At 39.9% G+C, this 261,220-nt stretch overlaps 4 protein-coding genes and 1 long non-coding RNA gene across 14 annotated transcripts; 4 read left to right on the top strand and 1 right to left on the bottom strand.

Annotated features, from left to right (window-relative positions):
- The first annotated feature begins 17,723 nt into the window (after positions 1–17,723).
- On the top strand, positions 17,724–19,699 carry LOC114562288 (uncharacterized). Of its 2 annotated transcripts, XR_003693480.1 has the most exons (4): positions 17,724–17,808; positions 18,313–18,350; positions 18,831–18,899; positions 19,442–19,699. It is a non-coding gene; the product is annotated as an uncharacterized LOC114562288 (long non-coding RNA). The 2 variants fall into 2 exon arrangements; XR_003693479.1 differs by lacking the exon at positions 17,724–17,808 and having other exon boundaries at positions 18,187–18,350.
- Positions 19,700–21,925: 2,226 nt separating this feature from the next.
- Positions 21,926–70,825, top strand: atp11c (ATPase phospholipid transporting 11C (ATP11C blood group)). Of its 5 annotated transcripts, none has more exons than XM_028589061.1 (31): positions 21,926–22,485; positions 42,237–42,356; positions 43,804–43,893; positions 50,777–50,857; positions 52,019–52,126; positions 53,073–53,201; positions 53,666–53,754; positions 54,375–54,425; positions 54,842–54,906; positions 55,013–55,094; positions 55,183–55,333; positions 56,216–56,413; positions 58,380–58,550; positions 58,901–59,106; positions 59,273–59,344; positions 59,457–59,530; positions 59,628–59,731; positions 59,911–60,092; positions 61,084–61,350; positions 61,480–61,657; positions 61,767–61,869; positions 61,984–62,129; positions 62,443–62,502; positions 63,331–63,458; positions 63,880–64,015; positions 64,116–64,181; positions 64,345–64,448; positions 64,570–64,726; positions 67,353–67,458; positions 69,109–69,140; positions 69,440–69,493. In XM_028589061.1, the coding sequence occupies exons 1-29, from the start codon at positions 22,459–22,461 to the stop codon at positions 67,452–67,454; spliced, it is 3,447 nt and encodes a 1,148-aa protein (XP_028444862.1). In that variant the 5' UTR covers positions 21,926–22,458; the 3' UTR covers positions 67,455–67,458; positions 69,109–69,140; positions 69,440–69,493. The 5 variants fall into 5 exon arrangements, with proteins under 5 accessions (XP_028444862.1, XP_028444859.1, XP_028444863.1 ...); XM_028589058.1 differs by having other exon boundaries at positions 67,350–67,458; XM_028589062.1 differs by lacking the exon at positions 67,353–67,458 and having other exon boundaries at positions 69,440–70,825.
- A 2,714-nt stretch (positions 70,826–73,539) lies between these two features.
- mcf2a (MCF.2 cell line derived transforming sequence a) lies at positions 73,540–97,681 on the top strand. The gene is made up of 30 exons (XM_028589290.1): positions 73,540–74,093; positions 79,202–79,270; positions 79,378–79,492; positions 79,862–79,952; positions 81,429–81,548; positions 82,073–82,189; positions 83,129–83,278; positions 83,434–83,549; positions 83,666–83,780; positions 84,030–84,149; positions 84,265–84,456; positions 84,549–84,740; positions 84,985–85,156; positions 86,593–86,663; positions 86,866–86,951; positions 87,108–87,174; positions 87,327–87,442; positions 88,255–88,324; positions 88,430–88,522; positions 88,755–88,847; positions 89,202–89,327; positions 89,440–89,661; positions 91,309–91,401; positions 91,646–91,724; positions 92,296–92,359; positions 93,616–93,716; positions 94,136–94,248; positions 95,157–95,269; positions 95,461–95,564; positions 95,647–97,681. The coding sequence occupies exons 1-30, from the start codon at positions 73,979–73,981 to the stop codon at positions 95,748–95,750; spliced, it is 3,399 nt and encodes a 1,132-aa protein (XP_028445091.1). The 5' UTR covers positions 73,540–73,978; the 3' UTR covers positions 95,751–97,681.
- A 407-nt stretch (positions 97,682–98,088) lies between these two features.
- f9a (coagulation factor IXa) lies at positions 98,089–103,628 on the bottom strand. Its single transcript, XM_028590243.1, is given in 9 exon segments — positions 98,089–98,684; positions 99,269–99,392; positions 99,530–99,665; positions 99,667–99,859; positions 99,952–100,086; positions 102,630–102,743; positions 103,006–103,030; positions 103,127–103,308; positions 103,565–103,628. Coding segments are annotated over 9 exon segments (1,569 nt in total).
- Positions 103,629–115,562: 11,934 nt separating this feature from the next.
- On the top strand, positions 115,563–216,016 carry fgf13a (fibroblast growth factor 13a). 5 transcript variants are annotated; one of them, XM_028589794.1, is made up of 7 exons: positions 115,563–115,830; positions 117,539–117,701; positions 162,902–163,069; positions 190,208–190,318; positions 195,991–196,094; positions 211,038–211,236; positions 214,037–216,016. In XM_028589794.1, the coding sequence occupies exons 2-7, from the start codon at positions 117,653–117,655 to the stop codon at positions 214,171–214,173; spliced, it is 768 nt and encodes a 255-aa protein (XP_028445595.1). In that variant the 5' UTR covers positions 115,563–115,830; positions 117,539–117,652; the 3' UTR covers positions 214,174–216,016. The 5 variants fall into 5 exon arrangements, with proteins under 5 accessions (XP_028445595.1, XP_028445596.1, XP_028445598.1 ...); XM_028589795.1 differs by lacking the exon at positions 115,563–115,830 and adding an exon at positions 116,732–117,288; XM_028589797.1 differs by lacking the exons at positions 115,563–115,830; positions 117,539–117,701 and adding an exon at positions 119,276–119,306.
- Positions 216,017–261,220: the final 45,204 nt, after the last annotated feature.

Below are 261,220 nucleotides of genomic sequence, written 5' to 3'. Positions count from 1 at the left end.
TGTGTGTGTGTGTGTGTGTGTGTGTGTGTGTGTGAGAGAGAGAGAGTGAGTGAGTGCAATCATGTAAGCATTTTGAGAGCTACTGCTGATGAAAGTTGGTCAAAAAGAGCCACCCTCAGAAGTTTGCTCTGAATTTTGTTAATAATTTCCACGCTATAATGACAACCATCATTTAAATTTTGACAGTTGATTAATTGGGTTATTTGAAATATACCCATACCTATACTCGTTTCCTCATGAAGGCTATCCTCTGGCATTTATATAATCAGAATTTAGGTTTAACTTGAAGTCAGTACAAATCTCCCATATTTCAAGCCTTCCAAAAGAAATCCAGGATCTCTTCACCTCAGCAAACATCATCCCGGCCTGTGAACCGTCCACAGTGGTCAGGCCCCAGCCAAGTGTGAACTGCCATAAAGAGTAGGTGTGCATATATGTGTGTGTGTGTGTGTGTGTGTGTGTGTGTGTGTGTGTGTGTGTGTGTGTGTGTGTGCGTGCGTGCGTGTGCGTGTGTGCGTGCGTGTGTGTGTGTGTGTGTGTGTGTGTGTGTGTGTGTGTGTAGGGTGATGCCACAGGATGTTTGAGTGTTTGACTTGGTTTAACAACATCCTCTGACAGAGACACCACAGGCTGCAGATGAGGTGAGAGATAAGAAACAACTGTGATCCAGGCCTTCACCCCGACCATTGTCCTGCTTATCTCTAATGTAGCGCTATCTGCTAATAATGCGGAGGAGATAGAGGAAGGGGTTGTCATTGATAAAGAACAAAAACATAATTTTTTGTTAATTAAGGTGTGTTTAGGGACACTTTACTTGATTAGAGCAGAACGTAACCTCCCCATAATGTGTAATAGAGTGTAAGCTTACTTTACTAATGCTAAATCAGTCTATAAATAGATGTCATGACTTTGTGAAGTGAGTTGGCAAATTTCCCTAGAAATAGGAAAATATCCACAACAGATGTCTGCTTAATGTACAGACAAACTATGTATCTATTTATTACACAGTCATATCACATTCAAGCACTAAGTATGTTGTTTTGATGTGTGTGGATGTCTTTATAGGCTGATTTTAGAATGGAGCCCTCTTTGTTTTAGCCTGATGAGGCATACACTCAGGTCTGTCACACAGGATGTCTTGTCCTCTCCAGTTTCCCTTGACCCGGCCGAGAAGGGGTGCGCCAAGGAGGTTATCAGCACAAAATCACCACTCCAGGTCCAGACTCCACCAGGGGGAGGGGGAGGAGGGGCTTTTGGCCCTGTGTACATCACTGTCGCCGTGGGAAACCGCATCCATCAAATAAAGTCAAGCATTTACCTGTGTGGCTCAGGTGACAGTGGAGGAGGGGCAGGGGGATAGGGAGAGGGGGAGATGTAGGCGCCCCAGGGGTGAGAGAGTAACCCTGACCCTGTGGAGGTAGTGGTGAGGAGGTGGGGTGATGTTGGAGTGGAAGGGGTGGCCACCATGGGCCAGCGCCCTGTGGTCTCTGTCCTGGAGCCAGACAGAGGATTGTGGGAATTTTGCCTCCTTCTAACGGGGTCAGCTGTCCCTTGGGAGACAGTCCCCTTTCCGGGAGTATCAGCAGTGCCTCGCCTGCCCTCCTCATCTTCCCAGCAATACCACAGCAGGACTGGTGGAACAAGTTCAAACACACACCGCTAAGACTTCCTCTTTCTGGTGTAATATATTCTGCACATTTTATTTGCCGCATTTCTATTCTTTGTGTGTGTATAAGAAAGGGAAAGTTATTCAGGAAATCTGCAGCTACATACGATTTCAGTAACCATAACTGGCTGTAAAATGCATGTATACATATTTACTTGTGTGCATTCACATGGCTACCTGAGTCCATGAGCATGTATATATGTCATATGTAAAATGAGTAGGGTGTGGCATTTGCCCTGCTATGATCACTGGCTATGTCATATTTCATAGAAAAACTCTTATTTCAAAATTCGTAAGGAAGTAATTAAAAATAAATCACCACCCCCACATTTATTAGAAACTCTGTTATAGATACTGTAGAAGAATTAATTACACTCCAAAGTCATTAAAAGTAGACTACCATTTTAATTACAATCATTCTTTAACGTGATCACTTTGGAAATTCATCATGTTTCTCGTACTCTAATGAAGCTAACTTCCATTGCAAATACCGCGCCATTCTTGTGACATATGACATATTATTTATAGTCAGTTTCCACCTGAATAAATCACTCCTGTGACAATGCAAAACAGAACTGAAGACACCTCGGTTGATAAGAGGGATATTTGGTTACACCTGGTGATATGTAGATAAGATTAAATTTGAGACAGAGCGATGAGGGGATGGATGAGGAGGAGGAGGAGGAGGAGGATGAGGAGGAGGAGGAGAAGGAGGGGATTAAGGTTTCCTCACTGGTGCATGAAGAACAACATCTAAGGTGGTTGGGGCAGGGTTTGTCAGAAGACCTGGTCTGAACACAGACTCGGGGGTTGTATGCAGAGGTGAGCTGGGTGTTAAGGCTTGTGGTAGAGCTAATCTTTGGATTTAGACAGAGACAGGCTCCAGGACAGGGACAGGGTCTGCTGAGAGTGGGGCAGGGTAGATGGCCGAGGGGTCGAAGGGTCGTGTTTACCTGCGGCAGGTATTTCCTCTGGGAACTGATAAGACTCAGGGAGGGGAAGTGCTCTGTTCCAGGTGAGTGCAGAGAGGCCTGCAAAGTGACACCATACACAATCCTCACCTAAGCCCCCTCCCCTTCAGGCTCCACCCCTACATACATACAAACAGGCCACCTTTATGCCTCATGCTCTGACCTGTTTTATTATTTTATTTTTTTAAACATGGTTGATACAGAAGATATGCCCTTCATTTGAAGTATTGTTCCAGATGTATGAGGGTGTATCTTTCTCCTTTCATCTGCTTCTCGTGGCTGTTTTGTCTTGCTTTATTGGCTTTTGTTGCTACTTTTTTGTTGTTGCAAACTTTAGAGTTTTAGGAGTTTTTTTTCTGCAAATAAGCAAAATATTATTCCCACTGTTAATGTATGGCCAGTATCTTCCTGGCACCATTTTATGACTTATTATTTTTTCCAAGATTCTTCGTCGACTGAATAAAAGGAACTGAGGTAACTGGGCGGGACTTCTTTCAGGTCTATCACTGGAGCAGGCAGCTGTGATATGGCTGAGGTGTCACCTTGTTTGTTTTCTTTCTCTCTTCCTCTTCCTCACCTGGCTCAGCTATGAGGCCCTACCCCCAGGTGCTGAGAGGAGTCAGTGAGCTAGAACATGTTAACAAGCAAAGCTTCGACCACTGTATTGAAAGACACACACACGCTTGCTGCACAGGGGGTAAGAGGGCAGGGTGGCAAGAGCTCAGGGCTGGTATTGATCAAATGTATTTAAAAAAAAATTTGGAGTTTATGTAAAGTTTCTTGAGACTTGAACATGCAAATCAACAAGCCTCCGAGGTAATCTGTTCATGGTAGGATTTAAAAGTATACCTGCCTAAAGTAATCCTGATTTTGTGTTTCCTTAAAGTCTTTTGAATGCTTTCATTAGATTTTACTAGTTACAAAGAAGTTGCAGTACATGGCAGCTATACAACTGTAGAGAAAAGTAGGCACATTATGCTGTAAATAATGGTTTGTTAAATGTTTTGTGCGTAAATATCAAGTAACCAAAAAATGGTTGTATCTCGACAGCTGCGCTTGTGTGTCGTGAATGTGTACTCATTGTGTTATACAAGATCTTTGGTGTGTTCAAGAGTTAGCGTAGCTGTTATCAGCGAAAGAGGTGAGAGTGGTGTGTGAGGTAGGTGTGTAGTGGTACACTCCTTCTCTGTTCTCCTCTTCTCCACCTCCTCATGCCCTCTCCTCTGCTCCTCCATCTCTGCAGAAAGCCTCATTAGTCCTGAGGAGCTGCTGAGGTAGCACACGGCTGCCATTGTGGCCAATCCAAACATCAGGTCCTCTCCATCCGAGCCCCCCACTTCAGAACCCCCAACCAAATCCCATTTTCAGGCTCCGCAGCTGCCCTGCTCGGCCAGAGCACTTAGCCGTGTCATTCTATCCGGCTCTCCAGGCTTCAGAGGAAACAGGCCTGTTTTGTGCTTGGCAGTCTCTGATATGACTCCAGAAATGGAAATGAAGCCATGGATCTTCATTAGGAGAAGCAGGTGTCCACAGAGACCCAGCCCAGGTGAAGGAGCTGGGAGGGGCTGGCTCGGTGAGCGAAGGCGACGCTGGGTAAGGGGGAATTGGATTGGTGGAGTTTTCGATCCTTAAAACCCAATTATGGTTGCCCCTCTATACACTTACACACACACACACACACACACACACACACACACACACACAGTCATTCACGTACACACTTCTTCGCCTTCGCCCTCCCCAACCAGCCCCGCTCCTCCACCCAGCACTTAATTGCCCATGTAATGAGCTGCAGTGAATGGGATTACTTGTGTGGAGGCACTTGAGGACGCTGTGCATTGGGGGCACCTCCTGCAGACCCTCATCTCCAGGGAATACATTTAGGATGATGTTTTCTATGAAGCGCAGGGGCAAAAACCTCAGCTCTTCTTGCTGCATCTGGCCTAGTTGCATTAGGCCCTCCGCAGCTTCCCGCCTCCTCCCCCACACTCTCACCCCCTCTGGGCCTTTTGTTTCCTTAATTATTCATTACAGAGAGGTGGCCTTCGCTTTGAAACCTGTGGAGGTGGATGAGGCTTGGCGCTGATCCACAAAGCACCAGAGCATCCTGGAGCCTGAGACGTGTCTTTGTGACAGGACACCTGTTATTTCTCCATCCTCGATCAACTTGGCCCCCTCGCCTCTAACTACACATTAACAAACCAGAGGGGAAAATAATACCCATCTTTGTGTAGGTTAATGTATTACATATGACAATAAGATGATGTCCATCTGTCCTTTCTATTTATTTTATATTTGCTAAGATGTTTTGCAAAAACATTAGTTTTAATGTTTACTTTTTGAATGGTGCGCAAAATGCAAACTAAAGACTCCATAAGGCCCTTTACTTTGGAGGCTATGCAAATGTTATTTTGTGAGTTCCATAAAGTAAAACAGACTGTACTTTCCTGCTAATGTGTGTGTTAAGTGTGAAGGAGCGCTCTCCATGGTGCCCAGGGCCGCTTCTCTTCTCACGCTGTTTTTGGTAAAATATTAGCCCCCGCAGCCCTGTGCAGGGCGGCTGACAAATAGAGGGCTGTTGTCCCCGTTCTCTCACAGGGCTGAGGGTTAATGATCCCAGTTTTGGGGGGTTAAAGCCTGCCAGTAGGCCTTTCTCCTTCACCCCAACAGATGTTGCTAGGACTTTAATGTGGTTATCAAATCGGAGTGCCCTCTGAGCCCCAGGAGCTCATTGTGTGTCGGTGCATTCCAAGGCCTCGCCGTGGTGACAAGGCATCCCGGGGGCCAAGCTGGGCTCCTGCTGAGTCTTCCAGCAGCCCCTCAGAGCTGACAGCTAGGGCTGCCCCTCTCCCCACACCACCTCCACCCAGGCCCTCTCTGTTTCTGCCCCTGCTCCTGTCCCCTCAGTGTCATAAAGTCATCCTCCGCCCCCCCTCGATCCCACAGTGGACCTCTCAGTCACGCTGCTCTCACAAATAGGCCCACTCACTCAATCACTCACTCACTCTCACTAGCCCACTCACATTTTTTGTCACACACATTAAACCCACTCACACACACATATGTGCCAACACTGATTGCAAACACACATATGTATTCTTATAGCAATGGTTAAATGTACTTTAATATGTTTACAGGTGAAAGAATTATCCTGAAGCATGTCCTGTATGTGGAGGAATTGTTGATGGATGCAGTAATTATTCTAGATCTTAATCCCTTAAACCTTGCTGACTTGCGGGTGGTTTAGTCTTTACAAATGAATTCTGTCTATAGCCAAACATTGTTCAAACCCATATCATTTTATTTTAACTTCAAAGTTGAGTTCTCATGGCCGGGTTGGTTCAGTGGGTAGAGCAGGCGCACATATACTTTGAGGTTTATGTCTCGTCACAGAGGTCCAGGGTTCGAATCTGACCTGAGATGATTTCCTGCATGTCTTCCCCTCTCTCTCTCTCCCCTATCTCACCTAGCTGTCTTATCAAAAATAAAGGCGGAAAAGCCCAAAAATAATCTTAAAAAATAAATAAAGTTGAGTTTCCAAATATTCCAAATAGGGTAGGCTGAAGTTCTGGGAAAATGTGTAACCAAAGATGCACAATACATCTAGAATATTTGATGGAAATATGTAACCTTAGAAAACATGGTTTGAATATGTGTAATCACATATGTTAACAACATAAAGCTTCAATGAAGAGCTGGAACAAGCTGAATATATGTAATACTGCCAAATGGTGTGGAATACAATTGTGTTTCCAACCGTAAAGCTATTTAAGAGGACAGAAAGGGGGGGGAAGTATTTTAAGGAGTTAGAGGAGAAGAAAGAGCAAGACTTTAAAACGTGTAGCTATAGTATACATATGTTCTTTCCTGGTAAAATATTTCTATAAGAGTTGCTGAATTACACTTGTATAAATAGAATATTTAGGACAAGTGGGAATGTACATTTTAGGCACCTATTGATCTCTGTTTCAATCATTTTGCATAATGATACAAATATTTATATGACGCTCAGTATCAACAAAGAGCACACACTGTGGTAAACATAATGTGACCGCACATTTGAAATTGTAAACAGGTCGAGTGTTCATAGGTGTCACAAATACCTCCCAGATGAATAGGTCGTGGTCTTGGAGGCGATAGTGGAGCCCCTGGGTCAACCTGGGCTTTCACTGCTCCTCTCTGCATATACAGTTTCAATGCCAGCAGCTGTGGGATTGTTTGTACACAGATGCAGGGGTGCTTGATGATAATTGCCTCGCAGCTGCACTCCGGGGCTGGAACTGGGTTGGTTTTTTTCATATTGTGTGTGAAGCGTTAAGATCAGGAATGAGGGAAACAGTCCTAATTAAAGTATTCTGTAACTCAATTAAGGACTCTCCCCCCCCCATCCCCCACCCCACACCATCCTCCTGAGCTGCTATCCTACACCTATCCCCTGCTAGAGTCTGTCTGTATGAGAACCTGTGGCCTCTGCAGCCTTAGTTGCCTGGCCTGGGGCCTTTAGTTTAACTAATGTTAGGACTGGTTGCACTGAGAAAAGAAGGATTTGTTACGTGAAAATTTGAAGGTAAAAGGGTATATGAGGTGGAGAAAAGACAGTGAAGTGGAATAAATGGGGAATTACTGTTCCGCGGAGGGCTGCTAACGTGGTTACCACTCAGAGGTGAGACACTCATTACAGTCATGAGTCATTTTTCATAGGCTGTTATCAACTCACTGTGCACAGAAGATGGATGGATGACAATTACGCTGATGAAAACCTCACATACTCATATTGGCAGGAATAGGAGCACTCAACAAAATCATTATACCATTATTTTTTAGTTACTTATTCAAGACAGAGGAAATTTTATAAGATGAGTGAAGAAAAACAAATTTCAAAAATAGTTAAATAGCTAAATATGTGGAAAAGTGGTGTTAAAATTGTAAGGCAACACAATTCATGTTGTGCTAATTCCCCCAAAACTGCTGCAGGCTGGTTGCTGGGCAATGTATCTGAGTACTTTGAACAATGACAGCCAACAATCAAGGTGCTCAATTAACTGTATAACGATTAAGACATCAATTACCAAATTGATTGATGAGGCCAAATGATCCGATTCATTTTCTCCATCCAGCGTAAAAATTGGGAGCAGCAATATGAGAAAATTTGTTGATTAATGGTTTGGGTGTGGAAGCCCTTTGCCATGATAACATGTTCAATTTAGTATAATAGAAAATTGCTAAAAACACTTAAAAATATATATATTTAGAACAGAATATGCAACAAGATTAAAAGCTATAAATTATATATTAAAAAGACAATGCAAACAGACTTGTAGTTATAAAGCAAAAAAAATAGACCAAATGTAGTTTAAAATAGCTATTAATATAGTTTAATAACTTTTCTTTAGATTTTTTTCTCAATTAATACTTTCATTGTATAAAAGCAGTTAATGTATCAGATGAATGTATTTCTTTTCTCTATTGGCATTCATGCTGGTGATGTTCCTCTGCCCCTCTAACAATAGCCAAAACAATGTTTGAAGAGCGCCTTGTGACCAGCTTGGACTAAGGCTTTAGTTTTTATTCTGTTCATGTTGTCAATGTGTAGAGGGATAATTGAAGCGATCCTTGACTATGGGATCTATTTCTACAGAGCATAATTCCCTTCTGTATTCAGGCATTATCTTGGTGTCAGAACAAGCACAATGGCACAATAAGGTCAATATAATGAAACTCCAAAACAATATGTTGTCATTCGTATAATAAAAAGTGAGCCACTCCTGGTTTGTTTGGTCTTGCAACAGTGGTTGGTTTATATTAAACTTGTTGCAAAAATGATCATAATCATAATGTGATAAATGTAAATAAATTTCAATACATTTTGTTGTAACATCTTACTAATAATTATCATACCATGAATGTATATCATTTCTTAAAACTCTTTTGACTTTCAGTTTGAATGTAGGAAAATTATATTTTTGTGATTTGCTGTATTTCTTGAGGGTTTATTAAAGTTTTTTATTTTTTATTTTTTGTTGACGTGGGAAGTTTATTGCTGTGTTGAAGCTAATATTTTGTAGCACTCTCTTTAATTTACATATTTTGATTCATATTAGTAGTGGTGGCAGTTGTAATAGTAGGAATTGTTGTATTTTTTGTTGTATTGTTGGAATATAATTATAATTACCATTTTATTATTAGTACTAGTTAGTTTAGTACAGCCCCTAGAACCTAATTTTATTTGTGCCGCTATGACTTAATTTCTTTATTTTCAGTTTTCTGTTATACTCAACAGCATCTGGAGCCAAAATTACATCAGTTATCTGCTTTTTCCCATTAGCAATTTGACAAATACCCCCTTTATAACAGCCCCATATCATTCTGCTTGACTTTCCCCCCGGGTCTGAATTCAGTTATTGATTGCCTGTTCAGTTTCACTTGGAAAAGGTTGATAAAAGGAGGTTTTCACTTTCTCAATTCGATGTGACAGCTCCCTAACAAGAATAATGGAAAGTGCCCATTCACAGGCAAATCAAGCTAATCCAGCGTGCCCCTCCACTCTCAATGGAGAAGTCACAGTCCTTCCCGGCCCATTCCATCACAAGCCTTTCTCTTCAGAAGCCTTCAAAGTTAGCCCAACTCCTCCAAAAGACAACATTGCTCTTTGTATGGCCCTCTCACTCACCATTAAATGGATAAATAGGTTGATAAATGTATACAAAGTCACAGGGGAAACAAAAACTGAAGCATATAATCGGTTTGTTTTATGTGTAATCTGATTTTACTGATTCCCACTCCTCATGTAATTCGTGTGGTTAGCTGATGGATAGATATTATCAGACCTGTTGGTCTAACCAACTATGGGTCTAAATTAACAAAGTGGATATTATAACCACAAAATAAATAACGACACTAGCATTATTTTACAGTATTTGCATTTTTTCTAAGTTAATTGTCATTTATCCTCAAATTTAGAAAGCATCAGTTCAGCAAAAGTGTCTTTAGTTACAGCAACATGTGTTATATTAGTAATAGGTTGTTCTCCCTCTCCTGTTATCCACTGGAATGAGCTGCAGTTTTTCTTCTAATCCCTGGGCAGCAGGTGACAAAGCAAAAGTGTGTATGTGTGTGTAAGTCACAGTAAGTGAGTAAGTGTGCATGCTTGACTGACTGAATGTCTTGTGTTCATATGTGCACGCATGCATATGTGTATGTGTGTATGGTAGGTGAAAAAGATATATTCCATAGCAAATACAGAGGTATCACTGCAATCTAAACTGTGTTGTTGGTTTATAAGTACTTTGTAGTCTCTCACAGAGGCACTGTGAATCTTACATTACACCATCAGGTGCAGCTGGAATGATGAAAAAGGCTGAAAGGCTGCAGAACAGTAGGCGGTTATCTAAAGTATCCTCTGTATGGCGTCCATAGAAGGCTCATTCGAAAAAAAAGTGAAAATAACATAAATAAACTTAATTGTGGTGCTTATGTTTACAGTGTTAAAGAATGCTCCAACTTGTCTTCTGTTTTGACTGCAGAGGTCTCATTCACATTTGACTTAACAAGACTTAACAATGACTTCGTAAGACTTTGGTTAGACCATTAAAGTGCCACAGGTTTACTCCCATTCTGCTTTTAGAAGAGAGAAAAGGGAGATTAACATGATTTTGTTTTATCCACCACATATAAGCCTCAAAACCATAAAACACAACCCAAAGGCATTCCCGTCCTGCTCTGAATGTGCACTTGTTACTGCTCTCAATTCGGCTTTCAGCCCCCTCTAAAGAGACAAGGCCCAATCACAATATTGTCAAGGCTCTGTTGGTTTTCTGGTTCAAATCCTTGTTCACGCTGTTTGCTGAGTACTCATCTGCTGTGACAGCCTTCAGACAAACAGTGAGTCCTGAAAGAAGTCTCCCACAACCAGATCTTTCCTGCTGGGCAGCGGCTGAAACGTTCCTTTCTCTCTCCATCAAGTGGAACCCATGCTATTGAGTTGGCCCCTGGGATCCCTCCATTGAGGTGGGCTATGGGCCAGTGCTTTGCCCCTCCTTGCCCTGGGCCACCCTCATTCTCCCAGCACACCTGTACCCCTAAACCCCATCGTGGGAACCTCCTCGCTGCTTCTGCCACCTGAGCTGCTCACTGTGCCAGCTGGGCACATCTGACAACACCATCGGGAATCAAAGCACACAGAGACCAAAGATAGTCACAGCGTGCCAGCTAAAAACTGTCGTGTTTATTGAAGTCAGAGAGATTAAGGAATCTCTGTAGAAGTTATGAATCACACTTGTGTGTCAGTTTGTGATCTATAGCAACCATTTAAGATTTGCATATCTGGAAAATACACTCACAAAAACACATTTCCAGCCTCAGATCACAGTTCTCCCTGCTTACTCACAACCTCCCTTATGCACCCCTACCCTCTAAATCTCCATGGCACACTGCAAAAAAATGGCATCAATTAATCAACATTCATGAACCGTTTACTTGAGCTCCCCTTTGTGTGCTGCAGGGCCTAATACAGACAGAGACCAGGCTGTTCTGCAGCAGTGCAGACTGCGTCACTCTACCCTTTGTGGGAGAAACCCATCAACTGGTGTTTCAGGGAAATGTCTCCCCCCACTGAGAGCTTAACCTTCCCCCTCTCTCACCCTCTTCCTCTTGTGCCCCTTCAGTACTCAGGGCAGGAAGCTCTATCTTTTAGAGGAGGCCATCCATCCATCTTGCCTCTTCCAATCCAATTCACAGCCGCTCCACATGTATGAAGACATCTGTCCATATTCGATCAGATATTCCATTTTGCTGCAAATGATCCCACCCTGCATCCCCACCCATGAGGGAGGCAGCTATTTAAATGTGCTGATACTTTCCTGCATAATAACCTGCCAATTCTTTGCCTTGCAGAAGAAGCAAGTTTAATTGGGCTGTGCATTTAGAGCTCTTCTACAATTACACAATTATAGCGGAGATGCATTTCTGCACGTTGCGATGTTTGCCCCAATTTGCTGCACTTTTCATACAGTTTAACACTGGTTCCCTTTTCAGAGGATGCAAATTTGGCTCATTTGGCTTCAAATGAAACATAATTGCTCATATTGAAATCTACACCTTTCTACAAGAGGTTCCTGCCAGTTAGTTCTCATTAAACCTAAGGAGAACAAAAATTCCCAGTTCCATTTCAGCACACATGCCATCTGTATCATCTTGTGTTAAAAGCAAGGAAATTGGAGACAAAATGGATGCTGAGTGCATGGATGGAAAACTTGAAAATCAGTTTGTTCAAGTTAGTCAGTGCAGAATACCCCCCCCCCCCACCATTTCTCACAAATAGCATGAATTGGAAATTTAGTAGGAATGTTTAGTAAAAAAAACAAAGGGACATGGCTGTTTTAAGTTTAAGCTATGTTCATTGTTTTCAATACAGAATGTGTTTGCTGTGTGCAGCCTGAAAAACCATTCAATTAAGTGCAGCCTAATTAGTTCGAAGGGCATGTATGGCTGGCCTCTCTACATTCAAAACACAGAATGGTGTGTCAACCACGACATGTGATCACCATCAAAGTGTTTTCGACTCCTTCCTCTTCTTTTATATCGCTGTCTTGAAAGTTATAGAAAAAAACTCTCTTTTTCTAAAAGGCCCTCTGAGTCTGAAGTGGTGGCCTGAGCCCACTCCAAACAATGCCTTACAAGATACTGTTTAAATTAATATCCGCTCTTCTTTTCTTACAGGGGGACAACACAACAAACCACTGACCCACTGATACACAATTAGAAGTGATGCGGCAGTTAAGGCTACAAGCAACTCTGTTTAACCGTCTGCCTTTGACCCTCCACCATTGAATAAATAGAATGCCCCCAATGAGAGTAAGACACTGAGGTGGAGTGAAAAGGGAGCTGGGGAAGATTTTAAGCCACACATAAGTAGTTAAAGACCTTTATAGAGTATAACACCATTATCCCTGCTGAATAAAAATAGGATTTAGTGTTTTTTCCACTTAATTTAAATCAAAAGAGTCCCCACCTTACATATTGCACTGGTAATGTAATGGAGAGAGACCCACAAAAAAGGCTTTGTGGTTCTGACACCTCCTATAGTGGGACTGTGTTGTCCTGTGAGCAAAAGGGAGAGAAAAGTTTTTCTTCTCTGCGTTGCTATCTGCTAACACATTCTAATTGATGCTGCTGCATTCCTCCACTGGATGCATTCAGTGAATAACGAGCCTTGGACTGAATACCATGAATTGGTCCCCACCAAGCAAAGCAGTAAAGCCTTTGGCCCCCCCATCCCTCAGCCTCACCGCACCGCCACCATCGCAACCACTACCAAGCACCACCTCCCCTCCAAACCTTCCCCAAAGCTCTACTCTAGCTTTACCGCCCATTAAAGCACGACCATTGTGCCGAGATGCAGTCCACAAAAGCTGTCAATCTCTCCGGGTCCTCCAAAGCTTGGACTCACACAGACTGGAGTGACAGACCTCCCCCTTCTCCCCCAAAAATCCTCTCCCTGAAAACTTCTCAGCTAACTATCCCCCACCACCCTCTCTCTCTCTCTCTCTCTTGCTCTCTCTCCCTCTCTCGCTCTCTCCAGCCCGAGTGCACAAAGCATCAATCTGTCTTCAGCCCCAGCACCCTTGGCCCTTTGTCCCATCTGCAGGTGCCTCTGAAAGCACCCACGGTCGCCCCAGCCTCTGCGCACGCCACGCCTAGTCCAGGGACAGGAACTGCTGACAAAGGCCCAGTGTGGGAATGAGGGATGCGTGGAGGGAGGGAAGGGGGTGTCGGAGGGGGGCTGCTCTAAGACAGATGGCTGGGGAAGTCTCCCAACTCCTCCACAGGGGCTGTCAGTTTAAATTCAGAACTACGAATGAGACTCACAGGGGAAGAACCAGTAAAGGAATGCCCACTAAATTCAGCAGCTACTGTACACTTCAAGGACCAAAACACAGAACCAGCAGCACTCTCTGGATAGCAGATAGAGCTCTCTGATATAATTCATATATTCAAAAAGAAAATTATTTAAAATAACAATGTTAATAAAACAAAAAAATATTTGAATTGTTGAAAATTATTTGTTATCCTCCAATAAATGTTAAGTGTTTCTAAAATGGGTTTGGCGGTTTTAAATGTATCAGTGCAGAAAAGATTCACAAACAAACAAATTGTATCATTCTTCTCATCCCTTGAGCCTTACTTTTACTTTGAAATAAAATGATAATCTTCATGCAATTGCCTTTTGGTACTTATATTTTATTTTTAGCACTCAGCTGACCGTACTGAAATACATTAAGACATACAGTATATCTATTTATTTAGATTCATTTTAGTTTTTTTAATATTCATGACACATTTTGTTGTATAGTTATCTGGTGTCCTATGTTGATCTTGTTCTCTGCTTTCCCTTTAGGATTTGACCACTAAAATCTTACCAAACACAACATTTGAACGACCAGTCTGAATAGATACTTTATGTACATGTGCAACATACTTAAATGTCAGTCTTGAACAGCACTTATACCATAATAGTTTGGTCTTCAAAAAACTACACAAAAATCCAAGATTTTTGACTGCAATGAACTTCAGTTCATGTAATCAGCTCTGCCATCCTGCTCAGGTTTTCTTTCCCCCAGTGCAACAAGTTTGTTACATCTCATTGATGTTACTGGGCTGCCACCATGTGGACATGCATTGAATTACAGTAACCAGTTGATCGATGAATGTATTCAACACATGTGGATACAGTACTGAATGAAGTAGCAGAAAAAGTAGCAGACAGAATAGGACTGCTTTCTGGTAATATGTGTAATTCATAAATCTCTTTCTAGGTAGTTTTTTTCTACCATTCAATTATATAGATTTGGTGTCATTCCTCCACATTAACAACAGCTCAAGATTCGCCATACTCACCAGTGTTACTTTAGCAATTATAGCTTCACAGATATGAAACCCAGTCCCCTGGCTGAGTAAATTGGAGTGCTTTTCTGAGCACATGGACACTGAGCTGCCTCAGCTCTTCAGTTTGTCAATGACATCCTAATATGTTTTTTTTACATTTTCCTTTAGGATTCAAGTTTACAAAATGATCTCACCACAAGCTCCATTCAGTAGCAGTTTCGGAGCTTTCCATGTTTTGTCTCACACAATCTTCCTCTGCAAGGTGGTAAAGATGCTAAGGGAGATCATGTGATATGACAGCTACTAAATGGAGTTTGTGGTGAGATTAGTTTCTCAACCTTAATTATATTACATTAAAGGAAGTTAATATAATGAAAGTATTGGGCCAGTATTCTCTATTCTCTTGTGTTGATTTTAGTCACTTTGACGGTTCTAGAAATTTGTAATGTGGCAATGAGTTTATATGTAATATATTTGAATGCTGTAGATTTCTACAAATGGGTTTTCCCTGTGTGGAATCCTCTTAGCTACACAGTAGTTCACTCAGTGTGTTAACCTTTCTGTAAAGGATCAGGGGAAAAGATTTTCCAAATTCAGTAAAATAAAATGAAATGTTTTTTTATTTGGCCACATGGTGGAGTCAGAGTCCAAATTACAGCCATGTATCTGTTCATTGGCAATAGTTGACGTGACACATACTTCCTCTTTATGCAATCATCAAATATTTCTGACTGCCTGCATTTCTTATATTGGTTTGATATAATATTGACATTATAAAAAAAGTTTATCGCTTACTCAATAAATAGTTGAGCAAAAACACAAAATGACTAGAAAACCTTTTTGTGACAGCAATTCCATAGAATGATACACAACACACATAATCTGCAGATTCTATAATCCTAAATTTTTATTATTTTACACACACTTTATAGTGATTCATTTTAATGATGAGGGAAGTAACTACAGTACAACATGTAGGCAACAGTATGTGTTGACAGTGCTGTGACTTAAAAAATTCTTGGTTGTTTGAGCTAGGTGAGAGGTTTTGGTCAAAATGTAAACATTTAAACTGAGGTACTTAGCCAGTATTGGCCCAGGTTTTAATGAAGTATACCTGTTGTGTGTTTTCTCGGCGAGACAGAGTTAATCAAGCGATTTACTTCCTGATGTGATGTTACTGTGAGGTGCATGACATGACGCACATACTGAAAACACATTTTGCAACCTTACTACACTTCCCCTCTTACTCTATCTGCCCCAGTTTTTAAAATTACCACATTTTAATTTGCATGAAGGATGTCACTGAGGCAAATATGCAAACCTGTTGCAACATGCAAATATCTGCCAGGGTTGCCCATGCTGTGACACTCAATACAAATTAGCCTCTGAGAACCACAAGGCTGTCTGATTTCTGTCTGTGACCTACAGCATGTACTTTAAGCACCATCTTGATTTCACATTGCATGTATCGTAAAAGTTAGACATAATCATTTTATGCAAGGTTTCAGTGTTATTATTCATGACTCAAAATAACATAAATCAGAATTCTCATGAAGTATTTTCCCAAAAGTGACCAGTTCCAACCAACATTCCTATGATTTTTGCATCTACATCTTTAATAATGCATTCATTTTTATTCCTTATCGCTCTTAGTATGACCGCCGATGAGACATACCAAGAACTAAGACACTGTTAACCTCAGATATTAGGGACATAGTTCTTTCCTGTTCCTTGTTCCACAGAATTTACGCTTATTCTGCATGTCTTTGTTTCAACTTTTGCCACAACAGCATTTTTTTCACAACATCAGCGCATTATAGTCTACCTGATGACACCAGTAGTCAAGACATACAGATGTGTTTTTCTATAAAATCAGAATTCAAACGTTTCCATCTCCCAAACTTCACGTGGTAACCTATCTGCCAATAAGAATCCCTTTATGGGGTTATATTTGTGCCAAAATTAAGTCAAAATGCTTACTGTCTATGTCTATGTGTCAATGTCTATGTCTATGCTTACTGTCAATGTCTATATCTATGCGTGACTGTGTTATCATGCTGTGTCTATGTGTTGTTTCAATGTGATGGTTCAATGTGTTGTTATGATTGTCGTCCTGAAGTGTTGACTTACTGTTATCAAGTTCAGTATCAATTATTGCAGATTAGTTTCAAACAGCTTGCCACATTAATAAGAGCAATCAGAATATCAGGAAAGTTGGCTAAAAGTAATCTGAATGGGCTGCAGTAGCCTATAGGCTAATTATAAAATAATAATAACAGTATTAATAAATTTAATAGCATAAAAGTTCAATTGTTTTCACAAAATGCACTGAAATACCAGGTCAACAAAATGGTCAACATAATGTCCATTGTAGCATAACAATATCCCCCAAAAATCTAAATTACGTGAGCTTAGAATTATAAGGTTCTATCTTCGTTTAGGGTAGTTCTGAGATATTAAGCATCAAAGTTTTTACATCCCGGCTATTTTGTGAGATGGAACCTTTTTATTTTATTAATAATTAACTAAGAAAATATTTTTTTACAAAAATAACACCACACAGGCATTAATAAACACCTAATGGATCAGATTATGTCAAAACTCAATTTCGGCCAAAAGTGGAGATAGAACCTTATAATTCTAAGCTCACGATTAGTTATTATTGTCTCTCATTACCAGAATTACCAGATCACAATAAATAGGGCCTACAGTTTGATGATTGTTGCCTTAAGGAGTGTTTACTCAACTTCAAAGTTTACTGTACAACTCAATGCAGTTTGGCCACAATATGCCATTTCATTTAAAAAATAATACAAACCCTAATTATAAAGTATAACTAAGCTAGTAGATTTTTTATTATTTTTATCAATACTGTTATTATTTTATATTTAGCCTATACTGTGGCCCATTCAAATAAACCCAGATTACTTTTAGCCAACTTTCCTGATGTTATGATTACTCTTATTAGTGTGGCGAGGTGTTTAAAAATAATCTGCAATCATTGCTTTAGATGGGATAATAATGGCAGGTTCTGTTGCCACGGCTGCAGGACCACCACGTGTGGAAGGTCCCCTTTGTTTAGCTTGGAAATCTGCTCAACTTGTTAACAGTAGGTCGACACATCAGGACGACAATCATAACACATTGAAACATCACATAGCAAAGACCGAGTATAACGACACAAAGCATCGACATGAGTGCAACGACACAGCACGACAACACAGTCAAATGACAAGAAGGGGCAACAGACGACAGGAGTTGAGTTGACACAGACAAATGTTGAGTCATGTGAGCAGGGGTTAAATTGGGATTTGTTATGTGGGGGGGCTCTCCCTAGCGGGGTCCGGGGGTATGCCCACCCTCCCGCGAAAAAAATGTGAAAAATAAACCGTTAAATAATAATAAGTTTTGTGCAAAGAAATGGAGCCATTTTCTTTTTTGACTTTTGGGCAAAAAAAAATTCTGTAGTGTTTGGGAAAATTTTCGGTGGCCGAATATTCGGTGCATCCCTGGTGTTAATTTTAGGCCCTGGGTGTGTGTGTAATGCTAGTAGTAGCTAATGAACCCGGAGGACAACAAGTGCTATAAAAAAACGAAGATGTGTGTGTGTGTGTGTGTGTGTGTGTGTGTGTGTGTGTGTTGCTACGTATGTACGTGTACGGGCAGACTAGTTTAACCACGAACCTATGCTAGGGAGTGTGTGTGTGCGACGTGGCACATTGACACACTTTCCATCCACAAACTTTAAAAATAAAGTTGAGATTTCACATTCTTCTTTCTTCTCTTTTCCAGAGATTTGGAAGAACACGACCTGAAAGTCTCCTTCAACGGTGAGTTGTCCCCATACCTAACCCAACCATCTATTTGAATCTGAAAGTAACCTACTGCACTTCTGAGGTGTGTGGAGGGCCTGAAGTTAACTTTTTTGATCACCAGCCTGCCACAGTGACTTTTTACCAGCCATTTTCCTTTTTGACTTTTGGACTTTTTGTAGTTTTTGGGGAAATTTTTGGTGGCCGAATATTCGGTGCATTCCTAGTGTTAATTTCAGGCCCTGGGTGTGTGTGTAATGCTAGTAGTAGCTAATGAACCCGGAGGACAACAAGTGCTATAAAAAAACAAAGATAACAAAAGGGTTAAATAATGAATCTTGTAAAGTGCTGGCAAAGTTTCATTATGACAGTTGGCTTGTTCACCTTGGTGACCGCTATAAACTCCTCGTCCACATCATTTGCCTGCTTTGTGGAAGTCTGGACTCTACTGACTACTTTTTCTGGTTATATTTTCAATTTCTCGTTTCTCCTTTTCAGAGTAAACATCTGAAGAGGTTGGGAGGCGTTGATGCTGCAGACCATGTGAAGAAGTCAATGGCTGCATAAGTAACTTTATGTTCCTTTTTTGCATTAGTTTACAGTGATTATGTTCCCTTTCATACTGTCATGCACTTCCCCCACACACCCACTTACTCACTCTCTGCTCATTTTTCATAATGAACTTGATTGCAATATAATATTCTAATAGAAATCTGTTTTACCATGGCAGAAGTATGACAAATAAAATTATGGCCATAATGAGCCTCAGAGAAAGAAGTGGGAAGTTTTGTAACAATGTTTTGAATAATTGAATATAGTAAGTACAATAATAATTCATAATAAAAATCATTTTAGTTGGAGGACTTTACAGAGCATGCTCTAATATTATATATAATACTCCATTCTGGGCTCTAGACTAACTTCTCTACCGGCAGCACTGGTTACTACCAACTGCCTTTTGTTGCTCACCCAAGCACATGATTATCAATGACCTTGCATGTTGATAATTACTAATTTATATACTTGACACAAAAGTTGATATTTGCAAAATATTTTAATTTCAGAGGTTAGCGTTTGCTAATACTGATCTTTTTTTTCTCCCTCATCAGATGCTGTCTTGAGGTCATTTGATACAACTACAATAAAAGTAGACGAATACATGGCCAAATACTTGAAATATGCACCAGAGAGGATGGGTGGCGGTGGCAGAAAGAAGTAACAAGAAGGGAAGGTTTAACCAGCCGTGTTCAATGTTGCCCAATGTTTGGGCCGTTTTACTAAAGGTTAAAGTTCGACACGTGTAAAATGATGTTGCGTGAAATGTTTACACACTTGCAGCTATGTAATAAAGCATGTTTCCTACGTCAGTGAAATGTCTTTATTAATCTTCTTCCTGGTCTTGCTTTGACCAATTGGCTTCTTCCTAGCTGACTGTGCGTGTCCCCAAACTTAGTGTTTATGTAACTATTTCAAGGTGTTTGGTGTTACTGTTGAGCACATCAATACTTTAGTGAAAACAGTTAAACAAAATAAACTATGTTGAAAAGCAGGACTTTATAGTGACGTTGAAATTTCAACGTTGATTAGATTTGCAAAATCTAAACTAAAATCAATATTGATTCAAGGTTGGCAAATTCACCTATGTTGACAAACATGACGTTGGAATGATGTTGCTATTTCAACGTTGATTAGATTTGCAAAATCTAAACAAAATCCAATGGTTATCCAACACTGGCACCTGACATTGATTGGCCGAATATTCGGTGCATTTCTAGTGTTAATTTCAGGCCCTGGGTGTGTGTGTAATGCTAGTAGTAGCTAATGAACCCGGAGGACAACAAGTGCTATAAAAAAACAAAGATAACAAAAGGGTTAAATAATTAATCTTGTAAAGTGCTGGCAAAGTTTCATTATGACAGTTGGCTTGTTCACCTTGGTGACCGCTATAAACTCCTCGTCCGCATCATTTGCCTGCTTTGTGGAAGTCTGGACTCTACTGACTACTTTTTCTGGTTATATTTTCAATTTCTCGTTTCTCCTTTTCAGAGTAAACATCTGAAGAGGTTGGGAGGCGTTGATGCTGCAGACCATGTGAAGAAGTCAATGGCTGCATAAGTAACTTTATGTTCCTTTTTTGCATTAGTTTACAGTGATTATGTTCCCTGTCATACTGTCATGCACTTCCCCCACACACCCACTTACTCACTCTCTGCTCATTTTTCATAATGAACTTGATTGCAATATAATATTCTAATAGAAATCTGTTTTACCATGGCAGAAGTATGACAAATAAAATGATGGCCATAATGAGCCTCAGAGAAAGAAGTGGGAAGTTTTGTAACAATGTTTTGAATAATTGAATATAGTAAGTACAATAATAATTCATAATAAAAATCATTTTAGTTGGAGGACTTTACAGAGCATGCTTTAATATTATATATAATACTCCATTCTGGGCTCTAGACTAACTTCTCTACCGGCAGCACTGGTTACTACCAACTGCCTTTTGTTGCTCACCCAAGCACATGATTATCAATGACCTTGCATGTTGATAATTACTAATTTATATACTTGACACAAAAGTTGATATTTGCAAAATATTTTAATTTCAGAGGTTAGCGTTTGCTAATACTGATCTGTTTTTTTTCTCCCCTCATCAGATGCTGTCTTGAGGTCATTTGATACAACTACAACAAAAGTAGACGAATACATGGCCAAATACTTGAAATATGCACCAGAGAGGATGGCTGGCGGTGGCAGAAAGAAGTAACAAGAAGGGAAGGTTTAACCAGCCGTGTTCAATGTTGCCCAATGTTTGGGCCGTTTTACTAAAGGTTAAAGTTCGACACGTGTAAAATGATGTTGCGTGAAATGTTTGCACACTTGCAGCTATGTAATAAAGCATGTTTCCTACATCAGTGAAATGTCTTTATTAATCTTCTTCCTGGTCTTGCTTTGACCAATTGGCTTCTTCCTAGCTGACTGTGCGTGTCCCCAAACTTAGTGTTTATGTAACTATTTCAAGGTGTTTGGTGTTACTGTTGAGCACATCAATACTTTAGTGAAAACAGTTAAACAAAATAAACTATGTTGAAAAGCAGGACTTTATAGTGACGTTGAAATTTCAACGTTGATTAGATTTGCAAAATCTAAACTAAAATCAATATTGATTCAAGGTTGGCAAATTCACCTATGTTGACAAACATGACGTTGGAATGATGTTGCTATTTCAACGTTGATTAGATTTGCAAAATCTAAACAAAATCCAATGGTTATCCAACACTGGCACCTGACATTGATTCAACAGTGACTAGACGTTAAAATGCCAGCTGGGTAAGGTTGTGCTAAGTTAATGGTATAAGTTATACCTAAAGCTTATTATCCATCATTCTTTTATAACAGATGGGCTGTCATTCTAGAATATCCTCTTTTGCATCGTGTATCCAGAGAAGAAATGTATATGATCCTTGAAGTGCAATCACAAACTTCCACCACTCTTCTATGGAACGTGCAGGGAAATAGGAAAGATTGTAGTTCAAATTCAGAACACATTACCCATAATACATTGTGAGCGAAAATCGCCGCACCTTCACCGGGTGGAGCTTGTGAACGTGGAAACGTTTGTGGGTTGCTGCGGGTCTGGAGTAATACTTGTTTGACAGGAAGGTGAAGCGACCTCAGCACAGGGATTGAAAAAAGGAAGTTAGTTCTAGTGTGTCTGTGGCAGTTAGCGAGGCAACGGGGAGGCAGACTCGAGAGCTATAAATGATTTGTACGAGTCTAAGCAACAGGGCACAGCGCGAAATGTCAGGGACTATTCCAGCCTTGAGCAAAGGGAAGCGCGACTAGTACACCGCAACGCGGAAAATATTCAGGGGGAGAGAATGCGAATGGTGCGAAGATGCCGAAATCAAACAAAATGGAAACGATGTAGCGTCGCTGCGGCATTTCATATAGCTAGAACTAACGTTAGAGTAGAGAATAGATAGCTAAGGAGCTACCAGGTTAACTAACATACATGTAAAGTTATTCCCCGGAGAAGCTGAAGCAGAGCCCGGAGGCTTCTGTTGAATAAGAGGAGTTCATCAGTGTTGCGAAATCAAAGAAGATAAAAAAAAACAAGAAGATGCTACGGAGAAGACTGAACCGTTTGGTATGTGTGCCTGGCATCAACACCACACATACACATACACACATTGTTAGCTTATGACATCCTGCTGCTCCTGCTAGCTTTTTAACTGCAGTGATTCTGCTCTGAAAGAATGTAAGCTGGCCTTTCCAGTCATTCCCTTTTCCCATTTTCGCTGGAAAATCGTGAGAAACTTAAAACAAACTGTTACTTCACACTGCCTGGCAACACGAAACAGCCGTTGTCCCACTTCATTGCTCTCGTTAGTGAGACAGTTAGCTAACTGCTTGGCAAGTTCTTTGCCAGCCAGGAAGTCACGACAAATACAAGCTGATGTTGGCTAAACTCAGAGTCATAAAACTAGCTAGGCTTTCAGGTCACAGACTTGAATTGTTGTCCTACATCTCACCATGTAAACCCACCTTCTTAACAACCGTATCATCAAATGTACAGCGAGTGCCCCCTGTATGTAAAGCAGCCCTGGAACTAAAGCTCTATTTGAGAGAACATCTGCCTGTCTCCAGAGACCTGGACTGCTTTTCTCTGGGGTCCCAAAAGCTAAAAATAAGTACTCTATTTAAAGGCACAAAGACCTGCATCAAAAGATATGTCGTTCCCTTTTCTCATAATGTATGGTTAGCTCTAGAGTTGAAACAATTAGCCGAAGAATGCAAAGGAAATCAGCAACGCATTTAATAACCATCTTAATTATTTAAACTAAAATAAATACATAACTAGTTCTGGCTTCTTAAATTTGAGGAGTTGCTGCTCTCCAGTGTTTTTATATCTTTTAAATAGAATATCTTTGGATTTTGGACCATTGGTTTGGATAAAATAAGAAGATAAAAATCCACAGATTAATCAATACTGATAATAATCAATATGCAGCCCTCCCTTAGAATGCATAATAGTGGTTTCTATTTGTGCTACAGTCCCTCTTTGCTCCAATGTTAATTTGCATCCAGCCACTGGAATTGTTCAATAGAAGAATTTGGTATTTTGCCAGCGTGAAATGCTTTGACATCATATTTCACAATTGGGCAATTTAATGCTTACCCTTTTAAAGTTCATCCACTGGTTTTCATTGCCATTCTCAAACGTTAATCAGCCATGAGCGGGCTAGTTGAAAGTGGAGTAACTATCCGCAAGGCCAGGTTTATGCTAAACCACCTTTACTGCCTATTTATCATCCTCTTATGCACCATACCTATTGTCACCAGCGGGTTGAATCCCCCACAGGCTATGTGAGCAGTATAGATACCGACAGTGAATAAGGGGAAGCAATATAATAATTATAGTGCCTGACCCTCCTTATGGCCTCTCTCTAAGTGTTGCCAGGTCAGCTGATTTCCCTCCTTCTGGAGAGGATTGCTGCTGTTATTTCTCTCCAGTGTGAGCTGTAAATAATATTTTGTGTGGGGCAGCCAGCCACACTGTCATTGATGCACACAGTGCCGTTATCTGAGGCTCTGGCTCTCTGCCTCCTGATTCACACCACCCTCCCCTTACCCACGGGGGGGGGGTACATGTGCATCATGAAAAGGGAGAACAGATAGAGATGGAGGAGTGTGTGACTGTTCATACCAAAAGGCACTGAGGAGGCTTCATGTGTCTCACTTGACTCTCCCACTATGATGCACTGTGCCACTAAACCCTGAGTGTGTCTTTGGAAAATCATTAAAGATGGCTGTGGGAGCGAGTATGGCTGGGCTTTTTCATCAGGGGGGAAGCACCAGAGGTAGTGATGTTCTGACAGGAATGCAAAATCACACAGTTGCCTTTGATGTTCGCTCAAGCCCTTGAAGGCAGCAGTATGATCTGTGAGAAATGGAGTCTGGCGAAAATGTGATAGTAGTCATTGTGGGAGCTCCCCTGCCTTGACTGCAAGGAGAACAGCACCGACACATGAAAACACCATCATTCAGGCATCACCTCAGTATCTTTTCACACCATGAATGCCTCCTCCTACTTTGTAGCGCGGTTGAAATCACATGTGAAGTTTCTGTTTTATATTTTGACTGTGTTGTAGTACTGTAGCAAATATTCTTCTGCTCAGTAATGCAGTACACTGAAGCTCGACAGGTGTTTTGACCCTGTGCACAAAGGCAGGAAATATGGGATATAAATATTGGATTATACAATAAGTGAATTTAGTGCTGAAACATTAAGTCATTTAATTGATTAATTAAACAGCAAGCATTTTGATGTCTTTTTTTTTTTTTTTTTTGGCAAAAAAGCCAAACATTCTCTATTTCTACCTGCTCGATTGTGAGGATTTGCTGCTTTCTTGTCTTATATGAAAGTAAACTGTATATCTTTGAACTTTATTTTCGGACACTTTATTTACAAAACGATTAATCTAAAAATAATAATGCCTAACCCGAATATGACAAGACCTCACATTTCTTGTGTGAAGAATAAGACGCCATAGTTGTTTTTTATTCAGCACCATAAGCTAAGACGGCATTTAAACGGCAGCCTGGTTATTTGGTTTTTGGGTTATTTAGGCACAAGATGTAGAAGTATTGTCTATTGTCTCAGTAGCATGTGAAAATACCATGTGGAAATTAGGGGTGGGAATCACCAGAGGCCTCACAATACGATATCATCACGATACTTATATCACGATACAATATTATTGCGATTTTAAAGATATTGCAATATTCTGTGATACATATTGCAATTTATGACCTTTTTTCCATCTTCAAATATTTCCCAATTTCAAATTATGTCCCCAAAACAAAACTTTGTCAACATCTTTTTTATCTAAAAACATACAACACAATACATTTCTCTGTTTGTTCATCTCACTTCAGTTTTATTGCTGCAAATTGTCAAGCAGACAAACTGACCAACACATATATAATAAAAGATCGATACTTGGCGTCTGTGTATCGATATATTTGATACACATATCGAGTATTGCCACAGAAAATATTGCGCTACTATGCTGTATCGATTTTTCCCCCACCCCTAGTGGAAATGTACCTTAATCAAAAGATAGTGGCGAGACTCTAGCCTACAGTTTTTTCCCCTGTGGTTTAGATTTTGATTCATAGACACTCCAGTGATGTCTTGACATTTTCACAATTTATTTCCGTAACATAGAACATCCACCTCTGATGCTATGTTCTTTTTCTTGGGGCCTGATAGCTTTTAAAGTACACCTTTTAGGGGTGGGGGTTCATTATGTAACTTTCAATCATGCTAATTTAGTTGTGTTTTATGGCCTGTGCAGTAAAGTCTTAAATATTTGCCGCCTCTGCTCAGGAAGCAGCACCACTCAGGTCCTCCCCTCTCTAGGTGGGGATCCCCCCCCCACACCCTTCTGCCCTCCTCTGCAGCTCTCTTCAGTCTGATCCATCCTAGAGCAGGCTGATGCACTGAGGCCTGCCAATCTCAGATCTGTCTCGACTTGACTGTGACCCAAGCACTAGTAACCAGGCCCTTACCTGGCAGGAGATGTTGTTATGTTTGAAGGGTTTGAAGGATTGCATGTCAATTGCGTCTGAAAGCCCCAGGGCTCGGTAAACCTGTTTCTCAGGTCAATAAAGAGCAATCGCAGGTCTGTAATGTTCACACAAACCTGCACGCACATCGCACGCATATCTGCACATTAAGGTGATTTTGTTTCAAAGTACACGACACAACAGGTTGAGACTTAACCCGGTGTCACTCTTCCCAGGGGAAGCTAATGTTTTGTTCTACTATAAAAAGGATGTTTTTGTACCTGCTGCTGTACATTACAGTATTTCATCTGACCTGCAAGTGGCAATGAGATGAATTTCCAGCATAACAAAGCACTTAATGTCAAATGTAGGCCTACCTATTGTTTTTTGAATTACTGTATTTTGGTTTTGCTGCTTTACTATCCTGCTCCAAATTGTATTTTTATATTGCATTCTGGTCAATCTTATTTTTATATAGCTACTCATGTCAGCTAGTAGTACCTGTTGAAAACATATTTGGGGCTTTTATTAAACAATGAGATACGAGAGTCCTCGGACAGAGTTGTCACTCTTGGGTGAGCAGTTAGGTTAAGAGGGCCATCTGAAGGCCACAGACCATACAAGGCATGTAGGACCATTTGATTTATCAGGTCTGTTTGATTAGGAGAGATGCGTATTGATTAGAGCTGTGCTCAGTTTTGCCGCCATTAGTCTTGCACTGTGAATTGGCTTGCGAACAGAATTGCTTACTCTGATTTCTTTCTCTTCCGTCCTCTCTCCATCTGGTCTCCTGCACTCTGCCCAGTAATGGAAACCCAGCCAAAGGACTTCATCTGCAACACACAGCAGGATTATAAATATATTTAGTGTGGGGAGGGAGGCAGTGTGAAAGAATAAACGGCTGGTGGTGGGATAGCGTGCTGTTGAAATGTAGTGGTAGAGTACGGAAAGCCCTGCGTGACTCAAACCCAAGAAACTGGAGTGAAACCAGGGGGTGGACCTGTAGCCTCATTGCACCTCCATCTCCTTTCTTCACCTAATGGACCGACTCTTCCAGGCTTCCTGTAGTGGTTCACATGGGAGTGGGCGGGTCAGGTTGGATACAAGGGGACCAGGGATGGCTTTTTGTGGGCAATTTTCCACTTTCTTTTAAAAGCTAGGTTGAATTCTCAGTTTGTAGCTCTAAATAATTCAGGTTGCTTCATTTATTTTGCATTCTCCTCACATCGCTCCTCCTTTTCCTGACCCACGTATCCTCGCCAGGCAAGCTGCACTCAAAATGCATCCCTGTCATCCATATATGTATAAAGGATCATCCCAGAGATTTTCTGTGCCAGGCTCCAGCTCTAGCATTACCCAGAGAGCATTCGCAGTGAGATGTGAAGAGAATGCTGAGATGTGTGGGGGGATGTTTTTCTTTCTCGTCTATGTCTCACGCTCTGTGTCTGAGCACAGAGGGAGGAGGTGAGATGCCAGCATCTGTGATGTTTTGTCATGCCAGTTTAAAAAAAAAAAAAAATTATTATCACCGGAAATGATAGTGTTCTCGCTGACACAAAAAAGAGGAACAGCAAAGTCCATGTGAGTATTTAATGAGTGCTGGAAGACATACGAACATGCCCCCTCCCACACCCGCTTGCATGAGCACCTAGGTTAAACAACCGCCTACAATGATTATCTCCACCGCAAACCCCCAGCTAGGCAGGTGGTATAGCTCGGGCACAGGGAGAAAAATCTGTCTTTTCATCAGTTGGACGAAACGCTTGGTGAGAAAACCCAACCCCAAATCAACCATGCCATCTGAGCAGAAGCAGAAAAGAGCCACATTTGTTTTTTGTCCGTTGCCTTCATATGCAGTCTCTAAGGATAATTAATTAAATAGCAATTACATCCAGTGAAGCTCACTACATTATTAAAGATAATGTCATCAGTGGGGCTGTAGCGGAGATTGGGATTTTTAAAGCTTGTCAGCATTAGGATGTACTGTAAATGCCTTTTTGTTGGTATTGCATGGCTCTCTGCCAGCCATGGGGATGAAAGCTATTGTGTTTTGCAGTTAAGTTACAACCCCTATACTACAGAGAAAAAGCAGCTAGATCAAGCACCTTCATCTAAAAAGCTGAATCTGGTGATTTGTCGCACACAAAAACACAGCACAGCGTATGTGCACTTGGCTGGAAAAACTGTCCTCCATTTATGGCTACACTACTTTAAATTCTCTTTAATTATAGATTAAAGTGTGACTAGGCTGATGCACGAAATGTGCTCACTTTTCATGGTGTTAAAGCACAAAGTGTGGAAGTTTTCTCTAGTGGTGTGCAAAAAAATGTATTCACATTCGTATTGCGTACAAGCTCTAAATCAATTCATAGAATTCCAAAAATAGATTTATTTAAATTTTTTTTTAAATTGTATGTCTACTGCAATCACATGGGAAAAGTAACTGCATTTACATACTGTGAATCGTTTTTTTAATCGAGAATCATTTTTGAATCGAATCTTGAGCCTAAAAAAATTGATATTGAATCGTGACATTTTCTGAATCGTGCCCCCCTAGTTTTCTCCATAAGAACCCTATTCACTTTTGTCATTCACGTGGTACACAGACTTTTTTCATCTTGTGGCCACCTGTTATCCACTGACAAAATGTCAGTGTTTTTTATACGGTAGACATTTCAAAAGTTGTCAGGAGACCATAAGCGTTGCAAAAGTAGTTGAAACATTTTTGAGGTGACCAAAAGATTGAGAAAGCAGTTCCCAGTACGAGGTCTAGATGAGTGTCCCCTCCTCCCCATTGTTGAGGGAAGCTGTGTAATGTAGGCCAGTACCAGCCCATGGTACAGTACACTCTGTGTCTTCTACAGCTGCAGGGTTGCTAGTAGAACAATGAGCCTTTGCCTATCTACAACAGCTCCTTAGGATCAGCCCTCAGTTCAAGTTGGACTATTATTACTCTGTGGGGCTATTCATCACTGTTTGCATTCAGTGCAAAAAGCCTCTGATATGTGCTCTGCAGACTATGCCATAGGTCAAGTGTTGGTGGATCCATGATGGAGGTAACACCTTTTTTAGATTCACTATGGGGCAATGGCTCTGTTTTTCCTTAACTTGGTAGCCTCAAATGGCGCTTTTCCATTACATGGTACCTGCTCGACTCGCCTCGACTCTACTTGACTTTTTTGGTTTTCCATTACGAAAAAAAGTACCTGGTACCTGCCTTTTTTTTAGTACCACCTCAGTCGAGGTTCCATGCGAGCTGAGGCGATACCAAAAGGTGACGTGAAAGCGACAGAGGGGGGTGTCCTGAACAAACCCACCATTTTTAAATAGTTTAGCCAGCTGTTTTTTTTTTTTTTTTTTTTTTTTTTGCAGCCTCCACCTTCATTTGAAACAAAATTTGTCTTCTGGCTGTGGCAGCACACCTTCGACGTTCTGTGTGTCTGTCGCGTTAGGTCACGGCAGTTTACTGCGGCGCCACTATGATGACCAGCCATGCTGAGGCGGTACTAAAATCTGCAATGGAAAACGAGGCGAGTCGAGCAGGTACCATGTAATAGAAAAATGCCAAAAGTTTGGACAAGCTCTGTAGCCACCTAACTCAAAAACAAATGTTAAGATATATACTGATGATGGTTTACACACCCCTCCTCATGATGTTTCTTAGATATATAGCGGGAAATCTAAAGCTGGAAACGAAAAAATCAAAAGGTCTTATTCTAACCTAAATTAGCAGTTTAATTAAGGGTATGAAATGTTTAACATTATTTTCCTGTGAGACAATATGGTCCTATTGTATTGAGTAAGCTGGGAAAACAAGGTTTTCTGTGATTAAATATTTACTGAATATCCATATCACTACGCTGTTTTAAGAACTCGTTTGTTGCACAGGTAAAGCAACAAAGGTGAATACTTCCTAAAGTCATTGTAGTTGACATCTGCAAATGGATTGAGGAGACTACAAACCTTTAATTTTGGTTTGACTTTAATGTGTCTATACGTTTTGCAAAAGATAATGTAGCCTCTGTAAATCTTTTGCAGCCTAGGCAATGAGCACTTGTATGTGTAATCAAAACAGAGAGTTACAATTAGTGAAACCGAGTGAGAATGGTGGAAGAAGTCAGGCAAGTGAGCTGACAAGAAAGAGAACATGAAAGAGAGGCGCCTGCCAGATAGAGTACTGCAGTGACTAACAGCATTGACTCAACGAATGCATCTTTCCCCTTGCATTCAAACATTCATCACTCAACTCTATTCAGTCTCTCATAATAGCAACTTTATGTTGCAGTTAGGCTGTTTTTACTGTTGTCATCAACATTTCTTGCAACGGTTTACTAGAGGTTAGGCATTTGCTCTGGCATTTATTTTACATTATTCTCTGAATAATATTTGATGTTTAGGCCTAGACTACTCTAATGTCATATATTATGGGATCATTATTGTAGCAAAAATGATTTGCAAATGTGTGTGGAGAGAGTTGTGTGACTGTATCTGAATTTGTGTGTGCGTAATCAGATTTGTAAATGTGTAAGAGAATCTCTAAATGTGTACATAGATCTGTGAATGCTGGATACATTTCTAAATGTGTAAAAAGAAAAGAATCTGTAAATGCGCACATAGATAATAATGGCATAAATAAAAGTATTTTGGTCAAAGAGCTAGAAATACAGACAAGTCATTGGTTATACCTCAGGAGGCCTCTCAATTGGCTGTCTTTTTACACAAGATTTGTTTTTATGCTTGCGCTGTGCCTCAGTAGCAATACAGCCTACATTCCACCAGGCGTGGTTGTGGCTGTATTTTAACCAGCCGGTATTGCCTCGGCAGTCAATGGTCACTTGCCTGCATTTGCGCATGTGCGACCGTGCCTTAATACACATTTGCGAAATAGTCTGGCGATGCCAGGCTAGCAGATTCCTGTACACATTCACCTCAAATATCAGTACGCATTTTTAGAGATTATTTTTTTTTTTTTCACACACATTTTAGTTTTGCTAACATAATGGCCCCATAAAAGATCTTCTCTTGGGGGTTTTCCTGTTAAGTTTTTTTTTTCTGTATGTGGTGAGAGGGAAAACTGCTAATATGTACTGCGTTCCGAGGCAGATAAGGTTGACCTGTGATGAATCCACTTAAGCTGAGAGCAACATCATAAAACCTGATAGGATAGATAAGACGCAGCTGAAGCAGATGTTGTTAAGTAGTAATATGATAAAGGTTTGAGCCACCCACACTCTTCAGCCCACTCTTCTCATATACTGGTACAACTGAATGAGACATTATACTGTATGCAGCTTGGTTCATTGTTGTGCAAAGAATGAGATGAAATGGGGTCAAATTGGAACACGGACTTAACAACGACCCTGTCATTCTCAGTGTAGTGCAGAGTGGTATTAGTACATGTGCAGGACATAAAAAAGTACAAGCATAGGTCCCCCGTGCTCTCTCTTCTTCACACAGCTCTCTCACACCTCATTAAATGTGTTTTAAGTAGATTTCTGAGTGGATTTTTTTAAAGCTTAATGACACAGCTCCTGCATTCTGTTCTGAATTAGCTGTGTGTTTTTCTCCCCTGTACCCAAGTTACAGAACCACAAGAGCAGACAGACTTTAACCTACTGTATTCTTTAGGGCTTACATTTTTTCAATTGGCTTCCGCACTTTTGTAAGAATAAGTTACAGCATTGATTTTGTTTGACCTCAAAATCTATTTGTGTCAGGGTAAATAACACTCCCTGTGCCGATGTCACACATGCTGTCACTGGCCTTTTTCCTTCTTGCATCGTGGTAGCATCTTTATCTGCCGTTTGTTAGGGATGCTTGTCAGTTTTAACTTGGTTGACACCAAACACTCCTCGCCTGGAGACGCACGTGTATGCTGCCAGAGCCACGCTTCAGTTAAACCTTGACACCAAGCTGAACAACTGCTTGCATCTTTGCTGTCCAGTGCAGTCCTGAGAGCCAGAACCACTTGCTCTCAGACAGACTTACAGGCCATAAATGGCAATATGTTTATGTCATTGAAGAAGGGCTACTTCAAGGGAAATTGAATATGGTGTTTTATTCTTGTGTGACTCACATGTTTGTGTCACCTGAATCAAGGGACTATCCACTAATCAGGAGAACTGAACAATGCCTCTTAGATGAGTGGTGATCTTCATTAATAAAAACAATAAAACCAGTTGCTTTTGATGTAGTCCTTTTTAGATAACAGCAGTTGTATGGGTGTCTTATTGCATGACTTATGTGAGTAATCCTAAGGAATCTTACTACAACAAGTTGTCCCTTACATCACCACATCTGACTTGCTTTTGATTTGATTATTTTTTTAGAGCAGAAACAGCCATTAGATTAATTGTTTACTTTAACAACAGATTGGCAGTTTTGATAATTGATACATTGTTGGAGTCTTTTTTTCAAGCAGATATGCCAAACATTTGCTCAAATGTGTGGAATTGCCGCTTTTCACAGTTTTGGGCATTCTATCACCATCATCTGACAATTGTTAGACTAAACAATTGATTTATTGATCATGAAAATATGCCGCAGGTTCATTTGATAATGAAAATAATTGTTAGTTACAGCCCTAGTTGATGTTGCATTGCCTTCCACCCTGCCTATATTGCCAGTTGGTCGAGTTAACTAAGATTATATTTGACAAAGTGGATTGCACTGTGGTTATGTACATTACAGTCTACTTAATTAGAGGTGCTGACAGGTTTAGATGGTGCATCTTTCAGCCTCTTATACCTGTAATCTGTGCAATTGTTACACTATGTGAATAGAGAACTACACACACCTGTTCAATGTAATGCAACTATTGCATTACTCTTACAACAAATATGACCTTACTTAAAATGTTCAATTTTTCTTAGACTCAGTACTAGTTGTTTGTCCTTGTTTACATACAGTATATGCTGTAGAGGAATTATAATGCAATCCTGACAGGCTACAGCACAAATTATGATTAAAAACGTTCCACTAAGGTTGTACTGTTGTGATGGATTGTATTACAGTATACGTGGCCTTGTACTGTGTCTGTTCAGCTAACAGCATGCAGATTGTGACAAAGCGGGATAGTCACTGAATAGTGAGATGGTGTGACAGGACGCAGTGTCATCAGACCCGAGTCATCATTGAGAGTTTGGCTGTAGCTGAATGCAGTATTATATCCCCCCTGTCCCATCCTGTGCACATGTCACAATTTGTGCATCATTTAATTAAGAGCATTATTTAAAGTAAAGTTTCAGACTTAGTCATTTCTCTAATGCACCATTTATTTCTGACCAATTACATCTCAGCTCAGTTGAGCATGGGATGTTTGCTTTATTGATCTCCATTCACGTTTTGTAGCTGATGCTTTTTCACCAAGGATGAATCTGCTACTAGTTATTGACATACTGGCACTTAACTCTTGGCCACTTTTGCTTTGCTTGCTAACATCATTGTCATTGAACAGCTTTGTGTGACCTTTGACAATGAGGTATAGATAATGCAATGGGTACTATTTTTCCCTACATTAGCATTTCTTGTTGGCCAGCTCACTATTTTTGGGATGAGCATTGCGATCACGTAACTGCTCAAAAATGAAGTGGGTCTTATGGTCTGACCCTCATTATATTTTACAGTTAATTTGCCACTAAATCAATTGTCATTCAATAGTTGTTTTCTTATCTTTAGAACCCCAGTGCATGGACTACTTTCTCAATTTAATTTATATATATTTAATCTAATTCTCAGCATGAATTATGCGAGTGTGTAGGTGCCAACATTCGTTTTTGAGAATCATCTCTGTGGCACAGTGCTTGCTTATGTAGTGTTTTTTTTCTAAAAGGCCTGCAACCTTGAAACTGTGCATTAGCATGGCTCTTGTGCATAATCAATCCTAAAGAGTTGGACACTACCGCAGCACCCGCCAACTAATGCTGTTGTCTGTCTGACCTGTTCCCCTGAAGGTACAAGCCAGAGCCCTTTGACTCAAGGCTAATTGTTTTGTAAATTGTTCATTACTTGCATTTTATATTTTGCGTGCACAGCCCTTTGTACATGATTGCTTTTCCTGGACCTACATTGTTTCCTAATGTTATATTAGGTGTTCTCTGTATTGTAGATCTGTAATGATGTACATTTGTGGAGTAATATCAGTTCAGTTGGAGTACACGGAGGAAGGATAACTGCCAGAAACACTGCATCTGATTCAAATAAATGAACAAAGTAGTCCATGGGGGTGTTCTTGGCTAACTGCTCCTCCTGGGGGTTGGTTGTTGTTGTTGTTTGATAAGAAAACCTGGATGGGCTTGTGTCCTTGGATGCTGTAGTACTTCCTTTCTCTCACACTCTTTCCTCCTCCCACTCTCTCCCTTCATCCTCTGGCAGCCAGGTCCGTCCGGTCCTGCTGTAGAAGTGTCAGTGTGTGTCGAGGAGCGGGTAGGGGATAGTAGATTTGACAGCCATACTGAGGTGTGAACATGGCTGCTCATGCATAAGGGAGCGTTATGAAAGCCGGTTGGCTAGTCTGGACTGGAGAGACAATGGGAAATATTTCTGATTTAAGACAAGGAACTCTGCCTTTATTTTGTGCGATTTGACGGTTAATGAGAAGCAAATTATTTCATAAACTGGAGTTATGTATAGGGTTGGGTACCTTTCGCATATGAACCAATATCGGTACCGGTACCGGTGCCTGTTGTTCGGTCTCGGTATTCAACGGTACTTTTTCATTACCTTACTCTTACTGAAACTGTAACGCCTGGTTGTAACAACTACGGAATTTGATTACCGTTAAAAAAAACTCACAACTTCTCAGTTAAAAACATTATATTTTAACACAATACAAACACCCTCCCCACCCCACATATGAACATTTTATCCCCCTCCTAAAAATATAAAAATATGAACAATGGACAGTAAACCTTTAAAAAAAAAAAAAAAAAAAAAAAACACACACACACCCAGTCAAGCTCAAACATAGATCAGACTAATGCTACTACTACTAAGTAGTTCTTGTGTAATTCTTTTTAAGAAAGACTGGTATTTCAGGTAAGAGCTGCGCCAGCTGAACACTCACTGTGTCCCCAGCTGTTGAGAACACCCGCTCTTAGAGTGTGGAGCACAAAGATATTTGTTTGCAAGCTCGTGCTGCCGTGCAGTCCACCTGAACAGTTAGCTTGCTACAAATAATATGTCGGCACAATAAATTCAGCAATTTTGCTCGCTGAAACAAATCGGCTGACTGAGGAGTGTGCCCCCGCCACAGCCTCACTGACTCCCGGGGCTCAGTCTGGTCTGCTCCGCGGGTCTGCGGGGCTAACCGGGAGCTACATTGGCCGCCTGGCTTCTTCCAGGGGCAGCAGCTAGCTAACGGGAGCTCAGGGCTGGACTGGGACAAAAAATCGGCCCTGGCATTTTTGGCCCAGGCGGCCCACACCCACTGTGATGGGTCAGACACATTCCCTGCAGACAGACCTCTTAAAATATGCATGCATTCTATGATATGAGTTGCCTAGTGTTCAGCTTTCATGTGATAGTTTTGGATCCTTCAAGAGGGGTTTCAAGATTTATCTGTTGATCTTACACTTAAATAATTAATTCATTAGAGTTATGATTTGTATATTTTTATTTTTTATTTTTTTATTATTGATATTTGATATTGTATTGCCATTATTGTTATTATTACTATTTTGCTTAATATTGGCTTAGCAACTTTAAATTTAATTTTAACTATTGTAAGATTCATATTTTGTCGCTTTGGACAAAAGTGTCTGCTAAATACAATAACCATAACCCTTCCCAAAAGCTACAATAAAGCTGAGAGTAGTATATGCCCTGGAAAAGAGCACCAATACAAGAGAAACTAATTAAGCCATTCAAGGAACACTGATGCTTGTATCAACACTGATGTTATAGATCCCAGACTTTTCAGCTAGCCAACAGGCTAACCGCTAGCATTTTCAATGTAAGCTTAAACTGATAGGTTACCTGATAGCCACTAACTTTAATGTTACAGACAAACTGCTTGTTGTCGTTATGACGTGACACACACACACACACACACACACACACACACACACACACACACACACACACACACACAGCCTCCCTCCCTTCCTGAGAGTCCCTGTTAATTTGCCTACTCCTTACCACATCGTCATCTACTCTCTTCTTCCATCTTTTCCTTACTCGCTCCCATGGCCCTGTCATGGTCACTCGGCTTCTTCCCTGTCATGAAGCTGTTTCTGCTTCTCTGTATAGCCAGCCACCTCTCCTCCTCCTCTACTTCAGGTAATGCTGATGTTGAAGCAGCTCTACAGCCCCAAACATATCCGAAATTTTTGAGGAATCCGCCTGTAGATTCTTAATCTTTTTCTCCTGTAATTTCTCTGCACCACCCTTGAACTTTGGTGGTTGTTTGTCCATTTTAACGTGGATGCTAAACTTCCAGCATAACTATTACAGCTCGTGTCTCAGGGACGGGAGGCGTGGCTAGTGGGATTCATAAATTTGCGGCCCGGAGTGCGGAAGGGGGTTCCTGGATTTGATTGGGTCAGGCCAGTGCCAATAAAGAAAATAAACCAATGGGCCGCTGTGAATTCTTTATGGGCCGGCCCGGGCAAAAAATAAAAAAAGGCCTATTTATATCGGCGATTCGGCCTAAAAGTGCGTCGGCCCACCGGGAAAATGCCCGGTATGCCAGATGGCCAGTCCAGCCCTGCGGGAGCTAACTGAACTGCCCAGCGTAAGTGTCGGTGATTTCACAAACAAACCCAGTAAATATCAGACGGGATGTTGTCGTATCTCGTCCTACCTCCAGCCTTTAGCTGAGAGAGGTTATTTCTGAATAAATCAGAATGCCTCACAGGCTAATTCACATCCAGAATCAGCGGCAGCTGACTATAATAATAACGTGGATGATATTAACGTCTGGCTGGCCTGTGAGCTCTCCGAGCAGCATGTGAGGAGGAAAACGCAGTGGGATGCCAAAGTTGGCAAACAAGTAAAGTACCGAAATTTGGCACCATTTGATTTTACGTGAACTAATACTCGGTAATACTGACGTGATTCAGTCGGTACCGGTAAAAGTACAGGGTTCGGTACCCAACCCTAGTTATGTAGGCTGTGTTTTTGTCCCTGCACTCATAAATTAGGCTTCCAAGTGTTTGAGGCTATTCTTTGATCTAACCTCTAGTCAACAACAGACTTTGGGGCAGCTTGCTGTCCAGGTGGCCGTGATTCACACGTTCCCTGGCACTCGTCCAGGATCTGATATTCATGGTAATCTGTCTCTTCAACCCACATGTTGCAGACCTTTGTATTAGATGAAGCAGATCCCCTGCCTGCATAACCCTAATCACCTACATGCATAGTAATAGCTGCACAACTTGTAGGCTACTTGAGCTGAGAGCACAACTACATTTAGGAACTGGTTGCTAGGGTCCTCACTTAATGGGTGACTTCAACATAGATTGGAATTCTTCTGACTGTCCTAGGAAAATCAAATTAATGAGCACAGCAACGGCATATGGATTATCACAGGTAATTACAGGTAATATTAAATAAACCGACTAGAATATGTATAAAAAGAGATGGCACTCAATCAGCTTCCTGTATTGACCACATGTCAAGGTTTCTTCCTAAAAGGGAGTTTTTCCTTGCCACTGTCGCAATAGCCACTGCTGATGCTTGCTCTTAAGGGAATTACTGTGATTGTTGGGGCTTTGGAAATTATAGAGTGCGGTCTAGACCGACTCTATCTGTAAAGTGTCTCGAGATAACTCTTATTTTGCTCAAATTAGTTATCTGTGCCAAGTGACCATAACCTTATTGCAATTGTAAGGAAAACAAAAGTTCCTAAATCGGGTCCAAAAGTAATAATGAAAAGGTCATTTAGAAGATTCAATCAATTACAATATGAAGATGGTGTCAGAGGTATTTCTACAAAAGGATCCAGAGAAAGCATTTCAGCCTTTTGATCAAACTTTAATGACAATTGTAGAAAATCATGCACCAATGAAAAAATGTTACTGTTTGAAAATGTCAACACCCCATGGTTAGATGAAGAATTAAAAGATCTTATGAAAGCAAGAGATCTAGCTAAACAAGCAGCAATCATATCTAATTTCAAATCGGACTGGCAAATATATTGTAAACTTAGAAATGTAACAAATAAGAAGAAAAATAAATTGTACTATAATAATAAGAAAATTACAGAAATAAAACATGATAGTAAACAATTATGGAATACACTGAATAATACATTAGGAGGAAATAATAAATCAACTCCAGCTTATTTAGAAAATGAAGGTGAATTTGTTCATTAAAAGGTTATTTCATAAATAAAATCTTAAAACTACTACTCAGCCACACAAGACAGATTTATCAAATACATTGATAAATAAGATCATGGAAGGTAAAACATATAGCTTTAAATTTAAGAGTGTCAGTGGTTAAAAGTTGAATTACTTCTGATGAATTGTAAAAACAAACCACCTGGTGTTGACTATCTCAGATATAAGTTGCTTAAGCCAATAGTTTCAATCATTGCTCCTACTATTGCTCATACAATTAATGTGTTTTATGGAAAATATATGTTTGCAAGCATGGAAAACATGTTAAGTTGTGCCAATACCTAAAAAATAAGAAAATGCCTTTCTCTGGATCAAACCGTAGACCAATTAGTTTATTACCAATCCTCAGTAAAATAATGGAAAGAATTGTTTATTAAAGAATTGTTTTATTAAATAACGATTTAATTACAAATTTTCAGCATGCATACAGAGGAAAACACTCAACAGCCACTGCCCCTACTCAGATGGTTCTTTTTCTTCTTCTTGTTATGGCAGATTACTACTTTTGTATTATACCGCCACCTCAGATGGTTGATGACTGGTTCAAGGATATGGAGGAGAGGAAAATAATAGGTGTTGTAATGCTAGAATTCACTGCAGCATTTTATTTATATATATATAATTGATCAAAACTGTTAAAAAAACGGAATATTATGGTTTTTCACGAACCACATTATTATGGATGAAAAGTTATTTGACTGATGGAAGACAATTAGTTTACTTTAATGGAAGCTTTTCAAAGGTAAGGCTTGTGGAACATGGCGTGCCTCACGGAAGTTGTCGACACAATCTTTACCAATGATCTACCTATTTATCTGTTTTAGATAAAGCAAGCATTTCAATGTTTGCTGATGATTCCACTATATATTTATCAGGAACTGATATTGGTGATCTAAATACAAAGCTACAGAGAGTTACAGTCAGTGGTGGACTGGATCAGTAGTAACAAACTGATTCTCAATGTATCTAAAACTACCAGTTTAGTGGTTGGAACTCATTTATCTTTATGTTCCAAACCGAAACTTGAACTCAGTGTAGATCAAACTTCTGTAGAGCAAGGAGAAGAGGCTAAACTTTTCGGAGTGATGATTGACAATAGATTGTGTTGGGGCAAACATGTTAAGAAACTGGGCAGCACCTTGTCAGTTTTTAAAAGGTGTGCAAAAAACTTAACACCACGGACCGTTAAACAAGTACTTCAGGCTTTGTTTTTTCCCCAACTTGATTACTGCTCTGTGGTTTGGTCCAGCACCAACAATTCATATTAAAAAACTACAAGTGATTCAGAATAAAGCTGCACGTGTGGCTCTCTCATGTGGGTTTAGATCAAATGTCGATAAATGCATGAAAGCCTCTCATGGTTTAAAGTTAAAAATAGATTTGTGTATTCACTAATGTTTTTTTAAATTTTTTTTTACATAATATTATAACAAACAAAACACCTTTTACTTTATATAAAAAACTATCCTTTAGTACTGATACACATCATGCAACGAGGCATGCAGTAGGAAGTAGTTTTATTTTACCTTAAGTGAAAACCAAATCAATTCAACATTCAGTTAGACCTACAGAGCAATGTATGAATGGAACGCTCTTCCAAATACTATCAAACAACAAATCAGTATGGTTTTAAAAAATCACTTAAGAAATATTACCTTCAAAGAAATTTCAATATCTAATACCAATTTAGAGAGAGTCTACTATAGGTCTTTTTGTTCTATCTTATCCCTTAAAATATTTATTTGGAGTAGCATAATCTTTTATTTTTTTGATTGTAACCTTTAAATATGATTTGTATTTTCAAATGTTGTGTAATGTGCAGTAATGTGTGTGTGTGTGTGTATGGTGTGTAATGTGATGTCGTAAATTGTATTGTCACACGACAGATTGTAGGACCCCAGGAAGAATGGCTTTTAGCTTATGCTGAAGCTAATGGGGATCCAAATAAAACAAACAAACAAAAAAACATACAAATACATATTTTCTCATTTAATCTCTGGTTAAAAGTAGAGATGGGTGTAAAACGGGTTTCATGCTTCTTGTGGTCGGAAGGCGGTGGTGCAGACGGCCACATAGTCGTTCATACTGATAACAATCAAAGCGGTCAGAGCAGCAGTCAGAGTGGCTCCAAGAACGGACTTCTTCTCTTCTGTAGCCAATCATTGCAACGCGGTGAGCTCAAGATGCGGTTGTAGAGCTTGTTCATCTCTCAAGGTGATGATCAGGCCAGTCATGGACCAAAACATAACTACCAATACCTAATATGATGCACAAACAGAAGAGCTTCTTGTGACTATTTATGAAAAACACTATGAGCAATTTAATTTCCCATAAGTACCTCAGAATTTCTATTATGACCAATATTCCTTCAAATTGATTAGAGCGATTAATGAACTGCAGACACACATACATATAACGTAAAGATATAACTTGACTGGTCAACAGCTGTGATATCTTACAAATGTTTACTGACTCAGTTTACTCTTGAAAGAGGTCTTCATGCATTGTGAGATAAGGAACACGCTTTAGGATAAGAAAGAAGAGGAGGTAAAAGCAAATATGGGTGTAGTAGGTCTGGCTGATCCAGTATACTGGCTTTGTTGCTATCATGATCCTCCAGCCCTTGTGGCTGTCCACCCAAAGCCTCAGAATTCCTCGTGTGTGGGATGTCAGGAATAGAAATTGAGGCCATTGAGAGAACAGCATAGGCCACATTTTCTGGGCTACCCTCTCCAGGACAGAAATATGTTGTGTGTGTTGACATGCAACAAAGGTCCTAAGTGACCCAGGACGTTGCAGAATGCGGATATATGGCCTGCACTGTAACCACTCGGCAACCAAGGCACTCCACAAAGCCACCTTTTGCAGAACAAAATATTTAAAGATTTCACGAAAATGTTAATGCATAAATTTCTCCACTTATACTTAAAAAGCGATGCATAGTTAAAGCCTCAGGTTATTTCTCACACAGAAGAATGAACCCAATCAGCTCCACACACTGAGGCAAACTGATTTCAAATTCAAAAAGGAAAAAGTCCTACCTGACAATTTCCTTAGCTCCTTTCTGGGTCATCATTTATACTGTTGTTTGTGTGACATTTACGTAAGGAGAGCTCCTGTGAAGTAAAGGTAACGCAACGACCTGGCTTCCCTGCTTTTCCTCTGTGATTCACCCTAACTGCCTTTTATGGAAGAGGAATGCCTCGGCCACCTCATGTTGAGGGGAGTCCAGCGTGCCTCTGGCTCCTGAGCCGGTTCCTGAAGTCTGTCCTCTGTCAGACATTTGGCTAATGTGTGTGTGCACTTATGTGTGTGTACAGTTCACTCTGCCTTCTGCATCAAGACAAGGCAGCTCAACCTATAAATCTGAGCGCAGCATTTTACTCCTGGCTGCCCGTATTCATGACTCGTTTATCATCGATGAGTGACCTCCTGGGACAGAAGAAATTAAGTCATAGTTCTTGCCCAATCACCATTTTGACCCATGTTTGACCCTTGCCATACTTTTCTTTGTCCCCTCTGAGTTATTGGCTTGTGCTCAACAGTACAGTGCTTTTCATGTCTTATTTTATTTATTTTCTGCACCACAGTAGAAATTATAATCTTTTAATTCTTGACCTGTGGGTGGAATTTAGGCCTCATCAGACTGTAAGACTCTTTATGGCCACAACAAATCCTTTGTGATCATTGTGGATTTGCTGCACCTGAAATAACAATGCATCATAAACAAGTCTTTTGTTTTCATTGATTTATTTTACATCCCCCATGCTGCAGATAGTAGTTCACATTTTGGCGCACCTTCAAGTAATTGTTTCTAGTGTGAGCATTTTATATTTTGTAAGATTTAACTGACTAGGCTCGTTCAATATCTCATTTCTGTTTAAGTGAAAGTCAAAGTTACTAACATGTCCTCTCTTTCCTTTCTCTTTTAATTTTTTTTTTTTAATCTCTTCCCATCTCCACCCCCCTCCGCTGCTTCCTCTAGCTTGGCGGCGATGAAAGAAGAGTAGACAGTAGGACTATCTATGTTGGTCATCGGTCATCTTCAACCAGTGAGGTTTTCATCCCACCCAAGTTCTGTGATAACAGGATTGTGTCCTCCAAGGTAAGAAACACACTCACATGCCAGGGCTCCAGTCTGGCCGTACAAGATAAAAATTCACATTCCTCCATTTGTTTCCCAGCTCCTCTGCATATTAGGTTTCACCTGCCTTCTGGCATTTTTCGTTTATTATCTAACACTTGTGATGAACTCCTGAACAGTCTTGAGCATTCCCGTATCTTTTTTTTTTTTTTTTTTTTTAATTCCTCCTCCCACTGCCTCTCCTCATGCTTGTCTTCGCTCCCAGTGGAAGGCGATTATTTGTCTGTCAGGAGAGCACTGGCTGTGACAGTGAAATACATGGCTGCTATTAATGTACTGGCAGGGTGGGAAATTCGGTCATTTCCCCCTGGGCTTTGATAGACCTCACTCCCCTTCCCCCTCACCTAAATCTCACCCCTCAGTCCTGTGTCAGTGGCAGGCTCAGGCAGGATCCTGACAGGCTGGCCATTGGATATGAAGGGGGAAAGTGAAGAGGAGAAGGAAGCGGTGTGAGAGTAAGACGGCAGTGGGATTTATAGTGGTGCAGTGGGTCCCAGTGAGGATGGGCCAATCAATTGGCTCCTGCCAGTATGTCAGGGTAAACAGCCTTTAATTACCCCGGCTGTAGTGTTTATGCTCCTCTATGCCTCTGCTCTCCATCATCCTGTTGCGTTTGCACTCCGCAATGACCAATCTCCACCTCTCCTCTCTTGCTCTAGTTGCTACTGCACCACCCTCGCTGCTGCTACCCCCCTTTTCTCATTACTTTCACTCTCTTTTCTCTCTGGCAAAACGAGATGGGCCATTCTGCTGCTGCTGCACAACACTCAACACTATCCCCATGCAGACATTCCCCTTCATAAACAGTGCCTTAATGCTGATTCCCTGCGGGTGTGTGTAAGCTTGCGTGCCGTGCATGCAGGTGCATGTATTTGTGTTTTTCACCCTGGTACTTTATTGTGTGCCACCAAGTCACCAGCAGCGTATTGTTGGGCCCTCTCTTTATTTATGTTACTTCAACCCGATGGTAGCAGCAGTTATGGCCACTTAAAAACAACAAAATTACAGTTAAGTGATAAGTCCCTGATAAGTTCATTGGCTCTGCATTCAAGGGTAGCCAAATGAATGAGATAAATCACTAATCTGAATCAATGGAATACCTGTGGTCCCCCAAGGGCCTTCTCCCGAGGCAGTACAAAGAACAGAGACTCCCAAGCTATTGAGGTTGCCTTTTCCCCATCCCCAACTCCGACAGAATGCACATGTGCAAGAGTCTTTGAATATTGAATGCCTCTAATCTCTCTCCCCTTGCCAAGCCTTTCTTAACCTCCCCAGGTTCTGTTGAAAAACATCATGCCTCAATGGGAAAATGATACAGAAAGGAGCAGTAAAAAGCAGTCCACAAACTGTAATACCTATTTTATTTCTATGTGACTTGCATGCATATTTTTTCTCTTTCATCCCACAGTATACAGTTTGGAACTTTCTACCAAAGAACCTGTTTGAGCAGTTTAGAAGAATTGCCAATTTCTACTTCCTTATCATCTTCCTGGTGCAGGTAAGGACAAGCTTGTCAGTGTGTCAACCCAAACAAAGCTAAGGGTTTGTTTATCACGGTTAAATAATGCATTCATGGAGGCCTTAGACCTGTTTCAGAAAGCAGGTTTAGTGAAAACTTTGAGTTTAACCCTGAGATGAGGGAAACTCTGGGTTTTCCGTTTCAGAAAGGGAGGTAAATCAAACCTGAGAAAGAGGGAGAACTCCAGCCTGTTTTAGAAATAGAGGTTACTATGGTAACGGGGTCTGTGAACCTAACCTGGTTGGTGTCTTCAATAAACCTCAAGTTTCTCTTAGTCTCCTCCCTCTGACACAGCGCTGTTTAATTTCCTCATTCATTCATTCAGTTTGTATAAGGCGCATTTTGGCTCAGTTTTGTCATCTGCATGAATAAAAAAGCAGGGTTGATTTAATAACTCTGTTAAGCAGACTATAACGTTTTTTTTCTCGAACATGGCATGTCCATTTGTCGACAATCCGTTGATGAGGAAGTTGTATTACTTTGCAGGGAGTTAAACATATGTCAGGAGATGATATTGAGGCCCCGACTAGATGTATTTTCATTCCCAGATAACTGCCTATTTGAGCGGTATCGTTATCTTCACAGTCCGTGAGATATGTACATAACCTTATCCATCCTCATATCACTAACGTCACCCATCGTGGACATGCTCTTCCTCCGAGCAGATTTTTTGTGTCGCATTACGTTTCTGGTGATGCGGAACACATTAGTAAAGCCACTGTACGTTTTTGTAGTGTTCCCTGGACACAAACCAGTGAGAGACATTAAAAAAGTTTCACAGGATTGCAGGTGAATGATGAAATAAATGATTATAAATTATAATTATGTTAATGATGGTGCTGCAACCTCAGAATGAGATTAGTAGACCTAGGACTTTTTCGCCTGCAGGATTGCACCTAAAGGAAATAGATTATAGGTTCAATACCATTCCACCGTTTTTCAACATTAATATCATACTTGTGATTAAATATGAATACACTATTCTAACTTACGCTTTGACTCAAGCAGCAATTTTCTCCAACGCCAATTCTCGCTCTTTTACTACAGCAGCCGTGTGCTTTGTTACGAAATATATGTCCAAACTCGCTGTATGAGTATTTCCAGTTCCAGAGGGTAAAGTATGCCGACAGATTTTTTTTGTGGTTGTTGCCATGGTGAATCGTAGTATCATGGCTCCATTCATGCTGCCTTTTTATAGTGGTGGTGCACACGCTTAACTCTGTGTGAACCTAGTCTGAGTTGATTGAAGTTCAGGGTTAGACTCAGAGTTTGTGAAACCTCCTTCCTGAAACGGGCCCCTGCTGTGTCTGACTGTGGTGTTGTGCACTTCTGATACCTTTTCAGACAACATATGAAGCAGGTTTAAGCCAGTTGATGATTAATCTCAGTGGGTTATGTGTCTCATCCAAATTGGCTTCAACACTTTTGTTCTGTAGACATAGAGAACACAGTGTACATTCACAGTGTGGGAAAGTGTGGCCATTTGAAAGTGGGCATGGCAGGTGTGAAACCGATACTGGATGTGTGAACTGTGTGAAAACTGTGCACGTGCGTGCGTGGATGTTTTCTTGAGAGAACAGATTCCACAAACAGATTGTTTAACATTCTGCTGTCTTTCATGGATTTTTAAGAAAGATATTGGTCAAAGAATGAAATTACGCCAAGGTATGAACAAAGTTATAAGTGAATCAAGGGGAAACAATAATAAAACGTATGTGGACACACGCATGCATGGGCACAAATGTACATAAATCCCACCCAACGCGCATGTTCCAAAAAAAAAGTCAAAAGGTAGAACATCTCAGATTTAAAGGTCCAGTGTGTAATGTGTTTAGTTGTTCATTATCAAAATCTGTGTTGCCCGTTCACAAACGTGTCCTTTTTCATGAATATTTACCTCCACCATCAATTCATTTCCAAGTATTCCTTTTGGATTGAAATTTTACATTTGCATTCACATGAACTGGGGTAGACGCTCCATATTCATGTGCCATCTTGAAATATGTTAGCCGGTAAGGGACATACAGGACATACTGCTCTGCCTTTCGCGTTTTCGCTGTAATATGATAAACTAACAGGTGCTCCTAATGCTGCTAATGGGTATCGTAGCTTCCCGGCCCCTCCTTCTCCTACTCAACTCTTCAGAGTTGGGAGATCATGTGTAAACCAATTAATGAATTTTAATGAGCTATTAGTACCTGGACTCAGGAGTAGGGCTGCAGCTATCGATTAATCTATCGTTTATTTTTTCAAAAAACAAAAAAGCATTAATTTACATCCACTCAATACATACTTACATACATACTTGTTGTTTTAGTTAATAGTTGTGTAAAGGTAAGTAACCCAAAGAGCAGACACACACACCCATACACACACACACACACACACACACACACACACACACACACACACACACACACACACACACACACACACACACACTTGAAGCTAATTCATTAAATTATTACCATCATTGTAGTAAGTGCAAGTTAAGTTCATTTATACAACACACACAAATATATTTGTCAACAATAACTGATATGGGACCAAACACAGAATACATACATGACAACAGATTAAAAAATTAATGGGCCAAAAAAGGCGAGCGAATAAAACCGTGTCTTTAGTCTTGCAAACTATACCACCCCTGCTTTACTACTGTTATTAACGAGCTAACGTTAGCTTGTCATGCTAGTCAGCTGGATAACGAGTAAACCCCACAGCAGCACCAGAAGAGCTACTGGAGGGACGGTACGTTCCTAACTTCAAAACGGAACAAAAGTAGGGTTGTGTAGCGACTTTACCCTGCTGTTGAACTCCCTTCCTCCTCATCAAGGACTCCAACATGTTTACATTTTAGGTGCTGAATCATCAATGCTGAATCATCAATGCTCCCACACCGTGGATGACTTAGGTCGTACTGATTTCTCTGCCTCCGCCGAGTGTTTCAGAACAACGTTACGGGTCTCTCTGGTCTCTCTCCGTATTTCCTCTACCCCCTCTCTGCTCTTTTTTTCTTTTCTTTCGCTCTGCGCTCAACTCCATTTTTTTTTTATCTCCACGACTGTGTGGCGTAATAGTTGCGCGACACAACAAATCGATAATGAAATTCGTTGCCAACTTTTTTAGTAATCAAATTTTATCGATTCGTTGTTGCAGCCCTACTCTCTAACATTACTCCCTAATCTAACATGTTGATGCGCAATTTACCTAGAATTAGGTTACAAGGTTCAAAGGATAAATCTGTATTTGAGATTATTTTATTTTAAGGTAAATTTTCTCTCAAATATCTCATATCTTCCCAAAGATATCATATATTCTATTTTGGGCAAACCCAAAATAAAAGTATGTTTTGTATTGCATACCATTTTTATTGTCATTGCTTCTGTTATTCTCTGAAAAGTCTATATTTTACCAAATATGTTTTCGTCTTATGTTGATCTCAAAATTGTGTGTGTTTGTGTGCGCTGCCCTTTCCTCATAAGTGGAAACTGTGAGCTGGCCAAGAGCGCTGACTAGAATTCTTTGACTGGCATCCGTATTCCCCTGCTCTGTGCTCCTAAGTGACCTCTCCTCTCTGGGATCTGGCAGTTGTTGATTTGTGTAGGAAACAAAAAAGAAAAGATTTGTTGCTTGCATCTGCACTTGCTCTTCTATCATCTATTTCTTTCTCTGTCTCTTTTTCTGGTCCATGGAGATGGAAACTAACCTCTCTCCTTTTAGCAGTAACCCAAACTATGGCTGCAAACAGCCCTCTAGTGTAAACAGGTGCTGCTGTTGGGTCTGTGCTATCTACTGACTGAATAAGCTCATGGAGTGACCACTCCCAGAAGCCCAGCACAGTACTAAAGTGAGAAATATCTCCTCTTGCAAAGTAACTCCATCATTCTTAAGCCAATACCAGATCAATTACAGATTTTGTGTCCTCTAGCTTGTTTCCACCTGTATTTACAGTTGACAGCCTTTATTTTCCAGTTTGTCTGGTTTAACTCCATATGATCCTCAGCTAATGGATAAAGATGCTGGATATTGGACAGTCAGCAGTGAGCTAATGTGTGAAATTACCGTGAGCTAATGCAGTACATTTATGTGGGAGTAACCCACCATGCATGTGCATAACTCCTACAAACGCACAAGGATTATCGGTGTGTTGTGTGTGCAGTGTAGGGTTTGTTTGTGTGTGTGAATGCATCCTAAGTATGTGCATGTGCTTATGCGTGTGCGTGTTGATGTATGACTCAGTGGGTGTCCTGGGTATGTGACGGTGTTTACCCAAGCTGCAGCGTGGTTGGCGTTTCTCCACTAATCCAGCCTCTCTTGAGGGGCTCCTTATCCCAACCACTCAGTTTTTCCCATGCAGCCTGCTATTATATCGGAGAGAGAGAGGGTGAGCGAGAAACAGGTACACAGACTCCCTGTGCACTCTTTCACCACTCTCATCGGGCAGACGGAAATATACTTTCTCACTTCCCCTGAGAGGCTTCATGAAAATGTCATGCATCCTTCAACTCTGTCCTACCCTCCTTTTGTCTCTCCCTTTTGTCATCGGATTTCTTTCCTTCTGTCGTTCTTTTTCCCTTTCTCTCTCTCTCATTCCACCCATCTCTCTGCAGCGCTGCACTGCTGACGTCAGCTGTACTTCTGTGCCACAAATAGACACAGGCTGATAAAAAAGCACCACTCTGCTATAAATAGCCCTGCATGTCTTTGCTTGAATTTGATCGAATGGAAATAGAGCCCAGTAAGAGAGGGAGAGGGAGAGGACGGAAGGGCGAAGGGATAGAAGGACGCGAGGGCCGACGGCGCTGCCCTGGGACCCCCGGGACCTGCGGTCGGTCGCTCACTGACACATTTCCCAGCTCAGATGAAGGGCTTGGTGCAGCTCTGATATCACACAGTTCACTCCAATTGCTCGGATGTTTTGCCTTTGCATTTGGTGCAGAGGAGGAAAGGTGTTTGGCCATCTGGAAGTTTGGTCGGGATTGTTGCAAGTCAGCGCAGATAAACTGCGAGGGCGAGCTCTGGGAGAATTGTGTGTTGTATGGCAAAAGTACAGTAGCTGAAGGTTTTTTGTAGGTTTTAGTTTTCTCAGGAGGTTGCCCTTGCAGTATTTTCAATAATGATACTATTTACGCATTAAAGGGCAGTTTTCACCCTCACCCTATTCCAAAAATGATAGCTATCTTTTGACACAGAAGCTTGTCAAGTCGGATTTCACATTTATTTTAGTGTGAGATGAAAGATTTTTTTTTTTATATCGTCGTTTATGAACTGATATTAAAAATGACACCACCATCATTTATCTCTTTTTATAGTCCTCTATTAAGCAGTTACCATCGAAATTGTCATAGAAGTCCCGAACATAAATCAAAATCAAACTACATCACGCTGAAAGTTTGCATTCTCTCTGTGCTGTGGTCACCCTTTGTCAGGTTTGGCCATCTGGCTGCTGCATTGGAGGGACATCCTGTCCTCAGTCCTTTTTTAAAAAAATTTTATTTCTGTGATCAGCCAACCTTCAATCCAGTCATGTGAATAGGCAAAAGCACTGCTCTCTATCATCTTCTTCCAGTGTTTATCACATCCGTGGGAAGTGTTCTCCTTTAAGGATCTGGTCACGTCAAACAGTGAAGGGCTAACATGACCGGGGTAAAGCGAGATTTTCTCAAGGCATCCAATAATCCACTAGCTACACAGCCTATAGAAATGCGCAAGGTGTAATGAGTCTTTTACACAAACCCAAATATAACATCCTTATGTACACACACCGCTCTTTTGAAGCAATGAGCTCTCTCACCTCTGGCTGTCTACACCTGAGACTACTGCGGCAGAATCATTACTTTCGCTCGGTCTCACTGGAATCGCCAACCACTACAAATATAATGCAAACTCTCCTCCGAATCTGCACTCCTGCAAATGGTCGATGTGCTCTAGTCCATCTCTTCCTTGTAATTGATTTATCCTCCAGTTAATTGTAATCACAGTAGTGTGTTTGGGTGTGTGTGTGTGTGTGTGTGTGTGTGTGTGTGTGTGTGTGTGGGTGTGTGTGTGTGTGGGTGGGTGGGGTGAGTGAAACACCAGAGACTGCTGCTTGAGCGGATGTCTATTTGACAGCTTGTAATGCTCCTCGGTCAGAATACCAACAAGCTGGATGTGTCGTGTTTGTGCGTGCTGAAATAAGTACACCGGCTCAGGGGGAGACCAGCCTGCACTCTGCAGGATCAGAAATGCCAGGGTAAATCCATCTTATGATGGTTTTAAGGAACACACAAGACCATTTGTGTACTGGGGCTTTAGCTGGGAGCCTTGGTCAGGTGCTGCTCCTAAACTGGTTGTTTGGGATTACCTGAACACTGGTCTCACACATAAAAATGAAACCCATACGCACATACGGTATCCCTAGATTCCCTCACGCACAGCTCGGGCAGGTAAGGTGAGTCCAACAAAGCTTTGTGTTGGCCTTCTTTCATGCCTTGGCAGAGACACAGAAGAGTTGGCATGCCTGCAGATTAAGCACTCTGCTCCTGGCCCACTTGATTAAAAGTTCTGTGGTCCAGAACCTCCATCGCTCCCTTCCAAAATGTAAATGTCTCCCCAGTGTTTCACACTGATGAACAAATTTGAGGAACAGTAGAATCGCCTCACAGAAACCGACTACACCCTGCATTTAGAGGGCTTGCCCCCCCCATCTTCTATATCATTACCACACACTTCTCCCTCTGTAACTACAAACAGATGTGCTGCAGTGAGGCTTTGTAGTATAGTATTGAATGCATAGCTTTTCAGTTTGAAGGTCACATGTTTACTGTTGAGCATTAACGTCACATTTTTCTGAAGTGAAATTGTTTTTTCCCCCCAATAGGTAATAGTGGACACCCCCACCAGCCCAGTCACCAGTGGCCTACCCTTATTTTTTGTGATTACAGTAACCGCTATCAAGCAGGTAAGACACTGTCTAATGAGGCTTATGAATGTTGTTGTGATATCTATTGACATGTCCTTATTTCCTCATATTGGACCTCATTGTATTACACCCTTCTTCCCTCTCCATATAACATAATAAGTCCCCTTGCCTTCATAACTCCCTTGCTGTGATTTTTGTATAAAGTACGTGACTAATGCTCTCTTGGGTTTTGTATTAATGTGTTCCGCTGGTGAATTCTGATTGGGGAGAAGACGAAATAGGCTCGCTTGGGAGAGGGAGAGAGGGAAAGAGAGAGAGAGGGAGAGAGAATTACAAAGATACATATCAAGGGAGGGTCTATTTCGTTAACTCTGTTGCTTCCATGTCCCAGCTTTAGATGTATTGTTCTAGGATTGGCTTTTTATGTTAGTGTACTGCTGAGGCTTTGAAATGCACAATAGTGGGTGGGCTTCCTTCCAAATATATATGGGACGCACTGATAGCGCTGAGGCCCCCTTCAGCCAGGCTTTGAAGTGGGACACCAAGACGGTCTGCCCGACTCTATTAGTCAGGCTTAGGTGAACTGTATAGTTCAACTGACCATCCGTGGAATGCCTCCCCTCCCTGTCTCCCCCTTTTCATTCACCTGGCATCATTTCTCTGCATCACTCAACCAGACACACTCTCCTCCTGTCACCTTTCCCGATAATCCCGCTTTTTGGCTCGAGCTCTGCCTTGGCACGCACTTTGGTTTCCCTCTCTGCTTCTCTGCACCATCTCCTCTATCTCCATCACTATCTTAAAGTACTTATGAAGTCCACACTTCGCTTTATGACTTATGCTGCTGCAGCCCCAGGAATGATTTTGTTTTTACTCGACTCAGTATTATTTCATGGCATACTGTTCCAATGCACTGCTGGACAATCACTATCCCATTCTGCTGCTGCAGGCACTCTTTTTTACATAATGATGAAATACTAAATGTAAAGATTATATTTATATGCACAGACATTCCTTTGTGTCTTACACTCTTCCGTTTTGATTAGTGAAAGGGCCTGTCAAACCTTAACGGTGTGTCAGTATGTACTGATGTCAATGCCCTGTCCATCAGAGACAGGATGTTGTACTTTTTGTTTTTGTTGCTGTTGTTGTACTGTTGTAAGCAAATAACCCAATTCTGATTTTGATATGTTGCCTTAGGGCTATGAGGACTGGCTACGGCACAAGGCTGACAATGAGGTGAATAAGTACCTAGTGACCGTGCTGGAGCAAGGCCGGAAGATACGGAAGGAGAGTGAGAAGATCAAGGTACCTTTCAGCAGCAACATCCACTGGATAAATATTTACTTAGAGGCATGACCAGGAAGAAGCTGCTGGCAGCTTGGAATGACAAATGCATCTGTTTGCTCACACAGTATTTCTTAACATTTATGAGTGTTCAAACGTTTAAACATGCGTTAAACAGTATTTTCCAATATGGAAGGTGAACCAAATGACTACTGGTTATGTTAAAGGGCCGCTAGTACTGCTGACACCACTGAGAATTAACATCCAGCTGTCAAAACCAAAACATTGTTGCTTTGTATAAAACTTTGTACAGCTGCTCCATGCACAGGAGCCCACACACGTTCACTGTAGGCTACCTCCTAGTGCTAAATGGACTACAGCTAAAATAAACATTTAGCAAGCCAAAGAGCCAGAGTTGTTTGTTAATAGTTGGCAGACCATACCAAAACTAAAAGGAGAGTATTGACCAATGGTCAGAATCTGCAGAAATGCACATTGTTCGGCCCCTGGTTAGCTCACCTGGTAGAGTGGGGGCCCATTTGTAGAGGTTTACTCCTTGACGCAGCGGCCACAGGTTCGACTCCGACCTGCGTCCCTTTGCTGCATGTCATTTCCCTTCTCTCTCCCCTTTCAAGTCTAAGCTGTTCTATACAAATAAAGTCCTAAAATGCCCAAAATATAATCTTAAAAAAAAAAGAAGAAGAAGAAATGCACATGTTGCTCAGTCATGCTATACAGTATATTCAAGTAGTCATTTGCTTGCTAACAAATTAGCCTCAACAACTTGAAAGAAAATTGAACGCCATGTTAGTTTATTTTGGAGTCCTTCTGCTCCCTAGTGATAAAAATGCTTCAAGCTGTGATTGTTTAAACTTCTGTCACTCAACCTGTGGGAAATCCTACTGATCTGGTGCAGAAAAGGAAAGAGTATGCAAACTGTGGTGTTTGGTTGTGTTTCTGTGATCAGGTTGGAGATGTTGTTGAGGTGGAGGAAGATGAGACCTTTCCCTGTGATTTAATACTGCTGCAGTCTAGCCGAGATGACGACACATGTTTCGTTACCACCGCAAGTCTGGATGGAGAGTCCAACCATAAGGTGAGATGAGCTGCTCTGCTTTCCCCTTTTTTCATGACGGAATTGTTAGGTTGTAAGTACAAATTATTTTTTCATCAAAATGTTAGCTTTGAAGAATAAACTCTAAACTTGTTGTTTTTAATAAATGTGATGCTTATTAGGATTAGAAGGGAAGTGGGTATAAGATCTATATCTTCTGTTAATTATTTTTTTTATTATAATTAATAGGAATTTGACTCTATCAGTTCTTCTCAAAGATATTGAAGTTGTATTTATGACCCTTGCTTTGAAGAAGTTTCTCTCATGTGTAGTTCCTCCAAAAATGTGTTTTATGCCTCTTTTTTTTTTTTGCTGTGTGAGTCACAATATCTGGGTAACGTTTGTCTTCCTATTTTCCTGTGAATGAGGAGTCAAAAAGAATAACTTGACCTGAGCCAGTCAAGGCTCACACTTTTGTCTCTCTCTTGCCTCTTCCACTTGTCCAGACACACTACACAGTGCCAGACATGGAGAAGGATCTGGAATCTCTCAACGCCACCATCGAGTGTGAACAGCCACAGCCTGACCTTTACAAGTAGGCACTCATCATGTGTCCCCAACAGATTTACACCACAAGCATGTGTTGCCTGTGGTTTGTTGGGAAATGGATTAAGTCGATGCTACTTGAAAATGTTCTGAATGACTCTAATAATAACATACATATTGTTAAGTGGAGAGGTTTTGGCAAGCCATAGTGTTCTTTTGATTGTTTCATATTAGGATTGGTGATCGTGGGTCTGGTGTCTCCAGTAATCTTTGCTCTGCCCAGCACGGAGTTTATTCCTATTCACTTGTAGGAATATCAGCTCATTCAACAGACAGCCTTTGGCTCCCCCTTGGGCTAAAGAGTAGGATTATTGTCATTTAGCCAGACATCAGAATGGTGTTCGAGAAGTGCGCCATGGCGCCAAATGCTTGATATTCAGAGTCAATAAAACTAACAGCATGCTACTGGCTAACCACCATTAATTTGCTGGCTCCCAAGCCTTTCCTATGTACTGGCCATGGTCACTGGAGTACTTCCAGTTTTGTAAAGTAAATAAACTGAGCATGGATTTGGATTCCTCAAGATTGAATAATATATGCAAAACAAATATCATATACTTTTTTTAACAACAACTTCAGCTTCTGAGTGAGTTTGTCATTTTGTTCCAGGTTTGTAGGCCGTATGCACATCTACAAAAATGAACAGGAGACTGCAGTGAGGTGAGAGCACTCACGCACAACCATCTCAGCCCACTTTAAGTGAGCGCTAAATCAAAACACAGTTTCTTAAGCACTCATTTGTTTTCCTTTGCACCACCGACAACTCATTATTCCATTGATCCTTTATTGCAGACAAACATTAAAATTTAAACAGGCTGGCATGGCTTCAGCCACTGTTAAAGCACTCCCACAGGCATTTATCATTGACTGCTTTGTAATAATCATATAAACAAATGCCAATGTCCTTCTCAAGAACACTGGAACTGGTGTAAGCCGAGACTGCAGTCATACTGTGTATTGTCACTGCGCATTTTAGAGTGGATGCCAACTTGCCTGCCAGGTTTCCAGAGAATAGTGTGTGGAATGCACAGCTTCTGTATGACTCAACTGTTTGATCTACTGATGTGATTGTGCAGGTCTTTGGGCCCAGAAAACCTTCTGCTGAAAGGGGCAACTTTAAAGAACACTCAGAAAATCTGTGGTGAGTCAAATGATATTGATTTTATTACAATAACTTACATAAGTGCAGATAGCTCTCTATCTAAAATAAACTTCTTCTTCTTCTCCTCCTCCTGTTCTTTCTCAAGGTGTTGCAGTTTATACTGGCATGGAGACAAAGATGGCTCTCAACTACCAGGGCAAGTCTCAGAAACGCTCTGCTGTTGAGAAGTAAGTTTTTAGAGGAAATTATGTCCACAAGTTAAAAACATGTGACATACCTTTGGGACTGATTCATTTAATTTCTTATATTTTTCAGGTCTATCAATGCCTTCCTTCTGGTTTACCTTTGCATATTGGTGAGCAAGGCCCTAGTGTGCACTACTCTTAAGTATGTGTGGCAAAGCAAGCCTGGGCAGGATGAGCCTTGGTACAATGAGAAAACCCAGAAAGAGAAGGACACCAATCTGGTGAGTGCATATTTTAGCAGCCCGCCTATCTTTGTTGTCAAAGCAATGAACTGTGAGTTAAGTATCTGATAGGCACCACAAACCAAGCCATACAGGAATTACCACTGCTGGGAGAAGAACAGCTATTAGGTCTTGATAGCATTGTATTAGTACGCTGTATTATGTGTATTGCAAACATTACAGCACCTAGAAGACCTGTGTTCATGCGGTAAATACTTACCCTGTGGATGTGACATCACAGTTCCATTGTATTTAAGTGTTTTACAAGCCCTAGCCTCTTCTGATCCACACTAATAAAACTCCTCTTAGCAAAATGGCCCATGCAGACCTTATTGTGACATGGTCCATTTAATTGGCTGATTACCGTCTGCCCTAGCCTTCAATGAACTGTGAACATTGTGATACAACCTGGTGATTTTCATCACATCTTTATATTTGTTGTTGCGATAATCCAGGACTACTGGTCTCAATTTAAGCACAGGTAGTTAAGATAAGATAACTATTTAGAAAATACCTCCAACCTGAGTTTGAGTTGCTCCTCTCAGGGTGACGCTATAGAATACCCCTGGCAAAGAAAAAGATTGATAAGGGTTCTTTATCCTAAATGCAATTAGTGTGGTCAACAAACTACAGTTAACTTAAATATGAGAGTGGCTGTACACCATGGGTATGGATGCAATCACTGTTTTACAATTGAGAGATATTTGTTCTATTAAATATGATGTTTTTGTCTTGGTGGCCTGTTTTGTGATTGTGTGGCATGTTGTTCCGATATATTCCTGGGTGAGGGACAAGACAATTTTCCTGCGTAGGCTGGTCACTACATTTTATTCTATTCTTCTCTACTAAATATCTGCCTGTGTTCTCATTTTTTTCTAACAGTACCTAAAGATGTTCACTGACTTCCTGTCCTTCATGGTGCTCTTCAACTTCATCATTCCGGTGTCCATGTATGTGACGGTTGAGATGCAGAAGTTTTTGGGATCCTTTTTCATCACATGGGACAAGGACTTCTTTGACCCTGAAATCAAGGAGGGGGCACTGGTCAACACTTCAGACCTCAATGAGGAGCTGGGACAGGTGAGGCTGACGGTCAAAATCAAATGAAACAACATTAAATTGCAGAAATGTCATTGGGGAATTGCTTTCTGTGAAGTCAGCAATCTTGTGTTATTGAAAACCTGTAGTTCTTTAATTAATCCTTCCAGTCACTGAAAAGTCTTTCAAAATGACAGAATAGAACAAAATGTCCTGGAACATTGATTGAACCTGTAAAAGTTGTTAAATGGCCACTCCACCCATTATTCAAGTTTCAAGGTCTTTATCGTCATGTGCACAACAATTACAAAGAAGCGGTTACAAAAAGTCGTTTGCAATGGACATCTTAGAGCTCAGGCTCCCTCCAACAAAGAAAATCACAAATGGAAAAATGGAAATCTAAGTCATAAAATACTGCTAAAAGTTAAAATATAGGGATAAAATATAACTTTTATGAAATTATAAAATAAAATATTTGTGGAAGACTGAATAATGAAAAAACTAAACCGGGATGTAGTATGTATATGCATACTAAAGTTATACACAGAGACGTAAACAGGTGTAAAACAGTAAGTAAAGTATATACAAGTAAAGTCAAAATAAGTGATTAGCTCAAGAGTCTGTGGAAACTGCTGTATGTCTTCTGCGACTCTAGAAAGCTGAGTGTATAACCCTGACGATATTATAAATTTTTATAATTTTTTTTTAAGTAAATCTTTTTCTGAACAGTAAATATGCAGTAGCCATGGATAATGTGTATGTATAGAACAACAGCTAGCACTATACAGTTTAGTGCTTTGGAAAAGCTCAAAAGAAGATGTGATGTGCAAAAGTGGCAAACACCTACTAAGTGTGTAGATAGAACACACTTGTACTATATCTCTCAATCACTCTCACAAATATATCTTTCTTTCCATTTAAATACTTGAAATAAAAAAAAAGCAAGATTATAGATGAGACCAAGGTACAATCGAGTCCCTTAAAATGTAGTCTCCAGACTGATCTGTATATTGCTTCTGTAAAATATGAGCTGCTTATAATAACACCAGTTGGCCGTGCTGTCCCGACTTCTGTTTTTTTTTTTTTTTGATGGCACTTCTAACTTAAACAGTGCTGCCATAGATCAGTCACACTTGGTTTGCCAGATGATTACTTCAATTAAAGGTGATGCTTCGTTAAACTGATTAATGCAGTGAAATTCTTTCTGGGAGTAATTGCTTAATCATATTGTTGGACTCTGTTAAATGGGTTTGGAGGAGTCTGTCATGTATTTTTTTTTTTTTTTTTTTAGGGATGCACCGATTACAACTTTCTAGGCCGTTTCCGATTTTCTTTGAGTTAGGCCAGCTGATACCGATTTTAGCCGATTTCGATTTAATTTTTTCTAACCACTCTACAGCACACACAAATATTTATTTTCTATCTTTTCTTTAATAGAACATTAGGCACAGAACATAGAAAATGTTTTGAACAGATAATGGATCACTATAAAATACAACTATATAAATGACTCCTGGTGTGGGAAATTCACACACATCTAAGGTGCAATGTTAGAACCATTTCCTTCTTTTCACATCCAATATCCAACTAAAAAAATGTGATTTTGGTTTTTGGTGTCATCCCTCCACGCCCTACTTTTTCTTTGCAGGTGTTGCATATTGCAAATTTGTTATCTTCTGCACACACGTGGAAGAATTTCCAAACAGCTGACATGTTGCATGTTAATTCACGAGGTTCTCTACATGTGCGAGAATAGAGCGGACACGCGCTTCACACCGCGAGCAGGTACGCGCGACACACGGCGGAAAAGTTGAGAGAAAGGAAAAAGAGACTGTGCTGTTGCAGCCGTGTGTGCGTGCGTCCTTGAGAACTGTAACTCGTATAACTTATGTTGTCAGTTAATTGTAGCATGTAGACTAACCTGCCGAGTACGTGAAAACCGGCCAATTCCGGTCACCGGCCAGTCTATAGGTGCATCTCTAATTTTTTTTTATCACATTGCCTGCAGGTGGAGTATGTCTTTACAGACAAGACGGGCACCCTCACTCAGAACAACATGGAGTTCATAGAGTGCTGCATTGACGGCTTTCAGTACAAGTACCGGGACGCAAACTCAGAGTTGGACGGATTCTGTGTCACAGATGGACCTGTGAACAAAGTGCAGCAGAAAGCTGGCAGGGTAGGTGTTGTGGTGTCCCTCCATCTGTTGTAAAAGTCACACATTTTGCAACATATGGCCAGTACATAGCTTGCTGCTCAGAAAGACCCTTCATAGGTCACCCACGTATCGCTCCTTCACATGTCCGCATAAGCCTCAACATGGAGGAGGAGCAAAGTGCGCCTGATAACACTTTACAGACGGTTGCGCTTCAACAAGTATGTCAATTTAGACAAATGGAGTTAAATTCAGGGCTTTATCTAAACTCCAGCTACTGTATATGGCTCCATATGTGGCTGTAAATTAATATATTTTTAGTTTATAGTTCATGGAAAATTGTTTCACTGCTCATGTTTGGGTTGTGTTATTAGGAGAGGGAAGAGCTGTTTCTGCGTGCCCTGTGTCTGTGCCACACAGTCCAGGTGAAGGAGTCTACTCAGCAGAGCCAAGGGGACGGACTGATAGACCAGGTGGATGGCTTCGGGGTGGATGGAGAGGTGCCTCATCCACCACAGGAGCAGAGAGGCTTTATCGCCTCCTCCCCTGATGAGGTTGCTCTGGTCAAGGGTGCCATGAGGTAAGAGATGGGCTGTTATGATTCAATGAGCTGAGCTGACGTAGCAAAGAGCAAGCACGGCGTTTGAATATGAATATCACAGAATCTATCATTACAACATTCATTCATTCATATAGCACATGAGTACATAAGTGGCTCATTTGTGGGGTTTTGTCTCTATCTGCAGGTATGGCTTCACATTTCTGGGTCTCGAAAGTAAAACCATGAAAATTCTCACCAGGAACAATGATGTTGAAATGTAAGTCAGTAATTTTCACAGACAGAGATTTTTAGTTTTCATTCATATATTTTTCTATTTGCATTCGCACTACAGCTTTTTTTATTTAATTTCCATTTTGTATTTCCCAAAGGTATGAACTGCTTCACGTGTTGAACTTTGACCCAGTGAGAAGGCGAATGAGTGTAATAGTCAGATCCAAATCAGGTGACCTTGAGCTACTGTCAAGTTTATTGCATTGACCATGATTTACAGTAGTGTTGGCCCTCAGCCCTCATCATGCTGTGTGTTTGTTTGTGTCCAGGTGATACGTTGCTCTTCTGTAAGGGAGCGGACTCTTCCATCTTTCCTCGAGTCAGACAGGAGGAGGTTGAACGGATACGCATGAATGTGGAGCGTAATGCAACAGTGGGTGGCATAAACAAATTGCCTCTCTCTCTAGTTTCTGTTATGTTTGAAAATGTTTGTGTGATTTTAGGGTTGGACATGTTTTAATATGTCTTGTAATGATATTACAATGATGTTAAGACAGATTATTTTGTGTTTTCTTCTTCTTACATTGGGTGCTGTGTGTTTCACTGTTTTAGGAGGGCTACCGGACGCTATGTGTGGCCTACAAATATCTCAGTGCAGAAGAGTATGCCCAGGCAGATGCAGGATTGAGGGAAGCTAGACTGGCTCTGCAGGACAGAGAGGAGAAGCTCATTACTGTTTACAACCAAGTGGAGACTGGCATGAGTCTAATAGGAGCTACTGCTGTAGAAGATCGGTGGGTGCTGATCAACCTGCTGACGTTTAAAGTTAACAAATGTCTTGCATTTTGTTATCTTGTTATCTTTGTTATTATCGCTGCTGTTGTCCTCCCTCTCCGCTCCCTCTCATTAAAGATAAGTACCAAGATTTTTAAGGGGCCCTTAATCTCAGAATACACCTAAAATGTATAGGAGAGGCCAAAAGTTAGCAGATGCCACCAATAGACATGTCATAAACATCCTGTTCTTTTTATGCAACCTCAGTACTTCCTTTACAGTAGCATCCTTACAGCACACTTGTTCTGCCTCATGCTCTTTGCCATAGGTCACCAGATTCCTCGTAGTGTTTTGTCAGGTTTGAAGGCGCTTGTCGTATCTAATTTTACAGCCAAAAGCCTTACCTTTTTTCCCCATATATCTTTCAAATGTAAGCTCTCACTGCCATCTTGTGGTTGACATTAGGTACTGTTCCACAATCCAAGATTATTGTTTTATAATTGCTATTGCATTAGCATGCATCCATGCATTTTATCTGAAATACGTTTATAATAAATACATTTTCTATCAGAGTGTAATTATTGTGTTCTCAAATTATTGGGGTAAAATGATCTGGATATCAGAAGATACTTACTTTATTAGACAAGTGCTCTTTGAGAACTAATGTTGATGTCAGAATAGTGGTATTGTTCGTACTAATGTGTATGTCACACTTTTCACACACATTTCCCACAGTCCCATCTGATATCTGCCTGAGCAAAGACAGTCTTATCCTCATTTAAGTTCATTTGCAGGAGAAAAACTGCAGCTTTGTTCCGTTTTGTTGTTTTACAAAGCGGTCTCCCTTTGCTTTAATACACTAGATCTCCGGTGAAATTTAAACCTGGTGTGTTTTTTTTTTAACTGGTGACATTTTTATTTTTATTTCTAGTGATAGTATTAACATCTTAGAGTTAGTGTGATAATCTTTCACTTGTGTCATAACTTAATTTTGATGTTCTTATCCCCCAGGCTTCAAGAGGAGGCAGCAGAGACCATGGAGGCTCTGCAGGGTGCAGGCATTAAAGTTTGGGTCCTAACGGGGGACAAGATGGAGACGGCAAAGTCCACCTGTTACGCTTGTAGGTTGTTCCAGAGAAATACAGAGCTGTTGGAGCTGACAGTGCGTACTTTGGAGGATGGAGGGAAGAAGCGGGAGAAACGACTGAAGGATCTCTTGCATGAATACCACAAGAAAGCTGTACAGGATGCACCACCGGTAAAGGCTGGCGTCACCAGGTTGGTACCTTCATGATCTGTATAGAGGTTATTATGTGATACTTTGCTCTTGCACTAGGGGGATCATTTAACCAAACTGAATCGTATTGATGATTAAACTTGAACCCATGTCCCTGTTCTGTTTTGTAGGACCTGGTCTTCAGCAACCCAGGACTATGGTTTCATCATAGATGGAGCCACTCTATCGATGGTGCTCAACTCCTCCTCTGAATCCAACTCGAGTTGCAACAAGAACCTGTTCCTGGAGATATGTCAAAACTGTGCATCTGTGCTCTGCTGCCGCATGGCTCCTCTACAAAAGGCACAGGTCAGAACAATCAGTTAAAATGTTGTGAAATATTTTTTTCATTAAAGAATTAATATAATGATTTTCACAACACTTTGTCGGTTTACCCTCTGCCTTGTTCCATCTTTAGATAGTTAAAATGGTGAAGAATTCTAAAGGCAGCCCAATCACCCTTTCCATTGGAGATGGTGCCAATGATGTCAGCATGATTTTGGAAGCTCACGTTGGCATTGGTAAGAAATTGTTTTGCTGAAGCTGACTAACAGATCTCTAACTACCGTCCCAACTGGAGGAAAGGGTAACCTGTTGATGATGGTAGTGTGTGATATTTGTTCTTGTCGTTTCAGGTATTAAGGGTAAAGAGGGTCGGCAGGCAGTGAGGAACAGTGATTATGCCATCCCCAAACTCAAGCACCTCAAGAAACTTTTGTTGGCTCATGGGCATCTCTACTATGTTCGCATTGCACACCTGGTGCAATATTTCTTTTACAAGGTGGGAGGAACAGACAGCACATTGACTTCATGTCATTCTTTAGGCTAACAACTTGTTTTGGGTTTAGGAAAGCCTGTATTTCCCCAAAAATAAACAAACACGCTTACTTGATTTGACGATTATGGGGTGGGACAGATTTAACAATCCTCACTCCTCTTAAAAAATTAAACAGGTTTTTTTTTTTTGATTCAACTCAGGTTAATATATTGAGTTTTTTTTACCTACATTACAAGCACATGGAAACTTATGAATGCATTTGATGTTGTTTTTGTATATTAGTGTGAGCATTTTCTTTTTCTCTCTTTGCCTGCAGAACCTTTGCTTCATCTTACCTCAGTTTTTGTACCAGTTCTTCTGTGGCTATTCCCAGCAAGTGAGTATGTATTGAGGCCCTTTGAGGTTCAAAAATGGTCTGAACATGAAAGGAGGCAGCATCCCTTGAATCCACACCTCCTTGTCCTCCTGAATGCCGGACTCTTTCCCTCCGATTGCCCCTCCCTCACTGCACCCTGGGATGTTTGGGCTTTGATTGATATGTTAGGCTACATACTGTAGCACTGTTAAAATAGGACAGACATGTGTCATGTGCTGCCACCATGGTTCATTGTATGTGGATATTGTGTGTGTGTGTGTGTGTGTGTGTGTGTGTGTGTGTGTGTGTGTGTGTGTGTGTGTGTGTGTGTGTGTGTGTGTGTGTGTGTGTGTGTGTGTGTGTGTGTGTGTGTGTGTGTGTGTGTGTGTGTGTGTGTGTCACTGCTAAAATACACTGGCTAAATAATACATTATAGAAATTCAGGTTTGGATTAGATGACAGTTTGGAGCACATTGATGAATTCACCTTTCTTATTAATGAGACCTAAGTGTATTTTATCAATGTGTTATGGTATATATACATATTAGTGCTAGTGTTAGGTTGGTGCATTCATTATTACAGATATTTCTTTTAATTTTTAAGATTATTGATTATGTTTTGGTATTTTTATGTGTGAGAGGTGAGTGTGAATATTTAACTCTCCATCATGCCACATGGCCCCTGACATGGATCTTCCATAAGTACATGAAAGATGTATACAAGCTTGCTTATATGACACACTGTATGTGTAAGTATGATGGTGTGTATGAGTTTTTTCCTTCCATGATATTAACCCCTGGACCCCCCCTTCCTCCCCAATCCTCCCCAATCCTCCCCAATCCTCCCCAGCCCCTCTATGATGCGGCCTATCTGACGATGTACAACATCTGCTTCACCTCTATGCCCATCCTGGCTTACAGTCTCTTGGAGCAGCACATCTGCATGGAGGTTCTGCTGGACAATTCTACCCTCTACAGGTAAACCTGGGAGCCTTCCTGTGACTGTAAAACAGTATGTCACAGAATAAAGACAAAAAGAAATTATAGCAATGACTAAAAAGGTGAAGGCTGAGCCATATGTAATTACTTTTTAGCCGTAGATTATTACTCGTGATTTGAAATGTAATGAACAAGTCACAAAGGCCCTCTGGCAAAGCCACATTTTAGTTAGCTATTTCTGCTCCCTTAACACATAAAAAATAGGCATACCTGTCCCACATTAGCTATTTGATGTAAATACTAATTGGGAATTGTCCTTTTTAAATATTCAATTGTATTGTTGGCACTTTTGACCAGATGTATGCAGAAATGTACTGATATCAACTATAGTCATTTTCCAAGTCACTGTAATAAATGTGATGAAGCAGTATATGACTTTGTCTTTCATGATTTTCTGTAGAGAGATTGCTAAGAACGCCATGTTACGGTGGGGACCGTTCCTCTATTGGACTCTACTTGGAGTCTTTCATGGCTTGCTCTTCTTCTTTGGTGTTCGATATTTGTTCAGTAACCCAGCACTGCAGGATAATGGCCAGGTTTGATTTAATTCACCCTCTAAATAAGTGTGATATTTAAATTACTTGATTAAGTATTGTCTCTTAAGTACATTTGCTAATTTATCTTAATTAAATCCAGGTTTTTGGGAACTGGTCATATGGAACAATTGTCTTCACTGTCCTCGTCTTCACTGTCACACTAAAGGTAAACCACTCCCCTGTTGTTTTTATCTTATCTTATGAAAGGGTGTATCATTACAGCAGCTGTTTCACAGGAGAGTTGGAAGCAGATATGCAGAACACTGACTTTGGCAAAGTTTGTTGAATATTTAACATGTCCATTTATTGACTCTTCTCTGCCATTCTAGCTCGCTCTGGACACGCGGCACTGGACATGGATCAACCACTTTGTAATCTGGGGCTCCCTGGCTTTCTACATGTTTTTCAGCTTCTTCTGGGGAGGAATAATATGGTTAGAAAACAAACCAAGATAAGATAACCTACATAATCATTGTAGCCGACCTGTACATTTTCATTTCTTTTCAACCCCTGTAGCTCAGTCAGTGTAAACCACAGTGTTCCCTCTCCTGCAGGCCTTTCTTGAAGCAGCAACGTTTGTACTTTGTGTTTGCCAACATGCTGAGCTCTGTGTCAGCCTGGCTGGTCATCATCTTGCTCATCCTGCTCAGCCTACTGCCAGAGATCCTGCTTGTGGTGTTCCGCAAGCCCCGTGGGCCACACACTCGACAGGTAGAGCTGAAACACACACTTGGCCTGACACACATTATTTGCACTCTACTTACCCCTCTCCTCTCCTCTCCTCTCCTCTCTATCCCAGATTTACGATGCTTAAACTTTACATATATCATTTCAACCATTTATTTTCTCTATGGTTTGTCGTGGTTAAAGGAGCCCATGCTTGATGTATTTCTAAAGTGGGCGTGTTTTTGTATATGCAGAGCAATTGTTCACTGCAGAGGACTGAATCACATTTAAATCAAGACATTTACAATACACCCAGAGTTCAAGATGAGTCATCAAAATGATATATATTATATTTTTACTTTTTTAAAGGAAGAGAAAAGAGATTTTTTAAATAATACATATACTGTATTTGACATAAACCAAGCGGTAATGGGACTATTAGCACAGGGACACAGGGTTAGAATTTGGAATTTTTTCAAATCAGGCTTTAATATCCTTAGCAGTTAGTGCATTTTATTTCCTCCTGAAGATGACTTTCCCAGAGAAATATTTTGTTTCAATTAGCTCCCCATGAGGCTAATGTGTTTTCCAAGCAGCTGGAAATGTTTGGTGGTATGCACGGTGCTTTTGGGTGCGTTCCACACTTTTTTTTTTATGGTGTCTAGACTTGTTTTATTTAGGAAAAGTAGTAAACCAAACAAAGTCTTACAGCAGTTTTGTGCATTATATACTTGATACAGTTTTTTTTTTTCTGTTTGAATGTGTATCTGTCAGATGTTAAAGTTACAGAATCAATAAAATGGCATACTGAGGAGTATTCCAGTGCAGTCTACATATGTAAATGGCATGACCGTTGTAAATATAAGTGGTACAATGTTACTATCTAGTACTTTCTAGCTAGCATTTTATTTTAGAAAACTCCATTTGATTTTTTTTTTTTTTTACTTGTTTTCCAACTTTTCAATTTTGTTTTCCTAACAAGTACTCTCGCTTTTGCACTTAGAGGCATTCTTCTTACCCTGTCTCACCCTCTTATTTCTTCTCTCTTCCTCTGTGGACCTGCCTCCCTAAAGATGAAACATCGCCTTCCTTCCTCTGGGACATCTACTATCTTCATGTTGTCGCAGACCGCTAGCTCTCACAGCTTCTCGTGGAGTGACTGAGGTCTCTTTTTCTTTCTGTCAGCTCTGCCTGCAGAGTTTCTGTGTCTGCCAGTCCGCTGGTTTCCTACCTGTTGTGTCCTTCCTCTCCCACTGTTTGACTCCTTTATTACCCTCTATAGTAACTCGGGGTGGCGTTCTGTGGTTTTTTACAGTCCCCACTCGGTTGGACAGATTCGGTCAGACAATTCAGATTTCAGATGAATTATTACATAAGGGATGCTATCCTTAGATGTCCTCATCTTTAAAGGAACCCGCCGACTTACTGGGACTTTAGCTTATTCACCGTAACCCCCAGAGTAAGACAAGTCCATACATACCCTTCTCATCTCCGTGCGTGCTGTAACACTGTCTGACGGTTCCAGCATTAGCTTAGCCAAGCACAGATCCTGCAGGTAACTGGTTCCAACTAGCCTACTGCTCCCAATTGTGACAAAAGTGACAAAATAACGCCAACATGTTCCTATTTACATGTTGTGATTTGTAGAGTCACAGCGTGTACAAAACACAACGTAACCTGAGACACAGCCGTCTTCTAACAGTAAACAAACCGGGAACTATATTCTCAGACAGGCTTGCTGCGAGCATATCATTCCGCCCAAGTACTATATTCTTCCACCTGAGAATATAGTTCCCGGTTTGTTTACGGTTAGAAGACGGTTGTGTCTCATGTTACGTTGTTTTTTGTACACGCTGTCACTCCACAAATCACAACCTGTAAATAGGAACATGTTGGCGTTATTTTGTCACTTATTCGGAGCAGTAGGATTGCTGGAACCATTCACCTGCATGTTCTGTGCTGGCCTGATGCCGCTGGAGCCGTCAGACAGCATTACAGCACACACGGAGATGAGAAGGGTATGTATCGACTTGTCTAACTCTGGGGGTTACGGTGAGTAAGCTAAATTCCCAATAAATCGGCGTGTTCCTTTAAGCCTTAATTTGAGTGCTTATCTTTAGATATATGTCTATTAAATTAGAAGGAATGCTGGTCAGTGGGCTGGTGTGTGTGCCCAAGCAGTATGGAGTAGGACTGATGCAGTCAGTTTTTCCATTCTTGTCTGTCCAGTTGTATCAGTCAGTGTTCCCCCCCCCCCAGCCGCCTGTGCTGCTCCAATGCCTGCTGCTGCTCCAATGCCTGCTGCTGCCGCCGCATGTCAAGTCAGGTGAATGCAGCACGTCAAAGCACCCAAACTTACCTGCATGAGGCTCAAGTCAACAACCTCATCCTGGATCCTCACCACAAACCCTGCGAGCCACTTCATTTTGTCTGTGCGTGCGTGTTATATAGAGATATAAGGTTTCTGCAAAATTATTCTTGCAAGGAAAAGGTGTATAAAAAGGCACCAGGACGGACTTTCATTGTCCACCTGTCCAGTGTTAAAGTCTTTTTGTATGTATATGTTTGTTCGTTTGTGAATATGTGTTTGTCTGTGTGCAAGAGAGAGGCAAAGTGTGTGTTTGTCAGCGTAGTGATGTCATTGGTGTCTCTTGCCTCACCCTTCTAGAAGAAGCCGGTTCAGTCGAGCGTGGGGGGCAACCAGTCTCCCCGGTCTTCAGCCAGGCCCCTGCTTATGAGAACCTTTTCAGATGAGTCCAATACTGTCATTTAAACAGGTACCAGCCCACCTTCAGGCCATTTAAGCCAATCAAAGACCCGCTCCCCCAGCCAACCTCTTCAGCAGTTCTGGTCCCTAACTCTAAGTTTTAACAAGGGAATCAAAAGCATAATGGCATAGAGGTCACAGTCAACAAGACCCAGTGTGTTCTTCTGTATTGTGTGAGCTGATATTGGCTGGCTGAAAAGATGCACTTTTTCCATGTCAGACTCAAGTCCTGTGTGAACATTTTTAGTTGAAATGGTGCACAACTTGTGAATGCATCTCTATATACTAGGCCTAATGTTGCAAAACTTAAAAACATGCTCCTTTCAGCCTCCCTTTGGAAGCCCTGCTTACATTACCTTCCGCATGTGCTTTTAAAACCCCAATTTTCAATGTTTTTAGTCCATCTAATTTTTGTATCAGGAATGTCTGAGTGTGAGGGTTGGTGTCAGTTTGATTGGGTTTTCTTATCTGGCAGTGTGAAACAACAGAGCTGTTCTGTGATTATAACTTTCCCCAGTCTGACATTCATGTTCGTTGTTTGTACCGTTGTGGTTTGGTCATGGTTGTTTCGTCCTGTGTGCACATACAATCCTGTGTTGGTGGTCGTCATCTGCTTACTTGGCTGGCAAAAAATGTATGCGTTTGTGATTTGCTGAGCCTTACTCACTGCATGATGTGACGTTGCCTTAACCTCAGACCATGGTGCTGCATTACATAAAGGGGATGGCAACAAAATGAATGGAAATTATCAATGGAAAGCATCATTTAAAAAATTTTAGAAGATGAACATGGAAAACCAGGATTAAATAAATAAATAAGACACTATGGAATAAAGAAAATATGGACATAATATGGAATATATATATTTATTATTTATTTCAGCAGTTTTTATGTTCAAATGAAAAAAATTGTAAACATTTTTTGTTGTTTCCTTTATTCAATAGCTGACCGTAGAGAGATGTCAGGTGGGGAGGGGAATATGCCTGTTATTTGATTGGCTTTTGCTTTGATATCACATAACTGGCTCTGCCCTGTTAGACTGTGCGATGAAAATTGGCATTATGAAATAAAACGGTCACTGAGAAGAACAGTTAGGGGGAAAAAAACATTAGAAAATAAAAACTGCTGAAATTGAATTATAAATAATTGAAAAACTGTTATTGTAAAGAAGCAGGATGAAATAACATTTTTATAAGGAGCAAAGTTAAAAAATGTGTCAGATTATTTTACAATTTCATGGTTTATTATATATTGTGTCTGTATTTGTCTGTTTTAAAATGTATAATGTCTTGTTTATTAATTTGACATGAAACACTTTTAGTCTCGAATATACACACAACTTGGGTAGATTGTGTCATATTAGACACAATCTTCAAATAACCCATTAGATGTCCTTAAAGTCCTACTTTATGGCTGCAATATCAAGAGCATTGGAGGTGTTCTGAGGTGAAAGGGCATCTCTCCATCTTTTTGGGCAGTTGATATTCTGTTAAATGTCTTGGTGTTTTCATTTTGTCGTCTATCCCCTGTAGATTGGTCTGAAATGTCACACCTCCCTATCACTGTTGACCAGGGTCACCGATATCTGTTGCTTAACAAAAGCACAAGGCCTTTTGCAACAGCTTTCACTGTTTAACGTGCATTTCTATTCTCCCAATAGCTGTCAGAGGGTGGCCTCCTACAAACATCCAGGTAAACTACAGTGAGACAAACCTAATTTAATTTTCTGTGTCTGTTCAATGTCCCTGCTGAGCTTCAACAGATCAGTAGACTTGGATGAAATTGGGAGCATTACCTTTACTAATTTCTGCTTGTCTCTGGTGGCGGGGAGAATGCCATTTTAGTGTTTTTCATGAATCGTGCTACGTGGCCAATCACCGCTTATTCCCTTAATTGATGGAGATTGCAAGGTGTTTTGTCCCCTTCCTTTTGTTTGCACAAGCTCGTAATGAAAACATTGAAGTAAAACCCATCTGTTTGTGCTTTTTCAGATTGCAGCGGTCACACCACTATCCTACAAGCACCTGAAGGAGCGCGAATAAAAGGTGGCAAGGACTCCCAACAATGGTGGCATCAGCCACTTTCAGGGTCCTGTACCAGTCGGGTCAGAGCCGTCTGCCATCATACCTGATCTGAGAAGTGGAGGAGAAGAAAAGGAGGAAGAAAAAGAGAGATGTGCTAACTGAGGGGGAAGGGATGAAAAGGGGTTTATCAGCCTTTGACTAGCATCTCTGCTCCGTCCTTTTTTTTTTTTTTTTTTTTTGCCCAATCCCAACAGCTCCCAACCCCCAACGCATGCCTGCAGAGCAGCGCCCTGCATTATTTAAAAAAAAAAGAATCTACTCAGATGACAGGCATGAGCTTTCTTTCTTTTACTTTTTTTTTAAAATACTAGCTTACAAATGAATGCATACACGGCTGCCTTGTCAGTAGCTCTATCGAACTGCTGTGTTTTAACAAGCAGTTGTAATAGTATCCAGTCCAAGAATGGTTCACCTGCATGAAAGAAGGCTCGAAAGAACGCTTCACTCCACTGATGTTCAGTCATTTTATTCTGCAAAGTTCTGGATTAAGAAATGATGATCTCATTCTCTCCAACGGTTACTCTTTGAACGGTTATTCTACTTTACAGTTATTGCGCTTTTCAACGGGTATTCTTTAAATGGTTATATCAGGAAATGCACTCATCCACGGGTCCAAGTGATTCTAAATGAAAAGTTACTGAAGGTGATTTCAGACTGTTGAAATCTCCAAAAATGAATGCTTTTCTGGTTTATAGATGATTTTATGATTATTTCCAAAATAATGAATCTGCATTCTCTATTGCAGTGTTTCTCAAATGGGGGTTTACATACTTTTAGGAGTACAGCAGAGGGATACTTGAGTTTTTTTTTTTTTTTTAAATGTTACAATATTATTGTTTGGTAAATTAGACACTAATATGGCACATTGCTGTATTGTGCCTCTTAATATAGCTAGGCATTTTTTTCTACCAAAAATGTTTTATGCCGGTCAGGGGGTACTTACATTTCAAAGGGGGTACATTGTTGAAAGAAATTTGAGAACCACTGCTCTATTGAATGAAGATGTATAAAGGCCATATTAACACTCAATCCAAAAAGTGTGTGTGTGTGTGTGTGCGTGTGCAAGATTGAGAGATAGATTAGATATGTTAAGCAATGAAACATTGCTCGGAGCATGACCTAAATCTTCCAACCTCAAAGATAATTTAAGATGAGTAAATTAATATATGTGCTGTACTGTATATATAGCTTAGAGACGTATTATAGCATCTGCTCAAAGCCAAAAAAGATGAACGTAATGCGATCCGATTCTGTCCACACTAGTGTGACCTTAAAGGTGTGTGTGTGTGTGTGTGTGTGTGTGTGTGTGTGTGTGTGTGTGTGTGTGTGTGTGTGTGTGTGTGTGTGTGTGTGTGTGTGTGTGTGTGTGTGTGTGTGTGTGTGTGTGTGTGTGTGTGTGTGTGTGTGTGTGTGTGTGTGTGTGTGTGTGTGTGTGTGTGTGTGTGTGTGTGTGTGTGTGTGTGTGTGTGTGTGTGTGTGTGTGTGTGTGTGTGTGTGTGTTACATAAGTGAGTGCTGGGAAATGAGAAAAGCCAGAATTTCCTGTGTGTCTAGGAAACCAGGATTACTTAAACCTTGTGATGTAGTTGGCTTAGACATTTCCTGCACTATTAAGGGAGCTGGTTTCTTCATTGCGTAGAAGGTCACTAAGGCACATGAATACGTGCCTGAGCACACACACATCAGATAGAAGAGAATAACGCACACACAAGAAACGCACGTTGTACACATAAATGCGCAGATGCACTAAAGCCTAAATTAGGTATTTATGTTCGTTACCCATTATCTACAGTAGTTTTGCATTTGTTTCAGGTAGGCTGAAGTCGACGTGTAAAGAAAATTAATTTCAGACCTGCCGAGTTAACCTAGTTAATGCCACTGTAAGGCTCCATGCTCCATCTCCTTCCTTCTGTTTTTGGTCAAATTTGCTGACCAACAGGAGGATGGAGTGGACTGGTTTGGCCTTTTTTTCCTTCCTTTAACTTCGTCTTCAGTGCTTCACACATTCCATTTAAACATGCCATGGTTTCAAACACTTTCCAAATACTGTTTTTGTTTTTTATTTTTCCAGAAACATGTATTGTCTATTTGGCATATTTATTGTTAAGTGTACTTTTACTCACAAATGTTACTTTTATGACATAAATCTTTTTTTTATTGTGGAGTGGTCAGCTTTGTGCCAGTTGAGTTAGTCTGTGTTAATCCAGCCCTGATGTGAGCCTGTGCCAATCCTGTTTAATAGTCTTTGTCATACATGCAAAGACAGGCAGCCCCCCCTCCCCCAAAACACACTCCCAATTTCACAGTCAACCTCTGAAAAAATACCACTCCTTTTACCAGGTTATTGTAACTCTTTGTTTAAACTGATGAGTACCTTCATAATCTGTCAATATGTTGATTTTATAGTTAACTACTTCACTGATCCCGGCTGAAACAATAACTCCGGTACTTTCTAGTACTGGCCTTGTATTTCACCCTACTGACTGTAGCCTGACATATCTGATACAATGCATCTGCAGAATGGCAGTCAAATGGAGATTTAAAAAAATAATAATTTGATGTTGATTTATTCTTAACAAATGGAAAAATGTACATGCCTTTTAGTGTCATTTTCTACTAAGACAGCTTGTTTTTCTGATGTAAGGAATATGAAGGAGGCTGTTCTTTACTCTGTGACATGTCACCTCCAGACTGCACTGTGCCAGAGACACCGGATGTCAGAGGACACACTGAAAGGGGCTGCCTGCTTTGTTAAAAAAATGTAAAAACCTTTAAGTGACATCAGAGATGCTATTTTCAGAGCTAAAAAAATATCTTGGAATCTAACGTTTTGCCTGTCTAAATAAAAAGTATAAAATAATGGATTGTATTTTTAATGCAACCTTTTTCCAGCCACTTTTGTAATAAAATCAAAATGTCCACACAAAAAAAAAGCACGAGAGGCTCTGTGGCTGTGGACGCTGTCCCTGTCTGTGAGGGGTGGAGGTGGACATCTTCAGGCACCTCAGCAGCCCTGCACCATGCAGCAGGGACACCTCGCCACCTCCAGCCCTTTGGGTCTCCAGCCTCAACGCTCCAAACCTCCAAGCTGAATGTACCTCTTTGAAACTAGTATGTTCAAAACCTGAAGATTTTCTGTAATAAAACAGAATCTTTTAAAGATAAACCAACGTCTTATAGTGCTTTGTTAAACCCACGGCTATGTCAGCAGGTTCTGTCTGATGTAAGGATGTGTGTATGTGTGGGCGGCTGAGAGTGTGTGTTTGTGTGCATTTGACCACATTAAGCAGATGCTGTGTAGTAATGAGATGGCTGAGAGGCTAAGCTGGATCAGCTGAGTGGCTGCATATCAGGACGGCGTACTGCTGCTCTCCTACTGCTCTGTGTGTGGCCTCACATCAAGTGCTGTGAGTCACTGTAGATGAGGTTTATATATATATATATATATATATATATATATATATATATATCTGTTTTCTCCACTTGAGTCTCTGCTGTTAATGAACACTCATCCATTCAGAGTAGTTGTGGGCATAGCAGTGGGGGGGTTGAGTTGAGAAAGGCTCTGTGTATCTGTATGTTCACAATGACACCCTTTCATATTTGTTCGGTTTGAATGTGATTATTGTGTATTAAAGGCTGTACTTAGCATGGGCCAAAGTTGTTGGCTAAAGGGTGTGGATACATTTTCATTTTCTGTTTACAATAGATCTATTCAACACTGTGTGTGCATCTATATTATAGTAGAGCTGAATAAAGTGGGGACGTGAACATGGGAGCCTAACAATCCAGCCTACTGTAGTACAGTCAGCATTATACTGAAGGCATGGAAAACTGCAAAAAGGAGCATGAGGTAGTGTGAAGTTACGGAAAAGTTGGGAGGGAGTTGGCAGTGTGTCAGGAGCAGACTTGAGCTCTGCTCGGTGCAGAGCTGACGCACTAAAGCCCAGAGAGAGAGAGGGAGGGGCGACAGAGAGAGAGAGAGAGAGAGGGAGGGAGAGAGACAGACAGCAGTAGCCAGATGGAGCCTAGTTTGTTTTGAAGTAGCTGCTAAGAGCAGCAGCTACTTGTGTCTGCCAGCACTAGTGTTGTGTGTGTGTGTGTATGTATGAGGGGAAAAGCTCATTACACCCTGTCTGGGCGAGGACAGGAAACCACTGTTTTCTGCTTATGTGGACAGGTCTCTTGTTGTAAGTGTGCTGCTCAGTGTGGAGGCCCTCTGTGCAGCTCAAGGTCAGGAAGATCCAGCAGCAGCCTCCAGGAACTATCCCGTCTGGATCTTGGGACCCACAGAGGCGGGAGGGCACAAGTTTCCCTCTTCCTCGATTATAGGAACACTATGCAGGGCTACAGGACTCTGAAGAGGATATGAGGCCTGAACTACTGTCAATACCTCCCACGACAGCATCAGTTCTCCCAGCCTGATCCTCTGTCAGAGACTAAGGGAATGGGCCCGGCCTCACTGCAGGGGGAGAGAGAGCAGGAGAAAGGGTCCAAGGGGGAGATGGAGGGCTACCGCTGCCTTCTGCAGGCAGGGTCCCAGCTGGAGAGCATTCTGCAGCGTGAGTTAACATGATGCTGACTGTCCTCATTTAACTTCTGTTGGCCGCTAGCAGGCTTTTCAATATAATCCTGTATGTGCTCTGAAACTGTTTCCCATTACAACTACATTTGGCATTGTTATATTCAGCAGACTGAAACCTAAAAGCACTGTAGCCTGCACCATTGAGTTTGATTTGCTGTGCTCATTTGTAACTTCTGAGAACAATTAGAGGAGGTAGAGAGAACTGCACCCTCTAGGTTAGTCAGTATTATTGATGTGCCAGTTCCTGCAGCTTTGCTCCAACACCGGGCCATTGCAGGGATTATGTCAGCTATTTTAAGCCATCACAGATGGATAGATATTCATCCATAGGGATATTTTGTAGCCTGAATATCTGTGGACTGTGGGTTGTAGAGAGTGGAATAGTGATGGAAATAAAATGCATGCTGCTGATGTACTTTTTCGTTGTACCATTTGAACGAAAAAATAGGATGTTCACAAAGCACATAATGCAGCTTTTAATATTCAGGGTATGTTGCTGTGTCATGTATTAAGCTACGAGGCTAATGAACAGTCAACAGTTAAGTCTTTATCCTAAAACAGCAATTGAATATAGTACAGAAAAGGAGAAAGGGTTATGGTCATTTTGATAAAATAATGTCATTAACATAAGAATCATCAAAAACAACATCTCCTTTATCATTTGTCAGTCATCACTCTGAAGGTATATGTCTTGCAAAAGGCAGAAAAAAATGGAGAAAGAAGGTAAGATGATGGACAGAAATAACACCTGATGTGATTGACGACTCCATGGAGGAGCTTCCTCCAGAGGCTAATGTGATTACGTTGGGCTCTTGACAGCCTTGAGTTATTGTTTAATTGATGGGCCTTTGCCTTTTTATGTCTAATGTGGGTTCATTGCACCTGGTCTGGGCTGTGTAGGTAACAGAGACAAGGCCACGCTAAGTTTCTATTCATACCAGGCAAGGTTGTCTTTTCTCTCTGTGTGAAATGTGAGCCTCACTCTCTGGGTTTGTCCTAATCTGTTTACAGAGGATGCAGTGGTGAGCATGAAGAACACACTGCTGTATGAAACAATAACCATAGATTCAGCATTTACTTTATGAGTAAAAACACATGATCCTTTACGTAGCTCACCTATTGCCCTCTCCCTTCTATACCACAAGTGTGTGAGCCTTCTTTGGCTCCTTTAAAAAATTTTAGCATTGCAAAGTAAACCTAGAATATAAACACTACTCGTGACACAGGGCCTTATGACTGTGTTGTTAGGCAACACCCAATAGAAGAGTACAGTCTAAATCTCCCTTTTGGTGTTGTCCTGCTTATCAGTTAAAGTCTGTGTTATACTGTAATCAAGTATTCCAGCTGGTACAGTATACCATGAACAAATATAATTTTCTCTGCAGTGACAGCAGTATGGTCAACACCACACTGTCTAATAATATTGTATGACAGAAAGCCGTGTGAATCATTATGAGTCACCTACAAAGGCCATAGCGCAGTCAAAGTAAAATGTTCTGTCTTCAGTGACTGCATGTTAGCTAGACAACAGTCTTCAACATAGTCTTCAACCGAAAGTTCAATGACCTAAACTTACTGCTGTGTATGCTTTCAAACAGTTATTCACATTGCACACACTTCAACTATCTCCAACACTTCAGTTTTAACTGAAATTCATTGATTACTTTTCAAATGACAGTCCAACTAGGTTTGTCTCTTACACTTGAACTGTTTAACTGCTTTCCGTGTGTATGCATCATAGTCTGTATAATATTAACAGTCTATGGTATAAATTAACTGACTTTTCAGTAGCTTTCATCTCTTACTTTTCAGCTTACAGCTGCTTTCAGCACTAACTCTTCGCCTGTATCACCTGTAGGTCAGTTGCTTACAGGAATCAATGTGAAGCTGAAATTTGAAATGCTTTCAGAACTGACACCTCAACTCCTTTCAGTGCTTAAACATCACTTGATGAGACATTTTAACCTGTTTACCATGTTTGCTCCTGCAAGTTTCAGCATCAATGAGCACAGAGTTGTATTTATAAAGATGTGCTTTTCCAAGTTTTCCAAGTTGTTGATGAATTAACACTATAAAGGCTAGCAGCTCATACAGTAGCATTGGTAAACCAAAAATATTCCTCCTTTCACAGCACAAAATATTTTGATCTATTAGTGTCAAATAACGCTCTAAAAACTACCAAATGTCTTCTAAAATACTCACATTTCTGTCATATGGGCTCCCCAGCCAAATATATGTGAAGCTATTGACTAGGGTTTTACTATCTAAGCCTTTCTGGTCTAAAACCAATCTAGTTTTCCTGTATCCCAGTGGGTAAAATCCACAATTTTCTTTTACCCTTTTCTATCAGAATGCCACCCACCAGTTTAATCCCCTTAGCATTGAAAGCTTTGTTTAGAAAAATATCTCATGACCCAAAACACTATGAGGCTAGGCCTCTGTGTACTATGAACATGTTCATGTGTAAGAGGGGATTTCTGCTCTGCAAGGGATTACATGTTTCTGCTTTTTGGGTCTTAACACTTTAGTTAACATTCAGACAGAAGTCACGTTCAAACAGCCTCAACATGTGTGGGTTTACTATACTTTCAACCTATTTATATTGACGTCTTATGGTGTCTATAAAATGTATACTCACCCCTTTGACATGCCTCATTTTGTAGAGATTTTCCCCACACTAATCACTGTTTAAAAAAAGTCAAATAAAAAAACCATGATTCAATGTAGTAAAATAATAAAAAGCGAAAAAGTACATGGGTGAATGCTTTTTATAGAAGCTGTATGCAATGAATTCAGTGCAGATGGTTATCACTGTTTGGACAACAGAGATAAGCTCCTAGCCGTCAGCTTTGTATGCAGACTGTAAGGATTGCTCTTGGAGTCTAGATCTGTTACTGACTGGCACCAAATCTCTTTTTCCATTCACACTGGCAAACATTCTTCTTTCTCCGTGTGTAAGAGCAGAGGAGTAAACAGAGGTTATTTGACTTTCGCCTGTGCACACCACCCTACATGTCATCTGGAAAGGACATCATGCCAGCTCAAAGAAAACCACAGCATTTCCTACTTTGATAACCTTTAACTGTTTAGAATGAGTGTGTATAAGTGAGTTATTTATGCTAAACAGTACTTTATTCATTCCCTTGTTTGATTGACCGACTACAAGGCATTTAATTTGGCAGTGTCCTTAAATGAATTCCATCATGGGCTGTGCTGGAAGTTGGGCAGCATGAACAGAGAGTACCATATCTCCACAAGTTTATCAACAGCGTTGCAGTTTGCAGCACTGGCTGCTCTTCCTTGATCAAATACAGTAGAGGTCCGCAGTGTGTGTGCTTGTGTATCAGTGTGTTGTTTTTTTTTTTCCATCAACTGGTCCAATAATTTGTTTAGCAGATTATGTCATTGGCGTCTTATTTATGAGCTTGAAACTTACTCATTTACATTACATAAACACATACATTTCACTAGCTCACACATTGTTTTATATAAATAATTTAAAGCACAATATGCCTTTATATTGCACTTATCCCAATGAAAAATGTTAACAACATGGCATCTATTTATTTAATACCTGTCTCAACTTGGCACATGGTATAGATAGTTATATAACTATTCCAGTGCCTCCACACAAGATCTTGCCTCGTGGGGTGTCCCTGATCATGGACAGTGAGGAATCATCCCAAAACCACAAGGGGAACTGATGAATCAACTGAAGGCAGCTGGGACCACAGTTACCAGTGTCTGTGTGTGCACAGTACAGCCATTGGTCCTGCTCTGGCCCAGCTTGGCTCAGCTCCTCTCTGTTACAGATGCATATCAAATATTCAGCAGTTACCAGTAGAGCTCATTGCACAAACCTTGTCACCAACTATAAAAACCGTACAAAATATTAACATGGTGTTTGTCCCTGACATTTTTGTCTTTTGGGCAACCTGCAAAATCAGCAAGGGTCAAATACTTAACTGTATAACTATTAGTGTGTTTCCCCCCAATGTACATACACCCTGACGGACACTGGATGGTTATCAAAAACAACACTGTATATAACTTCTCCTCTCTCATTGGTCCTGCTCTGGCCCAGCTTGGGTTTCAGCAGTTACCAGTAGAGCTCATTTTTTCCCCTCTGTCATTTTTTTAAGCTGTTTTTCTAATTCTCCTAAATCCATTATGGATGAGGAAACAATGAATTGTGAGCAAATTGACTGCCCTGTTGATCTGTTGCATTAACTGCTGAACATGTAGTTTAGTATGGCTCTAATAAGCAAGTGCCCTAACACTACTTAGTTTTCGTTCCTACAGTATGTGTGTTGTTAGTTAATGTTTGGGAGAAAGATGGAAAGTTATATTAAAGTGTCCCTAACTCTGCTTAAGATCTTCCCCTATATGCATTAAATGCAGTAAATGAAATGTGAGCATATGTAAACAGTCTTAACGTGTCGTTGTGTCTGCTTTCTACACATGTGGTTGAGTGATTCTTGGTGCACCAAAGCGCATATGAACTGCACTGACTGCTCTACAAGAGACTGTGTGCATTTATTGGACACTCAGACAAGAACATCAAAGGCACCAAGCATGAGACACCAGGCTATCTGCCAGTTAACTTCACACTACACCAACATCACTTCAGATGCTGTACAGTAAATGAGATAATGCATTTTAATGATGTCATTGTCAAATTTGCACCAGATGCAGGATTTACATCTACCACAGTAAGGCAGCATATATACAGTATCTGCTGATTATTGTCATGGAATAGCAACAATCTATTTTCAGATCAAAGCTGATAGGTATGAGTCTCTAGCACTTTTATGTCAAAACTTCAGTGACAAATGCTTCAGTGGTCTTCACAGTGGAAAAGCCTTTGAAACATTATTTAGGCCAAGTGACTTCATCAGACTGTGGTTTTGTGTGTTTTAGAGACTATGAAACAGCTCTCAGATTCACAATTATTTTATTTTATGTGGACTCACATTTTCAACTTATTGTTTTAATTAAAGTAAAGTTTGGTTTATAGTGGAGACCCTCAGTTTTCTAGTGCACACCAATTCCCTTAGCCGTTATAATTTGTGTGTGTTCTTCCAGAGGTGACTGTCCCTGTAAGCTTGAAGGAGGTGGGAGGCTACATAGAGAAACAGGTGGCATACCTGTCAGGTGAGGCCTTGTTTAGTCATATCTCAATAAGAGTCTTTAGTGACAGGTGGTGTCCCACCTGTACTAATCTCAAAAATAAAATTGATTGCTTATATCTTTCTTCCCAGGGGGCCGTGGGGAAGACTCCAGTGTCATCATCACCCTCCCAGAGTGCTCCGCTTTCAGTGACATTCCCGAAGAAGCTTTAGCCAAAGTCTTTACATACCTCACACTCATCCCTCGGTGCGTCCTCTTTCGTCTATTTCTGTCTGATTCTCTCCCTCTCTCTGACTGTCTGCAGTGCACCAAAAACCCAACGCTTGTATTCTAAGCACAGCTGGTCTTTCCTGCTCCATAGTGTCAGATGTCCTACTGATGCCCTCTATGTCCAAACCTCTTTTTCTCTCCCAATAGATTAGGAAAGTTTACATTGTGTCATGCCATTGCAGTGAATTTTGAATGATAAAGAACTAATGTATGTAGTTGTAAAAGCACCTATAAATGACATGATTTGACTAATTCATCTGCTCTTGACTGGTCTTATCACCAAATCCTCAATAATTGCACACAATGACATTAAAGCTGTATACAATTGCCTAATGTTTCTTGCAGAACCAGACAACCTGGAGTAAAATTTATCATCATTTTAGACCGAAGACTGGATACATGGGCCTCTATCAAAACTGCACTTGCCAGAATAGCAGTGAGTTTAATTTTTTATTTCATCAAGGCCATCTGTTTAGACATCATGTATATGACCGATCGTTGCTTGTGAGCTGCAAAATACAGTAGCTGTGTGCATATGCTACTGATTTATTTATGAATCACTGTCCATGGTGCTGAAAACCTGAGCAGTACCTGCACGGCACCTATCAGCTCAAACAAGAATTTTTTGTGTACATACTATCAAAGGGATTTTCGGCTTCGTGTATAATTCCATGTGGTGTGTAGTTTGAAGAGAAGCGGAAACGCTGTCTGTACTGCATATTGCTGCAAATGAATGAGTAAGCAAAAACTGTGTGATGACGCGGGGTGATGAGGATGAGGAGGAAGGCGGGCGGGAGGGAAACATTGCAGTCAGCGCTGCCACCCTCCGTCTGAGAGGCAGCAGCAGCAGCGGCTGTGGTCAGGCAGCCGGCGTCAGCTGCATACCTTAGCTTGGCACCGATTTCCACCGGACGGACGGGAACTTGCATTTAACCGAGATGGCTTCTAACACCATGTATGATTGCTTTTACCGGCAGGGAATGCCGAAGATCCGCCGGAGCCCGGTAATGAGCTGCTGATTAGTTGTATTCACCGTGTGAAGAGTTTGGGGTGAAGTTTTTGGGCGGGCAGGGTGAATGCGGCAGTGGCACCGACTGCTGTGCGGTGTGTAGCACTGCGGTGCAGAGCGCACATTTGCTTAGTCATGCAACTGGCTGTGTGTGAAACCTCAACAGACCGATGTGTGGCTTTTGAATGCATGTTTATCCTGAAATCAGAAGCTTGAGTTATTGACCCTTCGTGGTCGAGTCAGGATAAATGAATTGCAGAAGTTGCGTCACACCCAAATGCATGCATTATTGGCGATACAGTATTTCAAGACAAGGAAACAATAGGTATATTACAAGACAAAATACATAGGAGGCAACATTGCATATAAATCCTGCTGCAGAGGATGATTTTACATCACTTTACCTATGATGTAAATGTGAAAGTCTGAATTGAGATTTTTGTTTTGGATCAAATTCCTTTATTTTACTTTATTTTTTACAATACAGCTGCAGTAGGCTTGATTAGATTAGATTAGATATACTGCTGTAATACAGTGTAGTATGTAGTTGAGTATGATGTGAGAACTGAGCAGAAATTCCTACACAGTCAGGCAAGGACCTCAAACGACTTGAAGATGAAATGCAGCATATGAAGTGTGAAAAGGGTGAACTGACTGAACCATGAATCCATTAGGCTGACAGTAATCGTCTGAGTGACAGAATGGTTGAGACCTGAAGTCTCTCCTGTTAGATGTGGAGGATTAGAGCTTGTTAATGCTTTTTCTTCTCCGCTCATATCTCTTCCTCTGCATACAGGAGTTAGTCTGTGTTGCACTTTGAGCTTAAATACAAAGTTTTATACCGAATCCACCTTCATATGCAGCATCATCAATATGACAGTGAACATCTCTTCCCTCTTCAAGGCCTCCTTTCCGGGGAACCTTCACTTGGTCTTGGTGCTCCGACCCACCAGCTTCTTCCACCGCACTGTTACTGATATTGGCTTTCGCTTCAGCCAAGAGGACTTCATGCTCAAGATGCCAGTAAGGCAGCTCCTCCTCAGTTACCAAACATGTCCCACATCACAACAAGGTACACCTCGTTCTTGTTACAACCCTGATCTCCATGAGTCAAAATGTTCTGTGGTGGACACAGCCAAGAAAACATGTTGATTTCAGTTTTGAAACAAATACTATCATAAAGTGGGTTATCCTAGGATGTTTCTAATATTCTGGTGATCTAAGTACTTTAATTTGTAAATTATAGGTAAAAAATATCTGATGTTTGTCATGCCATTTCCAAAGACTGTGGCTATTATGAACAACCTCATGGACATGCTAGTGGTTCTAATGACCCTTTAATGACCAATCATACCTCCTCCCTTATGGCAAAGAGATGTACCCAAACTATTTTTCAATTTAATAAAAGAAAATGAATCAATTATGTATTTCAAAAACACTAGGTAAAGATATACATACAAGGGAAGACATGATTATGCCACTCTTGTAACTTTGCTAAAAGCACAAAGTGTTCTTTGTGAGGTCTCAGATTTTGTCTGCACCTTTAGGTGGTGATGCTGAGCTCGGTCACAGACCTGCTGCACTACATCGATGAGAACCAGCTGACTTCAGAGTTTGGAGGCACTTTGGACTATTGTCATAGTGACTGGATTGTTTTACGAACAGTAAGCTACACGTCAATTCTGAAACATACTGGGACCAATGAATATACAGTGTCATTCTTCATCATCTCCCTGTTATTTTATTTTATTTTTTTAGGTTCACCTCTACGACTGAGCCAATATGCTCATGAACATATTGGCACAGTCAAGGATGATACTGTATATTTATTGGTCTCAGTATATACAGTACAGGCCAAAAGTTTGGACACCTTCTCATTCAATGTGTTTCCTTTTTATTTTCATGACTATTTACATTGTAGATTCTCACTGAAGGCATCAAAACTATGAATGAACTCATCTGGAATTATGTACTTAACAAAAAAGTGTGAAATAACTGAAAACCTGTCTTATATTTTAGATTATTCAAAGTAGCCACCCTTTGCTTTTTTATTAATAAGGGATAAAATTCCACTAATTAACCCTGACAAAGCACACCTGTGAAGTGAAAACCATTTCAGGTGACTACCTCATGAAGCTCCTTGAGAGAACACCAAGGGTTTGCATTGTATCAAAAAAAGCAAAAGGTGGCTACTTTGAAGAATCTAAAATATAAGACATGTTTTCATTTATTTCACACTTTTTTGTTAAGTACATAATTCCATATGTGTTCATTCATAGTTCTGATGCCTTCAGTGAGAATCTACAATGTAAATAGTCATGAAAATAAAGGAACACATTGAGTGAGAAACTTTTGGCCTGTACTGTATATATACTGGGATATATATTACCAGTTTGATAAAGCTACTGGTTGAAATTTTTTAAACCTTTCCAGTGTGTAGGATGGTTGTGCTGTGTCTCCCTCCTATATCTTCACCCTAGATACTGATGTGTCTTGGTGCATTGTTGCTGTCAGAAATCCACCAAGGGCTCTATATCTTAAGGACACTGAGACACAGATTGTTCTCCTTTCACGGGTCTCTGTATTTTTTGCTTCGACTACAGGCTATTGAAAGTTTTGCTGTCACAGTCAAAGACATTGCACAGATGCTACAGGGCTTTGGCACCGAGCTGGCAGAGACGGCGCTGTCTGATGAGGGGAAAGCCATCGAGTATCTCCTTGAGTCTCACACTGACAAGTACAGGAAACTCAAGGTGAGCTTTAAAATGTTTTCATACAAGATGCAATTATTCATTTATTTATCGCAATGATAACCAATTTTTGTTTTGCAAAAGGATCTATTTGTATTTTATGAAGTACCATTCTGAATACTGCTCATTTATTATGTAAATATTGCTGTATTTGACAGGATGCAATCAGGTCTGTGTCAAAGGAAGGTCGTCATCTTCTCGCAAGCCTGGAGAGTTCGGGAAAGGAGGATGACTCCCAGTGGGATGTGAGGCTGGACTGGGAGACAGTACAGAGGTAAGGCTGCTCTCTTTGGTTTAAGAAAATGCTCACATTTATAGCCGAATTGTAAACCTCATATACTTTACTAAGCGCTTTACAGTGAATGATGGCAATGTCACCCTGTTTTTTAGGCTTCTTGCTCAGCTCAGAGACATGGAGTCAGCCTTCGATGGCTTCTTTGAGAAGCATCATCTGAAACTCCATCAGTACCTACAATTGCTTAGATACGAACAAAGCTTTCAGGAAGTAAGGACTCCATATATTTATCATGTTTACATGTATGTATGTTTTTGTGTGTTTGTGCCCATATTTTCATACTCCCCAGAGGATAACATCATCATTTTGGGCACTTGATGAGCTATTGCCTTTTGCAGTTCCCAGGCTCAAGTTTTAACGTAGGTTGTAATGCCTCTAGGAGCCACCAGGTTGGCTTTAGACTGGTGTTGTTTTACTTTTTAGTCTGTGTGTATCTGATGGTGTGTGTTTTTTGTCTAGATGGAGTTGTGTCTGGAGCATCTGACGGCTCAGGAGAGGGAGCTGTCCATATCTGTTGACACTCTGGTCCAAACAGAACAGGCTCTCAAAAGGTTGGACAGTCTAGAATCAAACGCACAGGTCAGTGTTAGCAATATTTGAAAATAACAGCACTTATACAGATGCATATAGTGGTTACAGTGTGTCCAAAATAATGGACTCATTCCTTCTTTTATTTCTTTGTTGGCTCAATCAGGAGGTGATGTCTCGAGCTCAGATCATCATCCTTCACGGACACCAGCTATCAGCTGGTCACCACTATGCCATGGCTCTCATCATGCAGCGCTGCAACGAGCTTCGCCACTACTGTGATACACTCAATGCTGCTCTAAAGGCCAAACACACTCGTCTTCTGCAAACACACCAGCTGCTACTTTGTCTTGAACAGGTATTGAGGCGTGTATCTACACACACACAAATACACATCAGCACTCACAGATTTTTATTTTTCAGCGATACACATGTGTTCTCCATCTTCAGGCCCACACTTGGTGTGATGGTGGAGCATATCTGCTGGCCAATCAGCTGATAGATAAGTACCAGTCTAAGGAAGGGGCCCAGGCTGCTTTGAGGGACATTGAGCAGTTTCTGGAGGGGGCCCCGTCTATGCTTAGCTTAGGACCTGACATCCTGGCCATCGAGTACGAGGCTGTCCTCACACCTCAGCTGCAGGTCAGTGACCACAACAATAATTTTGAGATTTTTAGACCATCCACTTGAGCAATAAAACTTGTGAAGCTATTTATTTAACCTTGAAACTAACATAAAACCTGTTTATAAAACTACATGTGTCAAGCATACACAATGACCTTGTTGCAATCATTTCCGTGTTTATGTTTCTCAATACCAGCACTTTTTCTGGATTTTACATCACAATTTAATTTCCTACCTCTGTGTCCTTCTCTCTCTCTGGTAGGCCCAGATAGGGAAAACGCTTGAGAAGCATGCAACAGTGCAGCAGATGATCCAGAGCCGACAGGCTTCTCTAAGAAAGCTGGCTGATAAACACGTGCGACCGATCCAACTGGTGGCCCCCAGGCCTGAAAACCCACCACGTGCCAAGTCCCCGCTCTTCTCCCCAAAACATGGTACAACACACACACACACACACACACACACACACACACACACACACACACACACACACACACACACACACACAGTCATGTCTCAAGAGAAATATTTGAAATAGAGATTGTGTCAGCTCATTCATGTACGCTTGCAGAAAGAATGATCTTTGTTGCAGTTGAATTAGTCTTGCATTGCCAGACCTATCTCCACAGCGCAGTTGAATAAACAACATTTGCCTTTAGTTAGCTGCCCTAGTTTACAGCATGTATAGTAGGCTTTCTTCAAATTAACCATCTCCCTACCACCCTCCCATGTTTCCCAGGCCCAGTATGGGGTCTTGTCCCAGCCCTCATGGCCTGGTACCAATCCCTCCCCTCGCCCCCTCCCCCCCTTGCATCTTTCCTTTAGGGACCATGGTTAAATTAACACATCACAGTAGGCCTAAGGTGTCCTGAATATGCTCTGGGGTTAGCAGGCCACCTTTATAAACAAGCTGGAGCGAGGGTAGAAGGTATAATCAGTCCGCTGGGAAATACCTGACGCCTCTATTAGTCAGGATAGCTGCTATAAAACCATATGTGGTTCATATACATTAAAGAACCTTTCATCTCCCTTTGTGTCTCAAGGGACGTTGCACAAAGCTAACCATATACAGTACAGTGGTACCCAATTAATATTGTATGTGTTATCTGCCGTGTTTTTCTTTTCATTTGAACGTATCTATTGTATCCACTGAATGTGTCTCAATCAATTGGGGCTTTTTCTATGTCCATTCATTTCTTTAAGGTTTTGTTCTTCATGATATGAAGCCATACTAATGAGAGTAATAACAAGAAAGAGAATGAAAGTGATTGTGAACCCCTGGTGATACTAGGGACAGCAGCCATTTAAGAGAGAAGATGAAGGGAAAAGTGGTTAGCTTTGATCGATTGGATTCTGTACATGTATATGTGCACGTATGTATGTATGTATGTATGTATGTATGTATGTATGTGCACACTTGCATGCATACCACTGATGAATGTAACATGGCACATGCGAGGGCTCAGTTGAGCTTGAACTATCATGTAAGGATTCAGCTGCTAGGATCAAAAGCACACTGACAGTCGTGCCAATCGCTGCTTTGGATCTTTACATACTGGTTCCAAGTTGAACCTTTAATGTTAGCATTGATTACCTCAAATGCCAATCATGACTGATTCATGTTTTTTTTTAAGTTACTGGGGAATAAAAAGGTCATAAAAGAAGGGCAAGCAAATCTCTTTGAGGCTATCGTGTTCGCATTGTGCACGCGCTCAATAAATAAAATATTGTTTTGATTTAGTGTGTGTGCTTAATTTAACTAATTAAATCTCTTCAATATGCCTCATCATATTATATAGTAATATACTGTATGTGAATTACACTCATACACTTTGATGAACTGTTGCGGCTAATGATCTGGCTTTTACAGGTGATGGATTGAAGTTTACTTTCGACCTCTCCCTGCCTGGGAAGAGAGCATCCCGAAAGAACCCTAGAAAAGTAAGGAAAAAATGTGTATTTTGTATTTTTAAAATTTTTTTAACTTCCTTTCACTTTCACAGATGCATTGAACCCCCCCCCCAAATGTTTGTCATTTCCGTATCTACCTCTTCCTGTTTGGTCCAATAATTTGTTTGGTATATTAACATTTTCTCCAAATCCAATTGGAAGAGTCAGTGTTGTCCATCTTTTGTGTGTTCAGATAGAGGTGATCCACGACTACCAGGAGAGCCGGAGCTGCGTTTCATACAGTCTGGATGGAGAGGACAGCCCTGATCTCTTGAAGCGGTGAGAAGAAGGCATCTGACCACCCATCTGTCTGTCCTCAGTACTGCTCTTGATGCCGTTGACTTTGTGATTCTCTTTGTTCAGTGCTAATAATGCCCTCTGACTCTCTCTCTGTCTACTTCTCTGTGTCTACTTCTGTATGTGTGTGTGTCACAGTCATGTCATGAGGGAACTCATAGAGACAGAAAGAATCTATGTGGAAGAGTTGCTGTCAGTTCTGCTGGTGAGAGAACACACTTCCCCCACCATTTCTTATGTCACACAAAAATAGTAACACTTTATGGTTAATTCTCCCATGTGTGTACTGTATGTTTGTTATTGATTAAATTACTCCTTATATTTCCTTAATTGTGTTGCTATGATTAAATATTGCAGGGTTACAGGGCTGAGATGGACAACCCAGCTCTGTCAGGGCTTCTGCCTCCGATCCTGCGCAGCAAGAGAGACATCCTCTTTGGAAACATGCCTGAAATCTACAACTTTCACAGCAGGCAAGTGATCAATGCCTCACGTCACATAGGACCTCTTTGAAATACAAAGATAAGTATGTATGTTAAGTATGCAAAAGATTCAAAAAACATTGTCATGAGGAGAGAAATGTGGTTCCAACTTGACTGTTAGCTTTACATTGATTTGGTGGTCAATCAGTGTATAGCTTAACTGATTTAGAAAAATCATTTTGTTATCAAGTGTTACCTTTGAGGAACGGCACTTAGCGATACACATTCCTACCAATGGTGTCACACTATTCCACTGATCTACAGGTGGCGGTAACACTCTAAGACATGCAGCACAGTGCCAGCAAAGGCAGAGAAAAAGAAGACTGCAACCTAGTAAACATGGTTGTAAACACTCTACATGTTTGTTAGACCTCAAGGATACACAAAATATGTTTTGGGTGACTAACACTGAATGTAAAAAGCATGGCCAAATACGCCATGCTACCTGGAAATAAGTGTGTGGTACTGAGAGATATTCATTGATTTCTAATGTTTCTCTAGCGAGATCTTGTGTATATGCTAAAGTTACAAACCAGCAAGCTATGTAGAGGAAAGAGAAGAACATAAAACCTGATGGATTTGTTCAATTAAAGTTATTTATTGAATGGATTGGTCGTAGGTAAATTTACAAATGACAAAAAAGGACTGTTTGTACATGCGAAACACTTATGGGATTAGTCCCATGAAACAGGCGCTGGCTAAGGTCCTAACAGCAGTTATTGTATTAAAGCTGATGCATGGGAGGGTTCGGTTTAAGATGATTGAGATCTAATTCTTGGCCTTTGACCTTTCTGGGAATCCAGGGTTTTCCTTCAGGACCTGGAAGGATGCCTGGAGGCTCCTGAAAGTGTGGGAGCTTGTTTTCTGGAGCGGGTAAATTGTTAAATGTTATGTTGCGTAGCTTTTTTATATTTTGATTATTCTTGCATCATTTGTTTCCAAATTTTTCAAACAGATGTCTCTTTCCTGTCTCCCCAGAAAGAGAGTTTCCAAATGTATGAATGCTACTGTCAGAATAAGCCACGCTCTGAGGCGCTGTGGAGACAATTCTCAGACTGTGGCTTCTTTCAGGTCAATTTTGCCATGATTTCACTTTCAAACAGCAATTTTTGTCTGATTCATTTACTGTTTTGGTGCCATGCAAGATAGGTTTACAATATTTTAAGTACTGTTTGTTTTATACTAAACTTCTACTGTTAATAGAAACTGAGTAATACAGCTAGGTAGTTTTACAGTTACAATTAAAAAGCCATCATTGACCAACTTTTTATTCATTGTGCTTGCATTTGTCTTCCTTGTGAAGGAGTGTCAAAAAAAGCTGGAGCACAAACTGGGCCTGGATTCCTACCTGTTGAAACCAGTCCAACGCCTCACCAAATATCAGCTGCTGCTTAAGGTTAGACAGGGGGTGGTGTCATACCATAGACATGCAGAAAAAGTCAATGGCCTTCATCATGTATGTGAGACAGAAGATTTTAGGCCATATTTTTCATAAAATTGGCCTTAAATGTGTAGTTCCAATCAGCAAATACAGCAAATAATATCTTAAGTGTATTCAAAAATTCTCTGTGAATAAAAATAAATAAAAATCCACATTCAGATCTGCTGTCCCAAACATGTAGCAATTCATTCAGATTCCCCTCTTTATTTTATGTATTCACCACTAGAGTTCAATGTTATAGCTACTGTGTTTACTGTATGTGTGGTTTTGCATGAATTTGTGTTTGTGTTCTTTTGTTTGTGTGCTCAGGAACTTCTGAAACACAGCCCAGATTGCGAGGGGACTTCAGAACTGCAGGGGGCATTAACAGCAATGCTGGACCTGTTAAAATCAGTCAATGACTCTATGCATCAGATAGCCATCACAGGATATGAGGTGGACATTCTCATTTCCTAAACTTGAATTAACGTTCTCTAATGTACATTTTTACAGAGAATATGTTAAAAACAAAGGCTCACACATAAATTCCTCTTTCCATCATATGTAGGGTGACATTTGCGAGCTGGGCCGTGTGTTGATGCAGGGTTCGTTCAGTGTGTGGATCAGCCATAAGAAAGGACCCACACGCATGAAGGAGCTAGCTCGCTTCAAGCCGATGCAGAGACACCTCTTCTTGTACGAGAGAGTTCTGCTCTTCTGCAAGCGGAGGGAGGAGCACGGAGACGGCTGTGACAAAACCCCCTGCTACAGCTTCAAGCACTGTCTCAAGGTTGGTCTGTGTCTTTGTTTGTTTGAGTCTTAGAGGAATACACCAGTCTTTTTGGAACATCGGCCAATATTGGTTAAAATCAGTGGTGGAATATAACCAAGTACACTTACTCAAGTACTGTACTTTTTAGGGTACTTGAGTATTTCCATTTTATGCTACTTTATACTTCCACTCCACTACGTTTTGGAGGCAAATATTGTATTTTTTGTGCACTACATTTAATTGACAGCTTTAGTTACTAGTTACTTTGCAGATGTAGATTATTAATACAAAATAGAAATCAAATAATACATTATGATGTATTATTATATGTTTAGTTACCCAGCAATATATAAAGTAATTCAAATTGGCCCAATGTTAGCAGCTGTAACATTAAAGTGATAAACACATTAATGCAGCAACAATTCAGTAATCCAGTAATTCAGTATATATGAATCTGAAATACGCCATTCTACACAATGAGTACTTTTACTTTTGGTACTTTAGGTATATTTTGATGCTAATACAGAGTAGTTTTACACTGTATTAATGCTGGTTTTACTTAGACCTGAATGCTTCCTCCACCACTGGTTAAAATATGTTAAAATATGTTTTGACCATGAATACCAAAAAACAAAAATTTCGTTAGTTGAAATCACTTATTCCAGTACTGTGTGCTGCTATGTAAGCATACAGTACTGTACAATATGTGGAGTGACTAGTGATGTCTAAAGTGTGAGAAAATGCCATGTTGCTCCAAAGCAAATTCTAAGTGATTTTAAATGTCAGTTTGTTAGTGGGAGGTAGGTTAAGTTAATATAAAATATCACAAGGAGAGTTATTAAATACTTTTGTGGATAAACTCAGACTTGTTTTTACATAAGAACAAACTATTGCTGTGCCTGAAATCACTCTTTATTTGCTACCTATCAAGCTATACTTACATCCTGCCATTTTATCTGAGTGTCAGAATGCTAAGTGTGAAATGTATGCACTATGTAGTGTCCATAGCATACTGTTCTACATTAACAATTTCTGACTTTGATGTGTAAATTACTAGACAGCAGCGAATGAGTAAACAAGAAGACCAGAAAGTCATTTTAAACACAGCTTATGTAGAGTTAAAAAACATAATGCTATGAATGGATTTCTCATGGTGGTTTCCTAATTGACACATCCAAAAAACGGTTGGCGTAACACTTATAACTTATTATGACAACAGTTTATTACTTGGTTAAAGTTAATCACATATAATCACTCATTACCCCTGTCACTAACATGATCTATACTTAGGTTTAATCAAGTGAATGATCTACTGGAGACACTTAGTTGATGTTGGCGTCTGTGTTGTTACCTTTAAACATGTGTAAGCTGCCCAGCTGGCCACAGAACCTGATGTACTGTATTGTTATGAGACTTCTTTTGTTGTATGTGTTGATGTGCGGAGGGTGTTGCAGCAGGTGTCACACCAACAGCTGCTGCTCTTGATTTATTATTGAGGATGTTGGGAGGAAGCAGTTGCACAGCGGAGGTGTGTGTGTGAGTGTTTGTGTTCTGACAGGACAGATGTGTTAAATGATGTAAGTCTGATGTACGATGTGCTGTTTGTGCTGCTCATCCTAATGCTGTGTGTGTGTGTCAGTGTAAACAGTGTATGTCTCTTGGCAGATGACTGCTGTGGGGATCACAGAGAACGTCAAGGGGGAGGTGAAGAAGTTTGAGATCTGGTACAGTGGCAGGGAGGAAGTGTATGTGGTTCAGGTAAGGAGTCGAATGAAGTTTAATGCCAGCATTGCCAGTAGTTGAAATACAGTACGTCGCTGATGGTTTATTACTTATTTTATTTATTTGTTTATTTATTACTGCTTTTATAAACTGAACAGTAAATAGAGGTTTAACAAAAAGAAATGGCAACATTTTAGCTGCAAATGTAGATAGAAATATATACAGTACATAATACTGTAATCCACTGACCATCTGTTTTAATGTTTCTGTTGTCTCTCAGGCTCCTACATTGGAGGTGAAGATGGCCTGGCTCAATGAGCTACGCAGAATCCTGACTAACCAACAGAAGCTGCTCAGAGGTCTGTGAATAACAGAAGAATAATAATAAGTTAATCTGGGAATAAGAATCTAAGTGTATCTAAGGTCCACTTACTTGATTCCGTGCTTTGAACTGCATCAAACGGCCCAAGAGCACGAGAGGTGGTTGGAAGCTCTGAAAATGTACTATTCTCAACAGTAGACATATGTTTTCACCATCTGCACATCTTCATATCTCACAAAAAACATAAAAATATGCAAAACAAATATGGTGGAAATATGGTCATATATAATCATTCAAGCCCATTCCTGTCTCGCCATATATACTTGAATGCACGAATACACACGCTCACATATATACATACACACACATCTATACGTAGTATTCAGTGAGGTATTTTCTTTAGGTCTGCTATGGTAGAAGGGACAAAGCTCCTGTATCTACGGCCAGATGGAAGCAATGTGAAGTTTGGATTATGGGTGGGATCTCTATCTCTGCCACTTTTAAAGAATAAACATACATGTTTAAAACTAAAGTTAATATTCAAGTTGAAAATCAAATGATAACCTGCACTGAAAATAAAATACATTAGCTCCTTTCTCTTTTCACAGATGAAGCATATCAACATGGCCAAATGGTTGGACACATACCGCTTTCTCCACCACTCTCTGAGAGGTCAGTGTTTACTGGTTGTTTACTGATACAGTATTTGCAGTCGTGTGTTAAGTGCATGACTGTAGGCTATAGTTGCACAAACACACACAGGCATATGCAAAACACACACTGGCACTACTATCAGCATTTGCTGAGTTTTCATATCTGATCACAGCTTGAGTGAAAGTGATGATATCATTTCACGTTGCCCTGGTAGAAGCTTTGTGTGTTAGTGGTGTGTGAGAACGGGCGCAGGCCCAACTCTGTCCACTGCTGTCTGGTTGCCTATCCCCACTCCTCCCATCCCCCACCTGCAGGGGCATGCGGCCATCCAGAGGGGTACCTAGGGGCTGTCTGCCGGGGCTAGACTTTGTCTCGCTGTCTGCTGATGTGTTTCTGTGCCTGCGTTCCCGGAGCCCCCGTCCCCGAAGCCCCCGGCAACAGCCCCGGCCGCGCCCCGGCCAACGCCCCGGCCACCGCCCCGGCCACCGCCCCCAGCGCCATTGACCTGTCCTAACGCTCAGTGGTAAACTCAGCCTGGCTCACCTCGCCTTGTCCTGGCATGACCCACCCAGCCCGGCTTGGGGACCAAAAACCCAGGGCTGCTGTGTTTGCATACTGATCGTCACCTGCACCCCCTTTTTATAACCTCCATTCTGGTTCATATCTGACCCCCACACTCCCTCCCCACTTTGAAAGGCCTGTGTCTAGCAGCTCCTCCATTGCATTTCTAACATGGTATCGAAAAACAATTGCTCTTGCTATTTTGCATGTAATACAAAGGGCAGACAAAAAGACGAGTTTTGGTTTTCATCCCATGATTTTTCATAATTTCCTATACGGCTGGTTTTTAAAATAGGGCTGGTTTTTTGAGATCTAATCAAGCTACAGTAGAATTTGCTTTCAAGGAACATTCTTACTTAGCATTTAATAATGGAGTGACCAAATCTCTAAATTTGGATCTTGATAAATCGAGACCAGAGCTTCCCTTGTGTTGACACATGCTGTGTTACTTCCTACTTTTACAGAGAAGCTTGCAGATGGCTGATCTGTGCTCTGTGCTGCTGTCTGGCTAGTGCCTGAATGGCTGTGTGAAAAAACAGAAACAGGACAGAGTTGTTCCTTGACACTGATCTGGGGCCAGCTATGCTGTTGGAGGTGTGGATCAGAGCTGACCCTAGATTGTGTGACTGAGGATAACATCTATCCTGAGCTGGTCTGCCGACTGTGTTAAGCATTTGGTGACGCTTTGGTGTTATTTTGTGTTGTTCCACCAGCAAGCAGCAGAGGGTGTCAGTGAGCTCGGAGGACACTGAGTCAGGGAGGAGCAGTCCAGACCCCCAGCCTCACTCCCCTAAACACCAGCACAACCGCAAGAGTGAGTAAATCTAGTCCACACACAGCTATGCCACAATCAAGTACTGTAGATACTTAGAAACTAAATCACAGAAAATGTTATGGGAATTAATGCAAATCATACATGCTTGGCACAGAATTGTACTACTGTTGCTGATTTTCTTCATAATTTCTAACTGATGTAGATATTTGACTTTTCCCCCCTCAGCAGTTCAGGTGTACTTTAACCTGAAGAACCAGGTACATCAAGGAATTTTGGGGAAAAAGATCCAACCACTGAGATTAGCTTTTGATTCTACGTTCTTGTTTATTTCCCAGTAAGTGACAAAGGGGTCTTTATAATCGATATAGTAACTAAGTATCTACATGGTGCCTTTAAGGTGTAGTGTTTGGAGAAATGCGTTCATGAATACCTGTAACAGCCTAACGTGTGTTTCACAGGTTGGCCCGGAGCTCATCACTCGGTAGACATCTGTGAGGGTCTGGAGAAGTGGTCTGGAGGTCGGGACACCTTCCACCCATCTGACACAGAGGAGGAGGTTTTGATGCAACTGGTGAGACCGACAGTGGTGGAAGAAGTACTCGGATCTTTGACTTAAGTATAAGTAGCAATACCATTTTGAGAAAAATTCTGTTACAAGTTGAAGTCCTGCATTCAAAATAACACTTACTTAAATGTTCAAAAGTAATTGCATCAAAATATACTCAAAGTTTTAAAAGTAAAAGTACTCATTATGCTAAAAAAAAATATTTTGTTATATCACTGGATTATAGTTATTGATGCATTGATGCAAAATCAGTCAATGTAGTGAAGTAAAAAATATACAATAGCCTTTTTGCTTCCAAAATGTAGTAAAGTATCAGAAAGTAGAAATACCCAAGTAAAGTACAAGTACAGTACTTGAGTAAATAAAAGTACTTTATACCACTGGAGACCGAATACAGTTACATTATGCCTGAGCCAAGTAGCTGTAGCTCGACTTCAGATGGTTCAAAATGCTGTAGCCTGTCTTACAACAACGATTAAGAGCACGGAGCACATTCATTCAGTGTTGGCCTTTCCTCACTAGCTACCTATCAAGGACTCTACATGGTAAAGCCCCTAACTAGTGTATATTTCTTTTTGTGTCCATATAGTAATTTAAAGTCTCTCAGGTCAGCAAACTAATGTCTATATTATGTTCCCATAGTCAAGTTTAAATGTAAAAACAGCATGCATCTCTTTAGCACCAGGTCATCCAATTTAAATGAAATACTTTCTTTAAATACACTTTATCATTATCACTACCTTTATGAACAAATATTTTTTCACACTTTTGTTTTACATTATTTGTGTTTTAATTCTATGTTGTGGTTGTTGTTTATGTTACTATCCTGCCTCTTTGATATTTTGTGCTCAATGTCTTAACTTATAAATAAGACTTTACTTACTTTGTTCCTGACAGTTTTCCTTTTGTCCTAGTCTCCAGGCAGATACAGGGCTCTGGCTGACTGCCTTCAAAATGGACCAGACAGCATTATCATCAAATGTGGAGACGTCATCCAACTGCAGTGTGAAGACAACAAGGGACACTGGTGAGTTCTCAGCCTTTCAATGTGGCTTAGTGATCAGCCAAACTATCCCATATGTGAAAGGGTACAGCATATAGCAAAAGTAACTTTTACATTTAAAAGCAAATGTAAAGCTGAACATGGTAACAGTTTATTTATCTAATTCCTCCCCCTTTTTCCTTCTTACCTGTTCTTGACTTTCCTTCATCCTTCAGGCTGGTGAAAAACCTGAGTCGGCGACAGGAGGGCTTCATAGCAGCTGCCAGCCTGCGGCTGATTCTAGTAGACAGCAGTCGAGCACACTCCTCCAGACTAGGGGGTAAAGAAAAGACATGGACTTCCAAGATGACAATACAATGTTGAGCCATAGTATTTCTTTACTTTGATTATCTTTTTTAAAGTGTGTATATTTTCTTGTAGACCCAGGGAACCTGAAGCCGAGAAAGCTCAGCTCCCCGTAGAGAAGAAATCACAGAATGTGAATCTAATATGTACCTGTGGATGATGAACAGAAGGAAAAGGTTGAGCCATAGCTGTCTCAATTACTGATCAGCCACCCACTCCTCACTCCTTGGTGACGTCTGCTTTCTCCAGCACAATCATTAAAGAGAAATATGTGGGACTCCAGATACCTGATTTTCTTCCAGGTTATGATTGACAATCTACTGGGCTTGTGTTTTCTGATAGTGAAGGTGTGCTGTGGCACCAGTGCAAAGGCTCAGGAACTGCTTAGCCCTCTTGGACAATCAACAGCCGATTTTTGGACCCCAATTGGTCTTCCTCTTTTCTGATTGGTGTGGAGAATCTTCCATTTGTAATACACATAAAGTCAGGATGTGAGGTTGCTGCTGTAGCAGTTTGTCATTTCTCAATCTGTGAAACCCTTCCTCATTCCAGCTAGTATTCGGGATTCTAGTATCTCCGATTGTTTGTTCCTGTTTGTCTTAGTGTGTGCTGGATGGATGGTAGCCCAGGATTTTCCTGAAACATTTCTTAAAACAGAGACTTTTGTACATATACTATATCATTTTTAACATTTATTGTACCTCAGTGTTTCATCTTTGTGTAGTTAGTTGACATTTATCCATTGAATTACTTCATTGTATTTTTCTTACATCTCATTCCTTAAGGCACCAATCTTCTGTATAGTCTAGGAGTTAGAATGCCAAAATGTGCCATGCCATAATGCCTTTTTTATTCCTGCTCTTTTGGAGTCTCTTGTATGTACTGTTTGCAAAATCAAATACTCTGTTATTGCTTTAACCTGACCTCACAGATATTCAAAAGGCACTTTAATAAGGTGGATAGACGTGAGAAACAAAAAAATCCACCTACTGTCTACTGAATGTGTGCTTTTCTTGCCGCTTTACCTCTCTTACTGTGTATTTCCTCTTAGTCATGCTGTTATTTCCTTTGTTTATTCTTGAATGTATGATGTGTTAGGGAGTCATGGGAGACATAACCCTCTGCATGCAGAGAGCAGTTGACATGTCAGTGATGGTAATGTAAGACAAAAGCAGACATGATGAATATTGATGGAAATGTATTCCTCAGTGTAGAAGAAACAGAGAGAGAGAGAGAGAGAAAGAGAGAGAGAGAGAGAGGGAGATTATCCTCCATGTACCCCTCCCTCACGGAGGCAGATTGCTTCCTCCTCACCATTACAGCTCAGTTAATCTCAAGTTCCCCATTAAAAGGGATCATACAGCCAACGTGAAATATACCCTCTGTGTCAAACTCTTAATTAAATATTGATTGCAGACTTATATGAATTTACAACGTCAAATCGAGGCCCCAGTCGGAGGCCTGCCTTTGATTCACTGTTTTTGATATGGAAATGAGTCTATAAAGCAGCAGGGGCTGCTCCGCACTACACATTTCCAATGTTGTTTGTTTATGTATTTTGCTGTCATGTTGTTCCTATATATTGAGAGGTATCTGTGCAGCTCCGAATATAATTACATCTCTATTTTTTACAGGAACTACGCTTGACAGCATATCAAAAACCCATTTTATTTATTTTTTAGCTTATATGATGAAGTCAGATGGTTTCTTTGTAACTTTAATCCAAAATGCTGCAGATTTTGCACAGATTTTCCTGGTTGGAAAACAAAACAAAAAAAATCCTGCTTAAAATATGTGTGTGTCCTGATGAGCCAAGTAGCCTGAGCTTGTCGCTGAATGTTTCTTTAAGATGAAAATGCATGGCAACTGAACAATGAGCAGGTTTGTATTGTTAGACAGTCACTGTCTTAAACTGGCTTAGCAATAATTGTTTTAGTAATTGAAATAATTCAATACTTGTTTTAACATATGTATGATATGTTTGGCTGAAAACTAAAGCTGTTCCTTTTCATGCACCCTGATTTACTCTATTAATTATGTGTTCTTGTTTTAATGGAAGCCAATTAACATAATAAAGTTGTGCAGACTTTGCTCTTTTTGTGAGTTTTTGTTCAGATATCACTTGAAGTAAGGATTTCTAAAGATCCATTTTGTTTCTCTGCTACACTACTTGGGTAGTGACAGTGCACACAATCAGTGCGTTGTAGCGTCTTGTAGACAAGAATTTACTTGTTTCATTTTGTTTAATACAGAAGCACATACCAAATCATGAAAGTGTCTTTAAAACATTTTAAACAATTTTATTTTTACCTGTACATTCTTTATAATGTAGACTGCTTCTGTAATTATTGGTATGGTGGAATTTGGTCATTCAGTCAATATAAATTACAGTTTTTTTTTAGTTATATATAACTTATATCCTCTGAAGTTGAAATAGCAAATGCAAAAAGAAGATTTGAACATTTGTTAATTAGTTATTGTTTTAAAATCTATAACCTTTAAATTTCAGGGTCAGGATCTTCCACATCAAATGCTAGCCTGTGTTTAGTGAATCCCATAACATGGTTTATCCAGCGGTAATAAAGGGATATCCGGGTGTACACACCATATTTCCCCTGCTTTGCACATTCTTCCCCCCAGCTCACAATGCCCGTAAGGAACCAAGTGTCATGAATACTGTTTGTGTGGGGACCTCCACTGTCCCCCTGACAGGCATCTTTGGCCTCATTATAGTACCCTGCGCAAAACATGAAGTTACTGATCCTGGCACTGCTGTGACGCTTACACACTGTCCGATCTGTGAAGGGAACGTCAACTTTCTGCAAAGTGTTAGCCGTGAACCCATGGAAGCGTGTTCGCCCCCAGCCGCTGACCGTGGCCGGGGAAGACTCCTTCACTAGGGCCTCGATAAAAGCGTTGGGCCCGATGCAGATGGGTCGGACAGTTGTGGAGAAGGTGATGGGGCTTTTGAGGTACAGCAGGGCGATGTCATGGTTGTACAAGCATACACTGCTGTTGTAGAGAGGGTGCACGTGCTGCTTCAACACGTCATAATCCTGCTCTGTGCCCTCGCTGATGTAGATGTTGTGCTCCCCTGCAGGTAGAGATATTACATGTATCACTTATTGTATTGATCTGTATACATTTAGTCTAAAATAAAATACATGCAGTGGTATCTCAAAGTAGATGGCAAAATAATTTTCTTCGGAAGTGTAAAACATGACATGAAATTAAGAATTTCAAGGACTAAAATACACAGAACTTTACACTATAGGGCTGCCATAATGCTTATTTTATTATCAATTAATCTGACAATCGTTTTCTTGATTAATCTATTGATCCTTTGGTCCATACATGTACATTTTGGAAAATGGTAAAAAAAAAAGGCCCGATACATTAAGGTAATGTCTTGAAATTGCTTGTTTTGACAAAACAACAGTCCAAAACCCAATCATATTCAGTTTACTAACACATAAGACAAGCAGCAAATACTCACAACTCAAAAGCTAGAACCAATTATGTTTTGTCTTTTTTGCTTGACCTAAACAATTAATCATAAATTAACATACACAACTAGTTAATTAACAGATCAATTAATCAACTGTTTCAACTCTACTTTAAACCGGGCTCCATCATGCTTTAGCAGAGGTAAAACTAATCTGTGGCAGTGAATCTTACCTACTCTGACGAAGAATGCGCCTTTTGCCTCCACCAGGCAATGAGCAGCAGTGATAACCCACTGTTCGCTGACAATGGAGCCCCCACAGAATATCTCACCACTGGGACGCGCTATCAAGGCTACCTGAATAAAAGATGGAGAAAAGCTGTGAATCGCTACAAGAAAGTGAACATACTACAGCTGCTGTGTCTTCTCCCTCATGTATTTCAATAACAAAGCCTCACATGCATCAAATACCGTACTGTACTTCCATAAAATACCTGCCATGGGATCTCTCCTGGGATTACCACCTTACCGCCTACGATGCGTTTAAAATGCCTAAGTGGCTCCTCAGTGGGGACCTCAGTGGGGATCTCAGTGTCATGGTACACCCACAGGGGCAATTTCTTTTCGTGACTGTTTTTTTACAGAATTATTTGTGGCAGGAAAAGGCACAGAGGTTTGGGCTGGAGTTGAGGAAGGGGATGCAATAGTGGTGATGTTGGTCAGTGAAGTGGTGTTCCACAGGCTTGCATTTCCACTGCCGAACAGAGACCTTATGGATACTGCACTAACCTCTGGCAGGGCAGTTCTGCCACATGGAAATTCAACTGGTGATGTGAGAAAGGAAGAGTCACATTGTGGAAGTTAAGAGTCATTATCATGGTATTTAGCAGGTGATTCATTACAACTACATTGATACCTTCTGGTTCACATTTAACTCCGTCCTGCATCAGCCTGTATCCCCTTGCACAGGAACATTTTGCTCCCATGGTTCCCATTGGTTCACAGAAGTGCATACAGTGTCCGTTATTTACATCACACCTTTTTTCTATAACTGAAGAGAATAAACACACATTATTGATTAAAACCCATCTTCTTATTACACACTGTCGTTCGTTGCCATAAAGTATGAGTTCCTGTTTGTTTTGTTTTTCAATTCTCAAATATCTATTGTGTGAATACTGAATGCTTTTTTGCACAGAACAAGCGCATTCGAAAGGGATCTCTTGATGGCCGGTATGGACAGGGGGAACAATTACAACAACCACAATGTGTCAATGTGCATATAAAAAATGTGAACCTATCCTTTAAAGGCACCTACTACACTAGTGTCCTTTCTTGACATACTATACTATAACTTTTTTGTAACTTTTTGAGACATACTATACTATAATTTTTTTGTGAGATACTATACTATGACTTTTTATGACATACTATACTATTATTTTTTGGGACTTTTTATGACATACTATACCATGATTTGTTTTATGACAAACTATACTATGACGTTTATGTGACTTTTTATGACATACTATACTATGATTTTCTTATGACATACTGTACTAAGACTTTTTGTAATTTTTATGACATACTATACTATTACTTTTTATGACATACTGTACTATGACTTTTCTATGGCTTTTTATGACATAATATACTATTACTTTTGTTTCAAAATTTCCGACCCACTATACTATGACTTTTTTTCGACATGCTATACCATTTTTCGACATGACTTGTTTCAAAATGTTTGACATGCAATACTATGACTTTTTTTATTAATTTACAACACACTATACTATGAACGTAAATGGACTGTATTTATATATATTATATTAACAACTACACAAAGCACTTCTACATAAAGGAACCATTCACACACTGTGACTGAGGATGCTGTACAAGGTGTCACCTGCTCATCAGATATACTTTCACACTCTGTTACGCATTGGGGGAAAGTTGGGGATCAGGGTCTTGCCCAAGGACACTTGACATGGAACTGCATAACCAGTGATCGAACCATGAACCTTCCAATTGGCAAGCAACCACTCTACCACTGAGCCACAGCCACCCCTTTTGTTTCAAAATTTTCGACCTGCTATTCTCTAACTTTTTTCTACATACTATGCTATGACTTTTTTTTCAAAATTTACAACATATTATACTATGACTTTTTCAAAATTTTATTTTTCAAATGTACGATATACATGACTATGACTTTTATTCAAAATTTTCAAAAGGCAACACTAAGTTTTTTTCAAAAGTTTTGACATGCTATAATGAGTTTTTTCAAAATTCACAACATACTATACTATGACTTTTGTTTCAAAATTTTCGACAAACTATACTATGACTTTATCCAAATTTTCGACATGCTATACTATGACTTTTCTTCAAAATGTTCTACATGCTATACTATAACTTTTTTTGACATGCTATACTATGACTTTTTTCAAAGTTTTCGACATGCTATAATATTATTTTTTTTTCCAAATTTACAACATACTATACTATGACTTTTTCGACATTCTATACTAAGAGTTTTTCAAAATTTTCGACATGCTATACTATGACTATTTTTCAAAATTTTCAATATACTATATTATGACTTTTTTTCAAAATTTTCGACATGCTAAACTATGATTATTTTCTACGTTGTATACTATGACTTTTTTCAAAATTGTCAACATACTAAACTATGACTTTTTTCCATATTTAAGACATGCTATAATATAACTTATTTTTCAAAATTTACGACATACTATTCTATGATTTTTTTCAAAATTTTTGAAATACTATACTATGACTTTTTTTCGACATACTAAACTGTGACTTTTTCCAAAATGTTCGATATGCTATAATATGACTTTTTTCTAAATTTACGACATACTATACTATACTTTTTTCTAAATTTACGACATACTATACTATACTTTTTTTGGACATTTTTTATGACATACTACACTACACACTAAGTTTTGATAATGTCATTTTACGGGAGCTAGCATTTGATTGAGATCCGCACAGGAAAAGTTCACACATGAAACTAAATTTATATTTTTCATCTCCCATCTCCCCTCTGTCCACTTAAATCAATTACTTAGCACAGGCATTGTTGACAGAAAGTAATCCCATCCACACTTGCGAGGTGCCACTAGTTGCCATGCAACCAGTAGCTTTCTGACAACTTTCTACAAGTTGTCATTCTTAACCTGACAGACGCTTATTTGAGAGGCGCAGTATAACGCAGTTGCAGACTAGTGTATTGAATGTGAAAGTGTTGAAATGGACCAGTGATGATTAAATATAATGCATGCATTTTCGTGTCACGTCTCATAGAGAGGGCACTTTTACTGCTGTTTTTAGAATATCCAAAAAGACAAACAATCTAATTTTGGGACCTAAAACAAGACTGGTGCTGGATGCCAGCCATTGATTTAACAGAAGAAGGGAAAAAGGTGTCTAGCTGTTTATCCTTTGAGACTGAGATCTGATCTGATCTGATCTTATATTCTCAGAAACTTTGGATCATGTAACATAAAAAATCTAATTTCTTTTGATCCCATTTATAAATAAAGCCACAGGACTTTCACTTACCAATCTCACAGTTATTGCCAGTGAAGCCAGACGGACAGGCGCAGGTGTAGTAGCCGATGTGGTTTTTGCATGACCCATGGTTCAGACATGGGCTTGATTTACACTGATTGTTATCTGAAGAAATCCAGACACAGTAACTCTAATGACCTCATTTTGTATAGTACGTTTATAAAGCAATGTTTACTCAGGGAAAAAAGTGGAAAGAAAAACATCTTTACATAAAAGCATGTCTAAAATACAGGTCGGCATTACAAGATGAAGTGAGTACTCTGATTGCAGAGTCTGAGAGAAAATGATCGCAACAAACACATTAGACAAACAAAAACACAGTCACAGTCAGTTTGTGTTTGGAAGAAGTCTGTTCTGACATTCTTACCTCCATATGCCTTCCAGAATTCCATCTAAAATACAGAGTAAAGTCTCCGGTCGAGAACAGCCAGCAAAAACAAGAATATGTATAAATTAAAAACAAGATAAATACATAAATAAATACCCACTGTCTTTTTATCATTCTCAAAGACCTCCCTGGCCTCTTCCAGGTTACATACTTCCTCCATACACTCTCTCTCCAAGTTGTCTCGCAGCAGCTCCTCAAATAAACCAGTGTTGTAGCGTTTGTGTCTCTGCAGAATGCTGTCGGCTGCCTGACCGGACAGGAACACTGGGCCTGAGGCTGGAGCTAGGGTTAGAGTGAGCAAAAGGAAAATATAGTTAAACATAGTTAGTGTTTAACTGTCTTCATCTCATGCACCGCAAAAACAAATATGTAAAGTATAGAGGTATTTTTTTCTGTATAAATAAAGTTAATTAAAAGGACGATCTTTCACCTGGCACATGTACCGACAACACTCTAAAAGTAAAACTGCACAACTAAAATAAACCTCAAGTCAGAGAGAAATTATTTGTGAGCATCATAAAGATGAAACATAAAATACCTCCATAGCCCAGCTGAAAGTCCAAAAGTAGCAAACAGAAGCCAGACAAAGAAACTAGTGCCATTTCAAACAGCTGTGGTATCCTGACACACACTGACACACACTGACAAACACACACACACACACACACACACACACACACACACACACACACACACACACACACAGACACACACACCGCTCCAAAGTACAAAGCTCTGTTTGCACGACATGCACATGTCACAATTAGTTTAATGTTTGTTCAAAGAAAAACATCCTGACTATGTCTGAAAACTGGTGTGAAATAGCATAACATCTCGGCAGGCTGGTTTTCACCCTCCAGTAACCATCAGCTACAGTTTAACATATTCTGAAAAGACCAAATCAGTTTTGCAGTGGTCTACACTGTAAATTCTTTATTTCATTATAACGCTAGCCATAAACCAAACACATGAATTGTTTCTATTTAGTTATCACAACTGGATTGTCTATTTACATAAAGAACTCAGGCTTGTATCAATGAGAAGCTTTAAAAGCATTAAAATCAAGAAATGGGATTTTTTAAATACACACACAAAACAATGTTGTCCTATTTGTGTTTTTTTTATTAATCATATCACAATATTCTATTTTTTAACAACTTTACGTAAGAGAAAAAATGCATTGAGCAAACTAAGCACTGCACAGAATTCAATATTTCCATTTATTTTTCTTTCTTAAAATCCTCACTCTATCTGTAATATACATGTAAGTATTTGGTTTAGATTGTAACAATGTTTTAGACATTCAATTATTCTTCATTGTATGTCCTAAATATGTGCTACTCTGACGCTGTCCCTTTAAATCTTCTTCAATGTGAATTATTGTGATCTATGCAGATATCTTGATTTTTTAGATTGGGCTTGTATTATTCTGATAATAGTTGTGGAATGAATTAACCTAAATTAACTTCTGAAATTACATGTAATTAAAGTCATGCTTCTGTGTCCAGATAAAATGCACTTTGGAGTTTTCACCACAAGATGGCGTACATACACCTCAGTCATTCAACTTAACACAACAAGACAGTAATAGAGATGGGTGATGAGATTATGAACCAAAAACTGTGTACAGCATTGTGTGAAGCGGGTATTAATAGTTCATTCAAGATATTTTCAATAATTTGGCTATATTTAACATTTGGCCTTTATTGAACTGGGTAGGGCGCAAACAACCGCAGACTCACAAGACAATAATACACTTAGCCAGTGTAGAAAAAGAAAAAGATGATGATGCAGTGGTCAAGGGTGATATGAAGCTTGTACTGATTCAGCGCACCAGCTCAGGATTGAACTCTTTTTGTGATCTGGCGTATAAGATGCAACCCATCACTGGCTATGAAATCCCCCCAGAGGGAGTCCAAAGTCTTATCGAGTGTTGGCAACCATTGACCGGAGGCATTTATATTTCATTGAATCGTTCAGAGGTTGAATAATTTATTCACTTGAGTAATTAACACTGTCTGCTCAATACAAGAGCTTCTCTGTCATTTCTAGCCAGGATGAGTTTCAAAGTAAAGTAGTTAAGTGCGTAGAACAGTTTTCTGGGGTAAAGATTTTCATAGGTATTCCAACCAATCTTAAACACTGCTCTATGCACACACTTGCAATGCCCTTGTTGAGTCATATTTCTAACTGTAAGTCTAATTCTGAGCCTTGTGGAGAGGCTTTGGGCTTGATAACCTTAACGGCATACTTTCCACACAGTCTCTCAGCCTACAGCAGACATGTGCCTGGGCTTAGGAAATAGCAACTACGTTTTTTGCTATTTGCACTGAGGTGATGACTTGTGAGCTGAGCACGCTAACAAAACTGTTGAGATGGACAGATGAGCAGTGTGGATGCATGGATGGATAGAAGGTAGTAAAATTGTCTGTGACTGACTAGTGATTTATGAAGATCTCCCTGACATCTATTTCTTCTTTCTTTCTTTGCACTGCACATCTGGGGAGGCTGTGTGAGCTCCAATTAGATTAGTCACTATAGTTGGGGATCAAGTCAGGGCCTCACAGATAATAAAAACTTTGATGCTTGCTCAGTGCTATTGATTGTTACCGCGCAGTATTTCCTGGGCTGCAGGCAGCCCATACCTCAGTGTTTCACCAGAGACACAGTCTCATTTGCAGAGGGCTTATGTTTTCCTGTGTCAAAAACCTTCTTCTGTAGTTGTGAGTTAGAATGTTTGAAGAGCTCAAATAAAAGCAGCGTGACTTGGGAAAGTCTGTCCAACAACAAATAAACAGTAATAATTGAATTCTTTCTAGTCAATCTTGTGATATTTAAAGGCACAATCAATGATCTAAATATAACCCCCAAAGGATAACTGCATTACCCAAAATAAAAATGATAATTTTCAAATTGAAAAACAGGGCTTTTAATGTGAAAAGTAAATTAATTACAGTGTTGGAGAGTTTTTAAACGGTGATATTTGAATGATGCAATGTCAATGATAAGAAAAAATCTTGGGGCAACAGGGAAGGAGTTTATTTAGATCAGCCGTTCCTTCCAGGTTTTATGGTGGGATGACATGAGCTCAGGGCTTCTTCAGGCCATTACATGTAAATGTTAAAATTGTCATGTGGGCTTATTTATAGCTAAGCTAAGATATCTGTACATTTGCTTGGTGACATGCAAGCACTCTGTCTATCTAGTTTATGATCACCTTTTTTGACTGGCAGTCTGAGAAAGAGGAGCTGCTGTCGAGAACATGACAGGAACTGAAGACTGAATAAGCAGTTAGACTTTGGATTCATCGCAGATTGTGGGTGCTTCCAAAGTGAGTACAGCATGTCGCCAGGGGCAGGTTAGTGAAATGTTGTTACGTCAACTCTTCATGAGACACGGACAGAAACTTGCTGGGAAACATATTATTAGATATTAGATTATACAGTAGAGAGATGGTGTAGTTAAATTCACTCAGTATGAAAAAAAAATCTTTAGAAAGAAATAAAGAAATGTAAAACAGAAGCTCACAGAAAAGAAATATAATAATAATAATAATAATAATAATAATAATAATAATAATAATAATAATAATAATAATAATAATAATAACTTTTATTTATATAGGGCCTTTTAAGAAACCCAATGACACTTTACAGAATTACTGTGGTTAAGCTAAAGGAGGTTGTAGGCTGTGGTAAACAGGTGGTGTTTCAGGAGTTTTTTAAATATGTCCAGGGATGTAGAATTTCGGATATCTGCAGGGAGGGTGTTCCAGAGGGATGGGGCTGCAACACTAAAGGCTCTGTCTCTGAAGGTACAGAGTCTGGTGTGAGGAATGGAGAGCAGGCCAGCGTCTGAGGACCGCAGGTTTCGGGGTTGGGTGTATGGATGGAGGAGGTCGGAGAGGTACTGTGGGGCCAGGGCATGGAGGGATTTGTAGGTGAGAAGGAGGATTTTATATGTGATGCGGGACTTAATTGGGAGCCAGTGAAGGTGGATGAGGATTTGGTTGATGTGCTGCCAGGTCTTGGTGTATGTGAGGACCCTGGCTGCAGTGTTTTGGACATACTGGAGCCTGTCTGGGGTTTTGCTGGGGACCCCTGACAGGCCTCCATTGCAGTAGTCCAAACGGGAGGTTATGAAAGTATGAAAGAGGGTTTCTAACACGGAGTCAGAGAGTGAAAGGCCCGGAGTCTGGAGATGTTTTTGAGATGAAAAAAAGGCTGATTTGGTGATGGATTTGATATGAGTATGGAAAGAGAGGGTGGAGTCCAGGATTACACTAAGGTTGCGGACCTCAGAGGATGTGCAGATGGCGCACCCATCAACATCAGGATGAGATCTCCAACCTTCTGGAGCAGCGCCTTTGGGGCCACAACCAAGAGCTCTATTTTGGGCAGGGAGCTATACTGTGCTGGCAAATAAAGAGAAATGTGACATCCGTTTGATACTCAAAGACTGAATCCACACTTGTGTTACTGGGCGTTCCTCATTACACTCCAGTCTTGCGAGCTTGTACAGTAATATCCACAGGGAGCTCCTGTGATGTGAGCGGTTAAAAGAAGCACTGTGGGCCACAAAGCACTGCTGCCCTCCATCACCCCCTCCTCAAGATAAAGTCATTGACATTAATGTGATATTTGAGAGAGTCTCGCTCTGTTAGTAACAGTAGTACAGTCATTTCTGTAATTTAAAGGCCTGATGCTTCACAACCATTCCCCCCGCTTGCCCACATCCATCCGCACCTATAGCCAAACACTCTGACATCTTAACAATTGGACTAAGAGGTAGAGTTTGGATTTACAGGCTCACAACACAACCATAGTCCAATAGTCTTAAATAAGCTGTGCCTTTCAGATGAAATCCTGCCAGGAAAACTTAAAAAACAAAGCATATTTAAACCAATGATGCATTTGAAGTTTGTACTGCAAATGGCAGTAGTTGAAAATGTTTTATTCTCGCATATACAATTTCATATTTTGATTATTTTCGATTTATTAATTATGATCACTTCCTGTATGAGCTGGAACACTTACTCAAATCCTTTACTCGAGTATAAGAAGAAATAACTTGACTGAAAATCATAGTACTCAAATGGCAGTAAAAGGCGCCATATTAAACTTATTTAACCAGGTAAGTGAGTCAGTGACCCAGTAGTTGTTGGTCTAATTAGTTCATAGGTTTATTTAAATTTGTAAAAGCATAATTTATGGATGCATGCATAACAAATGAAGATGACTTAAAAAAAAAATAACAAGCAAGTGCCTGGGTTTGTACAAGTAAATGTACTTAGCCATTGGCAATAGTGACCCAGAAACACATTTCCTTTAGAAATGAGAGCTCAAGTCCACTCCTGGTTCTGTGAGCCGTGATGCAGCCGAGCTGACAGACGCTGCCGGCTCAGGGATGTTCAGCCACCGTTAATGAAAAGTGGAGCTCCCATCCCTCCTGGTCAGAAAGTGCCTGCAAAGCTCGCTGTTTTCCTGCTGAATGTCAAAAATGAGTTTGCAAAAAGCTACATAGGACAGAGCCAATGAGGTGGAAATGGGTCAAAATAATTTTTCACAATAAATAATCCATTCCAACTTTGCACACTTTACATAGTAAAACAGGCTTCAGGTGCTGATAACTCACCTGCCAGTGGACTTATGAGGACTTCATCACCAGAGGTAGCAGAGTGTCAGCAGCACCAAACACATGTAGATCATTTGTCTCACAGCTGAAATATAGCCTCTATATTCTGTGACATGAGGGATATAAAAGTGCAATCTGGGGAGCAGCCAAGTCAATTATGAGGTGTTATAGGGAGACGTGACAGAAATACTACATCCTGTCACACCTTTCAACCTTGACCTCTTTAGATTAGATTAGAACTTGCTGACCCCATTCTGACCTTTATGTGCGAACCTATTGACACTTGTGTGGTCTTCATTTTCATTTTCAATCCTTGGCTTTTAATATGCTGAATTTGCTGCTAATATTCATTATATTCACTTATTATGACAACATGAATATTTTATTTGCTTTGCTTGATGCCCAACACATATGACACTGACCTCTCCTGCATAATGCTGCATAATCTTAAACTCTTAACCTCATAACAACTTCCAAAGTATGAACTAGGGGTGTCCCCGTCTAAGGATTTACACATTCAAATCAGAATCTTTCTATAGTCGACTGATAGTCGAATCATCTGTGTGTGTGTGTGTGTGTGTGTGTGTGTGTGTGTGTGTGTGTGTGTGTGTGTGTGTGTGTGTGTGTGTGTGTGTGTGTGTGTGTGTGTGTGTGTGTGTGTGTGTGTGTGTGAATGGGTTGGGAGGGGCACGACACTAGTCAGCAGGAGGGTAACATGTGAACCGCAGGCGCGTATGGACGCCTATTTCGCATCCGCTGCATGCATAACCGTCTCTCTTTTGGGAACTGTGTATCCTGGCTCAAGTGTGCGCATTAATTCTTTAAAACCTTCACCGTCCACAACATTCACTGGCCTCATTGTGAAGCGAAATAAACTGCAATTTTGTCCGGGATTTCTCTTTTCCTTTTCTCGGGCAATGGCGGTCTCAAATCTAGCTTTCTTGAGTTAGTTTTGGCGCAGCTCCGGTACTACTACTACTACTACTAGATGAACTGCTGTCGTCAGTCTGATACTGTGGGTGGATCTAGAAAAAAGACTAACATATTTTAAGTCCCAACATATGATATTGCTATTCGTAAATTAAAAGCGCCATTATACATGAAAAAGTGAAACGTCTTTATTGGTAATAAACTTACCCGTTTTAAGTGGAAAGCCATGTTTGTTGTTGACGAGTGGTAGGACATGAGCTGTTGGCACAACTTGCATTTTACTTTTTTTGGATCTTTTACCATTTGAAAGTGCATCCACACTTTAGATTTTCTTTTTCCAGACATTGTTAAGTAACGTTAATCTCCTCGTCTGATGCTCCTCGTTTGACGCGGATCAGGGAAAGTGAAACTTAAATCTTTCACAGGGGTGGTTGGATTTACACACACACACACGTAAAAAATATTTATTGAACTTTTCTTTCTTTCTTTTCACGTTTTTTTTTTACAGCATTATCATAATTAAAGGCTGTATATAACTTAATATAACCGTACAAAACCAGTAGTTCTGTGTGAAATTAGACATTGAGCACCCCCATATTGCCAAAATGGTATGATCCTCGTTTCATAATAACATCCGCGAAGATCCAACTGTGAGATTGGTGGTCGAATCAGGCTCCGCATATCGATGCATCGAATCTTCGACTATTCGGGGTCACCCCTAGTATGAACAAGCAAATTAAATTTTTTTTTAATAGTTTCCATGTTTCCTCTATTAAAACCCTCCCTACACAAAGAAACGAAGCAATATTGTTTACAGTGCAAATCATAGCCATGTGATAAAAATCCATCCAATCCACAACTGAGACTGCACACCACAGCACAAGGACTACACACAGATTAAGCAGTGGTGGAAGAAGTATTCTCATCCTTTACTTAAGTAAAAGTAATAATACCACACTGTAAAAATACTATGTTACGAGTAAAAGTCCTGCATTGGAAATGTTACTTAAGTAAAAGTATGTAAGTATCATCAGGAAAATGTACTTAAAGTATTAAAAATAAAAGTACTCAATGCAAAACTACTAACTAAAGCTGTCAGATGAATGTGGTGGAGTAAAAGTACAATATTTCTCTCTGAAAATGTAGTGGAGTAGAAGTAGAAAGTGGCATGAAAAGAAAAGAAAAGACTCAAATAAAGTACAAGTACCATAAATGTGTACTTAAATACAGTACTTGAGTAAAAGTACTTAGTTACATTATACCACTGGTGTTAAGTTTCCCTGTAATGTAGCCTAGTATATATATATATATATATATATATATATATATATAATATATATATATATATATATATATATATATATATATATATATATATATATATATATATATATATATATATATATATATATATATATATATATATATATATATATATATATATATATATATATAGCGTTTTTTGCTCCTGTGACATTGTTTCTCATTACTTACTGAATAGCTCCTAAAAGTCTTTTGAGCAGAATAACACAGTTATTATGGCATAATAATAATATATATATATATATATATATACACTACCGGTCAAAAGTTTGGGGTCACTTAGAAATTACCATTCCACTCCATTCCAGACACAATACCTGTTGAGATCAGTTGTATTGTTTTTTTTAACCAGGGCAGCAGTTTTCAGATTACATTATGTGCTTACATAATTGCAAAATGGTTCTCGACTGTTGTAGACAGAAGTGGCTGAAGAAACACTTGAAATTCCATGCTTTTTGGTCTAAACGTCATACCCAAATTAAAAGTGGTACAGCTCCCATATACTTTGACACTTAGGGGTATGCCTGATATCATTGGAAAGGAAACATTCTCAAGTTTTTGTTACAAGTGTTAGGGTGATTCTAGGCCTTACTGACACAGAGTTACAGAGGCTAGAATGGAGATTTTTTATTTCTGTCCAAGTTATAAATCTGTAAAATTATTAAAATACACTGCTGTAAACACATCTGACAGCTGACAGACAACACAGCATCAGCCACGTCTCAGCTTACTACAGAAAAAAATTCAGAAGCTAAAAGACTCAAAAATGGATTTTATATGAATTCTTTTCTACAAATATGTCTGTGCGTTTTTTTATTTCTATTTGAAAAGTGCAAATAAAAAAGCCAAAAAACTACAAAATACAACACTTCTCAAATACACAAACAAACCCACATCAATCACCTTTCCAATGATATCAGGCACACCCCTGAGTGTCAAAGTATATGGAGCTGTACCACTTTTAATTTGGGTATGACGTTTAGACCAAAAAGCATGAATTTCAAGTGTTTCTTCAGCCACTTCTTTCTACAACAGTCGAGAACCCTTTTGCAATTATGTAAGCAAATAATGTAATCTGAAAACTGCTGCCCTGGTTAAAAAAAACAATACAACTGATCTCAGCAGGTATTGTGTCTGGAATGGAGTGGAATGGAAATTTCTAAGTGACCCCAAACTTTTGACCGGTAGTGTATATATATATATATACACTACTGGTCAAACGTTTTAGAACACCCCACTTTTCCCTTGAAAAGTGAAAGCAAAGCTACCTACATATACACTAATATGTATATATATTAGTATAGAAAAAGGAAAACTCAAGGTAAATTTCTTTGATAATTTATTTTTTCAAAAAAATCGAAAAGCAGTTGAATCAGGTCATCATTTCCTCAAGGGTACACATGTATACACAGTTATTAGGCATAATATATATATATTATTATGCCATAATAACTGTGTTATTCTGCTCAAAAGACATGTAGGAGCTATTCCTGCTTCTGGTCATGGTTGTGCTTGTTAATTTGAGATGCAAGACTGGCAGATGACAGTGAGTAACAATGAGAAACAATGTCACAAAAAACGCTCAGAAATGGCTTGGTGTAAGGAGGGTTGAGTAAATGTGATTAATCCCACCCATATTACATACAGGCACAGGTTCTGCAACCACTCCTCGACCTCCAGTTTGTATCCACTGTTATCAGCACCAGCCTAATTACCTTATCAACCACACTGAGAGCTTGAATCAGACACCTAACAGTGTCAGACGAGTAACACTGCTGCACGATATTGGAGCATTAATCTCCCTCCAACACCAAATCGTTTGTCCCAAAGAACGATTTTTTAGGACTGACTGTCATACTGGCTCCTCCAAAAATATCATCTTGGTTGGATTTTTAGTCCGGCCATGTTGCAAATCAAGCAGCTCCTTCACTATTGGTCGGCTGATAGTCTGTCATCCTATGCAACTGATGGCTATTATCCATGCGACTGGAAATTGATTTTGAACTGACTTCCATTAGGAATGTACACTTCCAGCACTATGTACATCATTTCCTTAAAATAGCATATCTGGGTAAAAAGATGTCATGGGCCATTGGAAAAACTTGTCAAAAAAATCACTAATCAAGAAAGGGTTTGACCAAAGATTTTGCAATAGTAATAATATAATCTTTGTGGAATTTACATGAACATGTAACGCAGAGAAAAAAACATTACTTACAGTAGCATGGCTCTCATAAATGTTTCATGAGGTGATGGTGCATTTTCTAGCAGAAATCCTGCAATCAGCAGACAAACAGAAGTGATTTAGAGTTATTCTGTGGCATTGGCAGACACAGCCAGTGATGTGATATTAGAGGAGACAGAGTGTGAGTCAGGAGTTTGTTTGTGCTGTACCAACCGGGCTGCAGGGCTTTGCTTTAAACAGGCTGGGGGGAATGTAAACCTGTACAGCAATGCCCAGCTGGAAAGGTCAAAGGGGGCCCAGGCCATGGACACAGTGGGAACACAACCTACTGACATTTACACTCTCTCTAACCCTCGCTCCGCTCTGTCACCCAACATGCACATACCCTGCTACTGAGTCAGATATCTACCTCATTACCACACTTCCGTATAACTCATTAGGTAAGGTTAGAAGTCACCAGAACTCCTGGAGCCTTATGATGATATTACTCTCTTACTAATCATCTCAAGCATAATGATGAAAAGAAGATATTTTGAAAAGAAGATATTTGAAGCTGGTATTAAAACTATTGCCGATTCAGCTGGAAGAGCATTGGGGTCTGTTGTTAACAAACTTAAAGGTCCCATGACATGGTGCTCTTGGGATGCTTTTATATAGGCCTTAGTGGTCCTCTAATACTGTATCTGAAGTCTCTTCACCGAAATTCAGCCTTGGTGCAGAATTACAGCCACTAGAGCCAGTCCCACATTGAGCGTTCCTTAATATGTGCCATTTCTGTGTCTGTAGCTATTGAGGTGGAGAGTGGGGGTGTGGCCTTGACCAACTGCCACTTTGCTCGTTTGAAAGCCATGATTTCTCTTTCTCATTGGTGGGCCAAATTCTCTGGGCGGGCAAAACAGAGAAAGGGGAGGTAACCTTGCTCCTTATGACCTCATAAGGAGCAAGATTCCAGATCGGCCCATCTGATTTTCTCAAAGGTAGAGCAGGATACCCAGGGCTCGGTTTACACCTATCACCATTTCTAGCCACTGGGGGACCATAGGCAGGCTGGGGGAATGCATATTAATATTAAAAAACCTCATAAAGTGAAATTTTCATACCATGGGACCTTTAAAGAGTTTTAAGTTTGCTCCTATTTGGGCTGTTCATGATTATATGGGTTGGATTTCTGGTTCAATAAGGAGAAAATGTGAAATGATAAGGCTGTGGAATCGTTTGCTTAATATGTCAGATAATAGGACTAATAAAAAGGTGTTTCTCTGGGCCAGCACACAACTTTCCGTGGACTAATAACATTCATGCTGTTTTAAAGGTCCCATGGCATGAAAATGTATTATATAAAGTTAATAATAATAATGAAATTATTAATTAATTCATTCATATTTTCATATCAAATAAATAAAATGGGGCTATTTGCTCATGTAATGTTTTTATGATTTGCAAGTGTTGTGTGTATGTGTGATGATGCTAGTTTTGGTAGGCTAAGAAAGTATGCAATCACTCACTCTTATGAAGACATCCACTCATTGTTCCCCTCACCCTTCCCCAAACCCCAATTTCGCTTCCTTGACCCCTCTGCTACTAGATGGTCAGCTCCTATCGATTCACAACCTTTGTGATTCTGGTCTGGTGCTAAGATAGCCACTATCATAAATAAGATCCTGCACCCACTCACTGCCAGTGAACCCTAATGAGCAGTCAGATCTCAAGATTTAAGAAAAAGGAATAAATCAATACATTTTCTGAGGACTGAAAGTTGTAAGTAAGCTTTAAATTATGATTTAATAACAATAAAGAGGCACATGGACAAGGACTCAGCTGTCTCCATAAAGGAATAATGGCAATAACCACCAGGACAAGTAGAAAATCTGTCAGGAATAGTCAAGGGTCATACAAATGCAAAGGACAGGTGAACTACTCCATGAGTGTACAACCAGAGACTGAAGACTGTTATCTATTAAGCTATATAAAGAAACAAAGATAATATAAAGATACTTAACAAAATGTATATGTACTGTAAAATACCATATGCCATATTGTGAACTTTTAATGGGTAATAACCAGTCTGTATGTGCTTGAAGCTTGTTCAATTTAAAATTCTAGATCCATACAACTTTATGCATTCAGTCAATGATTTTAATAGTGTAGCTTGCTGCTTACAGTATGACAGAAACAGTCACAATGCAACAATATAAAAAGACGAAAAGTAGTGGAAGCCTGCTGGCATTACAGTTAGCTTAACTTGATTTTAATTTGTCTCAATAATCATAGAGAAATAAATAATATGACTGAACTTTTTTAAATCATTTGACCATTTGAGGCAGAGCCACTCATTGAAACTTTAGACGTCTCAGGATGATTTGTGCATGTGAAGAAAGTTTAAAAGGGGTCCTGTTTCTTCTAAAAATAGCAACTATATAGATCTTGTAACCCTCAACCCGCAGGTCTTTTTCCTCTGCTGCTCCTGAGTGCTAACAGACCTGCAGGACCAAGAGATGTGACATAAAGCCTGCAAAAATTGGACTGGGACTTCTGAATGACAGCAGATAAAATGAATACTTAGAATTATAATGATTATAGTGACCCTAAAAGTGGATTAAGAGGCTTAAAAACAATTTGGATTTTTCACTGTAAGTGTCGCTTACTCACCATTTGGAACTGGACTGTTTAATGCAAATCCAAGAGGAGGATGAGGTGCGACTTTTAGGCTTTCAGCTGTACAGATTTTGAAGGTAAGGACCCCACAAGCTTTAAAATCAAATACACTATACATACATGTTGTACAGAATACATTTCACAATTAAAAGCCTAAAGGTTAAGTCAAGGTTTTTTTCAAAAGGAGGATATGATGTGCTGTTTTCTATTACACACCTACTTGAACCCCTCTTAATGTTATGGATTATATAGTTTTTCTTGACAAAAAGAAAAAAGGATGGGAGAGCACATTTTGCATCTTTTTTTAAATTTGGCTTAAACAGGTGTCAGCTTTTTGAAACATGCACAAGTAGATTCCTCTGTTCTGTTATATCATGACATTTGATGATTTAATTTAAAAACAATCTAAATTGTGCCACCTAATTCCATGTATTTTATTTTGTGTTAGAGAAAAAGGGCTCAATATTATGTTTACAAAATGAAGTTAACAAGATGTTAAGATGGAAACCCTATCTGCTGTCCCACATTGTCAGTAAAACTTTTCAGCACCTGCTAAGTCTGCTTATTGTCCTTACTCAAACAAAAAACAAGTTGTCCTTTTCACAACATGGTTTGGTTTTTTATCTAGTTGCAGCGATTAAGGTGATCTTTTTTAACATAACATAATATTAGTCTATATCATATTGCGGAACATTTTACTGAACTATTTCGTTTTTAATGCAATTTTGGCAAGTTCCCCCGTTTAAACATTTTAATTCCCCGGTCTGAAAATATAAATGTATTATTATTTATTTAGCTTCTGATTGCTATGATATAGTCTCCAGCGAGCAGTTTGTTGCAAATGCCATCTCATGCATTTTATAAAGTCGAAGAAAACACCTCAGATCATAGAAGAGGGAGCCTACGTGCGCGAGCTGTAGCCTCATTGAATGGGATGACGCATAGCTCTGCAAAGGCAACTGATTGAGAGCAACAGCAAGATGGTGTGCACCATGCAGCACAACCTCCTGCTTTAATTCTTCACCACACCGAGAACACAGCTCACACACTGACTGCCTTTACGGATGGGGCTCGTTTTCATCTCAGCGGTGCTACTGAAGTAAAAAAAAAGAAAGAAAACAAAACAAAGGTCCACGGTGTGAATAGGCGCTGTAACGGGGGGAGCGCTCTCACGTTGTGTATCCTGTTGATCCTGCCTGCCGAGCGTTTAGAGGAGCAGAGCTCGTCAGTAGGGAAAGCCTCAGACAAGGAAACCTGGTCGCTCAAGCTGCACTGGATGACATATCTCCCCCGTTTGTTTACACATAGGACGATTGAGTGCTTTGACCTCTATTTTTTTCTTTTGAATATTGATTTAAGATCTGTGGGGGAAAAAAAAAAACTGCGCTCCATTTCTCAGCTTTTTTTGCTCCTCTCCTTTGTCACAGTAAAGCAGGTCGTGATTTTTTTTGTATGCAACATAACAGGATTCACGGTGGGAGCATTTCCTTTCATCAAATGTGCATTGATGTAGCAGGAAACGTGGAGGAGATAAGGTAGGTTAAAGGATGGTTTTAAGACGCTGGGAAGACAGCAGGCTGATTCTTGGTGTTTATTGAAACCATATGGCCTCTTTGTCGTGTGAGTGTGTTTGGAGATCATCAATAGTTGGATGTTTCCACTGATATCGAATTGCCGTATCTCCAACGGTCTAATGTCTCGTTATTTGGCCCTGCTTCAACACCAAACGCTGCTGTTACCGTGTTATTAAAGAAACATTTCTGATGAATATTTCTCTCTTCACAGAACCCTTATCTCAGCACCTGCAACCTGTGGTAAGGACTTCGTTGAGGACAGTCAGCAATTAAAAGGATTGCGCTTCTTGTCTAAATCGGGAATTACACATCCAAACTGGGATCTATGAGCGGCAAAGTGGCGAAGCCCAAAGAAGACAAGGATGCTTCCAAGGGTAAGACGCGAGCCTTGCCTTGCACAGACTGCTTTGCCCCAAAATCACAGGTTGTAACGCGACCATGCACCCATTCATCCCTACATGGTGCTCCTATCACCCATTCAGGTTAGACTGAAAACAATAGCAGCCACTGGATGGCGAGCCGTTCCCAGCACGGTGCATGTGGATCCATGCTGTTTGAGATCTGTAGGCCTACATGCTGCACGATGTGTTGCTTTGAGATCACATGCTTTATACTTGCATTGACTTGGTGATCGTCAACGACAGAGGCAATTGGGCAAAGCGAAGAACCAGTGTTGTTGCAGAGCAGTAGGCTATAGTGTCACAGCCTGAGCATAAGAAATTATGTTTACATTCAAAGTAAACATGATTACGTTTAAATGATGACAGTGACGTCGCATTGTGTCACTGGCATCATGTTGAAATGTACCTTTGTGTTTCTGGCTCGCACCTTATATCTGCAGAGTGATATCCGCACCTTCTCATCACATCTGTACAACCATGAAGAGCCTTTTCGGTCTCGTAGCCCTGAGCCTATGACTTATGGTGTAAAAAATCAGCTCCTTCTCCTCTCAGGGACGAAAAGGGAAGTAAACTGCTCATCCATTGCTATGGACACGGAGTGGAGACAGGGTTGCCAGAGGAACCTGGCAGAACTAATCACTGTAACCGCTCCATCTACACCAGGGATGTGCACGACACTTTACGCACCGGCACACACATTACTGCGCCTTTGTCTAGGTGCTCGTTTTTCTATTTATAATAATAAATGAATACATGGTGTTACAAATGTAACATTAACAACACGTTTTATTGCGTCAGTTAATGTATTTCAAGATATATAGCATAACAATCAGACTGCATTGTCGTTTTAGCTTTGCCTGAATCAGGACTTTCTATAACCTGAAGATATTTCTATGGTCAATGCATAATCATGGTTTACTTGAGTGCACTATTTGCAGCCTTCCTGTTTATTTACAGTATAGCAATTCCAGTATATTGTTGTCAAATCAATAAACCTAATTGGTTTATTTTGGCAGCACTGCAACAACTGAGGACGTGGCCCTGTTGATGTTACTATAAATGGTACATACCGTAATGGTGGTGGCACTACACTAAACATAGTCTGTGTGCACAAACTTTCCTTCAGTTGTTGTTCAGATTTATTTCATTCATAGCAGTGTGAGTTATTATCCTTTCAAAAATACTAGCAGCTTAGAGACCAATTATTAATGCATAATAAACTATTGTGATATGAATATTACGCTATCATAGGCTACGATATAAAGAGACTGCACTAAGTCACACTCAGTAGGAATATATATGATCCACCTATACAGCCTGGACAAAAATAAAGTACCTACAATTTTTTTCAGCTACGTATATCATACATTACACAATATGCCGTAGTGTTTGATGTATATCTTCCTTTTTCATGCCAATGATGATGCATTTCCTGTTCATCTACAAGAACCTCCATCAAACTTCTCAATTTTAGAGATGACAACAATTATTTTGTCTCATCTATCCTGATCATTTTGAAAAATACTTTTTTTAGATGTTCCTGCCCTGGGACTGCAGAGCTAATAATAGCTTAATCTGGTACAGAGCATCCCTTTTCTTTGTATGTGATTCATGTTTTTTTGTATGTTGTGCCCGGTAAATGCATGTAACAAAACTAACTTATGAAGGTAAAACAAAACAAACAAAACACCAGTTACAGGATAGAGATAGCCCGGCATGTTGTGCTGACAATACAGTGTGCAAAATATGTTCAAAAGAATTGATTTTAAGATTAACCTCCACAGCAACTTTCCCTCTCATGTCCTGCTGAAAATCAATGGCATGTTTGAACGGCTGACTCATTTAAGCCCTAGGGCAGCACAGTCACCAAACTCTCAGATAAGAGAGAGAAAAAAAAAATCTTTCACCTTAACCAAGAATGTTCAGAAAAGCACGGTCTAGTTTTATAGATGCACAGCACAAATCTAAAAGCTGGTGTGGCTCTGCTGCCTTCCAAAAAAACCTGCAGTTCATTATCTGCATCATTGAGAGGGTCACTTGGTGCCAGCTGCCCTCCATCAGAGACTTGAACGGCACAAAAGCAGGGAATTGCACAAAGGGGAAATCAGTACAGACCCTGCCAATGTTGGCAACCACCTGTCCCAAAAATTATTTTAGGGTCCTAACAGTCCATTAAAGCTGAAACCACCTGCCATCTCCACAGCTTTTTTTCCTGCAAGCTGTTGGCCGACAGAAGCTCCTGACTGCTCTGCTTATTCAGGACTGAATTGATATCCCCATTTCCTCTCATCGTTTTGGAGTCTTGTTCCAGAATGTCTCAGCTATCTCTGCTGAGATATTACCAGGCTGCTAAAAATACACTTGAATGTAATGTAATCATTATTATATTAGCTTTGTTTCTACTTGTTTATGAGGCTTTCAGTTTCATTTACCACCTATCAAGCTCTTTGAACATGTACACCCAACTACAGCAGATTACTGATTCAACATAGCCTAATCCATAACTTCAGCAGATCTTTGATTGATGACTGAAAAAGTTATTTGACACAAGAATTTATTGAAAAAGTTGATCGGGACAAGCATGATAGAAATCAGTTTAATGGAAGAAAACTCTCAGGAGTTACTTCTCTCCAAATAAATTATATTGAAATTATATATGTTCTATAATGGTCCCAATTGTAATCATATAAAAAACTGACGTGCTATCAATACTGTGTAGCTTAGGACAAAATTAAATTTTCTCAGTTCAGTTTTTTAACAGCAATCTGTTCTTCTTTCCTCTGTGAAAAGACTATAGTTCATCCTGTAGCAGCACATGTGAAAACCTCACGTATGCAGAGACAGACATGGTGGGGTAGAGGGAGGTGGTGTGCAGCGGAGCTCTAATATCAACACCAGCGAATCACGTTGTGCTAGTTTCCCCCTGTCCTTGTGAAGCTAAGCTGTGCAGACAAAGTGATGTGTCAAAGCATGACGTACACACTCTCTCAGCTTTACAACTTTCCAGAAAACTCAGCTAGATGAACTCTTGCTTATACCAGTTGATGCACTGTGCATAGATTATGCAGACATGTCCACATTGTTTGGCCTACTGACAATAGTCTAATAGTCAACATCACATTTTACATGCCAACTGTATATGCATTTCTTGCAGACAGTTCATAAATGCCACATTTGTGTGAGGAAAGAACTTTGACTGCACTTCTGTCACTCTCCTCACACTTCATCCCAGTGCATTGATAGACTCCACTATTGGGTGTCAGTGTCAGCCAGCGGATTCATGTACGCCTGAAATTGCAGGGCCGAGCCGAGCTGAAGGCATAAGTCTTGCATATTTGCAGGCAGATTAATTCAGCACGAGGCCAGCCACAGAACTGAATCGATAGATGCCCAGAGAGGAGTTCGAAGCTGCTTCATTAATCACAATGCAGGCAGCTCAGTCCTCTACAACACTGACACCTGCTCTAATCTCATCGGCAAACCATGCGCCGTCCACAGTGTTGATAAAATCTTTAGCTGTAATAGCTGGATCTCAGAGAAGCCCCTTTGAATAGCATTTGGTCAAAGGAAGAATTTGGCCATTGTATAATTATGACATTGTTTCAGATGTTAGTAAATATCTGCACTGTCCGCTTAAGTTGTCATCTCTCACTGATATCTGCAGTGGTAATAGTAGAACTTTGCTGGGATTTTTGTTAAGCAGATGTAAAGGTCCTGGTGTGAAATATATCTGTATAATATTAAAATTCATTGGAAGGCAAAGGTAGCTGCGACCAGCAGTCAATGTACACATTCCACAGTGCAGACGTTGACAAGGAAGCTCACAGGATTTCCTGCTTTTCGACAGGGTCAGCTTAAAATATTTCTTTTTCTCAAAGATATTATTACAAAATTCAGGCTTTTCCCATTTAAATCCTTCTTAGTGACTGTACAATCTAAATAGTGAACTTTTAGGACTACCATTTGTCACAACAACTTAGCCTGGGAAAACCCTGACAAACTTCTGGCAAATTTGAGATTTGCTCTGCAAGTCAGTCTGGCCAAGAGCCCATTTAAGCCCATTTCCAATTTTTCCAAATCGAGGCACCAATCACAACCGTTGAGGCGGGCTTTACATGATGACGATAGCGCAGCGACAGCATGCAGCTTTTTGTTTACATTCAACATGACGGCCACCGAAGCGCAGCAACCCGTTGATGCCGCTGTTGCTACTACGTCACCCGGATCGTTGGTCTGATTGGTTGAAGGACTATCCAATTGCGCCCAGAGACATTTGAGCGGCGTCCGTTGGTGACGCCCCTTTGGAAATGGGCTGTGAATGAAGCTTGCCCAGACCCACTCTCAGTTACAACTGAGAAGGGTCTGGTGTCAACCAGGCTAACAACAACTATCTTAACACAGTACAGTATATCACCATTTCTCAAAGCAAAAGCTATCGAAGCACAAATTAAAAACATGGATGTCCGTGGTCGCTTAAGGTGTAGATTTGACCTAGAAACAAGCTTGATTTGAAAATCTAACTAAAAGCATGCAATTCAGAAAAAATACTTCAAAAAGTAAATAAAAAGTTAAAGTACCCAATTACAGTATAAGTCATTTCTATAACAATATAAATTAAACTCAAGAAAAACATTTTGTCACATGTAATCAATCACTGGGGTTTGTGAGGACATGTTCTCCTGGAAGTGTCAGGGTGGTGGAGTTGTTGCCTGTCGGATGCTTTCCTGGTACTAACGCAGGTCCGGCCACACTGCCCGGAGGATACTGGTTCTCCTTGCATCAGAAATCTGCCACTCTTCATCGCTGACTTGCAAGCTGATCGCTGTTCGGGAATGTTGAGAGCCCCTCTCTTTAATTCCTCTGTCAGTTTAGGTTTCTGAGTGACACGCGGTGCCCTGTGACTGGTGCTTTGGTTTCTGGCTCTGTTGTGTTCTCTGGGATTTGTTTATTTGAAAAGAAAGTGTGTCCTTTTTAAGTATACCAACCACATCGTCGGTTGGCATACTGAGATTGAAGTGGTCAGTTATTGATCAATTAGTGGTGAAATATATCTACCAACATGTTCAGGCAAAACACATTTTTCATCCTATTAATTTCTTTTGACTTTGAAATGAGAAATCATGATCTGTCTTACGTCATCACTGCCAGAAGTGCACTGCCCTTAAAATCTCTAAATACCTGACTGTTCTGGTGCATTAGTCAGCTTGCTGCTAGTAATCCACAGAGCTGCATGTCTTCTGAGGTGAATGGCTTTGTGACCATATGTCCTCAGTGCCTACTGGGACGTGCCTGCCTCTGGTTTTCATTTACCAGGCTGCAGAACCAGTGGAAACATGTCACTGTCTCAGTCATCTTTTTTATTCTTGTCATTTTTTGATGTGGTAATACTCCTCTTGGTAGACATTAAGTTGCTCATGTCATCTGGATTCCTCTCTAAATATTGACACTCAGAGGGACTGAAGGGTTTTAATCCTTGTTACCAAAATGGTCATGAATGTTAAAACATCTGCCTCTCCGCTAAATCTCACTGCTCTTTCGCAAACACGGGAATACACACAGACACAGCAACATACGTGGTTTTGTGTTAGTGTAATCTCACACACCAGCCATTTATAAAGTGTGTAGTGACACTGGACATTAATAGCATGCCAAAACTGAAAATTGAAGCACAAAACATATTTTAGAATTCTTTGTATGCAATGTTTTCTGTCAACAATAAGTTTCATAGACTAAGTGTTCAGTGTTGAAGTGGATTTTATTGCAGCAAAACACTGACTTGGCACTGTAATACATATCATTTCCTGCCTCAGATTTTCCTCTACCCCAAGATGTTGAACATTGCTCATGATGATAATGTAATTTTTCTACACTTGAATTATTTCATCTAAATAATAGGTGTGGCATCGACTACTACCTGTGGATTTTGGATTACTGCAATTTCACTTTCAGAAATGCACTCTATGCCACAGTAGTTAATCCCATCTAAAAATAATCCCCAGTAATTGTGGTTGTGTGTGTCAAACTGCCCAGATAACAATAAATGATGTCTCTCCACAGGGCCAGAACGCTGACATCTTTTAGAGTTTTTTTTTCACTGCATATTCAAAACTGTGTCACATAAGGCTTTACACTGACATCAGCTATATGATACTTAACCCCTTCCTATTAATGCTACCTAAAAGCCAAGTTGAGGTTTGAGTCTTCATCTGGTGCTGGGACGAGGAAGCGGAGGACATGGCAGTTTTTTTCAGTGAATTATCTACTAAATTGGACAAAGATAGCATCAGCAGAAAATGGTCCTTCAGTGTATCTTTATGTAGTCTGCTTTCCACTGCTGCTCTGAAGAGAGCACACTTTAATGACACTGTCTAGTTTCCTTTCTTGCGCCCGTTATATACAGGAGATGACAAATAGCAACTGAATACCTTTGCTAGGCGTGTGGCAACCCAGCTCTCAGTGCTAATGGGCTCACCACTGATCAAATGCTTTTAGTCTATCTGAGATGAAGGAAAGCTCATCTGTTCATCTGAGCATGTGGCAGCACTGACTCATTTGTCTGTAAGCCTTCACACCACCCTGTGCTCACTTTCACATTGTGTACATTATGTGCACACATGCATTGCTGGAGCTAAATTCCACATATGTATTTTTCACTTATCTCCAAACAGAATAAGGCACCACTGAAGGTCTGAAAAACTTCAAATGGTTATTTTTGTAACTGTTCTGTCAAGTCCTTCAAGAACATGTCATCATGTTTGCTTCAGACTTGAATACTAGTTTTTGCAAAGCATATTTCCAAAAAATAGAAGTGAAACCCAAACGCAATAGCTATTGGAGGTTTTGAGGGCACAGAGAGGTCAGAGAAGCAGTTATAGCATACAAGGGGCACTGTAGAAGCCAAGAGTTGCCGTCATCATCCAAAACCACCGACACAGAGCCTGGTGGGACTGAAGCACCAAGACTGTCGACCAACGACCACATGAGTTGTTTGTTCAAGCAGCAATTATGAGTCATATTCACGTTTATAGTAACAGCGGTCTCTAGTGGCCATAGTAATTATGACGAATGCAAAGCCGAAAGTGAAGTTATGAATTATGAGAATGCCAAATTCCCATAAAGGCAGGCAGATTTTTATTTTATTTTAGTTCCCTTGGCCGTTGTATGGTTTGGAGGACTTGTTGGAAGCACCATAGTGTTGAGTTAAAGATTGAAGAGAGGGGCATTTTCTGGTCAGAGTGTCAAAATTATGTAGTGTACAAAGGTTTTATAGCCGGCTGGATTCTATATTTTAAATCATGCTCAGGATTAATAGTTGCTCTGGACATGAACTAATTAAAGTTGGTGAAAATTATAACGGGGATTAAGTTGAGGTAACAAAGGGAGGCGATAAGGCTGGACCAGTGGTAATAAACAGGAGCTACAGGCTAGAGTGTCTAACTGGCCAGCAGGCCTCTGTAGTGCTGATGGTAAGGGCAAATGATTGCCTCAGGTTTGAGCAGAATGCAGATTAGTGATTGGCAGTCTCTTAACTTTGAGCAAGGCTGTACTCACTGTAGTGATGAATCACCAGGAAGACACCAGAACAGCAAACAACCATCTCCTCTGCACACATGCAGAGAATAGTTAACAGGATTACCCGCTTTGTGCTCTTCCCCAATCCTGCAGCTCATTTCACCAGCCAGTCACATCCGCTTGCATCAGTGTTCCACATCAGCAGGTCTCACTGCCTATGAGGAGAACTATCAGTGTAGAAAGCAAAGAGGAAGTCCTGAGCTGACCTGATGAAGGTATTTTTTTAACAGGCTGGTAGTGGCTTTTTGAAGCCTGATCCATTGTTTCTTGTAACCTACAGCAATCTGGGTATGCCAAGTGTCAACTGTGATTTTTAAAACCCTGGAAAGTGTTCCTCAGCAGTTAAGTCCACGCTGACAGTAAGGAATGAGCAGAGCAGGTTCAGGTTGAAAGATATAATTGTTTTGCATTTATTTTATTGACATTCTGTCTGTGCAACATGTCCCCAAATGGCCTACCTTGTCATCCTATCCACCCGACTGAACACACTTTATTGTCTTACGGTGTGGATCCAAATGGCCGTGCAACGCTTCTGTTGCGCTCCACTTTACTCCTATGGGTGACGTCAAGCGACTTTAATGAGCCCGCAAAGTATCCCGGGATGCCGGCGCTGCATTTGAAAAACTGCTGCACGTCCAAAAAGCTGGCCGATGCCCATCTGTATGCAAATTAATCCGTTGAACGCGACTACCCAATAGAAGTAGACAAAAATCTTTCAAACTGACCTTTGTGGATCTGAAATGAAGACAGATTTAGCAAATGGCCTATTTCTCACTTAAAATGTCTTCTGAAACACGTTTCGGTAAAATACAAGATTGTATTCACAACAAGCCACCATGATGGTCGTTTTGAAATTTGGGAGTAGCCAGACCCACGTGACACGTTCATCCAAGGGCGTGGAGCATCAACCATGGATGTATGACGTCGCAACACCACGCTTCAGTTGTGTCACAAAAATGTATCTGTACTGTTAGAATTACGGAACAATCGCTAAACGCACTGCAAACTCACTGTCCTCTCTTCCTGATTTACAGCCCCCCTCTCTTGACTTAAAATAACTCACAGTTACAGCGTACATATTGTAAACAGCCGTGGCCCGCTTACCTGGTCCCCCGCTAATGTTAGCAGGTTTAGCATGGCGGCGTTAGCCAAGACCAGTCGGGATCACTTTACTGTGTCTCAATTTGTTTTTGTGAGCAACCAACTCGGGTACTCAAGCTATATAATTTAATGTGAGTATAGAAATGTTGAAATGACATAAAATGCCCATCCCTTGTAGCTGTGATAAATTAGCTTGAAGCTAAAGCTTACCTGTTCAGGAGGAAATTAGCCAACTCACAGTGCTTTTGAGCTCTAAGCTGTCTCAATCTTTCAAATACATCTCCAATATTTACCAGGTTTGTAACGTCTCTGGTCACGCAACTGTTAGAAACATGCCAGTTTTTTTTAGGTTGGGTAGAATCTATCTCCGTTAATCCCGTTCATTTGTTTGCTGCTTTCATGGCTGTACTACAGCTGTAGTGCTCTGGGTTTACGTTGTTACAGGTATATCTGGCAACCTGGCCTGGCTGTCAAACTGGGCCGTTGATAACAACTTGCAGGCCAAAACACAAACAGAAATTCTGTCACGGAACAGAAATTTCAAAAGGAGAAAATACTGGCATTAGCATTGTTGTCAGAAAAGATAGTATTTCAACTAAGCATGTTTCCTTAATATCTGATGACGCATTGGGGTTAGGGTTAGGGTTAGGGTTATATTACAGTAAATATATTACATATTGGACCTTTAAGCTTTCCCAAAAATGTTGTTGCGAGTGCCAAATAGTTGCATTAAAGTAATTATTATAAGAGATAGGGTTTAGCGTTGCTGTGTAACCAGCTGGTGACTTGGGTGGATGAAAAGATGTAGTTGGAAGCCTGTGGAAGAGTAAGCAATTTGAGTCGTTGCTCATTATTTAAGGCCTTGACTGACCCCTGCTACCTTCATTATGCTGCATGCACTCCGGTGGTTTATACTATTGACCATATTGATCTCCATCACCTACTCAAAATAGCTCTTTCAGTCTCCAGAGTGAAGGTTGAAGATACAGGAAATAAGACTGTATTGGTTTTAGCTTCCAGGTGTCTTGACTGACGGGTAGGAGGGGTCAACACAGACTAAACATAGGTGTGTATTAGATTGCTAATGAAGATGGACATTAGGCATCTGAAAGATGATTATGAATAGTACATAGATGCTGTGAAGGGGACACAATAAATAACTGCACTAACTCTAAAGTCATATACAGTAGCCTATATGTAGCCTATAAATTTACATCTTTCGGCCATGTTTAATGTCTGGATTGACTGGGGCACTTAGTATTGGCTTCTCTTGAGCTGAAATATGAACGATGATATATAGCAGAAAGCTACTAGTACCATTCCTCAGATAAAGCTCATTCATTCAGCATTGATGAGGACAGAGGATGGAAGGTTAATACATTTGGAGTGACATATTCAAAAGGGAAAAGAAGATAAAAGAAAATTCACATAAAATGGTGGATGGTTAAAATCACAGTAAATGAAGTAATAAATGTCAACCTCTCAAATGAAATGTGGGCGTGTGCTTTTATATGTGCTTGTGGGTTCATTTCAGTAATATTTTAGTACTCACTGAGTGAGAATGATAAAGCAAGTGTTAAATGTGAGGGGCTTTCTGTTTCGAGGATGTGAGAAAGAATGGGGAATAAAGACATTGTTAAGATGACTGCTAAATATAGCAACGATCCTTCACTGGTCCCTGAAGCCAGTTTTACACAGTCTGGAGCAGTGAACATCACGGCTGCGCCTGCCTCCTTCTCATCAGTGAGACATAATTTACATAATGAGACGCTGCCACGGCAACAAAGCCCCAATAAGCATGGGAGTCGTCAGTCGTGGAGGGGGTGGGTACCAAGGTGCCTTCCTAACATCCGCATTGTGAACGCTGTCACACATGCACACACACAAACATACGGTCTGAGACTGAGAGAGAGAGTCCGTATGGAGAGACACACTTGATTAGAAAATAAAGGGTGGGAAGGCAACTGTGAATGGACGGTCCTCTGGGGTAGTGATGGTAGAGGGGTTGGAGCTGTGTGTGTGTGTGTGTGTGTGTGTGGGAGCATTGTGAACATTTGGTATGTACACATTTTATGAATATGAGTTATCTGTGGTTTGCTGTTTTGAGCATGTTGGTCTGTTTTTGATACCTGGTGGTTATAAGGTGTTTGACAGCACTCTTCTTTCTATTCTATTATTCCATTATTTTATTATTCGTAATTGCTTACAAGGTCTTACAACTTCAGATATCAACTGTTTGCTGTTTAATGGGTTCAGATGTAATGTCCTTTTTCTTGGTGGATCCACTTCCCCTCATTTTTCTCATATTATACTTTTCCCAGATTTGTTTGCAACAAGATTTAGGCTCCAATATACATGATTTGTGTGTGGAGATACCAACAGCAATCATGTTAGAGGTATTGCAAAAGCTGAAGGAAGAGTTTAATGAGTTTTTCCTTAAAGAGTTAAATGTTTTGTTGCATTCTATTGCTGCTGCTGTCAGCATGAAATAGGTATTTTTTTGCCAACCAAGATCATCATTTACTGTTGGTTGATACAAAGCAATTATGCACTTGCAACCAGCATCCGGGTTGCATCCACGTAGATACAGTATTTTAGACATTAGTTGATGCATGTCTTGTTTGGCCAGTTTTCTATGTGATTAAAACATACCATAAAAGCAGAAAGTGGAAAGTATGCCACAAGACATATCACTATTTTTTACTTTAAAAAAGTATTTTGGATGGATTTTCCCAATGAACAACAGTTTTTCACTAAAATGATGTAGAAAGAAGAGAGAATCTTTGACCATACATATGTAGAACCAAATCTCCAACACAAGGGGACTGAGACAACAACATCTCTTACTACTATCCACCAAATGACTTCAAATGTAATTTGTATTTTCTCATTTTTAGTAGGCCCACCTTCAAGGGTCGAAACATCTCCAAAATCAGAAAGATCTTTTTTAGCAGGGTAAGCTAACATACTGTAGCCAGTAGGGCTGCATATTGCTGATTTCCTGAATTGATTCAATTCCGTTTCACCATGTCCCGATTCAATTTAATTTCCAATTTGATTTAATATTGATTCGATTAGGGATATTTCTGTTACAATACCAATTTGCTTGAATATGAAAGAAATTCTCAGAGAACTAATGCTGTAAATGTATTTAACACGGACACACTACAGTAGTCAACACAATATACATGTACAAGTGTTTTCTTCAGTGCAGAGACAGTATATCTAAAGCCATGTATCTGTAAAAAATGGCCATACTATTTCTTCCCTTGCCAAACTTTCGCCTAACTTTGGAGCATTATTTAGCATGACATGGATTCCAATATCTTCGCTGTAACTTTAAAACGGAGCCTCTTCAAAGATCGATCTTGGGATTTAATGAATCAATATCATATCATTCCAATCAAGATAGATTTAAATCAGAAAATCGATTTTTTAAACCCAACCCAGTAGTAGCTAGTGGCAGTTGTAGAATCTGGGGGACTCCCTCTCAAATCATCACAACGACCTGAGTGTCACGCAAAACTTGTTTGTTTTTGTAAACATTAAAAATTGTACAAATATAAAAGCAGCAGCGATTTGAACTGGAGAAGCATGTTCCCATTTAGCATAAACATTCGTTGCCACACATCTCTGATACAAACTAGATATAAAAATATTAGCCTCACACAATCACATTTTTACTAGCAGTGTTTGCAATTAATACTGTAGGAATGGTTAATGGTTTAAAACATACAGTACATTGGTCCTGTAGATCTACAAAAACATTAACTTATACCTTTAACTAGACTGCTGTGTGATTCAGTTTCCCACCTAACAAACTTTTCTTTTAGTTTTGTCAGATGTCATCAGAGATTCTCTGTGGTGAATGATCACATCATTTTCAAAGTAATTAGAGGAGACAAGTCTCTGCCTACACTGCAGTACAGAGAGAGAGAGAGAGAGATGGACTGAGAAGCAAAGGGACAAATAGAGGGAGTGTGAGAGGGAGATAGTGAGAGAAAGAGAGAGAAATGACAGTCAGTGATCTAACAGTAATCTGGCTACCATAAAGAAGATGAACTGTGCTGTAGGCGAGATGAAAAGGTTACACGCAATAACCACAAAATGCCTCAGCTTTGCTTAAAAGGTTACAGTGAAAATGGTAATTTGCCCTCCTTACTGTGCTTCCATCACTAATACCATCTACAGTAACCGTAGCCAGGGTCCGAAATTAACACTCGCCTTGCACCAAATGTGGGTCGATGAAAATGGTTGATAAACCCTTAAAACCTGCAACCCCAACCAGAAAGTTTTGTGATGTACACAATGTAAAAAACAAACAAAAAAACTGCAATTTAAATATTTTGGTTGGTAAAAAATATGCTTGGCTGGTGGATCTTTTCACCTACCTGCCAATTTGGCCGGTGAGTCAAAAAGTTAATTTCAGACCCTCACTGCAACAGTTTAATTTCTGATTCAAGTTTGACTCTATTCCAGTCATTTTAAGAGAGCAGATGAACTTCAGTACACCAGGTCCAAATAAAGTACTGCTCAATACTTAATAGTTGTTCCAATTCTTGGATTTCTGACCTTTATGTCATGTCCCTGTGTTTCATGTTTCAAGTGGTCAGTTGTTCTCCCCGTCCTTACAGACACATTCTTTAAATATTTTATATATTTGTTTTCTTTGTTGTACTATTCATAGCTCAAAGACCTTTATATCACAGCAACCTTTAGAGCAAGTTTGTCAGTGAAGGAACTATATTTTGAGTGTGAGATGGCTCTTGTTTTCAGATAATAGTCTGTATAAATGTCTTTATGTGATGTGTGTGTGTGTGTCTCTGTGTGTGTTTGTGTGTGTGTGTGTGTGTGTGTGTGTGTGTGTGTGTGTGTGTTTATGTGTTTTCTCTCTGGTCTGCCAGTGTATTCTCAGGGTTTTGCAGGGCTATCTTTGTATTTGGCTGTACTCTGTAGCTCACAATGGAAGGCATCTGGTGTTTGTTTATAGCCCATATTTTATCTTTGTCTTTTGTTTGTATTGTGAGTCTTGTGTGTGCTGCACTGTGCATATATGAAAATAAATGCAGTGTTTGTACGATTGTGAGTGTGAAAGCGTGTGGTACAAAAGGAATAATTAGTCCCTTAATCAATTAGTCGATTGACAAAAAAATTAAATGACAAAATTATGACAAACTTTAGCTTGTTGCAATTTTTCAAGTCTGAAAATATGCTGCATATCGCTTAAATAAAAATATAATTATGTAATAAAACTATCCAAACATTCACACTGGAGCATGAATAATTTAAGAAATGTGAACATCTGTAGACACTCACATGCACTCGCACATTTCCACATAATTATAGTTCATACCTTCATGCTCATGTCACCAGTGAAAACATGAACATCTTCATAACAAAAGCGAGACATTTGATATTTTAGAATGGCTCTTGATACCAAGCATTGAGTTCAGCAGCTCTCTAAAAATCCAATGAACGACGTCATTACTTCTACACATCCATACCGCTCCAACAGTTTTATAGGATGATTTTACACATTGTGTGAACTTGTGTGTCTGCTAAGAAACTATTTGGACCCTGTGGGCATTTTTGGTAGGATGAACAGAATGTGCTGTTTAACATTGTGTGGAGGCAGTCCTCACACTTGCTCTAAAATCAGTCCTCACACCCATTAAAAAAAGCACTTGCATGGTTCCTTAGCTGTGAGACACAGGAAAGTGAAAAAGAATAATATTTTTGTCTGTTGGTTCATTGAACTTTATTCATTTTCTTTGAATGACAACAAGCTTGGTGCACAATTCCATCCTCCACCCATTCCCTGACATTTCTTTTTTGGTGTGGATGAAAATGGCTGTAATGTGTCAACAAAGCAGATGCTTTACTTTGGTAGTAGATTGACAAAAATTCTTATCATTCAAACAAGAATGATAAGAATTCAGAGTAGGACCTGGAGCTGCGACCAATTCTGGCGATTCAGGAAGTGTTGAAGCTTAATGCTTACAACATGCTACTCTACAAATAATGCACAGGCTCCATCACCTACATGTGTTGGGGGATTGTGTATAGTGTGTGTGTGTAGGGTTTGTGTGTGTTTGTGTGGGTGGGTTACTCAGTGCTCCACGCTGTAAAGTTCGGGACAGATGGCTGCTCAGTCTCATTGCGAGTTGCTTTACTGGTCTCTTGGCTTTGGCTCTGGGTCTCTATCCTGTTTTGGCCACACACACACACACACACACACACACACACACACACACACACACACACACACACACACACACACACACACACACACACACACACACACACACACACACACACACACACACACACACACACACGGAAGTATCCAAGTTCCTTTTACCCAGCAGGCTAACCAAGCTGTCTGCTCTGAGATAACCACTAACCCTGCTGCTGAAAGTGACCTGACCCATGCTGGAATCTAAAGCAACATGCTAATCGCTGCGACAGGCAACTGGCTCAGCAGGATTACATTACAAGCATACGTAAGCCGATGGAATTTACTTTAACATGAATTTAACTTACAGTAAAAGTGTCCACATTATGAGTTGCTCTTCATTAGTTGCAGTAGTACAGTAAATGGATTTAGCTTTCTGTTAATTACTATGCCAGTGCGTCTTATATCAGAGGTTTTCAATCAAAACAATTGGGCCCTTTTTATAGCCATTTTTTGTTGACATTTTGGCAAATTGGCACCATTAAATGTATGCAAAATTAGCTTTTTATAGTTCCTGTTTGCAATGTTCCTATTTACATATTGTAAAGAAGAAAACTTAAAAATGTGATGATGTGATGATTCTCAAGCAAGTTCTGCAGTTAAGGAGCATCACTTTTTTTCTATGATTTCTAAGCAGATTTATGAATCCTTGGTTTGCAATGAACATCAGAGACGAGTGTAGCAACCTTAATTGCCTCCACGAGCTGTGTTTTAAAGCCACTACTGCTACCTGTAACTGCTGACTGTGTTGATGAGCAGGCAAAGTCAGCAGGATAAACTACAATAACTAACTTCCAGTTGTTTGTAGAACATATTCCACCTGCCCCTTTCTCCTCATGCACTACCTTTGCGCCATGTCTCTTCCTTTGCGTCCACCTTCAACACTTGCGCACTTCACAGTTTAAAAACCTCTGACTTAGATGTTTATATCTTGCCTCTATTGCAGACCTTTGTAAATATGTTGGAATCTTAATTTGTATCTTTATGCAGCATCTCTGCTTTATAACTTCTATTCTGAGTTTGCTGTTCTCAAAACAAAAAACAAATTCACCCCAGTGAAATTGCACGTTAGAAGGCAGTCCCATTCCTTGATTGCGTAATTATCCACTACCTTAATAATTAAGCACTAATTACCAGCAGATTGCGAGAGCAAATTGAATGAAAGATCCTGGGTGAACATGCTCTGCGGAAATATGGCCCTCACATATACAATTACAGTGTAGAGACAGAGGAATGATGAGAAACGGTTGATACATCCTGAGCTTGTGATAGATTTGATGACGGCTTCTCCAGCTCTGCTCATCTGGCTATGAATAAAACTGATAACCCTGGTGGATATATATATATATATATATATATTCAATCATCTCTGTGTTTGCTCTCCTTTGTAGCAGATTTTGAGACAGATAAAAACCTGAAAGTGTACAGGAAGCACAGCGCTTTTCTCTCTTTGGTCCTACTGGTCTGAGCATACACAAGAGTACACACACTAATACACACACACATGCTCAGTATAGAAGGATGCATATTATTGAAAGCTAATGAAGATCACGTTATTACATAACAATACAAACAGTTGGATCACTCGTTGGCTTGTTCACACCACAGAAGAACACCATAAATACAGTAAAAGCTTCAGTAAGCCTCAGCCACAATAATTGTGCCCTCCCTTTTAAATGTGAAATCTAGCTCAGACATAATTACTGTACTGGTGATTTTATGTTTCTCTTAAACTATATTGAGCTGAACTTATTAAAGCTGTACCGCCACTAATTAAGTTGTTTGTCTTTGCAAAGCGATCTCCGCTTGCCCACTGCTGCTTACTAATGATTAGTTGAGTCACGGCACTCTGCCTGCTGACTGAAGGGGAGATGAAAGCAGAAAAATGGAAGAAAAATGACCCGATGGTGGCAGATTCTCAAACAGGCAGTGCCGAGGCTGTCGTACACGTCATCGCTAAATCGTGCCAATTTGGGCTTGTTAACAGGCAGTTGTGTGGGTGCTCTGAAGGTTCCTGTGGATGTTATAGACTACACAGGTTTCCTTCAATTGAGAGAACTGAAGTTTAAGGAGAAATTGAGGTACACGGTTGCATATTACAGTCTTATTCATTAGAATTATAATATTAGAAGAAAGATGCTGATACTGCACTCTAAATCTTATTTTTACTATCAAACACTCATGCCCTATAAGCTTGAAAAAAAAGCATTTTAAAAGTTTACTTCTATAACAACAGCAACTGTGGGTTGCTTGAATTTGTGACAATGCATTCCCATGGCAGAAAGTTTTCACAGTGGAAAAAATGATCAAAACATAATAACATTTAAGAAAAGCTTTCATAACACTCCTGCAGGATAATCCACTTCTTCTCTGTCTTCAGCTGCCGAACTGTGTTAGGGCAATATTTACGTAATTTGGACGCTTTACGTTCTGATCCTTGCGTGTTATGTTCATTTTGCACTACATGTTTTAATAAATTAATAAGAAAATATTCAGTACATTTCATTTGTTAAGTATTTAATTCTCACAGGTGTACATACAAAAATAGGCTTTACTATGTGGTTATTCAATATAGACTATTTATTTATTGAATTACCAGAAAACATGCTATATTGTGATATATATTGTTACCGATATATGAAATGTCCTACTGTATATCTGGATAGAAGATTTTGGCCATATCGTCCAGACCTACTAAATACTGGCAGGGCTTGAGGAGGCCAATAAAGCCACACTAAAGCAGTGTATTTACTAATTTCTTGGAAAAACAATGTCTGGAACACACTGAGAACACAGATGGACAATGGAAAAGTGGATTATATGGAATTTTTTGCCCTAAAAACTTCCTCCCTAAAAAAGCTGACCACTGCTGCAGTTTTTTGTGATGGCCCAAACTATATACAGCCATGTTTAATAGTTTTACTGTTTCACAGCTGTGATGGATTCAAGCCAACTGTAAAGTCTAGAAGGAATCAGTGTTTGATACCCAAATCTATCAAGGTTTTGGGTGAAGAAAGACTTTGAAGCACATATAGACTATATTCTGTGTGGTTGAAATGTCCGGAACCAAACAGTCATCAAAATGTGCTATATAGGGTCATTCTGCACATGCCCAGTTACATGCCATTCTTGTCAGTTTTTGAAGCATATAATTTGTGTGCTTGCTGTTGTTGTTTCACGTACACGTAGCTGGGGATGTTAAAGGTATATGTATTTTCTTTGGACGTTTCTGGGCATCAGCTATTGGGCACCGGGTGTGTAGCCCCATGTATGTGCAAGCATGCATCCAAGAGGAAGCTACAAAAATGTCAGCAACAGTGCTAAAAAAAATGCAAAAATAGCAAGGCGAAACACCAAGCGGAAACAGCTTGTTCCAAACCGAGAGGGAATCTGGGGTTGGCTTTCACTTTTGCTGCCGTATGTGATGCTGCAGGTGGTAAACTGGGTTTTCTGGCAACCCCGGTCAGGGGACGTGCGCTTCTGGGGTGTCGTTGAGCCAGGGGGAGGAGGGGCCAACTTTGAATGACGTGTTTACAAACAGTAAGTGGCAATTCCTGCATAGTATCCCTTTCAAAATGTCAAGGAGTGAACGGGAGAGTGAAAGGCAGTAAGATAGTAAACTAACAGGTAGCTTATCCCTGCTGACCACATGTGTTAAGCCTGACTACTATAGCAGTAGGAAGTCCTAGCTTTTATTTTGAAGATTCAGTGTTTTAACCCGAACATCAGACTGTTTAAAAGCAAACATTCAGAGGCAGGGGTTGTGTGAGCTAGTATAGACCTAATGGCTTTCCCATCTGCTGTGTCTGGGTAGTGTGAGGCTGGCAAGGGGCCCAGTGCTCCTTCATGTCATCTAATACACTACATGGAGGGAGAGGGAGAGCAGTCAGATAATTTTAGCTTATTCTAAAGACATTACTAGAGACAAAGTGTGAGTGTGTGCATGTCTGACTGAATCTATGATCATAGTATTTAAAGACTTTGTGCGTGTGTGTACTGTATGCACATGTTGGCGTGTATATAAATAAACATTTGCATGCAGATGCGTTGTAGCATGAATATTGTAACACGAATGAAGTCACAGCGTGTGGTAACACGCAGAATAATCTAAATACGCTCATTCTCAGTCAAGGCACAGCATCACCTTTCAGATTACTACAAATGAATAGTAACTCCTATCAAAACAGGACAACGGGATTTCAAGTAATCATCATTTCAGTGATATCTGAGATTTCACATTCAGTGCAAAAGAACATTTTACATTTGAACAGAGGTGGGTAGAGTAGCCAAAAATTGTACTCAAGTAAAAATACTGTTACTTCAGAATAATATGACTCAAGTAAAAATAAAAAGTAGTCATCCAAATAATTACTTGAGTAAAAAAGTGATTGGTGAAAAAACTACTCAAGTACTGAGTAACTGTTGAGTAATGTCTGATTTATTTTTTAACACAAGCATTCAATCAGACAGACAAAAATACAAAATAATCATCTTTAGGCAAATTATAGTTCATTCATCAATAAAATAAATCAAAATTAATTAATTAATTGCAAAATAGCTTAAATTAAAATAATCCAGTTAAATTCAAGTACTTAAAAAGGGGGGAGATAAAAAACAATGACATGTAGAATACAGAATACGGAAAAAAAAGAAAAGTAATGAGCTCATTGTAGCCTAATGTAGTGGAGTAAGAGTACAGTTTCTTCTTCACAAATCTACTCAAGTAAAAGTAAAAAGTATAGTGATTTAAAACTACTCCTAGAAGTATAATTTTATCAAAAACTTACTCAAGTAAATGTAACGGAGTAAATGTAACTCATTACTACCCACCTCTGCATTTAAATGTTGAGGAGAAGTTTGAAGAGAGTTTTATAGACACTCAACGTGAATTGCCCTTTTATGACAGTAAACTGTGTGTAAAGGGATAAGGCTAAAGCCAGGTAGCAGGGTTTTTTCACAAGATAACATGCAGAAATGATCACATGTGAGCATCCACTCACTGTACACTGCTGTCTGATTATCGTGCATGCGTATGTACAGGATAGAGTGTACATGGCAGAGGCCCATGCATGTGGTCTAGCAAGGTTATTTCATGTGACTCCGCTGGCTGGAGGGTTTCTCTCTGCATCTCTCTCGCTCTCCTCTCGCTTCTCTCCATCTTTCCCACTTTGAAGTGTGCTGTGCTGTAGGATGCTGTCTGAGCCAGCAGCAGTCTGAATGCTGATGAATGTCTGCACAGATAACCTGCGACTGATCTCACTGTCTGACTCCCCTCAAATGTAACCCTTGTGTAGCCAGGCAAGTTTAAAAAAAAAAGAAATACATACTTATTTGCAGCATTAGCCTGGTGACTAGGGGGTAACACACATTTACGTAGCACTTGGGAGCTGTGCAGAACAACACAAAGTGCAGTTTTGGCAAATGAGTAGCTGCAGTTAGGGACTGATGTCTCATTCAAGTGAATTACAATGATAGTCTATTGACTGAGAAGAATCATCACTTAGGTTACCCTGTCCAAAGATTTAAAGGCTTCAGTAATAAGCCCACTTCTGCAACCCTCAGAAAACTCTTCTCATTGTCATCACCTTTCCAATCTGTTCACCCCACTTATTTTTCATCACTTCAAACTACTTCTAACAGCACATTAGTACTCCCTTTTTAGAAAGGGTTTAAATCTCTCTGCCTGTCTTCTTCCCTCCTATCACTTCCACTTCAACTTACTCTCTTAACATTGGACTGAAAATAACATGACGCCACAACTCCTCTTCCTCCCTTAGCGACACTTAGATATCATGTTGTCAAATTTTATGTCGCTCTGCTGGCCAACGAGCTTGTCATTTCCTGGGCCAGAAGTTTTACAGTGGCCCATCTAATAACTGCTGAGTAAAATTAAATTGTAGTAAAATTTTAACACCAAAATAATGCATGAAGAGAAACATGCATAAAGCTATTCAATTAGATAGGTTTCTTCAAATTATATCAAAATTCTGTCATTCTATAAACACTGGATATGCCTTAACTTGTAGAAAAGAGCCTCTGAGACTTGTGTCAATACACTTACATGCACGCACGCACACACACACACACACACACACACACACGCACATGTGGGCATGCACACACACACACACACACACACACACACACACACACACACACACACACACACTCATCCCCCCATCACCTCACTCCTGTGTTACCCCATCTCACCCCTCTATATTTCCTTCTGGGATTCTCTCATGTTCAAGCTTCACTGACTTGTCCTCATGTTTTGCACGCTGCTTGATCCGCACACATTCATCAGGTTGTCACCTGCCTCCCTGTGACATCACTCCACATGATTGTTGCCCAGACTGTAAGCGTTTTTCTAATCATGTATGTGCCTGTGTAGATTTGAATGCTTTGCGTGTGCACATCCAACGCAATGCCTGTCAACAGTGCATGGTGGAGCAACAGAGGAAATGTAAGCAGCTTTAGCAGTCCATGATGTTGTCATCTCTTCTCAGCTGAGCTCCCAAAATAACAGGCCCTCTGGGTACAGACTGGCAGAGCTGAGAAGGGGGCAGTCAACAGAAAGACCCAGAACAACCCGGTCCACATTAGACCAGATCAGACTAGCCCAGTTACTCAGTCCACTTAAGCTCAAACAATTTAACCTTGCAAGGCAAAAATTATTCCTGCGGACTGTGCCTTTACACGGTATGACGATTCTCATCTCTGCTGCAGAAACCTGCATCCCCAGCACATTTTATAAAGGCCTGAGTGCAGCAGGCAATTTCCCATGAAGCGCTGCATTTTGAGGGCTCACATGTTGGCAATTGACTTAAAAGTGCGTGCTCTCTGCTTGAACCTAGTGTGGCTGGTGAGGTGGACGTGGTACTGGTAGCAGGGGAGGTAGGATTAACGTGTCACACACACAAACTTCAACTAGGCCCCATTAAGTGGCTAAGTGTGTCGGAAAAGGAGGGCCTTACACTTCCACTGAGACAGCAGACACAGAAAAGTGTTTAAGTCTCCTCACTGCCCCCCTTTTTTCTATCTAGGTCATAATGTAGGCTGTAGGCTAGTCTATGTATATTCTAAGCATGGTAACACACACACAGCATGCATGCCTGTAAATGGGGGGGATCGGCCTGGAGTGCCCCACTCTCTCTGTGACACCAGCTTATGTGATGTAGCACATGAGAGCTTGTATTTAATGTTGTGTGCGGTTGAGGACCTATATGACTATATATGGTTTGTTATTTTCGAACGTCTTTGTCGCCTCTGATGCAGCACTGTAGGAGTGTGTGGATGAGCTCATTCTCACCTGTAAAATGTTCGCTGAATTATTCATGACAGAGTGCTAAACTGGTTGGAGCTGACAATAAGCTATTTCTGGAAAGTCACATTTGAATATTATGTATATATATATATATATATATATATATATATATATATATAAGAAATCTCAAATATGTTACCATGTTTTTTGTGTCCTTTGTTCTTTATTTAACAAATGTAAAACACATTTGATTGCGATCTTAAGCAGGAGGACAAGACATTTCAAGGGTTTGAAAAAAGTATTTGCATGTTTTAATGCTGCCTCTATTAGTGAATCTAGTCCCTGGTGTGCAGAGATAGCCTGCACATATCTATTCCATCCCTGCTGAAGAGAGTGAAAAATACATACTGAAAGTGAGATAAAGCAATTAATGCAATTCCAACTGTTCTATGTATAGTTGTCGTGCACAAAGGCACTGATTGTGATTGCTGTTTTACTGACAGGCTTAAGGGACTTATTTATGTATATTGCCAAAAACATTTTCCTTCCATTTTAAAATGGCAAATAGTCACAATTCATTAAATAAAAATATTTTAAAATAATGTTTAGGGTCCCAGATGGCACAGCAGCACTCTGGTAGAGGTTAAATTCACATTAGAATAGTTACTAGCTTGGCACCCTATCAAACGCAATTACAACACGTAGCAGTCTGCATCTTACCCTGATCTGACAGAGGGACTTATAGTAACAGTGAGACAACGACTGCAGTGCAGGGGGATTTAGATATTCCAAATTGAGACAAAAGGGAGAAACAAGGTAAATACATAGTATAAACTGTAATACAAAATATTATCCAGTGCATAAAGCTGTGCTTTTGATATTTTTCAACATCAGCACCACATACACTATGTGTCTTTTTTGCCTCTATACATTAACACTTTCGCAAGGTCAGAAGCCAAATTGCAGCAATCTCTTCAACTCACATATTCCCTCTGGCCTGTAGTAAAGTCAGCTGTGTGGGTGCCACCAGTCAAAATCCCCCATCCATTTAAGTTGTCAAACCCAAGGTTGTAGTCAGTTGTTGTACGACAGAATCAGATTTATTTAATTTAAGGAATTGATTGGTTGCTAAACTGTCATCGTGCTCTTAGCCTTGGAGTGCCATGTTCACAGTTTTGCTCCTACAGAGTGTCATTACACCTGTTTACGGCACAGGTCAGGGGGCAGGCACTGAGTAGGTCTGAAGGCATGCCGGGGATGAGGAGAATGATGCTGGATGGAGTGATGTGGTGTTGATTGCTCCTGTGTTTTTTGCCTTACCTGATTATGATGCTGACACCTGAGGTGCCGGGGTGTGACAGGTGGAGGGATAAAGAGCGTTCTCGCCTCGACATTAAAGGAATAAGGTCCTTGTGGTTACACATAGCCTGACTGTGCTATATTTAGCCCTCTTTTACAGCCAAATGTCATCTGTTTGTAAGAAACATAACCTTTTTGAAAAATTTTAAATATTGTTTGTTTAAATAACAAATGTGAATTTGCTATTGGTGCAGTAAATGGAACGATGGTACTTTTAGATGAATATTTTATGTATTTTGCATCTTCCTCAGAAAGGTGCGATCCTGAAAGACACTTCCCATCAAGTCTAGCTGCTTTACCCACAATCCCCTGTGGATAGTGAAACTGCAGGCCAGCAGAAGCAAAGGTCATGAAAAACCACTGCTGCTCCCTTTGTTGATTAGTTTTCCTAACCTACATTATTAAACCTTGCTGTTAAGCCTACTCTGTTATGTGGTAGATGTTATATCATACTACGTAGTAACAATCCACTTTAACTCCAATTCCCTTTGGTAACTTTCAGATTTTTCTAGTGAAAGGCTGGTGACTGACATTGCAAACTAGACAGAAGCACACAAGAAGCTCACTGCGTAGAATGGCTACTTGACCGTAATGGCTTTTTGACATACCCTGGTAATCAGAGTTATGACGGAAAAGTTCGGTAAGGGAATTGTGCAGGACCGTAGGTGCTTTATGTACGGAACTATGGTCCCTCTGGGTTTTATGGCCTCAAGCCATAATAGAGTGTTTGTGGTTAGGTCATATAAAGGACAAAGGCTAGTCCAGCCTGCATTCGATGGAAACCTGATGGAGTGTGGAGAGAGCACCAGTTGTAAGTCTGTGAGCATGATGGGTACAGTTGTAAGCTCCTCCATATATGTCGCCAGTGGTAGCATGTTCGTACTTGCTGGTTAAGGTCTACTGCTCTGACATTAATAAGTGCTGTGATGTTTGTGCCCTCAGCCATTACTGTTTTTAACTAGCCTGGGCACACTGTCACAGACTTGTGTTGTGTTGTTCTTGTTCATACCCTGTTTCTGAGTGTTACTTAAGTGTTTGATTGTGTACAGACTGTGAAAGAAAATGTCCTCTCTAGAGTGCAAGTGTGAATGTTCAGTAAAACCTTGACATAGGTAACAGCAGAAAAAACAACAACCTCCAACCAAAACAATGGATCCATGACCCCAGATTGCTGGCAAACAGCTGTGATTTGAAAGAAACACCTGGCCTTTTAGCTCTCCTTTTTAATTCTGTCATTTAGAATAAGAAAACAACTGAAATATAATTTGGGGCACTGGTGGACTGCAGCCATCATTTTGATCAATAATGACACAGTATATGCCTGTAGTGAAGAGGACTTCCTGTCTGTAACAATTTAGAAATCCACACAAGACAAATTTGAGCTTTGAGGTTTCAAATGTGCTATCTTATGTAATTCATGAAAAAAAAAATAAACATTTTAAAGGGGCACTCCACTGATTTTCATATACAGTTTAGTTTACTCGTTACGAGGAGTACTACTTGGCTTGTGATAACAGTTGTCTTTCTGTATCTATGTAAAATGCAAAGACTATCGAGGTGGTCCTCGAAGCCTTCACAAAAAAGGAGGCATAGTCTGATCATGATGGATCTGGAGATGATATTGACTTCCAGTGATCTGCATCATGTGCCATGGATGAGGTCATATTCTGGCTGTGATTCAAGACAAGAGCTGCTGCTATCGATCATCACGTCATGTGAGCCATGCTGCATGATTTCAAATGCTGCACTCGTTAATGTGTTTGCATGCTGTAATATTATGAAGCACTGAGAATATTGGGTTTATTATTAGTATCTCTTCATCTCAGTTGAATAGGACATCTGGCCCTATAGCAATACGACTATAATAACATGAGAAAATGGATGCTGTATCACGAATCTCTTTCTCAGTGCCATTTTATTTGGTCTAGTGCAGCAGTGTGGCATTTTCTTTCCAGTGTGCTGCTTGGGTTTGTGTTATAAACAAAAGGGCATGGCTATTATTACAAACTGACCTATAAAACTGACAAATGGGTGCAAAGATACATAAGATCTGTGCTATTAGTTTATAATTGTAAAGTGTGATTTTTTTTAGACTGGGCAGTAATTATCAGTGTTTAGTAAAAAGCGAGGAAGCAGTAGGATTTTTTCAGTATTGTTAGTTTTAGCATGAACTGTAGGCCTTTATGTGCTTATTAACATTTGAGCATCAATACAATTTATGCTGTCATTGCAATCTATTGCAAATAACATCTATAACAAAAATGCACTTTGCAGTGATTGAGCCAAAGCCAGCCTTGCGTGCTGTAAATAGCCATTTGCTGCATATATATGGCCATGAAATATTTAACATAGTAACATAGCAGTTAACAAGGGTTTTTACTGCAGAGGAGCAGTAGACAAACGTCTTTTATTTGTTTGCTGAAGTGACGCCTATGATTTGTTTGGCTCAGAAGAACAGTGCAAAATCCAAGATAGCAGTATAGACAAGAACATACACACTTTGCTCATGTTGACAGCATGGATCCTGATGTGCATATTGATTCACCACTGCTTGTTTTGAATGCTGGGTGGCTGCGTTTGGAAGAGAATCAACTCTGACATGAATCAGCAGGTGAAGCCCACTCACAATTTACTCAACAATGTAGGCATTAGAGCAGATAAGTATGATGTAGCAATTAATGCTTAATTATTACAATTGTTCCTCATTAAACAGGTATCGACAACACTAATAGCCCGTATCCCATGGGAAATACTGCCTCATTTGATATATTTCTGTAACATTGCAGTGTTTCTACTCCAGCCATTCTGTAGCGTTTCTCCTTTCAAGCCGTGGGTGTTGTCATGGTAATTATCTGCAACATTGTGAAGCAGTTTAGTGTTTTGTGGCCTTGGCTCCTGCTCGTCAGTGTTGGCTGTTCATATAAACACAAATACAAACACCCAAACAGCTGTGGCAACATTAATGAGGGAAGAACACAATAATCTCTCTGTGCAGGTGGAAGAGAATGCAACTACTTTCAGTGATTTATTCATCCATCAGCAATCCATCAAAGAATGAATAAATGAATGAAATCAATTATGTCACAAAAACATGAAATTTGAGGTTAACCTGAGACAGAGCATTTTGGTGTGGTTCACCAGCTGCTCGACTGGCCTCGCAGTGTAGACTGTTCTGGAATAGTGTGGCAGGGTAACGAGCGGTTTTCAGTTACAGACACATTTTCACACGGGGATCATCCACAACTGGCCCTTTCCTTCATCTCACACTGTCCCTCCCCGAAGGTGTCGTTCACTCGCACAACACCCATAAATATTTCTCTTACCAGGTGTTAACGATTAAGTTGTGTTGTGTTAAAGATCGTTGCTGGGACAACCTGAAACCCCCACTAATGTAGTTATATTTTTCTGGGCCTCATTATATCACCAGCTTTTACAGTGTTTTGAGCTAGGGTTTAAGCAAATTTTCTTCATGTTAAGGGTTAGGGTTAAAGGGGCACACTTGATTCACTTGATAGCAAAGCCATTTCCACTGTAAACCTTCGGCTCACCTTGATCGATGCTTTCTGTCTGTCTGTCAGTTAAAGAACATTAACCAATCTGATCTCACAGAATTCTGTTAAATGAACACGGCCCCTTAACTCAAAATCTGTGGCAATTTCACAGAATCGCCGAAAATTCCATGATGGGCCTACGGAAGAATTCCGTGAAATGAACACGGCCCCTTAAGTTAAGCAAAAGGTCGTGGGTGGGCTTACGTTTCCATCCACATGGGATGGTTGGGTTTAGGAAAAGGATAAAGCGACGTTTGGGTTCAGGAAACGGGACACGAACCCCGGTCTCCTGGGTGAGAGTCCTGTGTTGTTTGACGCATCCAGCACCCCAACCAACCTCCCTACGCGGATTTTCGGCCTTTCATACTACTCGCTACCGTAGTCGCTCTTAATGCTACGTCGTCTTCTCATTGACTTTACATTGGCATTGTTTTCTGTGGTGGCCACGCAGAATTTTCACACATTCCATTCCACCACCACGTAATGCAGTGTTAACAGTTTGTGATCATTTCATGGAATTCTGTGAGACCAGGCTGCAATAACACGATTATTGCCCGATAGTTGTCTCCTCTTCAGTAAGAATCGAAACAGAGTTACCTGGATGTTAGTCCAGTTTTACGAGTATGTGTGTTGCCCAATGTAACAAACTAAATTAAGGAACGTAAACATACTTACAATCCAGCCGTCTAGTGTTGCAGTAGTGCTATCAACGGGTGAAATCAGATGCTGAACTATAAATCAAAACACCTACAGCATGCGTATCTATTGCGGGAGTCCTGTTAATCTCTTGGATCATTATAAATCCATATTTATATATATAATTGATGGGATTTGTCATACAGTTACAGGAAACTGTAATATGGCACAGTCTATACTGTTCTTAAAGACGGACTGAAAAATAATGCTATTTTCAGACACTGTTTGACTCGCCTCTTTTTAGAAATGTCTGGATGCCAGTAATTCCTGGTGAAATGTTGTCAACAAAAACTACCAGGACCCTGGTTTGTCACCTGTTGCTACTGCAAGTGCTCGTAAATACCAGGAAGGGTGTAGATTTTCATTTACCACTTGTTGTGTGTGTGTTGTCGGGTGTCAGTGTATGGGGAGTGTGGGTGGGTTGATAATGCTGAGTAAAGCAGCTGTCTTAAGCAGTTTCTGTGTAATTGTAATCCCTCTGATCAGGCGCTCTGTAAACACCAGATAGTAAACCTAGCCTGGAGCTTGACTCAGCGTTTGACATACACACATGCGCACTCTTATTTTTCTTCTCTTCCTCTCTTTTTCATAAACACTTACTCACATGCCAGTACAAAGACACTTATAGATGCGTGCATGCACACAGCCACATCTTTTTCCTTTTGTGGAGCTCTCATATGTGAATTACAGGGTATAATAATTGAAGAAATGAGTGGCCACTAACAGCCCTTGTGTTTTTGATTCGTCACCATCTGCAGGGCTGAACATGATGACCCCCTCATCCATTGCAAAGATGGTACCCCTTGCCCTATGTATGCTTATGAAGTATGATTCTTGTAAATCTCACACTCGGAATTAAAGTGAGAAGGAGAGAGAACTCTACTCTATGGAACAATTTGAAATCCTTCAAGTGCAGTAAGACTGATGGAATGGATTCTTGCTTTATCGCTCTTGGATTTCAGTTTTTATCACGCCAGAAGCTTCTGCTGAGATACCCTCCCTCCCTTTATCTGCTTTCTCTCTCTCCCACTCGCTCTCTCTCGACACGTAAGCACTGAGTGGCGGATGGAAATGTTAGCTAAACTTGCTTTGCCTGTGTAAGGCATTTATAAAAGATACACAGCTACATGTCTGGATGGCCCGACTGCATAATTCATATCTTGGTGTAGAGCTAAATCCTCTCTCCATCTCCCTCTGCTGTACTCCCCAACTATGTAATGGGTTCTGTGTAGTCATAAAATGCTGGTAGCATCAACTAATGCCCACCCTACCTCCTACACACACACACACACACACACACACACACACACTCACATACACAGCTATGGAGTCAGAACCAGAACTGCACTCAACTCTTTGTAGCCATACTTTATTTATCACACCGTCCTTCCGTTGAAACATTTGTTTGCTTTTAAGGTTTTAAGTTAAACATTCCGCTTTGCATTTGATAAACTAGAGGGACAATGCAGTTTATATTTTGAGCACTCTCTTATCCCATTCGCTATTATCCCCTTTTTACCAGTTGTATTTGTAGTTTCTCTACAGTCATGCCTGCATAAAAGCAGCTAGTGACACACTTTTTAGATATATCGTCAAAAATGTATGAAGAAGGCTACGGAATTCATCAGGCGCTACTGTCTATGCACCCTTTAAGAGGATTGCTTAATTTATTTGCTTGTTGTTCCACACTCATTCTAGGTTGACACATTATCAATTACAGTTTTTTTTCGATTGCTAAACGACAGTGGGCACAACTGGAGTCACATGTGCAAAACTCTAACTACAGTCTGCACAGCAGCAGTTCATGTGGACCAAACTCTAGTTTGTTTTTCATTGCTTGAACACAGTTTTCAAAACTCTACACACTTATCCCATGACTTTAACCACAACATGCACAACACTGTAGATTTACAGCACTTTGTTCAAATGCTAACACACTGCTGTCAAAACTGTTAACCACACATTCAAAACTGAATATATTTCAGTCTGGTGCCTATCAAACACTGCTGATTGCAATTTTAGCTGAAAGCCTAAGCAGGTGTCTTGTTTTAGACTAGTTAGTGAACATATACGGTATTTATACAGAGAAAGCTCAGAAAGCCTTTTTTTGTATACAAACACCAAATAAGAATTATACACTATACCGTTTGAGAAAAACAGGTAAAAGAGCAAAGATACCAACATGTCCAGGTAAAATGTCTGAGGTTATGTACACAGCTATAAAAAAAGTGAAAAACACTATATCTTTACAATAGTAAAACTGTGTTCTTACTGTTTTTCAGAAAGTAATGGCAGTGTAAGCAATAGAAACACCACATTCATTTGTATTTAGAGATGATGCAGACATCCAATGTGATGAAGAAAACTTGCCACATGATGCTGGAGCGATGCAGGATTAGTTTTTTTCCCCCCAGTAATTCCATAAATTACTAGAGACAAAATACTTTATTGAAGAAAACTGCTGATTTTCATTCCTTCTTTTTTACCTTATGTAAAAATTGGTATGCTATACGATCTATATTTTTTCCTTGAATAAACTGTTGAGTAGTGTCAAGTCACTCAAATTGTTCAAACTGTAAAGATGAAAAAGTTTGTAATTTCTGTATTGGTGATTGACGCTAGTGTTTTTACTCTGTGTTCTGAGTGACAGTGTGTGTTATCTCAGTGAGGCTTGTGCACAGTGTTTGGCTGCACTGAGCCTGTTTTGCAGGTGATGTGAACTGTTTAGCTCAGGTGACTGTTGGTAATGCAGACTGTAGTTTGAGTTTTGCACATGTGACTCCAGTTGTGCCCACTGTTGTTTAGCAATCGGAAAAAACTGTAACATCTAGAGCTATTATCTGCAGCCAGAAATAAGTAGAAAGGTGAGGTCCATGCCCTGAAGTTGGTGGTGTACAGGCTTGTGCCCGCATGTGTTTGGACAGCGTTTGCTTGAGTGAATTAGTGTTAAGATGGGGAGAGTGCCACTTGGGATAAGACCAGTGCAGTCTACATGTCTCACGGGGGACTCATGGGGAAAGGCAGACACAAACACCAACACGTTAGCCAGAGATTATGCTACACAAACCGTACACAGATAGACACAAATGTATGCATGTGAACATGTTAATGTACACAAACTAAATATACCTCGCAAGAAACTCACAGTTCAATCAAAATGGCAACATTATAATTTGCATCTTAACCCCAAGCCCAGCAGAACACCGAGGTGTTTAGTTTTAAGCAAAACAGGTTTACCAGGCAGTTAGTGAAACTTGTAACCAGGTTTTTACAGTCTAAATCTCTATGAAGAATCTCTCCTCCTTCCATATCAGAAATGACATCAGTTCCAGTAACATGGAGCTAATCCATTAAAATGTCATGGTTGAATGTTTAGTTGTGATGACTACAAGCTACAGGTCATGACATTGTAAAATCTAGATTGTGGCTTTGTGTACACAGTGAACACACACACACACACACACACACACACACACACACGCCCGAGGCCCCTTGGGCAGATGGACTCCCCAGCCAAGCCCGCCTAAACACATTGCAGTTTGCATTGTGATATTTGTTATACAAGCTTATTGGAAACACTGCACACATGCACACACATTTGTGTGAGTCTTTTCTGAGAAACATGAAAGGCAAGATGTTCAGAGACCATGACCTCACCAAAAAGAGTGAGGCGATTTTTGATAAGTCATTGCTGTCGTGCTGTGACGTGGGTGTCACGTGCCACATCTCTGGTTTGATTCTCTTCAAAGTGACAGAGCTCACAGAACAGGTTGTTATTTTCACAGTGCTGCTGGCAGACTGTCCTCAGACATTGTGTATTTGCACAGGGTGACAAAGTGAGACAGTCACCTTTTCTGTGGACATCTTCTTTTGGGCACTGAAAGATTCATGCATAAAAAAAGTCATGAGTTTGATAGAAACCACCACTGCAAAACATTGAAGGCAAAAATCTGACTGGTTATCTGATGTTTCAACACAGAACAGTAGAAAGGTGGAACAGGGGAACATAGTGGGTCTGGATGTGTGTCCAACTCTACTTAGAGAGTCAAAACCAAACACACAAACCATAACGAGGGTCCTGTTTAGTAAAATGTAATAGATGCTATACAGTCACCATTGCACAACTATTCTGGCATTACTATCCCGCCACGGCACCACCCTTCATTGTCCCAGCGAATCTGCTTTCTTCTGGTTTGTCATTTGCGTACAGTATGTGTGTGCGTGTGTTTAGGAGAGTGTGTTGAGCACATGATAGGTGAACAGCTGGGATGACTTGGCTGATATAGTAAGACATGTACAGGCTAGGGAACAGCTGCGAGTGAACAGGATCCGTCCGGTGTAAGACCACAAGACTTGGAAAATATTTTTAAATTCATATTCTAAATAGTGGGCTACAGTGACAATGATGCACCCAGTGTATTTTTGTTTGCTCAATGAGACACATTTAACTTGTGTTAGTTTAATAACTTGGCAACTGCTGCAGACAGGGTCTTCTAAATCTGCCAAAACAAAAATCACTACATAATCTCTATTTCTAGTTTAGCCAAACTTTCCAAAGTACAGCATGCATCTATTTATACAGCTTTCTGGGTCAGATTAACTGTGTTTCTGGGTTGTTTTCAAGACCTTGTTTGACATCAGCAAATTTTCCATTACAGTTTTGTAAAATTTTGTAAAATGTATGCAGGGTTAGCATCTTCATATAAAGTATAAAGAGTTCTGCGAAAGTTGTGGTATGACTAGTGACATTTAAATAGAATTAGTCAACATCATTACTTTAAAGTGACTGCACATGCAAGGAGCACAAAAAAAAAATGTGTCTGATTGGTGAACCATCCTGTCACTTAAGTTCAGAAGGACTGTCTCCGACAAGGACTGTTGTTGTGGAATAACCTTGTTTGTTCCAGTTCAGCTCGTCTCTTGCTGTGGTTTCGATCACAAAGCATAACAAATGCCTGGATGTTTTCCCAGCTAGACACAAGCAAAACAACTAAGGGATGTGTGTGTGTGTGTGTGTGTGTGTGTGTGTGTGTGTGTGTGTGTGTGTGTGTGTGTGTGTGTGTGTGTGTGTGGATTTTGTCCCTCTTAAAATGCATCATCAGGAAACTGAGCCATCAAACACTAATCCCATATTTCTGATGATTCAGATAGCGTTGGTGTTAGCTGTTCCTAAATCTCCTCTCTCTGAATGCCTGGATTTGAATCCTTTATGTAATCCTGCATCAAGGCCAAGCTAGTTGGGACTCTTGTGTCAATTGGAATTGACAGTGTGTTCTTCACTTGTTAATATTGCAGAAGGTTTAGCCATAATACCAGCTCAATCCTTTTTACTGATGCATTTTCTATTTTATTTACTTATGCAGCAATGTAAGGAGCTGTAACTGTTCAATCCTCTCGCTCTTGTTCTCATTTTTATTTGGGCCAGTCCTCTTTGTTCCCAACTTCTCCTCTGGCAATTTTCACCTGCTGTTGTTGAACCTCTACAGTATATCAGTGAAACACAGACAGGAGCATGTTTACTTGTATAGATGAAGTAATTCATGTGATAAAAACATTATTAAAATATTCACAAAGCATCACACACTCACATTTAAAAGTTATGGGTTGCTGTGAGCTGATTTCCTCATAAATAAACTCCCTTTAAATAACTGCAAAGGAGTAATATGTGCAACATACTAAGCGGACAGGACATATCAGTCACAACACAACACAATAATTATAAAATAAACTATTTTACAGAAACACATTTTCTGCCATCCAAACTCTCATATGGAAGGGCTGAGTGAACACTAGAAACAGCTTCATTACTATTTCAACATTTAATTCTGGAGTGTTCCATCGGTTCATAAAGTCAGTGTCTATTAAATGCTTCAGAGTTTATCAAGAGTTTATTGGTTGTTCATCAAGGGTTTTATTGCTCATTGGAATTTATCTTCATCTGACAGCAAAAAAAAAAAAAAAAAAAAATTACAATCCTCTAATCAATAAGCCATGAAATTCAACATCCTTGAACAAACAGAAACTGATTCACACAAAGACTCACAACTAATGTAGAAACCTTCAGAAGAATTACAACCTATTTAGTAATTAATCAATCAGTAACCACAATTCTGATGACATAAAGGCCCGATGCTCTATTGAAATGAAACAAACACATTCATGTTTCATTCATCACAATCAATAACAAATAATCATGGTATCTTAATGTGAAGGGAACTATTATAAATCCAAACTTAAAGAATCTGATTAAAGTGTGTTTGCAGAATACATGTTATATAGGTAGCAAAATGGCCATTGATGGTGTCTAATTCAACTTAAAATCTAACTGTCTTTCATTTAACTCCTCCCACTCTTTCTTTGTAAAAAAAATGTATCTGTAACAAATGACAGGTTTTAGGACTGTTTTGTGTTTGCTGCAAATGTTCAATAAAAGTGCTGAGACTCACACTAATGCCGTTTTAAGGTCAACCTCCTTTTTTTCTGCTCCACCTCTTATTCCTGTTCTTTAAAACTGTACACATGCCTTCATGCCTCCTCTTTCCTTCTCCGCCCCCTCTCCCTCTGCTACCTTTCCATCTCTAACAAACAGGAAAGGCTGTAAATGTGCATTAATAAACTGCGAAAAGTGTCAGTGGATTTGATGCCCATCTGGGATCTGATCTGGTTGACAGAGGGCAGAGGAAGCTGATGCCCTCCATATCTGCTCTGCCAAGGACTGTGCTCTTGCAGAAACGCTTGGATCAAGTGTTGATTTACATTTTTTTTAGTAAAGTAATTAATAAAGAGGCTTGTTAGCACTTGTGAAGGTTTAGTGGTGATATGATCATTTAGTGCTTGCAATCATTACATAACTGCTGTTGGGTTGAATTTAATGATTGAATGTTTGGAATTGCTATAGCTTTTGTCTCGCTAACACAGCCCTACAGTGTTGAGACTGAGATGTGGAGTTAGAGGATGTCAGAGAGAAGGATGCTGGTAGATAATTCATTTTTTCAATGTCTGCTTCTCAAACACTGAGTCAGGACCTGTCAACCCCATATTACTTATAGCGATGGATGGATGTGGAATGGGCCTCTGCACTTAGCTGTGCATTGAGACATCAGTAAGTGCACTAAAGGTTGTGACAGAACAGAAGGTTGGGGACAGTCACTGCTGGCCCTGCTAAATAGCAAGTATACTGTTCCCATTATATTATGCTATTTATTCTGACCAGAACAAAATACATGTGTGACGTAGCCCTCAGTGGGTTAAATTAGTTGATTTGACAGTATTTGATGCTCGTCCACTCCTTTTAAATAGTCATCAGATTGCTTTTGGATCAGATCTCTACATTTTGATTGAATATTTCTATCTGATATGTTGCAGACAGTTATGGGCTTCATGATCCAGCAGCTGGGACTCTCCGTCTCTCTTGCTCTGAGCTGCAGGTCTCACACTGAGATTGCCTCCTGTTATGTAACTGGCTAGATGACAGCGCTCTTTTGGCAGAATATATTTTCTGTTTTTTTTGTTTATTTGTTATAATAACATTTTACAACAATAATTATTTTGTTTAGTTGTTATTTGTTCTGTTTATTTGTATGCTTTCATAAAGGCAGGAGCCAGTTTGATTCAATACATAGATCAACATCTTTCTAGTCTAATACCGTATCCTAGAGTTATCCATAGTGTATGTATCATTCTTTTATGGCGCGGCTAAGAATTTAGAAGAGGTGTAGCTGTGTATATGGCATATGCTTTCTTCAGCACGAAGCAACAAACGTGCTGATTGGAGCCAAGTGGAAGTCTGCTGATACTAACTGTTATTTTACTTTTTATAAAACACCACATGATCTAAAAAGGAAATGTTTGTCTTTCTGTCTTGTAGGTTTGCTAGGGAAACGTAAAGCAGAAACCAAACGACACAACTACCAAAACAAAGGCAAAGGAAACAGGAGGAGGTAGTCGACACATGCTAATCGTCTTATGCTTAAAAGAAGACAGATGTTTCCTATTAAAACTAGTGCTGTCAGTTAAACACGCTATTACCGGCATTTTAACGGCGTACATTTTTTTATCGCGAGATTAATGTTCTTTTTGGCCTAGCAAACTTTGTCGTTTTTTTCACATGCTGTTGCAACAACTAGTAACGTTAGAAAAACTACAACACCACACCGGATCTAGCTAGACCGGAAACACTTGCGAGCCGGCCAAAGAGTAGTAGGCTAACATTACGTTTTGAGTGGATGGCGAGCACGAGACGGCGAAATGGATGCCAATAAGATTCTGAATGGAAAGTTTACTTTTAAAAAGTTGCCAAATGGTTCCATTGACAAGACCAAAGTGATCTGTGTGTTTTGTCGTTGTGAACTGAGCTATCATCGCAGCACGTCCAGTCTGAAATACCACTTGATGGCCAAGCATACAGCTGATGTGAATTCTCCGCCCCCTCGTCAAAGTCAGGCAACAAAAGCACAAAGCAAGCCGATCCACTTTTCCATGTTGATAAGAGCATTAAAATGAGAAAAAATAATGGGACAAAAAGAAATCAAGGGACATTTAGAATAGATAAAAATGTGCGATTAATTGTGATTCATTGCGAGTTAACTATGACATTAATACGATTAAGTATTTTAATCGTTTGACAGCACTAATTAAAACTGAACCTCACCTAATAAAATACACTATCCGCTGGCAGAAAACCATAGCGAGATGGACAGGCAATGTGTCTTCCATCCTTACAATCTTATTGTGTGACGTTTGACAGCAAGCCCAGAGTTGACATGTACAGAACACATATGAAACATATGTGACTTTGGAGTGGATTTGACATTTGATATGTCATAAGCTACTTGGTGTCAGGCTTTGTTGATCCTATTACACTTGAACCTCTTCCCACAGTATTTCAGTCTTCCCGATCTCAAAGGCCTAATGATCTTCAGGGAGTAGTATATGCTTTACAATCCTATTTGCTCTTGTCAGCTGTTAATTGTTGTGAAAGGGATCCTTATATTAATCCGCCTTAGCAGAAGTGTGTGTTTGATCCCTGTCTGTTGACATGATATCCATGAAACATTTGAATACATAATAGGGATGGAGGTTGTGTGCGTGACAATATTTTATTCGATCTTTGTGGGTTTGTGTGTGTACATGTTCATTTGCTATATTGCAAAGGTTGTTGCCCTTTATCAGCAGAAGGTACACTACAGTACAGTACAGTATACTGTAGTCTTACACAAGTTTTGAATACCTTTTTAAAGAAGAATGAGAAATTTAATTCTAGACATTGCGTTGACTTATTAATATGCCAGAAGTTGCATTTTTAACTGTTTTTATGTTCATGAGAGTTCATAGGTGTTTACATATTGGTGTGTTTTACTGTATCTGCTGTCACTCTGCCATCCAAAGTAGCATGTTGCAGTAATACTAAAAAGGTTAGAAAAACTGTGGAAATATATATATATATATATATATATATATATATATATATATATGTGTGTGTGTGTGTGTGTGTGTGTGTGTGTGTGTGTGTGTGTGTGACTGCATGAACAGGTCTGTGTGTTATGGAGTGAATGTGGACGAGTGTTTGTTATGTGGCCCTATAATATGTAGAGACAGAGAGAGTGAGTGAGTTTGGAGCCAAAAGTCTCTCCAAATTGATTTTTCTCAACTTGGCAAATTTCCAAGACTACTGATGCATTCCAGGAATTTAAACCTCCATTATAAAAGTACTGGGTGCCAAAATAGTTTTCAGTATGAAAAGGTGAAACAAAAATAGTTTTTTTTTATAAATATGTTGCTGTTATTTGTCTCTTAAATGAGTAATGGAGGTGTCATTTCTAATGCAGTTGCATCATTTGAGTGAAACAGAACAATTGAGAAAAAAACATATTCAGGTGGAGATTAGATTAGAATTATGAATCTTAGATCTACGAACTCTTTATATAGTTGGCAAGAAAAAAGCCAGGTCAAAAATGCAGTTCTACTGTATATCTTATTATAAATCACAACTGGGAGGTGTAGGATTTTTAAGATGAGACTTTAAATGTCAAAAAGGGATAAGCCGCTATAGAGTTGGGAGTCCTCAATGGGGTCACAAAATAAATCTAAGGGGTTGTAAGATTATTGATGGGTTAGTAAAGAAGAACAAAGTATTATACTGCTATAATAACTGTACTTAGCTTTTCTGACTTTTCTCTAATATTAGCTTGTTAGGCAGTTCAACCTCTTAAAGCCTAGTTATTCAGAGGAAACAAGGTGTTCATGCTGCAATGTAACAGTTTACGGGCCAAATTAGTTGAAAAACCACTGAAATCACTCACTTCATTCTCCTGTCAGTGTGAAAGGACTTTGTAAGATGTTAACTGACCATTGTTTTTATATGTGGTACTGGATATCATAATACCATGTTGAGTGGACTATCTGTGCTTATGCAGTGTTTTTGACCCCCTCTCACAATTTCAGAACTGAGAGTGGCCTCCTATCCTACTTCCTGAAAACACAAATTAAACCGAAAGTCAATTCAGCTATTTTGTCTGAAAATTTAACATTTTATTGAGATGTTTTTCTTTTTAAAGTACTATCAGGGTGAACCTATTTTTAGTCAGGGTGACATTACACATTTCTACCTCACCACCCATCACACACCACACAAACATGCTCATAAACACATGGCATACAAAATATATCAGAAATCTGACTCATCAAGTGGGAGTTGCATGAGTGTGTGTGCATGGACAACTAACCCTGAGACTGGGAAGCTGTCAGAATGAGGTAAAATGGGCTTTCTGCAAGGCCACTCTTTGACGCTGGATCAATACTTTTTCATAGGAGTGCTGTATTTGTCTATCAATTGGCCTTCAACAACAGTTTTGTTACATTCATCTCTGTAGACGAGCTGCATTGGCAGGCAGTAGTATTACACTTTCCTCCTCTTGTGCGAGCACACCACACATACACACTTACTCACAAACACCAAACCAATCAACCTAACCTCTGATGATGGAGCTTACACTGTACTGTATGTGACAGTCTGTCAGAGTAGAATTGACTCTACTCAATATGGTTCTGTGCTTCATTCCCAGAATTTCCTCTCATCATAAAGCATGAAGGTGCCTCAAAGGTCAGCTCCATACAGTCTGTCTGAATATATCTCACATTCTGAAAGACATACAATCTGAACATAGGTTTAGTTTTAGTTATGATTTAAGTTAAGTTACAATTCCTTTGCAATCATGTCTTAATTCAGTAGACCTCCATTTGTGTTTGTGTTTCACACGGTTATGATGCACATTGGGTGGGAGATGAAAGAAAGATGAGACCACTTCACACAGCTTTTTTTCCAAATAAATAAATAGAATAAGATGGCAGACTTCCTTCTGAGACAGATTCATAGCTTCTTTTCATACTTTACATACTACTTATTTACATACTATTAGAGTAAATCGATTGCTTTTATGCAGAGAGCATGGCTAGAGCCATGGCCATATTGTATTGCATTTGAGTGATTGCCAGCCTGAGTGAAAATTGTTTTCCTGTGCTCTTTTATGCAATACACCTTTATATTAATGGAATTATACTCCAAGTAAGTTTGAATATATTACCAATGGAGCATGCACACATTTATTTAATAACATACATGTTATTTTACATTTTGCTACATTTAATGGCACTATGTTATACAGTATCATACGGCTAAACAGTGTTTATGAAAGATAACAATGTAGGTAAGCCTTGATTAATATGTAGCCATGGATACAGTGAGACCTAAAGTTGAGACCGCTGATTTCTTCTTTTCAGTTTCCTATTTATTTGAATTGTCATCATCACTTAGTTATCCAGCGATTCATGTTTTGATTACAAAAGGCTACAATATTTGTCCCAAGCTATCATGTACAATGTCGCTCTGTTTCTAACAAAAAAGGCAAAGGAGAAAAGAACAAGAGGCAGAAAAAGAGAGAGAGACAAACAATAAGTTCAGAGGGATGAAAGAGCATGAATAAAAAACGCAAGCTCATTCTGTGTTTCAATGAAAACCTCAAGTTCAACTCGACTCACTTTCTCTGCTGCCTGCAAGGTGACTTACAACCAAAATTAAACTATTCTTTCTTGAGATGGAGCCACACTGAATCGTATGCATCCCAGAAGACGATGTGCTAGATTCTGCTCCTTGTAAAACCACATTGAGGCCAGGCTATATTCGAAACACAAACCTCAGGCAAAAGACCTGTTTCTGTGCTTAATACTGATTCTAATTTAGTAAGTATGCTATTCGTCAAGTCACAATGAAGGTGTTCCACCTTCTTGATGGCTATAAGCCATGACTTGAGTAAATTGTACAGATTGCACCTCGTATATGGACGTGTAGTTCATTTCTCTGGGCCTGACAGTGCTTCAGTTGATTACACATGTCCTTGAACCCCACTTGAACATGAGGCAGGTGGCATTTATGAGCGTGGGTGTCACTGATGACACTGTCACATTAAGCCTGCTCTTCTGTTCTCACACTTGAACATAAACATAGTACAGTCATTGCATATCACTTGCTTTTTACTCCTTAAGGTAAATACTGCTCACACAGGTAGCACATCTACCATACTGTTGCCATAAAATCTGAACATGCCCTGTCATTCATAAGGGGCTTTAAATAGATGAGCAACTAACCGAAGCAAAATACATCTCACCCCCCTACCCATTGCTATGAGATTTATTCCTGTCAGAGGGGCAAGGACATCTATTGCAGTGTGCTGAAGGTCCAGTTTGGCAACACCGGGGCCTGTAGATCACCGACTATCATGAACCCAGGAGACAGCTCACTCTGAGTGGCTGGTCTGATACAGAGTGAGGTCCCAGGTCCTGCTGCGTTATTCATCATGCGTTCTTCAATCCCAATGTGTGCTATTCATCAAGGCTAGAGCAAGGATAAAGGAACTAGGCTGTAAAAGATGGTGCCCCACCCCCTCCTCGATTCGTTCTCTTAGCGCCACGTCACTCATTTTTATTACCTCGGATGAGTAGACAGTTAGTGGGCTCATTAATAAACACTGGCTGGAATTACAAATTTGTGGAAGTTCTCGAGAGTCTATTCTACGCACACGCACACGCACACGCACACGCACACGCACACGCACGCACACACACACACACACACACACACACACACACACATTTTTCACCCCTATGAGCTCTGATAGGGATACTTACAAATTAGTAGACAGGATAGTAAATTAGAAAAATTTATTTCTAAAGTGCTTTTACAGGGCATAACACAGAATACAAGGCAGGAATCATAGAAGATTTAATGAGTAAGTTAGCACATGTTTAACATATTAGACCTAAGACAGCTGGCCGACAAATATGGTAGCTCAGCCACATATGCAGGAGCCTGACTGTTCAATGCTCTGTACTTAAGAGTGAGAATTTTGAACTAAATCCTATATGCAACAGGGAGCCAGTGAAGAGACTTAAAGGGTAACTACCATTTTTTTTCAACCTCATCCACACTGTCAAAATCATTTAAATATTGAGCCATTACATTGAAAATCTTTTAGATAACAGGAGCCTATAATTTCTGTAGCCTACTATGTAACAACAGACTACCTGAACGCCTTTTTATCGTCTCGCATCTCACTCTCCACACCGCTGTCTTCAGACAAAAAGTCATGTCCTGAGATCGATAATGTTGTCAGACACTTTTAGTAACAATCTCAGCCTGTCCGTAGCAAAAAGAAAATCACTTTTATTGGACAAAAAGCAAGGCTCCACAATTGCCCCAATAGGTTACATTGTAGCTCGGTTTGCGCCGGCTTGTCATTGCGATCTCGCTCAATACTGGACCAAAGTCAAAGATTTTTGGTCACATCAGTCTATTATACACAAATGCAAGGGGAAATGGTTGAAAAAAAAAACGGTAGTTAGCCTTTAAGTACAGAGGTAATGTGAGACCGTCTATTTGACCTTGTGAGTAGCATTACGGCAGCATTAGCAAGGTTGGAAAAGAGAAAACAACTGCAGCAGACTGCATTAATGTGTTGTGCCAGTAAGCAGTTTAAAGTTCTACCACTTGCCAACTGTTAAGTGTCTCATGGCACCTTAACTGTCTTGTGCAGATGAAACAAACCTTTCATTATATTATACATATTTGTTCAGTTTGTTTGGGGAGAAAAGAAACGGATTGGGCAATGGGGAAATAGACAGAATATCACTGGTTTAGAGGAACAGTTTGTATATTTAACTTTTTTCTACTGATCAATTATCAATCAGTTTGGGAGAAATGTGCATGTCACAGCAGCAGTACACAAATGAACCATACAGTACAAACAATGTGTGCAGTTTACAGGTATAATAAAAGGGCAGATTAGCTTAGCTCAATTTCTACTGAATCCAGTACAGTAGCAGCACTTGTGTGCCCCAGGGTGAGAAGAGAATGGGGTCATATTTTTTTAAGGAAACTTAGACCTCCTCTCTTTTCATTCCAAAACACCTTTAAAGTTTCAGTTGTGCTGTGGTTTTCTTGGCAAGGGACTGCGATGGATAGTATCTGTGGGGTATTCAGGACTTTCTGCTGGAGTGGAGGTGTTAGTATAGCAGGTCATCCAGGAGTCGCAGGAGATGCAGAGGTACTGATTAGTCCCGTAGGATGAAAGGAATGTGGTGATTAATGGCCCTGGGCATGGAAACCTGATTATCTGCTGCTTGTGTGTGTGTTTTGTGGGGTAAAACACAAGAGAGGCTTGTGTCAGACAATGGATGACATACTGGATAGTGGACCTGCTCTTGATGATAAGAGAATTCATTTTTGGATCTGTCTTCAGGACCTGTGGCCCACTTTATCTCATCTGCAGTTCTGTATAGCAAGTTCAGTTTTGACTATGATATTTAAGTCTGGATACAACTACTCCATAATCATCAGATACGCACTGACCATTTAAATGATAAGATCAGGTGATGCCTCTTTAAATCCATGAGCTATGTTAACAACAATACAAGAAACACAACATACTAAAATATTGTAGACATACTGTATGAAAGAAAGAAAAATACATTGGTTGAAAGTTTTGGAGGGATTATTTATAAACAGCTGTCATGTTTTGTTTGTTTCAGTCAGTTTTAGTTTGAAAAGCACATGCAATGATCAATAAGTTCAGGGAGTCCAATTTGTCCAATCTGATGTTGGGAGTATATTTTTGTTTCCGTGAAAGAGCTGAAACTGTCAATCATCTTCTGTACAGCCTACTTGACATCTTTATCAATGACCATCTTTCTCAAGTTGATTTATCTGTGGCTCTGCCAAACCAGAATACAATTACACTAGGCGGCTTTGAGAGGCTATTTATATTGTAAGAAAATCTCCAATTTTTTATTTGTATGTAAAGGCAAGGTATTCCCGTTTTGTTAACGCAGGGCTTGTGTTGGCTATGCATACTGAATGCTTACAATTAAATGCTTTAAATCCCAAAATGTTGTTACCTTGTACGGGTCATTACTGCCTCTCTGATGTAAATTTATCCTGCACTTTCCTGTTAATTTCACAATTTTACCCCCATTAAGAATAATTTGTCAGACATTACTCAAATTGAGACCAATTTGCTGATATGAAATACACTTAATGTTTATGTTATGTAAACTGGTTTTATGAATGAAAGTAAACCTACAGCCAATTATTAGCAGTAAGTGGCTCTTTATTCCGAGTTGGCTCCAAAAGGGTGAGTGTGTTGGGTTTATGAATACAGAGCAGAAATTCGCTGTAGTTTGCCGCTGGTCACATCGCACCCACACAGGTCTGATCAACTTAATAGTCAATAGAGCAGTATAGTCAAATAGTTTCAGAATTCATGCATAAATCTGTTTAAATACAGTACATACACCTTCACTTTTCATTCTCATTTAGTGTTTACATGGTTTGTTTCCAATCACTGTCCCTTCAAATTTTAATTAGAACTTTTCACACAGGTATCTTCTCATTCTGCCTGTCATTTTAAGTACTATTTAAATCAATATTAATTTGGACCCATGTGGTTCTAATACATGTGGTGTTTTTTATTTTGTATTTCCTATGTTTTTGTTTTCTTTGAGACACGTGTGCTTCCTAATCTTATTTTTGTGAAGAAGACACTGCACTGTGCGAAAATACAGCACATGGAAGTCAGTGTGTGGGAGTCTGTCTACATAATGTTTTCGTTTATATTTAGTAGATTTGTGTATTCTTACTTGGAGTAGAAACTGAGGCGTTACTGTAGTCCATTCATGTCTCAGCTTTCTGAATAAAGCTGGCTGACATGCAGTATAAGATTGTGCTATTATCACAGTAAGCGAAGAGTTGATATCGGGCCATCAAGAACAAACTCTCCGTGTGAAAACGGGACATCAGTTCCTTCCATGTGTAAATTGTTAACACTTCATGATGCCATTTTTCTGCTGAGTTTAGTTAATCTGAAAATAATTGTTCTGGTCACACATGTCATAAATTGAGCATTGTGGTGGTTCGATATTGGCTACTGATACATTCAGTAGTAAATGTGTCAGTGAGAGGCATCTATTAGGAAAAAGGAAAATAATTCGACACAATATATTTGTGCTGATTCGCTTGTAGCTAATCCGTCAATACAGAAAAAATAGGTCGAAGACAAGCAGGGACTGTGCCTAGAAGAGGATAGATGCAAAAGCTCCAATACAGACAGACAGAAACATAGGGCTTTTCACAGGATCCCAGGACAGATATTTCTATAGACACGCATGAAGAGCGATGTTAGAGAAGCTCTCCTTAACGTCACTTACATGTACAGTTAGCATGACTTCATGAAAGCAAAATATGGCCGCTCCAATGTGACCTGGAGGCCTGTGCATGCCTTTGCATCTGCTTGCCTAGTCCTAGAGTAAATTGGGTGGATTATTGTGGTGGACAGGGGGGCCATAATCACCCACCACCTGACCTCAGTATACACAGCAGACTGCACGCTTGCACTGCAATCCCACAACCTTTTACTCCTCCTCTAAAGTGCAGCAGCCCATGGTCCTGTGCCTGCTAAGACTGCCATAACACTGATTTTGAACATGTTTCCTTTCCCCCTTTCTTTGTGTTATTGTATCACTTTTCCTTTTCAGCGACCACTGATATATTTAACACAGCCCCCACTGTTGATGGTTGTCTTTAATTTGAGTTGTTTTGTGAACTTGGTGTTCTTGATCTAAGCTTGTCTCTTTCTTTCTTACTCTCTTCTGTCCCTCTCTCCTCTATCTTCCTTATCTCTCTGTCACAGTTTTCTATATTACTGTTATTTAAAGCTATTGCTGTTGCTAATATGTGACGTATTTTTATTTGCCTGTGTTTCTGCCCTGTGTTTCTGTTGTTGTTTCCTTTTGTTTCTGTGTGGTGAGCCTTCTAACCCCAGTTCATTCTGTTATGGCACCACCGCAGTCCAGGATGACGCTGCCCCAGGTACCCAGGAGTACATTATGTTACGGCAGGACTCCATCCACTCTGCGGATATAAGGAGTAAAGGGTCCCCCTTTCGTGCTAAGTGTCACGAAATCTTCTGCTGCCCGCTGAAGCAAGCCGTCCACAAAGAGAGCACAGAGCCCGAAGGTTTGTTCGCACCCCCTCCTTGTTTTGATTTGCTGATGCTCGTACCCCCTGCCCACTCCCATCTTGTTTTCCCCCCTCTGTCATATCCTGTGTGAACTGATAGTTTTCCGCCCCTTCAAACTAAGTTCTCTTTCATTCCTGTCCCATTTTTCGAGAGCATCTGGTGTGCTGCTGCGTGCAAAGGTGTGAGTGCTCATGTGTGAGTGTTTAAGCCTAGTATTAGACTGAATGCTTAGGGCATGTTAGCTTGTAGAGAACCTGTAGGAGGGCCCATGGGCCCCTCTGCTCTTGTCCAGTTTGTACTGTACAAGTGTGTGTATGTGCATATGTGTCTGTCTGCACACCTCTTACGTATGTTGGACTGAGTGAGGAGCACAGGATCTGTAGCTCCCGCCCACTCCTCCCTACCCCAAACCATTAACTCGGTCATTGCCACCCTGAGGCACATGCACAGACCAAAACAAAGTGAAAAAAGAAAAGGGGTAATAGATGGAGGCAGCTGCGGCCCTAATGAGTTCACTGACTGGGCAATTTGAGGTATAGCTTCCATTGCAACTGGACTCGTAGAACAAAAAAGGTGAAGCTCTTTTATCTTCCCTTCCTGAACACTATGTGAGATTGAAATGTTTCATATGAATGACTAAATAGTGATCTTTTCAGCTGCAGACTGCAAGTCAGCAAGTCTCCCCCCCTTCTTGTTCCCTGTGCTTCCCATACTTCTGTCTGTGGCTCTGTGCATCCTACCCTCTCAGTGCTTCCCTCCCTAACATTTCTTTCCCCCCTGCTGCAATCTTGTTTACCTGTACCTCTACCTCCAATTATAATTACTTATTTAGTGCTTGTAGCAGCATGAGAATGTGCCTGCGTACTGTATGCTATCAACGTTTGTACAGTTAGGACACGCAGTAAAGTAAAACAAAAAAACTCCCACTTGTGCTCCAAGCATGCTTCCATACCCTTGCACTGTCTGGCACTCAGGCTCTTTGACTGCCTCATGTATCACATATCCCTCAATAGAGTGCTAAGATTGTAGAAATTGCTTTTATTTGCAGACTACCTGATAGGTAAGCTATAAATTATCTCGCTCTTGATATGTTTTCTGCAATGTATTGCTCTGTCATCTGTTGTATCTGAAAGAGGGCCGTGATCGGTACAGTAGTGCTACACTTAGATATGTCAACCTGTTGACGGGTGTCTGTGTGCCTGCTGAAGGACTCAAGCACATGTTTTTATCCTTGTGAGAAAGAGAGAGAGAGGGAGATAGAGAAGTGGAATACTAGCGGAGGTCTGGCTAAAAAAGTACAGATGTATTATTCACTTTGGCTGCAGCTCCAGTTGGACGTGACTGAATTTACAAAGGAAGGAGGGGAGACTACAGCTGTTACGTAAGCTTTTCATAAAGACGTCATTAATGTTGATGCATGATGCGGATGCAAACTGTGTATAACCGTGTGTGGAGCAGGCTATACACACACATACACACACGCACACAAACACGCACATGCACACACAAATACACAACCTACAATACAGAGCTGTCTGCTAATATCCTTGCTAATAGGTTTAAATAACACAAACAGTTTATGTTGATATATTTGCATTTTTGGACAAATGGTACTTGATTTAAAAAAGAAAAAACAAGACGGTTAAATGAGCTGGAAAGTCAGCCTTGTCACATTGTTACCATGGCAACAGCATTTCAACTGCTTTGTGTTGCACTTAATGATTTTGATGGATTGTCGACCACTTAGCTACATGTTAAATAGAGTTTGTATGTCACAGTGGATCACAACACATACTATTCAGTCAGGAACACATGGCTAGATTATATTAATGATAGCTATTATACTGTAAGTAGTACAAGGCAGTGTTTCTAAGATTTTATTGATGTTTGTTCAGTTGAGATTCTGGAGTGTGTTTGCTGTAGGTGAGTCGCTGGCAGTGAGGCATTGATGGGATTAATTATCCGCAGTATAATTTCTTCTGACGCATTTCCCAGCACTACAGTGAGGTGGTTGATACAGAGACACAATACATGCTCGACAGAACACATCAGCAGCACACAGGGTTGGACTGTGGCACCCCAGAGAATGAGTTCAAATCATATCAGTTCATCTCTGTGGAGCTGCAGGGAGCCTAAGAACACAAACAGAGAGCACTGTACTTGCCTCCACAATCCTCAGGTCTCTGTGTGCTGCCACCAGCTGTCAATCAGACAGTTTGTTTTCTATCTTGACATTCACTTGACACGCTCTTTGGCTCAATCTGTGTCACAAGTTCTCGATTCCTCTTCATTCTCAAATCCTTCTCTCCTAATTCCTCTGCTTCCGTTTCTCCACAGCAACAACAAAAGATGGTGCCCGAGGGGACCGATCTGTGTAAATATCCCATCCATAATTCAGACGACGGCAAGACTTTGTGTTTATAGTTCCAGGCTATGTTATATATACACAGATAGACAGATATCCATGTAGATAAGTATAGGTCGTGAGCAGTATGTGCATGTTTTAATTTCTGTGAGATTAACTCAAGAAATTAGTGTTTTTCTAGTTTAATTAAGCAGTGTTGTGCATTTGTAGTCCCAGAATCAGAATACTTACTGTCAATTAGAAATATTTGCATTTCTTCTGCACTAATTTAGAGGCTGTCCTGGCTGGGACGTACACATTCTTCCCTCACGTGGGCTGAGTTTAGATTACAGGAGTTTTAAAATGCCAAACGACTTAGAAATGTACCTGCATCACAGACTGCACAAATGCTCATATTACAAAATGATCAGAAGTTATCTTCAGCATTTTATCTCTTTAACATGTATCCTCAAGCTCTTTCTCTCTCACACACACAGGCACACTTGTGTACTCTAGCTATCACAGATATATTTTCTCTATCTCCCCAACGATACTCTGCTACACTCTTAATTTTTATACATTTACAGTCATCATTTTCGCAAAAATTAAAAAGGATGTAAATGACCGGGGCTGTCCCAAGTGAATTGTGCAACAAGTTGTCAGAGTTCAAATTTGATCTGTAAGAGTTATAGTTGAGCCAGCTGTTTTCATTATAAAACTCAAAGCCCAAACATTGTTTGTTCTGGGACCAGCATTAGTGATTTAGACTGAAAAGTATACCATACTTTTATAGTACATAGCAATCTTGACAAGTGCAGCTATAAATGAAAGGTTCACAATTTTTCAATTCTGCCTTAAAACAATACAATGTATGAACATATTGAATATATATATATATATATATATATATATATATATATTATTTTTATATATATATATATATATTTTTGCTTATATATATATATATATATATATATATATATATATATATATATATAGCAGTCTCAGTTAGTCGATTAATGTGGGTATCTTCCAAAGTCTTTTCTGTACAAAATGTGCATTTCCAAGTATTTCCTTGTTAAGCTATAATGAAAGGATAGTAACACAAAAGGGGTTCATTTTACAGTATAAAAAGACAAAACATTTGGAAGACATCCACTTGATTTAGTTAACTCAGATGGCTGAAGCCTCATGTTAGCCGCAGATAAACTTTGGAACAAGGACTGCGGATATTTTTACTTTTATTGTTCATATGGGCACTTAAGATATTGTTTTAGGACAGACTTGAAAAATGTGAACCTAACCTTTACAGTATCACACTGGTAGTTTTGTGTGTTTTATCCTTGATCTACAAATTACACATTATTGCTGACCTTTTGGTAGAGCATTAAAGAAATTGTTAGTTTGGCTTCCAACCCTCTCAGCAGCCTTTTGTTTCTGTTCATTTTACTATAGCTTGCAGAAATCTGAAGTCATAATGAATTTTGTGCCACTATAGTTAGTTAGTTAGTTAGTTATATTTTATTTCTGTGTCATGCCAAACATCTTGGCCCATCCCACATGGGATTAAAAGACACCACAAATTCACTTATTCAACAAACATCTTCCCGTTGCATATACAAATCCTTCGAACAAATACATGAATACAAATATATAGACATACACATACATACATGTATATACTCGTACACACATACCACACACAAACAACTAGTTCTCATCTACACTCGATAAAGAACTTTTTTCCTCTTCTTCCAGGCTTTATCTAAATAATTAGCCAATTTATATGTTTCATATGTGAACAGCCATCTCAATCTTTGAGCATCATCCATATTTACCAAATCAATCTCTGCTTTTATCCTACAAAACAAAAAAGCACGCTGCTCACGATAAAAAGGACAATAGAAAACAAAATGGAACTCATTTTCTACATCATTCAAACAGCACATAGGACAAATACGTTTTTCCTCTTCTACATTAACATATCGTCCTGTTTCAATAGTCAAAGGCAAAACACCAGATCTCACTTGAGTGCATAAGGATCTTTGCCTTTTTGACAAATTATATACAACATAATTCTCAGTGCCATATTCTGGTTTTATCATTACAAAAATACGCAATTTTGGCTTAGCCCATATATCATCAGCCCACTGCTTTTTGTCTTTAGCAAACACAGATTCTTAAACAAACCGATATTCAGCTTTTCATTATTAAGAAACAAATCCCCAAAACCATAATTACAAAACAATTTGCATATGTCGTTAGACCAAAGACCAAGAATATGTTTATTCCAGAGAAATATTTTCCTTGTCAACCTATTTGCGTCCATATCTAATAGACGATTCCATAACTGGGCCATACATATCTTCCAGCGAGCCTCACATGATTCCCATCCCATGTCTCCCACTATCGCCAATGTAGGGGTATACTTATGCACGCCCAGAAAATATCTTATAGCACTATTTTGCACTAATTCACAATTAGATATATTCCTAAGTCCTCTAAGACCCACAATATCATCAAGTATAGGGCACACACAGGCTTGAAACAATTTAGAATATGTTTGAAAACTTATGTCTTTCAGATTCCTGCTTTTACCAATAATTCCTCCCAAAGCTCTACGTGCTGAATCAGCAAGAACCTTAACACCATTTCTAAAATTCATATGTTCATCAATATAAAAACCTAGATATTTATATGAGTCTACAAAGTTCAGCTTGTGTGACCCAATTTTAAACTCATAAGTGCTGCGAGTAGTTAAAGGTTCTCTAAAGTGAATTATTTCCGTTTTCTTTCTATTGATGAACAATCTCCATTTATTACACCAATCATCAATATAAGAGAGCATGCGCTGCAGATTATCTTCAGATGGAGACAGTAGTACTATATCATCCGCGTATAACTTTATGATGTTTATGTTTTCTTGTATGGTAATGCAGTTGGAAGCAAGGACTGTTTTGAAACTCTGCATTTTAAGATTATTTGATTTCTGAGTTTTACTAGTGAAGGCCAACAGCAGGGAAGTGATTGTACATTTTTAGGAGCAGTGGGTCAACTAAAAAGGTCTAATCGTGCCAATATAAAGCATTATTGGAAAATCTACATCAACAGGGAATCACACGTGTTTGTGTTAGTCATAACCAACTGTGAACCCTAGGATGCACTACTGTATCTAAAGCAATGTAATTAAATCAGTAATGTGATATGTCCCTTACAGACAGAATAAAATCTAGCACCTGTGTTGCTCAACATGCAGGCCACTATCTAATCTGTTTCAGCCTTATTAAAAAATAACTCACCTGCTGCACACTCAGGCAAGTAAATGTAAGCAGAAGAACAAGAGGAAAGAATGGTAGCCCTATCTATTTGCCACACCAGATGGGAAATTCATAGAGGTGATTCACCACAAATTCGACACAGCACAATTACATTGTGGGGGTCAGCATCGCCCCTTATAACAGAGTATCCCATTGCAATGTCTCACCAAGTCCTACACACTTCTGCAATGTTGACAAGAGACAAACATGCAGCCTCAGGATGCACTCATGCTCCAATAACAGCTTGTATAATTTTCTTTCTTTCTTTCCTCCTTAGTCTGTTTGCATGAAAGCAACAAACTCTGTTTGTCTAAGGCACTACATAAATAGACTATGCATGAATAAATAATGTGTATGATAATGTGATTTGGTGCCTGCAGAGAGTAGGCTGGGAGGGGAGTGTCACTGTCAAATCAGCACTGTAAGTTCTACTGTGCTTACCTGACCTCTCGGTACCCTGAAGTGTGCATTTTGCAACATATGCAACAAAGTTTTGGAGCCGATGGACACTGAGTGAATACGCTTTACTTTGTTTTAAACAACTGGCGATAAAAAGACCAAGAATTCAAGAGACTATATATATATATATATATATATATATATATATATATATATATATAATATACAAGTACATATATCAGATAATCTCACTTGTATGAAGGATTATGTTTTATTAGCCTAGTTTACAATGTTGGCTGTTCAAAAGTAGAATATGACCATTATATAATGGGAAAAAGAAAAGGGTAGTGTGTTTCATGCGTAAGCGCAAAATAGTTGGCATCTACCTGCACAAGTGAAAATGCTTAACGTCATAGCACACTCAGACAATTTTTAAATACTTATTTCCTCTGATTTAGGCAGAAATGCTGACATAGTGTTAATTTCTAGCTTCTCTGGGGCTTACACAAAAGTCATAAACAAACAGCAGGAGTGGGTGTTTATGACAACATTAATGAGGAACTACTCTGGAGACTAACAGACAAGCAAAGCCGAGTAAAGTTGCTAGACCTATTACATTCCATCATTGTCTATTTCATTAGCAGTTCTCTCGTATTCGCCTCCACATCCTTCTCCTCATGGCAGACTCAGACATAGCCAAACAGGCCGGGACTTTTTTGTTCAGAAATACAGTGAATATGTTTGTTATGAATGAATATTGTGAATGTTTACTCTGAAGTTGCACTGTGCCAGCCACTGCATGTCATTTAAACATGAAAATCTCTTAAACCAATCAGAATCATGAATGGCAGGCCTAAATTGCACAGTGCTCCTGATACATTTACAGTAGTACATGTGGCAAATTAACCTGCTGACTGACTGGAAGGAACAGTGGAAGGAAGCAGAATGTAGTAGTCAACCAGTGGGATGCTTTACCTCAACAGTCCACATCTGTTGAACTAGACTTTATTATATGTCATATTTTTTATATTGCATGCTTTGAGGCTGACTTTCACAATTGGTATTATGTTAATGGGCTGTGAAATAATTAATATTTACTGCATACCAGTAAATAAAAAAATGCAGGTACAGTACTTTATTAATATGCTGTTTTATATACCACATAGCCAAATGCAGCATATGTATTTATCCTCCATGTCCAAATAGCAGCTTTACTCCCCATCCCTCCCACTGCCTGACTTAGATATGACAAAGCTAAAATCCCAGCTTATGTCAATAATGGATATAATGTTTATTGTTTTATTAAGTAGAATTCCTGTTTAAGTACAGGCCGACTCTAAATCTGAGCTAAACAGGAACAATCGGTAGAGTAGTCAGGTTATAGTAACTGTGACACAAGCAAGTGTGTAAGTTTTCCCCAGAGTGAACAAGCGTTAAGCTATTTAATTGGGGCAATGAGGCACACTGCTGAATCAGCACCACATTAGTCTAGGAAAGACAGCTGCCAGGATAGAGATTACAGATACACACAAAATAGTGTCACTTATTAGGAAGAAGACGGCATTTAGTCGTAATGTATTAAATGTGAACAAATACCAAATCTTGTTTTTAGATAGTATAATATGTTATATCCTTGCTTTTTTTAACTCGTCATTACAATGGCTAATGTGAGAGAAAGGTTTCAATTCTCTTTTGCTACCTCTGTGAACTTCTGTTATCTTTACTGCAGATACAGTTGCAACACAGACCCTCTTGGTCTCTCTCCAAGCGCTTGTCTTAATAAATGTTATACTTTGAAGAATGAATAGACCAAACCTCTACTGTATTTGTTCATTTAAAGGTCACACTATAAATTAATTCTTCAAAAGTTCCCAAAGGATGAGTCGTGATCCTAAAGTGTTCACGGCTTCATCCTGAGTGTATGGTCAGCTTTGCCAAGTGAACAGTGTAGTAACAAACACTTTTTGTTTTCCTGTATCTTTAATTGAATAGGAAGTTACCTTATCTGTGTAGATTTGTTTATGTCATTATGGCATCTGTAAACTTATTTTCACTATTTGTTAGTAGATGTATTTGATAATCCTGTATTCTCAGTACTGCCAAAATCAGAAGTTTCAATTCCTACTTGCAATATAGGAGCTTTAATTACTGAGAAATGTGTTGAGAAAAGTTGGAAACCATTGCTCTATGTAAAGGTCATTGTTTTTATTGATATTCACTAAAAAAAGAAACAATTAAAAAATACAATTAAACTCACAGAATGCATGATGGAGCAAGATACAGTAGTGGACAACACAGTTATTGTACCTTATTAAAAATGGATATATGAAAACATTGTGGTTTGATATTTTTGGCTTTCCACACAGATATTTATTTCTACACTACAACTAAGAATGGATCATATGACATTATATACTATCACAAATTAGAAATTTACCAACAGGGTATTTTTTAAATAAATCACCAGAATTGAAATCTGTTCCACTAAGCATGGTGGTTTCACAAGCTTACAAAAAGAATGCACTCCAACCTGAATGTCAGTATTCAACCTGATTACACTGGAATCTCAGTTATAGTATTTGTAACATAGTGATTGAACTCGTTATAATTTATAAAACAAATGCTCAATTCTGTTGCCCTGACATTAAAGATTGTCAAAAAGGACACTAAAGATTGCACTGTGACTATCAGTAGACTTCCTCATTTCTGTGCAGGGGACATCAGAACTGCGCACCACATTAGCAGAGAGAACAGGCCAGTTTGGCTGACACATGCAGACAGTTTGAGGGTCATATTGGGTGCAAGCGGGGTTATATAAAGACCTTACATGTTTCATCTCGTGGGGCACAGAGTAATGTGCCAGCCTGCTGGCCAGGGCTGATGTTGGCTAGGATTCATACAGACACCCAATTTCTCCCATCATTTTGCTTGCCAGCTCCCGAAATGGCTCTTCCAGGAAGCCTGATGAAACCCAAATTAAGGACCAGATAAGTTGTGCCATCCTCCACATACAAATAATATACTATATAGTGATATTGCCAGATGTTGCAAAAAAGTTTGTCAATTTACATTCAAGAACCTTTAGTCAAGAATAGGATCAGGTACAGTAACACCAGCGTGTTAAATGTTGTGACAGCCAGACAGTGTTTCTGTTTTATTGCCCCGTCTCCCTTTCTCGGTTGTATCTTTGTGTGCTGCACTAGAGATTGTTTCTTTGCTTCCTTTCTCAATGTTGGTTAAATGTCTGGAAAGTATCCAGGGTATTCCACAGTTGCCCTTAGTCAATGTTATGCCGACTCAGGAACAGCAGCTACTGTAAATAACAGCTCAAGCATCCAAGTTATATATTTAATCATTATGATGATGAATTATATTTTCTTGTTTGCATTGGTATTCTGCACTTATGCTTACAGTCTTGTGTTTCACCCCTGATTTGTGTGCTTAACCCTACGCCTCCACAGCTTTGTACATCTAAGTGACATACAAGTGCATTATAGTGTTATATACTGCAGGCAGGTGTGTGTATATATGAGTCATAGTTCAAATACTCAGACCTCTTTCGGTCACTCAAATTTAGGATTTGCATAATTATTTGTATATAATAAGTATAATGGCATGGATCTGTTGTTACAAGAAAAAGCTAATATTAAATGAAAACACTTGAGCATGTTAATACTTATTAAATGTAGAGCAATCTTCTCAAACATCATATCATATTCGTTCTATCATTAGCGGCCCAGTGTTATCGCTTAAGGCCATTGTAAATGTATGTGCCAGAACAATAGATGGGTTAGAAATAAATAATGCATACTGGTAATAAAATGATAATTCGTCACCTGTCAAAGAGTGCTCTCTCTTGCTTTCCCAATTGGCAAACATCTCCCTTTCATCAGCTCCCGCCAGCATGCGTTACACTTCACTAAGGTCTACTGTATAGTGCTCCTCTATTACCGTCTGCAGGTGTTTGTCAAATGAGCCCTGATGAAAGTAAGTATATTGGCCTGTATGACGTGCCTTTCACCTCCAACCAGCTCCAGCAGAGTGTAGTGTTCCTGTGTCATACAGCATTGTTATTCTTAATCCTTCTCACTACACACAAACACACACCCTCAGTCGGTTGTCTTATATCAGTATGCTGTGAACATGAGCCCGCGAGTCATTATCTTAGACCCAAATCTAATTTTACAGCACGCATACGAGCGACCAAGCGGGACAGGCTGGGGCATTGGACTGAATAAACAACCTAGAGGTGTTGCATTTGTGGTTAACCTTAGCTGTCAGGCACGGGAGACACAGCAGGATGCATGCTCACATACAAACGCATATGTATATACACATGCAAACAATTGCAGTAATGAAGACAGATGACGCACATAGCAACGTTTTACCACTACTCAGCCAACCATGCATTGTCCAACCTAAATGATCCCATAGACCCCTCTGCCAAATGTCCTCCCTTTGCTTCCTCCTGGCCTCAGTGCCTTCTGCTGTTGCCTCATTGACCATCATATAGCAACAAACCCCTTCATTTTAAGTACTAAAAGACAGCACATCTATCCTCCTTTGTATGAGGAGAATTTTCTGGTTGCTCTTGTCTGTCTGATCTGCATTTTTGAGCTTTGTGTGAGTGTGTGAGTGTGAGGGTCTGTGTGCGTCTGTTCTCCGGGACCTGCAGTATGGCCTTATGGCAGCTATTAGTGTTAGCTTGCTAATCCACTGGCTCGAGAGATAATTAGACATTGCACATCTCATCAGGCCCGGCCAGCATACATTTACAGCTGTCTCTCTCTCTCGTTTTTCTCAAAAGGTAAAAAAATAAGTGTTCTAAATGTTCTAATAGGTTAGAGTGCTACAATGTGAATCAAAAATGGCAACTAAATGTTACTTACGAGTTTCATCGGTTTATCGGCCGGGTTGCGGGAGCAGAAGGCTAAGGAAAGTATTTCAGACGCTTTCTCCTTAGTCCCCAGCAATGTTTTTCACCTCTTTGATGAGATATATAATCTATGCAGCATGTTTTGGGTCTACCACGATGCACAGCTCCTTCTTCACCGTGATGGTCCAGTACAGTGTTGGGCTGTTTTGGTTGTCTGACACTCCTCTTGAGTGTTCCGTGGAGGTTGGGGATAGTGCCTGTGGAATGGCAGACTATGGTGGTGCTTCCCATTTTAAAAAAGGGGGCTGGAGGGTCTGCTCCAATTATCGGGACATCACATGGCTCAGCCTCCCCGGGAAAGTTTATTCCAGGATGCTAGAAAGGAGGATCCGACCGATCCAGGAGGAGTAATGCGGGTTCCATCCTGACCAGCTGTGTCCATATACTCGGTACAAAGTCAAGCACGTTGTTAGTGGGTGTTGGCCTCTGCCAGAGTTGTCCCTTGTCACCAATTCTGTTTGTGATTGCCTCTGCCAGAGTTGTCCCTTGTCACCAATTCTGTTTGTGATTTTCATTAACAGGATCTCAAGGTGCAGGCAGGGTGGAGAGGAGAGTATCCGTTTTGTCCAGAATTGCATCTCTTCTCTTTGCATGCATGATGTGGTTCTGTTTGCTTCATCAGACCATGACCTCCAGCACGCACTGGGGCAGCAGAGTGTGAAGCGGTTGGGATGAAAGTCAGCATCTCAAAGTCTGAGGCCATGGTTCTCTGCAGGAAAATGGTGGATTGCTCCATCTGGGTTGGGACATTCTGCCCCAAGCAAAGGAGTTCAAGTATTTTGGGGTCTTGTTCCTCCTCAATATATTGGTAATACTAGAAATGGCTCCTGGCTCTGTTCTATCGGTGTTTGTGAGTAGGATGTCACAGGCCTCAGCTGTATGTGTAGTATGATGTAATAGCTAGCAATCAGACATGCAGGAAGGTAGTCCTTCGGCAGTACAGATGACCACACGTAAACCATCATTACAACAGGCCAGTGTCACGCAGCCTCCCATCTCTAATCTGTGCCATCCAACTGCCAAAGCATTGGTTAATATGTCATAATCTCCCCATGTTATCTCCTTAATTGCAAACACAGACACTGAACCTGATTTGTGTCACAGGTCATGCCCAGATATTCAGGAATGGTCATTTCCCTACAATCTGTGGTACAAATCTGATCCAGCATTACTGAGACAAACTTGTTCTGACTTGTTGAATATGAGTGCATGTTTGTGGCAGCTACTTTTGTAAACTGACAGAGCTTCACATACAAAATACCACAACCAGCTGTGTTGCTTGGGGATCTTAGCCTTAGTAATATGATATGGGTTCCAGTCATTTGCACTGATCCTTCAATCGGTAGCAGATGGCTTAGTGCAATCATTAATTCATCTTAAAGCATGACCTCTGACTCACTGCATGCCACATTGGGTCAATCTGGCTATATGGCCTGATAGAAGAAGGATCCCAGAGAGAACGAGGGAAATTGTGTGATTATTCCCGGTCGGAGAGAACGAGGGACATTGTGTAATTATTCAGTCATTCAAAGAACGCAGCCGGAGTCGGAGATGACGGAGGAACAACAGAAAATCTTCCTACTTCCCTGAAGGAAGGGTGCGGAAACATTTTGCCTTCCCCGTGAGTCAGTTATGTAAACAAACAACAGAGGTAAAGCATGTGGGCTGCAATTTTACCACAAGGTTAGCGAAACAAGGAGTTTATTTATATTATTTATTAGTTTTACTTTATTTATTTTATTTTAGCAAAATAAAAGTCATTAAAAACACTGTTACTAGACACAGTACTGTGATTACCAGTAACCAGTATAGTTATCAAGCATTTGGCTGGTGGCTGGTGTTAATATCTGCAATAATATGATGTAATGTCCACAAAGGGATTAGACAACATGTGTTATTGCTGCAGACTTGATTATGATTTTGAAGTTCAATGCTATTCTGTAACAGGGTTGCATTTGATATTATATACCTACTAAAGACCACAGAGAGCCATTACTGCTTTACTGCTGTGTTTTGTCCTACTTTTTCATTCCTCTGTGGGGTTCCTTATCAGCTCTGCACAGCTCCTCCCACCTGCTAAATACCAAACACTGGTCCAATACCATCCATTGTCATTATGTTTCCATTGATTTCTCTGTGTGCTGACTTTCCTAACAAGCGCAGGGATTGAAAGTGAAAAGTGAGAAACTCCGTGTTGGATAGGGAACATGACCTATTTACCCACCCACTCCCATAGGTTGAGTCATGTCCCTTTCGTGTCATTCAGCTTAGTTGATCTTTTCCACCTAACACGTTGGGCTTTTGAGTACATTGAAATAATCCATGCCATACGGAACCATGCAATTTCATTCTGATCTTTTTTAAATATAAATAATCATTTTAAACTCAAGTGTAGTGCCAGAGATCGGAGATGTAGAACCAATAAACAACTATTCAACGCTTTTTGTAGGAAGAACCATTTTTCTCCATGCAGCTTCCCTGTCTCTCAGATCTGCAGTCAGGGGAATGAAACCCCCAATACCTTCCTCGAGGAAATGTATCAATAGCAGGGAAAATAAAGAGTGTGTAACCAGACTTAATGAGCTTCATTAATGTTCACACCGAGTTCACTGCACTGCACATTTGACCTTGTTGCATAATATTCACAGTTATTCTTGAGGCCAGACAAGGGATGTAAAAGGGTTATTCTGAGGACAGGGATCTGGTTAATAGAAAAGATCAGGGTCTATTACAGATACTTGGATGAAAGAGATGACAAACGCCTAGACAGGAGTTCTCACCAAGTGAGCAAGAAGTGCCCATCACCTAAGACAACAATGAGTCCTAAGATAGCAACTCTTAAAAAAGAAGCAAGCATGACCTTGTGCTCTTGTGCCAGTCTCAGAGCTTTCCTCTGTGTCTCCAGTAAGAAGACAGTTTAAGCCTGCTGGTGTCTGAGATGATGCCTTTAATCTCACTCCATTACTTTCCTTGATGTGTCATACTGGAAAAGATATGTAGGACGACATCACTTCACTTACTGTATTCTGGGACTAAGACTGCTCTTGCTAGAAGGGGTATAATTAGCATGGAGTTATTAATACAAACTTTCAAAAAGTCTGAGCTTCTTTATTTTGGCTGCAGCACTCTTCCTTGACTTCTCTTTGATACCAGATGTACCTCTTCACTGTGACAAGAGCCCATTTTCTGGGTGTCTTCTGGTTAATGGAGGAGGGATAACTTGTAATAGAATAAAAGTGATGTTGTTGTTTATGGTCTCTCAACTGCTAAATGTCGTCTCTCTGTAGCTTTGCCACTGTGATGGGTATTGCCAAGGGATTTTATTGACTCACCATCTATGATTCATACGTTACTGTTCAGTCATCCATTTTGTCAAGGGATCATCTCCCGCACTTGATTTCCTCCTCCGGCTACCTCCTGTTGTGATGCTGGCAAAGATAGATACTGGATGTTGTTCTGATAACAGGCATTTAGAGACTACTATTAGCTTTGGCAGGCTGGCTGCCTGTGTGTGCATGTGTGTGTCTATTATGTATGTATCTATGTGTGCTTTTTGAATTATCTACATGCACAAGCGCATGTGTGCATACATCACACTGTATGTTCTTATCTTCCACTCGTTCTGCCTCAGCTAGCTGATGGAAAAGTAATGTGGCATTAGAGACTGTGTGCTGCTGCTAACCTAGAAACAGGCATCATATGCACCAAGCTGATTGTGTACAGTATAGTATGTACAAAATTACATCATTATTGTAATCGTTTTGAACTGTGACCTCTTGTTTATTGAATCAACCTTACAATGTGGCTTTAGTTCTGTAAGATCTGCTGCTGTTTAGAAAATTTGCACAGTCTAAGTCTCCATACACAGCAATCAGTCTCAGGGACTTTTAGCCACCTTCCTAAGGCTTACAACAATATTGGCTATGATTCAACTACAATCGCCCAGGGTACATGAGAACTGCAATGAGAATTTCAATTTCCATTAGTGGCCCAAACAAAACCATAGCCTGCTGACATCATCTCATTGATGTTTCATAACCGATCCTGAGTATTAAATAAAGCTGCTGCTTTCTCATATTCCTGCTTAGGGCACCTGAGGAACAAAGAGGATGTGCCAGACTTTGTTATTATCAGAGAGAATCCGCTTCAAGGTCTCACCAACCATCTACATCTTTTTTTTAAATTAATTTTGAAGGGAAGTAAGGGTCAGCTGGTTAGAAGACAAGAGAAATAGGGAGCCTCTATGGCCTGAAGTTTAACAGTCTTGTGTCGGGGGCAATGAGAGCACATCGCTGGTACAGCATTAGTCATTCCGAGCAGGCTGCTGTCTGAACTCTGGCCATTTCACACACCGTTTGGTGCCTCTGATTGAGATTTCTTCACATCATTACAGCCTTACAGATACACACACACACACACACACACACACACACATACAGTACTGTACAGACACCAAGAGTGCTAAAGCCATAGCATGTGAAAGCCCACAGTATGCTTCCCAGCTAAATTATGTACCTCACATACAGTTCAATTAATAAGTGACAGATTGTAAAGCAAAGCTTGTGTGAATAAATATATTCACTAGTGTATTTGCTGTGCTCTATTCACTGATATCTGCCAAAGGGTATACAAAGTACCTGCAAAGATGAGCTAATTTGATCTACTCCCAAACACCTACCATGCAAGTGAATTGTTATTTTCTAATTGACAGTACAGGTTAAAGAGGAACATATAAACATTTTAATTTTCAGCATAAAGCACCTGTAATGTGAACATCACATCACTGCTTATTAGGCTGAGAATGAAATATTTTGGACCACAAATAAAAGACAGAAAGATAGTATAGATAGCAAAAGAAAAAAAATGAACCTCTCATTATGTCCTTGTGTTTGTAATGTCCTCAATTTCAGTGACCTATCATAATCACACTGGTGGAAATTCTTGTAGTTAATGGTTAAAATGACCTATTTACAAAATGAAATAACTGCATAAATATGTACGTCGCACGTGGATGAAGATTCATTGAAATTCCACTTTCTAAGATGATCATAACCTCGTTTTCTCCCACTTTATGACTCTTGCATTTAGCAGTGAAGGTCCAGATTGCAAATAAACATCTAAGAATAAACATTATTCCGCAGTGCACCGCCTCATCTATTTGTCTCATTATCAAGCAGACAGATCCTCAGCTCCTGAAATAGTTTCAGTTCTATGTTTCAGTGCCATATTTAGCTTTTATTGATGTATGAAATACAATTATGATCCTTTCACTTGGGTAGCAAAAATATCTACAGTTATTCTCTCTGTGCGAGAGAAAATATGGCAGGACTGCTCAGTAGACGAAGACTTTGAAGTCAGTTGTTATACAAAAGGTGAGAGGTTAGATGAAAAATGCCAGACTTTGTGTTCATATGCTTCTAATTAGTTTTGTTGTTTTAAAGTAAGATACAGATAGAACTGGTGGTGGTTTAATGAGGAGCAGACTGTTATTGATGTTTAAAAATATATTTGTTTATGTTATTTTCACTGCGACTAAAAACTACATTTACCCTTTTAATAAATGACTCAAATCGTTCTGGCGCTTTAGACACGGGATAAAACACACAAAAATAAAGCACATTGATGATCCATGATATCTAAGAGTTCAAGCATATTAAAAGATGTGACATATAACTGTTCCTCGCTGATGGTTAGCTCCTACTAATAACTCTTTGCTTTCACGTCTTGAACACAGCCCTCTGTATGATCCATCACATCACGTTCACACCTTACAACCAAGCATTGCCATGAGTCTAGCAGCCGGCCATGACTGTATTCTACCCCCCCTCCTCTACAGGAATCTCCAGTGACTTATGGCTTCTTGTTCTGTAGTATCCAACCCCCATTCTCAGTGCACACTCTGTCTATCTTCCACACACACCCTCTTACGTATGTGGAGTCTCCATGGTAACGCGTGGTATCACTATGGCACTGGTGGCCTAGCATGCTGCAAGCTGCTGTTATAGTGGATTTACTGTACCAGCACACGCACGTAAGCAGACAGCTAGTAAAATGCTGCCAAAGGGCTGAATGGTTTGAGCAGCAACCCTTTATCAGAGATCATTCCTTTTTCCCCTGATATTTCACTTTATCCCCTCACTCTCTACTGAGAGGTTCAACTAAAAATCCTGCTATTGCAGTTTCCAATGGTATGTTAAGATATGCATTTGCTTGGAGAGTTAATATCTCGATATTATCGGTGGCACAATCCTAGTATGCAACTTTGCCCTCTATTACACACCATGAGCAAGGTTAACCTCCCCATTTATATAGTGTTTGCCCTCGGAGGCCACTTTTCTCTATGACTTTAAAAATTAATTAAACCCTGGGTGTTATCATGACAGCCTTGGGTTATTAATGAGAAGAGATAGCTTTCATTGTTTGGTTATATTTATGATACAAAGGTCAACACAGTGCTCAACCTTGGAAGCACACAGGCCTATCTCCCACTTTTACTTTGGAGCTCTGCTCTCTAGTGGCCAGAAATGACAAGAGCAGCAGGGTGCTGGGACCTTCTGGATCTCTGTGAAGTCATGTGGTCCCTGCACAGTTAGGGGTGTTTGCAGCCTGAGTGGTGCTTTCGTAGGACTATGTCTGAACAGTTTATGTAAGAGTAAACACTAGGTTTTCTATGACAGAAGTTTCTGCAGTACACTTTCTCACAGTTCTGTCTCTTAAACGTACCTTTTAGCAGTAAAGTAGTGTAGTAAATCTAAATCTCATCTCGGACGGTTAAAAATGTTATACATTTTAGTATATTGCAAAACAAAACAATTTAGCATGTGTTGTAGGTTTGGACTATTTCCTTTTGTGATACAGAGTTTATTGTACACATCACCCATACTATGATTGCATTATGATGAAAGCTAACAGAAGTGTGCCCTTTTAGTTAATCTCAATTATTATGTCACTGTGTGTGTATGTGTGTGAGTGCAGTACAGTACAGTGAAGGTGCCCCCGGGAGGCCACAGTAGACTGGCATTCTGGGGCACTACAGTAATTAATGTGCCCATGGCACATTGCTACACAAGCAACCAAAGTACACACACACACACGCACACACACTCACTCACATAGACAAGGAGGCAGTTTTTCTGTGTGTGTGTGTGTGTGTGTGTGTGTGTGTGTGTGTGTGTGTGTGTGTGTGTGTGTTTGTGAATGAATGTCCTTGTGTCTTTCTTGCTTGTCTTATTTATAGGGTCTACAGGTGTAGGTTATAGAGGTCACTTGTGTCTGTATGTTTTGAGACCGATTTTATTTTGCGACAGCATAGTTCATGAATGAAACGCTCATCAGTGGCCAACTTTCACTTGCAAATTAGCACACTTTAAGTCTGTGGTAGACGTCAGGTGAGTCAAATATAGCAGGCAGATAGCTATAGTCCTCTTTTGTCTTTTTGCAAGACAAAAGGGGACTAGAGCTATATTTTCTTCAGAGACTTATGAATATAAAGTAATACAGACGGAATTAGGAAAAAACTAATTTCTATGATTTATACTATTTTTGTTTTAACACCTTGCCTATTTAAAAAATAAAACATCTCTATCCTGTACTTATCTCACCATTTCCACGTGTGCCATGTTATGCTATTTTGTATTGTTTTCTCCTCCATCATTGCTTGGCTTCTGCTAAAAAAAGGCCTGACAGAGTGACAGACCTTATCAGGCCTATACACATTTGCACTTTTTTTAGTATCATCTTAGGTGTTTGATTAGTGTCACTGTTGTACAATGCAGCCTAACTTTCATCGCCTCTTTCTGTCCTCCTAACTGTCAGTGATAACGCCAGCCATCCTCCTGAAGAGCCACCCTGTCTGTCTGAGTGATGGCCCAGGTTTATCAGTAGTGGGATGACTGAAGCAAAACCTGGGATTTGCTTCTGGTAGTATTGAGTCTGTCTGTGTTTGCTCATGGCAGAATTAGAGGTATCAGATCGTACAAGGCAGTGATACTATATGCTGCAGTGTAAATCAGGTTGGAGTATAGAGGTTCATTGTGCACTTTTTTAGTAGGAAAGATCACATTTGACAAGGACTTCCAGTGTATTGCACATATACAGTAATATTAAGAACCTACTTTACTTATAAACCACTTATTTATGTTACGTATGTGAAAGATATACAGCTCTACTGAAACTGTAGTACTAGACTGTTTTTGCCGTGTAAAACGTTTCCTGTGAGCTCAACACAGAGATGGAAGGGAATGAGGAAATTGTGCAGTATTGATTATAACAGCACTAAAACATTACAACATTCTTGGCTGAACCAATTAACAGTGTTACATTGTTTAGGTTATCACTGGCTAAAGGAAAGGAAAAAAATGTAGTTATGCTTCACAAAGAGAAACATATGCTTATTCTTAGACTGCTTTCTTATCAATGAAAATGTTTTATTGTGTATTGCGGTATTGCTTGAGTTAATAGCTTTGGTTTCTCTTGGTTTTATGAAAGCCTATCTTTGTAAGCATCCTATTTCTAATTACAGTGAAGATTGCCCCTATAGATATAATAGTGACTATATATTAAGGTACCGGCTGTTCTTGAAATAATTATGATTTTATAAAGCCCAGTTTAACGTTGGGCGAGCATCTTTTATGTGTGGGGTTAAAGATTAAATTCCCTCTATGCCATTAAGCAGAACATTAATGACTGTAAAACAGTATAAGAAAAAATCACTTATAAAAAAAAAGGAAAACAAATGCTTTCATCTCTAGAGCATGCCTCATGTCATTTGAGCCACATCCCTTGTAAATGCCATGAATTATTTATGTTGCTATCTAGTTTTAGTACATAATCACAAAAATAGCTTTTGTCCACATTGCTGTCTGGTCAGCATCTTGCGTTTTAAGATTATTGCAGATAGGTATTTGTAATTGTAAATAAATAGTAGTTGTGCATTATGGTAATTTATAGATAAATCCTGGAACTACTTTATGAGTAGTGGTGATTTTTACTGGACATTTTCTGACTATGAGCTACATTAAATCATGAAACACATTTGCATGTTAAAGTGATGTTCATCAAGATCAAAGAGTCAGCAGCTAATTTCATGTGAACAGACCAAATTGTGATTCCATTATTATTATTATTATATTGTACTGGTGCTCTGTGTAAAGAGGTACATGTTTAATAAATGACTCGAGTTATGTTGTTTTAGGTGGATATTTCCTTTAGGGTGAATCTACTGCTCTTGATAGCCTGTCCACTTGCTCCATCTAGTGTTCAAAGCTGCTCATAGTCAGTGGGCACCAAAGTCCACTTACACTAAGTACTAAGTGTAAGGCTCATTATATCTTGTTCATTGTTTAGTCTTTCATTACATACAGGGAATCAATAAATCTACTTTCACTTCTGTAATCACATCTATAAAGATATATTCAACATTTAAAGTCCTGGTAAAGCAACAATAAATATGTATTCTTAGTTTTCACACCACAGAAACCCAAACCACCCAAATTTAAATGATTATAAAATCGCCAAGTATGTAAAATTAGGTTTCAAAATCGTACAAAATAAGCAGTATTGTGCCTTACATAATTGGATTGATACGAAATAGAGCTGTATAAGCCAAGAGACCATGCATTGCATTGATCATTTATGCCTTGATGCTAGAAAACAACATGCCATGTTTGGTCAATCTCAGTATTAGGCCGATTTGTGAACAAAAGAAACGTCCTCTACAGTTTCGCAGAACAGAGGATTGTCTTTGTGAAAACACTTTGCCTATAATGCATGTTGTCTTAGTTGATTGTACATCGATATTTTTCAGTCCAAAGTGGACAGGCCTGTATAACCGGTTTAGTCAACGCATTATCGGATCATTTTACATCGTTTTTTTGTAATATGAGAGCAAAGTCTTCCCTGCCCCAAGAAGGAAGTACAATCTCAGCCTGCATTTTCGATCACTTTTCTTCAATCCGACCAATGCGCAGCAATACAGTAAACACACGCCCGTGTTAGCCGGATCAACAATACCTCTAAATGAATGTTTAATGAGCATTTTAGAAGTCATAATGGCATGTCGCTAATGTCCTGTAATGATCTTCCTGTTGGTGGCCACGCCTCGATGCTTTCTCTCCCACTACGCCTCTGACAGTTGTCTGACAGTGGATTGAACTTCTGAATGTAGACTTCTCGCTTTCACTCCACTACCCAAACGCTGCAAGTATCCGAGTCACTGCTTTGGCATCGCTGTAGAGAATCATGACTTTTCCATTGAGAAAATCAGTTTCAGGTAGGCTGCTGTTTTTGTTTTAAAATTTACTGCATTTACTGCACTTTTTTTTTTGTTGCCTTTTTTAATCTTCAAAATAGGTTTAAGTGTGGTTGAGACAAAGCTAATAAAGTTATCTTGAGTAAAATGTTGTATATGGTTTTTAGATATGTTAGTTATAGTTTTAGTAGTATTTTATTCTATTGATAAGTGGCGTTTTTCTTTGTAGGCTACTGTAGTAGTTAACCGCCTTGGAGCTGTCCGTGGTGCTGAAGTGGAGATGCCTTAAACGATAAACAGTTGGAGCACTTTACACTATATCTTCTCTGGAGTTTTGGCGCTGTTTGATTAGAGCTTTTGTGTTTATTCAGAACACGGGTATGAGATATATATTTTAGTTGTAATGTTTAGTTTTAGAGAGTTGTTCTATTTACTTCTATTTCACTGCTAGTTCTGTTTTCTTAAGATTAAGCGACCTGAAATGCTAAATCTTGAGTTGTGTTATTGGCACCTAATTAATCAGAGGAAAGAAAATGCAACGTCTACGACAGTTTTCGTTGAGGACTGCAGATGGCACCACTGGTTAGGCTGCCAATCCAGGACTGAGGGGAAGCAAGTGAGAATTGAGGCCGGCAGTCAGGGGTGGACATGTCAGAGACGTCAGTGTCAGGACACACATAATGTAGCACTGTTTTCAGATGGCATTTTTATGATCTAAATTCATAATTTACCAGTGGTAACCAATTGAAGGACAATATGAGGATAGACGCCTTAAAGATGGAATGCCATGGATATTCAGCTTCTCTATAGTGTAATTATATGAGAATTTGTGATGGCGTATAATCCACCAATTTAAGGCTGTTTATGTTATTTCATCCTATCCTATTACTGCTTATTCCACTATATTCTTCTTGCATTAACATCACTGCTGACGTCTGATGATGGCTACCTGCTGTTTTATCCCTCGCAGTTATCTGCACGCTAAAGCGGGAAATCACATTTTTTTTATAATTAGGCTATAATTAATCTTTTTACGGCCCGTAGTCCAGGTTGTATGTCTAATGTATATTGTTTCCTAGCCCTCCTTCCCTTCCCCCTAAGTGGCTTTGTCACTTGTCAGGCCGCCATTGCGAATAAGAACCTGTTCTTAATGACTTGCTTGTAAAATTAAGATGGAATAAAAAAAATAAAAAGGTTGGACGCTCGCCATCACAAAAGTTAGATTAGTAGTTTTTTTCTGTGACTTTGTATCTAATAAAAAAATCGAAAATCTGTGGTATTCCCTCCTCTCATTCTCTTGTTTTTCTCCTCTTTGCCAACTCCCAGCCCCCACGCCATACGCCCCTTTCTCTTGATAAGTAACACGAATTATCCCATATGACGGCATATATGGAGATTTTCTTAACAGTGCACATTGACTGGGTTTGTGTCTCACTAGTTAAACTTGCTGTCGTCTCCCTCCTCCCCACTGCTCATTCTCCAGCTTGTCGGTGTGATGCTCTGAGCAGCACAGAGTCTTTGCTTTGCGCTGTGCTTGGATACTGCATCCAGAATGATGCGCCTGCTGTTGTCTTGCTTTGCCTCGCTTCAACAAAAGAGAGAAAAACAAATGGAATATATTTAGTGATTGGTTCCCAGCCTCTGCGTTTACCTTTCTAAAACGCTGTGTAAGTCTCTGACAGCTTCACTGAGGGATTAAAGAAACCAGATAAAGAGCACTGCAAACACTCCCGGTGTCTGCAAACAGGTGTTTCCATCCTTTGGCGTCGCATTGAGGTTCATTCACGACTATTTGCCTACCTGCATACCATGTGTGCGGCCATGTAGTTAAGTGGGATGATGCTAAACCGCTTACGAGACTGGGTTTGTGCGTATTTGTTGTGATGCAGAGAAAATAATGGAGTTGGAGGAACATGCAACGTGCTTTGGTGAAAGTCTTTGTACAGCTTCACAGTGGAACGTGTGGGTTTATTTTTTTTTAAGTTTCACTTTTTTCTCGGAGATACAACGGACAATTCCTCGATAAAGCCCACATTCACGAGAAAAGTATTCATTCGGACATTATCTAACTGGCTTTACTGCACTACTGGGACTATTTTATTGTCTACTCTTCATAGTCCACTTGGCAAATTCTTCATTTAACGAATCGTTGTAGTTGCCTTAGTTTGTTACCAGTGCGCCTGGACGTTTAACTTCGGAATCCAGTTTTCTGGGTGATTCTTTTTACGCTTCTTCGGAGTTTTTTTTTTTTTTACAAAACGCAGCCAAACTGGCCATGGCTGCAGCGATTGCCAGCTCCCTCATAAGGCAGAAAAGGCAGGCGAGGGAGCGAGAGAAGTCTAATGCCTGCCGCTGCGTTAGCAGCCCCAGTAAAGCCAAAGGAAGCTGTGAAAAACCCAGTCGACTGAACGTTTTCTCCCGGGTCAAACTATTTGGCTCAAAGAAGAGGCGAAGAAGACGACCAGGTCTGTTGTGCAATTTTGTCAGGCTATTGTACTCAGGACACTTTATCTATTGTAGGATGCTATTATATTTCAAAAAGCATCCAAACAACATAGAACATACTGAGTACTGCTCTATTGCTATGCAAAAAAATGAATGACTAAAGTTGGTGGGAGAATGACGGGGCTCCCTTATAAAGTTTGTCCACAGAGAAGTCACCTTTGGCATCTCAGACTGCTGAGGGATATATTAAACTACTTCATCCTTCCTTAATCCTTCATTTATTCAGGCAACACTGGACAAGATATACATAAGCGCTTATTAAGTCCATTTTGGAAATCACTTCATCACATGTAATTAATAAAAAAAATCTGTATTATGAGTTTCCAAATGAGTTTTCCATGTATGCTACCTTTGGGTCATAATTTAGATATAAGAGAGACACATGTTTATTTAGATTTAAATAAGCAGGCGTCTGTAAGCAGACCTCATAATTAGCTCAAAAGTTATATTTTCCTATATACTGTTGGCCAAGTTCTTTGTCGCTGATATGTATCCAATTAAAAAAATACTTGTCAGATAAGACAAAATAAGCGGGACCTGATTGTCATAACTTAGCTTTTATAAATATACATACACTTATTATAAATATAATAAGGACATGTGGCTCTTAAAGCACTCTTATTGCAGTGACAGAAGTGTGTCTGTAGCCTAAAGCACCCGCTCTCTTAGTGCAGAAGTGACCACGGCTGCATACCTGATCTGATCATATCATACTCCGGCCAAAAGCTCACCTTTTCTTAGTTCTGACAGATTCTTTGTGTGTGTGGAAATGATGACGACGAAGATTCAGCTCTGTGTTGTCTCCCAAACTTTATTCAATCTCATCCACATGATTCATTTCCAAGCTGTTTTGTAACCGTATATGATGCACCTGGAGGTTATGGTGCATATTAAACAGCATAAATATGGTCCAGATGTTGCACCCCTTTCACTTCCAATTTCCATTTCTAAGGAGGAAACAATGAGCGCCAAGAAGAAGGCGTTGTCTGTGACTTACACCAAACACAAGAACTGGCATCTTTCGGAAAAACAGTGTGGACCGTGTATGTAGTTTGGTGCATTGTCTGGTAATGCAGTGTGCACATGTCAGTAAATGCTGACATATGTACATTTCTCAATGTATGTCCATGTGTGAAAACCATCCAATGTAGATCTGATGCATATGTTCAGGCTACAGTTAGGTGTCATAATTCGATAATGAAAAGTGCAACATTTTACAACAGAATAATTACTATTTTTCCGGTGTTCACACTGAATAACCCTTCTCTGCAGCAAACATAACCTTAGTTAGTTAAGGAGAGAAAAGGTTTGGAGTGCTTGGAAGTTCAAACAAATAATGAAGGTGCTCTAAGGAAGGGAACAAAAGTTAAAAAAGAAGAAAGGTCCAAGGCACTCTTTTGGCAAAAAGTTAAAAAGCCTATATTTTTTTAATGCTATTATTTTATGCACAAACATGCTGTTTGTTTGTGCTGCTACACGTGAGTTGTTCCTCGGCTCTATTTTAACATATACTAGTAGTAGTCAACATGAAATAGTCACTCAAATAAAGGCTTTTTTTTACTTTTTGCCTTAGACCTTTCTTTTTTTGTAACCTTTGTAAGGCCAGAAATGGCAGTATTGAAAGGCAAGTGAGATGAAAGGATAGATGAAAGGTGTGGTAAACCACAGTAAAGGACACTCCACCAGGGACAGTAACCAGGGAATGGTTATTATACTGATGCAACACAGACAGACTGCCCAGCCACTTCAAAAGTAAATTATCTGCCACGTCAAACTATTGTCTTGGGGCTCGTTTCATATGTTGATAGATACACAGTGTGGCTTTTGCCCTTTTGATTAGTAAAACTATTCTATTTTGTCCTTGTTTTAAGTCTCCTACAGTAACAGATATTTTAAAAAATCCAGGTCCGTCTTCTCTATGTCAAAAATACGTTGAAATGTTGAGCACTATATTTATCACAAGTGATACATTTGCACGTACATTTCAATGTACTTTAATTTTAAATGCAATGTACTCAAATTCTAGTATGTACCAGTTTTTTTTTAGTCTTGCATTGTATCTTCACAGCACTGTATCAGCGCTGCAGTATGGTCTGGCTACACTACTTATCTATTCTGGGGTAGGGGAAAAAAAAGCTCTGGCTTGTTTGGATGTCTTTAAACCAATCACAACTGTCCTGGGTGGAGCTAAGCCCCAGAAACAGCAATGGTGCCCTTGCAAAATAGTTAGCAGAGATAGCGAATGTGGAGGGACATCCGGGATGTGAGAGACAGGCTTTATCCCAGCAATGCAAATCTGTTGAGCCAGACTGGATTTTTTTGTTTTGTTTAGATGCACATATGCCAAACACGTTATTATGATTTTCTGGAAACCAAGGCAGTCTTTTTTAAAAGATAATTTTTCTGAAATTTGACATCTATTGGACGGAAAGCATGGAGAGAGAAAGAGGGGATGACGTACAAGAAATGTCCTCAACCATCTTAGATCACTGAGCCAAAACACCACCCCAAAGCCATTTCTAAAATTTGATATTTGCTCTTGTCCACCTGTGGTCTTATTTCTCTAGGGGCTGCCTTTTTTGTCACCTCTGTTCCGCTGTAAAGGAAAGATAGAATCCTTTATTGTGGACATAGCAACATTGATCAAACTGTAGTTCTTACCATTTTGCCATTAAATACTATTAACATAAATGTCTGTGTCTGATCTAACAGCACAGCAACAGCACAACAACACAAGAACAAGAATAAGGTTACTTGTATTGTTTCAATTCATCAAAAATCTTGCTATTTTGTTTATATACCCCCTGGATAATAAAAGTGAAATGACCCTTGTAAAGTGGCTACAGGATTGTACAGGGGAATTTGCATATAGTATAGGATATCAGCAAGCACAGAGCGTATATCAGTCCTCTAGTTTCATAAAGTGGGGCAACCACCACTAAGTGGTCAAGCCAATCTGAAAGTATCTTGAACTCTTCTAATCGATACCACATTCTGGCTCCAAAACTATCAAACAACACAGGATTCCCAACAATCTTTTCCACAAGAAGATCATATCTTAATAGTTAAATCAGCTTTTTCTGACATGTTTTTGGTGCAGATTGCATTCACTTGGTTGACAGAAGTATCAGCCTATTACAGTCAGTCATCGTAATTGTTCCTTTTTGTCCCACCTCAGCTCCACCCAGCCTCCCTACCCTTTAACTAAACGGGATTTTGTGGCTCCAGTCGTTTCCAAAATGGCGTTGAGCTGTAAACTGAAAATGAAGCTTCAAAATGTCCCTTTAGAAGGCTACGGTGACATCTCATTGCTACATTAATGCTTTTCAGTATGTGGTTTCATTCTTGTGTCTTCCTGTCTTTCTGTCCCCTCTGCTTCCACAGAGCCACAGCTGAAGGGGATTGTGACGAAGCTGTACAGTCGACAAGGTTTCCACCTGCAGCTGCAGGCAGATGGAACCATTGATGGAACGAAGGAGGAGGACAATGGTTACAGTAAGATTCACTCTAAGATTGTGTTCCCTTAATGTTTATTATACATCCACTGCCATGCTGTACTGTTGGTCAGAGGGGCCCTTTCACCTCAGCTACTGTCAATTCTATGTACTACGGACAGAACTGCATTTGCTATACTGTATAATTTTACGGAGTATCAACATTATGGCAACTCGAACATTAAATGCATGCCCCTTAAATGAATTAAGAGAGACAGTGTAGCTTTGCCTTACTTAGGTTTCATTACAAAAGCTGAATTTTCCATCTGAATTGCTGCATGTTAGTTTTGTAAAGTATTCAAACTGTTCAAAACTGTGCTAGTTTTTTTCACACCTGCAGATAAACAGTATTGGTTCATAGTGCAGAGAAAAACATGAACTTCTTCTTTGCCAATGCATTTACGTGCTGCAGTACTTAGTAGTGGTTAATGTCATCTAATCAGTCATCCTACGTTAACCTTAACACTGACGATTGGCTTTATACTCTCCTACACTGCCTCTGTTGTGAGAGCCAGTTTTGTCTTGTACTATGTTTTGAAGCATCCCTATCATCGCCATTACACCCACCAGCTCTTTGTTTTCCAATAGACAGATTAAAGAGAAGATCAATGAAAGCAGCACAACCACTTTTCTGGTAACAATACAGCAGAAATAGACCACCTTATAATTAGACAGTGCAGTGAACATTACATGCGTTTAAAGATTAGAACAGTATTGCAGTTGGTGACCTATGTAAAATCCACTTTGCCCCCCATACCAACAAAAAATTGTTGAGAAAAAGATCTGCATGGCACACTGAAACAGCTTTGATGTAATATTATTGTATAATCCAGACACTAAGCAGATGTAAACACTTCTGAAACCTTTGAATTACTACCTCTGTATTCAATTACTCCCCTGATGGAGATGGCGTGTGTCTTTTACATATAAATAACAGCTCTGTGCAAGTGGGATGTTGTCATAGCAGAACAACACCTTGGAATTTGTGTGGAATTTGTTTCCTAAATAAAATGATAGCAAATAGATGTGATAAAAATACTACTACTACTACTACTACTACTACTACTAGTACTACTACTACTACTTAATACTACACAGAGCAGACAAGCTGCAGCAAATAGAAACCACGGTAATGAAGTGACAGCATCCTATACACACACGCAATGTTATACTTCTCTTCACACACCATCATGTCTGCATGGACTCACTTTTTTGTTGACTTACATAACAACTAGCCCGCATTGGCACCAAAATAGTTTTTGAAGAGAAAATTAAAGAGTGCTGCTGAATAGGAAAAGGAAAAAGAGTGAAGCTCTTTGCACTGCTCCAAAAATAGCGTTGTTAGGCGCTGGGTGCGCTTGTCTCCATGGTGACGGAGAGCGCAGTCCTCTTGGAGCTACTGGTGTCTTGTGATGGTGGGAGAGGACCTACTCAAATGCACACACACACACACACACACCAAGTAATTGATCTTTGCTACATTAGCTTGCTGAGAAGACCATTGGCCATTTGGCTGTGGTAATAAAGAAGTTTGATATTTCTGTGACATTTTCATTAGAAAACCAAACTCAGAAATACCACATCCAAGTCTCATATATCCCAGTTTAAACCACTGCCTTGTGTTGCATCACAACTGAGCAAACCCACTGGGTATCAAGAGGAAAAAAAACGTAGGGCAACTCTAAATCCTTTTCTTCAAAAGATGAAAGGTACAGTTTCAGTGTTCAAGATGCAGTCCATTCTCAGTCTAGATATTATGCTTTCAACCCTCATCTTTTGTAAATAGAAAATACAATTCAGATATGAAAGATTACAAATATGTTCAATTTTCCAATTTATTGTCAGCAAGATTAAAGAAGCTGTGGTTCACAAAATTAAGCAAAAAAAAATACATGTATACGTATTCTGATGTGTATTTGACATATAAGTGCCAATTTAAATGCCATTGACATTTTTTTGTTCAAGTTGATAAGCTTGACTCCTGTTATTAATATATATATATATATATATATATATATATATATATATATATATATATATATATTTCTGTGTTTTTGGTTTAATCCTAAAACAAGATGTCATGTTTCTCACTACTGAACCACTAATTTATCTTTTGAGCTTCCTGAGCATGCAATAGTCAAAAAGCATTGCCATCCTTCATGCAACAGCACTATACCCATATTTTTTAAGTAACCCAATTTACCTCAACCAAAGAGCCACGGCAGGTAAATCACAGAACTTCTGTGTAATGTTGTCACAACAGCTTACTCTTTAGCTGTCGTTGCTTTCATATTTAGGCTGCTTAAATTGCAGGCATGCTGCTCCCAGAACGAGTAACAGATAGGATAAATGTTTAAAATGTGACTAGTGATTGTTGTAAACAGTCAGGTTAATTGTCAAACTGAATTGGTCATGACTCCTAGGCTGTTAATAGGTGGAACTAAGCACTAAGACAGCCTGCAAGCAATCGGGAAAACTGTCCCTCAGGCCTCCTCACCCTTCTTCTATGTGCCTCCCTGCACAAATAAGTCTGTGAGTGGGTGGGGGTGTCATCCTCTTCAGTGTGCTCAGGTGTTTCTAGGAGCCAGGAAGTAATTGAGTTTCCCCTCTTGAAAATCTCCATCAGTATACCGACTGGTAATCCTTCTGAAATGAAGTGGACTGCAGATGTGTACGTGTGCAACGTGGTGGAAGTACCATGGGAGAAAACTCAGTAAGCGACGGAGAGTGAGAACGTGGCAATTATAGAAGACAAGAACTGCGGTAGTAAGATGTTTCAGGAGAGGAAGAAATCAATCATCAAATCTAAAACTGTGCTACATACAAGAACAAAGGATACAACATGTATTTACACAGATGCAAATGTGTTAAATGTATGCCTGTTAAAGTCTGCAAATCGTGACATAAGTAGTGTTTTAATGAGAAATCTCTCCTCACTACTAACATCCCCTCTAGTTCCATATACAACAAAGCCAAGATGGATCACTGTGAACAATGGTTGTGGAGAAACTTTGCTGATCTGTAACCTGTAACCATGAATTTCTGTAAAGAAATAGTTAAGCCTCCGCGCTGCAGTATTGAAATACATATACACACATTAAACTAAGAACATGCATTGCTCCAAAAAAGTTGGTGAGGGCATTTGTTAAAATGAATCAACTACTAAAATGAAGAACCTAAATAAAAGTATTGCATGCTCGTTCACTCTTTCTAATTATTTGTTTAGAAAATGCTGGAAGTGATTTATTGTAGTAACTAGTTAAGTAATTATGTACATCTACTACTAATTACTGTATAGTTTATGTTAGGTTTGAGAGATATGCTGTTCAAAGTTCGTCCCAGTGCAGCTACAATTTTAACCCATAATTGCAATATTTATAGTCATAGTTTCTATGTCTTTGGTTGACAGAGTCTGTGAATACAAATTTGGCAAGCAGATCTATCATCGGTTTGTCAGCTTAATAAAGGCACAAGATTACTGTAAAGTGTGCCTAAAACACTGCAGATATAAAGGTTGTAAACAGTAGGTCCTATCTGTTACAATACATTTACTGGCAGTATGACCTGTACATAGTTGCCAAAGCAGGCATCACCAAAAAAACAAAAAGAACATAGATAAACCATAGAGAGCGGTGTGTCTTTACCTAAGGAGCCATCTTTTGATTGATGTACCGTTACAGGACTGCCACTATGTAATTGAAAAGTGGGGCAATTTAACTGTAAGCTGAAGGTAGTTAACAAAGTAACTCGACCATGCTGTACCTGATAATATACAGTAATTGAGAATTTAAGATGTACGGAGGACCCTTCACCATGCAGAAAACAGCATCAGTATCAGTTTGGAGGAGTCAGTTTCAGGAGCAATGGACAGGAGTTCTGATTATGTAAAAATACATGAAAAAAATGCTATTGAGTGATATACTACAGGCTAGACTAAAACTTGATATGTTCATGACAGATGATCAGCTAAGTCACCATTCAATGTGTCTGTCAATCTTAAAGTACTGCTGGCAAATAGACTCATGGGATCTTTGTCTGTCCACAAGCCTGACATTCTTTTGTTGTTATTGTTGATATACTCTGACCATTAAATCATTTCAAATATGTCACTGGGGACAGGAGAACAGACAAGAGTGTAGGTTGAGAACATGGCATTTGAACAAAAAACGATAAAGACAGAGATAGAGAGGGAGAAACAGAGAGAAAGGGAAGACAGAGAACCACAACGCGAGTGGTTCTGGGACTTAAATGCCTTTCCACTGAACCAGACATATGCTGGCAGTGCCTGTTTACAGAGTAAATACATTATGTATTCCTGTGGCTGTTGTTTACAGTGAAAGCCTGGAGAGCAGTGGTAAAGTGATAAAGGCAGATGAAATAGCCCATCAAAAAGTCTCTATAGTGCAATTCACTCAAAGGAGTCTGCAGATAGGGATCTACTAAATGGTTGACAAGAGGACCTATAGTAAGGGCACTCTGACTCACATCTTAACTGATGTGAGAATAAAGTTTCATTTCTCCTCTCACATGTGTCTGAACTCAAAAGTCCCTATCCTAATGTGAGAATGTATAGGGTTAGGGTTCTTAACACTTGAGATGAATGTTATGATTCTCCTGTGGCTCATTATTTACTGTATTTGGCATCAACAAACGGCATCACTGTTTGGCAGTATGTCCAACACTAGTCAAAACAAAAGGCGAGAAGTTTCATTTTTTAGGATAGAAGCACGACTACAGACTTTCAGGTGGATGTACATGTGCTTCCCTCTATTCAGCCCGTGGGTTCCCTACCAGCATCTTATGAAACATAGGCAGACACACTTGCATACAGTACAGGCTTGACATTAATTAGGTAGAGGTGTACCTCATTGACCAGCTTGGCTGCCGCTGGCTCTCTCTTATCGCACTCATATATGCTGCATCGCAACTGGCCCATAGCGACCGCTGGTAAATGGCATAATAAGATAACTGCATTGTCAGATAACAGCTGTCATAGATTTATATTAGGTTTGTTTTCATATTTGATTTCTTTCCACCTTAGAGAATTGTACATTTTGTGTTTGCAATACCTAGGCTTAACTTTGCACAGCCTATGATTTTAGTTCATGTGTGCGAATACACAACATTGTGTAGCTGCTCTGTCGTTTCAGTTATTTATCTGTTTCTGTCTCTTGTTTCTAATTTTGTTTGCTTTTAAAAACACCCTTGGGAGAGAGTGACTGAGTCCCCGAGCTTATGTCGTACCTCTATTTGTGGTTTGGTTTTGACGACTCACTTTTCCATCCAGACAGAGATACTCTAATAACACTACTAATACACAACACTAATAACAATTATTTTAACCTCTTAATGGTAAATGCTACCAGGCAGAACTCACTCACACTGGACTTGCTCTAAAATTTGTATTTCTCTCAGTAACGTGTCCACTTTTGGGCTTGTGTTGTGACAGTGGAACATTTTGCCTCTGTCAAGTTTAACTCCATTTCTGGCTAAGTACTAAGTACATATGTATTTTTTTATATATATATATATATATATATATATATATATATATATATATATATATATATATTCATTGACTATGACTACTTATTTTCTATTCTAATAAGTGTATTAATGGAGATGAAAGTACACGCTTTGTTTATAATGTTTCTGTTGTCCGTCTTTTTCCAGCCATGTTCAACCTTATTCCAGTGGGGCTGCGAGTGGTGGCCATCCAGGGGGTGCAGACCAAACTCTATCTGGCTATGAACAATGAGGGCTACCTATACACATCAGTAAGTGTCTAACTTAATGTATGTGCGTGTGTGAGTGTTTGCATGCATGTGTGTATATTGGATGGGGTCCTGGTCTTTATCCTAGTTGCTGACCTTCGAGTCTAGCTGTATGCAGAGAGAATGTTAGGTCAACATCTGAGTTACTATGGTGACATGAGTGATTGGAAGGAACACAACAAAAACATGCAATTCTTTGTGGATATAGGTAACTCACTATCACCGTGCCCTCTCAACCACAACATCATCCTATGTCTGATGATAGAGCAACATCATTTTCTGATATAATTCAGTGTCAATAAAAAGTTCAAGGATAGTGTAAGCAGGCGGAGCAGTGACAAATCCGATGATGGCAGCTGGCTCTTAATCTTTGATTAAATGTGCAAGGTTATGAATAATTCAGTTGCAGGCTGAAAAACGTTCTTGTTCGTCATCCTCCAAAACTCCACCATCGCATTGTGTGGCAGGTGTCACTGAGAAGACTGACAGGCTGGTTGGATGTGCACCCAGAGGGAGAGCAGACACACACGTTCACCATTTAAAGAAAATCCTCATAGTCAAATTAGTAAAGACTGTTCTGTATGGTAAAGGTCTCAGTAGGCAGACACAATGGTGATTGATGGAAACAAGCTAAGAAACAGCAAGAAAACCTAATGATCTTGTAGCTTTTTACACTGCAGCTGCTGCTGACAAATGATCTGTTAAATAGAACTCTTCTCTTACTTTTCACTCAAATAAATGCATTGAACAAGGCTAATGTGATAGCTCTCACTAAGCACTAAGCCTTAGTTCAGTCACACTAACGTCAATGATTTGTAGATGGTTATGCATTAAGATTTGGTGAAAGAGGCTATGCTCTTTGAGGAAGCTCTCAAGGAATCCAATAAGCAATGATTATACTGCTGAAAGGACTAACACCCTAAATAACAAACACATGACCATCAGATCTCTGCAAAGACAACAAAACCAAAAGGTTCAACACATACTAAACAGGGGATTGTGGTATTGGTGACAGCTACAACAGCAAGCAGCATTATAAAGATATCAGTAAAATAATAGTGAGAACTGTCATTGGCAGTACGATTGGATCGAACCTGGGGTCTGTTTCAGAAAGCAGGTTTAGTGAAAACATTGAGTTTGTTAACCCTGAGATGAGGGAAACTCTGGGTTTTCTGTTTCAGAAAGGGAGGTAAATCAAACTTGAGAGAGAGGGGTAACTCCAGCCCGTTTCAGAAAGAGAGGTAACTTAACCTCTAACCTGGTTGGGAGCAGGTTTTTTTCAATAAACCTCAAGTTTCTCGCAGTCTCCTCCCTCTGACACAGCGCTCTTTAATTTCCTCATTCATTCATTCATTCAGTCTGTATCAGGCGCATTTTAGCGCAGTTTGTTATCTGCAGGAATAAAAAAACAGGGTTGGTTTATTAAGTGTGTTAGGCAGACTATAAAACATTCTTTTTCTGAAAATCTGGCATTTCCTTTTGTCGACAATGAAGAAGATGTATTACTTTGCAGGGAGTTAAACATATGTCGGGAGATGATATTGAGGCCCCGACTATAGATGCATTTTCATTTCCAGATACTAGCCTACCTATTTGGGCGTTATGGTTTTTCTTCCCAGTCTATCAGTTATGTAGCCTACATAACCTTATCCGTCCTCATATCACTAACGTCACCCATCCGGGACACGCTCTTACATCTGAGCAGATTCTTTGTGTCACATTACGTTATTTTGCAAACGGCAGTTTTCTTTACAACATTGGTGATGCAGAGCACATTAGTAAAGCCGTCAGAAGAATGTGACTCGCTCTGAAACATTTTTTAAACGTTTCTGTAGTGTTCCCTGGACACAAACCAGTAAGAGCCATTAAAAAGGAGTTCCACAGTATTGCAGGTGAATGATGTAAAACCCTTGGAAATAAAAGATTATGAATTATAATTCTGTTAATGATGGTGCTGCAGCCTCAGAATGAGATTAGTAGGCCTAGGACTTTTTCTCCCGCAGGATTGCACCTAAATGAAATAGATTATAGGTTCAATACCATTATACTTATGATTAAATATGAAATTAATACAGTATATTGGAACTTACGCATTTACTCTTGCAGCAATTTTCTCCCACACAAATTATCTCTCTTTTGCAGCAGCCGCTGTGTTGCTTTTTTAACAAAATATATGTTCAAACTCGCTGTATGTGCGCATGAGTATTTCCGTTTGTGGTTGTTACCATGGTGAATCGTGGTATCATGGCTCCATTCCTTTTTATAGTGGTGGTGCACCCGCTTAACTCTGAGTGAACCTACTCTGTGTTGATTGAATTAACTCAAATCAGCTGTTCTGGAACCAAAAATTTAGTTTCCCATCTCACGGTAACCCTGCGTTCATGCCACCTCAGAATAACAGGCACCGCCCCCCTGGTTACGTTGTTTTTCCGACTGGCAGCGTTCACATGGTCGGGATGAGTGTTCTTCTTCTTCTGTTATATTGGCGTTTGGCATAACAACTTTTTGCATGACTGCCACCAACGGTTGGCCGTAGCCGAGAGCATCAGGTGTGTGAAAACATGGAGGCCACAATAACAGAAGATTTTCTGCTGTTTTCTTATGCGAGCATCCAAACAGCACATCGCCAGGTGTTTGTTTGTGTTATCTCCAGGACAACCAACGGGAAAAGACACGGATAATGTGTTGTTTTTTTATACATGGGCCTATTTATGAATAATTTTAAACACATTATGTCTGTGTATATTTCTTGGCAGAGGCATTTGTCCACAATAAACAGTTTATTATTATTGAAATATGTTCAGTAAACCAAAGTCGCCTCTATCAAACATCAGTTGTCAACAACGCGTCACCAACTGGGAAACTCGGGTATCAAAATCCAGCCCGAGTTTCCCACCTCTGATTCCCACAGGACGTTACATGAATGGTGACGTTTTCACTCGGAAAAACGTTTTTCCGATGTCCATGAACGCACGGTAAATCAACTCAGATTTCAGGGTTAGACTCAGACTTTGTTAAACCTTCTTCCTAAAACGGGCCCCAGAAAGCTGGTAGCAGATTAACTGAGGAATGTGCCACTAATAATGAAGCGGTTAACTTAAAGTTCTTTGCATGAACAAACACAATGCTATTTAATTGCAATTAAAACAATGTAAATACATAGATTTCGTCAATAATATATGTAATGAAAAGACTACAATCACCCAGTGTTATGTGCACAATCACTGTATTAAATCACTTCAAGTCAATTAATCATTATAATAATACAGTATTTATTTTTCAATAAACCAAACCCGCAGTGACTATGCCTATACCTTCTGGTCCAATGTGGCATAGACAGAGTTGCAGACCTCTAACTGAATCTCTACAGCTTTGAGAGTATTGTTCTGTTGTTTTTGCTGTGCTCTGACATCTCATTAGAAGAATGAAGCTGTTAATATTTCTGCAAATAAATAGTCTTCCATTTATAATTAAAATATAGGGCTCCGCAAACGCCAATTCATGGGTTCAAACTGTGTTTTCGGCTTCTCAAAGCGCTTTCACTTGTTACAGGTACCTTTCACTCACATTCACAAACTTTGAGATCAGACTGCAGGGCTTAGGATCAAACCACATACCTTCTGATTATTAGGTAAACACTCTACAGCAGGCTTCAGATGGTTTAATGCTTCATAGAAAAAAACACACACCTGTTTCATCCCTACAATAGATGCAGCAAGTCCCGTGATTTCGCCCACTTTATCGGATTTTAATGAAACTCTGTACGTACATTCAAGTCATGGTGTTAAATGTCTCCATCAATTTTAGACAGGATTGCTATAACTTGAGTTATAGGCAATTCTCTGCTAGCCCCGCCCTTTAGGAAGTTCTTTGATTAATGTTTTATTTTTTATGACGGATTTTGCTAATTTATTGTAGAAATATGTATCTCAGTCCCGTAAGGCCATATACCAATTTTGGTCTTGATAGAACCAAAATTGACAAAGTGCAGTTCATTTAACTATTTTTCACATTATGCAAATTAGCTAAATACCATCATCCTGGATGTTTAATGTTCAAAAGACAATTTTTTATAGAGCACATTGAGCTGGACTTGTGTGAGGAATTTCATGTCTATCAGACTAAACGTGTGAGGGGTGTGGCCTTCAAAACTTTTGGCCTAAGTTATAGCACCACCATCAGGCCGAATTGCATCATATTCTTTGGGGAGCATGAGCACATCAGCATCAGTTATGATGACAATTTGCATGTCTCTAGCTTGTTCAAGCCCCCAGTAACTTGAGAAAATGCATAATTTAGCATATAATGCAAAATAGGCCACGCCCACATTTACCAATCAATATGACACTTCAGATCCTGATTACTTGCTCCCAGACCATGTGTACCTATTTTGGTGAAATTCCGCCTACAGGGTTTTGCGGTACAAACTTGTGGTATTTTTGGCAGCCCCTATGGGTTAAACTCATAATCCTTGGGTGAGCCTATTCCTCATGACGCACTGAAGATACAAATTTTATGATGATTGGTCAAACCATTAGGGAGTTATGGCCAATTTACTGCTAAGCCCCACCCTTGGCATAATTCTTTAATTGATGGCGGCCATGTTTTTCCCCAATTTTGCTCATTTAGAGTAGACATGTGTATCTCAGTCCTGAAAGGCTCCATACCAATGTTGGTGTTGATAGGCTCAACATTGACAAAGTTCTATTAATTTGACTGCTTTTCACATTATGCATATTAGCCAAAAATGCCATCACTGTGCCCCTCTATGGTCCAAGAGGCTTTTTTGTAGAGCACATTGAGCTGCATAAGTGTGAGAAATTTCAAGTCAATCGGACTTACGGCCTGAGAGGAGTTTTCTTTCCAAACATCGCTTTTTTGATTGTTAATTGTATTAAACAAATAATACTAAACTGGGAGAAAAACAATAGGGTTGAAACCTAATTATATTGTACATATCCAGTACTGAATTCTATATTTTTAATGTGTAGAACCACAGTTTTGCAATTACAACAGTACAACACTGGCAGGTTTTATTTGACAGTTTAAAGCCTGTGTTGTTTTACCTGTCATTCAACATTTAGTAAATACAACCAATTGAGCTGCTGTCCATATAAATAATGTTCTTACCAAATCTATTTTAATATTTTCATAAATTGAAAATGAATATCTAATTTAGTTAACAGTTATGTTTAGATTGTGTTGCAGTGACAACACAATCACTGCAAATATATGGTCTGCCTATAATTTCATTGTAATGAGCGCTGGCAATTGTTTGACAACATATCCAGCATGGGGGTTGCCCCAGCTAAGCATGCCTGAAGGGAATATACAGGAATAATTGAAATAAAACATAGGCCTTCAACCCCTTCCCACACACACATCCATGCAATGCATTTAACATGCTCCCCAGCAGTCCACAGCTCCTAGTGAATGATGTTAATGATATGAGCTTGGCTGTCAGTAATTAAGCATATGCGGCAAGCTGTAGGATTAATTTAATAAAGATGAATCTTGCTGGCAAAGGCTCTAAAAGCAGGGAGTAGCAGCATGGCCTATTTCTAAACTGTATTTTATTGCTGATGTTTTAGGCAAAAAGTGGATGCCAAGCAGCTTACAACTACCTTAGATGTGCATAACTTTCTTAATAAGATTCAGTTTTGCTTCCATCTGTGGTGTGCACCAAGGTTCTGTCCTGGAATGATATTTTGTTTGTCTTTTATATGCTTTCCCTTAAATAGATAAGTAGTTTAAAGGTATCCATATACTAATAATAACTATACTCTTCTTGCAAGCACTGAATTTGCAATTTTTAATTTATTTTGTGTTTTTCTGTAATGTATAAATGTGTTCATCTTAAAAACATTCTAAGTCAAATGGTAAAGAGCATAAAAGCTACAATCTAAAAATATACTGCTGGCTGCATAACATATATTATCTATGCTGTTTTAAACACAAGCTCTCATATGAAATACAGTACATCTTGTAGGTGTGTTAAATTGGAAAAATGCAGTTGGGGGATGGGTTGTAGAGCTTTCTGTTTCAGCTAAATTAGAGAGGGAATTGAATTGAATGTGTAGCTGACTGCCTAATAGTGCCGGTCTTGCTGGGATTGCTGCAATGGTAAAGTGCTGCCTTGAAGCCACACATTAAACCAGCCAATAGCAGGTCAGCATTGAAGGGAGATTCCCAATCCACAGTGGAGAGACAACAGATGACGTATTGGGTCGGGGGATGGAGCTGCTGCTGGGACCTGGATGCCTCCCATTATTATCTGTGTGTACAGTACATAAGTGCACGCATGAACGGAAACGTTAGTACATGTTTGCAGTATAATAAATAGGATTCATATGATTTACATGGATAGTCAATTTACATTTTTGACACAAACTCTATTGGATACTAAATTATAAATGTATGTATGTATGTTTGGCACAACATTATGTATTTCCTATGATAGCATTCATTTCAGAGGCCTTTAGAGTTTAGAGTTGTCTACATATGCAACATACATAACTGTGTTCTGCACATATGAGAGAGAGAGAGAGAGAGAGAGAGAGAGAGAGAGAGAGAGAGAAACGTGGAGTGGGAAAAAGAGTTCACATGTGTGGGAGAGGCAGAATGTTCCAGTGAAAATACATTCATACATCAACATCAATGTGTGGGAGAGGAAGAAGCAATTAATATGTATTTTACTTTACTATCGTCTCTTGTACCGTTTGCTCCTCTACCTTCGCAAAAGTAGTGGAGCAAGTTTTGCATTAGAACTGCAGCAGTGTCCTCTAGTATACACATGTAGAAAGTGTTGTCAACAAAAACCCAAAATAATCGGCAAAAACATAGTTACCAACCCAATACCCTCTCACATATCTGTACTGTAGCAATGCAGTGGATATTTCTACTGAATGTGAAAAAAGCCTTTGAGCTTTCTTGATAGGTTTTTAGATGCATGGGTATATTTTTAGATCGTGAGCTAAGTGGTATCCACATATCTCACGAGGTGCCTTTGAAGTGGTGTTATTAATTTCGTGGTGGGTCATATTTGAATTAGTGTGAGTCACTGAGGCTCCAGTTGAGTCTCGTCTAGACTAGTTCAGGGCTATTGGTGTGGAGATATTTATCAGATCAGCATTGTGGTTTACGGGCTCTTTTTATCCAAAATCGCAGGGCCAGTTAAATCCCTTCAATGTTCATGCATCCTCTAATAGAGTTCCTGCATAAGACATTATACCTATGACATTCTCACTCATTTATAAACACACTCTGGATATGCATTATGTGCTAGCTAAACATCTAAAATGAAAAGTAAGGTAATGTGAATAATGCACAGGAGAAGACAAAAGAATGATTATTATGGTGGAAGTAAAAAGAAAAGGCTGCTGGATGAATGTGACACCAGCATTACATCTGCACTCTCACTCAAGTCACTTGAGTATTTTCCTCTGATTTGAGTCAAGGCTTAGGTATAAATTCTAACTTTCAAATAGTGCTTCAGGAGAGTCACTGGAACCTTGAATAAGGGATGCAGAGATTGTGTAAGAGCATATTTTATATTTGTATAACAATAAAATTCTATGTAGGATAAACATGAATAAAAATAGAAACAGAAAAACAGCAAAGACGTCTGTGTATTTTGCTTTGTTAGTACACCTTTGTTAGATATGGAGTTGGCTCACACCCAAGCTTTATCAACCATTGAGCAAGCACAATGCCCTTTGGTAAATAACCACTTCTGTAAGGTTTCACTCCATTGAACTGTGTCATTAACTAGTGTGTGTGTGTGTGTGTGTGTGTGTGTGTGTGTGTGTGTGTGTTTGTGTGTGTGTGTGTGTGTCTATTTGCGGTTGGTCTTTTCCACTAGCTTAAAGCTCTCCAATTTATTCCCAAACAAATGAGTGTACTTTATTGTTAGCAAAGAAAAAGGTGCCTTTTAATCCAACTCCACTCTACTGAAAAGACTGGGACATTGAAAAGCCGGATTTAGGCAGATTTGTCTTCACTGCCCAGCCATAGCATTAGCTTTTGTGAGTCTTACAAGCATTGAAGTGTCTGTAAAGAAACTAGAACAGCACCTGATTCCATTGGCGTAATTGGTGTCATCTTAGTTCTGATATGGCAGCTGAATACGCATGGGGCAATGTGTAGCACTGATTTGGCTTGTCTTGTGAAAATTCAGCCAATATATTTACAGAGGAGATCAGATCCATTATGCTAGTATTTCTCCTGCTGCTGAATGGATCAGTAAAAACACTATTGGGCTTTAATCCCTCCCCTAAAGCCAACAGAATGCTGTTTGAAAGTGCATCATAATTGATCGTGTTTTCTTGACACGACTGCCTTGCTAATGCAATATTCATTTCACAGTTACCCTTATCACTGCTAAATTGTGAAATTTTATGATAGAGAGGTGTGTGTGTCTGTGCCTGCTTGTCTGTGTGTTTTACATTCATGGGCAGGGAAACATCCTTCAGGAGGTTCCACCCAACACTTGCATCAGCCTTTAAATGTCTCTTTAATATACACAGTTATTGGATCATAAAGAGCTCAGGCAACACTGCCATAACTTAGGCCAAGATTCCCCCTCTCTGTAAAACACAAGACCATTATATGCCCTTTGCTTTTAAGAAAATTCACTTAATTTAGAAAGACAAGTGCAAATGAATTTGTGTATAAGAAATGTCTGTATGCCAGAACAAATACAAAGTACAGACATGTTTACATCTGCAGATGTATGTTAAGGTTTGAAATGAACTACACTGCACTGAAATGAGATGCATGTTGCATGCCTGTGTAACTACATACACTTTCAAAAGAGAGGAGGGATGATGGAGCAGAAAGGATCAAAGGATTCCTTAGAAACCTTTCGTGCTTCTAACAAAGATATCCTGATGTCATGTTATTGTATTTTTGTGGAGTTAGTGTTCAAATTCATATTAATTAAAGTTAAGTGAAGTGCTTTGCATACAGTTGTCATGTGATAATAACTGGCGCATCATAAGGGTGAAAAAAACCTCACACACATGTATGTAAAACACCCTGCATGTGAATAGCAGCAATGGATATGTAAATAATGGGCAGGAGGAAAAGAAACTAGATGTCACCGTTAGCATTGTATTAGGTAAAAATGAGGCTGGTATAGAACATGAATAGAAGACCCTAAAGTTTTCAATCCTCTGTCCTCCTGCTCACTTTCTTCCTCTGATCTACCAAGCAGATCCAACAGCATGGGTGAAAACTGAGAGATCTATTAAATTAAATGAAAGCACTGCTCATCCCTCACCCAGATGCTTTCAAAAAGAGGAATGAATAAGGAAGGACCATTTCCTATTCCACTGCTATAACATGTGGAGAAATTTATCACAGAGCTCCAAGCAACACAACCAATAAACACATCAAGAAATCGGCGAGGGCAAGGAACAGCTGATAGACTTATACAACAGGGTTGTGCAGATAATCTAGATCTGTATTACATTACATTATTACATTACATTCTATGTAATGTAATGTAATACAGATCTAGATTATCAATTGGTTCTATTTGATAAGGGCACATCTCCTAACAGCATTATGTACAGTACACTCAGACAATGAAGTAATAATTTAAATTTTATAAAAACACTTGCCTGGACATTGTGTAAGTGAGGTTGCCAGCTGTACATCATTTAAACAAGGACTTGTCATAGTTGCATATTTCAAGGAAAAGCCCATGTAGTGTAATAGAATCATTAAAAGTCCATTTAGCCAAACCAGCATAGAGATGTGGGGGGAGGGAGATGACACGACTGATATTATTTCTATGCAGTGTCCTGCTTTTTATTTCTAAAGTCATTTCCCCTCGCTCCATCTGGCACTGGAGTCAGGATTAAAGTGATGTGAGATTTTTTTGCCAGGGGATTGGTTTCAGTGAACAATAGATATGCTACTGACTGAAGGAGATGCTACTGGAGCCCATTCAAATGAATCTGAATGTTTCTGGCTATCACAGTCCTGTTAGAATAGAAATGGGGATCCCCTGCCATTTTGGCCCCTCCTTGTGTCAGTCTGAGTGAGCCTATTGTCCATAGACCCACTCTAATACAGCAGTACCGGCCAGCAGCCTCTCCTCCATCTTGGCTCTAAATGTGCCTCTATCTGTATGCGTATGTTTATCAATAGACTCTTATTCTTCTCCTGGTCAAGTGTAACCAGCCAAATCCACATAAGCTCATTATTAGAGGTAGAACAGAGATCCTGGCTCGAGAGCTGCACAGCCCGTTGTTTGGCTTTCACTTGCTGCCCGTGTATAACTGAGATGGATGCTGCCCAGCCTCTCTAAGACTGCTGCTGCTAATCAGAGTCAGATGGCAAGAAAGAAAGAAGACAGAGGTATTGAGGGAGGAAAACAGTCATGAACGTGTGAGAGAAGGATTAAGTAAGCAATGAAAGACAAAATATCTGAAATAAGTAATAAAGTAGAGATGATAGGAAGTAGTAAATCTAAGATAAAATAAAAGCAAAGCAAAATCAACATAACATGCAAGGTTAAGAACGTAAAGCGGCGTCCAAATATTGCTGTAATGCAATTAGACTGCTGGTTTTTCAAGATTGCGATACAAACGATATACAGTATATACGGTAGACATTTTCATATCGTTTGGATGATATATATTGTCATATCTCCAAGCCCTAAATGAAAATATGGTTTACTCTATGTGTTCCTGCTTACACTGTAGTGTTCATTATGTTTCATTATATAGAATACTGTTATAGTAGCTTACCACTAAAGAACGCATAGACCAGTTTTCTGCCTATGGGAAGAGCCAAGGCAGTCTAATATGTGCAGCAAGCAAATCTTTTACCACTCTGTTGTTGTGAATGTAATATTGCTACAATCTGCTCAGTTTGCATAGGAGTTTGGTCGAGTTTGGTATATAATTATTATTATAATATTAATTTATATGGCCTCACCTCCATTATTGAAAACGAAGCACATGGTTAGTGACTAAGATGTGTGGTCAATGTATTTTTAAAAATAATTCCTTCATATGTTATTGTTGATGTGGACCACATGTTTTAGGATAAAGATATATATAGTTTTCGCAATACAATTCTATGCTGCGTTACTGAAGTCTGTGAATGTCTATAAACTACATGTCTCAGAATGTCGAATGGAGGGAAGGCAATTTAATGAGAGATGGGAAAGCGAGTACATGTTTGTGCGTAATGGCGACAAGCCAGTATGTCTTATTTGTAATGAGGCAGTGTCATTGTCAGTGCCAAAGGAATACAATTTGCGGTGACACCGAAAACGGAGCCAAATATGCAAACCTTAACCACCAAGAAAAGCAACAAAAAGTCCAAGAATTAAAAGACAGCCTGCATTCTCAACAGAATATGTTTGTAAGAGTTGCAGCAAAAAATGGTCCAGCAGTGAAAGCCAGATTTATTGTGGCTGAAGAAATTGCCCGATCGTCAGTGTTTTTCAGAAGGCACATTTTTGAAGCAGTGTATGCTGAAGGTACAGTTATGTGAACAAGTGTGCCTGGACCAGATACCAGCTTTTAACAATGTCAGCTTGTCAAGAAACACTATTGCAGACCGAGTCAGGGAGCTAGTGGGAGATCTGACAACTCAGCTGGATGAAGAAGCAAGTGATTATCTGGCGTTTTCATTAGCTGTTGATGAAAGCACCGACATCACAGACACGGCACAACTTGCCATTTTTGTAAAAGGACTGAAGGCAGACTTATCGGTCAATGAGGAGCTCCTGGATGTGACAGCCAAAGTAAAGGAAAACCCTTACCTGAACTCAAATCAGATCCAAACTGGTATTATCTGGATAGTGAGTGTCTAAAATGTAGTTTGAGTACTATTATCTGTTAGACACCACTTTGCTTGCCCATCTTGCCTTGTTAAGGACTCTTTTTGGTAGCCTCGTGAGACCGTCCTGATCTCGCGAGCTCCAGTTTTCCACTCGCAGATCAGTCTGGCATCTTGAGGCAAAGAAAATTTGGAGCCGTTAGCCAAACGACCGGGCCAATCTGAGTTGGTTTTGAGGTGGTGATAGACAGATGGTTTATCCAATCAGCTAACCAGTATTTTCAGACAGCGGTAGCCCTAATTCTGTTAGCCGCTCACTAATGCTTTTTTTCTCTTGGATCCTTCTTTTGGAATATGGTCCGGGAACCTGAAATGGTGCCTTTTATTCCTAAATTCTCGTTACACAAACGGCAAATCTCCTTTAGCGACATGTTGCTTGCATGCTGAGCTAACGAGCTATGCTTTGCCTGCAGCAGCAGGGGCGGGCTTGTAGTTGTATTTTCATACGCTTCGTGGATCTGATTGGTTGATTTGGCCCGTCTATCACCAACATAGGTGATAGACAGATAGTTCATCCAATCAGCTAACCAGTATTTCCACCCCTTCCCAAAAGTTTTCCAACGGAAAGTTCCCAGATGGATATGCCGAGCAAATGCAAAGCAATCCATCTGGCGGAGTCAGGTTATCTTTTTGGAGCATCTGGGTGAGATTGTCTTGGCTTTGATCACTTTGTGGGAAGCCATTTAGGGACCATGTTTTTATCACTGTACTAGTGATTACTGCTGTTTGGTATGGGGCACCTGTGGGACAGTAATGGGATATGGGGGAAACATTTGTATTTTCAAGTGTGTATGTAAGGAAGCTCAGAAAGAAAAAAATATGATCATTATCGTTACCCTAAACCTGAACGTAAACCATCGTCTACATAAAAAGAGGTGAAACAAAGAGTGCATGTTGTCATTTTACTTAACTAGTCCCTCAGCTTTTTTGTCTTTATGGTTTGAAGACTTATTTCTTCCTGAACTGTAACACTGTAAGCTTTCAACTGGTTCTGCAGCCCTCCTGGTGGGCTTAGCATAGAGCTGGGCAATATATCAATATTATATCGATATCATGATATGACACTATATAATCTTAGATTTTGGATATCGTAATATGGCATGTGTTGTCTTTTCCTGGTCTGTAAAGGATGCAATACATTGAAGTTATGTCATTTTTGAACTTACCAGACTGTTCTCACTCTTCTATTAACCACTTAGTTATTATATCCACATTGCTGATGATTTAATCAAAAATCTCATTGTGTAAACATTTTGTAAAAGCACCAACAGTCAACTATATTGAGGTATATTCAAAAATATTGTGATATTTGATTTTCTCCATATCGCCCAGCCCTAGCTTAGCATTTGTTGAAATGGAGTGTTTGTACCCCTGTAATGTTGCAGCTGAACTGAGAACCAGAACTGATCAAACAGGATGTATCCCATTGAGGTTATATATCACAATTTTCCTGGGACTTCAACTTTGCTTCTGTCTGCTAGATCAGTGAGGGGGGGATGATGAATGAGTGTGGTTGTTGGATACTGTAGGTGGGTCTGGGTTTTATGTCTCAAATGGGCACAATACGAAATGATAGTAAACTAGGTTGCTCTTTTAACGAGTTCAACAAATGAACATGTTTCACCCCATTACAGTTCACTGCTTTACATTACTAAGCTTTTGTATGTTTTTAACTGCATTGTATACAAAAGCTTCAGTAGGAGAGCAAAGTGCATCACCAGACATGAACCTGCTGCACATGAAGAGTGACGCAGTTGAACGAGAGGCTGTTATAGATGACTCCCTGTCTAATAGTGACAGGTTGTTTGTTATGATCATACAGTGGGTCTTTGGCCCTGAGGGACACATCACTCTCACCATTGACACACACCAAAGTTTTTTATAACTAGGATAGGACTGATCCTGGGTAGACCTGCTTCGGTCTAAAAGTGGCATCCCTCCTTCTCTTTCTAAGAGAGCTCACTTTGTAATACCCATTGTGAGTTTGACCTGTTGGCTATTCCAACTGTGTGTAAGTAACTCTGTGTTATGGTTTTTGCATATATTTTATGTATTTTCCTTTGTGGACAAAGAACTTTAGAAATTTAAAAGCATGGCAAGAACAATCCACTGCTGACAAGCACAAATTGTCCCTCAATCTCTCTCAGGGGGAATTGTCTTCTAACTGATTAGACTCCGTTTTGTACATTCACGGCCCAAGCAGCTCTACAAATTAGACAAACACACTCTCATAGACATCAGCACACACACACAAAATCCTTGCCCCAGAGGAAATAAACCTCAGCCACACTGTTGTAGCATTAATGGCCAAATGGTATATAGGCACTGGATTCTAAACCAAACTGAAACAAGGACTGAAAGTATGGAGTCTGGAGTATGAACAGCAAAATCCCATGTCTCTAGGGAGTCTCCCCACAGCCAGTTCATTAGTTAAAGAGATAAGGAAGTACCAGGATAACAAAAAGATAGGTGGAGAAAACACACACCTTCCAAGCACTACCTAAGTGCACACAGATTACATATACAGAAAATATATTAAAGCCACCTTGTGAAAGGATTTCAATCTTTTTTGTAGTTTAAAGGAGTTAGTACTTAAATACGTAATGTAATAAGTCAAATGGAAGTACTAAATTATTGTGTCCCACAAAATCTTGTATATAGCGGACAATACTCAGATATCATACTAAGATAATGTGCCCATACATAATTAAAGCTCAGAGCAAAATGAGAATACACTCTTTATCTTGCCTGTATGTTTTATTAATGCTCCTCTGTATCTGTCATATCACCATTATTTATGATATGAAGTGCTAGATTATTTACAACAGTAAATGGAATGAATAGTTTTAAAAAATATTCTCAAGAGACATTTTTAAAGCAGGGGCCTAAGCCTTGAGATAGCTTCTTCCCTCTTTTTGAGTTTAGGATGCAGCACAATGTACCGTTATTTAGTTGCACTCTCAAGCAGTGAACTATTGTATTTCAGCTGTTTCAGTTTTTACCAGGATGTCAAAGGCTATTGGGACCTTGTGAATTACTGTCCAACAACTACTATACACTGTATCTGCTTCTCCTTTTTTCCCTCAGGAACACTTTACGCCAGAGTGCAAATTCAAGGAGTCGGTGTTTGAGAACTATTATGTGACATACTCCTCCATGATGTACCGGCAGCAGCAGTCGGGCAGGGGCTGGTACCTCGGTCTGAACAAGGAAGGAGAAATCATGAAGGGGAACCATGTCAAGAAGAACAAGCCAGCAGCCCACTTCCTTCCCAAACCTCTAAAAGGTAAGCCTGCCTAGACCATTTTTTTTCACACTGTTACACAAATGGTTGGACATAGCCCTCCACTGATCCAATATCAGAAAGGTGTGGGGTGAAGGGGGTTCCGAAGCTATTCGATCATCCAACAAGCAGCTCTGAGTATACTGCCAGCTTAGGTGCAATGCTTGGTATCAGAGATAAAGTTGCTGTAACTACTTAATCCTTTAAGAAAGTTTCTGAATTGTTCAGCAATGTCACTTTTCTAGTTAGCAAAGTGGTTATTTTTCACAATAAGAGACCTTTCCTGAGAACCACTAGCTTTTCTCTAATTGAACATCCGCACTTTCTTTATACTTCCAGTCCATGTGGAGTTTTTTTTTAACTAAAGACTAAATGAGGTGCTTTTTATATAACCTTTGGCAATTTAGCATTCCCCTTTGAATTTCTGGCATGGGCCTAGTTTCCTCTAGCTGGTCACACTCCGCTGCAGACACAGTGAAGAAGGACGCTGCGACCAGGAGCAGCAGGAACAATATGTTTTAATGCTCTGAATAGCAGCATCTTAAACAAGACACAGATTCACCTGTCAACAGAGAGGAGAGAGACAGAGTCTGTTTTCACTTCAGTGGGATGAAAGAAAAGTATGTTTTTTTTCTCAGTAAGGAATAAAAGGCTTGTAGCACATAAAGCCCAAACAATGATGAAAAGAGGGCAGTCTGTAGATTTCCAAGGTTTGGGTCTGTCACACATGGCTCTTTATATAGTTTCACTACACTATTTTCATGGGTGTGTGTGTGTGTGTGTGTGTGTGTGTGTGTGTGTGTGTGTGTGTGTGTGTGTGTGTGTGTGTGTGTGTGTGTGTGTGTGTGTGTGTGTGTGTGTGCACATTAACATGCCTACTGGCACTGTCAAGTTATTACCGGAGTAACTGGGTGAAAAGATAATTAAGTCGTAAACTCAGTCAAACCCTTTGGTTAAGTACCAGATACAGTATATTATCATAATATGATCAAGGATTAGGTATTTTTTTTGGCAAAATTTAAAAGATCAAGTTTTATGTTGATATCAGTATATATTTTAATTTAAATTTATTTTGTTTTTGTAGGTTGTATTGGGTGGTGGTAATGTTTACAGTCTATTAATGGAGTACAGTATATTGAAAGGTGCTTCTACTTTAATGTGTTGCACTCTGGATGTATATAAATGGGGTGGATAAAATATTACAAATACCTTTCAATATAATACAGTCCAGTACAACACCAAACCCCACTATACTATAAAATAAAGTATAATTAAATAAAAGTTAAATTAAATAAAGGGAGTGTATATTTCCTTCAGTTTGTGTCTTTGGTGGAGCTCCTCCAGCCAGCATCTTATTAAGAATCTATGTCTGCTCTCTGAGATAACGGAGCTTTTCACTTCCATTTAACGGGCCATTCAGGGGGTCTCAAACATTCTTAAGAGCAATAACCAGAGAACGATTGCCTTGCTTTATGCTGACAAAAAAATACTGAGAAATAGAATAACAAGGATATATATAGGCTGGGTGAGAGAGTAAATTTAACCAATTACAAAAACCACCCCCCTCTGCTGCCTATATATACAATGAGAAATATAGTATGTTTGAGGTCCAACAACAAATCCAAATTAGGAAAATAACTACATTTGTTGTAATACCCAAATATGTAAATCATTCTTCTTTTGCATGCACTTTAAATTATCCAGTAATGCACAATATTTACTAAATCTTGTACATCATTTAAATTCCAGATGTAGCCAGTGGTGTGGAAAGAGCTTTGCAAGAAAATGAGAGAGAAATAAAGGGGAATTTGTTCCAGCAGCTCCTACAGATTTAGAGACAGTGGTGTTACAGGGCACCAATTAAAAAGCTATCTCTGCATTGGCAATGACATCTCCTCCAGCCATTACTTACTACTCTTCAGGTTTCAGTCTATGAGTCTGAGCCCATGGCCTCTCATTCTATCTTCGGCTGGATGAGGCGAGTTCAGCTCATGTCATTCAAACCCAAAATCCTCTTACAATTCTTCCGGAAGTTCTTGATGCATAACACACAAAGAGCTGCCTTTATCTGAAAAAGTGTACTGTAGTCTTTCAAGTGGCATCTGTCACTAAAACACAGAGATTTGTGAAGGAATGTGCAAAATGACAAGATGGATGGTTGCTATTGGGAATTAATGTTTAATGGCAATAGCGGTGTTGCGCCGATACCATAATCCGGAGGTCAGTTGCCAACCTTTATAATAATACAGTACTGTCGCTAATAAGATTGGAACCAATTATCATCAGTTTCCCAATGAAACCCTGCTATTGATTGATGTGTATAATGATGGTCTTTGGATTGCTGCTGTAAGAAACAATGCTGGGCTAAGTGAAGTGTCTGAAGGACTGGGTTTGCTGTCTCAGCCACAAACTCCCTTAGGAATGAACATCAAATAGCATTCTAGGCAGAAGGATGTTGACAACATTCTGAAACCAAAGACTCAGATTACTGATTTGTCTTCTGAAAAGCGACTGCTGAGATGCATATTGGGCCAATGATGCAAACACAGCAAAGCTAAAGCACTAGCAACTCCTGAATTTATAATGCCATGCTGTGAATATAAGATGTTTTACTTCAGCACCAACCTGGTCTGCTGTGACCTCTTGATTCAGCAGTTTGCAGAGAACTATAAGTACAATCTCATGTTATACCATAACTGGAACTATTCTAAACAAAACAGAGTGCAGTCTCACTTCATTGCTATCTGTATACTATAAATCACTGTCAGTTTGTCTGATTGCCACTTATTTTGTGTTTCCACAGTGGCAATGTACAGAGAGCCATCCCTCCATGAGTTGACAGAGTTCTCCCGCTCTGGCAGCGGCACACCCACAAAGAGTCGGAGTGCCTCGGCTGTGCTCAATGGAGGCAAAGCCGTGAGCCAGAATGAGTCAACGTAGCCCGGTAGCCCAACCCAGGCCTGGGGCCGAACCACGAAACCTTACCTCCAGCAGAGCGTGAATCCAAGCAGACTTCTCTCACCGATCAGCGGTCCAGGACTAGCTACGAACAACTAACAAACACCCAAATTCCATCAATAAAAAACATTTAGGTACCATCCTGGTCAATCATCATAAAAAAAAATCATCAATAGTAAGAAACATATTGGTACATAAACCATTCTGGACTTAAAAACACATTTTTGTTTTGGTTTAGAGATTTATCTATTACCTTGATCACTCTCTTTTGGTGATGATCGCATACCAGTTAGCCCATCTTTATCTTATTTTTTTAAATTTCCTGTGGACAATAACTTTTCTTTGGTCATTAGATCATTAGACACCAAGCACTCATGCATCTGCCAGACAGGGTCAGGAAGTTAGACATGTAGGCATTCAGGGGAGCCAGTAATAATGCTGGTCTACACGGCTGCAGTGGTACAGTACAAGCCCTGATCTCTGTCTTATCCATGCTTCTGTGAATACAAAGCCTATAAACTCTCTGGTGTGGTACAGCCTAGTGCTGCTGGGACTGTGGCCAGCCAGATGGTAGCTCTCCTGCGTCCTAGTGCACACGCTCAGAGACTGAGCTCTCTAGCATGGGAAAATGAAGCCTATGTTCAGCTGACCTGAAATATAAAAGGGGCAGTGTGGCTCTCTTGCAGTTTCTTTTTTCTTTTTAGAAATGGCTGCACCTTGGTTTTTGCTAATTTTCTGAATTAGCAGAGAGCTTTTTATTTGATAACTGGTTTTGTTTTTGTCACCTCTTGTTCTCTCCCCTTTCAGTCCACCATTGTTCAGTATTTATATTTGTGTTGTTGTTTCATCATTGAAAGGGGTTCCAGCAAACCAAAGACAGAACGAAAGAGTGTCCCTTTAAGCCGTTAAACCCAAGTCAGTACAAAGGCAAAGCTGGAATTTTTTTTTTCATTGTACATTTTTGATGAAAGAAAGCAAAGATTTTGTGGAAAAAGGAACAGTGGACAAAGGAAGTGATTTTAAACACTTTAGAGTTGGCAGCGTGCTTGGTGTTGTGCTTTTTGCCGATATGCTCGATGACTCGATGGTATGAAACAACTATTCTGTGTTCCCATTCCCTTCTGTTACCACTGTGTCACAATGTCTCCGTCTCTTGTCCTTGTGATCCGTTTCCTCCCTCTGTGCTTGTGTCATACTTCAACTCCCCCGCCATCCTTTTTTGTCAACTTTTATTGACTGATACAGTTCACCATAGGAATATGGTGCAAGCCCCTTACCAGGATGCTTGTTATGTGTTTGAGTAACTTATTGTGGTGACAATATTTTCTATATTTAAAAAAAGAATACTGTGGACTTTTAGGTGGCTTAACATTTTATAGGTCGCGTCATATTTGTAAAAGTGAAAAAAAAAAAAAAAAAAACTACAAAAATGAACATCTTCCCTTTCTTGCACAGGGCATGTACAAACACAATTATGTACAAAAAGGACCCTTTTTGTGGGCTAGGTACTCTTCCCTTCAGCTACATAACTTCTTTCTGGTACATGCTTCTGGGAGGCTTTCTTTTCTTGGTTTCCTCCAGAGGTGATTTGTATTAGGTGAACCTATCTGTTGCATGGGAGAAAGCAGGGAAATTCTGGTCTAGAGCTGCATGATGTAGGCTATATGTATTAACCCATGTTGGATCATGTGTTCCAAACTACCAGGCTAAATCTGATAAAACAACATTTACAGACAGACATTGTGGCTGCCTGATAACTTCCAGTTGTTTATTATTTGTTGTATACACAAAAATGCACTGAATAAAATGTTTATATTAAGATATACTTTTAAAATGTGTCAGACTTTCTTCTTTGTCCTATTAATTGCCTTATTTATGTACTCAACATTATCTATGTAGAGGAGGACAGGCTTTGGAGGCTCCTTTCTAATAAATCAGTGTCTCTTTTGAAAGGCTGAAGACTAGATACTTGGAAATCTTACCCTGTGTCTGTATGTGTGCTGCCTTGGCTAAGTAATGTTGCTAACAAGCAGCAACCTCTGGGGCTGAAAAATAAGGGCCAACGCGCAAATGCCAAAAAACTACAGTTCCTCGCATGGCCACTTGAAGCTGGCTCCAAAAGTAAGTCAGTCTCCAGACTTTAATTGTTAAAATGCCCAACTTTATATCAGAAACAAACACGTTTAGACCCTGGTACAAAAAAACATTTTCGGTCTCTAGCTAATGTCCTCCTTCATGACAACTGTACGGGGGGTGAAGTTTTCTATAGTCTCGCATTGCCAGACCTATCTCCACAGTGTTGTGGAGTAAGGTCTGGCTACACCACACATACATCCTGGGATAGAAGAAAAAAAGTTGTTTGCATTTCTTTAAACCAATCACAATCGCCATGGGCAGCGCAAAGCTCCAGACGCAGCAAAGGTTGCTCTGCTAAATAGTGTTGGGAAGGAACTTGTTTTGGTGGAACATTTGGACTCCGCAAAAGAAAAAGGCCACATACAATTTTAAATTAAGTTAACTGTTCACACAATACAGTAACAGGAGCCATTCAAATTAGCTGGATACATGGTTAAACAAAATGTGTTGTTACCAGTGTATCGTCGTGTGTACTTTGTCCATAGTAATCCCAGCCAATCAGTCCCAAAACGTCCCAGTTAGATAGTAATTGCCGTAAACATATCCTTTGTAAGTCTTTACAATCATTCCCCGAAAGAACCAAGCAGGCCTGCCCTATTGCACTATCCAAATTTTATTAAAAACTCGCCATTTCCAGCATGTAACTTGCTAGTTCAAAGTTTGTTGTCGTTTCCTGAAGCAAAAGGATTTTGGGAACTATCCTGGAAATGTACTTCCGTTTATCCAGACTAGTTTTTATACAACTCACCCGTTTAAAATGTATTATGCCTTAGCTCCACCTCTTTACCCACTTTTGGATTAGCCTGGAGCATGTCAGGTACTGCCAAGATGGTGACGGCTAGAGCCACCCACACTGAGCTTTACGATGGCTCTTCAGAAACCTATGAGTCATGGAGACATATGTCCATGTTTTATACAGTCTGTGGTTGCAGAGTAAGAAATATCACTTTTAATGTTTTCTCCAAGGGTTGATCTTGAGTTTGGTTTTAGTAAAAGTGATCAAATATGTATAATATTCTTTATCAACAAGATAAATTATGTTTGGGCCAATGCATAAGATCACACATCTAAACCCATCTGTCTCAGAGTTCCTTTTTAGTGAGGGGAACTAGTGCATGACAAGGTTGTTAACCTACCAGGCTTTGTTAATAAGGTCAGCCATCCACCTCACTACCTCGGTCATCTCAGGAAGAAGCACTTTCTTGAGGGGTTTTGTCCATGACCACAATATCGCAGAACATTTGGACCTAAACTAACAAAACAGCTGAGTCATATTTTGCAAGTTTTCCCATATTTTATTTTCCAGTAATAATTTTTCCCTACTTTTGCACCTAACATTACCAATATGTAGCTGCAGCTGTATCAGCAGAAGAGCTGCTGGTGCTCTGGCCAGAACTAGCTTCCCTCCCATTAGCTGCGGAACCTCCACCATTCTCGCCACTGTTGCCAGATTCAGGTCGGGTGCATTTGAAGAAAAAAAACGCAGATATTTTTTGCCTGAATTTTAGATGCTTGGGGTCTGTCCATCTTTGGTTTTAAATGGATAAATTACTCTTGCTGGGAAGTAGGGCTGCACGACATGAGGAAAATATGCGTTACCATTCTTGAATAACGCTATTACTTGCGATGGATGAACAGATATTAATGGGTACTCAAATCTGCCTTTCTGCTTTTTTCAGTATACTGCTAAAATGCAACAAATTGCTTGTTGAATAAAAAAAACTGAAAGGAAATTATTTCCAAGTTTATTTTATTGAATAAAATGAACATTGAATTAAACACAAAAGACACCAATGAAAAAAGAGAATAATAGTTAAAAAAGTGCAATTTTCTACTGATCCTCTTTTTCAAATAGCTTAAAATATCCATGAGTGTCTTCCCGCAAAAGGTTGCAGTCTTTACGAGGTGTGTTTAGTGGCAAGTTGATATCGCAATGACGATAAAAAAAAGGTTTACTGTGCAGCGCTACTGGGAAGCTTTTATTGCACTTATATTAACGTAATGGGTTGTCCTCAACGTGTCTCAACACTTGTCTAAAGATATAAGTCTGATTCGTGTCACAGTATAAGAGCAAAAAAGACTTTTGCTGGTTACTACAGCCTTTTGCACAACGCTAAGCTCACTCCTTGGAGTGTGAGACAGTAGGCATCAATTTGGTCTATGGAGACTGCCTCATTACACCCCTTGCCAGCAGAGACAGTAGAACTAATAGGCCTCTGTAATATAAGCTCCGATATGAGCTACTTTATCGTTCATGTAGTTTGACATCCACCTACACCTCTCATTTCCTTTTTGCCCATCTCTCGACTCCATTCATTACATTGGGCAGTCCAATTCATTAATGAAGGCTGCCTGCCTTATTCAGAGACGGTGATGTAAGGAGCAGCTACTGTAAGTCTGTAGTATCGCTTTCTCCTTTTCCCTCTTTCTATATCTTCCTCTCACTCATTGACCAGTCAGTTATTTTGATAATCACAATCAGCCTGAGTCTTCACAGAGCCCCCGAAAAGAGCAGATGCAAAACCTGAGGGTGCATCTGATGCACATACACACAAAGCCACACATATACGCATGTCAAGCAAACTATTGCCACTCCAGTGTACAAGGATTTGAGATCTCGAGTAGTGAGATCAGTCTGCAATAATCTGTCACAAAACAGGCTGAGCTAATGGAGCTGTGATATATGTGAGCACTGTACCTGTGAATGCTATAACTCATTACCCTTTATCACTGCCAGCACAAGCTGACTGACTTCATTCCTCTTTCTCACCTAGTCTTGCTTTGTGTGTCTCCATCTTTGATAACTTCTGTTTTGCTGTAATTTTAAGTGCAACATTCTGATATGAGACGGTTTCTATATAGTTCTATAGCCTATGGAAAAATAGCAAGGATCTTAGCATGACCATTTTTTTTGGTGGCACTTTACAGTTGTTATCATTGAGTGTATTAATGGTTACTAAATTATGTATTAATGCTTTACAAATCAGCAATAAAATATTCAGTTACAGTAAGCAAAGTATTAATAACAGATGTGTTAACATTGATAAAATCATAAATAACAATTGGCAACCCCTTAGTGACTATGTTTTACTGTATGTGGTATGTAAAGGATGTGCATCATAATGAGATTAATCAGTTTTACAGGCAAAGCTGTAAAATAAATTCTTTTCAATGTCATTATCGTTATGTTCTTTAATATTCCATTGGGACTGGTTCTTCCTTGTATACAATGTTAATGTTACAGATGTGTCTTGTTGCCTTTTATTATAATTGTCTCACAGTGTTGTCACAAGAAGTGTGTTATATACAGAAAACAATGTTCCACCTGCCGGTCAAAAAGTCAATGCATGAAATTATTCCAATTATGAAACAAGCTAGAGCGATTTGCGCCTCTCATTTTGCACACAATTGAATGTACAGCACACTGAGTCAATCGCAGCTTTCAAGAAATATTGATGCTTTAACAACCTTCAGAAGAAGACAATGACAACTTAATTGAATTGACAGGCTAATGCAGAAACCTCCCACGAGAGGCAGCTTGAGCTCTCATTAAATCCTGTTCTTTCTCTCCTTCTCAATCTCCTTCTTTTTCAGTTTCTAGTGGACAATTTAGAAATAAATTACTCTATACATTAATGTGTTATTTGCAAATGAAAGGGGTAAATAAAAAGTATATTGTCAAGAGTAGGTCTAATTTGAACATGAAGCTTTATTTCACAGACCCCAATCCCTAAAAATGGACAATACCAAAACAAATGGGAGCAATTGAAGCCATCAGACTATAAATAATGCCAATATGGCTCTAAAACCTGGCGACATACCAAGTGTAAACAGACAAGAGACTGCAGGGGACAGAGAACATGTGATATAGGAGAAAGAAATAGGATAGAAAAATTTAACAGCAAAATAAATAAAGTTAGTGTAGCTAGTGTAACAAGCATATCCCTGCTGGGGAGGCTTACATGCCTGGGTTTTCACATGAATAACAAAACAAACCTAAAAAAATAAGTGTATCAGGTGACAGCAGTCAAAAACACATGCTGCCAAACATTCTGCTCATACAAGAGAAAATTGTCAGGTCGAGAATCTGATGAAATTGAATGAAATGCACCACTGCTAACCCTGAAAGTGCCAGGCCTCTTAGTCCCACAACACCCCAGTGCCCTCTGAGAGCCAAGACTCCAAATAGAGTCTGCTGCCATTTATCCCTTTAAACAACTTCTCTTCCATCATCTTCCCCATGGTTGGCACAGTAAGGGCAGTTGCTTCATTCTCACCAGATTGCCCCGAGTAGAGAGTGTCTCGCACCTCTGCTTATCAGTCCTACCAGCTCATCAGAGCACCAGGGACAGACAAGACGAGTAAGACACACTTCCCAGAGAATGCACATTGATAACATCCACCACAAATAGCATAAAACATCACTGCTTCCCCCATTAGAGGTGCAGGACAGCTGGGGTGTTGCCTCCTGGAACAGCATTTGAAGTTGCTGTAGATGTGACGACGTGGTTTTACATTACCAGAACCTTTCTTCTGATAAGCACTGGTATTTGGTTTCTAAATAGAGTGTAATTTGGTATAATATATTTTCTAGATATAGTATATTTTGAGTTTAATACGGCAATATATGTGTTTCTAGTTACAGCATAATTTAGGTGTATGGTTTCTTATTAGCGTCTAACTGTGTTTGTTTTTGTGTCTAATAAAGACCAAATAATTTCTTGTTTTGGTCTAATTTGATAAAGGTAAGGCCTATTATATCTTATTTATGTACTAATTACAGGATAATAATAGGCTTGAAAAACAACAATATTTCTAGTTATGATCTAATTTGATACAAAGTACAGCTTATTACGTCTTTTTAATGTAACGGAAAATAAAGTGCCTGCAAGTCCTATACAATTTATTGGTCCGAGTTAGATATGAATGATCTCAAACTTCCGTAACTCAGCACTTCAGGTGTCACAAGGGTTTAGGGCGCTGGCTGTGTGATTGCAGCATTTGTGTTCCAGGTACAGGTACAATCACCAAAGTTAGTGAAAACACTCCTCTGAGGACCATGAATGTCTGGACAAAATTTTATGGCAGACAGCGGATGAGATTTTTCCATCTGGACCAAAAGTGGTGGATCGACCATCTGACCGACCAACATTGCTGCTAGCATGGCTAAAAAAAGTCAGCACTTCAACCTCACAGTCATCGTTTCATTTAAATAAAATGCAAAATAAAAAACATGAAAATCACATCACACATATATATGCGTCTGTCTACCCATCCATTCATCTCATCAACCATGGATGGCACATAGTTGCAGATAGATCAGTGTAGAGCGGCAATAGTTCAAATTTAATGCAAATTAATGTTTGTATCAGAGTACAATGCTGTAGGCGGTTTGACTCTACTCCCTTTTAGTAAGGTATCACTTCTCAAGAGAGGAAATCAAGTTGCTGATTTAGCTTGAAATAATTTGGACATCCAAGGACCTCTGGCCAGACAGGGTAACTGCATCATTGTGGAAGCCTTTAGTTACAGCACAGCACTGTATTTTCAGTGTATTATTAGGTAACAGATTTAGACCACACAGTATAACAAATTACACAAAAGCTTGTACAAAATCCATTATAAAAAGCTCTTTGTCTGGTTAGAGCAACGTTTGCTTAATCCAGTAATGACGTGTTAATTCGCACACCTGTCATATGTCATAGGTCAGCTGTACACCTGGCCCCTTTATTATTATTATACAGTATGCGTTTTGCACAAGACCCATTTTTTAAAGATTACATGAATAAATACACGACGAGTTAAAAGACTGAATGGAGAAAAATAATTGGTCGATGCAGCACCACGAAATACTGACAGGGTTTTGACCGACCAATGAGTGATCACACATCCCAGTCTCAGCCAGGAGAGTCAGATTAGCATTACTTTAATCCAGACAAATAGAGCAACCCATTACTTTAATGAATAATCCCCAGTTAATAATGTAGAAGTGCAGCTTTGAATGTGAATTATGGATAATGTAGAGGAAATATTTTCTCTATTGTGTATGGCAGCTGTTCATTACTGTTTTTTACTACTACCTGTTGGGAAAACACCACCAGCTGTAGTCTTATTGTTTTATGTAAAGCTCTCTTATCACTCGAGAGCGTCATGGGCGTGTCCAATGGGGATGCAACAGTTTTACAAACTTTAGTGTTTAGCTTTACATGTTTTTTTACATGAAAATTAGCTCTAAAGAATGAAAATATGTTTCCAAAATAGGCTACTCCTAGAGGATTCTCTGCAGACACGCACTTCAAAAACGCCAATATACATGTAGACACACCTGGGGCTGTCTCACCTCAATGTGACATTGATGAGATGTGCAACTCTGAGCCTTAAACATGTTTACACTTGATATCAGGAAGAAAAAAAGGCATGGAGCATGTTGCAAGAGCTTTAAGCAATACCTCTCTTCCCAGTATTAAACATTATCAATATGTTATCAGTAAATGCCAGGAGTTATTTTGCACAAAATAAACAAAATTACAATAAATTACAATATTTCCTTGTGGCTATATTGTATTCTGGTCTACTGAGGTTAAAGTCTGGAGTTTGTATCTCTGGTTCATTAATGATGCATTTCTCCCTCAAGGATTATTAAATGTCAGTGAAAAATGTTGGGACTGAAACCAAAGCTTGATGTTTATTGTCAGATATGTTTGAACTTTTTTGTGCAACCAACTCTCCTAAAATGTCTTGGTATGATAAGGAGAAATATACTGTATACCACACTGAAACATAATTTGCCTCAAAATATAGGTGTAGCGTTTTCATTTGGTGACAATGTCTGTAAATCTTTGGTGTGAGATTTTATGAGAATTTGTGTTCTACAAATTCAGCATTTACTATCATTTTATAGTACGAAAACACACGTTTATTTGTACGCTGAGTTTGGGACTGTATGGTTGTGAGTCTTATGTAACAGAATAGGATCAGAAACATATCATCTACTTTGATATTTGATAGCAAATAGCCATACCCTCACTCTCTTGTCTTTTCTGTCACTCAAAAGAAGGAAGACGTTACATAATTGTATTTTCTTCTCAAAATTTGAGACCATTTTATTTATTATGGCACCTTTTAAATCATGTTTTTGAGAGGTTTGTGTGTTTTTATTATCAGATACTATGAACTGATCTTGTATCAGACCAACCAACCATATTTCTATACTCTATTCTCAGTTATCAATGTGGGTATTCTCTGCAGTCTTTAACACCTTTCAACCACATTGCTATATAAATAAATAATTTAGCTACTGTAGCTGAAAAACTATTTGAAATTAGATTAATTCAAGAGATGTCCAAACAACCAGCATGGTGTGTTGTGCAACTGCAGCACATTTCATTACTGCTTCCATTTATTGTTTCACTACTTCTTTACCTGTTCCAATTAGATTTGCTTCAGTACTTTTTACCTCAACATATTCAAATCTCAGTCCTGAAAAAGCCAATTCGCTCCCTCAGGACTAGAGGAAACACTTGTGTACTACTCATTTCCCCCTGGCTTGACTAACACACTCACTGTCTCATCTCCAGCACTATGAATCACCCGTTTCTATTTACCATAATCAGCCACTCAATTAGTGAACAACACTAAACATGTTTTCACCACAAATAAAGCATCACTTGTTTCCTGTCATTCTTGTTCTTGTTATCATAATATCCTTGCCATCTAAAGTCCAAATGCATTCCAGTTAGCATTCTCCTTCCATTCTCTTATCGATAATAACCACCCATTTTTCTCTTTCATCTGCATGGTGTTCTCACTCCCTCCCTCCCTCCCCTCCATCTCACTCCTGCCATTCTCCCCACGGCTCGTTTCCATGTGCAGGAGGGAATCCCAATTCTTGCCTCACTGCAGTGGATAAAGTCAGGCATTACGTAACGAATGAGCCAGACAGCCAACGCTAACCTCTGTTAGCATGCAGTCAAGAAATATGGTCGGCAGTGAGAAGCAAGCAGGCAGGGTCCATATTTAATATTTATGAAGCCTCTGCAGCATAAATGCATTCTTTCCCTACCCTGCTACACTACAGTAGATTTGGTAAATGGCTGCATGGGGAAAACATTTTGCCTCCAGTCCTGCACCATTCACAACATTAATGAGAATGAATCTGATCACTGCCTGTCTAACCAGAAAATATGTATAGAACTGAGCAGACAGATGGATATCTTTAGACTATCTGATAAAATTAGTGACTAAGACCACAAAATGAAATGTGTGTCATAACGTTTTGATATTACATTGAATATGCTTCACTGGTAAACAACAAGATTAAATGGTAATGTGTCCGTGTCGACGAAGGAACTTGTGCCCGAAAAAAACGCAATTTTCGTTGTCTGGAAAAATTTTGGCTTCAGAAAAGATGATTTAGAACAACGTGATTGATTATCGTTCATTTATCGTTATCGAAGTTAAATGTGCAATTAATCGTGATTTTGATTTAAGGTCATATCGTGCAGCCCTACTGTGATGTCTGTCTATCAAAACAACAAGAGCAGCTTTAATATCCTGTAAGATTGCCGAGGTCCGGATATAGCTGCCCTTATCATATTGATGGGATGGCGTGATTTACTGATCTGATATTTGAGGATTTGCTCTGCTGAGGAAACATGTCCTCCTCTACGTGTGCACCAGTAACACCCCCACACATATATATGGCATTGACATTAAACACGTGACAGGAGAAGGGAGTGAGCGAACAGAGGATAATAAAAAGGACTTAAAACATGCGTGAGACAGAGGAAACACAAAGGGTGAACGGAGAAGACACAGATTATGAAATCAACAGAACAGAAAGATGGGGCAACATATCAAGCTCCCTGCAGGGTAGCTCCCTATATAATCTTAGGTTGGATGCTTGCAATAATTAATTTTTTTATTTTTTTTAAAGGGAGCATGCATGTAGCAGATTACTATGTAGTCCGCCAAAGCTGAAACATTCTACTGTATCCGTGCTACCTTATATACTGTACTGGTACTCTATGTTTCCATCCAAATTTAGATTGAACATAAATGCCAGCAAAAGAAAATGCAAATCAGCATCTTGTTCAAGCTACGGCTGTTGTCATATCAGTTTTTATAATGTTTTTGCTGTGAAAAAGGAAGGAAATATTCTCAGACGTGTGTTAAAGAGCTTCAGAACTTCCTCACTCATGGACATTAATTGCTGTTGTCCACGTAAGATGTTTGTTATTTCCAGTATATGGCTTTATCCCTCAATTGTCAAAAGCAACTAGCCCAGACTAAAACGGACTCAGTTCAGCTTGGATTATCAGTATAGGCCAGCAATTATGTGTGTCCGTCTTTACACACAAAGCTGCAAGCTTTCTTTTAGATCTCTCACCCTCTCTCGTCGCCATCTCTCTCTCCCCCTAAATCACACAACTCCACACCATCTCCTTTCCTCTTCCACACCCTTTCTCAGTTTCTCTCATGGCTCTCTGTTCTGCTATCTCCCGGTCTTATCTCCTGCACACAATCACGTTCTCTCTCCCTCCCAGCTGAAGCTTTCTTGTGCTTTGCTGTATGCTTGTGTGTGATATCTCTAGTCTGTATCTATCAGTGATTTTTGTCTCTGTGCTTCACACAACTAGCGTAATGTTGTGGAAATTGCTTTCATGCAGTACACCGTCCTGACAATTTCGTGTTGATTGCACTTGTCAATAGTGGGACTTGTGGTTAGGACAAATAATGCACATGCTTGGAGATCTGTGGCTTAAATCCCCATTAACAGCTCAGCCTCTGAGCTCAAATGTACCAGGATGTCCATATCTTGGCCAGCTGTCTTTCAGCTCTCTAAGTGGAGCTGAGCCAGCAGCCTATTAGAAGACCTATAGATTACATTACATGTCATTTAGCTGACGCTTTTATCCAAAGTGACTTACAATTGCTATATATGTCAGAGGTCACAAGCCTCTGGAGCAACTAGGGGTTAAGTGTCTTGCTCAGGGACACATTGGTTGATGTATCGCAGTGGGAATCGAACCCAGATCTCCCACACCAAAGGCATGTGTCATATCCACTGCGCCATCACCTGCTGGGCATAATGTATTCAATGAAATTCACAGAATCTCTACACTCTCTGTTGCCACCATCACCATGAAAAGGATTCATTGTTAATAATGACTGAAATATCATGTCAGGGGAACAACTATTCCAATTGGATGCCATGTTACTACTGTCAACTGTGCTTTGCAGTATAATTTACATTAGGACATTTATACCACCTGGGTATGTCAGAGCTGATGTCTTTGGTGAGTTATCTGATCTTGTGTTAGTATAAAGCCATCGGGTGTTTTCATTGTGAAGCAGAGAGTTTAGCTTGTTTCACCGAGAGGCAGAATTGTCTGCCAGTTCTCACTGTGAGCTGGCAAGAAGAAGGAATCTCCGCCACCCACTGTTAATCAGCAACACATATGTACGTGTGCGCAAAAAGGCGCACACAGAAATACAAGACAGCCCAGCATCACCAGTGACAGGTCATTTAGCAAAACCCTTTTAAAGAATGAGTGTACAGGACAAACTCCAAGCACACACAAAAAACACTGATAAACGGTATAAACGCTGGATATGTACAAAATCCATGCATGCCATTTCCCCACATAAAAAGTGGTATTCATAAGAGATGCATACTTCAGACCAGGCATAACCAGTTTTCTAGAGCCATATGCAGGTGAAATAATAAGGTGATGAACTATGAGGTGAGAGGCAGAATATAACTACCAAAACATTGTTTATCTAGGTTGTTCGCCAATTTCTCCAATTGAGTTATTCTTAATTGCAATCAACAAAAAAATCAAAGGCACATTTATAGACCTAATTACTTATTAGTGATGCATTTTTATTTACATTCAAGCCATTCCTGTGTTAATGGTCTTTTCATTTTATCCTCACTTCTTAAACACTTTGCCAAGTCTGTTTCAATATGAGTGCAATAAATTGATCATCTTCCTGACGCTTAACAATGATGATTATGATATAAATGATGGGTTACAGGTATTGTTTGCAGCAGGCAGCTGTATGCCTGATGTGCTGAGAAATGTGATAGATCACCAGCATGTTAAAGATGCCCTGCCACACGTATTTCATTACTTTGTGGTAATGTCTGAAGTTCTACCATGGACTCTGTTTTTTGTGGAAAATGCTTTGGTTACCTTGTTTCAAGCCATTAGCGTGGTATAGAAAGCCTGCAGGAAGACTCAGCTCAATTTGTGCCAGTTCTCATTAATATTAAACAAGCTAAGCTGTTTGACTCTGACTGGCTAACAACTAGCCAATGACAGCCTGGCTATCAGCATCCTTTACCCAGCGCAACTGGGCGAGCTAATGAATAGTAATGAGCTCAGGCAATATGATGTCAGACTGACCAGCTTTTTGTAATTGGCCTAATTTCTCTGCTTATTTCCTTTCAGTGGCTAGAGCTGACAAAGGAGGTAGCAGTTCATTTTCACATTCACGACATAACACAAACATATATGGACCTAACATATTTCAAAAAATGCAAGTAAAAACGGTTTTGTATGACAGGGCACCTTTAAGAATGGGTGTGGTGGTTGCATGTGCGGATACTATACATACTATACTATGTAGTGTGTGTGTGTGTGTGTACTGCGTTGCTGCATTTGTCATACCCCATTACAGTGTATTGCATGTCTACGTTGAATGAACATATTGCTTAGAGGCTCTGCAGTCACTTAAAATTAATGATGATTAACCTGTCAAAGAGGTTGCCAGAATCGCTTTGCTCTTGTGTTTACATACATCTTATTAAATGCACCTCATGTTCATGTCAACAATGCTGACCTAATCAGCGAAAAGGATATAATGTATTTCTCGGTCATCATTTCTAAGCACTCCCCTTTTCAATCCCATTAAAGGGGTGATAGAATGATTATATAGAGTATTTCACACTGTTCCTTGTGGTCTCCTAATGGGGTATGTAACATTGGTTGGGTTTGAAAATGGCCTGGTTGATATTTTATTGGCCCTTATGCATCCCTGTGTTTTGGCCCTATTTGTAACAAGAGCTTTTTTTCCAAATATGGTATGCTCGTGAATATTTAGATAAATTGGCATACACAGACATTAGAGATGCGCGCTGATTGGTTGAGCAAATACCCAATACACACACATTAGAGAAGCGACAGAATCTCATATTCCAGACACTGCAATGTTTCATTACCAAATTCACTTCTGAGACTTTTTTATGTAAGAAATCAACTATATAAAGCTCAAATATGGGCCGTTTTACGAAAATTGATGGCTAATTGCAAATATGGTAAGAGTGTGTGTCGGACTTCAGCGGCGGTGCTGCTGCCTCGCCGCCCAGCCTGCCTTCCTTCACAGACCCCGGCCTGCTGTGAGCTCCGTTAGGCTGGCAGCCCTGACAGAGCTCCAGGGGCCTGCAACTCCCCTCTTCCTGGTAGCTAAATGGCCCGTTGTGTGAGAGTTACACCAGCAATCTCTTACCACATGTTACACACAATGTCCCGCCACTTAGCTATACAACATATACCTAAATATCTTATAAAGCTTACAACGGTGTCCGATTTCAAGTTAATTAATATTTGTGAAGTTTAGCTAGGTGTTTCGTTAGCTGCGACTGTCCCTTCAATCCTATCTATGTGTAGCTACAAATCATGGATAGTTAGCTTCATTTTTCATTTAGTATAGAGTATATTTACAGTTTGAATTTTGTCACGCCACTTACACAACATCTAACTAAATGTCTTATAAAGCTAACAACGGTGTCCGATTTCAAGTTAATGCATTTTTTGTGAATTCCAGAGGAATTCTCTAGCTATAGCTCCATCCAGCCGCAGGCTCTATCAATGAGACTCGCAGACAAGAGGCGTGTATTTCCTCGATCGTTTGTTTAAATAACTCAACACATTATAATTACACACATTATAAGATTAACTGGAACCTGTGGTAAGCTATTGCTGGCGTAACAAGCTCTCTGACCGCGCTCTCACTCACACACACCTTGCATTAGGAAGAGGGGAGCTGCAGGCCCTGGATCTCTGTCAGAGCACCAGCGTTTAGTAGTCCATTAGCCAAAAACCAGTGACTTTGCGCGGGTATGGAGTGCTGTGGGCTGCCAATCGTAACGGAGCTCAATCAAGCTCACAACAGGCCGGGGTCTGTGAAGGAAGGCAGGCCCGGGCGGCGAGGCAACAACACAGGCAGCACTGGCCGCCGAATTCCGACACACAGTCGGACAAAATTTGCAATTAGCCATCCATTTTTGTAAAACGGCCCATATTTGAGCTTTACATAGTTGATTTCTTGCATAAAAAATTTCAGAAGTGAATTTTGTAATGGAATAGCAGAGATCTGCGCGACCTAGATTCGGAAGACTACCTGATCTCAGGTCAGTTGTGTAGCCTATGTAAATGTTGGGGCGTGACTGTCCTCTTAAGGTTCCGGATTTTGAGATGCTTAAGCAACTTCCAGCTTTGTTGAGATTCGCCCGTTTTCAGCGGCAGTTTCAAAATATGAGATTTTCATAGTAAAGGGGTGTCAATGGGACTTTGAGCTTCTATGTATGTCCTATTTACCCACCAAACTGTCGTTATTCAACTATGACAGGGTAAAATCGGTTTTGCATTCTATCACCCCTTTAATAATAAACACATAATGTCAAACAATATCTTTAATAACCTAATAAGTTCTGTTGTTTGTAATGAGACCAGGAGCTTATTAATTACAGCTCATGAAAAGCATTCATACCAAGCCGCAAAAACAGCATCACTAATCACTGTTAGGCTACAGGTGCCAGACACTCATACTGTACATATATGCAATATATATGTACAGTATAGATAAATATATAGATGCAGATATAATCTACTTTCTGAATATGAATTTCTATGAATTACATTTAATGAATTTTGTGCATCTGCTCTGAGCATTTTTTGAGTGTGCTTGTTTGGTGTGGATGCCCGTTGAGAATGTGAAGGCTTTGTTGGTGATAAGGATTTGAGGTTGTGGTGGTGGGGGTCTCTGAAGCTCTGAGTGCTGATAATCACTCTCTCAACAGGAGACGTGGAGAAGAGGCCCTCACTGAATGGAAGGGATTCTCTGGCTGTGTTTATTTTAGGATGGGGGAGAGAGGATTACAGTTTGGGTCAAAGTTAATTTGTCTGTGTGTGCATGACTGGAATTTATGTGTCTGCAAATGAGTGAGCCTTTGAAAAAGCGGGACACTGTGGTGTGTGGGTGTGTAATGTGTGTGCGCTTGGGAATGTTCATTCTCAGTGCCACCCTGTATTGACATAGTGCATATGTTTCATGCGGGTACAGTACACTACACTGCATAGTACAGTACTGGGATACATTTGTCTTTGCAACATGTGAAAAGCAGATCTTAAATAAGGAGTTCACGATTCATTTTAGAAATAAAAAAGACCTTTAACATTTTTTACAAAAGAAGATGAGAAGAAGGGAAGGAGAAAGAAGAAAGGAGGAGGAGGTGGGTCAGTCATTCTGGGCAGCCCACAGAAAGGAGCTGGTTGCCATGGTTTCAGAGTAGCTGTGGCTGGTGTTGCTGGGCCGATGGGAGGCAGGCAGCTGGTTGCCTAACAGCACCAGATGGAGCAACGCAGGTTTTCATTAACACACAGGCACTGTCCCTCGCCTACATGTGTCACATCATTCCTGTCATCATTATCCTATTCACACACAGTGCACACACATACACATACACACCCACAAATACACATTTACAAACAGATAGACACCAGACTACTCGTGGGGACTCTGTGACTGGGCTTTAGCAGGCTTTTAGCTTTTTATGTGGCAGCATCTTCACCACCAGAATACACAGAACAAAGCACCATGATGCTAGCTGTCTTTAAGTAGAGACTGAGAACTCATCTTCTGGATTCACAACGTGTAAAAGAAATACAATGTTGTATCTAAATTGAATGAATGGCAAACAAACAACACAGACATGTACATAAATAGATTTAAAAAAAAAAAAAGTATAAACACCATTCGCTCAGGTCATCAAAGGGAACTTTGAAACCCATTAAGTGTGGAGTTACAAATTATCTGTTGGTTTATTTAGTTTGGATGCTGCTTACTTGCTTATTTTACAGAATTATAAATCATCAGTTTTATTCCTTGAGCTAGTTAAGCTCTCACAAAAAGCACATGAACCTAACTATATAAAAAATAAGCAGATTTGTCCAAGAAAAACTAAAGCACACCCACACATATACAGTACCACAAAATGCTTCTTCTGTGCTGTAAATTGTGCAAGCAGGTTTCTGCTGTAGCCCCTAAAAAGTATTTTACTGTGCTTTGCACAAGTGCACGTGGATGCATGTTCATGTGTGCTTGTGTGTGTCTTTGAGCAAGTTGATAGAGAGAGATAAGCAGAGGAGGCAGCTGAAAACAATAACCATAGGACCACTGAACCCACGACTCTGAACTTTAATATTTTTACAGACTTGTGCTCTCACCCAGATAAGTCTAATAATAGCTAGGCATCATGAGATATGAAATACACAGAATCATTTTCATTTTCATAATCCTATATGTATGTATGATATCATATATTGAAATACTTTGCCATACACCTTGGCAGGATGGCATCAAATCATTAATACATATATGTATATATAATTTTTTTTTTATATATATATATATATATATATATATATAATTTTTTGGGCATTTTTAGCCCTTTATTTGACAGGACAGTTGAGGACATGAAAGGGGAGAGAGATGGAGAATGACATGCAGCAAAGGGTCACAGGCTGGAGTCAAACCCGGGCCCACTGCGTTGAGAAATAAATATATATGACGACTCTAAGACTCCTTTGTGCCCTTGCTATGGAAACCATAATTAGAGTCCGGCATGATGGCACTGTTTCTAATTAGAGCATGGCTCTGCACCAAATTGAGTAATAGAGACAGAGCACATTTAAGTCCCGCCCCCCACTGGAGGGGAAAAGAACTCTCCACTCTCCATTGACTTGTATTGCGTAAAGGTGCCTCCTCATCAATTTCGTCTACCAGAACCAGCTAACAACAGAAAATAGCCTAAAGGCTGCTGTGTGGTGATATACACTACCAACAATGAAATTTTCTTTTACGTTTTTATAAGCAGCCAACGCAAAAAACTGAGCTTTTATGAAGACAAAAGTGCTTTGCTGCATGTATTCCCCCATTCTCTCCCCTGTCACATCTTCAGCATGTAGAAGAGCAAAGTTGCACCAAAACACGGGGTGCAAAAGAGTGGAGAGAGCAATCCAGAATGAAAAAGGGGGAGAGAGAGAGAGAGAGAGAGAGAGAGAGAGAGAGAGAGAGAGACTGACTGACTGACTGGAGGAGAGGCACACTCAATGGAGCAATCTTCGCGATAAACAAACAGCATTCTTCCTGTTTGGACAGCACTGGCTTGGCTGTCTTCTTGAAGATTGTTAGGCCAGAGCGGGCCCTATTAATATCTGGTAATTAATATTCATTAAATTAAGACATGATTACTCATTGAACAGCTCCCAACCACCACAATGTCACTGGTGAAAGTGTTTTCCTGCGCAGCACATACTTCAGTCATGCTCACAGTTCAGCTTAAGAACATTTATTCACTGCATCCATGTCACTGTTCCCCTCAATTACACATCTCATCTATCTTGCCCCACATGCTAAGCAGGGGAAATTGGAGCGACAGTGGAATTATGCCTATTAGAATAATTAATTTCCCCTGCCGGGCCAAATGAGGATGTATCAGCGTTATTAATAATGTGGTAGCCAGGTCCAAAATAAGCCCTCTGATGACAGAGATGGACGAGGGCATTCGAATTAAGCTGAGAAACTCACCATAGGCCTCAGGCTGCTGCTAGGATACACTGAACTGTACTTTACCAATGAGCGGAACAGAGTCCCAAAGATATTGTATGGAGTCTATAAGAAGCACTATGCAAAAACTATTCACTTGTACTGAATGTGTAGTACACTATGACACCGATGTATGAACTCAATATTGATTCACTCCCAAGGATACAGCAGGCAATTCATCATTTCAATAAAGTGCTATGCATTTCTCACATAGCTATAAAACCTGGTCTGTAATTGCCCACAGCAGGATTTTTTTAACATTACCTGTAACACTAGCTGACAGAATATGTTCGTATTGATTCATACTCTTGTTTTTCTATTCGTGCGATAGAAAATAAAGTCCCTTGACTTTTTACCATAGATTTGTAATTAAAACTTAGCATTTCGACAGCCCCTTTTGTTGTTTTATATCCTTTTTTTAAAAATGACACGTCTGAATGGATAATGCGCTTTATGTTCCGTGTTTCTACTTTGACCTGCCAGGAAGACCAGCCAACCCTTCTCCATCCCTGGCCGTGCCTGGAAGAATTTTTCGAAATGGTTGGATGCAAAAACAACCCCTTTCAAATGCGCTGCAAGCTTTGCGCACCCAAGTACCACGAGCTAATTGTTTCCAAAACTCGCCGTCTAATTTGAAAAAGCATATTGATATTATTTTTTTCCCCTTACATTACTTTAACTTTTATACTTTAAGTAGTTTTGAAACCAGTACTTTTACACTTTTACTTGAGTAAAAAGCTTGAGTTGATACTTCAACTTCTACAGAAGTCTTTTTAAACCCTAGTATCTATACTTCTAACTGAGTAATGAATGTGAATACTTTTGACACCTCTGGTTACAGGAGCAACACACCCAAATACTGTTTCACAACAAGATAGCCTGATGCACACTGAATATGGCAATGACCCTGTAAACTGTGGGCAGTTCAAGCTAACCAGATGTTATGAGCCACTATGTGACTGACCACACCCATTACGTATCTGAACACACAAACACACTGTCAAACATACACGCTCACAAACGCTAATTGGCCAACAGATGTTCCTGCCTGCAGTAAATGCACAACAAACAAGACTAGTTAACATACAATGTCCTCATTCATGGTTGTCAGCGTCGGCACAGATTTGTTACAAAACAAACAATCATCCATTTGAAAAGGTCACAGTCACTCTGACACCAATTTTGTAAATGGAACAAATTATGGCAGTTTTTAGTGCTGGGATTCTTCAATTATTGTAGTTTTGCTGCCATTTAAAGGCCAAAATAAGAGGACATGAATGTAACGATAATATGTGCATGGCAGCATTTTTTGAGAGATTAGTTCCTGATTTTTCTGTGGGTGTCACAGGACTGACAGAATACAGCATAACCCATTCACGGATATGAAAACACATAACTCAGGCACAGTAAAACAGTGGCTGTGATCAAATCAAGGAAAGGGTTTTTAAATGGTTTATCCAGCTTGGCCAGCGTTTACAGTTTTTCTCAGTTGCTTTGGCACAATCCTCTTATAAAAATATTGTTAACCTGTCAAACATACAGCACAAATGTTTGACAGGTTAAAGCCGTCAAGACCAAAATACTTCATAAAAGGTCCATTTTGAAATGAAATTACTATTATGTTATTAAATTAGTATTATGTTCATCCACAAATTTTAGAGTAACTTATCACATGTAGATGAGGCTAATCATTTCCAAAACACATTTACACCACAGAGGATGAAAGTCAGAGTCTCACACAGAAATGTCTGTTGGCTAGTCCAGCAAATTAAGTACCCGGATGTGTGTGTACAGGGGCACAATTAATGCAATGTGTTGGGGTGAGGGAGAGTAGTAACGCTGCTGTGTATTAGTGAGTGTTATTCTAAAGTTTCTAGCCGTAGTCCTTAAAGGATAACTACCGTTTTTTTCAACCTGGACCCTATTTTCCTATGTGTTTGTCTCTAAGTGACTTTGTCAAAGCATAAGGGTTTGGAAAAATGGCGGGCAGGATGGGCGTGTTAGCAGCAGTTCTCATTTAAGCACTTATCACAAACTTTTATGGTTCTTAGGGATCGTTTAACCCCCATTTTAAACTGGAATGTTGCTTTTATGATCTTCCATGTGAACTGAATCTGTTGATCCAACAAAGAAATCAGGAGGATGCAAAAAAACACTTTGGACTTGGTAGAAGTGTCCTGCTCAGGACCTTTATCTGGCCAGGTATGGAAAACCGGTCTACAAACAAAAAGTATCTGATCCGGGCAGATCGCCAACAAGGGGACCTACTTATATTTTGTATTTAACCTGCTATTAGCGCTGACACCCGAACGGCGGGGAGTGCGCGGACCCCGATGGCACGCTGCAGCGGTACAGAGTGGCGAGTTCCAGAGGCTACCGCGGTGCTAGACGGGAAGGCCTACAGCGTGGCGAGCTACCGCGGTGCTAGCTACGGGAAGGCCTACAGCGTTGCGAGCTATCGCGGTGCCAGCTACAGGGAGGCATTCTTGGGGTCGACCACTGTGAATGATCCACGGACCGCTGGGTCCAACTTTGCTGGCTGTATTCATCCTAAGCGACAAGTCAACTCCCGTGGCTGGTCCGGTAACCATTGGCCAACTAACAACACTCTCAGAGTTTTAAATGGTTGTTCAAATATAACTCCATCAGCAGCATAGCTCAACCTAATCTGCTACGGAAAATCGCAGCACTAAATCCAGCAATTAAGAAACTACGAAGATTGAACTTCTTTCAAATTGTTAACAGTGCTAAAGTACTGTGGGATCCTGGTGCTAAACCTAAAGTTCTGCTTGGGGGGCACCTGAATATTAGCAGCATTATCCCAAAAAGTGATCAAATTAAACATCCTCTTGCAGAGTCTAACCTTAGTGGTTCCCTAATACTGTATCTGAAGTCTCTTTCCCGAAATTCAGCCTTGGTGTAGAATTACAGCCACTAGAGCCAATGTGGAGGGTGGTGGTGTGGCCTTGACCAACTGCCACTTTGCTCGTTTGAAAGCCATGATGTCTCTCTCTCATGGGTGGGCCAAATTCTCTGCAGAGAAAGGGGAGGTAACCTTGCTCCTTATGACGTCATAAGTAGCAAGATTCCAGATCGGCCCATCTGAGCTTTCATTTTCTCAAAGGCAGAGCAGGATACCCAGGGCTCAGTTTGCACCTATCACCATTTGAAGCCACTAAGGGACCATAGGCAGGCTGGTGGAACGCATATTAATGTTAAAAAACCTCATAAAGTGAAATGTTCATGCCATGGGACCTTTTAAAGCTCAAATATCATGTAAAGAGATTCAATATTTGGTTGGTGAGTGTATATTTTGATCATTTGATTTTTATTTCATGAACAGGTATTAAAAAACAAATGGTTATTTGATTTTCGTTTTAAAATACAAAATTTGAAATTGAAATACAAGGCGTTTTTTTCCTTTTCGTGGTGAAAAAGGGATGGGAGAAATTTTAAATATGCTTTGATTTAGATTTTCTATTTCATATAACAAAAAATAAAATCACTCGGAAATATGAACGAACGGCCCTGACTTGCGCAATTGCATGCAAATTATCCAATCCAAAATTTAAAAAACAAGACAGGGGAATCAAACTCCAGACTCCCAGACCAAAGCACAGTGTTCTAACCACTCACCTAGCAGTTCTTACAGAGTGTTGCTCAACTGTTTATCACTTGGTTTCTTCAAGCCTCGGTTGCTAGGTAACCGTACTGTATACAAAAAGTAGGTACTAACTAACAAACTAACGGTTGTATGCTTTCACTGAAGACAGAAAGCTCAACTGTAGTATCCATTTAGAAATTCAATTGTTATAAACTTTAGAGACAAAACTTTCCTAATATGCCAGTTTCTGGTTTCTGCAGTCATGGAAGATGAACGTTGGCCATGATTTCGGTGCACGTGAGCAACGTGTTTCTGTTGTTACGTCACAGGATGTGAATAGCTCAGCTGTGTGGCCGAGGCTATTTGTACCGGGGTTGCAAATAGACACTCCGGTAAATATATGCCAAGGTACTGTAAATGCACAGGGGTGCAAATAGCATACATTGATATTTGTACCAGATAGGGTATTAATAGAACACATTGCTGTGTACAAATAGCATTCAACACTGTGTAACCCCTTACAGATCCAGTCAATCATGCTTTTCTGTTAGAGCCTCTAATATGTGGAACATTCTACCAAATTAAACAAGAAACTGCACCACCTACCATAACTTCACACAAAGTCTCAAGGCCTGACTCTTGGAAAGTCAGACTTGTGAACATTTTTAATCTCAACGTGGATGTATGTTTACATCCGCTGTATACAGCGTAGACATACACGTGGATAGCTCAAAATGCGTACAGATAACACGCCACTTTCCTACAGCCAAATGGCGTTTTATCTGTACGCATTTTACACAAAGTCATGATGCCATGTTGTGTGCTGTATTAACGCCTCCCTCATGAGTGATGTAGTCTATTTCATCTTTTTATTGCTGCTTGTTACTACTTTGTATGGTTGAACAGTGCAAGAAGATGGCTCGGTTCTGTGTTGCTTGGCTGCGTTTTGATGCTGGCATGGCTTCTTATACTGAATGGGGATGTGTAACTGTGCTAATGTCTTTCTGCTTCCTGTAGCTCTGCATGGCTTACTGAGTTGTTGCTCTAGCTGTCTGTATGGTGTCTTGTTGACTTCTGTCTGTATAGTTTAACCTGTACTAATGTCTTGCTGTTTCCTGTTGCTCTGTTCTAAAATCATCTGGCCAAAGGACTACGGTTGAAAATTAGCCGGCTGGCTAACACTGGCACATTTACAGAAATGTTAATTAATGTGTTATCCTTTTTATAAAATAAAGAATAAGATCAGCAGTCGGCAGCAGCGAAACAAGCTTCAATTTAAGTCATTGACAGACACTTAGAATATTAATCTGAGCTTGTCAGTAGCAAAACAAGCACTTTTATGAAGGCATATACAAGCAGGATAATTGCCCTATTAACTTACATTGTAGCTTGTTTGTTTTTTTCCACTGCCGACTGCAGCGATCTTGCTTAATACTGAACTAATGTCAAAGATTGTTGTTCCAGGTTGAAAAAACAGCAGTTATGCTTTAAAGACTTTGAATGCTGATGCAAGTGGGCATTCCAATTCACCTCAGCCTTTTAACCACACCTTTCATGATTCATGACTTCCGCAGAGCTACTTTGACACTGACAATTTATTCTACAACTGACACTTGTTGCTAGATGACCCAGCTCTCATCCTTACTTCATGTTGTTCAGGGCTACTCTGAGGTGGAAATCAGTACACAATACTGTATTTACTAAAAAGTTACAGTCATGTATTAAAAATAAATAACATGAAAGCTCTAGAAGATCTCAATGATGTTGTTGTTGTTTGCCTCTCCAATTACACATGATTTAGGGCCACAGACTTCCATGAATAATGTTAATAAAAGTGAAACCAAATGCCAATTCAGTCTGATTACCAGCTACAGCATTATAATTTTATCAAAAAAAATCAAGCTAAATGCAATCAAAGCACAAAGAAAAACATAAAGAACAACTTATGTATGGATGTGTGTGCTCTACAGACTCTACTGAGTGAGTGACGTTGAAAAATGCAGTAGAAGACTTCTAAAACTTTAAGCCATAAAAGTTTAATTACAGACGCCAGCCTCTTGCCCTTTCATTCTTATGTTTTGTGCATCACTTTTATTCTTGATGGGCCTCATAAATATGACTGCAAGGAGTAGAATATTGTGGAATTATAACCTGTTCATTTATATTCCCCATGTAATATAAATGCCGGATGACCAGCACATAGCTCTGCAAAGGTTTAGTAATCTGCAACAGAAATACACTGGCAATGTGTGCATTGTAATATTAATTTACAATAGGAAGAGTCATATCAGTGCAAAAAAATAAGCATCATTCACACTTTCAATGCCAAATATTTCACATTTCTGGCTAAGTAAGTTAATATCTTTATTATTATTATTATTATTATTATTATTATTATTATTATTATTATTATTATTATTATTATTATTATTATTATTATTATCTATTGCTTGAGTTTGTGTAGTTCTTTATACTTTCATTATGTCTCCAACACAACTCTGCTACTATTCATTCTTTAACTCAGGCTGAAGCTGCGGTTTTTATTGTGTTAATTGTTGTGTGGTTTGTGTTGTATATTCTCATGTGATGTCTTCCTGCTGCATACAAAATTACCCTTCTGGGACAAAGAATAAACTGAACTGAAATAAGATAGGCCTATGCCACTCTCCTTAGCAGTCATTCAAACAGGGTGACTAAACATTGAATACCAATATTCAGACCATGTTTATTTTTTCTGCCACACGGCTGGCTTTTCTCTCCATCTACCAAATCTCAGTGAGCTTAACATTTAGTTTTATGAATCTTCAAGACAAAGGTTACATAAGGCACAGGCAGGTTTAATGGTTGAATGGCAGCCAAAATAACCTAAATATAATGCTAAAGAAAACATAGTCCTACTGTAAAGATTACAGAGTATTTAATTTGCCTTAAACCAGACTAATCCAACAGTGTGAAAGAGCTTGTCTGATCAGAAAAGGCTCCACAACTCAGCAGCAGCCACATAAAAACAGGCTGCACAGGAACACGTTTAGCCAAAGAGATCACAGTCTCATTCATCACAAAGCTACACGTTAAGGGCACAGCGGCCAACAAAACGCAACAATGCATAGGCCTACATATCAGAAACTTGCACTTACTATTTGTAGGTCTAGATTATGGTAACAATGGCCGCAGCTCACAGTTGTCCTTTGACAAGTCCAACTGTATGTTTCCATACGTTAAGGTTCACTTTTTTTGGTAGGATCAAGCTTTCCTCCACAGCTATTGCTGATGAAAAACACCAGCTATAGCTGACCAGTCCTTCTTCCAAACTTAGTCTAGCAACTTTTAAATCCACTTTTTTCAGTTTCTCAACCATCAGACCCCATAAGTTAACTAGTTCAAGTGCCCTAGCTAGACATTTGTAGTGAAACACTTGTGCTAAATGGATTTTAACTTTGAAAAAGGTGACAGGTCGGTAAACCAACACTTTTTGAAGTCCTTGTGATTTGGCAGTCTTATAACATGTGCTTGTTAAAAACATTTTCCACAGGTAGACAAATGCTTAGCACATTGAAACGGCCTACATATATTTATTTATCACAGTTTAGCAGGTAGTATGTCTCCTGTCCTGTACCTATTCATTATGCTGACATCTATGGGTGTCAGCAATGTAAAAGTGGATAAGTGAGTGAGCCAACCCCCACCCACACTATAATGTGCACATTGTTCCATTTTAATACAGTCAAATTCAACCGTTTGTTGGTAATGGTCTCATCATCAAAAATAATAGGGATTTCCATTCCTGTATTAACATCTACTGTTTATCCTGATTCACTCTGTAAATGCCCTTAATCCTGTAATATTTTTTACATGGATGCATTTAAATACTAACCTTATTTCATCAAAACAACCTTCCAGCTGTGTTTACAATAGCCATGTGTTATCAATGAACACTGTTAATATGAGGAACCAAAGGCATTCAGTGGAAGATATACAGTAGTTACATTTACATAAACCATCTAATATTTGGTTAAACTGATGATAGAACCTGAATTCAATGTTAGATTGAGTCAGTTACACTGAGATGGTGTAAAACAGTACCAAGTGGTGTCAAGGCTTGCAGACATCACTGAGCACAGTACCAAGTGCCATAGCCTAGTCTAAGCTGCAATGCTTCTTTCCTCGACTGCTGGATTCTACTGGATTCAACTGCAGACTTGGAACTGAAACCACCACCCACCCCCTCGCTCTTGTTAATAGCAACCAACGTTTTACTATCTCAGAAAATGAAGCCAGAACCCTGCTCTGTCAAATGAACATCATAGCTACGGAGCCATGTTATAGCCACCCTTGGGCACTGTGCTGTTAAACTCACGACCATTTTTAATTGGTCACTTCAACCCTCCAAGGTTCCTGTTTGCTCTAGGAATAGGTTCTTATTTAAGTGCCTTAGGAAAAATAACATCCCTTCTTCTTCTTCATCTTAATGACAAGAGACATGTTGATTAGTACAGTAAACTTCTCTCCAGGGTTGTACTTGGCCAGTTTGCATTAAGGCAACTAGCCCTGTGGGTGATACATTCAATTAATCTACACAATGAAGTTCACATGTGCTTAAGATCTCTTTACTGATATCAGTTCAGAGTTTACCACTATTGTTCTTGTTATAGGCTTCCAAACACTGAAACAGTAGATAGATAGATATCACATTGCAGTTATTTCCCTTTCTGGTTAAAGTGTTAAAATTGGTAATCATGTTTCATGTGTGCTGCTGACAACTTCCATACTTTTTTAAATGGACTGGTACCTATACTTGCTTTTTAATACTTCACAATCTCAAAACTAAAATAACAAGGAAGAAAAAAAGCACAACCAGAGACCGCTCAACTCCAATGTTCCCGACAGGCAGGAGGTGCAGGAACATGAAATGCAAAGCTTCTCACTTTATCTCTACAGAACCTTAGGCCACCAGACACTTACATTTTACACTTAGCTAGGTATTAACAATCAGTATTCTTGTATACAGTAGTCTGTTTTATATATATTAGTGCTAGGGTCACATGGCAATAAACTATTGAACAGGACATGAGTGAGCCAGTTAGTAAGTGAGTCAATGAGTGATTGGCCAGGAAGTGAGTGAGTCAGCAAAGAAAAATGACAGATTGTTCTGCCATTCAAGCTCTAAATAGCAGACATCAATGTTAGGTAAACAATACTTAGCTTTTCTCATCTCAGGGCATTTGTGTACGTACAGTACATGTCTAGGATCTCGGAGAACTGAGTGTATTTGTACGTGATTAAGTGTGTGTGTGTGTGTGTTTTTTGTGTGTATCAGGCTGTCAGGGCTGTCCTCCACTCCTAATGGTTTAATGGGCACCCTGTTGTGCCTCTCAAGCCCCCTGGAGTGGGACACACTCAGAATGTGAGGGAGCACAAAGGCGCAGTCATGTCTCTGGAGAGGAGTGTCTTTGTGACGAGGGGCCACTGCTGTGCTGACTGTTGCTGCCCTCATGGTGATTACCCTCCACGGGGGGTCTGCTTTGTGGGCCCTGAGATCCAGAACCTCACCTTTACATACCCCCCTGCTGCGCCTCAACAGGGGGCCGAAACGCACCCCTTGTCGATCACCTCACTTTGGTAGAAAAGCCCGGCCGCCACCACACTCCGTCACTTTTTCAATCAAGAGTATATGACTGTGCTTAGGAGCTTCACAACCACAGTGATCCCTGCAATACATGCATGCAATTGTATCTAATATATAAAAGTAGTGCAGGTCTTTTGGATATGTTATTGTAGAAAACAACATTCTGATGGTAAGTACAAAACTCGTTCCAGTGTTTATAACCATTCTGTCCTGGCAAGCTCCACAAACAGCATCTGGGTAGTGTAATTAAAACAGATACACAGATACATACAGTACATACACACATACTGTACACACACCCATAAAGCACACACACACACACACACATCCATATAGTACATGCATACAGTGAATACATCCGCAAGCGAATTACATTTTCTCACATTCCATGACCTACTTCTTAATAAATACATATTTTATATGTCGAGCAATTTCAACCACATCATGCTCACGCACAGAAACCCAAGTACAGTATGCAGATCCAATCCCACACATTCTGCCCACTGGCTTCTCCGTTCTACACCAAACACCATGCAAGAGCCTATAATTGTGCATTGACTATATTCCTTATTAAAGCAACCCAAGACTTAATATGCCTTTGTGAAGGCTGTAGCCTGGAGCAGAAGAGCGGGCATCCCAGAGCCTGGCTTCAGGACCAAGGAAACAGAGGAGAGTAGCTTAGTTCCTCTGATTCCACTGATCAGGGTCATATTGCGGGGGCCAGTCCCTGGTGAATAGTTCAACACCCACCTTCGGATCTCGCTGTCATGGAGACTGTGGATGACTCCTCACATTTCTTTTATTTTAGTCTTGATAGACTGTATCTTGAGAATAATGTCTGATGGAAGTATGTTGATATTACAGCAAAGATGCATTTTACACTATGTGTAATGCATGTGACTCTTATGTTGCTGTATGTTTTTTTATTTATCATGATTCTTGTCAGTAATTTTATTCTACCTTAAAGTGCTCATATTATGCTCATTTTCCGGGTCATAATTGTATTTAGAGGTTATATCAGAATAGGTTTATGAAAAAAACACCATATTTTTGTTGTACTACACATTGCTGCAGCTCCTCTTTTCACCCTGTGTGTTGAGCTCTCTGTTTTAGCTACAGAGTGAGGCATCTGTTCCATCTTTGTTGGGAGTCGCACATGCGCAGTAGCTAGGTAAGCACTGCTAGCCAGTCAGAAGCAGAGTATGAGGGCATGCCGGTAGCAGCTAGGCGAGCATTATGACGTGTTACAAAGTGACGCACGTTCGTCACGGAAGTAAAGGCTGGACTACCATAGAGCTGTTCGGAGCAGTGTGTGAACAGTGTTTTCTGTTGGAGATGGAAAGTCCCTTTGGGGTGGACTTTGGGCTTTTTCACTTTGTAAACCTACAACGTGCACAAAAAAGATATATAAAACATGAAAGGAAAGGGAAAAAGCATAATATGTGCACTTTAACATTAGATGCTTCAAACCATTTTAGACCATTTGTTATGTTTCTCTCTCTCTCTCTCTCTCTCTCTCTCTCTCTCTCTCTCTCTCTCTCTTCTCTGTAATGCTCAAACCTCCTTGAAACTCAAACTAGAATTAAATAGCCAGCTATCCTAAGGACATGTTTAATTTTGCTATTGGTGATTGAGGATGCATCTGTGGTGTCTGGCTGTCCACCACAATCAATAAGCTCTCTGAGCAGATACTGGAAACAATGTTGGTGTAAAGGTCTGCTTAATGTGAAAATCAATGACCGGAGTGTTTTGGGGGAACAAATGCTGACATGAAAATGGGCAATTTCTTTTTTTCTTTCATTTATCAGGCTACCATTTAAAAATCAGCTTCAAAACCTGCGAACAAATTTACTGTTTGCTTTTTTCGTTTTTATATAGCTAATGCACAGTGTACATTGTTTTGCTCAAGCATGTTCTTGAACCATGAGGCCAGCTGTATTGATCACAGTTAGCAGGGTTGTGACTTTTAGGAACCAAGCCTGTCTCTCCAGTCACATGATTCCTGGAGGACCCCAAATACTTCCCAGGCCGGATGGGCTATGTGACCAAGGAACAAGAGTGGTTGTGTCTTTTCTGTCAGGGCCCCCACTCTCTGGAACAACCTCCCTGAGGAGATCAGACTGGCAAGCTCCTTATCGTCTTTTAAATTCCTCTTAAAAACATTTTTATTTTTTTATTTTCATTGCTCAATGTTGTGTTGAGCAACATTAATGTTTTTAAATTGGTTTCGTCATTGTTTGCCTGCTATTTTTATTTTTGTCTTGTCAAGAACTTTGTTTTGAAAAGTGCTATATGAATAAATATGTTTAAAATATGTTATTATTACAGAATGTATTCCATCATGTTCTGGGTTTGCCCCACATGGTGACATCCAGAAGGCCTCCCAATCAGATGCCCTAACCACCTCAACTGGTGCATGTCAGTGACTATGTTTACATGCACCTATTCCGAAAAATACGATATTCCAACTAAGCTGTTTACATGGCTAATGAAAGTGATTATTCCACTATATTCCCGTTTACATGTAGCCGTACAAAATACGAGCGCACCTCTTTCATTCCTTCAACAAGCTTCTTGAAAAGGTTGGCGTAGCGATGCGTGTGCATATCCAAAAATCTGTTGCTATCCAAGTCTTTGATCATTTTTAAAAGTAGCTATGTTTCTCCTTCTTATCTGGTCTGCAGCCTTGCAAACTGTTGGCTCATTGGTTTGTATACAGCAACCATGGCAACGCACAGAGCTGACCATAAGCCGTAAACAGGCAAAAGGCCATAAACTGGGCGTAAACGGCGGAAAAAAACCCTGATTGAGACGCATATTCTAAATGCACTGTATAGGCTACATGTCCAAAGAATGCCTCTAAAACCCGAATAATACCGGAATATCCCACATGTCTTAATTGGAAAATGCTATATTTGGAAAAAGGCTTTATTCGGAATATCCAACCGGAATATGCTGTTTACATGACCTGTATCAAATTCGGAATATTGTCATACAGAATATTGGTGTGCATGTAAACGTCAATGTCAAAGAGCATTCATTTTACTTGAAGGTTCTTCTGGATGTCGGAGCTTCTTTCTCCTGTACCTTAGGGTGAGCCCTGCCACCTTCCAAAGGAGACTTATTTTGGTGACTTTTAGGGTTGGAGCATGGATTTTCCAGTAAATTGTGTGCTTTGGACTCAGCTGTCTTCATCAAAACAGTCTGGTGCAATGCCTGCATCACCGCAGAAAATTGTGAACAAGTCCCAGAGATAATAAAACTCCTATCTTCACCAGTCTGTTCCCAGACGCAAAGGGGGCAATCCACAGATCATCATTGCTGCAGATTTGGAGGTTCTGACTCTCATCACGACCACTCCTAGTGCACATTTGAGTTCACAGTTTGAACCAGGCTGCAAAAGAAAGTCTTGGGGATCGGTCACTTTGAATCAAATTTGATTTGCCTTGACTGGACTGGTTTCATATTATTCTCCTGCTTTCCAGCATCTCAGCAGCATCCCAGAGGCTGTTACGGCCATTCAGTGTTGGCAGCAACAACAAGAGGGGGAAGCAGTGAGTCGTGACAGAGGCAATGCAGTTTCCCAACAACCCTCTCCTTTTCATTAACTTCTTTCACACTCAGCTGTGATTCAACTCTACAATAAGCATTCAGGCAAACATTCAAAAGCACCTCCCCAAGTGATTTCTATATAAGGGCTTGTTTAATGGAAATAGGGAATTTCGGGTTACATGCTCACCAGTTGTGTTCCAGCTCATTTAAGGTTTTTTGCCTGCAGCATAATCGGCTTATGTCTTCCCAGCATACAGAGAGATGACATTTACAGTGAAGTGGGCACTTTGGCTGGGACCACACACAAATATCTATTTCACAAATCAGGATTTATTGGATAGATAAATCAAGATAACCTTCTTTTACTGTCTCACACACAAAAATACATGGCGCATTGTAATTTGGACAACATGGGCAGAAGGACTGACCAGCAGAGGACAGGTCATATTGCTGCCGGAAAATATACTTTACAGCTTACGTAAATGGGCAAAAATGTTGTGCAAATAAGAGCAAGAGAGAGAGATCACTAATTCCATGCAATGCAAGTACAACTCACAATGTGTGCCAGCATATTGGCAAACAAAACACACTTATGGTGCATTATGTAATTCTGGAGGAGTTCCCACTGTAAAGCCGAGCATCAATTCACAGGCTGCAAGGTGTGCTGCTGCCGGCAGGAAAACTGCAATGAACTATTTATGACACTTCCATTACAGCAACAGTGCTGCTTCATACTTTTCCTACTTTTTTAACAGCTCTGCATCATGGCAGAGGTCAGAAGTGATTAAGATCATTTTTTTTGACATTTGTGTGTGTGTGTGTGTGTGTGTGTGTGTGTGTGTGTGTGTGTGTGTGTGTGTGTGTGTGTGTGTGTGTTTTAAAAGTTATCCCTTATTCCCTGGCATTTAACCCAATTTAGGCACTGTATGTATTGTAACAATATACTGTACAGTACAGTACCTTTTACGTTGCATAAATTGAATTCAGTTGATTTAGCCCAGCCCTTTGTCCCGAGACAATGATTCAAACAGCCTGTAATTAGAGGTTTGGAGCATTTTACAGTGTGATAACCACACAGAGGGAAACAGGAAATGGAATTGTTACGGCTAATCCATTGTTAATGGCCTATCACAAGTTTTCCACAGCATTAATGGCAGTTTTTAACTGTGAAGCAGGATAATGGGGAAGAGGAGAGGGATAGAAGGAGAGAGAGAGAGAGAGAGAGAGAGAGAGAGAGAGAGAGAGAGAGAGAGAGAGAGGGAGATTAAGCTAGAGGGGAAAAATACTAAAACAAGAAGTGAGTCAAGAAGACAAAAGCGAGACAGAGAGAGAAGGGACTTAGAAAGAAATTGACATTCTTGCAAACAATAAAACAAGGACATGAGGCAGAGCCATTTTAAAAACAATAACACATGCATGCTTTTTGATGGGTTACTCTTTCATCAATAATCTATGGTATGCTGGGTCAGCACTCTGGTACCAACATTGCTGCTTTTTATTCTGCTCTGTAAAATTTAAGATATATGAATCACTGTACACTCTCATGGCACATAAAAATAACACGTTGAAATGAAACATTTTAACAGTCTAGGGCATGTTGATACTTTCTTCTCTACCAGACAGCTTCCTGAAGGATACTCTGTGAGGCAACCAATACCATTCTGTTCATTTAACTTCTGAAAGTGCATTGCTACATCCAGTCTACTTTTTGTAATCCCCAATATAGGAGTGCACAAATGTTGTTGCATATCAGTGCACTAACTTTGTCCAACATGTGAGGAACAAGGAAAGAGCGCAACAAAACAAAGACAGGCAGCACGTAGGTTTGTTATTCTGCAAGGAGTTACTCAATATTTCATAAGGTTGTTGTGCAGAAAGTCCGAGTGAGATGAACAGAAACAGCCCGTATGAGGAAAGCTCTGGTGATGCCTGGAAACAAAGCCTGTTAGACCAAACTCCACAACAATGGCTGCCATAAAGCATACTCATCACAAGTGAGTTTTTCAAATGGGGGCCTATTAGTTCATTGTGTTATCTTATTGAGTACACTGTGAGCAGTTAAAATAAGAATTGTATATTTTAAGGTGAGCAAAGTTCTGAATACTCTGTCCCGACTTCATGTTCAAACTGATGTCTGCTGCAGTGGGGAAAACCACTGAAAACACAGTCAAGGGTGGATATTATCAAGAATTTGCCAGATTGCTTGTTTTTTTAAGGGTTTTCTAAGCAAAGAACTCATGCAAAATGCCTAGTTATCATCTCCTGTGTGGCTTTGCAGAAAATATGTAAAGAGGTGTCTTCAGGTGCAGAGGGGACCTATGACATTCAGGCCTCCCTGGGGTGATAAGGAAGATTAATTTATATTAATGATCATGCACAACAGCCTTCTGCTGTCTAATGGCACTGGAGAGATGATGTGCAGATTAGCATCCCTTTAATTAGTAGCAATCCCTCTCTGTAACTGCAAAATAGTAGATCCTTATTGTGGAAGTTTTGCTTATTACTTTCAGGAAAGTTGGTGTGAGAAAACATCTCTAAAAAAATCAACGTCCACCATCAAATCAGGTTATTTCTTTCTATACTGCAGTGCTCTACTAGCCAAGTTTTGTGTTCAAAAATATACCTTCCACTGCACTGGTTACTGTATGGATAAATATTGACACTTACCATATGGCTGCATACCCCCTGCACCATATGTTGTGTGCAGAGGCAAACACCGAGGGGATGAAGAAGGAGGGTAAAAAGGGTCAGCTGTGGAAGGTGCGGTACAATATTGTGCATTAAGTGTCGGAAACTGAGTGGATCTGCAGCAGACCTGCCTGGGTTATGTAATGGATGAGCCTGGTCTGTAAAGCCTCTGCTGTTATCATTAATTCATGTCACCCAGGACAACATGCACAGGAGCTGAGGAGCCACCGGTGGAGACACCGAGAAGGAGCCTGATCCTGTGGGAGGATCAGGCGGCACAGAGGATGGAGGGATGGAGGGGGGGAGTGGGCAATTGAGGCTTGGGCGTGGTCAGATAGAAGACAACAGCCAGACAAAGACATGCTTTACAAAACTGTGTCAAGAAAGAATTATTTTTAAAGTTTCAATGCCTTAATGATGTTTAAGATAATTAGTAGTGTTCTTGCAAATAACATATTGGGAGTTTACCTCTACCCGATATGGATTAGTTACACTGTTAAAATTAGTCCATGCGACAGAATAACTTGACATAATGTAGATAACCTGAAACCTTTTGTTCTTCTCCACCGCAGTGTGATGAATCTCTAATAACGTGTCTAATGTTCAGTGACAAATAGTGGATGCGTTTTCTCTCAATGATGTCACAAGGGAAAATTTCAGGAATGCATATTTTACTTCAAAGTGTTCGGAACAGTCACTAAAAAAAAGGAATAAATGAATTGATGTTGTTATTTCTGATTACTTTGACCCCGTTACAGTGTCACAGGGCAGGCTTGCTTTCTTTATATTTTTACTTGCTCTACCTTTGTATAGCAGTTTTATTTTAAAACAAGGATGCCAATGTTTACAGTTAACCGTCGGCAGAAAGGCAGCTACACAAATATTCTGTCACCAATACTGCCATCACAAACATGTGTATGTGCATGCTGAGACACATACACAATTTAACAGCTAAATAATAAAGGCAACCACCTTTAGTCACTGGATTAGAGGCAGGGCAGTAGTATAGGGTTGTATTGCAGCCAGCACTAGTATATACCACATACAGCATAGCAAATTGTTCATGTTTCATGTTATGCCCAATCTGGGCCAAGCATTGTATCTGTATTGCATATGCAAATTACTACTGTACAGTATTTACGTGTTCAAGTGTGATGGCTTTGATTCAACCTCACGCTTGTTAACTTTCAACAAGAAGCAACCCTCCATTCAAGTAACCATACGATACAATACAACTTTATTGTCAGCCAAAGGCTGAAAATCTTTGTACATCCCTGGGTAGCTTGTTTAAAAATGAGGATGTACACATACATCCAAACAGTGAATGACATACACATGCATCCAAATGAGGACATACACATACATCAAAAACATCCAAACATAACTGGGATTAATAACACCAACAGACATACATGAGACATTACCACAAATACTAAGGTTGCATACTGTAGTTGCAGCTTTATAGATTGAGATTAATGGCCCTGTAGCTGACTTAGAGGCCTTTTAAGTTCCAGAGGGGATGTACCAGGGGTCCTTGTCAGTGCTGTCCGCTCCTCAGTGACACATCAGTCGTTCTCTGCTCTCCCTGCATCTGGCCCTCTGTTGCAGCACCGACAAACCTTTGGTCACAGAGTTTTACACTTAGCAGAGGAGGCATAAAATGCTTAACTTCCTTCCACACAGATTGGTATTCACTTTCTTTCTGTCTCATTGCTTCCTTCAAGTGATTTACAAGCCCAGTCATGTCACCCATGGCCTTAACTCTAACCTAACCTTTGACAGCACTTAACCCCAACCCCACTGCTCCCAGGAGGACGCAACATCATAATCAGACACAGTTAGGCCTATAAACACGACTCCTGGAGGGGCAAATGTGTCATAAACTCTGCTTTTGTGTAAAAGTCTAAAGGCATGAAGTGTATCTTCTTTCAGCTCTGGAACATGGAAATAACTTAGTTTAAGTAGCTTGTATTTACATTCGTTCACACAGTATGAACATTTGGCATTTTCACAATTAGCCAAGACAAATTCTCTCCTACAACAGCATCACAAGCTCATTTTACTTCAGCCAGCAGCTGGCTAAGCTAGATGAGAAAGTTATTGTCATCAATCAGTAAAGAGTAAACAAACATGCATCACTGCTCCTCAAAGAAATGAGAAAAGTCAAGCCAGAAAATCAATAGTGACCCTCTTTTTTTAAATGCACATAGCTGGGGCTTGATAATGCTTGTTCCTCTTACATGTCAAGGTCACATCTCAACTTTGCCTTTGCTCTATTTAAGTACAACTGTGTGAATTTTTTTTTTATGCAAAAGAAGACTTTGTATTATGATACAAATCATCCACCCCTTGTTTTATTAATTACACATCCATTATTAACTGATAGTACAGTCAGATTACATAATGATCATCATTAGATTAGCCATTATTAAAAAAGTCATTACAAATGCTGCAGAGGTGCTACCTTACATTGGCAGAAAGTAGTATTAGCGGTACCCTCAAAAGAAATGATATCTATTCACCTTTCAAAGAATCTAAAGAAATCTGGATTTGAAGTTTGTGTCTCTGATCTATTGTACAGTCAGTATTAGAGGCTGTTACAGTTCTGGGATGGAGTGCTAGATATTTATCATCAGTACTGTATGTCTGTTCCTTCTTGTCTTCTTTCCCATATTCAGGTTTTGGTTATATAATCACAGCAAGCCGGGTCTGTGGAGGCTGACAGCGTTGGATGTTAGGCTGTGGATATAGAAATTTCTCTTGTGAACCTGAAAGCCTCTTTGAGCTCTCAGGAGCAGTCTACACCTTCCTCTAAATTAGGTTGGTCATCTGGATCAATTATAAATATCTTGCGGAAATAATACCGAGGGTGCAGGTGTGAAGAGTGTGGGGTTATGCATCATGTCACAGTGTCATCAAACACTCATTTTTGACAGCTTAATAAGAAGAAAACAATCTGAGTGTAACAGCATGGATGCATAACAGATCAGGTAAAAAGGAAGTGGGCCAAGGCCGGGGCAATGGGTCAAGACAACTTCAGCTGACAGCGATATGGAAAGACCAGAGGAGTGAAGCGCTGTCTCCTTTAGTGAACAGTGTGAATGAATTTGTCAGAGAAGATAGAAGTCAAAATCTTGTAAGGATCATGTAGGAAAATGTCTTTTTAAAAGGAGTGCAGTACAATCCTCTGACTGGCCGCAGTGGGTGGGTGGGTGGCTGGAGACGGGCAGTGTGTGATTCTACAGTACTTTTTTATCTTCCTCCAGGGCAAAATGAATAGTGACATAGGACAAAATTAAGATAGCATACATGCAGGAGATCTTCAATGTTGTCATTTGCAGTTAACCTTACATGGTAGATACACTGAATATGTACTGTTCTCGTGGTCAGCGACAAGCCATGTGTGTGCAGGTGTCTGGGCATGCATAATGTGTGTGCACCATAAGTGTGCACATTAGTGTGGGTGCACACACATGCATGCACAACTTACATCGCGCCTGACTGAAAAGAAAAAGAGCTATGACCTGTATTGTAGCTAAAAACAGGCATCAGAAAAAAGCCACCGGAGACATAAAGTTACCTGTCTCTTAGAGCAATTTTGAGCAGTGCTATTGTGGTGTCACTAATAGTGTTATTTAAACATCTGCCAAGTTTTGATTAGCTGCTGTAACCTTTGAAAGAGCAAGACTATCCACATATATCAATATAAGAGCCCCAAAATCAGAAACGCTGAATAATTCTTTTCATATTATGAACCCAGAAGAAACAGAAAGCCACTTAGAGGTTATCTAAGATGACCCATGTATCCTTAGTTGTACTATACTTGACTGTCCACATTGTCTTATTTTGTGATATTCTCTGGGCTTCATCCTGGTCAATCTTCTACTGACAGCAGAAACTCTAGTGTAAATGCCCCTTGTGGTCAAGCTAATCTCACTTTACACAGTTCTTTGCAGAGGGAAAATGCCCTGGGGTCATGTTTCTCTTAACAGCTCCACACCTCTTCCAGTGGCTCAGTGTGCCAGTACTTCTCCTCCTCCTCAGCCACATTGCATCATCTCATTTTTGCAACAACTTCCTTATTTTGCTCAGCCCCCTATTACCTTTTTGGTGCATTAGGTGTCCGCAGACAGCCAGCCACAGCCTGTATTAGTGCTTTCACAAAGTGGCTCCAGAGGACAGCCCTCACAAGTGGAAATGTTCCCTGTTGAGGTACGGCCTATCAGGCTGATACATTCACACAGAAGAGTCAATAACCAGCCCTGTGGAATAAGACACAAGAGCAAAGTAAAGGCTCTTCAGGACTATACGGCTTTAGAGCTCAAGACTCAACAAAGACTCTATTCAGTTCAAGTGGGAAGATAATATAAGACAGGCGACTGAGAAATATTCACCTACAACCATTTTGCTGTTGTTTTCTGTGCAGCAGGGTACCTCAAACACTTCTGCACTTCTTTCAAAAAATATTTATCTTACATAAATGTTTCAGCTTGCATATTTGCAGTCATTTCTCAGAAAATTATAGCGAATTGAGATGATAAGGGGACAGAGGTGCAACAATCCCACGAGACTCATGTCAAAACATGTTCATTTGCATTCTGTCATTGTTACGTGAGCGTGACAAATTATCTGACTGCCACAAAAGAATCTGTGCCATTTGTCGCCCAATGACAAACAAAAAAAAAGCCGTAGGTATAAATACATCATGGAGATAGATGGAATCAATTATGGTGCCTCTGACATGTTACTGATTTTTGTACCTCTTTCTGTGGATTGCATTTTATGTACAATGCTGCCACCTGTCGTATAAAACAAGGAACTGTTTTGTGTGAAACACCTTTACAACACAAACAAAAGGAGATGACATCTTTGTAAATTTAAAGAAAAAGTGCAGAAGTATGTGTCTCATTGTTAAGGTATAGAAATGTAGAAAAACAACTTAATGTCAATTGTGAAATATAAGATGAAATGTGGAGTTTTATTTCACCTGGTGCACATTATATTTGCATAGTAAAAAATGGGTTGAGCATGGAGTTGGAATCTGAAAGACACGTCTCTACTCACAGCTGTCACATCTCACTAGGATCAAGACAAACAGGAAGATATGTTTGTCTTACAACTGTTCCACTTAGGTTGTAAAAAAAAAAAGTTTCTATTTTAGGAATGTTAAGTGCCAAGTGAAGTTTGAAATGTTTAATTACATTTCACAGACTGGCTTTGAACAGTGGAAGCTAAAAATATGTGTAAATTTGGTGTCACCTCATTGGCATTGTGTCTCCTCTCCTCTCCTCTTCTCTCCTCTCCTCTCCTCTCCTCTCCTCTCCTCTCCTCTCCTCTCCTCTCCTCTCCTCTCCTCTCCTCTCCTCTCCTCTCCTCTCCTCTCCACCCCTCTAACCTCTAAAGTGTGCGGCACTTACCTCATTTTCCCATGCTCCCCAGTGAGAACTAAACTCCCGGATAGCTTTGCTCTTGGATAAGCACAGAGAAAGTAAGGCCTCTTTGGTAAGGCTCTTTGATGTAGTAAATGCAATCCAGCAAAGGGATGTGAGACACACCCTACTGGCCACACTGAGGGCCAGGCTATTTCCTTCCATCACTCAGACCTTGAGACTCCATGGACCCATAAACAGCCAGTGTAATCCATCAGGTCCCAAACGGCCGGCTTTAGGGCAAAAACAAATAAAGGTCAGTGGAGATTCAGATGCAACATTGTTGTTAGACATTTAACAGTTTGCAAGCTTGCTAGACTTATAGTTTGCACCAAGATTAGTCATGTCTTAGACAGCATCCTCTTTTCTGGCTGGGCTGGGTTTTCAATGGGATGTTAAAGAAGGGGGGCAAGAGAGATCAGCTTAAATGTCCTCTTATCCTCTTGTACTAACGTACATTAAATTAAATAAGTGCAGGGCCAGGTCTTGATGTGTGTGAAAACCCTGGGAGATTAAAGAGTGGTAATTAATAGGAGTAGTTGAGATTACAAAATTCTTGTATCTCTGTGTGTGTGCATGTGTGTGTGTGCATGTGTGCTCGCGTGCATGTGTATATGTTACCCCCCACTGACCATGATAGTTCCCTACTGGGAGTAGTCTAGCCAAAGTCCCTATTTTTAGAGCGGTTTCCTACCATTCTGTATCGCTAAATTAACACAATGTCACTTTTGTAGATTAAAATGTGTCACTTGTTACAGTGCATGTTTCTTGTTATAAAACAATTTCTTTTGTTTGAAATTAATTGTTATGAGTGACATAAAGCTACAGCAGATACATTGTTATTCTCTCTATGAAAGTTCTTCTTTAGCTTTCATCCTCCATTTCAGAACACATGTTATTAGGGAGCTTTCATCAGAGTAGAAGTTATAATTGAAACAGGAGGTAAGTGGTGACAGCTTAAGATCATATGTATTGATTCTGACAGGAACTCATTCACACAGACTATTGCAGCACTGATGCTCATCATAAATCTTTTCCAAGTGAATAAATACAGCATTTATAATAATGCAAATGGTAACTCACAGACAGACTTGCGCACACTTGAAAAAGCAATTGCAATAGCACAGGAAGCCACATAATGAGGATTACTTAATTCTGTCTGAATCCAGATGTAATGGATGTGCTCACAGATTTCAGGGAAGGAAAGCAGGACGTGAACAGTGAGGCATCAACACTTTCATGTCACCCCTTTCCTCACTGTGATCCAACATTTCATCAGCTGTGCCCTCAAAACGCTTTTTTCACCTCAGATCCACTCTGCAATTCACATAAGCCACTGTATGCAGGGGAGTAGATCAGAGGGCTGAATAGTAGCTGCTGCTGCTGCTGCTGCTGCTACACTAGAGCTCCGTCTAGTGGATAAACTGGGGTCACTGCAAAGGAGATGTGTGATTATGATTACTGTAATCCGACTTGGTTTGAAACATTTACTGTAAAGTAATACTTTGAATGAAGTGTAACGTCACAAAAAGGCATCATATAATCTCATTCTTTTCTTAACTTTTTTGTTGAGTAAAAATTAATTAAAATAAAAATGTCTCATTCTTAAAAACAAAACTATTTACAACAACACCCAACTTTAGTTTCAGGTAGACATGACTCCTCTGTAAGGGGAAAGACGGGCAAAAAGAGCCTATGTCTATCTCAAGTGGCTCATGTTAGGTATTTTTGACCAAACTTGACTCATTCCATTTTCGGCCAGATGACAGATACAGGAAAAGTGTGGGGAAAAATAAAGGGATGGTCTCCTCTGACCTGCTTCTGCTCATGTTTTAAATAGTTGTTTTCCACACTGTGGTGCTGTTTGATAGATAACTACCGCCAGTTTTCCTTTTTTAGGATATAAATCAGATGCTTAACATCTTAGGAAGCCAAGGCTTGCCCTCTCTGCTCATCAGACTCCATCCTTAATTACATAATGGGATGAATTAATTGACTCTATTAATCCAGGTGACCATCTGTTGGCCAGTCTCAGTCCAGACACTGTCCGGTGAATAGTGTAAGCCGGCCCTCATCCAACCCTTCGTGCCAAACAGCATGGTTAATCTATTATACTGTAGCAGACCTGTCTCGCCAGAAAGAACTTTAAATCATGGAGTGGGCCGTTTGATATGCTGTCATTTTTGTTCTCATTTGGCTGATTTGAAGGAAACTAAACGGGTAAAATATGGGTTTTGCAAGGGCTTATTTTGACATGCGTGTCAGACCAAGAGTGGTTGAGTGTACAAACGTACTCCCACATACAAATTTCTTATTGCAGCTCAGCTGTCCTATTGTAAAAGGTGAGGAACAAAGCCGCAACTTTGTATTATGTCATTTTTGAATAGCAAAGCTGTGACTTCTCTTTTCTGGAGAATATTTCTCTCTCTCTCTCTCTCTCTCTCTCTCTCTCTCTCTCTCTCTCTCTCTCTCTCTCTCTCTCTCTCTCTCTCTTTCTTCTCTCTCTCACTCCAGGGGCCTCAATCTGCTATAAACTTTAATACCTAGTGTTCAAATAGGTGCAGCTTAGAGCTCTGCACACACACTCAGCAAGCTGCGAACAAAGACCTACCTCTCCTTAGCCTTTCAACTTGAAATCAGCCACCTTATCACTTACCAACAAAAGTACACCAGATTTATATAAGAGTATCTATAATTTCCCTCTTTTTTTAGTGAATCTGAATACCCAAATAATTGAAATGGCTCAGACATTTTCTGGAGAAAGACTTAGCATCAAATGTCCGTTGGTGTATAAAAACGATGCAGCCCCCTAATAGCTGTTTTTTGAAGAGGCAACTTGCCAGGAACACTCTCTTGCTAGTCCTTAATGATATCAGTCCACAGAGAAAGGATTAGTGGGGTTTTGGTGTAAATATAACACACTTCCTGTTTACTCTGAGCAGAAGCTACTTGAGCCTGTCTCAGGCTTTATAATGTGTCAGGGTGGATGCAACACAGTTTACACAAAGATGCTATTTTTTCATTTGAAACTGTTTGTAAATGTCCTTTTTTAATGACATGCATTTGAATGAAATATAAATCAATTAATCAAATATAAATTATGGAAGGAAAATTGTGGTGTTTACATTAGATTCCCTCTACTTGATGTTCATTACCTTAAGTGAAATCTCACAGCAGTGACAAACATAATTGTATGTCTTGTCCAGCAGAGGGCAACACACAACCTCTTTGAGAGTCCTTCTAAGAGAAGCAGCCTCAGCTGGCAGAATGTTTTCTGTTTAAGACAATTGAAAAGCTGCTTATACTGTAATGTCAGGCTATTTACCTAAGATTTGAAAATAAGCCATCAGGAATGTTTTACTCTGTGGGCCAGGTCATTTCCATTTGTGCTCGAAATAACCTTGTCCTTCTTATTTTGTGCTTACAGGATAATAAGTTACATTTACGTTACGTTACAGAAACCAGTTGTGTTGACACTTCTATGGCTCTGTAAGCTGCAGGGCAGCATTGCACGTGACAGTAATGGCACCAAACACAACCTAGCATGCACCCCTATGCTGTGCTGAGTTTTTTGGCACTTAATAAATCCTTTTCTTTTAGGGCCATAATAAGCAGGAGGCATATAAAACTCTAAAGAAGAGGCAGAATAGAGATGCAATGAGATGAGATGGGAGACACGAGGGGAGAGAAGAGTTTGTGCGTGATCTGTGGTACAGGCAGAGGGAAAGAGGGAGTGAGTGCTCCTCTCGTCTTAGCCCTATTTGAAACAGATGCTGTTTATAACCCAAAACCTTAATGGGGAGCTCTCTGGTCTGGTACTGGTCTATGATCACATTCCAGCCTAGCTCCAGTGCCCATCTTTTTTTTCTTGCATGGGGAAAAAATGCCACAGGAAAAAAAATATATCTACTCTCCCCCTCCTGTACCAGGGGCAGCTCCTCTGTGAAGCCCTAGATTTATCCAATCAAACCCAGCTCTCTGTGCTCACTTCAAATAACCACCCCCTGACTTCAGCCCTGCACTAAAAGGAGCCCTCATCTTTCCTCTGACCACACAGCAATATGACCAAAGACATGCTTATTATTTTATAGACTGTGATCTCTGAGCACATGTAAAAGCATAACCTAAAAGTGTGGATTTTCAGGTTACATGTGATCCCTTAATAAAACTGCACCCGGCTGGCTGGCACTGCATTTCAAATGAGGATGTCAGAAATACACAGAGTTTGAGACAGCTGTTGGTGTTGCCATTATGTGCACTTGCCCCGGATGTTTTGCATGAAGCAAATTTTTGTAATCAAACACCCCACTAAAAACCAATTCAAGCTTTATTTTGATTTCACAAACCTTTTAATCTACCTCTTCCTGGTGAGTGCACGACATCAAAGAGGGAGCCGACCACATCTCATCACGCAAGAAATAACACAATATCTATTCCATTACTTGAAAACATTGCCAAGATTACGGCAGATGATTACTCATGTATATGCTATTTCAAGCAGAGAATTAACTGGTGTTTAGTTTTTGCCCAGAGGTCACAGTGAGAAAGTGGAATTGCAATTTTGGAAGAATGAGGGTATTCATAATAGCTCCATGTAGGTACGAACACTTTGTTTGTTTTCATTGTGACTAATGTTGTTTGAATGATTGAATCGGTGGACTTCAGTATATCTTGTCATCATGCTATTTTGTGTCTTGTGCTTTGTTTCATTGTATTTTGTTTGTTTGCATTCTGTAATGCATCATTTTGTTAGAATTGTTAGAATCTTAACTAGGCCTGGTTCTATGTAATTTAAAGATAAGGGAGCATAGAGGTATAGACTGCTTCATTTACAATATTAATCAATAACTGCTGAGATTGATTTATTGCTTAAACCAAACATTTGTCAATCAATGTGAGAGTTATGATAAAATATGTCATCCAACATGCACAGTGTTGATTAAGTGTTTTTTGTAGAGAGATGATACTGCAGTGGAAAATATGCGTCCATCTGGATTAGAGGGGCAGTCAATGCAGATTAAAACAGTGCAGAGGCCTGCATCAAATCAGTGTTTGTGATTTAGGATAGGGTCAGAATGAACATGGGGTTAAAGACATGGGCTGACACACACAGTGTAAATGTTCTCCACACAGCCCAAGGTCACATACTGATTTACAGCAAACACTGCAAGAAAATGGGACGTTGAAGAAAGTATACACTTATTCCTTGGCTTGAACATGAAAACACGTTTCATTCAAATAAAGAGTAAACTTTGCAACTACTGTTATTTTGCAGGCTGTGAAATCTTTGCTCAGAGTTTGAGCTTGAATTCTTTTGGGGCTCTGTTAAAGAAGAGGAGGAGGGGTCGGTGCTACGGTGGATTACTTCACTGGAATTGGGAAATAAAAGATCTAAACAACACTTCACTGTTTAGCCTATTATTTGTGACAGGAAAAAAGACACAGACATAGAAGTAGATTGTAGAGGCATTGATGTAAACTTCCTTCTTTATTCCTATGTCATTGTTGTGGTGTGCTGTGTGAGGTTTAAGAGGTATTTTAAGGTCATGTCATTTTTTTCTTGTATGTCTTCCTGAGTAGAGCTGCTCTGTTGCACAAACTGTGCAATTATCTTGCTGTAATTAAACGTCAGTGTTGATAGATCTCATTCTCTGAATGCTCACTGATCCAACCTGTTGATTTTCACATTTTTTGTGTTCCACAGACTTTTTTAATCTATAAAAACAAACAGTGGCCTTCAAACATTTTGACGCCCCTCTCCCCATAATTTACAATATAATTGACTGTTATTGCCCATGCATTAGCCTGGGATCACAGGCCCCCGAGGTTCAGACATCTCTTTTCTCTGCACAGATCAAATGGAGCCAGCTAACCAACACATTGAATCCCCTCGCAAGGAAAATTGGGCTGCATAAATATGGATTTTAATCACTGCCCAGTATTTATCTTTCTTCTCCACTCATCTTTTTGATGTTGCCATATTTTCAGGCTAAAATATGAGTAACATCCTGATCAGGGTATGACAGGAAAGCACTGTATTTATTCTACTTCCTTTAATTGTTGTTTCGCTGGAATAGAGATCTCCATCTTGAATTAGTTACGCAAACAGTATCTTGGTTTTGGCTTAATACTGGGGAACTAACTGCTATAAAGAAAAGGCAAACCAAGAATCTACAGCCAAGTGTCTGTGATTGACTTTTCTCATGGACCCAGAGCACAGACAAAGACTCAAAAGGGGGTCCAAGTGGGAAAGGCCTAAAAAAATGTGCCCAGCAAGCTCCTTAGTATTTTCCAGCCGCCTTTTGTGGCCACAGCCACATTTCTTGAATTGTCAGTGACTCTCCGGCACCATCTATACACATCAGTCACAGGGGCTGTCTTATTTATTTTATCTGTTGTTCCCCCTTTTTCTCTTTGTTTTTGTTTCTTTTCTCACTGTCAGGTATTTAAGCAGCCTGCCGGTTTTATAGAGCCCACTGAATGGTCTTGATGGACCGGAGACTCAATGGACAGCATGTGACCCATCTGACCAAAGCTCCTTTATGTACCGCCTCTCTTTGTTGTTTTGTTTTTGTTTGTCTGTGAGAAAAGAGAAAAAAGACCACTTCATTGGGTAGGAGGTTACCAACTTGCTCTATCAAGGCATTGGGGATTTCATTAGCCACAACGAAACAAGGCAATAAATAATAACTTGTGACCTTTGAAGTTTTACAGAGTGAGAAGTGGGAAGAGCGAGCTTCTCTCTGGCAAGTCTAAATAAAAGCTCACAAAGACCCTTCTCTAGCCCATGGAAACTGTTTGCTGGGCAAAGGGCAGACCTGTTATTATTATTGCAGGCAATAACAGAAAAGCAATCTCTGGTTTGGCTGTGTAGGCCGGTGTGGACAGTGGAGCAGCGGACTAAAACAAGGTTCATTGTGAAGTGTGCGAGAAATAGTGCCTTTCATGCTCCAGTACACACGTTTGCTCAGGGCTGATTAACTGCCCCCCAAAGAGGAAATGCTGTATTACTTTAGCTACTGTGTTTCCGAGAGGGGAGTTTTATAGTGAGTTGTAGACTAAGAAGTTCAACCTGAGACTGAGCCTGTCGGGTATTATTTA

This window comes from Perca flavescens, chromosome 10 (assembly GCF_004354835.1).
Source record: "Perca flavescens isolate YP-PL-M2 chromosome 10, PFLA_1.0, whole genome shotgun sequence".
In the NCBI taxonomy this organism is placed as follows: domain Eukaryota; kingdom Metazoa; phylum Chordata; class Actinopteri; order Perciformes; family Percidae; genus Perca; species Perca flavescens.
The sequence above is the reverse complement of the archived record's forward strand: the minus strand, read 5'-3'. Positions and strand labels throughout refer to the sequence as shown.

Coding starts and splice junctions, on each gene's coding strand:
- atp11c (XM_028589059.1), top strand. CDS start 22,459: ATGCTACGGAGAAGACTGAACCGTTTG. Junction 62,130..62,442: donor TGCAATATTTCTTTTACAAG/GTGGGAGGAACA, acceptor CTTTGCCTGCAG/AACCTTTGCTTCATCTTACC. Junction 64,727..67,349: donor GTGGGCCACACACTCGACAG/GTAGAGCTGAAA, acceptor TCACCCTTCTAG/AAGAAGCCGGTTCAGTCGAG.
- mcf2a (XM_028589290.1), top strand. CDS start 73,979: ATGGGCCCGGCCTCACTGCAGGGGGAGAGAGAGCAGGAGAAAGGGTCC. Junction 83,279..83,433: donor ACAAGTACAGGAAACTCAAG/GTGAGCTTTAAA, acceptor TGTATTTGACAG/GATGCAATCAGGTCTGTGTC. Junction 87,443..88,254: donor ATCTACAACTTTCACAGCAG/GCAAGTGATCAA, acceptor CTGGGAATCCAG/GGTTTTCCTTCAGGACCTGG.
- fgf13a (XM_028589794.1), top strand. CDS start 117,653: ATGAGCGGCAAAGTGGCGAAGCCCAAAGAAGACAAGGATGCTTCCAAG. Junction 117,702..162,901: donor AGACAAGGATGCTTCCAAGG/GTAAGACGCGAG, acceptor GCACCACCGCAG/TCCAGGATGACGCTGCCCCA. Junction 196,095..211,037: donor AGGGCTACCTATACACATCA/GTAAGTGTCTAA, acceptor TTTTTCCCTCAG/GAACACTTTACGCCAGAGTG.